At 28.3% G+C, this 288,358-nt stretch overlaps 1 protein-coding gene across 1 annotated transcript; it reads left to right on the forward strand.

The window, feature by feature from the left end:
* Window positions 1–43,783: 43,783 nt before the first annotated feature.
* Window positions 43,784–240,406, forward strand: LOC107454682 (neurotrimin). The gene is made up of 9 exons (XM_016071956.4): window positions 43,784–44,184; window positions 162,093–162,217; window positions 182,231–182,438; window positions 200,517–200,672; window positions 210,326–210,454; window positions 215,315–215,605; window positions 231,645–231,761; window positions 232,966–233,064; window positions 237,463–240,406. The coding sequence occupies exons 1-9, from the start codon at window positions 44,112–44,114 to the stop codon at window positions 237,567–237,569; spliced, it is 1,305 nt and encodes a 434-aa protein (XP_015927442.1). The 5' UTR covers window positions 43,784–44,111; the 3' UTR covers window positions 237,570–240,406.
* The last annotated feature ends 47,952 nt before the right edge of the window (window positions 240,407–288,358 follow it).

Consider the following 288,358-nt stretch of genomic DNA (forward strand, 5'->3'; position numbering starts at 1 on the left):
TTCTACTCTCTAAGTATAATACATTACAAATTTAAACAGCGTTTTCAAAATTCAATAAACAAAATATTTTTGCATAACAGTAAACAGGAACAATGTATCATGCTCAATGTAATCTAATCTTATCAATAAAAACGTTGTTATCTGAAACCCATTGAATAAATTAAGAAACATCTGGTAGGAAAGAATTCAAAATTTTCCATAACTGAAACGTTGGACTATTTACATAGAAAATTCTGGAATAATTTAGAGCGCATTAAAGGAACATATCAAAATGATCAGATTACCTTACAGCTTGCGTAGAAAAACAAATAAGAAATTAGTTAAAGAGATAAAATGAAAACGAAAGTAAAAACGTTAGGACTACTATATCAATTTTAATCTAAATGCACTGCTCAAAATAATTAAATAGCATCGAGTTGTAGGTTATTCTCTCACCTGAGCAATTGCTTGAATTGCTTGAATGGCATTATCTACTTACGTAGTAGGCTATATGAGATAAAAATGACATTTGTTTGGAAAAAAAAATACGTTTTATTGAGCATTTGGGTGCAAAAGGAAAAAAAAATTGTGCATATGAGAAAAAAAAATAAAAAAGGTGTTTCCTTAAAAGACGATCTATTTTAGTAGAGGGTATGGTTTCCCCAGACGGCCAGCAACATTGAACGCCTTTGAGGCATTGAATCAATCAGGTTATTAATGTGGAGTTTGGATATTCTGTCCCACACCGTCAGAGGGGCTCTTTTAAGTTCTTGGACTTCTTTGTGGGGGTGGTTTGCGTCCAGCAATGTATCTGCCTAGAACGTCCCAAGTATACTCGATTTTGTTCATGTCCGGAGAACACGCTTTCTAGTCCATTTGAATGATTCCTTCCTCCAAAATAAATCATTCACCAAGTTAGCACGATGTGACCTGCAATTACCGACCATTAACATGAAGCCATCTCCAATTACTGCAGCATAAGTGACTACAATATGTCTCAGGATCTTATTCCTATATCGACGACAAGTCAAAGCTAAATTTCAAATAATATGGAGATCTATGCCCCCCTCAATCGAGATGCGCCAGCATAGACAATCACTTCCCCTCCGTCAAATCTTACGCTCTCGTGCACGGACGCTGGACGCTTGTTTCCAGTGCCACGCTCGCTCCAGACGAAAATACACCTGTTATTAGGATGAACAGAAAATTGGGACTCGTCAGAGAAAATAATATTGCTCCATTAATTTTTCATCCAGTTCTCCTGCTCTGTTACCTACTCCCTGTAGGCGCGATGGTACCTTCCTGCTAATGTGACACACACCATTGCTCGGCAATGATATAGACCTACAGCGGGAAGGCGGTTTTGGACAGTTTGTGTCGAAACTGTGGTTCCAGTAACCCAGCGAAGGTGTTGTTGAAGAAGACTGGTTTTCACATTTCTGTGTCTTAGAACCGTTAGAGTTAAATAACGGTCTTCATTGGATGTTGTTGCGCGTCTACGAGTCAGCCCAGATCTTCGACCTGCAGTCTTCAAACAACGGTTTCAGATCCTAAAAAACACAGTTTGTGAAACTCCAATGGTTTATGCTACTTCGGCTTGTGTTTGGTCCTTCTTCAACCAACCAACTACTATTCAAGCTTTTGATTCTGTTAAATGACTTCATTTGAAACAACACACTCATCGAAACCGCGCGTTTACTGAACGTAGATCTTTCTTTTCCGCTTTGTCTCTGAAAATAATTTGCTTACTGCAAAGTCTTTGCATTTGTGACTCTCTTCTTCTATTTTACGCAACAAAAAATTTTCTTCTACCGCTATTTTATACAAGACTTACAATATCATTTAATTGTTTTGAGTAGTGTATTGTTACTTAGTTCATAATTTTGAACTATTTAAATAATCACAAGCAAAATAGCTTATGTAATAAGTGAAAAAACAACAAATCATCTTAATTGATAACTGATTCATTTTGAGCTACATATTTGATAAATATATCCTATACAAGCATTTCACTATTTCAATTCTCAATTTTTACACGATCCCTTTAAGAAATTCGGTATTAGAAGACTTTCATTAAGACGCTACTAGGAGAAAAGACCTACCCTGCCTGCTTAGAAAATATTCCACATCTTCTGTTATCCAGGGAGAGAGGAACAGGGGGAACAATCGAAACCTATGGTTACACAGGGGGAGTCAGAATTGTTTATCAATAATCAATCAAGGCTCAATCGCGTCGGCGTCCCTTATCCCTTATTCTATTCCCCCTATCCCATATCCCTTTCTCACTCAGAAAGCCCTGGCAGTTTTCTTTGCTCTCTTGAATAATATATGGGTGTTTCATCTCTAAGTTTTCTGTATCTTTATTCACTTTGTGTTGACTTAAGAATCTATGTGCTTAGGGCATATGTGTGTTTGCTTAGTAATGTAGACCGAACCTTAGCTTTAATTAGAAACAGTGTTTGGCATATAAGTGCTTGCGTAACGAGTAGAGAGTTACTGAAGGGAAAAAATCAGAGAAAGAGAATATTTTAAGAAAAATGTTGAAAAATTGGAATTTTTTGTCTTCTTTCGTTAATTGAATTTTTAATCTCGTAAAGCTGCGTCTTCGGAAAGTTGTTGGGAGCTAAAGAAATGAACTATAATTAGTAGTTGGTTCCGTAAAAGTAAAAATTATCAAAAAATTTCTGCAAGCTTTTCTAGATCTTTAAGCAAAAAGTATCTTTAAATAATTTTTATGTATGCAAGATTTCCGACTAATTGATTCATTTATATTTGATGCGTTTGCATGTTTTGAATATCCCCACACTGCGTCCTAAAACTTAAAAGCATCCAATAAATATTCTAAAAATATGTGTGGGCATGTTTTACAAGACTTTTTCACTGAATAAAATTGTCAAGTCTTGTAATGTAACGTATTTTTAGTAATATAGCTTAGAAATATTTGTCCCCTTAAAATGAAATTTTAAAGCAAAGAAAAATAAGTGAAGCTAATAATAAGTAATATCATAAAAAACTAATAAATAATAAAAAATACTTAAAATTTTCAAAACTTTATGATTAACTATGAGTTTGTCAACCACCTTTTGATGCTAATTTATCAATATTATTTTTCATGCAAGACACCAAATTTTTTTAAAAAAATTTCTGTGTATGATACAGCAATTGATTCCGTCACACCCTGAAAACTCACATATTGCTTGCCGCTTCCATAAACATCTTATGAAATTGTCAATTGACATTAATAGTTGTTTTTTGACTATTACCAAAATTATATATCTTAGGCGTCAATAGTATTCTTGTTTTTTTTTCAATATTTATCCTTAAAGGTTTCGTACTTTAACTTTTAATTCATTTACCGTTGAGTGTAAATTATTTAGTTTCATAGTAACGTGTGCATAACCATAAACAAAATAATCACGTGATTTTAAATAACCTTAAAATTTTTGATCTGGGGACGTAAACCTCTTGTGCTTCAGATAAACTCGCATAAGGAATATAAAAAATAACTAGTTATACGGAACACGCAATAAATTAGTTTTTTTTTTCATTTTAAAAAGTTTAAATAATAAAAATGAATTAATAATTTGTTTTTTTTTTCAATTCTAGTATTAGACTTTCTTAGAATGACAGATTTCATAGATCTGATTTAGCTTTGCTATACAACGGAGATATGCAACAACAACTAATTTTTTTATAAGGGCTATACCAATCTTTGGCTATACCCTAGCAAACATCATTGATGCTTTTTTAAAAATATTTGACAAAACTGAATCGTTTGTAGTTTACTTTAAAACAATGTGTTCCACTAAGTCAATGAGAAAATTGTATTTTTTAAATGTCTCTGAATTTTAAAATCTGACTAAAAATCGAAAATCGGGAATCGTATTAAGTTTACAATAGTACTCAATCAGCTTCATGTTGAATTTCGTATTTTTAGAATCTACCATTTACCAGCAATCCGGAATACAGACACACATACACACACTAATTCTTTATTTTATTATATGTATATAGATAGATAAGTTAAAAATTTATCTTCAAACAATCGATTCTTCCATGATGATGAAAGGGAAATTTCATCATCAATTCATCTTTCATCATCATTTCATCTTAAATATCCTAATATAATACTGATGGGTGATATAAATATTGATATTCTAAGTGATGATTTTATTACTCATGAATATATTAATTTATTATGCCAATTTGGATTTCAAAATTACATAGACAAACCAACTAGAGTAAATTCCTCATCAACTTGCATTGATCATGTCTTCGTAAAAACAAATAAATTTTCAATCAAATCCGGAATATTCATAAATGACATAAGCGATCACTATCCAACCTTTTGCAGTGTTCATTACGATGAGGTAAATAAAATTAAGGAAGCTGAAAATAAAATTTCAATCAACTATAATAAGCTTAATAATTATCTGTCAAATTACAAATTTAATTACAATCCTCAAGATTCTCTTGATCAACAATATCGAAGTTTTGTTTTCAAACTCAATAATTTAAAAAATAATTTTAAATATAAGCATAAATCAAACAAAAAAGCCAAAAATAACTGGATGACTAATAATATCTTGATTTTAATTCGAAGAAAGGAAAAACTATTCAAAAAAACTAGAAAATATCCATGGGATATTATTTACAAAACAGCATACAACACTATAGTTTCTGAGCTTAAGAACTTAATTAAAACAGCAAAATCAGAATATTTCAAATTCAAATTTTTAAATTGTGATTCAAATAAACAAAAATGGGATCTTGTAAATGGTATTATTGGTAATCAGAGCAAATCACTTACTTTACCTGATATTTTAAACGACTATGAATCTTCTGATCAATTCAATAAATCATTTGCAAATGCCTACAGTACCTCAAACCCAAATTTAAACAGTTTGCAAATATATATTTCACCAAGTTTAACCTCGTTTGTTTTCCTAGAATTGAATGATTGTGAAGTACTTCACTTAATAAATTCTCTTTCTAATAAAAACTCCTTTGACTATGACGGTATTAATGTAAAATTAATTAAACTATTTGCTCTCAATAATATAAATTTTATAACTAATTTCATCAATACCTCAATCAAGTCATCCATATTTCCAACTTCTTTAAAAAGAGCAACCATAACTCCTATTTTTAAAACCGGCGATAAAAATTGCCTATCAAACTATAGACCAATTTCAATATTACCTGTTTTTTCCAAAATCATTGAAAAAGCTCTAGCTGATAAAATGTACAATTATTTAAAACATACAAATTTTTTCTCTGTTAATCAACATGGATTTATTAAAGGCAAAAGTACAGAAAAAGCTCTTTTGGAATTTTCAAAATTTATTCATAATAGTATTGCTGAAAATAAGATAACAGTAGCTATATTTCTTGATATATCAAAAGCTTTCGATAATGTCAATCACAATCTTTTAATTAAAAAATTAGAATTTGCTGGTTTCAGAGGAATTATGTTAAATTGGTTTGTTTCATATCTTTCAAACAGAGAACATAGAGTTAAAATCCGAAGTAATTTTAGTAATTATATTTTTTCAAACCGTGGTGTTCCTCAAGGATCTATTCTAGGACCCTTATTGTTTATTATATTCATCAATGACTTTTGTCAACTCAAACTTTTTGGTAAGATAATAACGTATGCTGATGATTCCGTAATTTTGTATTCTTGCACTGATTTAAATCAACTAATTTTTCAAATTGAATCTGATTTACGCATAATTTCAAAATGGTTTACAATAAATGACTTAAATTTAAATCTAAATAAAACTAAATATATTTATTTCAGTTTAAGAAAATCAGAATTTAACTTAAATTTAAAATTTCACTCTCTCTCCTGCAAAAGTACTAATGAAAATTGTCAATGCTATATTCTACAATCTGTAAATAATATCAAATATTTAGGACTATATATCGATTCTAATTTAAAATGGAAAACACATATTAACAATTTAGTTAAAAAATTGCGTTTCGTTTTAGTTAAATTTTATCACCTTAAGAATAAAATTCATTTTAATTTTGTGAAAGCACTCTATTACTCCTGGTTTTATTCTTTAATTAATTATGGTGCGATAATATATGGCGGTGAATATAAAACTAATTTACTTCCCTTAATCTCAGTTCAGAATAAATGCTTCAAGATTATTAATTCTCTAAATATAAATAATTCAAGTGTAACTACTACCAATATATATACAAGAATTAACCTATTACCATTTCGCCATAATGTATTTTTTCGTATTTTACTCTATTTACACAACAATAAATTAATATGCAAATTAAAAACTAATGTGTCTGAAAGGAGACCAACTGAAATGTATGAGATTCCCTTCTTTACAAAAGAAATTTCACGAAAACAGTTTTTTTACTTAGCACCTAAATTATATAATAAATTACCATTTCAGTTGCAAAACATCAAAATATATTCTTCTTTTAAGCGTGCTTTAGTTCAATTTGTGATGAACATTGACGATTTAGATCTCTATTTTTCACTTTATAGGAAGCATTTGATTTTTTATACCAGTCTTGTGCCAATCCAAATGAATTTCTTATGTTACCTTTGTTACTTTTTTTTAATTTATTTATTTATTTTTTTTATATATAGTTTCATGCATTTTTTTTTTTGTTTTCTATTATTACAGTGTTCAACAATATATGACGTCTTATGATGAGCAAAATAATTTATGATTGTAATACCCCCTTTTTTTTTTCTTTCTTTCTTTTTTTTTTTTTTTTTTTTTTTAAATTTCTATTTTAAATTTATTGTATTACTTTTCTTTGTCGCCTGGACAGGATTTTCCTCTTGACGACGAATATATATTCTTTGTATTTATGTGTTTTTGTTCTCAATAAAGTTATATTTGTTTGTTTAAAGTTATATTTGTTTGTTTAAATTTATTTACAGATACTACCAAAATAAGAATTCTAATCATGATTATCTGAAATGTTCAGATATGTTTCAATCAAATTTGCAATAATTTTCAAACTTTTAATAAAATTTGTAAAAATGTAGTTATAGATTCGGTTAGATTCTCTGGGCTATTGCCTTTTAGTTATCTTACATTTCCAGAATTAAACCTTACAAAACAAATGCTTTAGATAGGTTATTAAACTTTCCTGGCTCTAATGGAGATACGAATTTTTTTTCTCTTGATAAAAGCTAATGTTAAAACAATGAAGAATTGGATCTTAAGAATAGAGATGAAGATGACTTTGTAATGTTCATAAAATGTCGAGAGTTTAAAAAATAAGAATAATAATAACAAAACTGCTGTTCTTACATTGGCTCTAAATGAAGAAAGACTGAGATGGAGTCCTAGATACAATGTTTTGCCCATGACTTGCAATGATCTCAAAAAAATAGGATGACATCTTAGTATACGCTTCAGGCTTAGCGCGATATCGCCTACGCCGAAATGACGCGTTGAAGCTTGTTACCAAGGGCAGAATTCACTTTTATGAATTAGTAAATCTCAAGCTCAACCACAAAATCACGTCACGAATTCCGTAATTCTTTGCGTCTTTTCTACCACTTTTTTTTTTAATTTTCTACAATACCCAATTAGTGAAATGAACTTTTTCATCTATTTTTATTTCAGTTTCATTTATTTCAATTTAAAATCAATTTCGCACCAGTTCCTATCGAAGAATTTTATTTTCATTTCATAGAAATCTATTTTCAATTCATAAATTTATACTCAAATTCACATAAAATTAATTGCTATTGATTTAGGCATTGATAAGATCTAAACCTCAATTTGTGACAGATCCCTAAAACAATACAACCATCTGTCACCATTACCCACTTTGCTATGGAGGCATGGTTTCTCACTTTTGCTGCACCATTAAAACTCGGTTGTATCTCGCGGCTACTAACGACGATATTGACAGATATGCTGGACCTTATAAGGGGATCTTTCATAATCCTTGCTTAACCCCACTCCCTTCCACAAACCTATATAAGTAGCATCGTAGTAGTTCCTTCTTATATTTTCTTTTTTCCCCCTAGAATTTTCGTCACGGCTCTCCCAAAAATGTAATAAATATTCGAGTTCATTCCCTAAGAGTTAAAGATATATCTCGTTACGGTTCCATTTTTGATGAACAAGTACAGCATTTATATGAGATTCCTTGGTTCAGAGAAATATTTGGGTTTAGCAAATACATTTTAAATGGTGTGTGAACACGTGGTTACTAATGCCCATGCACTTTGCTGATTAATGCGTTAATTTAATACATGTTTTTCCTAAGACAAATGTTTTTTTTTCTCTAACGCAATGTTAGCACAAATGGATGATCAAATCTTAAAAAATCAAACTTTTGAAACAATTCACGTATCGCAATTTATTATATACAAAATTAAATAAGAATTATTTTTTCAGTTAAAATTTTTCAATTAATGACTCTTTTGTTACACAACACGTCTTGTGTTACAAATGTTTTCTATGTAATGAAAACATTTGTAACTGTAAAGAAATTTTACATTTTTTTCCGTTCTTTTCTGATTGTAATCTGTACAATAGTTTCTAATATTAAAATATTATAAATCCGGCTATATATATATTTAAAACATTTGTAAATAGCTAAATGTAGCCATGATGTCTCAGTAATTGGCCATAACATGTCATTCTAATCAACGAGGTGTGATCCCTAGTGACGGTTTGAAGTCCACCCAGCATCAGATCGATAATTACCAAATTGTATATGAAGTAAAGGCGGCTTGTTCACAATGATGACTACCTTGCCACAATCATGATATATTGAAATTCGTAATTTAACAAATGCATTGCATACATAAAGACTATTAAGTGCTAGGAGTATGTTGAGGAAATAATTTTCGCTGCTATGTGAGGATAAAGCACTATAAATTTCATTGCACAGTTCTGTTGTATCTGATTTTAAAAAGTTACCTGTTCATCATTTAATGTAAAATATATGTTCTGAATTAGAGTTATCGTTTGGGCGCCATTTAGTTTTGTTGAAACGACACACATTATAACATTATCCTCTTCCAGTCTGCTAAAAAAAGGGAAAAAAACTATTTATTATAATGAAGTATTTGACTTTTTTCAGGTTATATCATTTACATGTACAACTTAAAAACATTTTATTTCATTTTATTATTTTTTTTTTTAGTTGTATGATGCTAAATCATTGGGAATAAGTAAGAATAATCAATAAAGGTTTATAACTTTGAATTTAAATGCTTATGGTTTAAAGTACTCATTTAAAATATGAACAGTATGTATACTTAAAATTTAAACATTATACAGATATTTTTAAGTCATTTAAATGTGTTAGAGGTCATTATAATGCTTCTAATAATAATTACACTTTTTTATGGGTCTAACTCTAGTCATTTTTATAGAATAGAAGAAATATTGTTATAATTTTACGGTCAATTTTTAATATAGAATCTGTTTTTTTTTCTGATATCAAAATTCTTATCAAAAAAACAAATGACTAAACTTTTGAACAACTGAAATATTATTTTCTGCATTTTTTAAGTATTTCTTATAAGGAATAGATAAAAAATAGTTATTAGAAAAAAAATAATTCCTCAGGATTCTTGGATTTTCATCTGGTTAACATCTCCTGCATTCGATTACATGGTTGCGCCATCTACCAACATATTATGAATTTAATTTTGAATGTCATGAATAATTACTGTATTTCTTTTATGCCAACAAATTTTAAATCTATGTTATATTGTATTGTAATAAAAATATAAATAACCCAATGTCAAGTTGTGAGCATTTGTTTCCTATTTCGAAAAATAATTTCTATTATACTAGCTAATATAAAGGAAAGAAGGATGCTGAAATACTGGCTTGTAATATATCATATCACTGTAATGAGAAATATATTTTTGAACGCAAATCAATACTTCAGAAAACCATTATAGAGTTTGACAATTAATTTTTCTTATTTTATCAACAACAAGAAAAAGAAGAAAAAGTAAGAAAAATAAATGACGTATCAACTTTAAATGCGTATTAAGAAGCAGTTTTGATAATTCTTCCAATTACTGATGATAAACATCAAGCATATATATAAGAAAAAATAGATATTTGTGTGTTTGTTTCATCGTTGGATATTTTTGAAATGCATTTTTTTTCCGGAAGAAAAGAGAAAGAGTGATTCAAGTTTAAAATAACGTTGTCAATCTTTTTTTTACTTAATTTAATAAAATAATATAAGAAAAATTTCCATATAATAACGTACTGCACATTGTTTTATTTAAAAAAATTTATAACTACCTTCAAGTTATAATAATCAGTCAATAATAACTATCTTATAGAGTCATACCTGTCAGGAAGTTACAATTTTAATTTTTCAGCATCTGATGACTAATGGTGAAATACCGGTTAGCTTTTTTAGTCAGAGTTAGTATAAAGAGGTTTTTTTGTAGGTAAGGTTTTGGGTTCTTTTGGATCCTTTTTTATTTTCCTTTTACTTTTTTTCTCTCTTCAATAATCTCAGAGTCAAATTTAAGTAAATACAATTTTAATAACTAATTTTATATTGATTATGAAAGCATATTAAAATTACTCTTAAGTTCTATAAGAAACATGATATTATTGCACATTATACTATGTCAGATTTTATAAAAAGCATTTTTATACGTAATTCAACTGTAGTACAGAAGATTAACAGCAGAAACATCTCACCACACCACAAATTAAAAATTCGGAGCTGTGATAAAAACAGGTGAATTTCATCTTTAAAGTGCCTAATCCATTTGTATGGTAGTGATAAAAGTTGTAGCAGGTGCAAGACTTAACTTATAATTCCCTAATTTATTTCTAAAATAACACATGAATTTCTAGATTCGGAGACTAGCATGCAAAGCTTGAAACAAATTTTCAAATGATACACCTTGCGAGTAATATAATTTTATGGATTCAAAAAATATAATTTTATATCTTCTAACGTATAGTGTTTACCAATACTACTTTAATTATTGAAATATTGGTGAAAAAATTTCACTCAGAAAAAATAGGGTAGCTTTATAGACAATCTTAAATTAAAGTAGCAATTGAAATGAATATTTAAAATGAATATTAAAATGAATAATTCTATACTTGAATACATAATTTTTAAGTCTTAAGACTTAAAAAAAATTAAAAAAAAATATCTCAAGCCAATTTATTTGGACATGATGTTGTAAGGTTTTTGGAGAAAAGCACAGTTATAAACTTTATTGTGCGAAGTGGTTTTCCAAACACAGAAAATGTCAAATCTGTAGGACAACAAAATTTTAAGATTTATTATGGGTTTTAAATCATGTTCATTTTAATAGAATATTAGGTAATGCGCAGTAATTGCTAGTGTGTATTCATGAAAGGAATAATTTGCAGATATAATTTCCTTTCATTTAATTTTTTTTCAGCAATCTGAAAGCATCATACGTATTACATTTCAAATACGATTTTTTAAACTGTTAATGCGTATCAAATTATATATATATATATATATATATATATATATATATATATATATATATATATATATATATTGATCTCTTATGTGACCGTTCCAGAATTTAGCAATAGTTTTATAGAACAAAAAGTATAGTATAAAAGATCAGGAAAAGACAACAAACGAGAGAGAGAGTAGAACCGAGTCATTAGAGGTTCACCAGCTTTCATAATAAACATCAGTATGGGTAAGTTCTCTCCATGCCAATTAGTTTGTTATTAATCAAAGTATTTTAAATTAATTTAATTTGTTATTTTAATTTGTTATTGATTAAAGTATTATTCATTTGAGTATTTAAAATAGTTAAAGTATGTAAATTAATTCGACAATATATGCATAAAATAAACGATCACTGGTTAAAATGATAAGTAACAGTTTGGGTCTTTAAACCGCCGTAACACTAATATGATCTTTAAGAAACTTAAACTTAATTTTTCTAACAGGCTAAAACAATCGAGGATATTAGCAATTTTGTAATAAACATGAGGAAAAAAAACGGTGAAGTAACAAGTTGTGTGTAAGGATTTGAAGAAGTAGGGTGTTTTGGTCTAGTGAGTTAAGAAAGAGCTGAATCAACTATAGAAGGGTTAAATCCATGAATAGCTGCTAGCGAGCGAAGGAAATTATTTTCGGAGTTTAAACAAAAAGAGGTTAGAGCAAATGTTAAGCACGCATAAGCGAAAGATGAAATACAGAAATTTTCTGACAATTAGGAAGAAACAGCGAAATGTTTACGATAAACATTGGTGGAAATATGGTTTATTTAACCTTCATTTATTATTTAAAGAATGTGACGTGCTATTTCTAATGTTTTATTGCGTTGTTACCCTCGTCTACTTTTTCTTCCGGAAAAACATATTTTTTACTTACTTTTAATTTTATGACTGTCGAATCCTTATTTATTTTAAACATTGGATTTTGTCAGTTAAAATTAAATAGTTTCAAAAAATGCAAAGATTTGAATCCTTACAATCAAACATTTTCATGAACTTTTTTAAATATTTCATTCGATTATAAAAGTCACTAATTAGCCTCTTTCAACTATTGGGACCACATTTTAAAGATAGCATATATCCCCCATAATTTGAAGCTCTAAAATCCACAACCATCAGAGATTTTTACGGTCGTTTATGTGTTTTCGTAACTTAATTAACACTAGAACAGCTGGATTTATGTTAAAAAAACACCATTTGTGATCAATTTGATTTTCACAGGAAATTAACATCATTCCGAAGTAAATAATTTTTGTATTGATTAATATTGTTAAAAGATACGTCAAAAGGTTTTTACTGATTTTTTTTAAAACTCTTCATGACAATATAACAATATAGTGTATAATATTGTATTATAGATTATTCTTTCGCAGCAGCACAAGTCATTCGAAATTAAGCAAAATATACGAATGTAAACAATAAGCAGTAGTACTTAACAGACTTTAAGCAGTGGAACTTCCATCATTAGTTAGACTTGAACGCTGGCGTACTACAGTATCCCGCGTGACGTGAAAGTGGCAGAAATTAATTTCTACCATCTTTATTCGAAGTTTTATTCTATTTTTCTGATGTTAAAAGGCTTATTTATTTTATTCTATAGAGTGAAATGTATCAATTAGGGGTTACCTGATGCGCAAAACACTGATTCGTAGCTTATCAACAAGGACAAGAATGACCTCGAAAAACGTAATTAGGGTGACGGAAGATTTCCATCCAAGCATTGAGGGCAGAAATAGCACAAGTGTTGTAAAATAAGTGCAATCCATTCGCAAGTGACACGTAGTGTTGAATAATTCCTTAGCATATTGCGTGTCATTTTTTTCTTTTGCAGTAAGTGACAGTACTCTGCTTCTATTCTAAACTATTGTCTGCGAACACATTCACATGATTACTATTTAGTATTATGGTATTATTCTTTCTTTCGCACCTGTACATTGAGTGTTTTGTTTCAATTTGAAAATATGATGAAGAAAAGAAACTCAAAATATAAGGAAAATCATTCTTGTTCGGACGTTTAATCCAAATTATGCGGGCATTTTTCTCAACAGAAAAAAATGCATCTGCAAGTTTTACTGTTCTAAAAGAAAAATATCTGACATCCCAGTGTGCTCGGAGTTTAGTTGTGGTTAAATACTTAAAGCACAAAATATCTTTCTTGAGTTGTCTTCAGTTGGGACTGATTTTCAACTTTCACAAATAGAGATAACCATTCAGAAAGATTCTTTTTAATTTATTGTCAGTAGAAAACGAAAACTGGAACTTGAAGCTATGTGGCTTGCTCATCATTCGAAAAACGTGTATTTTGATTTAAAAGCAACAACTATTTACTAACTTTTCTCTGTTGTTCAGGAAGATAACTAAAACGGACGCGATGACTAGTTTGCAACTCAACAGGCGTTTAGCTAAGCTAGTTCGAGCATCAAATCTAAGATACCATATAATTTAATACTGCGTGATATTTTTTCAACATGGACTCCAATGTTCGTTCTATAAATTTGATATCTTGCAAAATCAAAAACCTGCATGAAACTTCAAAAATGAACGTTTTATTTCCGGGGGTCAAAATGACACATTTTTGTAGAGTTAGATCCTCGAAACTCTTTTATATCTTCTAAAACAAAATAAGAAATGGCAAAAAATTATAAAACTGACCCCAATGGCACTTCTAGTGTTAATAAATACCACAAATTAACTAGCTTATTGGAGGTCAACCTTTTAAACTATTCATATTTCACACATTTGTGAAAACCGTGAAAACCCCGAATAACTTTTGTTAAAACAAAAGTTATTCGGGGATATATATTTCTCTTTTGGCTCACAGCACTGAGCAAAACATTATATCATTTATAGCACTTTGAATTATTCTTTCTACATAACACCGTTTGACTGTTAGCTGTCTGACATAGATTAAAGAAAAAAATTGAAACCACGCGAAAAGAAGAATAGTTTTGATTAAAATTATCAAACACGTTGAGAATGCGCTTTTAAAAAAATAAACATTAAAAAATGAAATACTTAAAAGAAAAAAAATCCTCGAATGAAATAGTAAGAAAATTAATTTGACTCAATTTCAAATTTTCAAGTGTTTTGTTTTAAATGTCTAAACACCCTTTTATACTTTTACAAAAAATGTTACAATCACGTAACTAACCATGTGACACTCACCTATTTAATACTTTTTTATGAAAATGTTGCAAATATGTACAAACAAATACAAACTGAGGCAATTCAAGTTTACTTTTCTAAAAAAACACAAATTTAATAAAAAATATATTTATATACCAAACATAGCGAATCTAACATTCTATCAGACCAATCAAAATACTTGGATAAAAAATATAACCGAAATGTTTTTTCAAGATGTTAAAAAAAATTGCAAATTGAATTTAAACTCCAGCACATGGCTTTTTTCAAAGCCTAATCTTCCAAATGAGCAGCACCAAACAATAGCATTTAATTCCTAAGAAGAAGAAGAAAAAAATTCACAGCTATTTCATCGATAAATTCAATTTGATGTTTAAGAATTAGTTCTGGTAAAGTCTAGAAGAAACGACTTCAATAGATTATCGGTAACGATTCCCATTGGGCCATATACTCTCATTTCCTTTTCTAAACCTTAACCGGCACCATAAAGGTAAGTGAAAAAAAATAAAGTTCTTCCTAAATTGTCCACTTCTTTGATAATATCCAATACACATCCCCCTTCTAGTAGAGTCCACGATTTACGAAAGAAGAACTTTCAGTCAATAAACTATAAGCGCTTCTGTAACCTTCGCATGCGGGTACTACCTAATATCACGCTTGGTAGGGTAAGAGGGCCGTGCCATAAGTGTTTGTGGAATGGGGGTAAAATAACTTTTAGATATACGATGCCATTTTCTTTTCCCACTTGTTTTGTGGGGTGGCTTTAAGGGACGTTTTATTAAATTTTGTCTACCTCACCTTCAGAGTCTTAGTCTTAGGCAAGCTGTTTTTCAGTGGAAAAAAAAGTTTAATACAACATCACTTTGATGAAAATAGTTAGATAAGTTTTGTTATTGGAAAGCAATTGAATTTGAATTCAAATGGAAAAAGTTTGTTTGAAATAAAAAAAAGTATATATTTTAGTTTGAAATCTAATTTATTTAAGGAAACTTTTGAAACTGATGTAAATCCGGGTAAAAAATTTCGAACTTTTAATTTATATTTAAAAGCTTTTATTAAATGATTTTTTCATCTTGGAATGAGAAAACTAGCTAAAAATGACGTAATTTAGAATGAAGCATGTAAGCCATGTTTCTAAAGGTATAATTGGTAATATAATCATTAGTATTTCAATGCATTATTTGAATAGTGGTTCAACTTCAATTATTAAGAAATTGAGTTCCTATATGCATCTTCATACGCCTCCCTTTTATTGCATTTTAAACCTAATACACATACAGCTCAAAAGAAAACAACTAATACTTTAAATCAGAAAAGATAGAAAAACATTTCATACCGTAGATTTGTAAATTCTCAGAAATTAACTTCTCAAATTTGATGATTCGGGAAACTTAGATCTGAATTTTGTTAGTTTCTAGAATCATTCAGTGACGAAGTCATGTGATTTGTGAAGAGACGCGAACTCTCAAAGGCATTACAAAAATGTTTCCTCAATTATGGAACCTTATTATTGGGCATTGTGAGAGATTGTTACTAAAATGACAAAACTAGAATAAAGATTAGACGTTTGAAGTTGGCAAGAAATTGGCCCTCGTACCAGGTAGATCGCGAGTTCGAACTCTGCTTCGGAAATTGGTGTTATCTTTCTGTTCTCTCTGTCCTTCTTGTGCTGTTTGGGCGTCATTGAGACGCCTAACCCACGATTAATTGATTATTACAAAAGTTAAATACATTAGTTTATTTCCCTTACAAAATAGAAAAATGTTTTTTTTTTTTGTTTTTTTTTTTAAATTTCGATTAAATTTTCTTTTTGAAGAAGTAACAATAAATATTTCGCCTTTGACGAAATTTTGTCCAAAGCGAAGAAAATTTTGCAAAATTTGAGCATTATTTTTTTACGGTGTAGGTTTCTCTCACGAAATGAAAAATATGGAGTTTATTCTCTATTAAAATAAGGCCTGGAGGAAATTAAAGAAAGTCAACCCACTTTCTTCCTATTTCCTGTTCTATACTCGAAAGAAGGCAATTAAGGCAAAAATAAAATAAATGTTTGTCTTATATACATCCTTTGTCTGCATGTAAAATCTAAAGAAATAATAATAAAAAAGCTTAAAACTGCGACAAAAAAATTATACGTTTCCAATTAATCGCTTGAAATAAAAGAAGAAAAAAAAAGTTAAACGCGTATTTGCGTATCGTACAGAACGTTCTGTTAAATAAATATAAATACTGATTGTTATAATGTAACTAAAAAACATACTAATATATAACCAAAATGTATTAAAATGTTTGGTATTTTTTCATTCGATATTAAATGCAGTAGATTACTTATATTTCATAAAATTAATATTAATTAAAACAGAAAGTAAATGTATCCAAATAAAATTCAGCATTTAAAAAAAAATTCGAAAGAACAATATGGAGTTGCCTAAGGAAATAATTTTATCATCATGTTTTAAACTATAATAGACAAAATAAAAGCCGTTCTTTGAAAAAGAAAATTTCATATAATTCAAATAATTTTGCACATTTAAAAAAATGTTTAGAAATAGTGTAATTGAAGCGTTCATATATCTTCAAAGTGGATCTTTTATTTTCAAATGGAACTCTTTAAAAAATATTTTGGAAATGCAAAATGCAACAGAAAAAGATAGAGCAGCAAAGGCATTGAAATATAGCAACAGCATTGGAAAGATATAGCAGAAGCATTGAATTTTAATGCCCAAAAACGGAAGAATAATTATAAAATATGCAATAAAAAGATTTTTTCCTTCGTAATATTCCCCGTTTGTTGTAAAAAGAAATGAAAAGATGACTTTTACATCAATATGATAAGGTTTACGGGATTTAATGAAAAATAAAAACAAAAAGGTAAAACAAACCTTGCCCGGAGGAGAGGAAGACGAAATGAAAACTTTGAGCTGCATGCATTGTAACTCGTTCAATATTATCTATGCAAATTCATGGATTTTTTAGGCCTCTGGGGAAAAGAGTATGAGTTTTATAAGTCGTTGTCAGATGTAGACTCTATTTTGAAGGCAAACCTGTACCACCTGCATTTTCTTTCTATGGGATCTTTTGTTTTCTCAACTTCCGTATTGGATAGAATGCAGAGGACATTTTTTTTGTTGAGATTTTCATATATATTGTTTCATACAATAGAAGAATTTGAAATATTACATTTACTTTAATTACACAAAATCTAATTTTAAATTACTTATAATAATTTTAATTAATGTTTTCTTGATATCATACGCGTTTTTAGAACAAAGAATGTCTTTAGAAATTGCCTTTAATATTTCTTAATATCTTTTTAACATACTAAATATTTTAATGCATTTAATTATTTTATATCTTTACTTTCTGGCAGATTTTTGCTCTTAAGATGTATAGCAGTTACAATGTAGAGCATCATAGGTTGCAATAAAAGTTAATTTGAAAGTTTCGCCATATTTTTGTAAATGTCTAGATGCTTAAAGTATTATTACTAAAAAATTTAAAAATTAATATCCTAATCTAAAATTATTTTAAGTTGTTAAAATAAAATTTCAAAACTTGAATTTCGATATTTTATATATTTTTACCTAACTTAAAATTGGAAGAATCTCATGTAGCTAAATTTTGCCAAAGCAAAATAATGTTACACAAATAAATATATATTACGCACAATATTATTGCTGTATATTCGTGTACATGAATTAAATTAACCATCTTACAGAAACATGCTTATATGGATATCATTTTTATTCCATGGCATGCTGATTTTTAAAAGGTCCTATTAAATTAATATAATTGGGACTAATTTTTGCTTATTTTATTTTAACAAACAGAAGTAGAAATAGCAGAATAATTTTTTCTTTTTGTTAAATTTGCTATTTTTTATCAAAAAAAGTACAAATAACTCAGTGTACAAAGAACTAAAATTTTAAGCTAAATTAAGTAAAAAGTGTCTAAGTAATCCATATTTAGAATGAGTTTTGTTCACTTTTATGGTTTTTTAATAATTTTACCCATACTGATATAGACCTACAAAGGGAAGGCTCCTGAGTCATGATACATATCATATGGATTCGATGTATTGACAATGTACATACATTATGTTGACATTTCATTATCGTACGTCTTGTCACTTTTGCCCATTCTTTATAGTGACACTTACTACTGCCATCACTCATTTATTGTCACCCATAATGGCTAGGTTTGTCCATGCCAATTGATTATTTTACCTAAGATATTGATCTTTGGTAGAAGGAAAACAGCCATATGACAGTAAAGTTTAAGCTTTCCTGAAGTTTGTGTTTAAGCGATGACATAATTGGCACCTGTGATTGATGTAGAAGAGAAGTGATCATTCGGAAATGCACAATATGCACTGTTCTAACATTCTGACACAATTAAAAGCCTAAGTTTAATTTTCTCTAATGATATCTGTCAATATTGCCACCTAATTGATGTAATTTTGAAAGGCAAAATATATTAAGTAAAATAAGTGATTACATTCATTAAAATTTACTTGTATAAAAAGGTAAAGATGCTGAATGCTTCTAATCAGCAGACTTGCATATAACATTTCGCCTATGGTCACTTGAGGTATCTCTCATATGTACAGGGATAGAAAAATTTCAATTTTCTCACAAAGTGCAGGATTGCTCAAACATCAACTTAAAATCTCTTAAATTGCATTGATTTTAAGTTGAATGATATTTTTCAAGATATCTTTGTGCTCTCTAAATCTCTACTTGGGAATACGAAATAACATGTTTCATTTCATTTTGCCCCAAAATACAACATAAAATTGAAATCTAGAAAGTATTAATAAATATTGTTTAGTATGTTATAATCTTATGCTATGAACAAATATTTACTTAAATCAAAACTGGAGGGTTCCTGTCCTTAATCAAAGTGCCCACGAATTTAAGGAACTGCTTCTGCAGTTGCTTCTGACGAGCTTATTGGATAATCAATTATATTTATCTAGTTTTGTATGAACTGTAGTAGTCTTTTCTTTAAGAAAAATGTTAGAAGTATATGCATAACACAATTCACAATTCCAAGTTTCTGAGTTGAAAAATGCAGCATTTTAAGTTCTTTGCAATTCCTCACTTTCCAGGTATGGATACTCTGACACAGGCCCATACGTCAGATTTCTACTGAAAACTAGCGCCACGACAGCAAACCCAAAACAGTACGCAAGATCAAGCATGGTGGACTTACTTGCACAAGGCCCGAGTCATGTACAAGTAGAAGCGTCGCATAAACGTTCATGAGCAAATGTGACCTGTGGAGCACTAGGCCACAAGTTCAAAGACACGGGGTGTCAGTGCCAACTCGACCGCAGTCGTCTATAAAAATCAGGCCGATGGCAGTGATACAACCATCGCCCGACCCACCAAGCAGTCCTCCGACAGGAAGGCAAACGAACCTCCTTTATTTAAAAAAATTACAAAAAAAGTAATACATTGGTCAATTAAAACGCAAAACTTGTAGGTATCAAAATGCATCATATTGAAGAAATGCCAGAAACGGTTTACAAACCAGATTTAGTTTAAGACAAGCAATTAATTCTTCTTTGTAGTCTTTCCATCGATCTCTGATACTGTGGGCAGTTTTTACTTATACCATCGTGATTTGTATTTAGCTTAGAACCAAACCTAATGTCTGTTTCGTAACAGTTCACGCACTTAATGCCTATCTCGTCTCCGTTGTAGCATATTTCTTCTCTTAGACAGTATCGTGGCATGTGCTCAAATCGATTTCCTCGGTAGCAACGTGGAGCTTTAAGATTTCCTTTCAAGTTGTTACATTTTCATCATAAGTTGACTTCAGCTGCAGTTTCTAATATCTTTCTAACGCCTCTTGGCTCCAGCGTTACCCCCCAATGGACACCACCTTTTTTGGTCCTGGTAAGGAAAGACACATAAAATCTTTTATACTTAATTCATCATTATTTCATTTTTTAGGAAAGTGGTGAAACTTTCTTTGGCAATTATTGTAGGCTCTACTTCAAAAATAATGACTCTAGGTTTTCTCTTTGTGGCTCTTCACACATAAATTTTTTCTCAAGACCATGTTCGGTAAACTTCTGCTTGAATAGTTCTAAATCGTACTTAGAGTCCTGTTTCATCATTTCACCTTGCTTCAGTTTTATCAGTTCTTTTTACTCTCACTTTGAGTTCTATCTCAGCTGGTTCAATTTTCGCCTTTATATCTCCACTTCCTATGGGCTCATTTCTTCCTTTGATTTGACCGTGACAGCGTGTTGCCTCAGATTTTTTGACCTAATGGCTACAGATTCAATTGTTTCCACTTATTTAGGCTTATTTTTCTTCATAATTTTATTAGTTTGCTGAGTGCTATTTCTGATTCCTTTTGTAGGCCTTTGGTATACGCTAGTACTCCATTTTGTCTTTTTATGGTCAGCATAAACTCAGATACTAAGCACACTATCGTTAGTATTACATCTATAATTTTGTCCAGAAATCTCATTAGGGTTCTCCCAATTGTCTAAATAACTAAACATCTAAACTTCTAACTCTCCTCAAAGGAGTCCTTAATATCACCATGGTCCTCGTCATCTCCACTCACCGACATCACGAAAACCTTCTTAGAATTCCAACAGTTGAAAACAGTTAAAAACTTGCAAACATCGAACCGCACTCACGAAAGACACTAAATTTCTTTGGTCTACAGTCCCCTCTGTCTTCGTTAGCCGTCCATAGATGTTACACCCTCGTATCACGATGGGATGCAGAGTAGAAATTATTGCTATATAGATGTTAAGTAGTAGACCATTTAAAAGTCCGACTCGGGGAATAGTCTCTAGAACTTGTTGCACCGTGAGTATTCCCTAGTAATTGCTTTGAAAGCTTTTTTAGAACTCTCATTAACGCAAGGGAAATTTCTCGCTAGAAGTCCTCTCTCATTGCCAGAATTTTTTTAAAAAAATTATTAAATAAAAATTTATTTAATTGTTATTTTATTATTATTAAACGAAACAGTAAAATAACCATACGTAAGATGGTACTGAAACTGTAAACAGTGAGAAAAACCGTTTATTAACTGCTTTCAACCAGAATTGTATCGCTCCATAACTAGCCCACTAATTGAGGCCCCTTAGTTCCCCGCAAAACAATGCATGTTATAACCGTGAGGGTTATTCTGTCAGTCTCATGAGTCATAGAATGGGGATCCGTGTCCCACCGATGTCACCATAATATTTACTTCATACCCTTCAACGCATTTAGAGTTTATAGTGTCCTGAACTCCCCAATTTGTAACCCTAGGTAATTCGAATTAAATATACTCTCAGTCACGCACAGATGGTAACTATTAAACTGTATCCAATATCCAGTTAAATTTCTCTTTTGCGGTTACGAAACCACGTTAGTCGTAAATGGTATAAAAAAACGGCAAAATTTTGTATTCATGGTCTTTTAACCACGGTCCTTTAAACATGGTCTTCTAACCATACTAATTATAAACTGTTTCAGATCTATAAATTAAAAAAAATAATGCTCTTTAAAATAAACTTTACTGTTAATTGGATGGACAGACAGTTGCCAGTTATTTTACCATAATTTTAGAATTGAACTTAGACCAGTGCTAATGGAGAGAGTCTTTACTTCTTCTCAAAGCCCTTTCATTAAAACGCATTTCATTCTCTCCTGTATAAATTATTACACATTACTAAAACCGTTACAAGCTCTGAAGTATTACGTAATATGCCTTAATTAGTACACTATTTTAGAATTAACAATAACACAGTATATTCATTAATAGGATCAATTTGATTTTAAGGTTTTTACTTCAGTGAAATTTATAACTTAGCTTTGTTTATCTCTTCATTGCAAACGCGAGGAAAGTAATTTCTACGGTTTAGAGAACGTATGCACGCATATATACGTTTTTTATTGTACTCATAAAATATCTATTAACTATCATTATTGCTATAATATTAGTTAAATATAAACTATCATTAAATAAGTAGTAATTTATATCACGTTTACTATAAAATATCACGGATCAAATTACGGTAAGTAGTATCGGTACTTTGGCATATGTGAAATCGTGAAATTAATTTTTACCGTAACATATTATCCTGAATTTTGACAATAATATTTATTTAATTAAAGTGATTCAATGATTTTACAGTAATTATTACTGTAAAAATTATGGTATATCAAATATTTTTTTAAGATACATATTCCGGTAAAAAAAATCTTTATGGCACGGTGCAATGTATGGTACCATAAAGAGTAGCAGTGTTCTGAGTGCTGAAACTTCTGACCATAAATTGCTCCGAAAATTTTTACAGTGTAGTGACAGAATTTTTCATTTAAAATGATTGATATTAATCAAACAACTAGTTAAAATCATTTAGAAAATCACGTAGTTCAAAATTACTTCCAGTATCTCGTGCTATTCACCGATACTTTGAACATAATTAGTATAATATATATTTATTTTAGCATATTTTACATGGGTGGAAAGCATATTAAGAAGCTAAATACTTAATTTAAACCACTGAGACATAAGTAAAGTATATTTGGTTTTCTTGCTTCATTGTTTACTTATGAGACCAATTTTATGTAGGTAGGTATTATTATCTGTCATCCAATTTGTAATACTTATCGGCTAATTGAACCTTTAATTTTTATTGCATACTAATACTCAGTTAGTTTGTTATATTTACATTTTTATTCATTTTTCTTACACCAAATATTCTACTACATTGTGCAATTCGGTCAAAAAAACATTGTATATCTGTCTATTCTGTTAAAATTGGAGAAGAACAAACTTTATTTATGAAGAAGAAGGAAACAATAAAATGGGACAAGGAAAAAACACAAAAATAAAAGTAATATTCTTCCTTCACTTCGTTTTATTTTAAGATTTAGTTTGGGTAAAGTTTTCGTTTTCTATCTCCTTTTTCTTAGAAAACCTAATATATATATATATATATATATATATGAATTAATAAAAACAATATATGAAGTAAAAAATAATTTATTGCTAAAATAAAAATGAAAAGCTTCAGAAATAACCCATAATTAACATAAGTAATATTGTAAACATATTTCTAAAAATGTTTGCCACTAATTATTTTATGATATTAAAATTATACATTTGGCTCGGCCTAGAGGATAATTAACACGTAATTCGCTAAATATTTTAGGTTGCAATTATTTCTACATAGTGGAATTTAATGATTGCACAACTAGCTTTTCTTTTTATGCATGCACAATGTGCAAAAGAGAAAATAAATCGAACCATCCATAATAACTTTTGATTTAATAACTGGATCTTTACGCTCTAGGACTCAACTTTATTGTTCAATGAAATGACCTCAGACTTGCTAATTAATTTGTGAAAATTATATGAAATTGCGAAGACAAGAGACAATCTAAAAATCAAATTTTAAACGTACAACTTCTTTAAAATTAAATTTATTAAGAACTATTCATCAGATTTCCTCCAATTTTCGTGTTTTTTTTTATTTATAAAATTAAGTTTTTTTAAAATGATGTAGAAATTTGTATGCCTTCCTTTTCAAAATGTTTTTCACTATTCATAAATAAAATGCTGAAAAATTTAAAATAAATATTAAGAATCCGTACTCGCAAGGCATAATTTTTTGTATGAACGAATTTAACATTAATGTGCAAAAAGCCCTTTAATTCGTTAAGAAAATTACTAAGTACGCGGAAAGTAAAATTTGCATTAGGTGGTCCAGGCTTCGTGCTACTCTCCAGACGAAACTAATGGGATCATACATTTTTTGACTGATTTCGTATTTTAAAATATCCTCTGCACTAATTAAATATCATATTTGAGGTCACCTCTTCGAACCATTAAGATTGAGACTTCTACGTGAAGATTCAATTATTAAATCAAAAGTTATACTGGTTTTTTATCTATTTATCTATTTTGTGAATTGCACATGGTTGACCTAATATAAGTATCACATCAGTCATCATCTATTACCGTTACAATGCTTGCATACGATGGTGGATTAATAATTCATTAGACATCTTGAGCATTCTTGTCTAAAGTAATTAAGCTATTTATGTTGATAAGGTTTGATAAATGCGTCAAATTTTGCTAATGATTGTGAAAATACACTTTTAATTCAAGCATTGATTACGCTTTATTATATCATGCTCCTTCGTAAATTTATGAAAAGGATAAATTTTTAATTTTTTGCCTTTGCATGGAATTTTAATTCCTTAAATACATCAGTAAGTATTATATGTATTCTAGATAGAGTAAGTTAATTCTACGGGTTCCTAAAGGCTTTCCTTTTTTGCTTTTTCTTTCTTATTTGTCATAATTAAGAAACTGGATAAAAAAAAAGTTTTTTTGGTATATTTTTATTGTCTGCATCTACAACTTTTATAATTGATAATCGGGATAAGCGAGATGAATTTTCTTATTATGCTAATTTGCATACTAATATTTTTCTAGATGATTAGAAGATTCAATTATATATTTTGCATATTTTAAAATCACAATGCGGTACTTCAATTATCGAATTATGTTTCAATTATAGAATTAGGTTAACGCATTTAAATGCATTTTCGGTGTAATTCAATAAAGAAAAAATGAAGAACTTTGCATTATTAAACAGACGTTCTATTGAACGTTGCCATAAATTTTAAAAATTAGCCATTGTAAAAACAATCCTATTTCCTTTAAATTTTTTATTGAACTTAATGTGGATATCTTGCATGTTATTTGATATAAAACTATTTTATATTTAATATTTTTTAATTATAAATATTATAGATATATTTTTCAAATTAATCTTTTGATAATCAAATTATTTTAGTAATAAAAATGAGACATAAATATAGCACAAAGCTGTTTTATTTCCATTTATTTCTAAGCAATTGAAAAACCATATTTTCAATATTATTCATCACATGATGGTAACCGTTATGTAACAATTTATATAAATTATTCTATAGAATAGCTTTATTTGCTAAATTCCTTCCAGGAAGTGATCAAAAAGACCATATCTCTTTCTATGTGAAAACAAGCGGATTCTTTTCAGCGTTTTTATTGACTTTCTCGGTTTTTATGAACCCACAAAGGAGGTCATTTATTTCTCTTGTTATAGCGCTTTACCTCATAGAGAACGGCAACTGCCGTCACCTTTGCCACAGAACCCAGGATTTTAATTAAGATTTAGCACCCCTAATTTTTGTCCAAGTTTTTTATGTTCCCGATCTTCCTTAAATATGACCCCGGCTTTCACTTTTTTTTTAGAATTTCCCTGTGGTCTACATACTTTAAATTGCTTTTACAAAACTGCTGGACTAATGATCAATAAAAACCGAGAACTTTGTAAAATTAATTTTGAGTGAAAAAGTTGTGAAGTTTTTCAATAGAGCACACTGAAAAGAATTTTAGGTTATAAATGAGAGAAAAATTTTTAGTCTGTTTATAATTCGCAAAGCTATAAGAAAATTTTTGACTGGTATTTGAGCAATGAAATTAATAAATAAATTGTGATTAATTATGCAATTTTATATTTTCTATGCAGAGAAATAATTATTTCCAATAATCTTTATAATATGAATTGCAATTGTTACACATACAGATAGACCTTAAGGGATTTATTGATGATTATAAAATTATGAAATCTTATTTAAGAATATCTTTTATTAAATTATTTATGCTTAATACTATAGTTTCCAACTTAAATTTCATATTTAAGAATATACTGTTTTTTTCGTACCAGAAGTGGAACTATTTGGCGAGATAGGTTACTTGTATTTAAGTTGTAATGTATCAATCGCCAAACAGAAGTGCCAAATTTTAACTTAACTTTAATTTATAAAAAAAAAAGTAGCATGAGAAAAAGTGAAAAAGTGCAAAGCGAAAGATCAAACTATTATAATAGTACTCTTAATTATTTCATTGATTTGAATTCAGCTCAGTTTGCTTTAGGTTCTACTTCATATTTGGTGTATAAGCTTGCAGGTTCGACGGGTACACAGGAACTATAATGCTTGAACATAGTATGCCGTTGATTCCATTGACCCTACTATGTTGATAGAAAAACACGTACTTCCTTAGTCCTCGTTGTTAGTATAAAAGATGGTACCGCTAAAATTGAAAATATTGTTGCAATTGTGTTTCGTAAATTATGTAAAATTGAGCCTCTGATCAAAAAAATCTCAGGTTTTTTCCAGTGCAGCAAAAGAAATGAGAATTGCTTTGTGAAAAAAAGATAATTCAAAAGTTAACTCAGCAGAATATTTATTCTCTTAAACAATTTGTCAGATTCCATAGGAATATATTTTAGCATGTGTTATACTTATTGCGCTATCAATTATATAAAAGATATAAAGTCTGGAGACATTGTCACATGATTAACCGTTTTTGTGATACATGTTCACAAGCTGAGTCCGACCATTCAATGGTGAAGTCTTTCTCAGACATTAAATAGCAATAGCTGCATATCCCTCGCCTTCCTCATCGCAAGCGTAACTTGATATTTCTCAATTCATGAATTTTAATTAAAAACTTAAATTAAGCATGTTTTTTTAAAGTAGCCGGTCTTTAGCATCTTATGACAAGTACAATTTCATTTATCCATTAATTTTTCAGCTGTTTTTTTTTCTTCTTTCACGCAATAAATTTCCATTACTTTACGTATCTAAAGATGAAATATCAGATCCTTCAGATCAGAGGATTTAATTTTTTAATCTTTTAAAGCATTTTAAAGTGCAACTAAAATTATAAATACTTGTATTTATCATAATATGTAGAACTAATTTACAATAAAGTCATGCATTTTATTAATTGCAATGTGTATATATATATATATATATATATATATATATATATATATATATATATATATATATATATATATATATATATATATATATATATATATATATATATATATATATATATATATATATACACCGAAGAGCCATTACATTATGACCACTCTCCACCTATAACAATTGGCTCGCCCAGGTTTTCATGGTTTATCGCCCAGGAACAATGTTTTCATGGAGCACATTAGAATCCAAAATCCTCATCGAACAATCAATGACATCTGTAAGCTACTTGAACATAGTTACAGGCCAGGTTCACCCACTCATGGCAACAGGTTTTCCTGCGGGGGATGGAGTTTACCAACAGGATAATACACCAGTCATAAGAGTCGAATCGTCATGGATTGCTTCGAGGAACATTCCAGACTTTCAAGTCATAAGCAATCCATGACGATTCGACTCTTATGACCTGGTGTATTATCCTGTTGGTAAACTCCATCCCCCGCAGGAAAACCTGTTGCATGAGTGGGTGAACCTGGCCTGTAACTATGTTCAAGTAGCTTACCAGATGTCATTGATTGTTCGATGAGGATTTTGGATTCTAATGTGCTCCATGAAAACATTGTTCCTGGGCGATAAACCATGAAACCTGGTCCTACATGTTATTAGCAGGGTGGTCATAATGTAATGGCTCTCCGGTGTATATATATATATATATATATATATATATATATATATATATATATATATATATATATATATATATATATATATATATATATATATATATATATATATATATATATATATATATATATATATATATTTAAATGTATAAATTAATTAAATTCTATCTAAAATCATTGAGGTAATTGTATGTTATTATAAATAAATTGTTAAAAAATATATGTAGCTTTTTTTCTTTTCTTGAAAGAACAAATACTGCTCCTGAACCTTCTTTAAAAGTAGCAAGCAATTGCATAAAAATGAAGAAGAAGGACAAGTTTAACTAATTACAGGCAAGTTTCACTAACTTTTGCTCAAAAGGAAATTATAACATCAAAAAAATTTAGACATTTAATAAATCAATTTACCCGATAAAATTATCCAGAAGCTTTTATTATATGAATATAAGTCAAGTCTAAATTTTAACTAAGTGAGGTTTTATAACTTAAATATTACTTAAAAATAAAAGTAACATGAAAGAACAAATGTAAAAAATATCTTGTATATTAAAAAAAACAATTTTTAAGAAAAAATACAACTAGTAATTGCAATAAAGGACACACTTATTGATTAATTAATTGAATTATGTCGTTAAAAAGCAGAAATCATAAATTAGTGAAGCTTTGGACTCATTATACATAAAAATGGTTCAATCTTTTTATTTTCTAATTTCTAAACTCCAGGTTTTTTTTATTAGAAAAAAATATTTCCTTCTTTTTAGTAAAGAATACATTTCTTTACAATAAGACTTTTATCCACCTTCTATAAGAAAATTAAATAAAATATGTCCTACTAATTTGCTTTCTAAGTAAAGAATTTCACCAAGTTTGTAAAACTGGTTGTTCTAGTAAGCTAATCAAGGAAGTTCTAGTCTATACAATATAGACTCATTTTGTGATTTTGAAAAGTTAGGAATGTTTATCTATATCATTTTCAAATACGATATTCGGATTTCATTTCCATGAACAAAACTTTTAAATATTCTAAGCTGACTTTATTAACTTCCCTATAACAAATATCCGAATTGAAAGTATATATATTAAAAAATAACAACAATTTTAGCAGTAGTGAAAAGAAAGCAGGACCCTATTTTATGGAACATTCTCGCAGTCTGTGGTTGTGAGTTGGTTTCCTTACATACACACTCTATTGGATCTGTATTTGTCCCAGTTGCCTTCGACACCAGTGTCTTGAATTCAAATCGTTATTATTGTGACAAGAAATGATAGGTTTAGAAATTGTACAAGAGCTCATTGCTTTGCTGCGTCTAAACTATTGTTTAAACGAAAATTTAAACGGCGAACTGTTGATACACCAAGAAATGTTTTTTGCTAAATTCTATTGGAAGAAAAGAAAAACTAATATTTGTAACATTAAAACTAATAGATGGCTCAGGGGATAGTGGTTCGTCTTCCAATAAGGCGAACCGGGTTCAAATCCCAGTCGTTACGGATTCCGCATCCTGCTTGCACCGACCAGAGTGCTGAAGTAAAATATCTTCAGTGGTAGACGGATCATGGGTTAGAGTCCCCTTGTCGTCAGACTGACCGTGGAAGGCTCTCGTGGTCTTCCTCTCCATGTAACGCAAATGCGGTTAGTTGCATCAAAAAGTCCTCCAAGAAGGCAAATCTCTCCCAATATTCGATCCAGGAGTTCTCTTGTCTTCTGGATTGGGTTCAAAATTACAGGACTACGGAGTTGAACATTAGTAGTCGTAAACCCGTAAAATTGGGCTGGCTGTTCAACGACGGTTAGAAAATAAAATAAAATAAAATAAAGTAAAATAAAATAAAATAAAATAAAATAAAATAAAATAAAATAAAATAAAATAAAATAAAATAAAATAAAATAAAATAAAATAAAATAAATTTGATAATTTAGTAACATTAATTCGAATAACATCATTATGTTAATATTCTTCACAAGATTAGCGTTTAATGATAAATTATAACAGAAGTATTTATTTACTTTTGTTCATACAAAATATGTATGCAAAAAGTAACAATAAACATTAGCAGTGGAGACAAAAGAACAGAGCTCTATTTTATAAACAGAAAGAGCATCGTCCCCTTACATAAATGCCTCACGGTTCTAAATTTGTCCCTAGTATGTTCAGCACCATTGATTTGAATGCAAAGTTTTACAATTTTAACAAAAATTGATAGATATTTAGAAATCTTACAAGAACTCAATACTTTGTGACTAAACTAATGCACAGACTGAAAGCAAATCGGCGAACAGTTGGTACACCAAGGAATGTTCCTCGTTTAAATCTTTCTAAAAGAAAAAAGAAAGAAAATAATTATTTTCAAATTATTGAATGATAATTGATAATGTGGTAACAGTAATCCTATGGTGGTAACATTAATCAAAGGAATTGCTCTTCGCGATAAATACAACAAAATTATTTAATTTAGTTATGTGAATCTTTTTTTAACGCCAAACCTTATGAACACACTGCTGATTCTTCTTTTTTTAACTATTCTTATCTGTAGAAAAATAAAAAAAACTTCGGAATTATTAGGTTATTTTTCTAATTTTATTTGAACATGACGCAATTAATAAAAAAAATATATATATTAAAATATTTTATGTGAAAAATACACCTTTCCCTTCAATATATCTTTTCTACAAACATAATTCCGTGTGACTGGAATAATTTTTAAGCTGGTTCCGAAAGAATACTTAATCTCATAAAAATGTAGTTTATCTGCAAATAATTGCGAATAATAATTTGCAAAAATTTATTCAACTTGAAATTAGAGACTCCAGAACAGAGGAAAGGGGGGAAGGGTCTCGTTATCTAAAAACGTTGATAAGTGTAGGTGCAATAAAGAGACACACTCTCCTAACAGCTTTTTTATGTTAATAAGACAACTGGCTTTTGTAATGATCTGTTAGAATAATCCTCCAAGATAATCCAATTTAGAGAGTAGATATTTTTCAGAATGAGGAGTTGAAAAAAAAAATCAGCAAGATGAGAGTGTCGTCGAATCTAAGTTAGCTCACAAAATAATTATCACAAATGGAAGCTGCCTTGATGAAATGGAGGGTATGTACACAAATCCCTTTACTTCTACGGTAATTACATTTGTATGCAATAAAAAAAATCAGTTCGGTGATGAAGAAAGCATGATATTGAAGTAAAAGGAAAAATTTTCCGTGGATTCTTAAAGCATAAAGAAAGAACTTTGAATAATGATCACATTTATAACAGGAACACTTAACCGGATGTGGGAATTTTTTTTCATTGCGTCTTTTACTTCATAGCTCGGAGGTTTTTATTTCCTGCCTTATAAATTTAAAAGTCTTTGAGCATTATCATTGCATTGATTGTAGTTCGCTTTGGTTAATTTAGGGCAATAAATTTTCAGGACCATCAAAGAAAAAAGAACTTCATCAGTACATTAAATAAATATGCTCTACTCTTTAATGAAATAAAATGGAAAAAAATAGCTTAAATTTAAATTTTCCTCATTTAAAAAAGTTACTTCTTTTCATTCTTGATATTGCTTCATTCTTGAATATTTAAATGTACTAAGAATTTTTGAAGATGATTGGTTCAGTCGATTTTTCTGTTTTAGTTAGTATGGCTCGTTTGTAAATGTCTATATGTTTATGCTTACATATGTATATTGAATTTTTTAAACTATCCTATTTTTTGCAATTTTATTAAGCAGAGCGATATGACAGGTTCTTTAGCAGAATTTTCTCAATATATTGATAAAGATTATGGTAACTTTATTACTGAAAATTTAGAGATTATTGGAGATCAAGATTTAATTAGTATTTTGTGTAGAGGTTCAAAATTCAGAACTAGGTGTAAAATGAAAAATGATGATTTTATTATGAAGAATTACTATTTATCGGCCAAAACTGATCTTGAATTTTTTATAGCTAAAATTTCTAGGAAATATCATTGGCCCGTTGAGTGTTTTACGGAATGGAAAACAAAAATAGTGGAAAAAGCTAAATATAATTAATTTAATTCCAGGTTTTGTACTTATTCCATTGGTACCATTATTGATTATGAATTGTTTGAAAAGATTAAAATTCTTAAAAATAAGATTATCATTACTGTTGTTGATAAAGCATCCAATAATTTTTGAATTGTGAGTAAATATTTTTTTCAAAATTTAATTATTGGGGAATATAATGCTAATAATACTTATTTTAAATTAAGGGAAGATAAAGTTATTTAAAAAAAGATTATTACTTTTAGTAAAAAATTTAAGTTTAAATTGAATAGAATTACTTTTCCATATTTATTTTCTATAGTTAAATTTCATAAAAATCCAGTAAAATTTAGATTTATTGCGTGTATTGCAAATTGTTATAATTCTAGTAATAGTAAAAAGTTTTCTTAATTTTCTTAAAATTATTTTGCTTAAGATTAAAAAGGAGAGAAATATTGCTATTGACGTTGATGATTTGAATTTTATTAATAATGGTTATTACTAATATTAATACTTCTGACTTTGAAAATGTGTACACCAGTATATCGGATGCACAAATAATTGATATTTGTAGCGGCATTTTTGATAAATATTTATTTATTGAAAATATTGATAAATCTTATTGGATGGATATTGCAGGTTTAATCTTTTTGAAAATGAACTTTTTAATGGCCTTAATTTTTATAAACAAAATATAGGGATTCCGCAAGGTAATTCTTTTTCTGGTGCTTTTGCTAATATTTCTTTACATATTTTCGAAGCTAAATCTAGAGAGTTTAGTGATTTTAATGCTTTAAGATATATTGATGATTTAATTTTATTTAATTGCGATAATTAGGATTTTATTTTTAATATTTATCCTAAAGACTTATGAAGACAAATGAAAATTGCTCTAATGTTGAATATTTAGATTTTAAAAGTTATATTATTGATAAACAAATCAAAATTGGTGTTTATGATAAAGGAAAGGCTTTTAATTTTAAAGTTATTTTTTCTGTAATTTTGAAACTAATTTGTGCAGAAAAATTTTCAAAAATCTAGTTTTTTTTTCAATTGTTTAGACTTAATATAGTTTGTAATAATATTTTATGTTTTCAAGAGGCAACTGGTAATTTTTTAGAAAATTTAGAAAATAATGGTTTTCCTTTTAATTTTTGTAATATTGATTTCAAAATTAAAAATAGGATTGAGAATTATTAGTTTTTTCTTTTAATAAAGGGAAGAGCCCGGTCAAGCAAGTTAAGGGGGTATTTTTAATGTTCATTTCAATTTAGTTGTGTCTCGCAGTCAGTTGTGTTATCTAGTTATGGGATTTTTATTTCAAGACAGCTTTTGTTTGAACTATTCTTGTGTATTTGTCTTATTTTTACTCTTCTGTATTTATTTCATGTATTCTATATTATGCATTATATTCTTTTTCCGGACTTTGGCAAAACTTATGGGGCACAGAGAGAGCAATTTTAGAATTTTGTCGTGCTCTATCAATAGAAAAGGTTTTGCTTTTGTGACTTCCGGAGCTGGTAACCCCTGAAGATGTCAGCTTTGGTTCTTATATTTATCTATTTTTTCATATTTCATTGTTCCTTTTATATATATATATATATATATATATATATATATATATATATATATATATATATATATATATATATATATATATATATATATATATATATATATATATATATATAATCAGCGATGCAAAAGTTCAAAAGATCTGTAAAAAATATGCAGCGGAAAGCACAAAAAACTCTCCCTAATTTAACTTTTGCTTTCGCTATTGTTTAAAAATGCGAATATGAAGATGAGTATCGTGACAGAATTGATAGCATTTGAATTTTTTTTTTTGTAAATTGCGTTTGCATCGAAAGATGAACTCTGCAGAGATAAATGGGAAAAAAATTTGCTTTATTGCGTAGCATTTTTAAAAATAAACAACTATAACCATACTTATGACTTAAAAAACATATATTAACAAAGTAAAATATGACGCAGCATCTCTTTGAGAGAGACTTAAGATTGATAATGAGAGATAATGCCTTCATTTTAAATAACAATTTTTGTAAAACTGTTAATGATCAGACTGAGGAACCTCCGGAAATCCAAAATCTGAAAGTTTTGAACCCATTAAAAGTTTTGATAAATTCAACTTACTAGCAAATGAATAGTCGCTAATGGACACTCAGGAGCATTTGAAGAATCAAAATTTGACGAGTTATCAATAGTTTATATATCCTAATATAAAACAAATCCCTCATTATTATTAAATTTAAAAATTTCTGGCTACAACTCAATTGCCAAAAAGTTTGTCAGAATTTTATGTAACCTTGTAACTGAAACATTTCCGTTGCTAGAAATATGAAATATCATTAGGAAAAAAAAAGTTAAAAATTTATTTTGGTTATATATATATATATATATATATATATATATATATATATATATATATATATATATATATATATATATATATATATATATATATATATATATATATATATATATATATATATATATATATATATATATATATATATATGTGTGTGTGTGTGTGTGTATGTACAAAATAAATAAATGCCAAAAAACACGAAGAAAATTAGGAAAAACAATAAGTTTCATTTATTGCACATAAGCTGCAAGCAAACAGAACTCGTCAGATAAGTTCAAAATGAAGATAAAACAATGGAAAATTATAGACATATGAAAAAAAGGGGGGTAAGAAAAATATAAATTAAAAAATAACAAATAACTAGAGAAAAAAAAGATAAATTTTTTTTTTAAGAAATCATCAGCCCACACGATTATATCCGCAAAAAACAGTGCTCTCTGATATGTATCAATATAGCCAAATATTAATACAATAGTATGAGGAGCACTCAAGAAGTTTTTCTTCAAAAATTACCACAAATAAAATAGAACACAATAATTAAAAATAACACGTGAAAACAGAAAATAAAATAAATTAAAAAGAAAAAAACAGAATAAAACATGATCTATAAAGCGAGTAGCGAATTTAAATGTACTTACATGAACGGGAAATTTTTTAAGAATGATTTAAAAAATATTTTCGTTACAAGATTGCCAGATTACAAAATATGAAAGTAAAAGCGCAAATTGAGCGTAACTAGAGGAGTTTTGTTTTAAAGTGTCGTTCTTAATGCATTACTGAAGTGTGTTTGATTTGTTAGTTACCAAGGAATGGCCCGAAATGGATGTGCGCAAGGTTATATTATATTGGATAATTTAAAGAAGTTTACCATAAATAATTTTGGAAAATAAATATTTATTTAAGAAAAAAATATATAATAGAAGAGAAAAACATGGATTGCCTGTTTTGCACATAATTGTAGCCACGGATTTGCCCGAAATGGATTTACACATGGAAAAATTGTATAAATTAATAAAGAAATTTTTAGTAAATAATTTTAGCCACGGATTTGCCCTAAATGGATTTGAACATGGAGAAATTATATAAATTAACAAGGAAATTTTTTTAGCAAGGGATTTTTTCTTGGTAAATAATTTTGACCACGGATTTGCCCGAATTGGATTTGCACATGGAAACATTATACAAATTAACAAAGAAATTATTTAGTAAATATTTTTGGTAAACAATTTTAGTAAATAATTTTTAATAAAACTCCTCTAGTTACGTTCAATTTGCTCTTTTGTTTTCATATTTTGCAATCTCGCAATCTTGTTACGAAAATAATTTTTAAATCATTCTTGAAATATTTCCCGCTCTTATAAGTACATTTGAATTCGCTACTCGCTTTATAGATTATGTTCTATTCTGTTTTTTCTTTTTCTTTTCTTTTATTTTCTGTTTTTACGTGTTATTTTTGCTTATTGTGTTCTATTTTATTTGTTGTAATTTTTGTAAAAAAGAAAAATTTTGTGCTCCTCTTACTACTGTATTAATATATTTTGCTTTGGCTATATTGATACAATATCAGAAAGCACTCTTTTTTGCGGATATAATCGTGTGGGCAGATAAAAAGATTATATCTTTTATTTTCCAGATTTTTTAAAATAATTTTATCCTTTTTTTTCCCCCAGTTGTTTGTTATGTTTTTGTTATTATATTTCTTTTCCCTCCCTTTTTTCATATGTCTGGAATTTTTTTTTGTTTTATCGTCATTTTGAACTTATATTATATATATATATATATATATATATATATATATATATATATATATATATATATATATATATATATATATATATATATATATAGTGGCAGTGAATTATGAGAGAAAAGAACAAAACTGCTTAAATTCGCTATTTATAAAAAGTTATAACATTTAAATAATTAATTAATTAAATTATAAGAAGATTAAAAAAGATTAAAAATTTTTTTTAGAAATTTTAAAAACTGAGCATTATTTAATGCCTATAATGACATCATAATGTAATATAAGAGGAGAACTCAGATTATACTCCTTGGGGATCATGCATGAAAAGATATCCGAAGTGTGTACAAAGTCTTAATTAAGCATTTAACTCTACTTTCCTAACAATGAAATTTTATTCTTCTATGTTTGAATCATATTTTGAAGTTTATATTTTTATTCTAGTTCTATTAAAAGTGCATACTTTTGTTAATTGTTTAATGCTTTTTTATGAATGAAAAATATAGTTAAAAATATCATTTCTTTTTCACTGCCTAAAATGTACTCATTTAAAATTTCAGTTTGAATTAGTAATTATACTAATTTTTCAAAGTTTTAATAAGGGGAAAATTAAGAATAGTTAAGCAAACTATTTGGACTCAATGATGCTCTTGCTATTTCTAGTGTTAGAACTCAATTACCAAAATGAAATTTAAATTAGCGAGGTTCATTTAGCTTGCTTGATTAGAAAGAGCAACGTTTAAATCCTAGAGGATAATGCACACACGACTGGATAAGAGTGTACGTCATATTTAAGATACATACATTCAAAATCTTCTGAATTTGTTTCAACAAAGTAATATTTAAAGTTTCAACTATATAATAACTACAAATGTAACGAAGCTTAGATTGAGAAATTGGATGAAGTGGCTTTGTAGGAACTAGAGAAGATTCAGTACTTATAATCATCAGCACATTTTTTTGTTTATATATTTTTTTGAAGTAAAGCTTATATTAAGAAGTTAAAATGTAATAAAATTTATATTAATAATTTTTTTTCTTCTTCAATTTTTGAATTAAACTTCTAAAATCTCGATTTAATTGAAATTAATGATTTAAATATTTTTTTCGTCATATTCTTTTAAATCACGGAATAAAAAATATATTTATACTTAGTGTCTTTTAATTTACTACTTTAAAAATACTCATAAGAAATTCAAGATTTTGATTAGGAATAACACAAATTATTAAAAGTCTTTATGTGGTGAAAATAAAGAATAGTTAAGCTAATTCTTTGGAATCAATGATGTTGTTACTATTTACCGAGTCAGAACTCAATTATTTGTTTACTTTAAACAATGTCTAAATTTTCAACTTAATAAAAACAACAATTGTAACGAAACTTAAATTAAAAGTTGGGTGAGATGTCTTCTTTTAGTTTATAACATCATTCTTCTAGGAAGAGATTGCAGGATACTTATAATTATCTGCTTTTTTGCATTAAAAAGTTCCTCAAAAGTTCAATAAATTAGTTCCTCTAATCATTAAGGTTGACTCTATAACGTGAAATTCTAACTATGTATCAAAATAGCTTTTAAACATGACAATTAGAATTAGCAATTAGAATTGCTGTAAAGCATGATCTTATATTATGTGAAATACATGGCAACATCACCATTATATCTTGAATATGGCATAAAAACCATTTATTCGATTAAATTTACTTTATTAAGGTTTAAATTTGTTGTTACAAAATGTAAGGTAATAAGAACTATACCAATACTACCCATTTTGCTTTCATTAACAAGAATTATAGCTTTTTTTTTAACTTGATCAATTTTAGTGTTTTTCTACAATTTAATTTGACCTATAAATTATTTTATAGATAAATAATATGACGTGAAGCCTAAGTGTCAATCTGAGCATGTTTGAAAATCAAACGCATTAAATTGAAAAAAGCAAAAAAATAGTTGAAAAAAACCTTGTCATTCTTTCACCTTGCTGAAATGTATTTTTTGAATTTCAAACATGATGTTTAATTTTTTAGATCCTATTTATTCCTCTTACGTATTTTCATACACTTTTTCTCATATTTATTTATTATTATTTCAGATTATATCAGATATTTTATTTTCATTGATTAACCTTATTTGAGAAGGAAAGTAATGTGAGAAATAGTATTGTACTTTGAAGAAAGTACGATAAATACTATTAAATATAAAGCAAATTTTGTTTATTTTTCTCACTTTCTTCAAGGTGCAATATTATTTTTGAGTTCAACAGTGGTATGCCACGTTTTCGCAAAGCGAGTTAAATGGATATTTTAATGCGTAAAACTTGTTTGTTTGCTTGATTTATTTACTGTAATGGTTACTTAGGCTAGTAGTACGGTATTATACTGTGAACTTAAGAAGAAAAAATATTGCTCTATAATTGAATATGACTTCGATAACCAACCGAATATGCTTTTTAAGTACAAACCGTAAAAAAGTACATTTGATTTCGTACAAAAAGGAGGAGAAAGAAGGAGACAGCCCACAGCTGTTTTGGGAAAACTCATATGTGTGTGAAGAAGAATATGCAAATAAATTAGTCGAACTTCCAAGTAATATAAATAAACTTAAAAAATAAACTTTATACCCCAATAACACTGCACTACATTAAAAAAATTCCTTCACAAGACTTCAAATATAATGTTCCTCTTAAATCTTTCAGAGACAAGACTTGAAAGCCATCGCAAAAGATCGAAACTTCTCAAAAAAGTAAATGCTCCTTTTGATATATCGATATTTACTTGCATATCATTTAAAAAATGATGGCGCAAGAGAATGATGAAAAGTGCATATAAGAAATGACAAAAATGTCTAGTGGTTCAGCTAACTGAGAAAAAAATATTGAGTTTTTGTTCGCTAGATAAGGTAACTTTACAAAATACTAATATCTTGAAACAGATATTTAAGCAAGGGTGGTATCAAGTTTTACGTTTTTTGAGTTTTTAATTTATTGCTAAAGGAGGTGATGCCAACTAAATTGATTTTTTATCATAAACGTTTAGTATGTGTTATATATCATGTCATTAAACATTGAAGAATACAAAAATACCTACTTCTCTAAAGGAACATGCACTTTAAAAAGAAATAGAAAATAATATTTAAACTCCATTTTATTTTTGCCCATGCTTAACCAAAAAAGTATTTATATTTTTCTTTATCTTCCTCTCTTAAGTATACCGTTAATAATTTTTTTCGCGTAAGTAGGTAATGAAGCCCGGAGAAAAAGAAAGCTTTCAGATTTTTTTTTGTTTGTTTTTAACCCACTGGTGGTTCATCGAAAGTGCAAAATTGGGAGAATGTTTCTCCTCTATACGCTGCTCAATCGAAGTACATGGAAAAACCGGTTTTGCTATGCGGAAAAGACTGCAGGTTAAAATACCACTCTTTACAAGCGTAGAACCGTCAAGTGGGTTAATTAGAAAAGCGGTATTTATTGCAGTCAGACCTCGACATAAGGTCATCCGCATATAAGGTCACCCCGCATATAAGGTCATTTTTTCAAAGTCCCGTCTCACTGAATAGGAATTCTTTGTTACAGATATATGGTCAAGTTTTAAAAATCGTTATCGCTTATAAGGTCATTTTTATCTGAGGAGAGGGAAGCTCTTTTCTAACAAAATCCTATTTAACTTCCTTGCAAGGCAATTACCCCTCTCGAGTTCTAGGAAAATGCTGCAGCCAACGAACAAGCTACAATTTCTTAAATTGTGTCACAAGTTGGGGACAGTGATTACAATGACAGTGATCCTGAGACTGTAGCTGGATCCCAAGTGGAAGCCTTCAATGTAATAAATTTCATAAGAATTTTTTTTACAAACCATGAGGGAGCTGAGGAACATTTTGAGAAGTTGCAAAATCTAGAAAACATTGTTCGAAAAATGATGCCAAAAACGAGACAGACCTGCATAAATGATTATTTTAAATAAGGTAAAATGTAATGCATGCATGTACACTTTGCAGAAATTTGTAAACAGAGCTGAAAATTTTTCTGAAAATCTAACTTTCTTTAATTCCTTACTAATTCTGTTAAAATTTATTGACTTAAATATTTATTTATGGCCAATCGTTTTTGTTTGTATTACAATTTTTGAAAAGTTATAAGTGTACTATTTACGTGCTTAGTTACGAACTGCTAATTAATCGGTTAAAAGGTCCCCCCCCCTTATAAGGTCACTTTTACAACGTCTCTTAGGATGACCTTATATCAAGGTCTGACAATATAGTTTGCCAGGAAGGATTTTTTTTAGAACCAATGATACTTGGATGCTTCGTCTGGGTCTGCTCTTGTTCGTGCAGGGTATGGAAAAATAGACATTGTTGCGGGTTTATGCTTAAGACAAGTCTCGATCGATTTCTTTTGGAAGGGTGTGCTATGAAGCTGACCATTTTTGTTTTATTCCTTTCCTACTGACCAAATGTGATCGAAAAAAATGAGATAGACTGTTGTTATGAGGACAAAAGAAATCACATGTTCTTACTGACGCGTTGAACTGTTAAGTATTCTGATCATAGGACAAACTTTCCCTCGATCTCGAGAACTTCTCTCGTTTCTAAATTGACAATGTCTGCTTCGATTTTAAAATGAATAAAATTTATTCAGAGACGGGGAAATGGAAGAAACGACGCGACTCTCTCAATCTGAATCAATACAAAACGGTTCAACCATCAGCCCTATTCGAAAAGACTTTTCCTCGTAGCCACAGTAAATGCTAGCGCGTGAGTGTTACCTCAGAAGGAGATCTCATGAGAACCTAACAGTGAACGTTCTATCAAGTGAGCGTTCTATCGAAGCATCGTTTAGCTATTTGTGCTCGGTCAAATTTAGAAAAATTAGCATGAATTACTGATTGTTATTGTAATGCCTATTTTTTATTTTGTTGCATGATTAGGTATGTTAGTGTGTGGTTAGGCAATGAAATTACAAGCATAAGTGTCTTCTTTGTCTAGAAAAGTGGAAGGAAAAAAATGCTCCATCCAAATTGTAAAGTTCTCCGCGTAGTTACGATTTATATTTTCCACCCAATCGGATACAGCAATTTACACTCTTTGATAAAAAAATACACTTTGTTGCTTATTTTATTTTCCTACTTAATTTCCAGCATTAGTTTCTTGCATATTGTGTCCAGTTATTGGTTTTATTCTTTATAGTTCCAGATAAGCTGTGGAGGAACTGAGTGTTAGCTTTCATTTCAACTTAGAAGACCTTGGTGACAAGACCTCAAAGCATCGGGTGGGCTCAATTTCAGTCCAGACAACGACCTAAGGTTTTGGAAAATCTACAAGGAAAGGTTTCCATCAGTGATCAAAAGTGAAGAATCTGATTTAATTTTTCAGTGTCATTTCGTATAAGTTGTGAGTAATTACATGAAAATGTTCATACCAAACTAAATTTGCCTTGATGCATGCGTGACAACGTAGATGCATACATGACAACGTAGATGCATGCGTGACAACGCTGATGCACCCGTGACATTTTAAGGCTATAATCTCTATACGAGGCGAATTATTATATGAAATCACGCATGTCATACTTATTTGTGTAAATAAATTAAAATGCCATATATTTATTTCCATAATTCAAGAAATGTTAAAAAAATATACGAATTAAATATTGCACTTTTAGCACTCCATTAAATATTTCGAAGAAGTCCATATTCTTTAAAGGCTGTAAGAGTTGAGTCATGGTTAAAAAGAAAGAGCTACTTCTTATTAAACTAAGTCTTCTTGTTTCTTGAATCAATTAATTAATTTTGGTGCTGCATTTATAAGTTGCTTAGTATTCTTGTATGATGTAATTTTATTGGATCGATCTTTTTTTTTACAGTCGCAAAAAGTATGGGTGAACTGCAAAAGTTTTTAAGAACTTGTGCACCGTAAGTCAAATAAGCGTTTTACTTGAATAGCGTTATTACTTCCAGCACTGTACTAACTCTCTTGAATTTTTAAAACAGCACACTATTAGATACTATTCTATTGGGTCCAAAGGTTATAAATTCATATTCTGAAGGATAAAGTATAACAACAATTATAGGTGAAAGTTTCTACTCAGGAGGATTATTGATCTTAATTCAGCATTTGTCTTATTTAAGTTAATTCGAATGAATGAAACTTCTCTTGATCAGGTTACTCTTGAGTACATCAAATCTGAAATCAGCTAATTGTTCCAGGGCGAGAGTTCTACTATTGGGGCTGGATGCTAAAGTCTTTTAATTTTTGCTATTCCTTGTTAGTAATAGGAAGGTTAATAATTAATATTCTGTTTTTGGAATTTTCCCTTAATAATCATGTTATTATCCTTTAACAGTCAAAAATATTTATAAATAGTGCTGTCACATTATTCGAAAATATTTTTGTTGGATAAAAGAAAATTAAAGTGTTATGAAACAAATTATTGTTTTTTCAGAAGGATAACCGCTGCCATATTTTAAAACAATTTGCAAATTATTATTTTAAATTTTATATACATCCAAAGCTTTTGAACTAAAATTAAGAATACTGTTGGATCATTACCCATATCTATGGTGGTTGACAGCAGACATACGAAAGTAGACAGTAAAAAAATGGTTAAGCCTATAATTCATTTCATAATTGTTTTTTCTTATATTGTATTTTGTAGTTTATGTTAATGATTTTTATTGTTTTTTATACAAATATGAATGTATGCTTAGCACTCCTAAATGTACAGAACAAAATATTTAATCTTTGTACGTTCTAACACATTCTATTTATCATTACTTATTACACTAGCTTAGAATTTCTAAAGCACACGAAGTTAGTGGAACATACAAACCAATGCAGGAAAAACGTGCAATTCATTTCTCAAAATAAGAAGAAAAAAACTACACGTGTATAACGCGAAATTAAATTAGATTATTCCCTAATTTGAATCCTTTCCACCTGTTTATTGTTTTGAAAGAGAACAACGAATTTTCGAACAGGCTTTTCCACGTCTCATATTTACTCTAAATTCATTTACGTAATCTAGAAAGTGGTGAATATTAACGATGTGAGAGCAAGGTTTGAAATTCACCTCACGAGAATAAATAACTAGCATTACTCTTCATTTAGAAAGGATTGTGTTATTCTTTCAGTAACCGCTTTCTTTACAAAGTTGAAGTTTTTTAAAAGTTGAAAAAAAAATGGCGAAACATAAAAATTTTCCAAATTACGAGCATTCTAAATCTACTTCTCTTCCTGCACGATTAATCTTACTAAAACTACCGAGGGTATTTCAATTTTCCTTTTTTTCTCTCTCCAGGATATTTTTAAATCCTGAGAAAAATTCCCACACACTGTCTAGATGCCCCGTTATGTTGCTCAAAACAACACGCCCCATTCGCTCCGGCGAATCCAGGAGAGAGCTCTCAGATTTTCTTTTCAGCCCCCCTTCTATCTTCTTGACTATACCCACAGGAAATTGATGGACAAGTTAGGTGACCCCCCCTACTCGTTAACTTCAAGGGCGCAGGCGCACGGACCAATCCGACGCGCCCACTATATAACAACCGCTGTTTCTCCCGTTATCCTTTTATTTATCCGCGGACAAGCGGAGTGAGAAGGGAATCTATCCGGTTTTTTTCTTTCGAAATCCTGTTTTCTTCCGAAAAAGGATCGCACATGCATGGGAAGTGACTCGTATCAGTTAAGGTTGTCCGGGAAAGTAAAACAAACAAAGAAGTGACATTTCCGCTCAGGAACAAAGTGTTAATTATGGTTGAGAGAAGCACGTGGTAATTGAGTCAGAGGAATTACATCCTCTTTTGTTCAAGTTGTGTGAAATATATTTTTGTTTTGATTCGAAGAAAAAAAAAACATATGTTCCAATTAAATTCATGGGTGACATTTTGAACATTTTAACATGAGGCTGCAACATATGTCTTATATCATTGCGGTTTTGGCTGCAGTTACATCGTCGTATGTGGTATATTCAGGTAAGTAATAGAAATTGCTATAGCTTTGAATTTAAACATGCTAAATAAGGAAATGAAAAAAAAAAGAAAAAGAAACTAATAATAAAAAAAAATGCTTGTGAAGTACGTAAATGTCTGCTTATTTAATATAATTTAAATACATAGTGGGGATATATATATATATATATATATATATATATATATATATATATATATATATATATATATATATATATATATATATATATATATATATATATATATATATATATATATATATATATATATATATATATATATATATATATATATATATATATATATATATATATAATCAATCAACTTTATCTGCTTTTCTTTCTTTATGAACAGCAACTGTATTACATCACTATATCAAACAATTTTGAAAAATATATTAATGAAAGTAAAGAATATTCTTCTGAGAGAGTTAGAGATGCTTCGTTTTATTGGAAGAAATATTATATACAGAATATTATATACAGAATATATATATATATATATATATATATATATATATATATATATATATATATATATATATATATATATATATATATATATATATATATATATATATATATATATATATAATATAAAGAATAAAGATACAGTAAAATTATGAACAGAATTGATTTTTCTAGTAGCTGATTTAGGACAGATTCTTTTTCTCCACCTTCAATATTTCACTCCTAAATATTTCATTAAAAATTCTTGTCGCAATAAAAACAACACAAAAAATCAAATAAATGAAACGTGTTATTCTTTTGTATTGTCTTAAAAATACAACTCCCCCTCTCCAATTATACAGTGATATTTTGTACCTTTTTTTACGAAATAATGTAAAGGATTTTAATGAATATATACGTTACATTTAATTATATCAATTCGTAAAAAATATGCTAATAAGTAAAATAATACTTCAACTGTGGAAACAACTACTTTATGAAGTTAATGATTTCTCTTGCGTCGTTCTATAACTCTTTTTTTTATTTTGAAAATTAGTTAATGCATTATACAATTGTAGTGTAGTTAACATCTTCCTTGATATCTGACATGCAATTACCAATTAGACAGTGTAAGATGAATAAAATGATGCAAAAAAAGTCATGAAAGACATACTCACGAAGTTAATTGTATCGTTAATTGTAATTTATCCTCAAATTATATTGAGGATAAATTAGTTTTTCATGAATAATTTCGTCATAAAAAATATAAGGTTCTGTAATGTAAAGATACATGAATATTTCATTCCCTTTCAGCTATAATTTAAGATGAAATTATTCTATATTTCAAATTTTGTGATTCTCGTTTTAATAGATTTCGAATATTTAAAGATGTTTATTTATATATATATATATTATAATATAGTACAAACTATATGTCCTATTTTAATAACACTACTTATTTAATAATTTTTAAAAAGGAATGCTTAAATGAAATGAAGAATGCTATATTTAAAGTTAAATTTGCTCTAAGGAATTATACAATCAAACCATTTTTAGACTAATTACATATTTTACTCGATATACAATTTACTAGAAGGGCATTTCATGATCAATGAATATATTTATTCGTCAGATTTTATTTCCATAAATTTTAATGATTTATATTATTTATTTTAATTATTATATATTTTATGAATTTTTATATTTTAATTATTTTACTTATCTATGGACTTTTTTGAAGACATCCTTTCATTGAAACTAAATTTGCTTTAAGGAATCTTACAATCATAGCATTGAAAATCTAACTGCATATCTAACTTGATATACAATTACTAAAGGGACATTTCATGGTCAATGATTTTATTTATTATTCTGATTTAATTACTTTCGTTAAGATTAAAAAAAGAAACAGGCAAAACCAAAGGATAAGAAAACAGATTTAAATAATTCTGCAATATGTATTTCACTTGCTAAAATAAGTAATTATTTCAATTTTAATTACCAAAAAAATCCAGCAAAATATACTTCTTTTATTGAAATAATAAACTATTTTAAATTTACATTTTCTTACTTTCAGTTATAATTCGAAAATTTATTCTATGTTGCAAATTTCTTTACTTTCGTTTTAATAAATTTCGAAAATTTTATCATTTTTACTACGCGTATATTTAAAAATAAACTACATGCTGTATTTCTGTACTTTAATGATTGTACTTATTTATGCATTTTTTCCACAGTTTCATTTCATTGAATACTAATTTATTCTAAAGAAACATACAGTCAATGCATTGATAGTCTAATTACATATCTCACTTGATATGCAATTCGCTAATTGGACATTTCATGGTCAATGAGTATCTTTCCGTCTTATTTCTTGTGTCGAGTGTTTTCAAGTGGGGAAAGAAATCGAGTAAAACGAAAGAATCGGTCTGTGTTTAAATGGGAAGCTTTAATTACAAAATTCACCAAATTTAAATACAAGAGCCAAGAGAGACGGAACGTGATTTAATTAAAAGAGTAGGAAACCATTAATGGTTTTGTGTAATGAGAAAATCATTTTTTCTGCACAACTTTTAAATAACGTATATTTAACATCGTGAAAAGAATTGTAATAGCTAGTTCTTTCTTCTAACTTTAAAAAAAAATTAATTTTCAGATCTTTTAAAGATGAAAGTGCTTTTTTACTTCCGGATTTATTTCAAGTACTTTAAATATCACCGAATAAAAATAGATTTTACTGTATTAATAACTGAAAATTAACGGAAAATTAACGGCATTTTTTAATTAACGGAAGAATATAATCTGATTAGTTTATTTCTCTTCATATTACGAGTAATTTCATACACATTATTAGAGAGTATGGAACTTGCAGAACCATAATATCTTTCCTATTTCCAAAACATTTACTGTTATATTAATTTGAACCATATTTTTAAGGATTTTTATTATAAAAATGCGTTATTAAAACCGTATTGACGTACTTTTTTTATTTGCAAAGAGAGGGACGAAACGTGATTTGATTTAAAAGAGTAAGAAACTATTAATGGTTTTGGGCAATGAGAAAATCATTTTTTTACATGTAACTTTCAAATAATATTTATTGAACATCACGGATAGCTAGTTCTGCCTGATAATTTAAAGAACAATAAATTTTTACATCCTTAAAAGATGAAAGGAATTTTACATACTTAGAAAATAAATGAATTAAATACAGCGATGCATAATACATCTAAGCTACTGACATGTTTTTAGCGTTTATGTTATGAAGCATTTAAAATCGTTAGATTATATGGTGACCCATATATAATTAGTTTTTAAATATTACTTATTTTCATTTCAAATTTTAAACGGAACAGTTATACTGTGTTTCTAACATTCATTTTAAAAGTTGTCAACTGATTGAAAATGCTTGTAAAGATCGAAATTCATTTCAGCGCAAATCAAACACTTATGTTTTTATATTTTTTCTTAATTATTTATATTTTTTCATTATTAAATATAATGAAGTCATTCACCCATTTTATTTGTTACGTAATTTTTGACATAATTTATATTTCCAAATACTAGGGCAGATTTCAAAGAGAATTAACTTGGTAGCAAGTGAAATGTGCTTGATTCCAAAGCAAACCACATAATATTGCATAGAAATCTTTGAGAGTAGGTCAGAGATTTTATATTTTATTTAATTTAATAACCATCGTTGAACAGCCGACCCAATATTTTTGGTTTATGACAACCTCTGTTATACGCCGTAGCCTTGTAATTTTGAATCCAATCCAGGAGATAAGGATCAAGGACAACTCCTGGATCAAATATTGGGAGAAATTTGTCTTTGGGAGAATGCGGATGATTTTTGATGGAACTTAACCCATTCGCGTTACACGGAGAGGACAACCACGAGAATCTCTCACGGTTATTCTGACGGTAAAGGAACTCTAACACATGATCCGTCTACCACTGAGGATATTTCACGTCAGCATTGTGGTCGGTGCAAACCGGATGTGTATTCGTGTCAACCAGCCCTCACTGGGGATTCAAACCCGATTCACCTCATTGGAAGGTGAAAGCCAGGTGGGTTGGGCACTGGGCCCATGTCCAAGAGTTTATGGGTTCGTTCCCCGCCGGCCAAAGACTTCCGGTGAAGTAAATAGTGACTGATGAGCGTTAAATCTGTCAAGTCGCAAAGTCCTCCATGTCCCCCTAACAAATCAAAACCTCTGGGTGTACTGGTGCAGAAGTTCCCTTGTCTTCTGGATTGGTTCAAAATTACAAGGATGTGGAGTTTAACATTAGTAGTCATAAACCCAAAATTGGATCGGCTGCTCAACGAAGGATATATATATATATAGGTGAGAGATTTTTTATTTTTATTTTATAACTGTCGTTGAGCAGCGGATTAAATTTTATGGGTTTACGACTACTAATGTTCAACTCCGTAGCCTTGTAATTTTGAACCCAATCCAGAAAGACAAGGGAACTCCTGGATCGAGTATTGGGAGAAATCTGCCTTTGTGGAGGATTTTTTGATGAAGCTAACCCGCATTTCGTTACATGGAGAGGAAGATCACGAGAACCTCCCACGGTTAGCCTGGCGGCAAGGGGACTCTAACCCATGATCCGTCTACCACTGAGGATACTATTTCACGTCAGCACTGCGGTCGGTGCAAGCCGGATGCAGATTTCTTATCGGCTGCTATTCGAACTCGGTTCGCCTCATTGGAAGGCGAACGCTCTATCCCCTGAGTCATCGAGGCTTTATAGGTGAGAGATTGCAAATAAGGAAGCAATCCACTTTTGTGAATACCTACGTTTCTTAAAAAACTGCTGGAATTTATGACAAGCGGCAGTACTGATCGCACTTCGCCTTACCAATGGTGAAAGGTTCTCAATGTTTTTCTCTCCAATCAACATTAAAAAAAAAAGATTTAGCTCTATCAAGAAGTTCTCCATAAACAGATTGTTAGTCCTAAAGTCTGATTTAGGAGTTCTCCTGTGTTCTGTGTTAAGTTCATATAAACTAGTCTAAGGAGTTAAAAATCGATAGCTGTATTTCCAAAAAATATGTTGACCGGTTATAAAGAATTGTATTTAATATGCATTTAAAAAAGTGGCCGTCCACGAAACCTTTTTGAACATAATAATAATATTCCTTAAATGCTTATTTGTGATCTGTTTCCAAATCGTCCAAAAACATTGGAGAAAAATGGGAATTGCATATTTTTACAAAATAAGAAATATTCCATCAAATATAATTTTTAAGAAAGGTACCTTCTTTCGATCTCAATATAAGTTTGAAAAAAATGTTTATACACAAGAATGATATTTAAAAGGAATAAGATTTAATGTTACGTCAATTTCTAAACTAAATGGGATTAAAAAATCGTTTGTTCAAAAGTCCGTTCTTTTTCCATTTCAACAATTTGTAAGCGGATAAAAAAAAATAACACTTCAAATTTTGTTTGCTAATGCAAATTTATATATAATTTGTAATTTAAAATGTAAAGACAATATTAAATTTCTTTATTAAAAAATGTTTTTTTTTATTGTCATCTTAAAAAAATGTGACAAAAAAATAGAAGAATTCAAAACCTAAAGTAATGAAGGTTGATTTCTTGGAAGGGGAAAATTAAAATTTTTAATTGCAGGGTAATTTTTATAATTGTTGTTAAAACTAATTTTTTTTTAAAAATTAATAATAATATTGTACAACAACTGGTAAATGTTAAGGAGTTGAGGGTCACTTTTTAAGTAAGAACAGTTTTCAAATGGAGCAAGAGAAACTTTCTATATGAACGTAAATTGCTCCTCGAACTAAAATATAAACATTTATTCACTTTTTAACTTAGTCATCATTAATATTGAAACAGTTGTAAAGTCATGGCACTAGCTTTTACATGCCATCTTCAAAGAGCTCTGCCTCCTGATCGTTAAAGCAGTTAGTAACAGTTTCTTTCAACATAATTTTCTAAGCTATTTCCTCCAAGAAATTGTTTAAATTTTGGAAGCAGATGAAAGTTTGATGGTGCTAGGTCAGGGTTGCAAGGTGGATGATCCAGTACTCCTCGTTCATGACAATAGACCATCCAGATCTTTCTTCATGAACATTTGTTCTTCCGTCACTTAAAAACCCACACCATTTACACACATATCTATCTTTCTATATACCTTCCCGTAATCTTTCACAACTGCTGCTGAATTTTAGCAGGATGAACTTCTTTTGCTTTAAAAATTGAATAACTGAATGCACTTCACAATTGGTGGGATTACTGATTGATATGGCGACAAAGGCAGCAGTATAATCATCCAACCAATACAGGCAGAGAGACGTGAAGCGAAAGAGTGGCACAGCGAGAGATTTGAAGAAGGTTGCTAATCTTGAACTAACGTCACTTGACAGGATGCGTGTAAATGGTGTGCAATTGGTTCTGTCTTTAAAAATGAACCTCGTAGAGTATATCTTTGATAAACTTAATAATTGTTCCCATGTAATATTTTTCGTTAATTTCGATTGTGTGTTGAATCAAATATACGTACTGCATTGACTTTTAAACATGAAATGTATCAGTTTAGCAGAAATTGTGTTTGAAGCTCATTAATTTCTAAACCAGTTCAAGGTACAATTTTTTATTTAGTGCACCAAAAATCCTTATAAAGTAAAAATAATATTTTTAATAATTTTAAGTAATTGTCAAGAAAACTCAATTTATGAACTAAAATATGTTTTTCAGTTAATTCATTTCAGAAAAAAAGACATGCATTCAAAAAATTTTAAAATGGTTCTTAGGTGACAGAAATTATTTGACGGTGAAAGAGAGTTAAATATAATTTTGTGAAAAAATAACAATTGTTTGTTAAAAAAATTAAAGAATTCTTAAGGTTGATAATTCTCATTTTTATTTTCCCTGCAACTTTCATGTGACGCAATTTCTCACTGGACACGGCAACTTCAAGGCATATTTGAAAAGATTTGGCTTAAGCTCCAGTGATCTGTGTGATTGCAATATTGGAGGAACACAAGACGTTGAGCATTTTATTGTAAAATGCTCACATTTTGAGAAAAATAGAAAAAACTTAATAATTGCCTTAAAGTCGCTCAGTATTAATTATCCCCCTCCTCTTCGCACTTTTGTGGGAAACAAAACCGTCTTCAAACTTTTCTGCAAATTCATTGATTCAGTTTTTAATGCAATCTTATAAATCAGTTTGTTTTATGTACTACTTTTATTTTTCCTTTTCTCATCCTTTTTGCAAATGTTTTTTTTTATTATTTTATTTTTTTTTAACTTTTATTATTATTATTTTTTTTTCTCCCTAATTTTTCATGCCCTTTTAGTATGTATATCTGTTTAAATATCCTACATTGTTGATACCATACTTACGTCTGTAAGCCTCGTGTTGTACTTTTTCAGTGGTGCACGAGGAATCTTTTTGTTATTGAATGAAAAAAATAAAAAAAAACATATTTAATATGTGCGTAAAAACTGCCAGAGTATGGTAATTTTGGGTATATGGGAACATTAAAAAAACACATTATTACCTTGGTAAACATTTTGTCAATGATTTTTTTTTAATATGGAATAAAAATTTATAGTTTTATGATAATTAATTAGAGCATGGAATAAAAAACTATTCTGTTTAATTTGCATTTAAAACTCGGTGTATATTTTATGTGATAATAAAATATGTAGTAATAAGAACTATTATTTTGAAAAACAGAAATTCTGTTAAGCCATTTCCAGATGAACGAGAAAATCACTAAATTAGTTATTTGAACACCACATATATTGGTTTTTATTACCAGAATTATGTCTTTTTTAACTAGGAAAGCCATTACCATAGAAAATGGAACCTGTTAAAAATAAAAAAATAGAGACCTGTTAAAAATAAAAATTTCTTAGCGTACTGAAATATAATCAGTAATATGTAATTCAATATTGGTTTTATGAAGTCTTTAAATAATATAACTGAACATAAAATGCTATTAAATATTAATTCAAAGTAAGAAAATCGTCTTTCATTTTCATAAAAATTTATTATTTTTCGAACAACCCTACATAAAAATATAATAAATTACTCTTTCATTATCGTAAAACGATTAAGAAGTTATAATAATTAAAAGTTTTAGATATTTTTATCAGAAATTACGTAAAGATGTCCTTAACGTGGATTAATAATTCACATCACTAAGTTATATTAGACGAGGATATAAGTAATTACGTATGGTAAATAGTTATAATATATAAATACTTTTAAAGGAAAGATAAAGAAATTAATTTTAGATAAGAACTTATTTTATAATTCTAATTGACTATCAAATAAATCAGAGTCTTCTTTGTAATGAAGAGAACAGTATTATATGACTTCCGGCTTGTAAAAATGAAAAGCAATTTTAAGCTATTAGATTTTTTTTATTTTTTAATGGGTTGAAACATTAACCTATTTAAAAGTACTGTTAACCGGATTGCATCATCCGTAAAATACATTTTACCACGAAATAAATTTTTACCGTAAAATTTTACACCGTACTTTCTTATGGTATTATTCATTTATTACAGGGGTTTTATAGCAAATGCTACTGTAAAAATTACGGTACATCAGATTTTTTGTTCCGTAACTTTTTTGAGGAAAAATTACGTTAGAAAGGGTGCCCTGTACTTAAAAAGGTACTTTTAACAGTAATTTGGTTTGTAATTTTTCACAATGTAGCAATAAAAGTAGTAACATTGCAAAAAGATAATCTGAAAAGTGAATGTAAAAGTTTTGAAATAAAATGCATGTTGGTCTTAAGCGATTAGGCTATATATAAAACGTTCCATTAATTGTAATAATGGGAAATAAAAAAAATAAGGAAACTTCAATCAATTTAATCAAATGTAACTAACTCCAATTACTTTATAGATCGTGTATTACCCCTCTTCTAGATTTATTTTGACTTTAATGTGCCGACTCAATTGTTAAACTTCAGAAAGAAGATACTGAATGGTGGAGGAAAGACAGTGGTTTACGTAATCGAGAACCCAATGTCTTTAGGGATTAACGAGTTAATTGGACGATTTCCTCACGAAAATTAGTTCAAACAAAAGGCTTCTACGAGCAATTTTTCTTAATTCCCTGTAGATAGAGATAATTTTACTGAACATTTTTCAAACTATATTGTTGCTTCTCTTAAAAACTATTTGATACTTAAAATAGTTTTGTTTATTTAAGTATAAAACACCAATCAACAATTTTTGTGAGACGGCAATAATTATAAAACTGAATTCAATTTAGAAAATATTAATTTTCTGAGTGTTATTGTTTTTCTAAAGGTAAATGCGTTTGCAATTTACGCTATTTTGCAGTTTTTTTTTCTATTTTAAGTATTTAATTTATTTTCAAATTATTTTAAGATTTAAAATCTTTTTCAAAAAAAATTTTTTTTAAAGAAATCATGCTTATTTAAAGGTTCTTTTTTTCATTGTCTTTTAGAAGATAGTATGAATTCTCAAATATGAAATGATCCATTATTTAAAATAGTTTAAATTCAATATATACAAATGTAAATATATACAAATGTAAATGTATACAAATGTAAATATATTCAAATGTAAATATATTCAAATGTAAATATATTCAAATGTAAATATATACAAATATAAATATATAAATATTAAATTCAATATATGAATATTCAATTTATATATTCAACTTAATATTCGTCGTAGAATGTGTGATCGGAACACAAGAACTTAAAAAGTAGTTTTTTACTCTCACATTTAAGAAATTAACACAGTGGGAAAACATGCTTCAGAAAACTTTTTATTTACGAAAATATGATTTATGTACAAGGAAATCGCTTGAAAGAGAACGATGTAATTTACGTACTAAGAATCGTGTGAGGAGATGCTGAAAGAAATTGCTTATCGTTTTCATAAACACACGTCACTCCCTACACCACAGGTGTAATGCATGCATTGCAGCAGGCGTGAAGGTCATTTGAGCAATTTCTTTGAGCATTTTTCCAGCAAATGGGTACTTGTACTTCAAGAGGTAGAAGAACTCCCATACACGCACATGTGACCTTTGACTTCAGTGCTGTTAATTAACCGTAAGTTTAATTAAATGAAGAGCAGTATCGCAAATCGAATTAGTTGAAATATAATTCTTTCCGGTCTACGTCCTTTACTCATTTTGGATTTCTTATTTGTTTATGTATTTTACTGTAACCGTGATATATTTTTGTTTTGTGTGCCTGTCAACTTCGATGCATAAATAGTATGTTTATGTTCCATGTGGCTTCGTGTCTTTTTTTGTGTTATGTCTCTGTGTAAATATATAGTAAAAGAATTGGATTTTGAGAAAGAATCTTTGTGAAAGAATTTAGAATGTGTCAGTTAAGAGAATTGATACTTGGAGATATTGGCTAACTTGAAATAGAATGGAAAGATCAGTTGCTGACGTAAATGAATGCCACGTTTTAACAACCAATCAGGATCAAGATACCCATCTTACGTCACTTGCAGGACTCCCATTCTTTGTACATCAGTTATATGTTTTTCTTTGGAGCAATTCTCCGCATATCAATCATATTCTCGTGATCATATTCAATATATCGTTATCAATATATATTCAATATCATATTCAATTCTTACCTATTGTCTTTCAAACCTTAACCATTTGTCATCAAAACTCTTGAAAACATTTGTTTTTCATATAAATAATTATTTAGACAGTTAATATAAGCACATATTTTGGTTTTAAATTTTGTGATGTGTCTAAAAATATGTATTATGACCGAACATTATAGAAATGAATTACATATTCTTCGCTTATGTGTAATTCATATTGTATTGATGTTCTCGCCAATTTTTAGATTTGTAACTAGCTTGTTCGTAACTTTTCGGTAAATTTATATAAAGAAAATTCTCAATATATACATTGCATTGAAAAGTTAAACTTTAAAGATTATTTACATACTAAACTTAGCATTTCTGGCCTTTTAGAAGGATTACTTCAATAAGCACAGTGTGAAATTCGTATTCCTAGCTGGTGTATAATTCATGTAATATTGATGTTCTCTCCATATTTTCGAATAGTAACTAGCATATTCGAATTTTTTTTTGATAAATTTATATAAATTAAACTCACAATATATACATTGCTCTCAAAAGTGAAATTTTAAAGATTATTAATCATTTCAACTTGGAATTTCTGACCTTTTTAAAGGATTGCTTCAATAAGTACTGTGTTAAATTAAATCTTGAAAAAAAAAAACTCTGATTCATAATTTAAATACTTGTTTGCGACAGCTAATAATAATAATATATTTTGACTTTATATGATTTATCTAAAAGTGCATATTATGTACGAATATTATGGAACAGAATTGTATATTCTTTGCTAATGAATAATTCATATAGTATTCATGTTCTCTCAATTTCTTTTAGAATTGTAACTAGCATACTCAAAGCAGTAAATTTATATATAAAAAAAATCTAAAATATATACATTTCATTGAAAAGGGAAACTTTTAAAATTATTTAACAACTAAACTTGACATTTTTGACCTTTTAAAAGGATTACTTCAATAAGTATGGTGGGAAATTGAATCTTAAAAAAGCGCGTAAAAAGGCCACTTCACGAACATAAAATATCCTTATCCGCAGAAAAATAACAAATATCTAAAACTGTTTCGCCTCATAACGCCAAATACATTCTTTGAAATAGTCTGGAATTTGTCCCCAGTTTATATCCCCCCATGCGCTTTTGTGAACGAGAAAGAAATAAACAAATAAAAAAATAAATAGAAGACCGTAACAAGAAACCAAAATGAAATGGATTTTCGCGGGAAATTCGTTTTTGGATAAAAAAAAAATAAATAAATAAATATAAATAAGGGACAAGATGAGCACATTTTTTGTCACGTTCCTATTCTGCAACTTCCTTTTTTTAGGACTCTCTATGCAACAACAGAAAGGTGAAAAAATTTTTTGACGAAATGCTATTTATAGAGATCAGTTTGCTTAGGAAAGAAGGGGTTTGTGGGATATCTAGGATAAATAGCTTGTGACACTTGAGCGCGAAACGATTTGTGTATTTTCACTATTTTACTTCCCAGTTGCTGTATTTGAGGGTATGTTATCCTTTCATGATGTGAGCTCTCAAGGGCTTTATGTTTAAAAAATATGCTCATTCGGCTGCATTTCAAAATCATTTTTCTTTTATTTGACGATGAAAATTCAGCGGAAAATCTAGTTATCGTTTACTTTATTTCCTCGCTCACGAGCGCAAACAAATTATGACTTATGGTATTTTCATTTCTATTTTTATCACCACTTTTGTGTCGATTGTATTGTATAAAAATAGAAGAAAAATACACATTTTACAGTTTTTTTCCGATGCCTTAAAAGTATATTTATATTTTGTATTTGCTTACAATAAATATGTTGTTTATTTTTTATTTCTTCTTAGCTTGCGTACCTATATGTATTTAAAATTAGATAATGCGTGGTTCATGGAAATTGAATTCCATTTTCAAATATTCAGAAAAATTATTTAAGCAATTCTGAATCTGAATGTATATACATTCCATTTTTTTAAAGTTTAATAAAAGAGGAGAAGTGAAAAAGAATTTACCTGAACTATTAACTATAGTATATTTTTAGAAACAGTTGTGTTTAAAAAGTTAGTTGGTTTTCTAACCAAAACAAAATAACGTTAACTATTATAACGGAAAACTTTAACTATCTACTTTAACTCTCCTGTTTACCTTCAGAGAATCTTTTTAGTATTAGAGCTTATCTACTTTTAAAGAATAAAAAAATTAGTAAAAGCTATAAATTCAGTATATACAAGGAAAAATGTGATTGAGTGTGCGATAAATTTCGACTAAAACGGACTTTGTGTAAAATAGAATTCTGTGAAAAACGAATAGCTTTTAAAAACCCTTCAGCAATAAATGCGCATTAAATAATTTCGTTTCAATTTGAATAAGACAGAAATTTCCGAATGTAAAAGAGAAAAGGTATTTAGAACCCCAGCCAAGACAAAGTTTTTCGTATGTAACTAAATTTTATTGTTTTTTTCCCATTGATTCATTGTGCTTTAAAAAATTAAAGCTTGCATCGTTTCTCACTTAAAATCACATTTACTTAAAATCACTTTTACTTTCAGAAAATAATAATAATTATAATCTGGCATTTTCGGCTTATAAAAAAATATTTTTAATTGGTATATTAATGTAAAACAGCGTAATTTTATTTTGTGTGAACTGGAATCAGTATAACGTGCATATGAAAATGTTTTTAAAACTTGAAAAAATATAAAATTTCTCATAAGATGGACACTTTTCCTCTATACTTAGCATTTTGTGCTAAAATAATGCTGTTACAATGCATAAATTTATTAACAAAAAAATTGTTTCCTATATATGATACAGTCAATTTTATATTGCAAAAAATTTACGGTAAAAAAATATATAGAACTTTAAATTGGAAGGACCCACTGTTATGATTTTAATCTAACTTGGACTTTAATTTTTTCTGAGTTACACTTCAGGTATGTCACTGTGCTTGAGTGATTGTTCTGACGGAGCGAAACTGTTTTTTAAAACTCTACTTATGTCTTTACCCTCATCATGCAGAATTAAGATACAAAATTTGGCCTATGACTTAAACAAAGGAGCCATGAAATTATACTGCAGAGTTTCGCTTCCTTGCTGTATCAAAAATAAACATAATGATCAACAAACAAGTATAAATGATAAAGTACACATCGATCTTTTCTTACTGGAATTGACATCTATAAGAACAAAAGTTTTAGAGAAGCTAATTATGATTTTTATTAACTATATCGTAACAAATATCATATTAGTTATACCTTTTCTTTTTTTTATTCAAATATTGTAGAAGTTTATAAATAATTTTTCAGAGGTAGCAAAAAAAACTAGTTGCTTATGTACCTTTTTTTTTATCTAGTACTACATTATCAATCTAAAATGGAAACATTGTTTGACTGCAAATAATAAAACTCGCTTCCTTATAAATTTTCCACCATAAATATGTCAGAAAAAAGATGCTCGAGAGTCGAAATTTATTGGGCTTTTTATAATCAAAACTTATAAATTAAAACTTATATTTGTTACTTTACTAAGTTGAAACGTATGTTCAGATGGCATTTCACAAATCAAGAGGCAGTTGAGTCTTTCTGAAGGAATTTCCCGATTTTTTGTTCGCTCAAAACGCCATTTCTTTAAATGAGTTTGAATATCCCCGCAATTTTGAGCTTACTACCACCATTGTTCAACTCTGTAATTTTGAACAAAATGAACACAAGGGAACTAGTTGAGCAAGTAATGGTAGCAGAGATTCGTCATTGAGAGCTTTCTAATGAAAACAAACTCTCATTTGCATGTTAAATGTAGATGAAAACCACAAAATACCACCAGTTTGAGGCCTGACGGCAAGGAGATTCGAACACATGATCACAGAGGTAATTTTAATTTGGCACTGTGGTCGGTGTGAGCCAGGGGAGAAATTCGCATCGATCTGCATTGCTGGAATTCGATACCTCATTGGGGGGCTAGGGCTCTATGCCCTGAATCATCTCGGCTCAACATATATATGTTAGAAGTCTAAAACATGAATTTATAAATATGAATGCTATACGCAATATAAGACCAACTTCATTATCAAGATACGAAATACTGATTCGAAATATTTGAAAGACCTAAAAAACTAACTGAAACTAAGGTCAATAAAAGTTGAGAAGTTTTTTTTAAAAATATTTATGTTAATAAAAATATTAAAAATTCCGGTAATTATATCTAATTTATTCTTGAATGTTTTTCTGTCACACACATGAGTACAAATAAAATATAAGAATATTTAAGATCAAATTTTGTTATGAAACATATTTTTGAAACACTAATTATAAAACCGGATTTATGATGAGGTACAAAGATCAGCATTTTTAAATGTACTCAAATAAACCAATTTTTCAAAATACGTTTTTGTTATTGTATTTTTTTTATTCCTAAGACTTGGAAAATATTTTTTAGTGAAAAGGCCCCATAAAAATCACTTGCGAAAGTTATTTGCCACACTATATATTCTTCCTCACAGCAAAGATGTACCAAACAAAATAATTATCAAAATATCAAATTCAATCAACACAATATTTAGCTTCTAAACAAAATATAATAATTTTTTTAAAAAAATAAATAATAATTTTTATTTTTGCTGCTACAATACTCTGATTGTTTCAAAATTTATTTATTTAAAGTTTATATCAAATAAAAATAGTTAAAATAGGATGCTGTTGTTATTTATTTTTAATCTGAATAAATTTCATGGTGCTTATAAAGTATATACAGTAATAAACATTTCACATTTAAATTGTAAAATAAAGAGCTGCTACAACAAAGAGGTGGTATAAATGACATCTTTTTAACACCTCTTTTTAATTAAAATTTGCTTCAAGAGAACAATAAAAGTAGAACTTTAACATCTTCACAAATTAAAGGCTAAACACGAGGGAAATGATCAGAATTGAGATTATTGCGCCTCGTAATTAACAAGCTAAATACAAGTTTCCTTTCTCACTCCTTCAAGTATATGTCTTCAGGTAACGCTTTTGAAAAACAAAATTAAAATTTTTATTTACGCTGAAAATTAAAATCAACCAAACATATTCCTAGATCTCGTGATGTACTTTATTAAAATAACAGCATTTTTGACAATGGGAAAATTTGAAATATTAAAATACATTTTTCATTGTCGCATTGTCATTTACTTTCAAGTTACTCTAGTACTAGAACAATAAAAGGATGAAAAAAATACAATAATAATGACATCCGTATCGTAACTTTCTTGTTTAAACATGTTTCTTTTTTTTAAAAATATTAATTTTAATTTGAGTAGTATAAGCATTTTTCCAAATGAGTAATTTCTTGCGGTTATTATTCTAGTTAAAACAATCGATTTCTTTTCTAACAAAAACATTCGTAAAATCGTTCAAATGAATGAAATTTTTCTTAATTTGTGAAATATTAATTAAAATATTTATTATTTTTTCAAATAATGTCAAATTTCATGTTAAGATGTAATCAGCAGAAAACTTGATTGTGTCCAATTAAATTTTTCTAAGAAGTTCAAAGAAAATATGCGCCATTGAAATTGCGATCTTATTTTTCCATTCTTAATTTTTACAAAATTTAAATATTTAATTTAAAGTATCTGCTTAAACTTTTTTGTATATTGACAGTATGTAAAACATTGAAAATGTGTGACATTTTACGGATACATATATATGAATATAAATCATGATATAACTACAGGAAATAAGTAAAATTTAGTAACAAAAAATCAGGACAATATTGAATTAAGAATGAACGAAATAGAATGCATGTTATTCCAGGTTACAGTAGAGCAAAATCGTTGATATCACTGCTGATATAAATATATTGAAAAACGTGTAATTTAATACATTATACCTAATCAAACACCAAAAAACGGCAGGAAACAACAGGGTACTCTGAAAAAGTATAAAAGCATGAAAAGCAGCATGAAAAGCACCAAAACTCCACTGACAACAGCGCACCAAAAGTATACATGAAAATGGAAAGTACTGACAACATGAGTCAGGGGAGCATTATCATGCCGACGAAATATCACAAACAGCCATATATCCCCACCTGCTCTGAAAAGAAGAAAAAAAAAGCAAGTGAAGATTATATATATATATATATATATATATATATATATATATATATATATATATATATATATATATATATATATATATATATATATATATATATATATATATATATATATATATATATATATATATATATATATATATATATATATATATGTTATGGTGAAACACCGAAATCTGGAGAATGTCAACATTCACCGGTTGGTGAATGTCCGAAATATTTGTTATATCCAATTTTATATTAATTTATTCGTTAATATTATTATATTTATTTCATATATTTATATTTATTCTATATTTTAATACTTACTGATGATAGTAAAGAGGAAACATCAGTGTTTGGAGTATTGTGCAAATATTTAGCGGGCAATGGCACTTGACCTTAAAAAAACATCAGTGTAGGGTATACCGGGCAAATGTATACCGGGCAGTGGCACTTTACCTTAAAAAAACATCAGTGTAGGGTATACCGGGCAAATGTATACCGCGCAGTGGCACTTTACCTTAAAAAAGCATCAGTGTAGGATATACTGGGCAAATGTATACCGGGCAGTGGCACTTAACCTAAAAAAACATCAGTGTAGGTTTAAAATATCGAATAAATGTAATCCACGAATCCACGAATAAATTCATATCAAATCAAATGTAATAAATATTTCGGACAATCGCCAAAGCATATCTGTGATTGTCGACATTCACCGGTGAAAGTCAACAGCAACAAATTTCGGTCTTTCGACGTGTGTGTATATATATATATATTACTAATTAAGATTATTGTGATTGTTACGTATTATTAAATAAATTCTTGAGAAATTTGCAACAATAAGCTGCAAAAATAGAAACTTATCCAATTCTCTTAGACTCTTACTACTTACACATTCTTTGTAGCGAACAAAAAGAATGTTTTGAATTTTTCTTTTGCTGTTACCTTCTTTTATACTCAGCTACATTTTTTGCTGCATTTTCGATTTTATTCTTTTGCTTCATTATTTTCTATTGGCTGGATTAGTTTGTAAGAACAAGAACTATTTTTATGTCTAAAATGAACCGTAAGGAAAAGTCCCAAAGCGAATTTTAGCACTTAGAAACTTATTTCGGGGTTTAAGCTTTTTTATTTAATTCTCTTCCCTCCGTCATTATTAGGAAAAATACACAGAGCTTTAAAACATTAAACCTTTCAACTTTAAAACATTTTAGTTTCTTGCTTGTAAATAACATTTCTTGTTTATTTTAAAGATTAGGAAAAATATCATGTTTTTTTAGCTTAATAATATTTTTTTAATTTACAAATTGTGAAATTTTTTAGTTATTTTAGTTTTGCTTCTTGAGTTCCTTCTATTCGCATTACTAGGAAAAATAAACAGAATATGTAACTTTAAAACCTTTTAAATTATTATTTCATTAAAAACTTCATCGACCTTTAAAATATAGAAATTGGTTATGACAAATATGTTTAAAGCGCTCAAAAACAGGCATCCATTTGCCAGACGTGAATGAAAAGAATCAAAAGTGTTTTGAAACATAAAAAGTAAAGTTGCTAATGGAAATTGGAAGAAGTAAAAGAGATAGAGAAAACTAGGGAAACCACAATAACCGAGAGTGCAGCAAAAAGAAAGATGAAGAAATACAAAAAGAGAAAGCTTTGTGACCGAGAGGGGGCCAATCAGGGTAAAATGCATTTCCAAGCTCTATGGAGTGGTGTTCAAATTATTACTTGCATGTGGCATTTGCTGTTCTCCTTATATGAACTTTAAAAAAAATATTATTTATTATTATATCTATAGTTCTTAAATCAAAATTATGCTGATACAGAATACAGTGGGAACATGTCTTGAAATCTGAAGAAACCATGAAGCAAGAGATGCTCTAGGACCTAAAACAATTGCAATTCCTTTTATATTTTGTATGAAAAGAATAAAATTTGTTTTAATATATTTAGAATTTGAAGATATTAAAGTGCATCAAATTATTAAAAAAATATCAATCAATTAAAATTATTAATTATCGTGTCTTGAAATTTTGATATGGTATTTGTAAATTTCTAATAACAAATGACTTTACTAAATGCATTACTTTTTTAATTAAAAATAATAGCTTAATCTGACCCAATATTAACTCGTAACTGCTTTACATTCTCCTGAACATAAACGGGTAATCCTTCATTTTATTAATAATTGAATAAATTTTAGTTTGTTTCATTTAAATTTCACAGCTAAAACTGAATTTAACTATAATCTAACCCAATATTAACTTGTTACTGCCTTACATTCTCCTGAACATAAGCACGTAATCTTTCATTTCATTAATAATTGAATAAATTTAAATTCGTTTCGCTTAAATTTCAGAGTTACAACTGAATTTAACTATAATTCGTTGAAAATATTCTTCCTAGTAAGAAAAAGTACTTCCTTTTTTTCTGTGAAATAAACGGTTTTTAACTGACACACCTGCTTACAATTTTCTTCAGCAAGAGGAAACAAATCTAAGTTTAGCGTAGCTCACTATTTATTTTTTATTTCTAGAATATTAGCTTTTTCTAGAAAGCCAAAGCAAATCTGAAGTTGAATCAATTAATTTTCTGCATTTTTAATATTGTCTGAAACACGCAAAACAAAATTTTATTCAGAAAACATTGCTTAAAAAGTAATGAATAACTTTTTTCCCTAAATTGATCTTTGATAATGATATCATTGCTGAACTTAATCAACAATTTCACTTAATATATTAGTATTTGCAATTCGCAAACAACTAATTTATGAAACGTGTTAGAATTAGTGATTTAGTCGAGACAGTTTTTTATTATTTTCATTTCAAACTTCATAAACCGTTGAAAGAACTTATTATAACTTATTATATTTTCGTAAGTATCAATTTAAAATTATCCGCTACTTGTTATCTACTAAAGTAGCTTTCGTTATATGTTTTTTTCTTTCATTTTTATTACAAACTATAGTGTTAAGCTATAAAAGCTTTGTACAATCTGCTGCTAATTATAAACTAAAATAATTTTTATTTAGCGTTTTTTTATCAACATATCAGCAAACTATTGTTTGACTAAGGTAATTCAACGGGCACTAAATTGTCATCTGTTAGAATCTAGTTGAAAGTGGCAGCTAATGTGAAGAACTATAATTTTGATAGATCATTACTGTAGATAATAATAACCCATTGATAACGCTTTAAAAATAATCTAATAATTTTGACATATGATAGCATTAAAATATTTTGTAGAAAAAAAATATTTTCTTCCATTCTTATTCTTTAAATCACTTTCTTTATTAAAAAAAACAATTTATTATTTTAGGAGATTTTCCTTGCATTAAAGGATTTCTTCCCTTTTTTTATATAAAGGAGAAAAAAATTTAAATCTTTACGAAAATGTTAAAGTTCCTTTTTTGTGAAAAGATGACCAAATTATTGTATTTTCAGTTTTATGAATATGTTCTTTATAACCCCATAACATGCCTATTTAATTCATAAAAGTATTTGAATGCACAAATTTTGACTTTTCACTTTAACTTATCACATATGATTTTTGTTTGCATTTAAATCATTATCTTAAAGAAACAATATTCAGCTTTATGCTATAAAACTGAAAATGAATACACTTTTAAGAAGTTATAGAACATCCATATGCTATATTAAGTCCAAGAAGAAGCAATTATCATTTAAAATTCTGACACTCGTTTCTTTTCCTTCATTAAAAGAACAATTATTTCCTCAAAATTATTCACACCATCGCTGTTATTTATTTTACATTGATATTAAAGATAATTTGCATTAAAATAAGTTATAAGTTTAAGATTTACTGTTAAACATAAAGTTTACATTCAAGCATAAAAATAAAATGCAGAACGTAATAATCCACTAAAGAAGAGAAAATCGAACAAAATACAATCTATTTTTTCACATATTTTATTTAAAGGGAAGTCTGTTGAAAAACAGTTATAAATATAATTTTGAAGTCAAATTTCAAAGCAATTCAAGATGCTGTAAAATATATAAGATTAAATGATGTCTTATCATGATTTGTATTCAACTTTCGTTCTTTATTTAAGTTGAAATCAATATTTCACTTATTAACTCATACTATTTCCGAGAATAAAATCTTTTTACTTCAACTGATTTTGGAAGTTAGTAATAGCAATAGAAGGAAGGAAAAAAATAATTTCTTCTGGTTTCTTGGAATTTTTAATATCCAAATATAAAGTTGCCTCGTACAAGTATTATCAGATTCAAATATATTAGGTGCTTGTTTTTTTATAAAACCGGTAAAATGTTCATTTTCAAAAAATAAATGAAAAATTTGAATTTGTGTTAATTATCTGTCTTTAAAATCTAGTTACTCTTTTATAGTTCATTTTTCTTCAAGAAGAGTTAAATCATTTTGAAAAGTGTTTAACGAAAAGACAAACTTGCAATGTTAGTTTAAAGAAATCCTAAATCAAAATCAGAATTCCGGAAAATCTTAATTACAAATATGTTTTAAAGCAACGCAACTTAAAATTTAAAATATTGTAGAATGCTATAAATAAGTGAGTAAAGTTGTTCTGAAAACCAATAGAAATTATCCGACATTGCTTTTAAAGATTATAAAAAATGCCATTAAATTATACTTAGAATGATATTGCATTAAAGTGTAGCTACAAAACAATTTAGACTGTTTTACATTTTTTGTTAAAAATGGTTAAGAAGCTATTTATTTAACTTTAATCCTACTATATTCAACCAAAACAGTCAAGTAACCAGAAAAATAATATATTCAAAGGTAAAGAGGGAAAAAAATCGTACATTGATTGCTTTTCTCTATTATTAGAAAATATAATTCGTTGCTTGCAAACTAGACAAACTTATGATGAAATTTTGCTCAGGGGTACATACTGTTGCGGAGAGAGCTAATCGGTCAATCTCATCAGAGTTCTGAATCTCGGTATTTATGCCACAATATTTCTTAAAGTCCCTTAATACATGAAGAGTTTACAGAGTCATACACTCTTCAATTGATGACTCTGGATTATTGGAACACTAAACTATCATTCATGAATGAATGGTGCAGCACCCATTGCGCTCCAATGCCCGTTTAAGTTTTATTTTTATTGTTTATAAACTGTGTTGGTTGCAAACGGTTACAAAGCCATAGAGCTTTGTATTCATGGTTTTTAAACCGTAGCAGATGTAAGCGGTTTTGAATCCGTGACGTTACAAAAATGCTCCTTACCATGAACTTTATAGTTTATCAGATAGATTGCCTCGAGTTATTTTACCATTATTGCGGATTAAAAATATTTTTTCCCTTTTTGCCTCCTTTGTTATGGAAATTATATGAAAAAGATATAAAAAATTATTTTTCAACAGCAGATTTCAAAAGTCATTTTTTAACAACTTAAGCCTTTTGTATTTCTCCTAGTTGTAATTCATTTTTATGAAGTGTAAATTATTAAACATACTTCACAAGGTAAATCTATTTCACACTTCACTTAATGTAGATACATTTAAATATTATCAATATGTTTTAAATTTATAAAAGTAAAATTTCGCTTATAAATTTATTTCTTTTGCTGTTGAATAGAAAAAAAGCAGGGAAATTGTTTTGTTTAGTTTAAGGCAATCTTTTATAATCCAAGCTTTTCTTTTTAATAAATACAATTTTGAGTTTGAAAACATTGCATTACTCACTGACGAGTTGTTGGAAACATTTGAAACAAATTTTTATTTTTCGATGTCGAACTAGATGCACCGGAAATTTTTGAATAGCTTATGCGGACATTTTTTCCTCGAAAAACAAGAAACTGTGAAACAAATAATAAAAACTTATTTCCTGAAAAAAGCTTTTACTTGCATAACTATTGATTTTTCTTTCAAAAAATAAAATTCATTCTCTTTTCAACTTTGCCTAAGCCAGTTAAGCAAATTCTATGTCATGGGAGGAAGGCAGTCGCTCTGATTTTACGGTTCAGAACAGAGAAAATGCCAGCAACGATTTACTATTGTGAGGCTCAATGTATTTTATTTTGCATCTATGGTGTTTCTTGTGTTTTTATTCCACTTTTTGTTTGAATACGAGAAATAATCTCAGATATCTTTCTGTTGAAAGGTATTTTTATTAACTGATACATTGATTTATGTAAAATGATATGCAACTCAAATTCAGCGTTTTGATTACTTGAGAGCAGATTTTCAGATTTCGAGAAAAAGAAATAAATAAGTGAAAAAAGTGGCATTTTGCTTATTCATTCGAATTCTTTCAATATTCACTTCTGTATTCAAGAAATAAATTTCGTATCGAGGCTTTCTAAAAATAATTATAATGAACTGAAAAATAGTGAAAATATTAGTATCGTTTTTCTTGATTCTGAACACTGTAAGAAATTCTGGATTACGTTTCATTACTCAGAGTGTCGAAACTTTTTCCTGTAAAATCGATTTTTACTGAAACATGCTACGGTACAAAAAAATGTACATACCGTTATTTTAATAGTAATAAATACCGTAAAATCGCTGAATCACACTAATTAAATATACTCTAATTAAATAACTCTAATTAAATATAAATTGAAGAGTGTAAATTTTATGGTATCTTCTACGATAAAAGTGGATTTTATCGTAAATTGAATTTTGCGGATGATGAATACAAAATGCCGTTACCCGCACACCCAAAATTTATCGGGAAATTTTTACAGTGAAATGCTACTTATAGTCTTGTTTTACTGTTTTGGGAAACAAAAATAATCTCTGATGTCTTCGGTATTTTTATTAAATGACATAGAGAATTATTCAAAATGATATGTAACTCAAATTCAGCATTTTGATTATTTTAGAGCAGGTCTTAAGTTTTCGAAAGGAAATTTATAAATAAAACTTTACATTTCGTTTATTCATCTGAACTTTTTAAATATTCAGTTCTGCAAGCAACAAATAAATTTTGTGTCGGTACTTTTTAAAGGCAATTACAAGGAAAATGAGAATAGAGAAATGACTGTAAGGTTTTGCTTGCATCTATACATTGTAAAAAATTCCAGATCAAATTATGGTGAAAAATACCAGCACTCAGGATACTTTTTACGTAAAAATTCACTTATTCCAGAACAACAGCTGATATATTGTAATGTTTACAGTTATATTTGCTGTAAAATCACTGAGTCACTCTAATGAAATATTACCGTGAAAAACACGGTTTAGAATTTTACTGTAAAAATTGAATGACGCATCCGAAATTCTGTTACTATATACCGTAATTTGATGAGGAATTTTTTACAGTCTTGTTTTACTTTTTTTGAGCTCAGAAATAATATCAGGCAAAAATAATTTCAAAATTAGTAAGATACAGTTTTATAAAATGTGATAAATTTTGGTAGATGTCTTAAAATTTTGTAAATTATCATGATACTTTCAGTTAGTAATTTTTTGCCAAATGTGCGATAATAAGAACTGCAATTTTGAAAATCAGAATTTCCAGTGAATCATACCTATATGTAAGGAAAAATGAATGCTTTATATACAGTATATTTTGGTTTTAGGATTTTTTTTTCTCTTTTTTTTAAACCGGAAGTACTATTACTATAAAGTACTGTAATTTTACCAGAGTTCTCTGGTTAGTGTATTTGCTTCTTCTGGCAATTATTTTTAATTGTAAGCTCTTAATGAAGTCTTCCAGAAGCATTTTGTTTCAGATATTTTCATATTTAAATTTAATTTTTTTTTTCAAAGGCTCTGGAATTTTACTATAGAAATGTTTAAACTATTCATTAATTTAAAATTTTTCAAGAAACTTCCTTTTATTAAAACAAATTTCTAAAAAAAATTACATTAATTTTTATTTCTCTTTTAAGTAATGAATTTTATTTTGGACCTCAAAACGATAAAATTAATCGAAATTAAATTTGGATTGCAACTTACAGTAGATCATTAATCATTGTAGTTGTTTCTTATAAAACTTATTGCCACTACTTCTTTAAGTGAAATTATTAATATTATTTATTTTTAGAAATATATTTTAAAAGTTAAGTTTATTCCTGATATTATATTCCTTCTTAAGTGATACTTAACGACAGAAATGAACAAGCAAAAAACTCATAACAATTATAGAAATTGTTTCACAAATGTATCAAAGTAATAATTAAAGTATTAATGATTTTTAATTTTTAAGAAGAATTATTTATGTTGAAGGAAGCTAACATCTACAAACACGCGAATGGGCGATTTACTCTCAATTTTTCTCTGCTTAATTTCTGGGAATACGATTGCTCGAAACAAAGTATAACATTTTATTTCTCATGGGAAAAGTAGTATATTACATTCATAACATGAATATAATTTGAATATGTTAACTGCATTTAGTTCGTGATTGCAAAAATTAGGGATGGCTTTCAGGAAATTTTGTTCTTATTCGCGAAACATTTGTATTAGAAAATTCGTTTACTAAGATAATATAAACAATTTTAATATAAAAATTATAGAAAAATAAATGAGTACTGTTACATAAATTTTATTGTTTTTGATATATTTTGCTTAGAAATAAACTATGAAAAAAGTATGCCATTGAATAAGAACAGAATTTAAAGAGCTAAAGACAAACAAAATATTAATTAATTTATTTAAAAGAGTTGTGCTGCCTTTTTTTCATCACAAATATATAAGGTGAAAAAACACTTATTAATGATATTTAATTGTAAAAGCTAGGAATTTGAGGTAAAGGAGTATATTTACATTCGTAACATGGAAACGAGTATGTTAACCACGTTCAGTTTCTGATGAAGATAATTAAAAACGACTTTCTTGTAAATTTGTTCGTATTGTTAATTTACAAAACATTTATGTTAGAAAATTCGTTCAATAAACTATGTTCACGAGTTGTTGTATAATTTCACTTAAAAAATATTGGGCATTATTTTATAAGTTTTATTTATTTCGATATTTTGTCTTAAAAGCTGTCATTTAAAAAATCTTTCAGTGAAAACATAAATTTACGGCTGAATAAGAGCATAATGCTACATCTGAATACGAAAATAAATTTCAGAATTACAACAATAAACTTTTAATTTACTCAAATGAAAGATTTGTGTTGTATTGTAGTTAACAAGCAAACAATTATAGTGTAAAAAAACTATCATTTGTAGAATTTTATTATAAATATACGGATCTTGAGAAAAGAAGTATATTACATTCTGAGCATGATTTGTTTCGAGTATATTAGCTACATTGAGTTTCTCATTAATAAAATAAAAGATTATTTTTTTAGGATTATTTTATATTGTTAATTCGAAAAATATTCATGTTAGCAATTCATTGAATAATGACAATGAATTAGGGCAATATAAGGAAACTTAATTTAAGAGATATTATAAGAAAATAATCACCCGTTACTTTACAAAAAAAAATATTGATTTAGATATTCTATCTGAAAGTAAATTGTCATTAAAAATATACCGTTGAAAAAAATGAAACTAGACAGCTAAAAACAAAGAATTATTATTTCAACCAAAATAATTTTGTTTTATTGTTCTATTGTATTTAGCAAATCGATAACTTACTTGTACTTTTACCTACTTGTTACTTTTAATTTAAATTGTTTTAAGTTTAGTAAATATTTTGCACATCACACACTTAATATAAATTTGTGTGGTATTTTATTGTATAAATTGATTCAAATTGTGATTCAAATTCAGATTTCTAAAATTTTGTCTTAAGAAAATCAGTATATTTATGCAAATCAAAACTTAGCATTTTTTACTACATGAAACACGTGTTAAAATAACTTATTATAGATACACAGGTTCTTTTAAGTAACTGTACATTTTCACGATTTTGCAAAGTGGAATAATTTTGCGTTAATGCTTTTAGACAAGCAATACAATAATCAATGCACAAAACAACTCCGTATTTTTTTTTATCTTGCTCTAAAATAATATAAGATTAAATAAAAAAAAACGCTGAAAACAACGTTTTCGGAAGCAAGAACAAATAAAAAAACGAAGCAACAGTAATTTTGACACTTTAAATAAGTAGCATTGCACAGAATGAAGAGAAAAAAGAAATGTTACGAAATCAAGTAAGCTGCAAAATATATCAAAGTCGGGAAAAAAGGGCAGTGAGGTGATTTTCTTGTTCATTTTTCGCTTTAACATTACTTCCAACTTTAAAATGTTGACTTTTTTTTGTAACATGATAGAGTTTACAATATATTTTCGTATTTTTCATTTTATGTCTTGACCCTGATGATTCACTGAGAACAATACTTCTCGACATTATGATACACCAGTCGTGAAGTCAATCCTGCTTTCTCAGGTTATGTTATTATCAAACACATGATTTGCCAAGCCTGAACTTCCAAATTTTATTTAAACAATTGGAAGTAACATATTATTTAAGTAGGTTAAAATATCCTTTTTTCATTGAATATTTAAGTGATATTATGTATATGATTATGAATTTAAATTCTTTAAAGCAAAAGTTGTTTTTTAATTCTTTTGTTCATATTTCCATGCATGAAATGCAAATTTTTCTGATAAAATAAGTTTTTTTTTTTTTTTTTTTTTTTTTTTTTTTTTTTTTTGCTGTCTTTCGTTAATATTTTGCCTGATAAGGAAATCTTAAAATGAAGAGAAATAAAATTACAGGGTGACTGTATCAAGAAACTTTATAGGGAATTCAGATGAAACAATATAATTGTCTGTTAATCATAGCAAGTGCATTTGAATATCGTTCTTTCTATAAATATATTGATGCTTTTATCTGATATTTACTCAAAATTATTAACGAGAAAATGCTTGAAATATTTTTTTGCTTATAAAAGTAAAAAAAAGGAATCATTTCCACTCAAACTATATGTAATCATCACGAACTGAAAATATTAAATGCTAAATAAAATAAACTTATTCAAAATAAAATTCAATTGAAGTTATTGTACTTTTGATCAATAATTATACTTTAAAAATATAGTAAAAATATACAGACATAAAGACAAGTAAAAACAAAATTTATTTAGAAATTTTGGTGTTATATACTCTGTAAAAATGGTTAAATAACTATTTAATTGTTATTTTAACAGTTTTTATAAGAGTTATATAACGAGTTTTTAAACTAATACAGTTTAATAACCATTTTCTTATCCGCACCAATCAAAGCCATTTTGTTCTATGCAGTTGGGTACATACTGTAGCTGAGAGGACTAATCGGTCAATTTCATGAACGGCAGACCAAGGGTTCAAATCCCAATTATGGTACCACAATATTTCTTCCATTCCTTCATTACATGAAAAGAATCTAGGGTCCTGAACTCTTCCATCGGTGACACTAGACTATTGGAATACTAAAACTATTATCCATGCATAAATGACGAAAAACCTATAGATTTCCAATGGCCATTCATGTTTTCTTATTATGGTTATGAAACTTTGCTAGTTGTAAACGGTTTCAAAGCAGTAAAATTAAATTAATATTCCTGACTATAAATAATTCCAGGCGATTGACATTAGTAGGAATGGCAAATTGCTACCGGTTATTTTACTGTAATTTCAGAATGAAAAAATTTCGAAAGTGTATATTTTTCTCGTGCAGCAGTGAATGTATCTTAACATATATATTTTTAAAGGTCTGCAAGCAAAATAAAACGATACAGCAAAAAAAAAATTAACAATAAATTAAACTAAACATGCATGAACACAAAACAAGTATCATGTAAACAATAAAATTTTATTACGGTGGAATTAGTTCCAAATTAAATTAACGGAGAAGCTTTTAAAATTGTTGGCTTTATTCAGCACTTTTTTAGTGTTATCAAAAATTTGTAGTAAGATTGTTGTCCATGCTTAATTGCATGCACACTGCTACAAAATTTCAAAAATATGTTTAATAAAAATTCGAAAATAAATGTTCTAGAAATACACTAACTGAAGGATTAATTAATCAACAAAAGTATTCTTTAGGCTGCAAACTTTGTTAGATAATTTTTATTATTTATTAAAGGAAGAAATCGTTAACGAATTTCCCAGATCTTCTCATTTATCAACTTATCAAACAAATGCATTGTGGTACATAATTTAAGTAGAATACAATATCTATACAAACAATCTTACCACATTCAGTAACATTGTCAGGAAATCCAAGGGAGAAATTGCTACAACCAATATCCCAGTTGCTCATTGATTTGTAGTCATCGTAATTACAATCATATAAGGGGAAACAATAAGGATGTGACATGCCCTTTCCAACTACTTTTTTGCTACGTTAATTCTGGCGTGTCTTTCGCCTCATCTGACATCAAACGTCACTTTTTCTCTGGTCCGAGATTGTTGTTCCTTTTTTTTATCCATCTTTTCCTTTTTTTGTGGAAGCTGCTAGTATCCCATTGTGGCATCAACTGTCAGCTCACGTCTAGCTTAGAGGGGTGTTCTAAGGGGTGGAGGGAGTTAGGAGACTCTTCAATCTGATCATGGTAAGGAGAAGCTGTGGAACATTTTCTTTCCATTACTATTCTTCTTCTGAAATAAGAACCATAAAGAAAAAAGTGAGAAAGTGAAAGTGGAAATACATCATAACTTAAGGCCTCAAATAAAATTTCCTTCGTAAACTCAAAATACTGTGAAGGAAACTTTTTTTTATTCGGTTTTGAAGTGAGATATTAAATTTAGAAAATGAGTAAGAGAGAATGAGCTGTTTTGAACCGCTTTTGTCTTTCGGCGACAAACATTCCCAATAAAATATTGTTTCTAAACTATGGTATGACTTTTAAATATGAAACAAAAATAGAAAGTTTTTTTAAAAACGATATATAGATAAGAACGTGACTGTAATATTATAACATGGAAAATGTCAACATTGTTTAAGTACTTTTTCTTTCTAGAATACAAATTTGAATAACTGTTCTGTGTTTAAAAAAAAAGTTTTCAAAGCAACAAATTTTTATTTGACTTAAAATTGAGCTGTTATTCTTAAACATGAATTTATATTGTTTTAAATATTTTATATCAATCTTCATTTTTATTGAGCAGTAAATTAAAATATATGTATACAAAACCAATACAAAACCAACTGATCACAGATCAGATGGTTTTGTTTGTACTCAACAACAGTTCATGGAAAATATATATAATGTTTAAATAATTGCTCACTGCAAGCCTACTGTAAGGGCTTCCAGTGCTTGCAAAGCTCACTGCAAGGCTAAAAAAAGTAGATTTCTTAAAAAAATAAATTGGAAAGACATGAAATTACTTTCTTAAAGAGTTTTCGAACATTATCCTGGGCTGAACTCTCGGAATCATTTACCTATAAACATTTCAATCATTCAAATCCATTGATATTTTACCCATATGTAATAAATTGCTAAATTAGTGAGGTTTGTTTCTCAAATGAATTTCAACTTTGGATGACTCACAGAAATTAGAGGAACTCGTCGAAAGGATAATTGAATATTTAAATTTCATTCATTTATTTATTTATTTTTCTTTGAAAAGTAAAACTTTTTTTTTGTAATGACATTTGGCACTAAGATATCTAAGACATAGATGCGGATTTGCGAAGCGTTATTATGTTTCATTTTTACAAATATATTAGCATACTCAATACATTACAGCCGTCGCAAATCCATAGTATCTCGCTATCAACTAATCTGAGTCGACTTTAGTTTTTAGAATTATAGTTTTACTTCATCATTTTAATTTTAACTAAACATAAATCAAACTTAGATGGAAAGCTCCACAATTGTTTATGGTTGCTCCGAAGCAGTTATTAATAGAGTGTGACTTTGTCCATAAAATAAAATTGCCTACATGTTTGTTTTAAAGGGAAAAAACATGAACTAAACAAGAAATTTCATTAAATGACGATAAAAATGAAAACACTTTAAATGGCAAAATCTAGTTTTTTGTAGTTCTAATTTACGACCCTCTTAAACTGTATTTAACGAAATTTTAAAATCAGTTAAATAAGGATTTTATTTTTTATGACATTTATCTCTGCAACTGACTCCCTTTTGGAATTTTTTTCCCTTTGCTTAGGCATCTAAAATATACATCAAATTTAAAAAGAAAATAGATGAAGCTGCAATTTTTGCAATTGGAATGATGCTTGCATTCATTAGAATTAGAATTTTCACTGAAAATTTCACTGCAATACTTTATTGAAAGCGCTATATAGAGTCTACTATACAGCTTCTAATATTTATAAAGCTCTATATATTTAATTGAAAGTCAAATAAAATGACTAATTGAAGTTTTGCATTTCAAATAAAATGTAAAATTATATCATTTTTCTAAAGTCTCCGTTTGAAAAATTTGGATTTATAGCAATATACGACACCAAAAACATTTTCCTATTTTATAAAATTAATATTTTAATAAATATTAATTTTCCTTATAAATACATAAATATTAGTGTTATTCATCCGAAACTCAAACAATTTGATACAAATTAATTTTATTAATAATAAATTTTATAATGATTGCAATTTAGTTACTTTAACTATATCTAATATATTCATTCAGTTTAATTATAGTTTAATAAAAATATCTTATCTAATAATTTCTAAACGCAAAAATAATAGATAAATTTTCTCTAAACTATCTGTACCGAATCATGAAGCATAATTGTTTTGAAGTACAAAAATTACATCTTGATCTCCATGGATTCCTATAACAACTGTGGAAGATCAGATGAACTTCTTTAGTTGCATAGTATGAATAAAAGCTAATTTTAAATATCTTTAATTCAATAATAACCATTTAATTATTTTCACTTCACTGCAATTGAATATATTCATTCAATTTAATTATTGTTAAATAAAAATATCTTATCAAATAATGGATAAACGCAAAGATACTGGATAATTTTTTTCTCCAAATTATCAATAACGAATCATAGAGCATAATAGTTTCAAGACACAAATTACACCATGATCTCTATGAATTTATATTACAACTGAAGAAGATTATTTGAAATTTTTTTTGTTGCTAAGTATGGAGAGAAGCTAATTTTAAATATCTTTAATTCAATCATAACAATTCAACTATTTTCAATCTATTGCGCTTGAATATATTCAATTACTGCTTAGTGAAAATATCTTATCAAATAATGGAAAAACGCATAATACTGGATATTTTTTTCCGAACTATTTATATCGAATCATAAAGCATAATAATTTTGAAATACATAAATTATATTTTGATCTGTGTGGATTTCTTTTACAACTTTGAAAGATTATTGCTTAAAATTCGTTTAATGCATGGTATGAATAAAAGCCATTTTTAATATCTTTAATGCAATAATAACAATTCAAAAATGCTCAATTATTTTCACTCTACTACAGTTGAATATATTCATTCAATGTAATTACTGCTTAGTAAAAATATCTTATTAAATAATGGATAAGTGCAAAAATACTGGATATTTTTTCCGAACTATTTATATCGAATCATAAAGCATAATAATTTCGAAATTCACAAATTATACCTTGATCTCTATGGATTTCGATTACCACCGTGGAAGATTATATGAAATTCCTTTGTTGTATAGAATGAAGAAAAGCTCATTTTAAATATCTTTAACATAATTTAGAATCATATATCATAGAGATTCGGTGCTGAGTCTTTCCCTCATGTGAAACGGCATCTATTAACCTTGCGTTCCGAGAAAAGAAATGAATTGAGTGAAGATATTTGCAATTTGAGTGATGAGGAAAATGGGGAATGAAATTGAAAAGCGTTGTTCGGAAATGAATGATTCTCCTTTCTGCATTAAATGGCGAGGGTGAATTCTTCGGAAGAAGAGGGGATAGATCAGTTGCAATAAACTTTTTGTGTGTGTATAAAACGAAATAAATATTTCAAAGTTCAAGGAAATGTATTTCAAGACGTTTTTTCGAAGTAATAGAGTTAAATTTGATTTTCTATAGGAAAGTAAATTTTGTATTTTAAATATAAAATAAGGGGAGGATCACTAAAACATTTTTGTTCAAGATTATTATTAGTCTCTTTTATTTTGAATTTTGTTGCCAGTTTATGTATGTGAGTTATACTTTTTGCGGAAAAACTTTTTTTTTTTTAAACTAATACTTTAGAGTATTTTTTTTTACGAAAATAAGAAGAAAAAATAAAAATATAATTAGTAATTCGTATGAAAACTCGTAAAAAGTTCAATGTTTTTGGAGATGTAAAGGAATTGCCAAGCAAAAGGAAATAAATCTTATTTTATGTGTCGAATTCTATATCTTTAAAACGATAAGTAAAAGCTTTAGACAAAAAATATTTTTAGATGAAAGAAAATGAATTTTAAAAGTTTTGTTTTGGGAAGAAATCGAGTTATATTTGATTTTTTTTGAAAAGTAAATTTTGTGTTTAAAATATATAATAGCACTATGTTCATTTAAATATTTTGTTCAAGAGCTTGAAAAATTTACGAGTAATGTAATAAAATGCGACAAAATCTTCAGCAGCTTTCAAATATATAAATAGTTTTCCTGTATCTTAGATAAAAAAAAAAGAAAAAAAAAGAAATGTGGTTTAGGCAAATAAAAGAAAGAGAAATTATATAAATTCGTTTAAACAAAATTATTAAGAAGCAAAGCATGCCAATAAGCGCGTATTTTTTTCTTCCTTTTTTTCTCGAGCATACATATTTAGTGTTTTACCGTAACCTTAAATTCCGTTACATAACTTTTTATGTTCTTGATGATTAACTCATACCTACTGTTTTGCTCAGTAGTTCCAATGCAAATATGAACCAAAAAGAATTTCGCGTCGTAAATGTATTTTGGAGGGCAACAAAACCCAATCCAACCTATTGAAATACAAGAGAATAAGCAGAAATTAATGCAGTTTTTAAAACACATGACTAGAAATATTGTGACGTATATGGCAATCCATTTAGATGGAATTGTACCCGAAGTGTCGATCATTGAATGGTTTTACTTAAATCATATACCTATATCTGTAAGCTACTGTTATTTTAATTTTTTTCAAGCAAATTCCAAGATAAAAACAAAGTAAAAGGTGAAATTCAAAATCAGTCTTCAGCAAAATCAAAGTTTTTGCAAAAAACAAGGGAAGACGAGCAACCTTTTTATGTAAGCATGTTATTTTGATATGTTTTTCGTGAGTAATTTACATTTTCTTTTGTCAAGAACGGGAGATCAAAATTTCCAAAATCATTCTTACATCATATTTAAATGACCGATTCATACGAGTAAATATACTTTTTCTTATTTTTTCCCGTGGCACTTGTTTTAATTTTGAACTTATTTTAATTTCCATCATTCTCTCATTGTCCTTATGAAAAGGAACGTCATGTATAAACTTCTGATTTATGTGTGTTTATATATCAATATTTTCCCAATTTCAAACTAAAAATAAATAAGTGCATTCATTTTTACTGCAAAACTATATGTTTTTGAACAATTTACATCAAATGTTTTCAATGTATTGGAAAGGAAATACTTTCTTAAGGCAGGAGATTGAGTGTTCAGATTCTTTATGCAAATAAAAAAAAATATAAATTTCAAATTGTTTTGTGTGATTATTTCGCAAACTATGGTAATAATAGTACTACTTCTGACGAGGAAAGCTTACTTATTTAATAATAGTAATTTATTATTACGATTGTATTATTTTAAAATAAACCTGAACACATTTTTTTTTCTGACACCATAATTTAATAAATCTAATTAAGACCTAAATGGGATTGGAAATCATACACCTCATTAAACTCTCAACTAAAATAAATATAATACATTTTTCCTGAATCTCATAGGCACGTCAGGCAATGACCTATGTCACCAACTTGAAAGGATTTTTTTCTATTAAATTAATTCGAAACAAAAAGTTGGAAGAATTTCACTCCATTGTTCACAAAAGGTAAAGGTTTTTAAGAATTTAGTTTCATTTTTGAAATAAAGTTTAATTTTCGAGAAAGGCAACTAAATGAAATTTCCAAGTCTGTTTTTACCCACTGGCAAAATGGGTCTTGATTTGGATTTGATGGCGTCCTTACACTTTTCAACTACAATAATCAAGAGCAATAGTAAACAGTGCGCTTTTTTTGGAATTCTTTTTTTCACTTTTAATTTCGTTATGCATTAAGTTGGTGAGTTTATTTTTGAGATATAGGACGAGAGAGATCCCATAAATATTTCTTGAGTTGTGAATAAAAGAGAATTTCATCATTTGAACGATATATTTGTTTTTATTGTTTTAATTAAGAATCAGAAATTCTAACCCACAGTTCAAACTGGATCGTTTTCAATACTAATTCAGGTGAATAAATCAAATAAAGCTGGTCCAAACTGATTGACATTTTCCGAATAATTAGAGTTAAGCAAGAAAGAAAAAACGATTTCAAGGCCTAAACTAACCGAGGCTGAAAAAGCTAAAGCCTAATATCGTAGACTTGCCAAATATCGTCGTCTCCGAACCCCTTTCATACAAATACGAGAACTGGGTGTTGATCACCAGTTAGGGATCCATTGTCAACGTACCCAATGACTTGCACAAGGCCGCAGACCGTCTTCAGCGCAATATAAATGATTTATTCACTATTAACGCAATTTTTTTTTAAAAAAAGCCCAGCTTTCAAATCATATTTCATGTGTGAACTTGTGAATCTGAAACGGATGTATGATGCAGCTTGCAATCTCCTTCAAACACCATTGTAACAATTCGAAAATGTTAATATTGATCTCGATTGACTGTTCAATGTCTGTTCAGTCATCAAAAGAATTTACTAATGTGTCTGAGCTGCATTCAAAGATGTCTGCGAAAATATGTACCGAGCAATTCAGGATTCACAGTGTTCAAGTTGTCCAAGATGAAAACACAAAAAAGTTGCTTTTCCTAAAAAATTAGACAACAACGATTTTGCCAAGGGGTAACCTGTGATCCCCTTGCGGTGATCAAAATTTTTTTAATTTCATATTTTTTCACTTATTGAACTCGATATTTTAAATTTTTTTATTTCTTTTTATAGGCAAATTGTTCAAAAATTTTAATTTACCTGCCAGAACTTTAATAGTAATTTGATGACGCTGTAAGTGTTATGATATGAATGTAGTGTCTATACAAAAAATTGAGACTGGTATTTCATAGTATTTAAAATTTTTAAATCACCAGCCAAAACTTTAAGAGTAATTTGATGAAATTTTATGTGTTATGATAAGAATGTAGTATTTGTACAAAAATTGAGGATTGTAATTTAAACAGAAGAAATCTTAAAAAAATGCAAATGAAATATTAATAGAAGAAAAAAAATTATCATATAATTAAAATGATAAAAAATGTTTTTACTTTTGTTTGTAGAAACAGAAATCGAAGCAATATTGACTTTGCAATACTTAAAAGCAAATAAAAGGCTATCTTATAAGACACGAAAAATAAATACTGGCGTTAGATACAGCCGAGGAGTTTTTTCTTTACTGCAATTCAATGTGCTGATTGCACTAATGAGTACTAATAGTACTAATTTGTACTAATAATACTAGTGACTAATTGTACAACTGTACTATTCAGCTCAATGTACTATTGACTGGTTGATCTGTGAGAAGTTTTATTTCTATACAAGATAATGGATGAAGATATTCTTCTTCCTTAATCCTTCTTGATTTTGAAATTTAATATTTTTGCACATAATATAGAAATTAATATTTTTTTAGAATTCTCAGATCAAAAGATATATTTTATAACTACGAAATTAAACGAATAATTCATGAGAATATATATGTATATTACTTTACCTATATACTAACATTTTCGTTCACTGGATCTTCTGTGAGGAACTTTTTTCCAAAGCCTAAAGCGTGTTCCAACAAGCCACCTTAATTTTGCCTCCCAACCAGAGACAGAGAAAACCCATGAGATATTGAAACTTGTATATTATAAGTGCAAATACACATTTATGTACCGTAACACACATATTGCTTTACTAAGAGACGAGAAAAAAGTGTTCAAAGGAAAAAAAAAGTGTCCTTCTGAAATAAATCCAGCTCTGATTATAGCCCAAATATCCAGCATATTTATATACGACTTGAAATATACGATGTTGTTTACCAATCTTTGATGAACAGGGCTATTAATATTTTTCCTGTTTTAAAAGAAGACAGCCATCAATTCTGTGACAGACTGAAACGTCATATTTATTTGCGTTTACACAGCTATACTGGGGTTACTCTCGCACGTTTTTTAGGTCATTCAGGTAAAGGGGAAATACACGTCAATGCATTATATGCAACCTTTTATCGAAAAATCATACCCTTATAAAGTTTGCAAAGTGAATCAAGCCATAGACTTGCAGCGAAGTTTAACTCGGTTCACTAATTATCATATCAAAAAGTTTCTGTTTCTTTTCCGAGATGATCGAGATGATTTCGTTCAAGCCGATTTCCTCTTTTGTATCTTGTACGACCAATTTGCAATTTATAAGACTTAAGTAGCCCAAGAAGATATCTACCACAAGCTAGGAAGAGTAGAAAAAATAACCTGGATTGCCCAAAGAGTTCTATCTGCATTACAATGGCATGAGAAACAGAAAATCGTTCTTCATAATGCAGAACGGAGAAGACACATTAATGGCGCTTACAAGAAACGCTGAAAGCCCATTTATTAATATTTTCAGTAAGAATTGATGAACTATGTCAAATTGCTTGGCAAGACAGTGCTTCCGTACATGTTCTTTCTTTCCCCTGATCTCAATCTTCAACAAAACGGAGAGAGCGAATTATCCAATGAATACCTGAACACACCATAAATGCACAATTTTGAACTGTGATAGAATTGGATAGAATTGGAGTCCATCATTGAAACGAGGGATAACAACGATGCTAATATCTTTCAGGTGTTAATAAATAAATAGGAATATCATGTATTTTAAGTTAGATATCAACATGATGAATTCATTGACTATGAACAGTAGCGCCTATAATTCAACAGGAAACTTTTTCCCTCTCCTTTTTTTCTTTATATTTCTATTACTCTCTCAATATATGTGCTTGGAAATAGACTTTATTAACATACATGGTTGGTTCTCTTTTTTCTTTACTGTTGATGGTACACAATCTAGAGGACTTTACTTCATTGGAACACACTGTAAAAGCAATCAAAGCGCGTTAACGTCGCTCAGCTGTTCCAGCCAAAAGTAAATGATTAATACCCATTGTTTTTCGAATCCTTTCTCATTTTATTCCTAATCAAGTATTTAATGTTAAGATGATGAAATTGTTCTGAAATTGTAAATGCTAAAACCTATCATCATTTCAATCTATTTATAGTATAGACATTTAATCATAAAGCTTATGTGACTCATTTTATAACAATTGTCAACAAATCAGCTATTGTTTTGTTATAAACAATAGCTGATATAGCTTTTGTTGCAATTTAATAACACCTTAGGACAGAGTATTTGTTTCTCGAAATGAATATTTACACGGATTGCATAGATAACAAATCATTTAAGAATTTAGAATATTATTTTACGAAGGATAAAGCTATGAAGCCTAGACAAGACAAAAAAAGTTAAATATTTATATTTCAATTCAGCTAATGCAAGTAAAAAATTTTATCACCTTGGAGATATTTTACTCGAAATAAATGTTGACTCGGATTGCATCGATTGTGAATCGTTGACAAAGTATTTTACGAAGGGCAAAATTTTTAAGTTTGAACAAGATTAAAAAGTGAAAATCACTAAAATGAATGAGAAGCAACCGAGATGTTGCTGGAAAACTCAATTTTGCTTTTACACATTTTGCATTTTCACTGGCTCTTCTATGTGAAACTTTTTTTCTGTAAGCAATATAAGTATGTTAAGGCTACTCAGTTATTCTAGGCAAGACTCGAGAAACACCCGCAAATAGTAAATGTTAAAACTTATTATCATTACAAATTATTTATTGCGTATATTTTATCATGTCAGATACATTTTATAACAGCATGACACATTTGATAAAAATTGAAATTAACTGTCAACAAATCAGCTAATGCAAGTTCAAATTTTTAATCACCTTCGAGTTATTTTTTTCTCGAAATGAATATTGACACGGATTGCATCGATAATGTATGGTTGACGAAATTAGCATATTATTTCTTGAAGGGATAACTTATGAAGCCTGAACAAGACAAAAAAAAAGTTAAATATTTATATTTACTGAAGTTAATTAGAAGCATCCAAGATGTTACAGGAAACTTCAATTTATTTTTTTACACTGCAATACTTTTTTCCCAGGCTCTCCTGTGAGAAACTTCTTTCTATAAGCAATAGAAGTGTGTTAAGGCTACTCTGCTATTCCAGGCAAGACTCGAGAAGAAGAAATGACTCTTCTGCTTTGTTTTTCTCCTTTAACTAAATATCCAAGAAGGCATCTTCACTGATGCATTCCGTATGCAAAATACAAGCATGTGATATTCGCAATTTCGGTTCATCCCCCCAAGGACTTTTAAAGGATGCTCTCTTTGAAATGCAATTTCGCAAGTTTTCCCCCGAAAAATTTCCATTTAAATTTATGCATGAGAAGATTAAGAGATCTGGACTTTTACCCACTCGACAATGTGCGCTGACATCCGGGGTCTGGGAGTGGACTGATTTCGGATATATATTTTGTTTCGTCCCTTCTTTTTCCCTTCAATTTTTCCCTTTTATTTCTCTTGTGGATCTGGTTAGGGATTTACCGGGTGAAAGCCTAACAGATAACGAAGAATTTTATGTACTTTATCAATGAAAACTAAAGAAAATGATGGAATTTATTTTCATCTGAATTTTTTTTTTTCCGTATCATTCTCGTTTCTTATCTCTATGATCGAAATTTGAATGAAGATTGAATTATTTTTTTTTATTCACGAGAAAATGCTTGATAAAATTTTAATCTATTTAATAGGAAATGAAAGAAGATTTATTGATAATTCTTTTAAAATCACCAAGTTATTAGAGAATTAGTTACAAATTTAAATTGCGTTTTTTTCTTTCTTTTTGAGGTCTTATCGCTGGTATGGGATTTACGTCTGTTATTAAATACAATTGAGTTACATTGTTTTGTTAATTATAAAGACTGCAGTGATTGGAGCATTTATATTTAGTAAGCAATTTTTATTTTGAAATAGAAATTTGTCTTATAAACAATGTAAAAATTGTTTAAAGTGATATTTTTTTTGAGGCAAAATTTTATTTGAAAAATAGATTTGACTTGATTAAATTACTAAATCAGTTTAATATTTATCCTTTTTTACTAAAAACATTAATTTATTACTATTCGAAATATTATTTATTATCTTCAAAAAAATAATATTTTATTACTAATCGTTCTTTTTTGTCAGAAATTTTTATTTGTGCAGTAAACATGCTCTGTAACGATAGTGTAGAAATTCCCTCGATTTTGTGTATATTCTTGAAATATTTTAAAAGTTTTTTAAATATTTTTCATGGGTAAAAAAGCAGTTTCTTAAATTTCTTTAAGAAAATAATAGAAAAATAAGAAAAATAAAAAACAGAATGGACTGTAGTTACGGTATGTACTGTAACTAGTTACACTTCCATAACAATTTGCACGATTAAGTATTACTAAGTAACAATATTTTCACCGCTAAAATTAGTTGCATATTTTAAAATCGTAAAGTAAGCATCCTACTTAGAAACAAGAAATCTATTTCAGATATAAACCAAGGAAAAAATTCCTTATGCCTTTTTCATGAGTTTTATGTTTCTTATAGATATTTTTATGGAGTTTTCTTAGCTGCTTTAGGTCAGAAAAAGAAATTTTTTAATGGATATATTATTGAATATTTTAGAGAAATCTGATTATGAAATCTGATCAGTTTTGATGGTTCGAACTTGCAATAGATTTAATATCAATGCATAAAACTTTCAAAGCAAATCTTGCAGTTAACTAAATTAACTATTCTTTTCTATTTTTTTATTTACATTTAGACAAAAATAAACAAGATAAAACTGAATAAATTTCGTGAAACTCATATATTTATTATACTATAACCTAACAAGTACTATGCAGCTGATAACAAATGATATTTAAAAAAAAATTAACATGAAAGTGATAAACATTTTAAGTAAATGATAGTTTATTTGACAATTTATTGTTACAGGATCTTAATATTCTTTGCAGAGTTTCTACTTTTAGTTCAAATCATTTTCAACAAATGGCTCTTAAATATCAAATCTGCAAAAGAAAAAATATTGAAAATTAAAGTTTTCAGAAAGATGTTGAACTGAATAAAAAATTTTGTGAGAAAATATATGCCTTGTCACACAAAATTGTAGTAAAAATTGATATTTTGACATTGACTGTTCCACTTTTATAAAATTTTGAAAACTATCAATCTAATTTGAGGCCACTTGTACTTTAACTTTTATCTGCTTAAAAATTATCGCATGACTCTTGAAGTAGTTTTGAAAGTTCTAAAGAATTTCAATTAGTTTATTATCTTTCATTTCTTTTCAAATGCTGCAGCACAGAGGAAATGAAATTTTATTTGTTATAAATATTTAATCTTAGCTTTAATTGAAATTTTAATGCTGACGGTTTATATGCTGATAATGAATTTTCTGAAACATATAACCTTTGTTTCTACTAAGAAGGATTTATAGCGTTCAAATTTGCTAATTATTCCACATTTCTAAAAGAGCTTTAGTTCATCAATTCGAAGAAAATAGTCTAAAGCAAACTAACCTGAATTTTAATTAAAGTATACCTAACCTTTGAACAAAAGGCTCTTATGTTTGCTTACATAATTAGTTCTGGAAAATCAATTTAAATTATGTATTCAAGAATGTTTGAAAACGCTATACTGTTATACAATTAATTTGTAAGGGTATAATAATAGTATAGCATTATGAGAATGGAAGCAAACACATAAAACGTTAATATGATTATAAGCATTCCTAAAGCAAGTTTGATCATTTAAGTAGATTGTTGTATTTTTGCAAGTATTACTTTTGAAGTTTGTTTTTTCAAATCTAAAGTAAAGATAATGAAAATAATAAAAACAATAAATTATTTAATCACAATCACACATCTTCAAATCAACAATTTATTTACCATTTCATGCATGTTAGTTTAAACTTTGGATGAAATGTCAATATTTTTTTGTAAATTTTAGCAAGTTATTAGAAATTTCAAATTTATAAAATTAAATATACCGTTCTCACAAAAAATAAAAAAATAGTATTTTAAATAAATAGTAGATCAAAAAACGCTCTAAAAATTATTTACCGTATACAATAATAATATTATTTCCGAATAATATATATACCACTTAAATAAGAGGTGTATATATAAGTCGACTTTTCAAAATCCCAAAATTTTATGAAAATCTGGGTGAGGACTTATACACCTATAACGAAGGCGGACATATGTTGAACGTGCAATATCTATTTATTATAAGCAATTAGACAGCTTTAAATAACTCTTTTATGAACTAATTTCAATATGCTATATGCAATAAATTTTGCAGTTTCCCTCACCATAGTTGTTTTTTTTTTAAAGTTTTCATGGAAGCAAAACTTGAAATTTTGGTTAGAAATAATGTAAGAAAAGTTAGAATATTCAATTTAAATGTATTTCGAAAAATACAACACAATGATTATTTTTAAAACATACAAAACTAATAATGAGAAGTTTCCAGGATTTCATCAGTGTTGAATTCAATGTCCTTTATCGGTGTTGTCATGCGGATCCCACTGTGTAAAGGATTTTTTTTCCTCTTCACCTGCTGAGTCTTACAAGATATCGTTTCCATCGCAAGTGAACCATCCCAAACTTTTTAAAAGATTTTACAATAAAATTTGAATCCATAGTCCTCATTTTAAAAAGCGTCTTGTATCATTTGATACCTGACATCTTTTATAAGGGCCACGTTGATGTTTCCTATTTTTGAAAGATATTTTTTTCCCTTCCATCAACCATTCATTTTTATCTATTTTTTTTTAATTTTATAAATTTCTATACCCGCTTTCAGAGGTCGATTTATACACCCGACAAACCAAACCAGAAATTTGCTATCCTGTAAAATAAATTACTAATTTTGTGTAGTCAATTTATATATAGGTATATATGGTAACTACATACAAAACATTGAAAAATTTTATTTCTTAAAACACAACTGATTCCTTTTGGACATCATATTTCATTCGATACATCATATTTTAAAATTCCAAAGAATTATTATTACATGAATTTTTTTTTCTGAATTTTACTTTGACATTAGAAATTTTAATTTATAAGGAATATTCGTATACATAGAAAAATCTAAAATCACAGTAATGTTAATAAATAATGTGTTGACTAATGATCAATAAATTATTTAGTTGCACCGAAAACTTCAGGGAACATACTTAACCGTGCAATTAATATTTAACTTACTGGTGAATTTAAAACTATGAGAAATTCTTACAAATCTTGCTATTTATTGAAATATTTTCAATTCTTTTGCAAATAAATGATATGTTAAATAATGTTGAATTAAATATTTAAATGGATACAAAACTTCAGAGAAAGTATGCTCCGTATTTTAGAAAAATTAAAACTTTTTGTTCTTAAAAGAAAATATTTAAGTTTGGTATTTACTTTGCTCTAAAAACCTAAGTCTGCTGCTTACAAATCTTAATATGTAATTCAAAGAATTTTGCATATTTGTAATATTTTTTCCTATCTATTTCTATTTCATTTATTATTCTATTCATTATTATATTTACTATTATATTCATTATTATATTTATTATTATATTCCTTATTATATTTATTATTATATTCCTTATTATATTTATTATTATATTTATTATTATTTATTATTTATTTATTGTCTCAGATTAAAAGTTAAAACACATGTAGAATCTTTATTTACAGCTCAACTTTAAAAATATCCATGGAAATTATAATTTCACAAAAAAAAATCAATGGACTCTGAGGATTTACTACTAACACATTTAAAAATGTTTTGTAAGTCATTATTTTTTTAATTTATATTTTTGGCTTTCCTAATATATTTCATTATACTTTCTGAAAACCTTCATTGTGGTTTTGATCAACTAACGAGCACAGAATAAAAATAGGTTATATTTCGTTCATTTTTATAGAACATTCTTAATTGACCAATGCAATTTTCCAATTTCTTCGAGCATTTATTTTTTACATCACCTCACCTCAAAGAATTACAGTTAATAATATAAACATGGCAAGTTCATTTTTAAAGTGTCCTAGCATTCTTGCTCCATTGGTTTTTGTATTCTTTTATTTTTAAATATGATTTAATACTCCAGTCTGTTTGGAGAGCTTACTCATCATTTGCCGAAGCCTGGGCCAGAGTACCATACTAAAGGTTCGGTATCTGATTGAAATGTAATTTTTCAGATCTGGATGTCTGTCGTTGTGGTTCGGATTCCACGCATATGTGAATATTCTAGCAGTTTCAGAAATTGAAAATTCCTCACACGCTTGGGTTGTTGGGGAGCGTATTCCGGATATCAGGTTCTTATTACTATTATGAGGAGTACATTAGAAAGATATTGACTGGTCCTAAGTAAGCTACAATTTTTGAGCTGCAATATATATTGATGTTATCCAATATATACTACTGTAATGTGTAATGTATTACTATTGTGTGATGCAAACTGGCATTTCGAAAAAAACTACAATTATTCTTAAGAATTTCTTTTCTTGTGGAGGGCAATGTCATTCTAGAAAATCATTCTCAGAACTAAAACCTTACGCATCACCATAGCTAAGCCAACACCGACATAAAATTCGAGATTAGATTAAAACTACTGATTCTGATTCAACAAATTTTTAAAATTGATTGAAGATTTCAATAATGCAAAAAAATAGATAAATAGATAAATGAATTTAACTAATAAAAATTTCGAATCAAATAAGAACGTATTCTGAAATCTGCGAACAAAAATGTGTACATAAAAAATATCACCCACTGAATTTTACAAAAATAATACATTGAACTCGGTTTTAGATGAAATGAGTCCTCTTAGGAACAGTAGAGAAAATATGTACTTGTTAATGTGAAAACTTTATTGGCATTAAAAATATTAAGAATTCAAAAATTCTTCCACCATTGTTGCATTAGCTTATCAAAATGTTCTGGCATCCTATTTTATTAAATTATACCAATCATCTTGTTAAGACATGAGGTACTCATGTAAAAGAATCCTGTCCTAATTTTCTAGTTACGTTTTTCACCTTTATTTTATTTTCCATTAGCTGAATACCAGTTCTTCGTACGGGGTGAAAAAATAATCGTCAGTAAATCAATACTAAACAACACCACAAAATCTTGCACAAAACTGTACGACAATTACAGACATAAATAATAAATCTATAATAAATCCAATTTATTTTTGTCATTAATTTTTGCTGTCCTTCTTAGTGGCTTTACATTATTAGATTAAGCTAAACATCTTTTCAGTTGTTTATCTAATACAAAATAAAGTTTAACTGTATTTAGTATCATCTGTTACTTGAAGTAACTCGTATATAAAATTTCCACTGTCAAGCTCCTGTACTTATATCTTCGAGGAGCCGCAAAATGTCTCGGAACGGAAAAAACGGGAAATAATAGTGCAGCTATAATCAGCATTATATTTACTTTTGAAATATTTTGTAATTTCTATAAGAGTATGTTAGACACATAATAAAACTGCGACATTTGCCATGATGCCAGTATTTTTATTATCAAAATTAATCATTATTGGAATCAATAATGATATGACGACTTTTTGTGGTTCCCCATAACTAATAAATACATTTTCTCCATTATGTTGGTTTTCAGTTCATGGCTTATTTTTACTTCAATTGTTAGTTATCACCTAAATTAATTATAATTGGCGTCAATAATAATAATGGTACTTTTTTATGTATACTTTAAACGATTAAGTCCCATCTCTCAATTAATTTGACTTTCCAGTACAAAACTCATTTTTTTTATTTCAATCAGCGTCGTTTTTAAGTTATTTAATTTTACCAAATTTTACAGTACTATTTAATTTATTTAATTTTGCTGCAGCACGTTTTGAAAACATAATTATAAACAAACCAATCATGTGCTTTAGAAATACTAATTTGGTAACGCCGTGAAAAGATCTCGTTGGTAAATTAGATAGCATGATAATAAGAAATAATTAACATAATAAGAAATAACATAATAAGAAATAATTAAATATTACACAATACGCAACAAATTACTTTTTTTAATAGAAGTATATAAACTGGCAAATAATAAAAAAAACTCGGACAGAAAGACAAATACACTAATTCTTTGTTTTATGCATATATTTCTTCATAAGCAACTTGGCGTTTTCTTTGTCATTCAGTTTGGATGAGACCTGGAAATAGGCTCCTATATTTGAGCACTCGAAACGAGTTGACTTTTTTTGCCATCGTAAATTTAAAACTACCGTAGTGAACGACATGCATTCATTCGGGAAATGTATTCTGCTCCTACTTTTCAATTTTCGTATATCTTAACACTTTTTTCTATTTATTCATACTCAACATTACGTTTTCTTTTGCATTTTTTGCCATAATCACGTTTGAGAATGGGTGCTTGTTTTCGCGCACTCGAAGCATGCTGATTTCTTCAACCATTGTATTTTTAAAGCACAGATTTCATTATTATACAAATTAGAATTTGTCTAAAAATGATTTTTTCCAAATCCTTTTTTTTTCTCTTATAAATTAGAATCATTTTATGCAATTCCATCTAGTTTCATAATTGCTTTCTTCATAATATTGTTATGTAAGTTTCCAAGTTTTAATTTTATGCACGAGACCATGTTTCAATTGTTTTTCTCATCATCCTACCAAAAGTAGCCGAAAATTCCTCTGAACTCTTAGAAACTGAAAAAAACATATAGACATTAATTGGCATCAATTGCAAGACATTACAGACATTAATTGCAAGATTAGCGAAATCAAAGATAAATATTAATTAAAACAATTGAGTCATTTTCTGTTGAGACTATACATTTCATTTAAGAGCAACACACTTAAATTGATACAAATTCCATTGAAAAGAGACTTTAAAAATAATTACTTGTCTAAGACAAAAAAAATTTTTTTTCCCAATTTAATCCAAATGCCTTTAAAAAACACATCTTTAATTCTTTTCTACTTACTACAATAAACCATTATTAATTATGAAAAACAAAACATGAAGACACAATTTTAAGGGGTTAAAGATTAAAAAGAATAATATTTAACGTAAGATAGTAGTATTTATTCAAAATTTATACTACCTTTACTGGCATGCATACATGATAAAATCCATTCATTTTACTTGGTGAAATATCTAACTAAAGAAAATTTCGGGGAAACATTTTTTTAAAAAACATTTTTCTAAATAAAACTCCACATTTATGGTTAATAAATAATTTTGTGCTTTGTGCTCACTTAACCTTCAACTAAAAATTTAAAAAGCGGATGTCAAAAGATTTTAGTAATAAAGTGACAAGTCATTCTGAAATAACCAAAAATTTACTGACGAAAGATGTCTTTAATTAGGGATAATTTTTACAGTATTTTGACAAGAAATGACAAATGGTGCCGTCATCTGTTATTGAAGTCTGGATTATGGATTTTTCTGACGACTGTTCAGCATTAAATGCTTTAATTTTCCAACTTTTTTTTTTCTTTCTTTTCTTCTTTACTTCTTTATATAGTAAGCTAATTCATCTAGGCTTTCCTTAATATTTTATGAAATTCAATGCCAACCATCATCATAATTGAATAGAAGTTAATTGGATAAGTTTGTTCAAGGCTTATTCGTAATCTAATACCAGTATACAATTTAGGAAAGTACAGGTCGGGTGGAAGAAAACAAATTATGCATTATGAAAATAATAAATTTTATGCTTTAGATATAAATATTATATGCATATTGGACATTAATGTGCAAATTATATAATTTAGATTAGGTGATTTGTAGTTTTCTCTTATTTTTTGGCTAGTTCATTAACAAATATTTTCATTCAGTTTTTTCATGTCTAAAATTTGTTATCAAGAATATGCTTTTTTTAATGAGACAAAGATTTTCAGTGTAACCAACTCTCAATCTGTAAAAAAAATACTGTAATATAGTATAATTACCGTACAGTATGATAATGAAATTTTAAGCAAAATAAAGATCATAATTCCGGTAATAAAAAAGTAAAATAGGCAGTATTAAAATAATTCATTTAGTAATTTTTACTGTTCATGCTGTAAGGGTTTTGTGAAAATTCTCGTTTTTAAGTTTATAATTATTATTACTCTACATTTAGTAAAAATACAAAACATAAAAGTAAATTTAACCGAATAAATAATTTTCATGCCATTCTCTAAAGTACCACGATAGGATAGCTAAATGTTAACACATTTTCTAAACTTTGTCACAGATTAAAAAAGGATATTTAATTGCTCATTATACTAAAATCACTATCAAAACACTTCGGTAACATTTTATCGAGATTTTCGAAGTTCCCAAAGAGCAAGGTAAATTTCACTGTAGTGTGGTTGTTTTAACCATAATTTTTTTTCAGTGTGTGAAGTGCATGTGCATATTTTTGGGTTTTTATCCACAATTTTAAAAGTTTTATAATAAATAGGTTTAGTTTGTAGTCAAGTGAACGGCTTAAAACAATATGCGAGAAGGCTAGTAATAAGTGCTTAAATACACTTACTTGAAGTTAATTTACCTCAATATTCTTGCCGCATTAAGTTTTTAATTTAAAAAATAAAAACAATTTCCTTGCAGGATTTAAGTATAAATCATAGGTCATATGACATTTTATTGATTATAAAATATTTTATTACAAGACCGTTTTTTCCATTCTATTACATATATTTTCATATCTGAACCTCCAAATTTTTTATAGATCTATGTTTTTAAAAAAATACAAGGTTCAACTATATTATCCAAATGATTAAATACAAGACTACTAATGTGCATTTTATTATTTAAACAAGCTTATTTGACGTTTTCAAATTTATTGTACACTTATTAGTAAATTTAAGCTATCTGTAATTTTGCTGCATTGCGAGTTTTAAATTGTAAGAACGAAAACAATTTCATTACAAGAATTCTGGTGTCTGTTTTCATTAAACATAAGTCGAGAGTTCCAAACATGAAGTGGGTATTTCATTGAAGTTTCTTTAATAGAAAAGCAAGACTCGAAAGCTGCTTTGAGACACGCACAAATATTAAAGGAATCAAGTTCTTCTTAAGTGGATGATAATGCTTCTAAGGAGATTAACGACTTTAAGAGGATGATCTTGACAAGTTCAAATGAAGTTTTCTTCGCTTTCCGCTTCACGATTAATGGAGAGTCAGGGGTGGCAGTTTTGGGTTCGAATCTTTTCAACTAGGAAGGATGTCATTTGAAATGAGAGCTTAAGAAAATTTATTGTACCAACAGCATTTTCAAAAGAACTCTCTTTTAAGTGATGAAATCCACAAGTCATCATTAGACATTTAAATAAACATTGCATAAGAATTAAAATTCTTAGGTGATGAATTGTTTTTATCCCTTTGAATTAGTTTGAATTATTATGATTATTTATTATAAACAGCAATATAAGATTTGGAATGTACTGCAGTAATTTCAAATAAATAAATATGATAAGCAAGAGTGTGATTCAGGATTAAAATTCAATTTAGAGCAGCGGAAAAAAGGGATAAATAAGTATAAAAAAGTACAATCAATATGTATTAAAAAGAGGAAAAAATATATAGAAAAAATGTATTAAAATAAATACAGTAAAATAGAATAAATAAATAAATATTAATCTTATTGATTTCCCTTTTAGCAGAGTCACCTGTTCCAACACTCTTTTATAAAATTCTCATGTCATTATTAGTCATTTAGATGAGCATCACATATGAATAAAAAGTTTTACAGGAGGAATTGTTTCTAAAACAATTAATTAGTTTGTATTATCTAAGGATATATTTCAGACAAATTGATTGCAGTAATTCAAAAAATATTTAGTTAGAGTGAAAATCAGAATTTGAATCAGCTTTGTCAAGAGATATTCACAAAAACGATCGATTGCCATATAAACCTGATATTCATGGAATATACAAATAATGAGAATCGTTATGAAATGAGAACAGCTTAAGTCAATTCCACCTTTACCTAAACTAAGATAGATTTAGAGAGAGATCAGAAGTATAACCTTAAAATAAATAAATTCCTAAGTGTTCAAAAACCGATTAACCACTCGAAGCAATTATACAGGTAAAGTTACTGTGGTTATGACATTTCTGGTCAAATTCACCATAATCCTGGTTAATAAAACCATTATATATGGTATTTAAAACATTTATTTTAAATTTTTTCCGTTCATATGGTTATGGTTTACTGGAAATTCTAGTTTTTAAAATTATAATTATTATTACCTCACTCTTAGTAAAAAATTCAAAACAGAAATGCTAATTCATTTTAATTAATTTAAAAATGTTTATACCAAGGACTATAAAGTATCAAGATAAAATTACAGAAATTTATCTTATTTACCAAATTGTAATAAATATTGTAAAATTTATTTTAATGTCAATTTTACCAAAGTATTTCAGTAAAAATTATTGAGATTTTGGTTTTCCCATAGAGCCAGAAGTGTGGCAAATTTTACCATATTCTGTTAGTTTTGATCAAACCTTTTAAGTGCCTATATTTAGTTTAACATGAACTAATTAGTGCACTCTGTTGATTCATTGATTAAGTTTTCCTACAATGGTTAATCGGTCTGTTTCATTACAATCTAAATTTCTCATATCCTTAGGTTTTCACTCATAGTCAAAAATACGGATTCACTTATCTTTCTCCTCGTTTTTCCTTATCCCTTTACTCAAATTTATTCATAGTAACGGTTGTCATAGTAACACGCTATCTATAAAACATACTATAAATAACGATGACCATTATTAAGTGAGAATTACTCAAGCCAGTTTCCTCCTTCCCCAGATTCACATAGGTTTGAGATCTATCAGAAATAAACTGTTTGAATACATAAATCTGTAACTGTTTGAAACATGTTAAACAGATATTCAATTCACCTACTAATTAATTAGTGTAGTTGATAGATTCATGGAATGATATTTGCAAACATGTATTGCCTTATAGGTTTCTCTCATTATAGCTCAAATTTCTCACATGGTGTTGTAAGAAATTTCATACTAGTTAATCTTTTTAAATGAATTCTTCACATTTCTTTTAAAATCACATACAATCTGACACAGTCTGACATATCAATTCATTCCAATATCTCTTTATGTCATACATTCAGCCCTGACCTATATGCTATCCTGCTGACCAACATAAATGCAAAATACAAAAAGTAGTATCTCAAGTGTAAAAATTTTAAATATGGTGCAAATGAGGACACGCTGTCCGGAGCCATCCCTTACTAACTTTGAAGGACCGATTCCGTTGAAATGCTGCTGGTGGATATGTCGGCCAAACAAGATACGAGAACAAATATGACCTTATATTCTTGTTAAATGATTAAAAATTTTATTTTTTATCTTTTAAATGACAAAGCCACTTTTTCCCGGAAAACATTATCACGATATTGGTGTTTTCTGATGTACTAAATATTTTTTGATCAATTATTTATAGTTTCTAAAGGAGAAAGGAGAATGCGATTGTGACAAATCCTTCCAGTTTACAATCCCTATTTCAAACTCCTTATTCCTTATTCTCCAGTTTCTAATTCCAAACACTATACGATTTTTTTTAAATGAAATAAGCTTTCTTATAGGAATAATGATAAGTCTATATGCGTATAATTCATTTTTTTATCAAAAGAATAGTCGACAATACATTTTTCATTTTATGTAGCATTCTAATTCTGTGCAATGGACCATTGTTACTAAATTAAAAAATATAATTTCAAAGTCTCCCTATTCTTCTATTGCCCTCCTTATCCGTATTCTACGTACACATTGTATATTTTATACGTACACTCCGTACACATTGCCTAACTTATACGTCTTCTTCATATGTATTGCCAAATTTATACGCCTCTTTCGTAATAATTGCCAAACTTATACCCTTACTCTATATTATCAAACTTATTTGTTTACTCCATACGTATTTCCACACCTATATGAATACTCTATACATATTGCCTAACTTATACGTAGACTCCATGCGTAGAGTTATTTAAATTCCTATTGTTTCTTTCATGCCCTGCATTCATACACCAAATTATACATAAGAGAGACAGCAAAAGAAAAAAAAAATAATTAAAAACTTTATAAAGCAAAATAAAGTCTTTTGAAATACAGCATTTAATTAAAATGTATACTCTTTTTTTAAAAAAAAATCATTAAATTATTAGTTTTAAATATCTTGATGGAATACAAACTTCAAATAGCTTTTATCAAAGTTAAAAAAAAATCCACTTTAAAAACCAGAAAGATTTTTTTAATTTTATTTAACAGAGCTTTCTTTCTGATATGTTCCTTAAAAAGAAATGTTTTTTCAAACCATATTATCTTAATTGGTTCACAATAAATACTTTTCAGAACGGCTTGTCGTTTTTTCATTAAAAAATACTTGTTTTTAGCGACTTTTCTTTTGTTTCTTTGATACGGGAGCGCTATCAAAACACTTTCTTATCGGTGAGGTTTTTCAGTAAAAATATACACACATACACACTCCTTCAAGGAAAAAAAAAGTTTGAAGAAAAATAAAAGGAAGTAAGGAAATCTTTTGAATGGGTATGCCTTTCTTTCCTTGATCTTTCATGCAGTTTGAACAAGATGAATAGCTCCAGTATAAAATCGTCGTAAGAAGGTTTGAGGGAAAAAATTGAGCTGGGCAGGAGAGGAAAAAAACAGGCTCTGGAGGGAACTTTTCACTTTCCCTAGAAATTTTCTCTTTTTTTCTCTTATTTTTCCAACTTACACCGTTTGAGGGACAGAGTTCACTTCGATGGATTGTTATCGAATGCGGCAGCAGTAAGCCATTGTTTGGTGGAAAATACGATATAAGCTTGACATTTCTTCTACTTAATTTTGACAGATATTTAATTTGTTAAAATAAAAAAATGTTTCTCTCCTTGGTTATTTCCATTAGATTGTTCAAATAAAATTAGCTTAAAAAAACTGACTTCAATGCTTTTATTTTAAAGTATTTCATAATGCTGTCTGATTAAAATCATCCTTAATGTTTGGCATTTTAGTTCATACTTAATTTTTCAACATTTCAATATAATAATTCAGCAAGTGATATTCAGTATTTTTTTTAATTTAAAAATATTTTAATCTAATGAACTTTAATATAATAAAATTTAACATTTTTTTAATCTAGTAAACATTGTCTAACATTTATTGACAATGTCATATGTTATCGTAAGGTAAATATTAAAATTAGATATATCATAGTTAAATTTAATACAATTTTTAAACATCCTGATTTTTTTCTATTCAAACACGATGATAAACTTCAGCACAAAATCGTCGTAAGATGGTTTGAGGGGAAAAATTGAGCTGGGCAGGAGAGGAAAAAAAACGGGTTCTGTAGTGAACTTTTCGCTTTTCCTAGAAATTTTCTCTTTTTTTTATCTTCTTAGGGGCAGAGTTCACTTCGATGGATTGTTATCGAATGCAATAGCAATAAGCCATTGTTTAGTGGAAAATACGATATAAGCTTGACATTTCTTCTACTTAATTTTGACAGATACTTAATTTGTTAAAATAAAAAAATGTTTTTCTCCTTGATTATTTCCATTAGATTGATTAAATAACATTAGATTTTTTTTAATAAAAAAAAGCTGACAATAATGCTTTTATTTTAAAGTATTTTATAATGCTGCCTGCTTTAAATGTTCTTTAATGTTTGATATTCAAGTTCATCTTTAATTTTTCAATATATTAATTCTGCAAGTAATATTAAGTATTTTTTTTAATTTAAAAATATTTTAATATAATGAACTTTAATGCAATAAAATTTTAATATATTTTTAATGCATTAAAAATTGTCTAAACTTTATTGACAATGTAATGAGTTATCAGAAACTAAGTATTAAAATTGGATATAGCATATTTAAATTTATTACAATTTTTAAACATCCTGACTTTTTTTCAATTCAAACAAGATGAATAGCTTCAGTACAAAATCGTCGTAAGAAGGTTTGAAGGAGGCAAATGAGCTGGGCAGGAGAGGGAAAAAACGGTTTGAGGGAACTTTTCACTTTCCGTGAAATCCCCCCCCCCTGCCGCTTATTTTTCTAACTGACATGGTTCGAGGACAGTTGGATAGATTGTTATTGAAGTCAGCAGCATGAAGCCATTGTCTGAAGGAAAATATGATGTAAGCTTGACATTTCGTCTACTTAACTCTGACAGATAATTTGATAGTTAAAATATTTAAAAAAATATTTACTCGTTTATTATTTTTTTTTTAATTTTTTAAACTTCATTTCACAAACAGCTTAAATAATTTATGAGGTGTCACGCTTAAATCCTTTTTAGCGTTTGTTACTTTGTAATATACATAAATTTGCAATATAACACTAAATGATATATATATGCATATAATAAATTTAAAAACATTTCCCATTTTAAAAATTTTATAAATCTTATAGAAAATATTCTATGTAATTTTAAGTCAAATATGTGAATTATATATAGCTGGATTACATTTATTACATATAATATTTAAACATTATGATTTCTTACATCCAAATAAATTGAAATGAAGACGGAAGAGAAAGAGTTTTAGTTTATTTAATTTGATAAATATGACAAAAAATTTGTTGGAGAATGTCTCGAAGGCCCTTTTTAATACGTATTTTATGAACAAAAATACTGATTGAAAGAAAATGTATTAAAACTGTCCCTTTATCAAAGAAGGCATAACAGTTTAAATTAATATATGATAAAGTAAGACATGCAATAGCAAAAATTTGTAATTGATAAAGCTTTGCTACGCTCAGTCGTATACGCCTAAAACAGTATACATTCCATGGCATTTTATCACCCTAGAACAGATTGACAGTATTATCTTATAAATGTTTGTTTACTTGCAGAATTTAAATTTTTTAGAGACATAACGGAATTTTGCTTTACTATTTCATTTGGCTCCAAAGTTAAAGATATTTTAATTTTTCAGGTTAGTTTTAACACACTAAATAGTTTGCCTGAAGCATCTTTTAGCATGCACAATTACCTCTGTAATACTTAACAGAAGTTAGAGAAATTATCTTAAGAATATAAATTCGTGCATATAATCATTCTCTTGAGTCCACCCATATTATTATTATTTTTTTGTTATGATTTTTGTGAGTCCTTAACTATCATATTATGTGATTTACAGTAATATATTTTTAAACTTCGAATTAACGGAGCTCCAATTTATACTTTGTTGTAAAAATTACGTTTAAAATAATAAAGTTGAGAGATTTAGTACTTCATAAATAATAATATTTTAAATCATAAATACCGTATCATGATTACTCTGAATTAAAAAAAGGGATAGCATATCTACAAAAATAATGCTTTAATACTTTGAAACTGCATTTTAGACTTTCCAAGTTTGTTAATGAAAAATCAATCCTGCAGAAGACGCCTCCGCAAAAAGCAAATCTTATTTTCTCAGTTTAAACTTTTTATTTTAAACCTAGTTCACGACGTGTGTTTTAATACGGTGAATGTAGCTTAAAATCGGTATTTAAAGAAAGGAAAGTCGCTCAAAATACTTATGTACGAAATATTATACATATTCAAAAAATGAATGAAACAAACTAAATAAAAAAAAATGACCGAAAGCTATTGAAATTGTTTTTTTAGATACTCATCATTTAATATATATCTAAAAAACACTTTCAATGATTTTCGGTAGAAGTGCCACTAAATGCACTGACAATGCCAAATAGTGTTATATCTATCTTTGTTTGGGTGCAGGGACGTGTTTTGAATTTGAGACTTAAGTGTTTGAAAATTCAAACAGGAAGGGATTGGATTTTACAGCTGATGCATTCAAGGTGCTAGTACTTTTTACCGTAATTTAATCTGAAATTTTTTGCATGTGTCTAAAATATAAAAAAAATCCCCCCCTCCTCCTTGAATAGATATTTACACGCTCAAACGCCTAACCAAATTATTATGGTAAATTACCAAAATTTGATATTGAAGTTTCAATATTAGATTTTCCATCTTTATCAAAATTATGCAGTTTTCTATTTAAGTTCCCCTTCCTGATTAAATGCATATATTTATATGAAACAAAGATTCTATTCCATCTTGAACGTGTATGTCACTTAAATTTCTATCAGATTGTTGAAAGACAGTCAAGATGAGTTGAGGCCAGTTGTTATAATAGAGCGGAAATTCCCAGGGCTCGTTGGGTCAACGGATCTGTCGCAAAGTCCAGATGACATGCAATTAAATTGGCCACAGCGTCCCCATGAATATTCCATTTCTCATCTGTCCTCCAACAGTTCGATACCTCCCCTCCAAAACAAGGTTTGTTTAAATGGAACTAATACCTGCCGCACACCTCAGAGAAAGCCAATCAAATGCCAATCTACAAACCTGATTGGCAATGTGCCCGTTTTGGCGAATATGAGTTAAAAGTGAAATTGAAATCTAGAAGTTGAAGTAGTTCGCAGCGTTATTGCTGGTTGGATCTATAATTCTTCTTTTATAACTAACTAGAATATTGATCATAACATTTAGTTAATTTCAAAGTGACCGTACTTCATATTGATTTATGTAAATAATGTATATAATTCATAATTGATGATAATGTACGTAAAACCGTAATAATGTCAATAAAACAGTTTAGAGTTTCGCGTATTAGTTTTAGAGAATGTATTAAAAACCGAATAATTTACAACACATATCGTTTAAAAAGATATAAAATAAATAGCTAATAGATAATGTATGCACCAATATCATACAGCTAGTATCGTATAGAATAGCTAGTAGATAATGTATGCACCGATATCGTATAACGTATGCATAATAAAGTGGGACACATTTTTTTTATTAATGATCTTAATTTATTCAAAAAAATTCTGTATAACATTAAATCTACTTTTAACTTTTTTTTCAACTTTAAAGAATAATGCTAATACCAGTAGTAAAAAAATATATAGTAATAGCTATACACAAATGTTTTTAAACATTCTCTAAATTATAGGATGGAATTAGAGGAATTTAAATTTTTAGTATTTCAAAAAGTAGTATCAGTTCATAAGAACTGTAGCATCAAGACTATTTCTTTTCTCATAAAAGCCACTGATTATTTTCATTAATTATTTTGCATGATGTTGTACACGATGAAATCAATTTTGATAAAATTGGGGCATTCCTGGCAAACGAAAAATAATTCTGATATTAAAACCGAGAAGTAGGATGCTTGAACCATTCATATGTTAACGGTCTCCATTCATATGGTGAAGGTTTACCGGAAACATGAAAACGAATACATGTTTTAAATTAAACTTAACAGAATACATTATTCTTTTGAAATTCTTTAAGTTATCATGATAAAAATTATCAAATTTTACCACGTTTACCAAATTTCCACATACTTTATAAAAGAAATAATTTATTACTAAAGTTACCTAAATATCACCAAAGGACTTCGGTAAAAATTACTTGTCTTTTTGGTGTTCCCATAGAGTCATAAGCATTTCAAATTTTACCATATTCTGCTAGTTTGAACCTGAACTTCTTTTTTTTTCAGAGCAGAAAGTAAAATGATATAATTAGACATACAGATATATTTCAGAACATACTCTCATACTTACAGAACGAAACTAATATTTATTTTTATTTTCTAAATGACAGTTTCAAATCTAATGAGATTCATGGAAATTTCAATAGTCATAAATTAGTGTCAATATTTATTTCACAATGATTCGACTGAAGTCTTAACTGTTATTTTGAAGGATAAATTTTTAATTTTCAGTGTTAGTTTGAAGCCTGCACCGATTCAGACTGATAGGTACCAGTTTGCTTAAGTGGTACTAATCGAGCTGAAGTTGGGAGAAAAGCCTTGCCTCGAATGCCTTATTGCTATAATCATATGTAGTGTTCTAACCCTCACGATTTCCAAGGCCCCGAATGGCGGGTGCATAAACGTCTTCTTAATATCGATATTGGTTACTTCCATATAAAAGTAATTATTCACGTCTGAAAATAAATCGATATCTTAGTTTCTCATAACACAAAATTTAAGGCCAAAATAAAGTTTCAGTCATATACATTTTGTAACTTTTGTTAAGTTCAAAACCGTCACAAGAATGTATCTTAAAAGTATTTTATCGAAAATAGAAGCAATTTATCTCCAACAAAAATTTAGAAGATTATATTTTCACAAGTTCTGCAAGATTATAAATTTACATGCAACGCAATTGCAACGGGGGGATATAAATTCCAATAAATTTCACCATAAATTAGAACTACAAGTAGATAGTATCTAATATTCCGAATAAGATTTTGAGAAAATATACTTTCTTCTACATAAGACATAATTAAGTAATAAAAGTAGTAAATCATATATTTAGCGTATTGAAGAGCATTACGCTACTCGCGAAAAGGGAAGAAATTTTATATTATGAATTGTGAAATTTAGATATGGATCAGGTAAGAATAATATTGTGGAAAAGCATGTTTTAATATGCACATATACTTATTTAAAAGTTGAAGAGTCTGATAATGATGGAAATTCTGAAATTGGCTTAAATATAATTTGGAAAAGCATTTGTTTTCCACCAAATACATTTTTATTTCCATTATCATTTTATGCATCGTATAAAATAACATTAAATTTATTTTGCATTCAATAAACATTCATGATTTTTTTTTTAAATTATCTAGCAAAAAATTTAAATTCACAAGGTTGTTTTAGTCTTAAGGTTATTAATATGTTAGTAGATTCATTATAGGTGATATATTTTTTTCTTATGTACCATAAATTTCTTCTTTCCAGAAAAATTGCTACAAGACCTACAAGATTATTCATGCAGCATGACAAAACACTACTAATTCAGATCGCATAATTTTATGAACAAACACAAACAAGGCAAAATATTTCATTTTTCCCTTAACAAACAAGAAGCTTTGAAAATTCTATAGTGATCGGTTGTCTAAAAGAATACTATTGAAAGAAATCTGACATATTGAAAACAGTGAGCTGTGTTTACGATTATGAAAGTTATACGCAAGATTTCACATTGTAAACAGCTTTTGAAACATGTTTACTTTCATTTTCTCTCAAAATGATGTATGATACATCTTGTTTTCCCTTACATAATTTTAAAGTCTGCGTAAAAATATAAGACTTTAAGCTAACTTTTAAGGATTCTTGCATCTATTGTGTCATATTTTTAAATTAGTGAATAATTATGGAACTGCTACAGAATATTTGTTTATTGGAAAATATTCCTAGTATAATTTTGATTTTCTGTTGTTGAAAACTTATGGGATTTTATCAGAGGGAAAAAAAAATAATTTAAATATAACATGCTATGTATTGCTCTTAACTCCTTTTATAACTATTTTGTTACACAACACACAGTATAACTAATTTTGTATTTCCTAATCATATTCTTAATGTAAACTTTTGGGTAGATATCTTCTTATTGTTAGGTCAAAAATTCGAAGTGGTCACATTTTACGTTTCCTTTGATGACTCCTTTGATTTGCGATTCCCTAGCGCAAGTCAAGGAAAAAAAATGTGACAAAGGAGTCACATTAGGTAAATGAAGGAAAGAAACATACAAAGAAAATCAATCACAATGAAAGAGAGTATTGAAAATGACGAAAACATTTTGATTGTCGGATGGAGAACAAAAAAATAATGCTAATGAGTACAGAATTTTTTTTTAATAATGATATAACAATCAAACAGCTTGCATACTTTAAACACTGTTTTAATAATAATTCACTGTTTGACCTTGATGATAATTTGCCAGATACTAGTAGTCCTTCTTATATAATTTATCAAATATTTAAGTTGTTTATAAAAGCAAAAAAGGAAATATTAAAATTATAAACATATAATCATATAATATAAATTACCAATTATCCTGGAGTACCATTGAGAAAAATGCTTTTTAAATTAAAAAGAAATGGCAACCTCACATATTTTGCGTCTTTTGTTTTACATAACTTGAAACTTTTTATATAATTTATCTAACAATTAAATATTTGAAAATTACAAAAAAACAATAAGAATGCAAAATTGTCAGCAAGTAACAATGATTCAAACACACCCTCAATACTGACTGTAGATCATGCTAAGTTTAAAAATGCACTTTTTACTTAAAAAATCAAAAACAACAAATACAATCTCTTTTTTTGTTTCCTAACCTAAAGTATTTATATATGAAAGAACTTAGAAATATATATCACTACAAAATTTTAAAAAATCATTAGTTTATATTTTCTATTATAAATTCCCTTCAAACTTCAAAAATAATTAAAGTTTTTATGTTTTCTTCTTCCTTTTTATATTACTTTTGCATTTATTCCTTGTTATTATTTCGTTATCTAAATATATCGTAAATATTATTTATTTATTTTATTTTGTTTTAAATCTGCATTATTTCAAAAAAGGTATAATAAAATGAAATGAATTATGTAAAATTCCTTCTATCGTATTGAAGCAAAATAAAACTATTTCAGATTTTTTTTTCCTGAATTAACTATGCTCAGAAACTTTCTCTTCGTATCAAAAACATAAGATGCAAATACATATTTTATTGTTTCTGTTTAACTTAATGGAAATTTTCTGCATTTTCTGGCTTTCTTTCAAAACAAAAACAAAACTTTTCGTGCATGCGTGTTCTTTTAAACTTTGATCTTCAAAAGTGAATTATGAATACTACATCTCTTAGTGGAACATCTATACTACATTTACTTAAGGTATGTATTTGTTTTAAAACAAACAGATTGATTTATTTGTCTATTCAAACAACGTATTGATTTTCTTGTTTCTTTATACCTAAAGTGCATGTTTGATAAGTAATTTTAGCGCATTTTGTAACGTAAAGATCTTTATATCATTCATAAGGTCACTTTATAAATTTGAAATATTGAAATAATTAGGTGTATACTCAAGTTAAAATTAAATATATATATATATATATATAATTAGAATCTTTGCCTTCATAAAATTTCAAACAGTAAGTGATTTTTAGTTAAATTGTACTTTTGCTTAGGTGGTTCATATTTTGCATATTTTTTATATAAAATGAATAAAATTTTAGGTTAAACACTTATAGGGTATTAAATGATATTGATATAATATATTAATAATTCTGCGATTTGAACAATTAGTCCTTCTAAATTTTAGTTGTTCCTCAAACTTACTACTAGTAATTCGATAAAAAATATTAATTGACATCTGAATAGTACAATAAACAATATATGATTTAACAAATTCAAAAATGGCAGATTCTTTTTAGGCTCTGCTTTCAATATATTTTATAAAATTTAGTAGAATTCCATCACTAAAGATAAATTTAATGATACTATGTTTAAATGCGTTCAATGCTGACTGCATGACGAAATAAATTCTGGTAAAATTATCGCGCGTTATGGCAATATTATTTCCAATTAAACATACGTAATTCTCATTAATAAAACCAATATGTAACGTATATAAACCATTCAATTAGCAATTTTTCGGCTCATATAATAACAATTTACTGAAAATTCTGTTTCTCAAAATTATAGTTCGTACATCTACGCATTTAGTAAAGAATACGAAGCTGAAAAAGAAATTGCACTGAGTAATTGGTTTTTATGCCATTATGATAAAATAACCAAATTTTACCACTTTTAAAAATTTATAGCATATTATAAAATCGTATTTTAAAGTTCATTTCTTCAAAATCATTATCAAATCGACTTTAAAAAATAATCTTAAAAATTACGGTCCTTTTAGAGTAACCGTAGATTCAGAAACACGATAAATTTCATCATATTATGCTAGGTTTGAGCATTTTTTCTCAGTGTATGTAAAATGATAATTAGTTTCATGCTACTTAGTATAATTTTTATTTACAATACAAAATGTGAAAAAGCTAAGGAATATGATTCAAATTAACTTTCAAGCAGTTCAATAGCACATAAATATCTCATTACTTGTTTATTTTGTTTTTCGATAAAAGGAACAAAATATAAAAAATACACAATGAAAATATCCTAGATTATGTAAGAAGTACAAGCATAAAGCTAATCATTTAAATTTAATCATTAAGTAACTACATTAATTCACTTTTCTTACTTTTTATCCATTAACGAGTCGAGGTAACATGTTTCAAAGTTGAAATTGGATTTGTCACTCTAAGTTAAAGCTCAACTCTAAATGTACATATTATAAAAAGAAGTATTAACTTTTTTCATAAAAAAAAACTAAAAATCGAATTTCTATAGTATTCGAAATGTTACAAGATTTTACCAAGGTGCCAATAAAGTTTAACGCTACAAATAAGTTTATTTCAAACTTCATGAAAAAGTTCTTTTTTATCTACAGTTAAAAATTGTTAAAATTTATGTCATTTCTAATGTCATGGTTAGTAACCTTAAAGCATTTATTAGTTTTGTTAAAACTAATCATTTATGTTTATTGAAATAAAATATTATAAATGATTTATTAAACATACAAAATATTTAAAACAAAATCAATTTAAACTCTATAAAGAATAACTTTAGTGAAATACTATTGTAGAAGCCATTACACAAACGAATTTTCATAATTTTTATTGAAAACCGAGTTAATATCTGCACCTTACGATAGCAGAAATAGTTGGTGACAATCGCAAAAAAATAACAATATTGCATAGTATATATTATATATTAATATATAAAATATAATAATATATAAAATATGATAATATATATAATATAATAATAAATATAATATAATTATATATATAATATTTTGCCTGTCAGCAGAAAAAAAATTATATATTTATTTTGGGTTTTGTAATAAGCAATGTAACCACTGTTTATTTATCTTAAATGAGTTCGACATGCAGCATATGTGGTTACAAATTCGCGTCTATAGACTATATGACATTTTGAAAATTACGCAGACGCAATGTAGAATTCGATGACTATATGTAGTTTAACTGACTCAGTCAGTTCAATGAAATTATGCATTCTATGAAACATTTACTTATTGGTATTCAGAATCTGAAAAAGAAAATAGCTTCGTAACCCTACGAAATTGATATCTGTAGTTTAATTACATATGCATACAAATTTAATTGAAATTTAAAGTGTAAAAATATATATATCATAAATATATAGAGGTTGCACAACAAAAAATAAATAGATGAATAATAATCATTGAAATAAAAAAGAAGAATCTCTTATTTTCGCAGAAATCTAATGGAAACTGATAATCATCCAGAAGGTTGCTAAGAATAATGTGTAACGTTACGGAATTTCCTTATAGTGTACATTTAATATTCAGCGCAATAATAGATTCTCTCGTTGTAATTTTTTTATCTAGCAGAACAATATATAACAATGGAAGAAATGCAATACGTGATTCATAATTTCCTTTTGAGGTAAAGATAGTAAAAAATATATATATGTGACTTTTTAAAACCTTTTTCAGAATTTTTTTCTAGATGTAGAGATATTCATTACACGAAGGAACCTTTTGTTAAAACTCAGTTTTGCCCTTAAGTTTTTGTCCTACTCTATTCTACTTTAGATGATCAAAAATACTGAATTTGAGCCAGTTGTTTTTCCTCTGGAAATTGTATGCTGTGCATTTTGATTTTAAAACATTTAAATCAGTTTTTCAATGTATTTAGTTTCATTTATTTTAAGATTTTTTCATTGCGTTTGAGATATTTAAATGTAAATATAGAACATTTTGAAAACAATAAATTGTACCTTAACATTATAAGAAATCTTGGCTTTGAAATATTTATTTTATTAATTGTATGTTGGTATTATAAATGGTTTTCTTGGTATAATTGCAATATCACAACTGTAAAAAAACTTATATTCATGTAATAATTTAAAAATTTTGATTTGAATATAATGCTTAAGCAAAATACCAAGTTAAAAAATGTAACATTTGCATGCAAGTTTAAATTCATTTATAATATAATAACAACTTCAAAGAAGTAGATAAAAATGAAATTTATGATACCATTTAAAACCATGATAACAATTTTTTTAACTAAATTTTTATGTTTAGACAAATATATTTTAAAAAGCACTTTATTTCTAACTTTTTACCACTTATCATTATTGATGATAACTTTGCAAGCAAATAAGAAAAGATAGTATTTTTTTTAAATAAATTTTCTACATGATATTTTTATTCTTTTTATAGAAAAAAAGCATTTAACTAATTTTTATAGAGGACAGTAAATTCTAATACATATAACGACATGTATATCAAATTTATAGAAGCCCTGCAGATAATTCTCATATGCCACAAAAGTTCAACCTAAACGCTACTAAATAAAGACGAGCTGGCTTCTATAAACAAGGCAGCTAAATAGGTTATAACATGAAATTCTATTATATCCAGAGGATGGTCAGTTTCATCTTTTCTTCATGTGCAGACGCTAAGTCAAAAATTTCATAAATGTTTTTTAAATTTTTTTTTGCCGGGATGTCCTGGTTAGTAGGGTTATGAGCCCATGTCCAGAAGTTCGTGGGTTTGATCTCACCATGGACCATGGACCGAAGACTCCGCGTGTAGTAAATGGTAACTGAAGCGAGTTAAATCTGTCGAGTTGCAAAGTCCTCCCATGTCCCGTAAAGTCCATGTTCCCGTAACGAATCAATACATCTGGGGGCACTGATCCAGGAGTTTCCTTGTGTTCAGGGTTGGTTTAAAATTACAAAGCTACAGAGTTGAACATTAGTAGTCGTTAACCCAAGATTGGGTCGGCTCTTCAACGCTGGATTTTTAATTTTTTTTTTAAAGAAACGTTTTTTTTTTCACATCTTCCATATTAACCGGCGATTCGTATATCTTAATTGGATTTTATATGGAAAATTTCTCTGTCAAACAACAGCAGACAGTCTGAGTTTCTAATTGTTTGTAATATAGAAACTTAAAATTGAACTGTGATCAAATATATATGTTGTTTTTCTTTTGAACTAAGGGATATACGTTTTTTATCCATTAACTATGTACTATTTTTTCTGTGATGAACTTCTACCTGGAAAACGATTAAAGTCAACACTTGACTTTATCATCTTTTTACTATTCTGAAATATTTGTGAGGTTATAATGATAAGTTATTCAATTTTATATACTTGTATGCAACTTAATTGCAACATTGATTGCTTCGCTGTGTATTTCAACTTAAATCAATTCCACCATGAGTTCGAACTACAAGAATATTGCATTTAATAATTTGAATCATATTTTACGAAAATATACTTACCCCTACAGAAGTTAAAGTACAAATGTAGTAAATCAAAAATTTAACTCATTAAAGGGCAATACGCAACTCGTTTGACTTAAAGTTTATATGAAGAATTGTGATAGCAGTGAATTTATATTTATATGCAACTTAATTGCAACAATCTATGCTCCATGAGGATTTGAATCTAAGCAAATTTCGCCTCAAATTCTCACTGCATATCTAATGTAACTAATATTTTTAATCATGTTTTACGAAAAAATCATACTCTTACGTAAGCATAATTAAGTAATAAATCACAAGTTTAACGCGCTGAAGAGCATTGTGCAACTCCTTTAACTTTAAAAAAATTTAAAGTTAGAATTGTGATTATATATTCATATGCAACTCAATTGCAACATTTAATGAGGCCCATTGAGGATTTAAATTTAAATAAATTCAACCATGAACTCGAACTACAAATTTATTCATGCAATATTTTGAGTCCTACTTTACGAAAATACACTTGCTACTACAAAAAATAAGTAATTAATAAAAAGGAGTTAATGATATTTTTAACGAATTATAGAGCAATATGCAATTCCTTTAACTTAAAAACATTTTGTAATTAGAATTGTGTGCTACATATGTTTAAATGCAAAGATGATGCAAAGATATGTTTAAATGCAACCTTTAAACATGACCTATTGAACAACTTTTTAAAAGCAACATTTTCTTACTGTAAATAGAAGTTTTATTCACAGAAACTTGTTCAGACCATATAATAAATTATCTAAACAAATACAATGCAAAAAGAATAAAATACAAATTACAATAGGGGCGATTTTAATTAAAATCAAAATTGACCGAATTCGCATTTTTATTTTATTTTTCCAATTTATTTATTTTGCTCCAATATATTAATTTTAAATGTATTCTACGCCAAGATATACGTAGTTAAATTTATCCATTATCATTTTAATTATTTTTTTTTTTTTAATATCGTTCATAAATGTATTTCCTATTTATAGGATGTTATATAATTAAATATTAAAAGTTTCAAGTCAAATCTCTACAATCAAAGTGTTATTTCTTTAAAGACATCGATTGGAGGAATTTTTGGGTAAAAGATACGAATAATAGTAAAAGATAAATTACTTTGAAACAAGTATTATTCGATTAAATTATAACAAAGTATCAAAAAAGTGATTGTATCTTTCTAGCACCGCCAGTTCAATACTTCTTTTTCACGGCATCAATAGTGCGAAATCTATAGTATATCAATGGCAAGATAACTAATTCGAACGCCACCTGACGGGCACAGAAAACAACTGGAATAATACAACATTAGAATGCCCTACCATTGTTCAGTCTCATATTTCCAAAAAAAAGAAAGAAAGGCTCTATTTTTACGATCCGGGAGTTGTTGGAACGTTTCAAGCTCTCCCCCTTATTCTTTGTGACCCCCGTCCAAGAAGCTTACCGTCTACGGAAATAGGGTAAAATCGATTTAGGTTCGAGAGTAAGGTATACCCAAGGAATAAAATAGGAGTTTCGGGGCGGGATAAGCACATAAGCATTTTCTGATACGATTCTGGTCAGGAAAAGAATAGAATGAATAATAAAAAAGAAAGAATAAAAAAAGGGATTCCCCCTTTACATTCTTTTGTGGTCGTATATCTGTGCTCTATAGAATATTATTTAATTTTTAGTTTGAAATTCTCTGCAAAAGTAGTTGGATTTTGAGTGGCATAAGTATTTCTGAAAAGTTTTTGGTATCTTATTTTTCTGAGGGAATGAATGCTTATGTTCAGAAATTATTGGAACCCTGGAGTATAATTTTGAATAAAACTTTGAAAGCGTTATTTAAATAGAATGAAATTTTTATTTCCCCTTATACTTTATCGCATACAATCTTAGCTTTTATTTAAATTATTGAGAATTAGGTAAGACTGCAAAAATATGGAATTTTTTTTTGTAAATACTTTGAAATTATATCAGACTGTATTTGAGTTATTTTTGTTCCGTTATTTCAGAAAAAAATTTATGATTTCGGATAGAGAAAAAATTTTATTTTAGTTGTCAACAAATAAGAGAAGCTATTTTTAAAAGTAGAATTTGGAAGTAAAATATTTCATATTTAAATGTATACAATTGGTATTATGTTTCAGAACTTTGAAACAAATTCTAATAAAGCTCAAATTTATGAATTTTTTTTAAAAAAGGATTATTTTTTTTAAGAAATATTCGTTTAAATTTTTTCCCCTTTTTCCTCTAAGTAAGCGTTGCAAATGGAATTTAAATTTATATTTCTGTGTCATTTACTACAAATAAATTTACTACACTTCGTATAATATTTTTTTTTTTAATATAAACAAATATTTAAAATATAAAGCTATATTAACAAATATTTAAATAATAATGCTGTCATAGATTACTAGGCTACGAAATATATTCAGTCGACTCTGTTTTATGCTACTCTATTATTATGCTCTGAAAAGCCGAATTTCACTTAAAATTATTTAATAAAAGATGTTTGATTTTTAATTATTAAAATAATTATTTAACGTACAATTACAAATAAATAACTTTAAAATTACTAACAACAATAATAGTTGTAATTATTGATAATAATTAATAAATATTTGATTTATAATAATAGAAATAATATTTGAAATTTTGGAAATTAAAAATGGAAAAATTTTATCCTCAAAATATAAATGGTGTGTAGAGTTTTTACTTATACCGCGTTTCGGCAGAGTTTTAATTCATCTTGGAAATTTGTATGATCGGATTGCCCTTCCTGTTATTGTGTCTGTGTTGTTTGAATTATACTTTAAATTCATGCATTCAGTAGTTTCTGAGCTAAAAATGCCCAAGCACTGTTTTTCTGCAAAGAACCGTGGTACTAAATTCATAAGATTACTATTGCTATCTGTTCTTTGATCAAAATTGTGGCAGAATAGTACTTGCGATCGTCAAGGTCATCACGAAAAATGAATCCCAAATAATGGCCATTAAATCACAAGTGTTGCGCTAAAGCAATGTTTATAAATTAGATCAAATAAACATTTTTATTAGTAAAGAAATGAGAGAAAACAGGGTAAATATAGAGAAAGGTGACTTCACAACAGGGTTTAGAGCAACGACCAATAGGAGGGAAGAGTAAGGGTGAAGCTCTGAGGATAAAGGGTGAGGGAGAAGCTTGGTCGTTGCTCTAAACCCTTTTGTGACGTCACATTTCTCTATATTTACCCTGTTTTCTCTCATTTATTTCTGTTGCACAGATGAAGGTTGCCCTTTGAGCATCCCAAACAGCTGTCTGTATATTAAAAAATATTTTTGTGCACTTTAACGTTGTTCGCCTTTAGTTTGTATTTTAGCACAAAGGTCGCCCACTTGTGTATCTGTAACCATTAATTTAGTATTTTTTTCCGTCCAAATGATAATCGTCTACTAATGTTTTAGTTTTCAAAGTTACATGTGTGGTAATCTTATTACCGTACCTTCTCTAAAAAAAATACAAAATTGAAAAGGAAATTTTACCTCCCGAATATATGGTTTCTATACCATGCTCGAAGATATCATGATAAAAATACTAAATTTTATCGAAATTATTAAAATTTTCCCATATTATAAGACACAATTTTATTGTCAATTTAACCAACATCATTGACAAAACCATTCGGTAAAAATTGCAGTGTTTTTTTTCTTGTGCTTCCATGGCCCAAAAAGCATGGTTAAAACGTATATTCTGGCAGTTTTGATCATCCTTTTTCCTCGGTACACTAATGTACGTTTAAATAAAAATTACAATTTTATTACACATTAATATGTCAGTCTATTTTCATGCAAAAATAATACATTACTATCCATGCTTTGCTTCGTAAATTCGATTTTTACATTTTCTCAGCAATAAAACATAACTTTCCAACTTACAAACTTTTTCTTTCAAAATTTGTTGTTTCTGCCCCCTCAAAAGACGGAAAAAATGAAAAACAGATTCTCTCACTTAGATTATTGAAAATTTTCTCAGAAAACGTCACAAAACAATTTAGACCGAAGGGAAGGAAATAGTTGCTCCATTTGCATTTGCTCTCCAAGCTATTTACCAATGTTATTTGTTCGAAATCGGTTCTGATCAAGATTTCACCTGCCATAAGCTTTGATGATTTTATCCCATCTGAGGAATTTTCCAGAAGTAACACTCTTAAAAACATTTGTTTCCACCCAATTTCCCCTTCGATAGAGTAATGGAGTGGAATTCCAGTTTAATATCCCATTTTGTTTTTACTTCCACAACATTAGGTACTGCACGGATAATCAATGTGTTCACACTTAACTGCCATACTACCTTGACACGATTTTTTCCTGCTTAAGCCCTTGAAAATGATAGCTTCTTTCCATTTTTTGAAGTTCACGCTTTGCTGAGTGTTATTAACGGTTTCTTAGTAACTAATTTTAAAAGTTAGCCAAAGAACTTTTTTTTTCACTTAAAAAAGTTGATGACTTATTATCACAAATTAGTTATAACTCATTTCACTGTCTATCGGCACATCAATTAATATTAATGCTAATGATTTTCAACCTGTTTCTGTAATATTACTTGGTTTAATTTTTTTTCCTCTTTATACTATTTAATGATTCTATCTCGTTTTTGGTATATCAGCTAAAAAAATAAATAAATAGATATTTTTTGTAATGATCCTCAATACAATTTTTCTTGTTTCTCCACAGTTAAGTTTCATAAAATGTGAAATTATTATCCCTATATTTGGCATAGAATAATAATAAAAAATTACAAATTTATAGCAATTTTTTACATTATATTATTATTGGTTTGATGGATATATAAAAAAAGTCTACTATGTATCTCATTATAAAATGAAATATTCTGAATAAAAAAATCTAAACGAAAAAATACTACTTACTTTTATAACGTTTATCTCAATAAAATCTTTTAGTAGTTAAAAACCATTGTAATAATAAAGTATGTCTTTTAATGTTGAGAAATCAAGAAATAAACAGATCAACACAAGCCGATTGTAGCAGAAAAGATGTGACAATTTTGCAACTAATTGAAGTAGGTAATGAAAACAGGATCAAAATCATAAAAAGCTTTAATTCAATAATAGTTGTATTTATTAAGAATTTTAATAGGGGTAGGCCAAGTGAGATATATTCCCCCCGACCTGCCTGGTCAAAATCCGAATGAAAAGTAGTATTAGACCAACGCTTTTTTTTGGAGTAAAGAGAGATGCATAATAGTATCTTTAGCTGTAAGGGACTCTGTCAAAATTAAATCCAATTAAGCCAAACTTACTATATCTCCTGTAATATTTATGCACTATTTAAATATTACATGTGATATAGTGAGGTACACGTAATATTTGATAAATTTTTCTGAAGTTTAATGACCATGAAAATGATTGGAAATTAAAGTAAACCTGATAACTTATATACTAATGTTCAAGGATGGTTGAAGAAAGAAAGGTAAAAATAGTTCAGTTGTCGTGACATTGAATATTAACTAGTTATACACTTGCATTGAAATATAATGTAGCCGTTAAGTTTGAGAATAGAAATATTTGAATTTTCTCCTTCTAAAATTGAAGTAAAATTAATTAACTGATTTATTTTTTTAAATGTGTGAAATAAAGGAAATTTAAAGGCCATGATAATATGTATATAATATGATAGCTAATGTATGATAGTAGGATATGATTATTATGCATAGGATAACTAACAATACAATAACTAGAATTGTATCGCAGTGATTAATAAGTACTTTTTATTTATTTTTATTTTTTAACATACGAATAAAAATGGAATAGAATAAGTTTATATATATACACTGGTGAGCAAAACTTAAGAAACAAGTGGTTTTTCGGCCAATGCTCCCCAACAAAGTATAAGATAGCCATGGAATTGCAGTATAATACGCACGTAATTCAGTAGAAAGATTATTTGTATGCAAATTTAAAAAAATAAAACGTCGTAGGCGATGTAAGTGTACGTAAACCTTGTGGGTCGGCGCGCGCAGGTCAAAGCTGTGATAAAAGGATGAAGAGCACCGTAGTTAAAGACATTCGCTGCAAGTGCAAGCGATTTGTTTTGTGAAACACGTCTTCAAGAAATCATTTAGATGACTTTACTCGAGGAAGAATGATTGGAAAGCTTGAGGAGGAGCGTAGTGTGACCAGTGTCGCCGAAGAGTTCGGGATCAACAAAAGTGTTGTTTTTCGTGCTTGGAATGTCTTTAAAACTACTGGTACAGCTGTTCGGAAGGTTAATGGTGGCAGTCCAAGGAAAACAGCACCAAGAGATGACCGTTACATTGTCCTCCAGGTGAAAAGAAACCATTTTCAGTCAGCGAGCACCATATCTCAGCAACTGTGCACAGCCACAGGACGACAAGTATCAAGATTTACAGTGACCAGACGCCACCACAAAGGTGGCTTATTCGCTAGACGTCCTGAACGCTGCATACCTTTAAAAGTTAGCCATCAGCGGCACCGTTTAGAGTGGTGCAGAGAATACGAAACCTGGACACCTCATCAATGGAGTCACGTCCTCTTCACAGATGAGAGTCGTTTCAGTGCTACAAGCGATTCTCAACGTCAGTTGATCTGGAGAGAGGTTGGAGCTCGATTTCATCCCAATAACATCGCGGAAAGAGATCGTTACGGTGGTCCTGGAGTTGTCGTCTGGGGAGGCATTATGTTGAACGGGCAGACTGAGCTTCAGATTTTCGACCGAGGTTCTGTAACTGGAGACCGCGACTGCAATGAGGTAATCCTACCCCATGTGCGTCTGTTCCGAGGGGCCATTGGACCAGACTCCATTTTTATGGATGACAATGCCCGGCCACACCATACTGCTAATGTTCAAGAGCTACTGGAAAGTGAAGATATCACACGAATGGATTGCCCATCTTACTCTCCAGATCTAAATCCCATAGAGCATGTGTGGGATGCATTAGGGAGACGTCTTGCGACACGACACTATCCTCCTGGTAACACCCATCAGCTGAAAGATGCGTTAAAGGAGGAATGGAGACGTTTACCCCAAGAACTCCTGGATAATCTGGTGCTTAGCATGGAGAGACGATGCCAAGCAACAATTACAGTGAGGGGGGGGGGGCATATCCCATACTAGGAAATATCTGCCAGTTGTACTTACGTTTCTTCAGGCAATCATGTGTAACGCCACTAAATGTCAAATAAAGCCTTTTTTTCTTCCATACCCTACTTTAAGCTTTATATTCATTTTTGCGCCATTATTCTTTTACCATCGTTTAAGTACAAAATAATGTACATCATATTCAAATTTCATGTCAATCGGACGATTTCTTGTAGAGTTATGACAAAAAACGCACTTGTTGCTTAAGTTTTGCACACCAGTATATATATATATATATATATATATATATATATATATATATATATATATATATATATATATATATATATATATATATATATATATATATATATATATATATATATATATATATATATATATATATATATATATATATATATATATATATATATATATATATATATATATATAAACTTTAAACTTATTCTATCGCAATTTTATATCATATTCTAAAGTTTATATTATCTTCTTTAAATTTATCATAATTTAACATTCCGCTCGAAAGATCTAAAATTCAAACATTTGACAAATGAGCACGCTCATTAATATCAGCTCAAAGTGGAACCTTAATACCACTATCTCTAACTATAAAGGGTACAAATTTTCAATAACTTTAATAGAAAATAAAACTAAACGATATCTCTGCTCAAGTGGAACCACAGCTCAGTGTAATCGAGTTTAAAAAGTAAAGTAAAAGAAATAAACTTAGAACTCTGCAATGGTGGCAGGACAGAAACCATTCCACTTCTTTTTTTCTGGTTAGCCTCTTAAATTCCAATGTAAAAACTAGTGCATCTCACCAAATTAAATGCATCACAAGCTAAGAAAATAATTAAAGAATGGTGTCAGTGAATTTTTTCTTGACTGATTAAAACTTTATAAAATCAGTTTCATAAAGTAAGTTTTGTAGTATTCATCCAAGATAAACGAGATAAAATTTTTTTAGTAGATTTGAATACTTCATTTAAAAACATATTCCAGACCAAGCTTAGTAAAAATATATCAAGTCTGAAACTGCTATTGGTATGCGCCACTAAAATTGCTTATTGATAGTTTTCGTCTCGTAAAGTGCTTAAGAAATATAAATATACAGAACTCTTCATTTTAAATGTTCAAAAAAATAATAAACTGGAAAAGGAAAAAGCTTGAACTTTTTAATTAATGATAGATCCCCTATGAATTAGAAAGCAATCATAATTGTTAACGTGGTTGTAAGAGAATATTTATAAGTGCAGACGAATATCTTAACCAAACGTAATATCTCTGAATGAATATAAATTCTTTCGACGGACTTGTATTCCAGACCCTTGAAATATATCTACAACCTGAGAAATATGGTTCTAGTAGTTTGGTCAGGCGAGCTATCGAAAGTTAGAACCCCTTAACGTTAATTTTGGTATTAGCGTAGTTCATAATATCTTGAAATATTTTTGAGTGAATTAAAACATTTTACCATAGATACATTTAATATCTGTCTAGCAAGATAATTACTTACCAAAAATATAATAATTTTTTACAAACGTTTTTGTTTTAAGAATTATTGAAAAAGAGTAAGGTAAATTTTGGCAATAAAATAGGTAAGGTAAATTTGTACGGTAAAGAATATAGTTTTATAAAGTAAAATAAAAAAAACAGAAATGAAATTTAAAAAAAAAAAAACTCAAATTATTAAAGTGCAAAACTTAAAATAACATCCTTACGAACTAATTAGCATATTTGAGGTTAACTTCTCGAAACATTAAGATTGAATTCGACACTGTAAAAAAATTTGGTGTATAGTTGTCACCACTTAAAATGTTAAAGTGAACTAAAAATCTTTGCACCAACTTTTCATCACAGTTTTTTTAAACTGTTATTTGATAGTTTCATAGTAAAAACATTTTGTTTGAAAAAGCAAGCTCATTTTCAGTAAAATATTCATATTAATTATTTAAAACAATTGTTATTTTGGCAATTTTATATAATTTTTGCACTATAACTCGAGTTCTTTACTTGAAAATGTTTTTATTTTACCTGAACACCGTAATTGATGAAGACTAAACAGAATTTTATTTTTAAAAAAAATTCAATCATTAGATCAAAAGCTATTCAAGGTGATTCCTTTTTTATAATTTATCTGTGCACTGCATATGAAATAATCGCAATTCATATGACATTTCTTTGTAAAAATTTTAGTTCAAATTTTTCTTCAGAGGATTATAATAGCAGCAAATTTAAACAGCCTTGTTCCCAAAAATTTCTGACACTGAGCAATTTTTAATTGTATTCTTATTTCCGGACACACAATTTACAAAATAATGCCAAAATAAAAAAAAAATCAAATTTTAAACATATCCTATTGTTACTCATTTCAAATCACATATTGTTAGATTTAACAGTTTCATGTTTCGCTTGAACTACATCGTAATCATTGTTTGGAAAGTATTGGTATTTGTTACATTCCATTATCCTTCAATGTCGGTAATCTGGAAACATTATCAGAATCTTCTGCCATGAATAATGAATCACGACTATATGTTATAAACTAATATTATAATTCCGTATCTGATTTAGCAGTTTAGATGAATATATCAGCGTGAATTGTCATATCGATGCAATCACGCTGAAACCAATTTACATTTGGATTTCAAATTTATCTCAAGGAATTTAGAAGTGCGCGTCCAGTGAAATGAAACGCACTTCAAAATATTCGAAACTTATCTCCTCTATAGACATGTTTCTTAACTTGATTATCTGATACTCTTAACTGATGAAATATTAATATCTTAAATGTTGTGTATTATGATAATAGAAATTTTGTATGTATTAATGATGTTTAAATAGACGCAACATTTTTTTTTTAAAACCATAGCTTTAGAAAAAGCATTTTGTTCTTAAAATAACGCATTTTTAATATTTAAAAAAATATCTTATAATGTTTATTTTTCTTTTTTCTTCAACTTACGAGAATAAAACTTGAATGGAAAATAAACTTTACTATTTTCGCTTCAATTAGTTGATACTTCATTTAAAATTTTAAAAATAAAAATATTTGGAATGCATTGCTTCAAAATTACAACCATTATAAAATTAGTTCTTGAATTTATTTTATGTTTATTATTTCACTAACACAATTCAATGATTTATCATTCTATATTTTTTTCTGATGATTAGGAAAACAAATAAAGCACAACAATACATATTTACAAGGAATTTAGAAGTGCGCGTCTAGTGAAATGAAACGCACTTCAAAATATTCGAAACTTATCTCCTCTATAGACATGTTTCTTAACTTGATTATCTGATACTCTTAACTGATGAAATATTAATATCTTAAATGTTGTGTATTATGATAATAGAAATTTTGTATGTATTAATGATGTTTAAATAGACGCAAAATTTTTTTTTAAAACCATAGCTTTAGAAAAAGCATTTTGTTCTTAAAATAACGCATTTTTAATATTTAAAAAAATATCTTATAATTTTTATTTTTCTTTTTTCCTCAACTTACGAGAATAAAACTTGATTGGAAAATAAACTTTACTATTTTCACTTCAATTAGTTGATACTTCATTTAAAATTTTAAAAATAAAAATATTTAAAATGCATTGTTTCAAAACTACAACCATTATAAAATTAGTTCTTGAATTTATTTTCTGTTTATTATTTCACTAACACAATTCAATGATTTATCATTCTATATTTTTTTCTGACGATTATTAAAACAAATAAAGCACAACAATACATATTTATTTCAATCTCATTATAATCATTTTAAGGATTTACATCCATGTTATTCTTTTGTTGTAGATTTGATATTACATTAAAATAAATTGTTTTTTATAACTTATTTTCTAATTGTGTGTTCGTTTTTTACTACCTATTTTGAGAAGAATTGAATCATTTATGTTATATGTATTTTGTTTTTAGTGGAATCAACCATATATAAATAAAAGCGCTATAAATTTCCCGAAGCAATATTAAACAAAGAATTATTTTTTACAAATAAATCAATGAATATATGTTTGAAAAATATTTAATGAATCTATTCTTAAGCAGTGAAATAAAAAAAATAAACGCAGGCAAACATTGAAACGATATTTAAATATTCTCTATATAAAATAAAATAAAAATATATACAAAATGAAAAAAATATAAATTCTGTAATAGCGTAAAATATACATTTTAAATATGAAAAAAATCTCTAATCAAAGCAATATTACAGATCGATTTTAAAAGAAATTAATAGTGAATATACATTTTAATATCGCAACAGTAATAAAGATATAGAAAAGCAAATATTTGATCAATAATTGATGAATCTTAATTTAAACAACAATTCCAATTATGAGTAACGGAACATTAATTTTATAGTGTCACAAAAATGATTAAAACTAGTTAATTAATGAAGCGTTTATAAAGCATGAAACACTAATTTAATACTAGAACAGAAGTTAATTTAATTGTATTTGAAAATTAAGGCAGAAAAAAACTAATGAACGAAAATGGATGAAAAAACAACTAAAAATTAACTAACAAGGAAATAGTGTAAAGAAAGCAAACTTATTAATGCATCATTTTCATCTATAATAATATGGCAATTTCTTAAATTTCTTCAAAACAAATCGATACTATTTCTACTTTAATTTGACTTTTCAGTGCATGGCATATTTTTTTTATTTCAGTTACCATTGATCATAAATTGTTTAATAACAATGCACGTAACTATAAACAAAAATCGAAACATGATTTCTGATAAATTCAGGAATACTAATTCGCGGCACAAAGACTTAATTTGTAGTCATTCTATCCTACCACGTTCATGTTGTTCATTGAGTTAAATTAATTTAATGAATAAACAATTATTTAATTTAAAGTGCTTACGCTAAATTTCTTTTTTTTGTGTGAAAATTATACGTTGATGTTATCTTTAAAATATTTCATAATAACCCATTCATCCTACAGGAATAAATATAAAATGTATTTAGCATCACTTGGCAAAATTCTATTGCTTGCAACCAACTCATGATAATAAAAATTTCCACTATCAAGTAATTCTCTCTGGTACATATCCCCTTCGAGAGGTAGTGAAACATTTATTTTCGAAGTATTGGTAAAAAAAATTAGTATTGGAAGAAATACCAATTTTATCACTATAATATTTTTTATACATATATTAATATATTTGGTACTTATTACCCAAACTTTCGACATTAGAGTTTTATGCGAAATATATTTGTCTGTATCGACCAAGTAAACCCGATTTTTCTTAATTGACTTCTTTAGAAATTGATAAGGATTTTGACACATGGCCATTTCTTTATCTAATCTTAAATTTACTATTGAGATATTTATAAGTAGTGGTAGTGGTTTTATTTTTTAATTCTAATTCATTAAGATATTGCTACTTTATCTATGCTAACAATTGAAAACTATTTTCTAAAACTACCGAAAACTCGTTGTGGAATTCTCAATTAAACTGAATCTATTACCATAATAACAGTAGCACAAATTACGATTAGCAGTACACATTTATTAAGCGGCATGTATAAAGGGTAATTTTTAACGATTTTCTTAATCGAATTTCCTAATAACCATATCTTTAAATTTGCTTTTTAGCACATTGCTTATTTTATTTTATATCAATCATGCATATTATCAATACTAAAAAAGCATGTGGGTCAATAATAACATGCTATTTTTAATTGCTCCCCAAAATAAATAAACTTCATTTCTCCATTATTGTGTTCTATTTTTAGTTCATAATTTTTTTTATATATAAATTTATATATTAGCAACATTAGTTCAGCATAATTATGGTCAATGACAGTGTGACAATTTATTACGGTTCTTCTAGACAAAGATCTTTACTTCAATACTTTTGCTTCCTAGTACACAGAATATTTCTTTTATTTCAATACGCAACTATTACCTAAATTAACCAAGCATCATTGACGTCAATAATAATATTGCAAATTTTTACGTTTCTCCTAAGCAAATTAGTACCAAATTCCATAACTTTTAGGCTTAAATACACAAAAAATAACTGTTTTTTTTTTTTTTTTTGGAATACCTTTTCAAGGGAAATATTGTGAACCAAAAAAAAAAAAGCGCGTGATATCAGACAATTTAGAAAGTGTAAGTTTGGGGACGTAGACCACGCATGCTACCACGTAATGTTGTTCAGTGTAAGGCTCCTATACTATCTAACCAGGGGCTCTAGTTCAGTGAATTGTTTTGACCTAACGAATGTAAAATAATTATATATTTAAATATGTGCAATAAGATATTTTTCGATCTAATAAAGTTATAAGCTAACAATTATCGCAGATGTTATCTTTAAAATACGAGAAAAATTGCATCATGTAGTTAAATTTAAAACAACGACTAACACTTAACTAATCAGAAAACTCCTTATCGTTTTTCACTCATCCCGCTAGAACGGTTAATCGTAGAATGTTCTAATGTTCTACTGTATTCAACATATTTTCAAAACTATTGTTTACCATGTTACCAGCTACATAAATACTTGAAACTTGGAAAATAATATTTTTTTAATATAACAATTTATGTCCGATTGCCCATTGATTTGAAAAAATATTCTATACATATGAAATTGACAGTGGGCGGGTGTACCCGACACTCCCCTATATATATATATATATATATATATATATATATATATATATATATATATATATATATATATATATATATATATATATATATATATATATATATATATATATATATATATATATATATAATTAATTTAATTCTTTTTATATTATTTGATATTATTTTAATTTAGATGCACACATAGAATTAAAACACATCTAGAAAGTTATATGATAGAATTCACTAACTATGATATAATTTAATAAGTATTATAACGAGTTCTCATTAAAAATAATAATTTTTCGCTGTACCAAAACAGTTAATTACCATATTTACTACATGCAAACAGTTCAAACTTCTTTTAAGTATATTTTTTCATTACTGAATCCGGAATATCCGAATGGGAATAGACTCTTAATCTAAGTGAAAAAAGTTGCCCTAGTCCTTTGTAAGACATTTCTTCTGCTTGCTAGTGACAATCATTCAGAAGGAAGGGAGGGGAGTATCGAGCCAAAAGAGTTTAACCCCGGGACAATGTTACCTGTCTTAAGGGAGACTTGAAGGATGCCCCCCATCTCTTCAAGACAAGGAAGATGCTCCCTGGGGAGGAATATCAGAGAGATCGCTTACATTGATTCTTTCCGGAACTTATCTCAAGTCATGAGGATCATCACGTTCTTTTCGAAAACTTTCTAATGCTTTCTTTCCTGTATTTGACCTCCCTTTTTTATTTTTTCATTACATAAAAATATGTTTTATTTCGAGGAAAAACAAGCTTTCATACCTGAATTTTTTGCTGTAAGTATTATGTTTTACTTTAGGTTGATAATTATAGAGTTTCTATACGAAACTGAGAATGAAGTTAACTGTTATAGGTAATTTAGAAAAAAATACGATATATTGTTAATGAAATTTTATAATTCTGCGAAAAATGACTATATTATTTTAAAATTGAGCTTCATTAAAATGAAATAAATGGTCAACGATAGCAAATAATACTGTTTAAAAACCGTTATTTGTCTTTCTAAGCTGCTTCTAAAAATTTTAAAGAATACGAACTTTTGGATAATGATTCTGAAAAAAATAAAATAATACGATTTTTTGGATTCCGCTTCTCGAAAAAGAGTTTTTCAGTTGAAAAAAATCATCAAATAATACTTATGCTTCGGTTAAGAATAATGTAAATATTTGGCAATTAAAAATTGAAAATACACTGAGAAAAAAAAATTTATGGTCAAAACTACTAGAATATGGTAAAATTTATCATGTGTCTGTCACTATGGGAAACGCCAGAAAGTTCGGTAATTTTTACCGAAGTGCTTTAGTAATGATTTTGATAAAATTATCAATATAATAGTGTTATGTAATATGTGATGAAGTTTGGTAAATATTGCAAAATTTTGTAATTTATCATGAAACCAAAAACCATTTATTCGTCTTAAAAACCAGTAATTCGGTTCAATTTATTCTTAAGTTTTGTATTACATTACATTACTTTATTTTATTTTTGTATTGCTTAATTTTTCTGAATGTGGAGTAATAAAAGTTGTAATTTTGTAAACCAGAATTTCAAATAAACCGTTACCATACGAACGGACAAGAATACCAAATGAATGCTTTAAATATCATGTATTGTATTTTTCTTTATAAGAATTATGCTGTTTTTTATATCATAAATATTTATGGTAATTTTACCGGAATTTTTTATAAAAAATAACGTAACACTTAGTTATATAAAAAATAACTTATAAGAATTTACTCATACATCAGCACTGGTTGTACCATAACGCGTAATCGTTCAGACTGTCCACAATCAATGTAATGACAATATCCTTATTTTTAACTACATAATATCAATTAAAAAAACCCTATCAATATTTAAATTTTATATAAGTGCAGAATGTTACAGTAAAACATAATTAATTTAAACCAGAAATAAATAAATGACAGAACTTGCTAGAATCGCTTGCTTGCAAGAACTTGCTTTTATCGTTTAAATAATTAAAGTTTATTCACATTATTAAAAATATTAATTCATAATTCCTGTCAAATTTGTCTGAGAAATCTAAATTGCATAAAAAAGACAGTTCATCAAAAATTGCATTATTCTTTAAAAATTAAGTGATTTTTTTCTTTATCGAGTAATTTTTACTAAGTAAAATTTAAAAGAAACCTGGCCTTTTTTATGAGCAATAAGTCTTTTTTTTGTAAAAAAATAAACTATATATTTAAATTCCGGAATAAATAAATAAATTTCTGAAAGAAAAAAAAATTCTCATTGAACTTAACTGCAGCTAAATATTTTTTTCAAGATAAGTTTCTCATATCCCCTTTGTTTATTTAAAGAAAGCGTACATCTTCAAAACATTTAAGATTTCCATACTTATTTTTAGTACACTTTAGATAATTTATGACTCCCAAATATTTTTCAAAAATGGTTACTTCACTGCACTAAATAATTGAAAGTTTATGATAAACTACAACGTACTTTCTTTAAAAAAAGTGAGTGATAAAAAATTACCATTAGGCGATCATTTTTTGCTCCCAACTTTTACCGCGCTATTATATTGTCATTTCAACCATGTTATCAAAAGACAAGCGAAGATTCACGCGGAAGCTTCTAGGGAAAGCGAAAGGATAAAAAAGATCTCTCACCCTCCTACCATCCTTGGCATTCTTTCTTCTCTATTTTTTATTAACATTATTCTTTACCTTCCATTAATATCGCCAAGAACTGTTCGCGCCCTCTCTTTGGCTTCAATTATGAAAACCGCGAGCGGTACTTTTGTTAGTGACATCTCTGTCGCCCCTTTTCGTGTGACAAACGATGGCCTTGTTGAGGAAGATATTGTGAAAATGTCATTAACCATCACGCCCCACAGATCCTTGAGTATTGATTCTTTCAGAGTCGAGTTAGAGTTCCACGCATAACTTACAAGCGGATGAGTTTTCTTTCTTCCTAATCTGAGTTTGTGTATTTGGAGAAAATTCCTCTTCAAAGATTGAGAAAAAGGAATTTTCATCACCGGTACCATGTTTACGAACGGAAAAGAAATTGTTGTGTTAAAAAGGAGTCGCTGTTTTCTTTTCCTTTTTTGTGACTTGAATGAAAGGTATAAATTTTGTTGCCAAGCATTGAAGTTTGAGATTCCAATCTAATTTTGCATGAAAATGGTAAACAGTACACTACCTCTAATCAACGTCGATTTAACCAGATTTTTGTTTCGAATGAAAAAAGATCAATCAATCAATATTTTTACAATTAAAATGTTTTTTTGTTACCTCAAAGTTAAAAAAAAGTATTTTCTGGATTTTAACTTAGAAATAACGGTGCGATGTATATTCATAAAATGCATAAAAAAGCTTTTTTTATATTCTGAAATTTGAGATCCTAGTTTAACTTTACATGAAAAGAAATACTCTCCCACCAGACGTATAACCAGTTTTCTATTTTATCTTTACTGAATAAGAAGCTCTCAGTCAATCAAATTTGTTTTTATGACAATGAAAGGAAAACCTATAGCTCCCAATACCTTCCTATACCTTTTAAACCTATAGTTAAAAAAAATACTTTTTGGATTGCAATTTGGAAACAAAAGTATGACACACATTCATGTAATTGTTTCGAAAGTTTTTTTTATTTTAAAATAAAAAATGAGATTCCAGTTTAGTTTTATGCGAAAATGGGAAGCAATATTCTCCCACAAACCAAATAACCAGATTTCTGTTTTGAACTTAGATTTTTCAACTTTGCTGAATATGTATAGACCAATTGATAAAAATTATTTTAATGATGAAATAAAGTGAAAAAACTGTATAGCTACTCAAATAAGAAAAAAAAAAGGTATTTTTTGGATTACATTTTAGAAAAATATATGACACATATTGATATAATGGTTACAAATTTTTGATTTTGAAAAACCAATTACAGGATTGATTAACCTAATTTTACGATTGTATACTCTCCCATTAACAGCTATGTATATTTACAATTTTAAATAATAACCTTTTCGAATGAAAAACTTTAATCCAATGAAAACTAATTTTGTACTAAAAAGAAGAGAAATTGCATCTTCCCAATGTTCAAAGAATATATTTTCTGGATCGCAATCTATACAAATAAAGGAATGTCACATATTCAAATCATTGTTAAAAAGCTGAATATTACAAGTCTTGGTAGGAAAATTAATGCAAGAATTTGTTTAATTATTTGTTTGAAAGATGTAATGTAACGTGTGTAATGTAATTTTAATTCCTCTGATTACTACCAGATGAGTAATTTCTCTTAAATTTTAATTTTTTCTCCATATATTTTTAATCCACTTCATAGCGATATTTTGTAAGGAAATGTTTTCAACTACCTCACTTTAGAGATTTTGAGTATATGAATGTTTCATGGTCAAGTTAGAGCCCCTCGTATAAATTAAAATTGGGTCGAGGTTCAGCACTACACGAAGTTGAAGATGATACAAATTTTAATGATTATGAACAGAAAACTTAATTAACCACTCTATTTGTTCAAAAAATGCTCAATAAATTAAATACTTCATGAATACAATCAAGATTACAAAGACTGGAGAAAAGATAATCTTTAGAAATCCAAGAACGTATATAATCCAAATTGTTTCTTTCAATAATGCAGTTTCAAGCAGATAAAGTTAAATTAATATTAAATCTAATGTGAAATTATTTATCTCCTTATTCTTGTTCATTGTGTTTGCATTAACAGGCTATAATTTGTACCAGTTATGCATCTACTTATTACAAATTGAGTAATGAATTCTTCGATATCGAAAATTATGCATATAAAATCAGCAAATTAGATAGTCCACATACCTATTACAGAAACCTATTGCCATACCTATTATACTAGTACACGCAGCTGAGAGAACGCTTCGTACGCAAGTATAACCTTTATTATGTCCTTAGTTAACCTTTTACTACAGTTCCTAAACTCGAAATAATGATACGCTGTTAAGTTTTAAAGAAAGTTTTGGCTATGTTGGATAACTTAAAGTGTAAAATTTACTGAAAAATTTGTTTTTGTCTGCCTCTTAAAACGATTGAAAAGTTTGAAATTTTGTCAATAAACTTTTTTTAAATTATTTTTTAATCATTTTTTTATCATTATTTTATAATCATTTTTAATCATTATTTTATAATCATTTTTTATCATTATTTTATAATCATTTTTTAACATTATTTTATTAATTTGTTTTTATTTTATATTATTTTTTTATTTATTTATTTTTACTTCATAAACTTATTGTTTATTTTCGCTAACAAGAAATTTTATCATAAGTATTAAGTATATTTTTTTTTAAAAATTTTCACTTTTCTTAGAAATTTAAAAGTAAAGATATTATAATCCCCTACTGTATAAAGAGATTACGTTAGATTATAACTTATGCCTCGCCCTTTACATTTTGCTCAGAGTAATAAAATTAAAAACTATTCAATTCAAACTAAAATGAGAATTAGATTTATTTTAAGAGTTTTAAATAGAAAAAAAAACTTTTTTTTTTTTACAATTTTGTCACTTTGTAAGAAAAATTAAGACTGACATTTTCATTATAATCGATGCATAGTTATTTATCTTTTTTTTTTCAATGACGGAGAATACGCGATAGAAGAATTTCGTTTTTAATAAAACTGAGAGAAATGATAATATCCATAAAGCAAAAAATTAGTTTGGAAATTAAAATTACAAAAGAACCACTTTATCATTATGTTATTTTTGAAAATATAATCTAAATAATTTATGTATAAAACAGAAAGAGGAAAGTAAAAATAAAAAAAAGTATATTTTGAACCAAACAAACAAAACTCCAGGCTAAGACAAGAGTTTAAAAACAGTGATACATCTTTGTTATGTTAATATGTATACCCTTTTATCGATTACACTTATGTTACTTTAGCGTCGAGGTTAAATTTGAGTTGGGAATTTGGGAATTCGTGGCAAATTATGAGTGCACTTTTGCTTAGACGGGAATAGATTTTGGCGAATTCGCTACGCGTTTTTCAATTCTGGCATACTGAGTAACGGATTTTTTTCATCCTCTTCTAGCTTGCTTTTGATTAAGCGTAGAACACAAAGCGAACACGGTTAAAGTTTACTTTGAAATGCAGAATGTTTGATTGCTGCCTTGAAGCAATTTATTACTTGATTAAATAAAGTTCGTCATTTTTTTCTGAGGTTTTCTTTAATTTAGAAATGCTTCTTTAAAAGAAATAAATTTAGAAATGAGTAGTTTATTCTTAACAGACCTGGCTTGTTAGTTCTTTCTAAACAGCTTGTTAGAATACATTCTGTGTGGTTGTTTTCTATTTGGTGATTTATTTATTTAAGACTTTTTTAGCTCTGAATATTCTTGGAAAACATTCAGATTTTATTTAAGGAGAAATTTGCTGAAACAAAGTGTGTTTGCTTTTCTTGAAACTGTGTAAATATTGCTAGCCGAAAATAAACTGCGATGAGTAATTTTTTTATAAATTTATTGAACTTGTTTGTGAAATGAAAAAGCTTCACTTCTATTGTTGATACCTAAAACAATGATACACAAACTTTTTCGTTACTAAACCATACATTTATTTTTGCAAACATTTTATTTTTGTTGAAATCAATAATTTTTTTTATCTGAACATCAATATGAACTGCTCCAACAATTTTATAAATAAAAAATTGACTTTAAAATGAGTTAAATTAAATTGACATTTAAATGAAAATTTAAAAACTAGGATTTAATAGATTTAAGATAATTTTTACATAAATGTCTGATATTTAAAAAAAAAACTGCAAAGCTTAACGAAGCTTGAAAAAAAAGTTCTTGAAATATGAAAAAACAAAAATTCAAGCATATTAACTTTGATACCTATTTAAGTAGTTAAGAAAAATATAAAAAATAAATAAATAAACATAAAAACAGGTTGATGTTTAAAGAACTGTATATTGCAGTGCACTAAAAAAATTGACCAATCAGAATAACTTTTGATCTAACGATTACAGTTTCATTTTCTAAGACTCAGTTTAAAATGTTAATTGATGTGTTAATATGCTACAGCAAATATGCAAATTAATAAGTGCAGACGATATTTTAAGCTTCGAAATAAGATGCAAAAACTTACTTTCTCTGCATAGACTCACTTTGTTTCCGACGGATTAGGAATTCTGACACAATTATATTTTTCTGAAATATATTCTCCATTATATATTTCTCCTATGTTTCAAAGATATAGGTGGTAGTCGTAATCTAGGAAATATGGAGCCATCAGTTTGGTCAGGAGAATGCTCCCAATTGTAGACCCACTAATGCTAATTTTATTGTTTACGTATTTCGCTACTTCTAAAAACATTTTAAATGAATTGAAAACTTTTTACACACAATTATAAAACTCGTTTGCCAAAGATAATTGCATGCCAAAAGTAACTTTGAATAAATATTTATTATTTTTTTTACTCATTTTTTAATTATTTTATTTATGAACGGTTGAAAAAATTTTGATTTATAAAGGTATACAATTCTTGCATCATTTAAAAAATTTAACTTTATACTGCAAAATACAAAATTTCAGCAAAATCGGTTGAATTGTTCCTGAGAAATTGTACTTCGAAAAGGTCAGATACTTAAATTCAATTTCACCGGAACGCTTTAGAACTAATGCATTTGCCGCTTTGAAAAATTTTATAAATCTTTTGTCTTAAATCTATAATCATTGTTGCTGAATACGATAGTTTGAAACATTGATAACAAATCTATCTTCTATGCCTCTGCACAATATAAAAATATAACTGATCGATTCCCCAGTACTGTTGGTACATTTTCATTATCTGTAAATCGTATGGTGAGATTCATTAAATTAGTTATATTGTTCCATATTTTTTTTGGGTGACCTGAGCATCAAGCTAGAGGGAAATATAAAGAAAAATTTCATCTCTAAATTATTTCTTTATTTCTTATTTAGCAGTGTTTTCCTAGAATATTTATTTATCATATTTACGATAGACGAATGCACGGAGTGAATCTGCAACACTGTCTTCATAATTTCAACGCAGTCAGACAACATTTCATCAGTTACAGTCATCAGTTTCAAAAATTCAGCTTTATCCAACATACATGTAGCAACATTTTCACATATAAAGTTTTTAGGCATTACTTATAAAAATTTTATGCTGCTTAAATTTAAGAAGAATTTTTTTATGATGATCTGATGTGTGGTAAAATAAGTTTCTATACAGTTACATCTATAATCAAGTAACATGAAAAATAATTGTCCTTTGCGGTGTTATTTAAATTTAAAATTCAGAGTTTTTAATATCTATTGGACACAAGATAATAGCATTATTATTAGCTAGACGTTTTAACTATTTTTTTTTCAATTTCAACTATTTAAAGAAAATAAACAAATCGATGGCCTAGAGGAAAAATTGTCTGTAGATGCAGTACTGATCTGCAACGAATGCTGCCGTGTTGGAGGGTATTATTTACTTAATACAATTCACTGATATTATTCTCCTTTGCAGTGTTCTCTAATATCATGATTCAGTGTTTTGAGTTTTTATTAGACACAAGATTAGAGTATTATTATGAGCGAGATGTTATAAAAAGAATTTTTTGTAATTTTACCTATTTTTTAAAAAAATAAAACAAAATCTTAGACGAAAAATTAGCTGTAGATGCAGTACTGATCTGCAACGCCAGCTGCTGTATTGGAGAGTTTCTGTTACCGAAATTACATTTACTTTGTACTGTTCCCTAATATTTTTAGTCGTCGAATATGATTAGCCTTCCAAATTTAAAGCTTCAAAATAAAAATAAAAATATTTTATTATAAATTAATTATCTAACTTATTCGACGTTTTGCAGTTATTTAACATTAATTAGTTAAATTTATTTTATAATAGTAAAGGTTAGTTGCAGAAATTAGCTAAATGCTAATAAATTAACTTTTTTTAAAAAATAAAGATGCCAAGTTAAAATACTTAACATTAAAACGCAAAACAATATTAAAACCCATACTGACCTAGCGTGACATTTGTACGTCTGGCGAATTACAAAAATTCTATATGAATTCCTTTGATCTTGGAAAGGATAGTTTCACATCAAACAAAAGTTTTTATTCTTTTCCAAAATCAGGCCTAGCTAACAGGAGAAAATATTCATATAGTTGAAAAAAGTAAGCACTTTCTCAGCAGGATCTTTCTTGCAAAACAACATATAAAAAATTCAGGCATTTATGAGCTACAAATTAAATTTCCCCACTATTATTATTAAAAAAATTTTTGAATAACGCTTTCTAAATTTTTATACTAACCAAAGATTTCAAAAGATTTGATTATTTTTTTAAATAAATAAATGCGATACAGCAATACTAAGGAACAAAATGAACCGATTCGCATTTTATCCCAAAAAATTCAGAAACAAAATCTGCGTTCTCAAATACATGTAATACTACATTAAGGGTAATTTCAAATGTAGCGGTCTATTTACGGTAAAAAAGTAGTAAAGAGGTAGTACAGCAATCGTAAGGGTTAGTGAACAAAGGATTTTTTATTTATTGCTTCTTTTTTTTTATTTAACTGACATTGGAATTTGGTTGTGGTTGAGTTTTGTTTTGTCAAGGGAATCGTAGAAAGTGACTTAATTAGGTTATCTGATGATGCCATCGATCGTGCGTGAAAGAAATACAGAAGCAAAACTTGACCAAATACATTTGTATTTCTTTTTAATTTGTGTGTTTTAGCTGAGGGCAGTTCTCTGTTGCTACCATCGATGCATTGAATAATGTTTCGTATTCCAATCGCTTATAGTCACACAGGTTATAAAACTCCTCCTGTGTGTTCATAAGTTTCTAAGTGTCTTCTTAACTTTCAACCCACACTTATTTCAGTCCAAAACTATTAGTCATCTGATGATGAAAAAGAAAAATATGAATTCTTAATGCTTATTGCATGGCTTACACACTAAGTAGTCAAGAATACATATGGGTTGAACTTTTTTTTAAATAAATATTGCGTGAATTCATTAAAATGTGTGCTGCTTCTCATTTTTATTATTGTACAAAATACGTTTGTAAATTTTATTTAGGATATAAAGAAAAAAATAATAACTTTAAAAAAAAATTATGAAAAATTTGAATTATTACTTATTTTTATTATACTTTATTTATTATATAAAATTTTATTTATTTACATAAATACCTCCATACATTCTTTCTAAATGTTTGCTAATGATATTTTAAAAAAATTAAATCCAAATAGATTTTTATTTTTGTCCCCTGGTATTTCATAGTTTTAATGTCCTCAGTGATATACCATCAAGTTCTATTTTATTAAATAAATAATCACATACTAGATTTAAGGTAGTTTCTAAGTAAACCTTACGTCAGAAAAAAACATGTATTTTTATATTGAAATGTAAAAGTAATTTATATAAAAAAAATTCCGAAGCATTATTTACCAAGTAATGAAACGTATAAGTCATAATTATAAATTGTAGTTATTTAATAAGGAAATATTTAGTTCTTCCTGCTATAAAAGTTGGTATTATCTTTGTTAGATAAGGGAAATTCCACGGTTGTTACATGAAATAATAATTTTACCAAAAATATTTTGAAATTTTTTATTTTTAATGCCTAAAATATAAAACGTGCATCAAATTTGAAAAAGTAAAAATAACTTAACAATCTTGTGAAAAATTAAAATTTCAAACAATTTCTCCGACCTGGACATGCCCATAAACTTAGTCCAATTTTAGTTATCCTTTAACAATTGTTATATTAAAACATGCTGAATATTCGTCATACAACATTTTCACTACTCCAGAAGTGTGAAAAATTTGAATTTCTATTCATATATTTTAAATTAGACAAACATAAATTAGATACTAAAAAGTGTTTTAATGAATTTGATTACACATGAAAAGGATAATTTACATAAATTTTGAGTGAAACCTAAATCTTAAGATAAATTATAAAATTAGTAAGATTTCATGTGTATTATAAGCAATGAAGAGTGCCATAAAAATATTTTTAAGATGAAAATTAAAATGTTTTCTCAAATTATCTTATTACTATTAGCATGAAGATTAATAAATATACACTATAACATTCTCGAAACGTAGTAATATATGAAGCAGACAAAATATAATTTACAAAATAAGGTAATTTTCTTAAGAATGCCAGTAATTCAATTATAATAAAATATACGTATATTGCCCACTTAGAATCATTAGAAAAAATATGCAGAAAATTTTAATTAGTTAAGTACATAATATATAATTGAAGAAATTACTATTCCTTATATCAACATTCAAAAATACCAACATTCAAATGTCATTTTCCCTTTTTTTTATTCAATTTACTTAAATCTGATTTCTATAAATTTTCCGGAATCTCGAAATTAAATTGTCGAAATAAAGTAATGTTACTCGAGCATTCGGGAAACGATCACCTGCAAATACGGAATTATTTGGGTTGCGTTTAGTCAAAGAGAGATGAATATTGATTCCAAGCAAATAACAGGAAAAGATAATGGAATTCTTTCATCACTCTAGTTAGTCGAATGAAGTTTCCGGAAAAGTGGTACAAAGGGAACGGAATAGTTTTTTGTATTCCGGTTCCGGCTTCCATCATTCATCCTATTTGCGGTGACTTATTCTCCTGATCCCCTGAAAACCTTCCTCGGAATTCTTCCCGACGCATTTGACGTCCATGGTGAAAACAATCCATCATCGATTTCCTACTAAAGTACCTTATTATTTATTCAAGGGGGGAAACCAGGAAAGAGATACTTCTCACGAAATGACGTGCTGCGTGTCTTCCTTGGTGGTATGCATGAAAAATTTATCGACTTCTTCAAGTGTGACTCTTCCTCCAAGACTTCTTCGGGATCTCGAAGGTTAATGCATATTGCCTCGGCGCACTACCCTCTTTTTTTTCTAATACTCTTATTCTACGTGTAATTGATTAGAAGAAACTTTTCTTTTAGATGTGAAAGATGGAAGCTGTTAATCAGTGTTAAAGTGTAAACCGAAATTGTTTTGGACTTTTTAAAAGCTTTTAATTCCATTCATTCCCTTAGTTTTCCTCACTGACTTGTATATTTTTGTAACTTAATGTATGCGTGGAATAATATACAACTTGAAATAGATTCTTACAGTAAGAACGCGTTTTCTATTCTGTAATTCAAAAGCGCTTTGGTTAACAAAAAGCTCATGTTGTTCCGCTTTTCTTATTCTTTTTTTTTTTAAATCATTCCTTGGTATTTCATAGAAGACTACAAGAAAACAATATTCAGTATGGAAACTTATGCTAAAAATTATCTGAATGCACGCATTGCTAAAAAATAAATATAATGAATGTTTAATATTTTTTTTATTATTGTAGATAAGACAATAAATTTTTAGAAGAGAATAATAATTGATACTTTGAATGAACTGACATGTAGCATAAAAGATGTATCGAATTAAGTGTGATTATTATTCCGAGATTTTCTGGGGGTCTCGAAGGATGCATGTTACTTTAGCGCACTTATTAGTAGCCCCCTCCATGTAATTGATTAAAAGTCTAGTTTTATTAGATATGAGAGAGGGTAGCTATAAAACAGTTAACTGTATACCCTAAATTACAGTAATGGTTTTAAAAAAAACCTTTGAAAAGATTTTATTTTAATAATTTCCACTCTCTTGGTCATAGTCTAACATTTTTATATAACTAATTTTAATAAACTGAGTCCATGCGGTTCTTTCCCATGTGTCGGCCAGGAGCCCATCCAACTTCAGATCAATGGATAAAATCTTGCTTCGTAAGAAATGCGACTAATTCATTAGTCCCGAAATTGTAGAGCGTTAACTTATATAAGCTGATCGACATTCTGACTGTTTCAGTAACGAATTTGTAAGAAAGGACATATTTATTAATTTTAATATATTTTGAATTTAAGAAGGCGTTTCATAAAATGCACATGTGATGTTGAAACCGCAAAAAAGGAAAAAGCTTACTTGGTGCTTGTTTGATTTTACTGCCATGCCACTTCTTAACAATGCTGATAATGGACTCATTTTAGAGAAGGATTTATGATTAACAGAACATTGATTAGTTTAAAATTTTTGTTTAATTTTTGCATCTATAAGTGACATTTGTTGTTAAACTTTGCGACTAATTTTGGATATTGGTAGGAATGAAATTGTTTTTTTAAGCAAACCGCTGAAAAACTAAAAATGTTTTGAATGCAAAATAAATTATCCCCACCGTATTACATCCATAAAATTTTTATCCTTCGAATATTTTACTAGTCGTAAAACAGGCTTAACTTAATAAAGATCAGAAAGGTTTGAAATAAAATTTTACGCAAATTAAATCAAAATTTAAGGTACATTAACTTTATAAATGTTTTTTTAATGATTTCTAGTGCTTACAACATCGATATAAAAATTTGAGAGCTTTTAAGTTAATAAAAACTTGAAAAACTTTGTAGACTGTTATCTTCATTGCTTATTGTTAGATATGTTTGTGTGTTTATTTAAAAAAGGTGTGTTTACCAAGATGGTATATCAAGATGAAAGTTTCTAAAATGTAAGAAACAAGCTTCAATAAATCTGTATTTTTCCACCTTCCGTTTTTTTTTCTTTTAAAACTATTATGCCTTTTTATGTGCACAAATTGTTAGAAAGTTTTAGCTCCAAATTGGGAGAATGCCTTTAAATTACATAAGAAATTTCCATGACAGTTTGCTTTGGGATGAGGAACTAAACTTTAGTAAACAACATTATCCACAAAAACAAAGTATAGCTTTGTATATATAGTTTGCAATTATGTAGTTTTGTACATATTAAACATTTAATCTAAACACAGACAAAGGCTCGAAAATTATAATATTCGCCCTGTCTACTGCATGAAAATTCTGATTTCGCATGCATTTTTTTACCCTTGTGTGTAATTGTTTAAACACAGATACTGTGTAACATCGAGGGTGGTAAAAAAGACCCTACTAATATTTGATAAATTACAATAATGTCTTGTTCTCTTTAATTCCCTAGTCATGCTTGTTTCAATAAAAAAATTTCTCCAATCGCTGGGAATAAAGAATCACTTTTTTGTTAATTAAAATATTCTGGATTCACTCCATCAATGCTTGTTATTGTTTAATAAACTTTGAGTAAATCATAATACAGCCTTGTTAATACAACTCAATAATTTTTATTTATACTTATAAAATTTGTTGTGTAAGTATTATGTAATAATTAGTACGTTAATGCTATTTTTTGACAGATAAATAAGGAGTACATTTATACGTTTCCATTAATTTGCAGTTGGAAAAAGAAATTTGAGCATTTGAAAATTTCATTCTGGCATGCATTTTGCAGACTAATAAGCCGGCAACACAAGATGAAAATATTTATTTTTCGATCTCGGATTCTGACATTACAATTAGAAAATGTCAATTAAACGTGGAAAAATAAAAATAATGTGACATTTGTCTAATTCAAGAGTAGATCCTCTCAATTTTATCGAAAAAAATCCTGTGAGTTTCGAGGTAGCTGTTTTATTTTTTATTACAGTATCATCCTAATACAAGTCAGCAAAATGTTTAAAACAACTATTAGCAGGATTCGCAATTCTGAAATTGAAAGGAAAATATAATTAATATACTTATTAAAACCAATTCAGACCACTGGAAAGGCATTATAATACCTTATAATGCTCAGTGTTAATCTCGAAGCAATATGTTAGTTCAAGATCTAATTATTGACAAATTCTTCCCTTTATTTACTTTCAATTAATCAGATATATCTGACTTTTACTGCGCATATTAATTGAACATTTTTCAATATTTTATCCACTACAAGAATTTTTTGGTTGAGCCAATAGGCCATTTTATTTTATTTTTATTTTATAACCGTCGTTGAACAGCCGACCCAATTTCATGGGTTTACGACTACTTACGTTCAACTCCGTAGCCTTGTAATTTTGAACCAATCCAGAAGACAAGGAAACTCCTGGATCAGTACCCCCAGAGGTATTGATTTGTTATGGGAACATGGAGGACTTTGAGACTCGACAGATTTAACGTGCATCAGTCACCATTTACTACACGGGGAGTCTTCGGCCGGCGAGGATCGAACCCACGACCTCTTGGATATGGGCCCAGCGCCCTACCGACCAGGCTATCCCGGCCCTCCAATAGGCCATTTGTGCAGCTCAGGAGGCTAGTTAATTGAAAGCAACTTTCAGTTGGTTTGTAATATGTCCATCACTTCGGTTAAAACAAAGTGCACAGCTATTGCTAATACGGGTAAATAACACGTATTTAAAGAATGTTTTATTTATTACCAATAGAAACTACAGCAATATCGTCTCGCTGATATTTATATAATTTTTTTTTTTCATTTAAAAATAAAAAAGTACAGAATTTTTGTATTGGCACTTTATATGAGCGTGAATTAACTTTCGGTCAAAATACCTACTTTCTTACCAGCCGACAGATAGCATCTGCTGCCAAAAACTACAAAATAATTAAAATAGCCAACAACGAAGCATGCGTCTCAATTACAAAAATGTTTTCTCTAATTCTCTGCTTTCGAAATTTAGTTTTAGATCTGTTAGTTTTAGATCTAAGTGTCTTCGTTCTTAGATTAAAATAAAAATTACGAAGTATTGGCCAGAAAAGTTGTTTCTTAACAAAATCTCGTTATTTGATAAGGAATAATTTTTCAAGTACAATTACAAATGCAAGCAACATTTTTCATAATTTAGCTTGATATATATATATATATATATATATATATATATATATATATATATATATATATATCCCAACTTCTAGCGCAGCATACCACTTTTACTCTTAGAAAGCGAATTTCAATTAAATCCCAATGTTTTAGAATAATTAAACTGCAAACATTCATTCATTCGTGAATAGAAAATACTGTCATTTGTCTTGGGGTACGGAGAATTTTATTTTCAACAGCGATCCGCGCCGTTGTTCTATATTCATGACTCCGTAAGTTCATATCACTTGGCGTTTCATTTTTAGAATAAATGAGATAGATGGAGTGAGAAGCGTGCCAAAACCATCGAGGTCTAGAAAGTGACGTGCATTACTTAGCTGTTACTTTTTAACAGCTGTCTCACGGTTCACTTTTCCTTTAAATTTTGTGATAAAAGAAGGGTTATACATTTGAAAGTAAGGATTTCTTCCGCATGTGAAAAACTCATATTAATATTAAAAGTTTAGCTTGTTGCATTTAAAAATATGCATTTTTAGAAGTTTGAAATTTATTACAAGAACAATTTGTGTTTTTTTCAGTTTGCGAAAAAAATATTAGTTTTTTTCCGTAGAAATAAACCAACTGAAGTATATTTATCTAGTATCTTCTTAGAATCACAGTTATTCCCCTAAAAATCTTATAAAGATGAATTTTAGAACAAAAATTGGGGTACACCGTGTTAACAAATATCACGTACAACAGTTTAATTAGCATTTGATTAATCATTATTGATTTAATTAGTTGTCTTTAAGTTAATAGTTATTAATTAATTTAATAGTTTGATTATAATTTCGTTATGGTGTCTTAAAGAAACCATGTACATGCTGATTATAAGCAGTTATGTTCGTTATAATCCTGGACAAGATAGTATTGATGGGGAACAGATAATCTCATGTAGATAGCAATGAAAATTTGTAGCATGACATTCAAGCCACATGACTTTGATTTCAGCTAATATAAAGTCAGAAAAAAATTTTGAATGGCTATTTTTATTTGTGCCAGTTGAAAAACGGACAAAAGAATTTCGACCAGGGAAAAGTATTGGCCTCTAATTATGGCACCACGCCTATAATTCAGGTGAATCGTTATTACTGTCTTTTGAATCAGTAAGCTTGCAGTATATTTTTTGTTAAAAAAAATGCGAAAAAATTTCAAGGATAATGCATGTGAGCAAAAGAAAATCCCTTCTAATTTCAATGCGAAATCTTCATCATGACATCCATCTTTTGCACTGCAAAATGAAAACTTAATTTATAGTCTCTTCTAGCGTTAAAATAATTAATTTTGCGATAGTTAAAAAAATTGCCATTGGAGCCTCTATGCTGCCAAGAGAGCCAACATACTAAAACCCCACAAAGTGTTGAAATAATTTGACATGAAAAAAGAGCCATTTTTATTTATTCTCAAGTTTTCAATTTGTCCATATGTTATTGGAATTTTGAATGCTTTCTTAGGGGAATACTTATCTGTTATTTGTTTCTTTAAATATTTATTATTTATCCATTGTTTTAGAAAAAAATAGCTTTCTGTCTTGAGATCTCGGTGAGAAGCTGTCAAATATAAACTTCTCATTATATTTTTTTTCATTGAGTCTCACACTACATTTAATTAATTCTTAGTTTATTTTTTTCCAATTACCAAAGATTGTTTTTCACTTCAAGGTAATCATTTATATTGCGTTGTGAATTGTGGCTTATATTATGCAAATTTCAAAGAACTATTGAATTTCAGTAGATATAATATTTTCTAAGACATAATAACCCATAGAAACCGGATTGTACAGCTGAAATAAGACAATTAACATTTATTGGTGCCTAACATTAAAAATTCTTCGAAGAACAATGAATTAGCAATTATTGACATAATTGTTTTAAAATGTATTACTTAAATAACTCCACGGCCACTGATATTAGATTGGTCTGAGCTTTAAGTCAAAAAACAACGGAGTTCTCTCGGTACTCAAACCAACATTCAAAACTATTTCTACACAAAAAAAAATTAACCCAAAATTAATTCTTTATTATTAACATTCTGAAAAAATGTTCTTTCAAAAAAATTATATATTTTGAAAATTTTCATTGCCTTTGTAGAAAATATTAACTTTTAAGAAGAAAAGAAAACAACGCTGAATTACTATGAACAATTACTATGGTTCTTGAGCGAAGCGAACAGGAAATCCTAAAAATTTCAAAAATTGCGATTTGATCTTGATCTATAATTAATTAAGGAAAAAAAACAAATCTGAAAAGATTTTTGATGAGTTTAATTATATTTATTTCAATCATTATTAAATTTATTAAAAATTTCAGAAAGGTATTTATTTAATAATCTTAACTTTATATACAGTAAATATTGTAACAGATTTAATAAAAACACTATATATTTAAACGTACAGAGTAGCTGAAAATTGGGGCATTATAAGTTGCCAACTTTAAAAGAATATTTTAAATATTCATTTTAATAATAGTACCAGCTTATTTTATATAGGCTTATAAAAGCCTATATAAAATGTACTGCTGATTGTCAAAAAATAATGAGTATAATACATTTACTTGAAAGCGTAAACATAAATCAAACTCATTTAAATCTTTATCCTTAACATCATTATAATTTCGTACAAAATAACAGCAAAAACTTAATTTTTATGCAAAATAAAAAAAATAGTAAATGGGATCATGGTTTCTTGGAATTCGATATCTAAATAATTTTCTGAAATTTAATAATAATCCGTATTCTATTGCAAACTACGAAGTAACATTAATTCACTCAGTTAATTTGAATCATAAACCTGATTTTACACACTATTTACATTTAATTTAAATTCAACCAAAACTTGATCTTAAACAAGTTTGTAACTTTATACAAAATGACACAAGAAACTTAAAATATATGCAAAATAAGAAAAATGACATGAAATTATGATTTTTGATTTCATTCAATTTGGGATAAAAATAATTTTATGAGATCATATTAACGGCGTAGACTTTATAGAGTTTGCCAGATAAAAATATGAATAAATAACGTTAAAGCTTGAAAAGTTCTATATTCGCTTGCAACAAGGATTGCAATTCCAAACCTTACCTTAGAAGTATTTAAGTAAATTTTGGGTACGGTTGGAACGTGTTCTTAGAAGAAGCATCTACTTGAAATACGAAACATTTTTTTTTCTTCTTTTAGAATAAAATGCTGGCAACATGCAGCTCTGATGTAAGGATCTAAGACTTCCTAGCTCGATCAAATGGAACGCTAAACCATTGCGAAGTTGTAAAGTTTGCATCTGCCTTTTATTTATTTCATTTTTTTCTTCGTTTTCTTCCTATACTAAAGATTTACTTGCAACAAACTTTATGTAGGAAGCCGATCCTTTAGGAGGAGAAAAATGAGCAAAGAGCGGAACAAAATAATAAAAAAAAAAGAATGAGGAACGCGCTTGTTTAAGAACGATTTTGCGTTCAGATTCAAACCTTACTTTTGAGAAGAATTTATTTGCATGTTTGGTATAAAAAAAGTATGGTCTTTTTCTCGAACATAGGATTCAAAAGTTTACTGAAAAATGCACAGGATAGACATAGTTGAATTTTATCTTTTTTGTATAAAAAAATCTTTATATTTATAAAAATGAGTTCGACCAAATATTGAATATGCATAAGTCACTGAAAAATGCATTGAATGGGGAAATCTATATTTACTTTGAATTTATATGTTTTGTGAAATATTTTCTATCTGTCCAGGCTCATATTGTTAGGGAAAAATGGCATATTAAAATAATTAATATTGTACAGCTTTACATTTATTTATAAATTTAATTTTTCTATACAGCTGCTGCTCTATGCGTAATATACATGAAAGAAACAAATAATTACTGAAACTTTCTCTATTTTTAAAGAAATATCTTAAAAAAATGACAAACTTTTGAAAATGGAGTAATGATAGCCTCGTTTCTCGTTTTACGTTAAGTTTTGAATTCAAACAATTAGTTTCCCACAGTAAGACACGGTTTCTAGTAAAACACCGAAATCAAGCATGACTCGCTGCTGTCAGCAAGTAGGTGGGTGATCACTTTGATCAGCCTGCTTTGGTAGCGAGGGTGCGTGGTTTGGGCCTTAGTCAAACTGCTCTACTGTAAAGTGCTAGACATTACTTGCAGGTCGGCGGGTTGCTAAGGCAGGGGAGCCCTCGCCTTTCTGGGTATCAAAATTGTGATGGCATATATTCAGATCTTCCTCAGTGATCTTTTCTAAACCCTCACCAGTAGCCCATTGTGCTGCTCTAGCGTGACGTAAAAAAAGTACCTACCCAAACAATTAGGCTTATAAGAAAATCTGAAAATTTGATAATATTTTTTTATCTACATATTTAAAATTGAAGGTTTACACCGTAAAAAATACACAAATATAATGATCAATTTTTTTTCTGTTTTGTATAAACATATTTTTATAAAAATTAAGTTAATCAAATATGGAATAAATATGGAGTCACTAAAATAAATTTTCTAGAAATTTTAAAGTAATTCGGAATTTATATGCTTTGAAAATATTTTTTACGTGTATAATCCCGTATTATATTAAAAGCATTTACATATTTTTATCAATTCTCCTTTTTTACATTTTCAGCTTTACAACACTTTTTTTTTTGTGTGAGATAAAAAAAAGAAACACATATTTTTAATTCATCAGATTCTTCCTAGATAATCCTTAAGAGTTCACATTTTTTAACTAATAATATTTTTTTCAGTTACGCAACATTTTTTAGTAGTCTCTACCTCCTGCTCACTTTTTGGATTACGTTGCTTCGCTTCGTTTTTCTCTCTCATTAGATGCGTTTCTTCCAATCCAGTTTAGTAAACATTTTAGAAGACTAAAGTTTAAAATAAATAGTTCCCTAAACTTTTACTATTCAAAATTCTAAATACATATTTTGCTTCTCTGTATAAATATTTTAATTCACACATTTCAATAACTATTTGAAATTGCAAACAGTTGACAGGTTTTATGTACACAATTCTGAATTTCAGTGCACAGAAACTCCCTAATTATGAGCCCTTTATGCTACCACAATGTTCTAAAATGTATAGGTACAAAAAGAAAAGAGTGAAAAAATGAGTGCTATCATTAAAAAAAGTTTCATTTTAAAGTAGTATTTGGTACTTAAAATATAAATTTTTGTTGGATCCAATGTAAACAATATTTCTCTGAGGCCATTCTTAACCTATAAATGATATTTGTTATTTCATGGTGAACATTTATATTATGCATTTATAAATATACATTTTTAATTACACATTATGCATTTTTTATTTAGACATTTAGAAATTTCAATATTCAAACACACAACAGAATTAAGTCCTCGATTTTCACAAAAAATTTTAATAAGGAAAAAATTAAAAAGAATTATAGTAATAAAGTAAGTGAAAATTAAGGTAGTATTGAGCAGTATAATAATTGATTAAAAAGGCTCAAATAAGCAAAAATACGAATATAATACAAATGAAAGTATTCGTATTATGTTAGCATTTGTGAATGTGAAAAAAATTCCCCCAAGCGCATTTTTTTAAATTCGTCCCGTCGTTACTGACTCGTGTAAAAATTGGACCAATCAGGTTCTTATTCCAACGCGTGAAAAGAAATTTCATTGATTTTATTTGCTTCGTGCTTTATTTTATAACCACATACTTAAAAGCGTTTAAAATTCTACAGATGGTTTTTCATATAAGCATTTCTGCAACTTAATTTTTAGAGTAAAAAAAAAATATCGCAACGTAATAACCTTAATGGTTATGTTTCTTTGCTAAACTAATATATTTATAATCTTTTCCATTTTTCTCTTTCCTTTAAAGAAATCGAAATTAGTAAAACAATGCCTATTCAGAAAATATTGATTTGCTCAATAAAATTATTCATTTCCAAAAAAGCACTGAGCCTTTTTTTGTAATTTATAAAAAGAAACAATTGAACCCGATAGTAAACAAACATAGCAAAGAAATCCCTTCTTTAAAGAAATAATATTTTTTTATTCAGTATTTCAACAATAAAAAGGCAAAGATCCCAAGTATACATCCAAGAGAACAAATTGCTCCCCAACCAATTTCACCTTCTATCGTCAAACTATTCATAACACTTAAGATCCTCTCACTGCTTCTATTAACTGTTGCCCGAAGGCCAATCCACACTAGCGACAAACAGTTCATATGAAGGGGGCGATAAAGGCTAAATGTCCGCACGGCTTTCGCCCATCCGAGCACGAACTGCAAATATAATAAAATTAAAGTGGGACCCTCTAAGCAATCCATAAGCTGATGCTATGTTAAGAGTTGAAATGAATGCATGACTTTGCATCTGCATATATGGATACATCAGAGCGTATGGCGAAGGAGGATTAATATGGCAAATCGTTGTAGGGGGGACCCCAATCTAGAGTGTCATTTGCAGTTGCCAAGGGTAGGAATTGAGTTTTCTCACGTTCAGACAATGAGAGAGTTTGCTCATGAAATGATCAATAAGTTTAGAATGGAATTTCTAGTTTCTCCTTTTAGGAGAAAATGACCAATTGGTGTCATCTTACTTTCTTAATAGGGCGATTTTCAAATTAGCATGAGGATGATTTTGAAATATGTAGCAAAGTCTTGAAAATGTCTATTTGTGTCAAATACATTAAATATTCTATGCACAATATACTACATGTGGTGAAAAAGAAAGAAGAAGGATGGTAATTCAGTAAAATTATAATATCCTCTTCTCGTGAAGCGGGTATGGATTCAAAACAATTATGACTCCACTATAATTTTATATTAGCATAATTCAGAGATATAGAATTACAGCTCGAAAAGTGCTTTATAATTTAAATCAAAAGTAGTATTATATAAAACGCTAATATTGTGTAAAACATTAACGTTGTATCATACACTAATGCCTATATTACTGAAAAAAAAATTTCTTTGCTTCGTTTTGACTGAACTATCAAGAGAATCAGTAGTCGTAAGTATAGGTGGTCAATCAGACAAAATATACTAGGTCCATAAGAATCTACTTTACTTTTCATTGAAACTTAGTCTTCACAGTACGGTAAATAAATGAAATTGATTAACTAAACTTCCTCAAGATAAACAAGTTGCTATTTTATCTGTTTTCGATTGTTTTATTTCAGTTCCGTTGTAGGGGTTTTTTACTATAAGGATCACGTCTAGATAAAGCAAAGGTGTGCATTCCTACTCAATGTCCTTGAACATTGTTCTTTGCATATCATACTGCTCTCAAACTTAATTTTTTCTGAGGTTTGAAACTGTTTAAAACGTGACCACAAATATTAAAAACAAGACCTTCATGCAAATACCCCTGCGAATAAAATTAGATCAAATTTAATGAATCCATTATTTAAAGACAAAATAAAATTTAACACTCATATTAGATAGCATTTAACGCAAGCAGATAATAAACGATAGAATTTATTTGAAACTTATAGTCTGGAAACATATGGTTTAATAGGTTATCTCGCATATCAAATAAGATAAAAAGATTCCCTCTCTTTATTTGGTGATAAAATACAAATTAATATTTATGTTAAATAGATTTTTGAAACAAGTAGATTAGAATAGATAAAATAAACTTGAAACTGATAGTTTGAAAACATATAGTTTATATCTGTGACTAAAATAAGATAAAAAGAATTATATCCATTATTTGAGGATAAAATAAAAATTAGTATTTATATTCGATAGCATCTGAAATAAGAAGATAATCTACTACTGTAGATTGGAAAAGATGGAATAAATTTCAAACAGATAGTGTGGATACCTGTAGTTTAAGCGGTGTCCGTAACCTGATTACGGACACCCTTTATTGATATTTATAGTTACCGAGAACAGGAATTAGAAATTTTTAAATTCAATTAATGATGGAATTTGTGGAAAAAATTCTTTTATGAGACAAGAGTAAGGAAACAACTTCTCTCTTTTTATCCTCTTTCTCATCTCAGCTTCAAACTTCACCCACGATACTCCAAATGCTAGTATTAGTGTAATAGCAGCATAAAAGCATTTATGTAGTTTGACTTGGACGTAGTTGAGAAAAACAATGAAGTGGTAGTACATGATACATTGAATAAAATAAAAAGATGAACATCTCAATAATTTTCGATCTAATAATCATATTACCACTTATTCAGAAGCAATCTGAATGCCTTAAAGTGTAACTTAATAATAATTAATTCGTACCGATGATTATAAGCAAAATTAGACACAAGCACATACATTTATTAAAAAAATATATGCTTACTTACTGAAAAAAACATACGCTTACTACATGAAACATGATCAAGGGAGCCTTAATCTGGAAAATATAATTCCAATAGTTTATATATGAGGATGGGTGAAATTCTCCAGGTAGTAACAGTTATACTATTACAAACGTCCCATTTGTATTTATTTTTTAACTTGTTTTTAGAGTAATTATAAATTTTTTAAATTGAATTTATAAATGTGTTAAATCTTTAAGAAAATCGACATTTTATATAAAAAACGATATTTTTGCACATCAATTTCCTTTATTAAATATAAAATAATGTAGCATCTGAAAATAACTTCAAGGAAAGTGGTGAATATAAATTTTATTAATTCCTGTGTTGCTGCATAAGTTTGAAAATCTAGTGAAAGTTTTGTGGAAGAACACAAAGTTGAAAAATAGATGATAATTAGTAACACTATTAAGTTTCAACCTGCAATGAACAGTTTTGATGTTTGCGAGCTCGACTTCCTGAGAAGATTGTTAGTGTTTTTCCTCACTCAAATGTAAATTTGTAATTCCTCACAACCATATTTTTTTTTTTTACTTAAAGGCAATTCCTTTCATGAATGTCCCATTTGCTGACTATAAAATCTCGTAATTCAGTTTAAAAAATTGAAGCAGTGCTAATACTTTTTTTGAAAATAAATCCTGATGTTATTTGCGCTCACTTCAAACTTCAGGAACTTTAGGACATTTAAAAATATTTTAAAAATTTAAAACTAGGTGTTAAGGACGTAACATATTGGTTTTACGTTAGTAACACCCAGTTTTTATTTTTAGAAAAATATTTTAAACTAATGAAAGTTACTGAAGATTGCACAAAGTAAAAATGACATAGAGGCTTCTTTATTTGAAGAAAAATTATTATCTGCCTGATTCAGTCAAGAAAATGACATTTCTGAATGTTGGAATTGCTCAAATTATTCAAAAAAATTTAAAAAAAATAATTTAATAACATCTATGTAAAATATCATTGATTATTTTTATTTATTTATTTATTTATTTATTTTTTGGAAAAGTAACAAATTATTGCTATTTCATACTCTCTACATAAGCATGTCTCATTCAGTGTGAATAGAAAAAATGCATAATTTTATTTAATATTTTTAACTACATTTTTCTATATTATATTTCAAAAATGATGAGTTAGAATATTTTTATTAAGGTCAATTTATAAACTAATTTGTTTTTTATTTAACATATTCAGAAAGGAAAAAGCTTATTTACCAATGCGAAACTTAATTTTCAAATGATATATCAACAACTTATTGTTAGAAATGTATTTGTGAATCTCTCTCCCCCCCCCAAAAAAAATTTTTTTTTAAACTAATGTATGAGATTTTCTTAATTATTTTCCCTTTAACAGTAATTTGATATCACGGAGATGTAAAGAAATGCATATACTTAAAGAAGAAAATGTCCTTAGTAAGAAAGAGTGGTATAGAATAATAAATTAGCTTATTTTAAAAAAAATATAGGTAATTACAATCATCCTTGTAATTTTTAAGTCATTCCTCTGTTAGTGCAACTTTATTTAATTAATTTTTTAATCAATTTAAAACTCCATTCATATCATTTTAAAAAATCAGTTTTATTAAATAAATTAAATTTTCCATAAATCTGAAAAGTAAAAAAAATTATTTTTGTTTCTGATTAAGATATTTCTCTCTAAATTGGATTAAGCTACGCATTTCTAGTTGTGTTGAAATATTTCATTTCTTTTAACTAAGGGTTATTTTAATCAAATCATGTTGGCAAGCTTTCAAAAATCGTTGAACATTAGATTATTTTTAAATATCTAAATGAACTTATTTATCTTTCTTACTTTAAGCAAATACATTGAGTGTAAGAAAAAAAAATGAAGTAAACACATGGAACATAATCTTTTTGATATAATGATTGGATTTTCTTATTTTCAGATTGCATTATTTATTATATAAGAAATAACTTCTACTACAAGTTTTTTACAGGAAATTTTTATTAAAATTTGAAAAACAAATTAGAAATACTGTAGCAGACTCTTAAGTAAAATTTACTAGTATTTATGATAATTTTCAAAAAAGTATAAGTTGTTGATAAGGTTTTGATGCTATAAAATATGATAGAGCATTGATGTGAAACACAAATGCTATATAGGCTATGCAAGGTTTAATTGGCTTAATTATTGAAATTGGAAATTCACAATAGTTAAAATGAAGCTCAATTTTTCTTTCTATTTGAAATCACATATTCTTGAAAACTAAATAATGAAGACAAACAAATTTGTTTATTTTCCTTCAAATTAATTACTGCCAAACTTATTACTCAGTTTATTTCCATGCTTATTTCAGTTGTGAATAAAAATAATCAAATAAAAATAATCCATTATACGTAAAATGTGAGTTAAACAAATATTTATAGTTTGGAGCTTTAGCAATTTAAAATCGTCTACAAAACGCATATTTACTTATCGCTACTTATTTCTTTATCTATAGAATCCATTCCATTCATTAACGTATAATTTGCATGAAATATATGATGGATTGCTCAAATACTTTAATATCATAAACGTTTAATTTTTTTTTGTCAACCTTTCTATTACAGAATATTCGCCATTTTTAACGAGAGTATTTCATTATCATTGCCTCTGCCAATTAACAATTTTGCCCCTTTTTTGGAAGTTTCATTAGTGTTTCAGAGCTTGTCTTGAATTATTAAATATAGTAATTTTTAATTAGATTTTGGTTAAAACACTAAACTTCCATGTTATTATTTTAATATTTAAATTTTTAAAAGTGTTTTATTGTATTTTAAATTAAAAATTAAAAGAAAAGTTATATTGAGAATTTATCATTTAATTCGTATAGTACTTTTTTTAGTATTATTGCGATTTGTATTGCTTATTGTGTTTTTATTATTTCGGCAAACACAATAAAAGACCAAATTTCTAAAAATTGCTTACACGTCATTTGTGTTGTAAGCATAAAAGTTACTGAAATAATGCTGAAAATCAATACAGTGTGCGGGATACATTTTAAATTTATTCTCAATATATGATGAAAAAAATATTTTTAAGAAAGCAACCAGGCCGTACATTGTAACCTAAATTTTGGTTGAACAACTAAAGAGTTATCCAATATAATGGTTACCATATAATATCTATGGTCATCATATAATGTCTATGGTAACCATATAATAGCTATTGTAACTACAGTAATGAATACGGTAAAATATAGCAATGATTACATAATATAGCGGCCATATATAGCAATGGTTACCATACTAAAACCAGAGAATAAATTCTTTGTTTTGTGGTACTACTAAACGTGTAGAATTCTCTGAAGAGTAAAATGAAATTCACCTTAATCTTAAATATTAATGCGAGTCCTATTTTTTTTAATCTATTATAAAATATATGTAATATTCAGACTTTAATTTACCCTAATTTTTACTTAATAGTTCATATTATTTTTCTTATAATCGTATAATACATTCAAAACTATTATATACAATACATTTTTAAGTGGAAGATCTTATAAAAAGAACTAATTCGCTTCTAAATTCTTACAATCTGTCACGTACCATTGAAAAACACAACTTTCAGAAGCGTTTACACCTCCGCCTTTCATTTTCATCCTGATATAACTATTTCCCTTTAGGGACTACGGCAAGTGTGGGGTGGGCGAAAAACCATTAACTTCAGCCGCTCTTGTCAACGCAAACGATAATGATGGTCCCTTCATTGTTAGCAAAGTAAAGGAGTCAAGAGCTGCACGAATAAAAGGGGAAAGTTAACGCTTTTTACGTGTGGCTATCAAGGTCACAAATTAAGGTCATTCCGGGAAGAACTGAAGAAAGTTACAGCTCTGTCATGATGAAGGCAATTTCAGCATTCTTCTAATTTTCTCTCTGAGAACAGCGGTTATTTGTTGTATCCATCATTTTCTCTCTGAGGATATTTCAATCTACAGATGGTGTTACTCGATGAGATGCATTTAATTTATTTCTCCTTCATTTAATGTGGCAATTGGTAAAATGGCTGAAAGATTTTTTTTCTTCCCTCAACTAATTCTTTCTTTTATATATCGTTTGAGCGCGTGTTGTTAAATAAAAGTTCAGAAGAAGTTCAGTTCGACTTATTGTTGTTTTAAAGAAACAATTATTGCTTAAATATAAACGAAAAACAGTTAAAAAAACGTTACAAATTAAACGTAATACTTCTATTTTTTCATATTTCTAGTCAATAAATGTTATATAGAGGTATAAACAATTTGACTATAAATTCAAATTCTGGAATACCGAAATTTACATGCAAGCTTAGCCAAAAGTTATCATTACTTACTTTAATGCTAGCTTTGTTAACTAATTTAGTTCCACCTAACATTTCAGGAAGGCATGAGCGGAAAAAAAATGCTATTAATAAACTTGGGAGCAGTCTACTAAATTAATAGAAGCAATACGGGACCTATAAAATCCGTTCATAAAAAAAACATTTATCCTTATGCTTAAGAAGGAGCAAACATAGCAATATTTTGACTCAAAATGTTGTTCGAAAAAGTCGTTAGAAAATTGTTTATGACTTCTGGAACTGGTACCCCACGAAGTCAGCTTCGGTTGTCATATTTTTCATGTTTTCAATGTTTTTCTTTATTTATTCTTTTCGTTAGAGTCTTGTAAGATTTTACTTAGGCTCAAAATTTTGTTCAATAACGGTAATGCGAGAATCTGCTTTAATAGGCCTAGATTAAAATGACTAAATTTTACCCTCTTGATCAAATATCCGATTGAATGGTGGCAGGGAAATATTGGCTGAATGAGGATTTATCTATATAATAGAAATACGGGTTGAATTATGACTGAAAATTAATTAGGTGAATCGGACGCATCTAGACAAAATATTTTTTTTTATATGAAGGGCGTATATGTAGACAGTAAAAATAATGTAAATGTCCGGTGTGTCTTGAGATTGAGCACTTTGTGTGTCCCACACAAATCATGTCAAATTTTTAAACCGAGGCCGGGATAGCCTGGTTGGTAGGGCACTGGGCCCATGTCCAAGAGTTCGTGGGTTCGATCCCAGCCGGCCGAAGACTCTTCGTGTAGTAAATGGTGACTAATGCGCGTTAAATCTGCCGAGTCGCAGAGTCCTCCAAGTTCCCATAACAAATCAATACCTCTGGGGGTACTGATCCAGAAGTTTCGTTGTCTACTGGATTGGTTCAAAATTACATGGCTACGGAGTTGAACACTAGCAGTCGTAAACCTAAAAATTGGGTCGGCCGTTCAACGACGGATATAAAATAAAATAAAATATAATTTTTAAACCTAAAATACTTTTGAATGAAATGAAAATGTTTCTTTTGAGGATTTTTTTCCAATGCCCTCCTGACCTATGTCATGCAGGCGTCTGAAGGTCAGATTTGTTGACCACTTTTCCAGGGGTACCATATTACGTGAGCCAACGTTTGCTCCTACAGTAAGGACAGATAGTACAAAGAATAAAAATGCATCCATACTTTCGCCGGGATTGGAACCCAGAACCTTTCTGAATCAAGGCCACTTCCATTAATCCCACACAGGCCAGTATGTTCCATTTGTGGAAAAGGAAATAAAGAGGTTGGTGATTAACTCTTTGTATTTAAAGGGGCGAAAAACTTCACCTCATTCAGAAATTAAAAAGGCAGAAAAAGTAGACATATTACGAATACCCCCAAATAGGCGCACATTTTCATGATTCACGAGACTGGACATGACTCTTATAATCAGAAGCTTCACGTTTGGGGAAAGTTCAGAATGGACGCCTATTTTTCAATGCTTAAATCACATTGAAATTTACATTCTTTCAAATTTTTGTAGCAACATTTCAATTTTTTTTACATTGTCAAGTATATTCTCCCGCTTTTTCTTTTGGAGGAAGGTATTCAATTCAAGTACCTATTTAATCTTTATCCGGTCATAGTTCAAAGCTGGTTCGAGAAATGGAACTTTGTCTTAGGCATAATATAAAAATCATGATAACTTGATTACTGTTGAAAAAGTTAAGTTGAAAAGCCCAACTGAAGTTATTGTTATTGAGTTTACTCTAAAAAAAAGATCTATCATCATTATCTAGTTGTCTAGCTAAATGATGAAGTTATCATTTTACATAGAATACGTAAAAATCACATAAGTTTCAAAATAAATGTGTTTGTCAGTCCTATTTTGCTCTACACCTCTTGGTTATATTTGTCTCACATTCCTCAAAGATTTCATGAAAGTTTGGCTATTGTGAACAATAGTATCGTTCAAATTTGCTGCAATCTAAATTTTGTGCTAAGTTTAACCATTGTTCAAAATTTATTTAACTATTATTATAATTATTTATTTCATCATCAGCATTGGCACGACAGCCCTTTGTGAGCCTGGGCCTTCCTCAGAAGCTTTTCCCCTTCTGCCCTTCTCCCAGCAATTGTTTTCCAGTTCTTTACTTTTAGGATGGCAAAATATTCATCTACACAGTCCTTCCATCTCTTTTAGGGCCTTCCTCTTGGCCTTTTATTTAACCAGATTAATTATTCTTTAACAATTAACTATTATTGCATTTCTTTAACTTGATTACAATAGACAACAGTTCAACTTCATCAGATTAATTTTACAATTTACCCCATATAAAGGTTCAGAGAACCGGTATAGTTAACATTGTATCTTTTATTTCTGAGAATGTATCTGTCAGAAACATTGCTCAGTTTTGTCTATCTATCTGTTATTACATAGTTTTTTCATTCACCTATTCTTTCGATTGGAATATGGTAAAATTTACTGTGTATCTGATAGTATGGGAACCCCAAAAAACACTGTAATTTTTACCAAATCACAAGAGCAAGGGCGTAAGAACCATTTATTTGGTTGAATTTATTTTTCAAGTATGTATTTCGCAATTATGTGGTTTAATAACAACAATAGTATTTAAAAAAAGGAATATCTGGTAAACCGTTACCGTGGGAAAAAGAAAATTATCAAATGAATGGTAAAAATAACCGTAACTTTTAAAAGAAAAGGAAAGAAAAAAACATAAATGCTATTACCATAACAGTACGCCAAAATTTTTCTAAGCATATAGTTAGCATATTAACTTTATATATTTTACAATTTAATTAAACATATTATTTTTTCTGTACTCTGAGAAAAGATTTATTCAAGCTTAAACTATTAATTTGACTTGAATATTATGAAACTTTTATGCCGGTATTAATGGTTTTAATTGTATTAGTTTGAATAATATTTCTATTCAAATTCAACAATAACAACATTATGTAATAATGTGTATCGTGGATTAATTTACACGATGATAATTTACCAGATACTTTTCAAAAATGCAGGCAAATATTTTCAATTTCATGACTTAAAAGGATCCAAATTTCCAAGAACTTGTTGCCTCTGAGTATTTTAAAGCAAATTGTGGTTATTTAAAGTCCCACTTCATCGAACGGGACAGACCAAAAATCAAGAATTCAACAAACCAACGACTCACTGCTTGAAATAGGTAAATTTTCCATTACTGCTTCAAATCGAAATTACACAATTGGAACTAAGTTTTGGATTATTTAAATAAAAGCAAATCAGATCATTTAAGAAATTTTATGTAAAATTTTGAACGCCAGTTTCGAAAATTTTAAGAAGATTGGAACAAGTATAATTTCCATACAGATGTTATTTTAAGAAAATGGATGTTAAAAACTATTATACTCTCTGAAATATATCAAAAGAAGTATAAAAGCATCGGGCAGTGCATTGAAACTTTAATTCATAAATTAAACAAAATTATAAAAAAATATTATAATTTCAAACTTTAAATTTAACTATCTTAAGGATTATTTTCCTTTTCGGTTCGGGAGTAATGTTATAATATCAAATGTTTTAAACAATTAACTGATATTTTAGGAAGGTTTGTCCTCAATTTGCCAAATTGTCAAGAGTCTCTTGCATAACGGTTTTATAATGACTAAAATGAGGGTATAATGTTCCTAATAATTACAACAATGATATGGATTATCGTGCTTCAAACAAGCGCTAAACGACACGAGGCTTATCAAATTTAATTTCAGCATTCAGTTTTGAACATATTCTATATGTATTCTAACTTTGGTTGTAATGTTTTAAACTAAACTTGTTTTAGCTTTAAACTAATTATTTTAAAAGTATAATTACGCATATTTCCTTATTTCATCGTCTCATTATTTATTTTAAGTTCTCATCATTTCAATCATATTTTTCCAAATTTAAAGTAATTTATAGTAAGAAAGAAGAAAAAAATTGTGTGATAAATGTTTTCAAAGAAATTACTTGTCTCTTCTTATTTATTTAGTGCTAAAGAATAACTTGAACAATATTAAACGAACTCTTGTTAAAATATTCTTTGAAAAATGCGTGCTTATAAGAGAAAACTAAATTTTAAAATTTGACCTCAGAAATTTATATATATATATAATATATATATATATATATATATATATATATATATATATATATATATATATATATATATATATATATATATATATATATATATATATATATATATATATATATATATATATATATATATATATATATATATATGGTACGGTTCCTAAACTCAGTGGCGTGAAGAACCCATCCAAAACAAAGGCACACAGTGTCCACCTCAGCTTTGACCTTGGGCTTTGGGGTGCGGGAGCAGATGTTTGGTAAGGTGGTCAGCCGAAAGAGGAACGACCAGCGTTTAGTCCACAAGCATGCTAGGTACTCACTTTATAATTAGTCCCCTTTATAATATCACTTTATAATATAGATATTAGTCCCCAAGCATGCTAGGTACTCACTTTATCGTCTCACTGAAGGGATGAAAGACAGAGACAGCCTCTCCCCCCCTGGCTATAGTATCGAACTCAGAACCTGTAGTACGAGATAGTGAGTCGTATATATATAGTAGTATATATATATATATGTATATATGTAGTATATATATATATAGTATGAGTAGTATATATATATATATATATATATATATATATATATATATATATATATATATATATATATATATATATATGATGCCAGAATTGGCATACACATATTTATTTTCTATCTTTTAAAAATATCCTTCATTACTTAAACTTATTTTTATTAATGGAAGAATTACTTTTAAAATAAATCAAAAACTTAATCTTTTTAAGCGAACATAAAATATTTATTTCTTCTCTTCCAGATCAATGTAACGGATACTTTCTTTTTATTTCATTATTATGCAGACATATAAATTCACTGTCGCCTCTAATCGAAAACAAAAATCTATTTATAACTTTTTATTCTAATTATCCAACGACTAAATGTTTCGGTTGCATGGTTATAATAATTCACATAAATTTGTTGGCGACTCGTGATCGCCAAGCTGTTCTTTTAAACCCATGTTGATAGGCTAGTTGGCTTTGTTTTTGGCTATGATATATTATGATAAATCGCCAAAATTTTGGATCTCCTACCCATACTTTCTCTGTCCGTTGAGAATAAATATATTCACTTTTAATTTCAAATTTGTGGAGGCTGGGAGCCCTTGTCGCCTCTAATCGAAAACAAAAATCTATTTATAACTTTTTATTCTAATAATCCAACGGCTAAATGTTTCGGTTACATGGTTATAATAATTCACATAAATTTGTTGGCGACTCGTGATCGCCAAGCTGTTCTTTTAAACCCATGTTGATAGGCTAGTTGGCTTTGTTTTTGGCTATGATATATTATGATAAATCGCCAAAATTTTGGATCTCCTACCCATACTTTCTCTGTCCGTTGAGAATAAATATATTCACTTTTAATTTCAAATTTGTGGAGGCTGGGAGCCCTTTGGGCCTCCCAGTCTTTATTTTATAACCGTCAGAAATGTTGTTCTGGCTTTATGATCTCTCAATAGAGAGTATTATTATTTCATTCCTTTAAGGGATTTCTTATTTTCAAGATGTGGCCACTATCTGATTCAAATTATACTTAATAAAATCTAAATTTACATTCAATGATTTGCACATTATTTCCTGGAAACTCAACTGTTATTGTTTTATTCATTCAATATTGGCCTAAATGAACATTCATGTAAACCACTATACAACCCTTGACGGCTAATGACGGGGAAGCAATCTCCCCTCATCATATATATATATATATATGTATATATATATATATATATATATATATATATATATATATATATATATATATATATATATATATATATATATATATATATATATATATATATATATATATGTATATATATATATATATATATATATATATATATATATATATATATATATATGTATATATATATATATATATATATATATATATATATATATATGTATATATATATATATATATATATATATATATATATATATATATATATATATATATATGTATATATATATATATATATATATATATATATGTAAAAGGGGGGGACATGATAATATCTATACTCAAATAATCACACTAAAACTATGAACAAATAACCAGCGCAAATAAAAAAGAAGTGCAGGATTTCAATTTATTACCTCCTGCCCGAGGTTCCTACAGGAAAAACAACTATTAGCATCGAAATCTGCATTGCTCAAAGCTGAAATATAAGCTTAAGTTTCAGTTTGGATTTTGCAGTAGTGCCTCTAATTAATTCGGGATAATGTAATTCATCTCTGGATGCTATAATGGAACCTCTTGATGATCCAATTTTCAATCCATATTACCAATACTATCACCAATTTGTACATCTTCCAGTAAGCAATTGAAGAAGATTGTTTACTTCATTATAAGATCTTGAGCGGATCAAACGAGTTTTCCAACAGCTGTATCTCCAACTACAACATACTTGATTGTTTCTAGTCTGGAGTTGAATTCTTCCATTTAATGTTTCCCCATTCCTGTCAGTTAACAAAAATATCAGCTTACTTAGCACTGCTTGTTCTAGATCGAGTTAAGTTCAGCTTCTTCAGCAGGTTTTGCAAACGATGATATTTCTTAAGGCAAAGGGTAACAAAGCCATCATTTTTGTACATGTGTCTTAGGTTATTCTTGCATCGATTCATTAATTCTGCTACTTAGCTAAAAACTAACTTAATTTAAAATCCCGCCCGAACTCCCATGTGTAAAAGAAGCGGGGGACATGATTAAATAAATACTCAAATATTCACACTAAACTTATGAACAAATAACAAATGTAATGTAAAAAAAAAAGAGTGGGATTCTTTTCAGCCACGATTCTGCGGCAGTTTAGGTACTTTAACTTCAATCTTCAACCTTTTATATAAATATTGCCCATTTTTTTGAGCGGGTGCATTCGAATTAATTTCCATATCAGTACTCTACGATCCCTTAACAGGGATTTTCCATTTTTTACCCCCTCCTCTCTTTGAGAGACGGAGTTTTTTTTAATTGTTTTCATAGTTGTTGTTTCTTAGCGAACAATTAAGATTGTTTTTGTTGTTTTCGTTTAGTGTTTTTGTTGTTCACTTTTTAGCAAACAATTAAGAATTGTTTTTTTCACTTTTTAGCAAGCAATTAAGATTCTTTTAATTTAATACTCAAGATCAGCTATGTACAGCTGTTAATATCTGTTTTTGTGTTGTGATTACATTTGTAACTATGTTGAGGCACAGCATTTCTAGTTGAGACCAAGTTACTGTCAAAAATGTTTGAGATCAAATTTTATGTAACATCTGAATGTTTGTTAAGGTTGATGTGGTGGACTGGAATGGCAGGTTATTAAATTATTAATTTTAATGCTTTTTGGTTACGAATACTTTTGGCTTTTCTTCTTATGTTTTATTTTTTTGGAAAAAAAAAATTCTTAAATTTTTTTTTGCCGGCTGTGGGTATAATGTGACATTGTGTCACTTAATCTCAATTTTCTGTTGGGATCGTGACCTAAAAATTAGGCCGAACTCTGACCCCTCTCCTGTGACGCCTCACTGTCTGTCGACCTTCACGCCTGTGACCTTCGGCAGCCTATGATGTGAACACATGGAGAATGATCAGTTATAGTCACAGTTTGTGTATAATTGTGATTTGATTTTTGGCAGTTCATATGTTCACTTCAAGTCCCTTTTCAGCCACGATTCTGCGGCAGTTTAGGTACTTTAACTTCAATCTTCAACCTTTTATATAAATATCGCCCATTTTTTTGAGCGGCTGCATTCGAATTAATTTCCATATCAGTACTCTACGATCCCTTAACAGGGATTTTTCATTTTTTACCCCCTCCTCTCTTTGAGAGACGGAGTTTTTTTAATTGTTTTATCATGGCGTTCTTTCCTCCACCCTCCCGTGGGTGCCTTCTGCTGCCAGGTGATAGTATTTTCCTTCGCCATGGCCTTGTTGGTGTTTCTTCCTTTGGTTTTTTGAAGTAAATCAGAACTTTCATTATAAAAAAAAAAGATGAACAAGCGTGGTGAATCCTGTGTGCCCTGGTGTTTTTTGACAAGAAGTATTCCAGTCCAACCTTAGCCTGAGATCGTCATTGTGAGATCTCGGTATCTCGAGTAATTGATGATGGGTTCTACAAAGTGGATGTTGTGAAATTTCTTAAACCGTGCTGTGTCTCTACTTCAAAATAGATGTTGTGATTCCCCTATTGTGTGTTCTCTAGAACATTCTGCAGCAAATAGAAAATAAAAAGGATATGTTTTGGTCGTAACAGGAACTCGTTTCTTCTGTATTTTTTTTGAGATCATTAGTTATTTTTTTGGAGATGGACAGCTCAAAGTAAATCTGCAACAGGTATGTGGAACTCAATCACAATGACGTATTGATCTTTTGTTTGTTTTTTGATTGTTCTTTTATTTCTAAGGGTTATTGTTGCAATTTTTTAAGTACTTTTCCACTATAGGAGTAGTCACGCGCCATAATTAACTTGTTTTTTTTTATTTGGCAACCTCATAACGAAAAAATTAATTAACTAAATCTTTTTTTTTAAATTTTTCCAACCATAAATTATAACATTTTGTACCTCACCAGTTGTATTTTATGTTAGTTATTGAGGCACATCGTATTCACTTTTTTTAATTTTACTTTTTTCTGTTAATCTTTTTTTGTACACAGCCCCAATTATAACATATATATATATATATATATATATATATATATATATATATATATATATATATATATATATATATATATATATATATATAACCTAATCAGAAAATTCCCCCTTTAAATGTGTCTCCCAAAAATTTTATTAAAATTGTCGAAAGATTTTCAGGATTTGTGGCTAAAATTGAATTCGTAAACTGTTCGAGAGTTATAAGAGAGAGACTCAGGAAAACTCTTCATTTCTGTATTATAGAATATATTATTTAGATGCTTGAAGATTAAGAGGTTCAGAAATATAACTTGATACTAAATAATAAATAATCTATATATATATATATATATATATTTCTCTTACACGACACCAAAAAAAAAGCCTCATTGCAACTCCCCGAATGACAACGTTAGAAAATCGACCAATGATTGCTGCTTAAAATGTCACATGGCAAATGTCACATGAGGTGGCTCAACATATAGCACTTTTAAAAACGGAAACAATAACCAGAGTGAGCATTATCAGGTTGTTCAATTCAGATTCATGCCCTAAAAACATGATAATATTTAATTTAAACTGGCTCAATATATAGCGCTTTTAAAAACGGAAACAATGACCAGAGTGAGCATTATCAGGTTGTTCAATTCAGATTCATGCCCTAAAAACATAATAATATTTAATTTATTGAAACGCAGTGCTATAAGCAAAAGCAGAGAGCACGCCGCACTTTACTACACTCAATACTCAATATTTAATTTAAACTCAATTAGGAATTAATTAGGCTGGCCTTCTCCATGACTATAAATAAGTAACAAGGTCAGACTTTTGAGAAAATCAGTTTAGTATTGACTACAACAAAACAAGTTTTTAGTCATGGACAACTTTATGCTGGCCTGTCAAGAGTTATGTCATTTGACAGCCTTTCAGTAATTGCTCCAAGATGCCAAATCTATAATTGTGTTTTCAAAGAAATTCTAAATGCTTAGTGTTAATTTCTTAGAGCTTTGCTGAAAAAAATGTTTTTTGGAAAAAATTTAATTGAAACTTCTATTGGCAGTAGGCAAAGGGAACTGCCAAAATCACAACTCCCCGATTAGAAATGCAGCATGGCGACCTCTACGTGGTATTTCTCGGGTAATGCTAAAAGGCATGCATTTTAATTTATTGTATGTAAAACATCCTTATTTTGTTCTAAAATGTTATGTACTTTATCACAAATGTTAATTAATATAGAAATTGATTTCATTAATGCTAATCACCAAAAAATATTTCATTTGGCTATAAAACAAATTTTTGTGTTCTTGAAAATGAAAGACTTTTTGAGGGTTATTATCTCACAAGGAAAAGTTAGGGTTTAAAGTTTATATTTTTAAATAATAATTTTTTTTTCTAAAACTTTCAGAATTTCTAGCATTAACTAATTTTACACATTTAGTTGAATTTAGGTGAGTAACTGCAATATTTGATAATTTATTTTGCTAATATGTTTCTCATTTAGCTAATGTTTTGATTTTTTCACCATGTACAATCTAAATAGCTAATATACTTTTTTAAAAGCCAATAAGAACATTGATAGAATTCTTCTACATAAGTACAATACTATGTCCTTGATGATAAAATACTATGTCCTTCATGATAATATACTATGTCTTTGTGCTAGAACATTGTGTTCATAGGCGAGCGAGCGCAGCGATCCACTGTTAACGGCGTGAACCATATAGGATTGCGTAGCAATTCTCGGGAGTTGGCGAACGTTAGTGAGCAGGGGGCGGAGCCTCCTAGTTTATATTAAAATTCAAAGAATTGTATATGCTGGTAATATATGGAATTTAAAATGAGTACATTCTTAGAACGTTTCATATTAATAGTTATAGCGTATTTGCTTTTATTTATAAAATAGTTGTGTTTGAAGAATTTTTGCTCTTTAACTTCTTTAATTTTATCTTTCAACACTGCTTCAGTTTTCAATAACTATTTATCTAATAAACAAATTTAATATTCCCTTTGTAATTTCAGACACGTAACAATTTTAAACAAGTTATGACTTAAACATATATTTTTTTATTTTTTTAGTGGCAACATCACCATTAGAAATAACTGGTGAACCAGAATTTGCAGAACCTATAAGTAATGTAACAGTATCAGCAGGAAGAGACGTTAGTTTACCATGTGTTGTAGATAACCTTGGTACATTTAGGGTAAGTAAAATTCGTCCAATTTTTGTTTTTGAGTACAATTTAATTTCTGAATTTCTTTTTCAAAGAAAGGCAGGTATTGATTCGTAGATTGAGTGAATAAACAAAGGTTTTTCTCTTTTTCAATTTCACACAGATTAATTGAGAAAAGGTATATGAATTGCTTATAAGCGTTACAAAAAACATCCAATGATTAGTAAATCCTACGTTTTATTTTTGAAATTTGCTTTTAACAAATTTGTGAGGAAAAATTCATAAGTATGCTTTCATATGCTTTAATTTCGCCTTTAACAATTTTGTTTTTTGTCTTTTACTATTTTGCCTATTTGTCATTTTGACTTACAGTATTTTACCTTTTACCATTTAGCTTTTGACCACTTTAGCCTTTTATCATTTTAGCCTTTTACCAAACCACTGCATCAAAAGCTTTTTTTTTTTTTTTTAGCCCTTAACTTTTTTTTAATTTAGGGTCTACTAGACTTTGGCTTTCACAGTAACATATGAATTTCAGAGGTGAAAAATGTTTTACGAAGCATTTTTATTTATTATTATTACTTACTAATTTTTACATAATGAAACAGTTTTTTTAAAGCGCTTTTACAAATTTCGACAGTTACAAATTTAATTACTTTTTTATGAAAATATAACAAAAAGAAACAAAAAAGAACTCTAGGGACTCTATTCTTTTATATTAGTCTTTGATCCATACTAGAGTTTGCGTATTCACTATATTTACAGTAAAGAATCGAAATTTGCTATATTCTAAGTGTTGCTGGCAAAACCTGTCTTTTTTAAAAGTGGCTCGGTAAAAATCTTTCTCTCGCCTTAATATGTTTCTATTCCGGCCTTTTACCAAGCCTGTGCGGTAAATACCGAAGCGTTTCCAAATATCATTGTTGAATCATAGATTCCATCGGAAGACTTAGACTTTATCAGACTTCAGATTTTACAGTGAGACCTGAATTTTGGACACGAAATTATTTGTTATTTCCTAAAAAAAATATTTTTAATTTTTATTTAATAAAGCTAATGCTATTTTCATTAAACAGTTAGTTTTTTAAAATATATATTCATATCTATTAAAATTATATTTAGAAATATTTTGCAGTTACAAGACACTTCAAAACATATTTTATGGCGAGAAAAAAATTTAGGGTGATTTCATGATTTTGTCCACCACACGAAGAAAAAAATATTTAAAGGAAAATTAAATTAATATCCCAGAATGTGCAGTCATTTTTAACGACATCTAGTCTAGCCAATATAAACGATGTATGAGAAAACGATAGGGTATAATATATGCTATGTAGATATATGTAGAAAGCCACGTGAATAAAGCGCACACGGAAGTATAGAAATGGACGGAGAATGGAGTATAAAATGATTTCGGTTCCATAAACAAGAACCTTTCTCAAAGTTTGAGCACCAAATGATCTAGTGCTTTATTCACATTGTTTCTTAAATTGGTAAGGAACAGAGAGTTACTAAAGTGATAAGAAAAGATATAAACGTATGAAAATGGTTAAACCTAAAGAGAGAAAGAGGAACACATTTGAACAAGATAATACAAAAGGACATAAGAATTAGGTATTTCTCCCATCCCCTTCTAATGTGACCTGTATATGAACTATTTAGAAGCAAAATTATTTGATTTAATGAATAAAAAATTGATTTTTATCGACGATTTGTTAGCTATTGTTTCACATTTATGGACAATGCTGACATTGATCATGTTCTCAATGCTATGAATTCTATAGATCCGTGAATACAATTCTAGCTTCAGCAGGGAAATAAAAGCTATTTTCCTTTCTTAGATGTTCATATTAATAGTAATGGTGATAAATTTTTCACTAATGTTTATCCGAATCCATTTGCAATGACATTCTTTCCTCATAACCTTTCATTCCATCTCTCAACCAATATACAACTGCTTTACGCGCAACTGCTTATAGTGCTTCCAAAATTTGTTCAAATAATTATCTACTCAATGAAGAGCTCCGCTACCTTAAAGTTATCATTGTAGATTACGGTTTTCTTTAAAATATTTGCTTGACTATTTATCAAATTCCATATCAATGTGGTCTTGCGATTATTAGACAAACTTGGCGCATCCTTACACATCGACTTAAAGATGTGTCCAAAATCAGAGAATTAACCAATCTTCCATCACTCTACACAGGTTGAAATCTAATCACAGGTTTAAGTTTTCTTCTTCTAAAATTAATTAGCACCGATTTTCATCTACCGAACTTGATTTTCTGGAGTCATTCCATTTTATGGCAAAATCTATTAATTCAGTTAAATATTTTAACAAAAGCCAATAATGAATTTAACAAAAGCCAATAATGATTTTAACAAAAATCAATGCGAGTGTTTTGTGGAAAGAAACCGTAGCATCTAGTTCGCTGAATCTATGTCACATTTTATACTATTGTAGAAAGTGACAGTGCTTGATTTCTACTCCCTGTTATCGTCTGAAAAAATACTTGAATACTATATAGAAATATATTATTATTCTTTTTTGCATATATACAGTAAGTATATAGTTTTCATTCTGCAGTGTCAAAAATGAGTGTCATGACGAGGAAGTGACATGAAAATTAGGAGGACATTTTCTTTTGTGTTCAATACCCGCAATGTAGTATCGTTCTTACGAAAAAAAATCATATGCAAGTTTTGCTGAGGCAAAAGACAGTAATCCTGCTGAGCCAGGAGTTTGTAGTGGTTCCATAATTAGAGCACTATACTGTAATTCAGGGATGGCGAACCAATGGCACGCTTGCCATATATGGCACGTGACACAATATTTTGGCCACTCCACCGATCACAATTGTTGTTACACTATGAATTGTTATTACACAAATGTTATTACGCTATGAAGCATATGTAACAATTAAATTAAAATTCACAAAAAACAAACAAAATAATAAACAATTATTAATAAAAAAATTAAAAATTAATACTAAAAAAATAATTAATAACCGTAAAAAACAAGCTAACAATAAATAACTAGCAAAAAAAAAATCTACAGTCCTGCTTAAACTAACATCTTACAACCTAATATAAGTTATTGGTCATCTAATCTGCAACAACAGAAATCACACTGATGTTACTTAAAGTTGAATTACGTGTATAACTGAGACATGTATACAAAATGAATTTTTTTTCACTGTAAATAAAGAGTTTTGAGTTGATAGTATTTAGTATTATAATTTTCCCAATAATCACGAAGTTAAAATTATTTGACGGCATGTCTATGACCTCATTGGGCAATATTTTAGAGAAAATGGCACGTTGGTGTATAAAGGTTCGCCACCCCTGCTGTAATTCATTAACCCGTTTTTCAACGCGTACAAATACAGATAGTAGTTAGAAAATCGGATTTTATATAAGTAACCAATTTTTCGGATATTATATCTACTAAAATCAAAGCTAAGAGGGTTGAATGCTTTTATTATTACTTACATGACAATAATTCTTCAACAGCAATATTTTCTTTTCCTGGATTATAACAAATATAGCTTTTTGTATAGCATACACTACCGGTCAAAAGTTTGCGAAAATTTTGAAATCTACAAAAAAAAGTTCTAAATTCAAATGTTCATAGAACTGCGAAAAATCATTCAAATGGCATGAAAATTTGATATGTTCTAATGTGAACTCTTTACAGTTAGTTACATATGATCAAATTGCAATACTTTGTTTTTTGCGAACTGAATCCACCTTTTCATCATGAGTTGTTTCTATGGTGAAAAAAGTTGTTAAGTTTGAACACTTGCCAAACTTGCAAAAAAATTTTTTTGTACTTTCTGTTAATAGAAAATAGTTATTTGAATAGTTCTATGTATGTCCTCAAAATTTCAAATTGATTTGATTTTTTTGACGAAGTTATAGAATTTTGAAAAACATGTGTACTTTTCTCGATTTTTAAGCATTCCACATTTGCGGTCCTTTGGTCTATACATCTTCGACCAAAGAACTTTTTAATTTTAATGTTTTCTATATTTTCAAATAATTAATATTGATTATAAAACAAATATTCTTATTTATTATTGTAATTATTGTTACTACAAGGAACTTATTATGAATATAATTAAAACAATATCTCATAGATGTCACATTTCATCTAAAATTTGTTTGTTCTTGCAAACGATGCTCTGATATTTGAATCGAAGTCAGTTATGGGACATTTTACAACAGGAATGGAACTCTATATCACTTGAAGTGATTAATGGTTTATTAGAACGAATGCTATGCATATGTAAGGCTATAATAAAAGCAAAAGGTGGATGGTTCGAGGAATCTAAGATTTAAATGTTAATTTATTTAATTACAAAATACGAATAAGAATATGTTAAATATTTGACCTGTTGTAAATAAAATAGTTTAATAAAAATGCAAATTTTTTATACTATTGTTATTATTTTTTTAGAATTATTTATGTAATTATTGTTATAACTTTTTAACACAAACAAAACTAATACAGGTAAGCAATAAATATAAACAATAAATATAAACAATAATAATTACAATAATGAATAAGAGTATTTGTTTTATGATAAATATTAATTATTTGAAAATATAGAAACATAAAAATTAAAAAGTTCTTTGATAGAAGATGTATAGACCAGAAGACTGCATATGTGGAATGCTCAAAAATCGAGAGAAGTACACATGTTTTTCAAAATTCTATAACTTCGTCAAAAAAAATCGATTTGAAATTTTGAGGGCTTACATAGAACTGTTCAAATAACTATTTTCTATTAACAGAAAGTACAAAAAATATTTTTTGCAAGTTTGGCAAGTGTTCAAACTTAACAACTTTTTTCACCATAAAAACAATCCGTGATGAAAAGCTGGATTCAGTTCGCAAAAAACAAAGTATTGCAATTTGATCATATGTAACTAACAGTAGAGGGTTCACTTCAGAACATATCAAATTTTCATGCCATTTGAATGATTTTTCGCAGTTCTATGAACATTTGAATTTAGGCCTTTTCTTTGCAGATTTAAAAATTTTCGCAAACTTTTGACCGGTAGTGTATATATGGTTTCTATCAGACACTATGACGGAATTATAATTCAATAGGAAATAAAAAAGGCTACTTCTATAATCGAATCTATGATAAGATATAATTTCCGAAACCCGTTGCGCTTGACATTTTTTTAAACACGATGGACCATAATTTCTGCTCTACAATTCATCATCATAATGTTTGCAGTTCTGCAAAATTAAAAACAGGCATAAAGCTTCAAAAATAATTATTTTTCATATGAGGGGTAAAAAGACCTCTTTTGGTATTTTAAGTATTTATATAGTTATTTATTTTAATTAACAGAAAGTCTTGAAAGTTAGATATATACTTAGAAACATTTTGAGAAAGATAAAAAATTAAAAAGAAAAAATATGTGCTTCGAAGATCACCTGTGTCTTTAAAAATACTAGAAGAAATGGCAAAAAGCGATCAAAATGATTCCAAAGGCGCTTCTAGTGTTAAGGAACGCCTCACTAAACAATTGGTTAGGTAGTCGTTTGCATTACTTGAAGTATGCTCTTAGAGCAAAAAAGAAATTTCTAGAAGCTATAAATTTGCTTTCCACAGCTTTGGACAGTGTCAACTCAAGATTCAATGGTTGAAGTTTGCTGAAAAAATAACCTGAAAAATTTTACAATTTAAGCATTTATAATTTCTCTCCCCTCTCACAGACAAAAGGACAATAAAATAGAAATGAAAGAATGTGAAAAAAACTACAGAAAGCTGATAAACAAGTCTCATTTTTTTAAAGAAAAGGAAGAGATAAAAAGAAAGCTCATAAAAAGTTTTTGCGAGCTTTGTATGGAAAAAAAAATTATTTGAATCTCTTAGAAAAGCGTATAAAGTGGGTATATATATATATATATATATATATATATATGTTTACAATCTCCATTGCTCAATTGTTCTGAAATTTTTAATATATATAGACTATTGTTAAAATTATAAGTTATTGCATTTATAATTGTAACAATAATCATAACTTTCTCCTAACAGCTAGAAACTTTCATTATACTAGTTTATAACTTTAACAGCTTAAAATAATAGTATTCATACGAAAATTAATAGCGTTTTATTGATATTGACAATCTAAATTAGTGTTCGAAATTTTACAAGTGTATCTTTATTTTAAATTCATGAAGAAACTGAGACAGTAAGTAGCACGAAGTAAAATATCGAATCTTTCTGAAATAATACTTCAATGCAATTTTATTTCGATCATTAAATCGCATTCCATCACACCCAAAAGGCAATCGAAGAATACAGGTAGCTTTTAAATCTCAATTTACATTTCTCTTACAAATTCAAAGAATCCATGCATAATTTATAAATACAGCACTGATGCACACTATGTCTCTATTAAAAACAAAGGAAGAGCACTTCAAAAAAAGTTAGACGCTTTCTCAAAAGAAATAAAGCAAAACAAAAAATAAAGGGGGAAACAATTTGTCTTGAAACTACTATACGAACGACACATTTTCTTATATATTCAACTCTGTTTGTTTTCTTCGTTCACTTTTTTTAACTCGAGAGCTGATAAAGAAAAAGAACGAACAACGTATTTTATTGATAGGTGCACGGAGGAAGCTCGATGAAAAAGGGGAGTCTGTTCTAACATTGGGAAGTTAGTGGCATTTCTGGAATGCCAGCAACGCTGCCTCTGTGTCACATAGAGATGGTTCCGTCAGTTCCTGCCCGGGCATGTCAATTCCCGTCGAAACGTCTCCTCAAACTTACCCTTTTGTTTACTTCACTTATTTAGTTCTCTCCGAATACAAAAAGACAGAAAGAATGCTGTTGGAATGTTTTCGGTTATATTGCCGCGTTCGATATGTCCCCTCAATGTCTGCAAAGAACGTTTTTGTTTTCCTGTCTTTTGTTCTTTTACTGAAAGCATTTAATCCTTGCAATGGAAATCAGTATTTTCTTGCAATGTTTATCGAGAACCGAAGAAACAAAGCATTGAAAGAGATATAAATGTCTGAATAAAGAAATAATAAAAATAACAAATGCCCAACGTTCTATTGGCATTTTCCGTCACAGAATGCTAATACAACTTCAAGTTTAATAACAACAACGCTAGTGTACTTGTGAGACTCGCTAAAATATCCAAAAATAATTCTTAAATAAATGCAACACGTGTAAAATAATGCTGTGAATGGAAAGTAGCTGTGTTTTATTCTAACATAATCGAGTTTAATTCTTGTCATATAATTAAATCTAGTTTTATCAGGTTTAATTCCAGTCATAGAATTAAATCTAGTTTAATCAGGTTTAATTCTTATCATAGATCTAGCTTAACACAAGTCAACTTAATGAATTTCTGTGTCGTTTTCACATTGATGTTTGTACAAGCAGGTCACATACGTGTGTACGTAATCTACGAGTTTTTTGAGATGGAAGTTGTAAATGAAATTTATTATCGACTAAAGTATACAATTATTATTATCAACCACACGTTTATAGCAATGCAGCAATTAACACTTCTGAATGAACTTAGGAATTGCCCCTTCAATCAAGATCAAGCCATTTATGGATGAATATATTTAAAAAACAATTATCTGCTACCCATTATTTCCAATTTACGACTTGCATTTTTAAATCGAATTATATCATCTGCTTATAGTCACTTTCTTGTTCATATGGTGTCACAAGGAAAATTGTTCAAAATTGAGAGACGCCAAATTCTTAAAATGTGTCCCCAAATATTAGAAATGATACAATAAAAATGAAATTATAATGCGTTTTTTTATAATGACTAAAGTTTAAAATAAAGAAAAGTATATATATATATATATATATATATATATATATATATATATATATATATATATATATATATATATATATATATATATATATATATATATATATATATATAATAAGTTAAAATAAGATGGAGGTGTTTAAATTGTCTTTGACACACAATTTTAAAAAATGTTTAAATAAGTAGGAAATTTAATGACTATTAAATTATTAATTAACAAAGGAAAGCAAGCTAAATATCAGCTTTCAAACGGAAATAAAAGCTGATCATTAAAGTAAGTTATGCAATTAATAAAGAAATTAACAAAGGATAAATAAAAAAAACAAATATATAAGAAACAAATTATCAAACAAAAACTTACAAAAAAAAACAAGTTAGCAATTAAAAATTAGCAAAAAAACTAGTTAACAAGAAATCACAAGAAATAACAGTTAATGTAAAAAAACTAACAGTTAATAACTATAGAAAACAAACTAACAATTAATAACTACCAAAAAAAAAAACAACTGTTACTAACTTAGAAAAAATTAGTCGAAAGAAATACTTAATCCCTTAATAAACGTGCTTTTGAAGCACATATTATTTTATTTCACATTCAAAATTATTATCACAAACTATTTAACACAGTGTATAATAGGTAAGTAAACAGCTTTTAATCTAATTTTTTTCAATTTGTCCTGTCAAATCGTTAAAAGTGTGCCGCATCAAAAAAAAAGGTTGAGAATCACTGATGTAATGCTTTATATTTTATAATGAAATAGCTAAAAAAATTACTTGTTTGATTATAGTCTAACATAGTAGTTTTAACACTGAAAAAAAATTATTTTAAATTTAACTTTTTAGAGTAGAATGATATAGGGAATAATAATATAATATATAAATTATACAATAAAAAATTTATGAAATTATCATAATGGTACAACTTGATTGGCATGTTTTAAAATTAAGATGAGTTTCCATGCAGGTTTCTGCTTTCATGGGACAATAGGTTTTTCATGAAAAACAAAATAATTTCCTTAAAGTAACTAAATTCAAAAAAATGTCTGTTGAAAATAGTAGAAACAATTTAAATTTCCATTATATACTTAAATTTTTTTAATTAATTTTTATACTGTCATTTTTATTTCAAATAGAAAAAAACTAATTCACTTTTTTGCTTTTTGATAAAATTGTGTAGAGTTTAGCAAAATATATTGCATCTGAAATGAAGCCTAATTTTGATTGCCATGAACATTAATTTCCTAGTTTAATAATACGGAAATTTTTTTTTTTTTGCATTTGTTATTTTAAATGCAATCATAATACATTTATTTCTGAGCATTTTTATCTCTAAAACAATATCTGCATATGTTTTTAGTGAAATATAATTATATCCCTAACACCCACTTTTACCCCACTAACCAAAACATGTTCCTTAGAATGCATCACCATAAGAAAGTAATGAAACAGAATAAATGTATTACGCTTCATATTCAATTGATATGAATCAAATGTGAACAAAATGCATCAAAAGTGTCAGTAACATGAATTTAATGGTTTGAGTTTCGAGCTTACTTTAAAAAATAGCTTCATTTTAAACCCTCTTTACCCCACCTGACCCTATAATGTGAATGAGTAAACGATATTGCATTAGCCTTTTTTTTCTAAATCAAAAAACTGTGTATGAATTTGAAGAATAAAATTTTAAAAATTAAAAATTATGATAGATAACAACTACTTTAAATAAATAAAAAAAACTAGCTCCGTGTAACGATTTTATGCTTAACATAGTTTTTTTCTGCTCTTTTTTTTTTTTTCTTTTTTTTTAATTTCTATGTTATACATAGACATATTAGTATTCAAAGCACTAATCTGCAAAAGAGGAAACAATAACAGAATAAAAAAAGGAAGAAAAGAAACAAGATTAAAAAAAAAACTTTAATTCGAGTAAAACATTTTTGTTTCAAATTCTCAATGACCACCTAAATCAAATTAAACTAAATTGAAGAAAACATAAACAATCGTATTTGCTCTAATTAGAAAAACCACCCACACAGCTTGCAAATCACATTTTATTTATTTGTTTTTTTTTCCTCCCTCCTTGCATATGCATATCCTTATGTCGTATCTACATTTCCGAGATGAAAAAAAGAAATAAAAAAAAAAAAAGAAAAAGTCGAATAATCTAACCAAAAGAACAAAACAAAATACAAACCAAAATTGCATTATTTGGCTAATACGATACGTGGTTGGATCATTCGCTAGTTTTTGTCTCACCCCTTCCCACTCTACCCACTTGCTAACTTATTTCTTTGTTATTTCGTTTCGTTTTCTTCCTTCATTACTTAAGTAATGTCTCAGATGGAAACGGGCGTTCGTTCCTTTATTTTTACCCGGGATAACATTCCCCCACCCCCCTCGTGCTAGAAGAGCCAATGAGAAGTGAACGTGAACTGAGTGACAAATTCCAAATTAAGTACCTTTGGCCTTCGTTTCTCAGCGTTTGCACTCGCCAGAAACTTTAAGAGGAATATAGTTCTTGTGTTGCATTCTGCCTTCGGGGAAAGAAGCAAAGATAATAAACCGGTAGATAGAAACATGTTTCTTGAGGGGAATGTTTCTGGTTCTTACAGGATAAAAAAAAGGAAAAAGTGGGATTGCTCAGCATGTCAGCCTTAATCCTTTGAAGCATCTTCGGGAATTATTTGTCCGATGGACGGTCATGTAGAAGATCGCCTTTCTTAATGTACTTTGCCTCATCTCCGACTCGGTCTTCCATTACTACCGTGTTTCGAATGCATTCTTCCACTTATGCTTCTTCGGGAAGCATAAGTATTTCTGAACCAAATAAAGTACTTTTAGTCTACTTTTCTGTGATTTGAAAACTGATTCTGAATTTCCTAAGCTTCGTTGGAATAAGTCATAACGTGGAACTATGAATATATGGAAAATAATCCGGCTTTTAAACGGAGGGTTTTAAATATGAAATGCAACTAATATTGAATTGATTTAAAAAATGTATATGATTCCCTAATTTGTAAACGGAATGGTTTCGCTCCTAAATATGAATTGATTTTTTTCAGATTTAATTGTTCTAAATAAAATACCATAATATTTTTCAAAGCCAGCAGAATACGTTTAAAGTTGTCATTTAAAAAAAAAAAAAAAGACAGTTTTACGCAAACAGTTCAAAATAGAATGTTTTTAGCTCGCACTTTATAACGTAAATTTTTTAAAAGTAGAATGCAATTATTTTAAATATTCTTTCATTATATAGACTCAGCTCTGAAATGAAAAAAATATTACGTTTTTATATTTCAGATATGATGTTAATTGTTTTAGAGAGCTTATTTTAATATTTAAAATATTTCGTTCTATTCATTATCAACTCCAGTTCATTTGGTAATTTTTTTTTCTGAAACTTCATGAGGAAGTTTAAAAATGTATCAATTAAAATATCAATTTCAATAAAAGTTAAGATTTGAAATTTAAAAATTGCACTTTTTAAGTGAAGTCGCGTCTGATTTTTTAATGTGCAAATTATGTTTATCCTATATTAATTATATTTTTAAAAAAACATGTTTATCCTCATTTTCCCGAAAAATAAATTTTAGTCTCATTTTCAGCAGATTAAAAGACAATTTATTAATATTTAAACTCCCTTAGAATCTGTTAGCAAACTAAAGAATAAGATATAACTAAATTCGTTCAATTAAATATAGTCTGAGTTTAAAATAATTACGTTCTGTTTTCAGACAAAACTGATTTTTTACAAATTAGTCTAAATTTTCAAAATTCATGCTTTTTTAATTCAAAAAATATTATTCAGCTACTTTTATTAAATTCGCAAGTATGAAACAAAATTCTGTATAATTAAATAGATCCAGTCGCAGAAAACATGCATTGTTTGAAAAAATAATAAGTATAAAAAGTATAAGAGTAACTGATAAGTTGTAACTAAATAATATTATGGTAATTAGGAAAACTAACTTTTGTAAACTTGTAATTTTATCCGAAATATTTGAGATTTATTACAACGAATACGTTCGAATTTTTTTTGAAGCTAAGAAAATTATCTTTCATATATAAAATCAAGCAAAATTAATATACATATATATATATATATATATATATATATATATATATATATATATATATATATATATATATATATATATATATATATATATATATATATATATATATATATATATATATATATATATATATATATATATATATATATATATATAAATGAACATGGACAGGTTATTTTTAAGTAGTTAGCATAGAATTGAAAACATGATATAATTGAAAAAGCTTGCATTTAACTAAACAAATTATTTCATAATCACAAACAGCAAGCTTAGATCACTTTTCCAGAATCAATTCTCAAGCCTATGTTTGCCAAGACCAAAACAATTAGCTTAAGCACTAGTCCATTATTTCAGCGGTTATTCAAAACGCCCGGAGAATCTTTATGGTATTAACCGTATGCGTATCGTAATACTTTTATCAAATTACCTTTTTTCTTTGACTTTCCTCTAAGCGAATCTTTGGAACTTAATTAAATAATATTTCATCTCTTCTGCCTGCTTGTTAAGACTTTTGGTAATGAACGCAGAGCAGGTAAGACTGATTAATTTGAAACATTTCTTAAATTCTTAAGACTTATCTTAATTTCACTTCACGTTTCTCATATTCAAGTTTCGTATATGATAATGCAGTTAAATTTAAAATATTTTATATATAAAGAAAAATAGATATTAAATATCTTTTCCTTTTCACTAAGAGAAAATGTTTTAAAATATGATGCGTTTTGTAAACATTAATTTCATAATTAAATTAATAGCATTGGAATCTCTACTTGCTTTGAAAGTTAAATGCTATTAATCTAGTTTATCTTAAAAGAAATAATCACTTATATTGTTTTTATTTAGCTTTGTTAAGTGATTAACGTTCCCTAAAACTGACATATATGTCAAATATATGGTGTTCACCTTTTAATGATGATCCGAGTCTTTCCGTCAGAATATTTTTCAACATGGTGGAAGTGGATTTGAAACCAATCCTAACTCGATGTTACATAATTTTCTTTTCTCTAAATTGTGCTATCTTTTCAGGCTATCTATCTTTATAAGAAATGATCACTTATATTGTATTTTTCCATAAATGACTTAGCTTTGTTAAGTGATTAACGTTCCCCACAACTAGCTTATATGTCAAAGATATGGTGCTCACCATTTAATGATGATCCGATTCTTTCTGTCAGAATATTTTTCAGCATGGTGGAAGTGGGCTTGAATCCCATCCTAAATTTTGATGTTACATAATTTTCTTTTCTCTAAATTGTGCTATCTTCTCAAGCTATCTATCTTTATAAGAAATGATCACTTATATTGTTTTTTCCCCATAAAATACTTAGTTTTGTTAAGTGATTAACGTTCCCCACAACTAGCATATATGTCAAGGATATGGTGCTCACCATTTAATGATGATCCGAGTCTTTCCGTCAGAATACTTTTCAGCATGGCGGAAGTGGGTTTGAATCCCAACCTAACTCTTGATATTACACAATTTTCCTCTCTCTAAATTATGCTATCTTTTCTTCAACTTGACAAAGATTTATAAGTCTTACTTTGTAATGAACACCAAAGCCAGGATATAAAAACAATAAGAAATTACAATAAAAACCACAATTTTATTCGAAATTTTAAAAAAAGTAATAATGACGATTAGAAGACAATTGCAGCTCACGGTGCTCATTTCAATACAGCGTAGATTGATTGGCCGAATGGTTGAAGTAATAGCATGGCCCCCGCACCTACATTTACTAACTGTACACGATCTCTCCCATCTCTGATTCCGCTAGGGTTATTGCACGGGAGTGAATTTCAACTTACAAAGATACAATTTGAGAAATTGCAATCTGATCAGACATCCTTTATTTAGAACGGGGAATCGAACCTCGTACTTAAGCTTACAAAGACTTAACTCACCACATCTATTCGCGCACATAATTTTATACTGTTGTTAAAAACATTAGATTATTGATAAAGATAGTAATTTTGTAGTTAATTACTTTGTAGTTAGTTTTTCAATGCTAAAGCCGAATGGTAGACCCAATAAGTAATAAAGACTAATATGCCTATTTGTTTCCTTTCTCTTTAAACTTTACCGTAAGAATCCTCAAATATGTTTAGGTTACATTAAAGAAAGTTATAATACATAGAAATATGAAAATAACTAACTAAACTTGAAGAAAAAATATTTAAATCCATCAAAATACTGCTCCTAAGTAATTAGCTCCATCGATAAAAGAAACCTGGATTTCAAATCACGCATGTTATATCCGTAGTCTGAACTTCAAACTTCGGTGCATTCTACTCCTACTACTGAAGCTTCAGAACAATCAACTTTCAGTAGCTTTAGTAAAAACTGGAAGAATTGATTTAAATAAAAAATTGATATAACTTTATCAGAGTGGAAATCAAAATTTTTTGAGCACTCAAACACGGCACACATTCTCAAGACACCTAACGCTTGAACTAGAAATAAGGACAAAACACAGTTGCCAAAGGAAAAAGTTAAAGAAATAATGTGAAATAGGAAACAAAAAAAATCTTGGTGGCTAAGAGAGAAGTGCTAGAAGAAGAAGGCACATCAGAGCTGTATGCATATTTAGGCAGAAGGTAAAGCTTGAAGCTGAGTTGATGTAAATAACTAGAGAATAGCCATTTAGTCATTTACTGAAGTTGAATCTTGTTCCATTCATATGAATCCCGCTTCCCTAGTTAATGACATCAACTCCGTCCCACCACTATATTTCAAAAGAAAATGTTTCTCACCCTCAATTGCCTACTTCATTCACTCCTATTCTCACTCATTCATCTCGGTTATATTTCACATTGTTTTTTTCTAGTCTTTTTGTTGGCAACTCTGAATTTTTTTGTTCTTAACTTTTTCTAGTGTTTGTTCGTGTCACGTGCTGTTTGTCTTGAAAATGGGTGTCACATTTGAACGCTCTAAACGAAGCTTAATTAAACATTTATACATTATACATTCAAAGAAGCTTAATTAAACATTTATTAGAATATGTTACTTGTTATTTTATTTTCAAAAAATTTTGGTTATATTTTCTTAATTACCAACTTAATTTGCACTAGATAAGAAAAATTCATTGATTTCTAGCATTCCTTAAAATTCATCTTAATCACAATCCACGAGTTGCATATTCGGATTTTGCACAGACAGAAAAGGTTAATTATTTTGATGATGTGAAAGATCTTATTAAAATATAGAAATACGTAGTTCTAAAATTAATTTATATCTAAATTGAAATTAACAGGAACAGAACAAGTATATTTAATTATGCATAAAAATTTATTCGCATATGTCGAACTATCATAGTTTCTACGATACATCGAATGCATTTAAAGTTTTTTTTTTCTAGTTTAGATAGAAACCTAAAAAGTTTAGAATAGGAATAATAAAGAAAAATCAGAATGCTTCTATGTCTTTGATTTTTTACATGCAATAATTTTGGTAATATCACTAATAAATATAAATGTTTACAAACGATAGAAAAACAAAATGGTAACAGAAAACACAAATGAATAATCTTTGTGTAAAATATGTTTTAAATCTAATCGAATTTAGCTAATAAGAGTAATGCTACAAATTATCTTGCGGTAAATTATAAATTTAAACTTTAAATAATTGATACACATAAAGAAGTTAAATTAACTGCCGAAGAAAAGCTGAATTTTTTATTTCTTATGACAGTAGTAATGGAATGAAAAGAATTAATAATTATATGAATTGAATGTTTAAGGCTACAGTGGACTCCCAAAATCGTGAAAATCACTCGAAAAATCGATTCTCTGATTTTGACCATTTTGTATTAATTAAATGATCATATTATTAAAAAATCATACTATTTATAAAAACCTTAGGAATTTGCAAAAAATCTTAGAAATTTTCTTAAAAAATTTTGAAACAGTTTTTATTAAAAAAATACAATAATACTATTATTATTTTCAATCAGAAAAGATGTAAATGATAATTTATTTAAAAAGTTTAATTTATTCTTTTTTAAATTTCACGTAGCAACACATTTTAATGAAATTGTTTCAATCTAAAAATCAGACAAAAAAACTTTGTGAATGGCTCAAAAATGATTATCTTCAAAAATTATTGAAAAAAAAAATTTTTTTTTTTGCTTTTACCAAAATATTTTAAAAGCTTCGTAGTAATTAGCTTTACCCCCAATCTCTTTCACATTCTAATTTTTATAAAACTTTTATCATTGCATAGAATCTTATTCAGAATTTAAAAAAAAGAGAAAAATAGATTAATGCAAACATTTCTTATTACATTTAATTCTCTAATCTAATTTTACCATGCTTTTATTTTTCTCATAAAAAATGATACAGAGAAAGAAAAAAAATATTCAAAAAGAAACCCTACTTTCATTATTCAATCTAATTTATATCCATAATATCCAGAATTGAGTAATATTTATTTTAACGTCAACTATAAAAAATAAATTTTGTTTTTTTTAAAAAAAATAGAAGATATTATATAAACAAAAAAAATAGTAACATAAGAGATAAATAGTTTTAGTTATCTTTTAGAAACATATGGATCATCATTTTTGAAGTACATATTACACAGGATATATATATATATATATATATATATATATATATATATATATATATATATATATATATATATATATATATATATATATATATATATATATATATATATATATATATATATATATATATATATATATATATATATATATTACTGCTGTTTACATTACAGTACAATATAAAGTTAAAAATCTAAAATAAAAAGTTCATATCATTCATTCTTGAGTATGTTTTTCTTAATCTTTTTATTAATATATTTCTATATAAAAATTTCAATTTTACGAGTTAATATTTAATTTGCTCAGTTATGCCAAATTCAAACTTTTGCTCTTGCTTTTTCTACAAGTAAAAAAATTCAAAATGAAATATTAACCTATGAAATCCTTTATTGTTTCTCTAGTGTCACTTTTAGAACGATCGGACCAAATTTAAACCATATTATTATTGCTGTGTTATACGTTAAATTATATATATGTATATATGATTCCACATATAACACATAAATTTAAATAATATATTACCTTACGAAACGCATTGATTTTTTAATTTCGTTCTTTGAATGATCTTGTCCACCTTGATCCTTATTATCACTGTTGTGTAATATGTCTAACCATATATTTGATTCTATATATAACACGTAATTATATACAAATCCATGAAATCCTCTATTGTTTCATCAAATGCAATCTTAGACTTATTGGTTCAACCTTTAACCATATTATCGCTGTCGTGTTATATGTTAAACTATTTGCGTGATTCGATATATGACACGTAAATTGAAATAAAAAATAAAACTATGAAATAGTTTATTTTTTCTTCAATTCAACTCTTAGAATAATCGGTTCAACCATAAACTTCATTATCTCTGTCGCGGTATATGTAGAACCAGATACATGGTTCTACATATAATATATAAATTAAAATAATATAAAAAATATGAAATTTTGATTGATTTTTAATTGTGATCTCGAAAAATTCGGTTAAACATTGAACCATATTGTCAATATCGTGTTATATGATTAACCATAAATATTGTTAAAATTTGCTGCAACCTTAACTACATGAACTGTGTTTCCGTTCACGTTGTACTGATTCGGTTATAAGATCAAAACTTGTTGCAGTACTAAGATTCAGTAAATTTGTAACATAATTGTTATTTAAAAACTTGAAATTTATAACAATGTATTTTAAGAATGTATAATGTAGGAAGGAAAACGCATAAAATAATGATAACAGTGTAAAAAAATTATTGTGTGAAATTTTTTTAAAAATTTTTTTTAACTTATAAATTATTGTATTAACACATATTTTAAAAGCAAATATATAAAATTTTATTATGTAATCGAATAATATCCATAAGTAGCTAAATTTTAATACTTTCTATACAGACATTTTCAAATATTACGAAAGAAGATAAAACATATCATGTCTATTGATTAAATTTGCGGACGAAAAATAAAAATAAAATATTTATTTAGAATTTGCGCTACGTTTATTTACAGAAATTTTTCTCTCAATATTATAATATTCAACATAAAATATTTTAAATCTATATATTTTTAAACATCAAAATGTCATTATGCATATAAATATGTTAGTTTAAGATTATCAAGATCGCAATATTTAGGACTTTGCTAAGTTTCTATAATTGGATTAACAAAAGAGTAAATAAATTTCAGTTCTTAGGAAACTTAGGAGGGTTACAAAAATATTTAGTTTTTAAGTACGATAAGGTAATTATTTAGTTTAGAATTAGGCTTCAGTAACAGGCCTATTTTTTATGTCAATGTTATCCGAGATATTAAACTTATTAGATTTGATTTTATATGTGCAACGTAAACTTTAACATTTGAAACAAATCAAAATTCACGAGCCGTATAAATTCATTTATAAAACTTATGCTCATCATATTGTATTGAATTTATGCTTATTTTTGATTTTTTCCAAAATTATTGTTACTAGTGTCTTATTGTTACGAAGAACTGAAATATGATATTTTTATTTTTTCTCTGAAAGTAACAAAAATGCTAATTCATTTTCAATTTTACAGTACTTGATAATTTTTATCCGTGCATTAATTATTAAGTTACATATCTAATTATGAAACAACATGAAATGTTTTTTATATCTTTTTGAAATTTTTTAATTGCTTTTAATTTTAAAGACAAAAACATAAAATATGTTTATTCGGCAGTAGATATCAACAGTTGGTCAGAATATAGGGGAAAAATTAGTAAAAAAAAATTTATGAAAAATAGAAAAAGGGAAAATAACAAGTAGTTAAAATGGCCTAAATATTTAAATTAATAAAATTAAGCTTTCGAATATTTAATATTTTAGTCATTAATGTCTTTATTTGTATACTTGATGATGGTATCCATTAAAATAAATGTGGTAGCAAATATATGGTATAGAAGTGAATCATGAAATTAGAAAATCAGTGCTTGTATTGGCATAACTGTGATGAGGAGAATGATGCTACCACCATCATTTTTGATAGATATAATTTTATAACCGTCATTGAACAAGTCGTAAACCCAAATTTGGGTTTACGACTACTATTGTTCAACTCCGTAACCTTGTAATTTTGAACCCAATCCAGAAGACAAGGAAACTCCTGGATCAAGTATAACATTTTTGGTTGCATCAATCTTTGATTGCATCAATCAGTGGAGAGGAATGCAACGTGCTTTGCTGCAAAGGCAATTTATAAAAATGCCGAATTTTGGAAGAAATTCAACAAAATCCTGCAGTGATGTTGCAACAGAAAAGAGTGTTTTGACATTTGCCTATTGCGTTTGTGGAATGGTGGGCATCTATAAGACTATTTTTTCAGCTTCGAAACTATATGTATTTATGCTTACTGTGTGTCCTTTATTTAATATAAGTATTATCCTATTAACACTTTTAAAATCACCCGATTTACGGCCGTACATCACTCTTAATTTTTCTATTTGAACTACTTTTTCTTAAACTATGTCAGACGAAAACCCGAGGAAATCGCAAATTAGAATTTGCATAAAAACAAATTAATAAAGCTAAAATTAAAAGAACACTTAAATACATAAATAAAAATTTTATTAATTATTAACTACTTAATTTAATTATTTAATTTAATTATTTTCAATTAATTATTTAATTTAATCATTTAATTTAACCATTTAGTTTAATTATTAATTTTATATAAAATCTGGTTTACTCAAAAAGAAATTCATGTTAAAGAAGTGTTTTCCAAAAAGCTTTAAACTATTTAAGAACAAAATGGGAATTATATATCTATAAGCTGAATTGCGTTGTGCAATATAATGGGTAAACACACGTACAATAAAATAAAATATTACAAGATCAGATGCGAATTTTGTAATTATATCTTTATGAAACTTGTCTATTGTGTAAACTAAAATTCGTATACTATTTTTTATATTGTGATGAATATAATGATTTTTCGACTGCTAAGCTTTCGAATATAATACATGTTTAAACTGTTATATTGATTATAAATCTTTAATTAATACTTAATAGCTGATTTTTTCAGTAAAATATATATGTTGATTTTTTTTAACTATTCCAGGTAGCATGGATACACACAGATCGCTACACATTGCTCACATTACAGAACCGTGTTATAACGCGGAATTCGAGGTACAAAGTCACTCATAGTAATCACAGAACTTGGTGGTTACACATATCTGATGTACAAGAACGAGATAGAGGAGAATACATGTGTCAAATCAATACGTCACCTATGAAGAGCCAAACTGGCTACATAGAAGTTGTTGGTGAGTTAAAACTTTCTCAAAAATAAATGTAATTTGAAATTTTACATTACTTGGTAAAGAGATAAGGGCAAATACGTAATACAAGATCACTTTTACTAAGGATAAATTTTTACTCTTTGAATAAAAATTATCACCACAATAATGTTACTGTTTATATGGATTTTCATAAATCCATAAAACAATATTTTAATTTTATTGTCAATTATTAAGTATTTTAGCATTAACTGCATACATTAAAAACGAAAACTTAGTAGTAAAATGAACAAAAGTACCGATATTACACATTGGAATAAAAAATTATAATTATTTTAAATAAGAAAATAATTATTTAAAATTTCGTCCCAGATTTATGAGGAATAAGTCCAAGAAAAATAAATCACTAGAAATATGGATTTGGACAATTTGATCCCTATCGTTTTTTATTGCTCCTTAATTCAGAAAATAATTTACTGAAAGTATTTCTGAATTTTCATAATTTAGTTTATTTTAAGTGATTATTTAATTACAGCTTTATAGAAACCTATATAAGGAACTTTATACCTAAAATGACGGGCTTGGCCATAATAACCCCTTGGGTTCTTTAGTAGGTATCCCGTAACCCCAGATAGTTTTGGGTGTTAGGTATCCTTTGCTATATATAAGGTTCACCAGTTTCGTTAAAGTAAGGAAGAAAAAGTATTATGTCCATATCTATAATTGTTGTTCATGGAGAAAAGGAAATGCATGAAAATTGTCTAAGGAACTAATGTAAATACGTAGAAATGCCTATTTTCCATTTAATCAAATATTTTTGTTAACCAAATCGAATAAGTTACTTTAGAATTTTGATTACCAAATCTATCGTTTTTAAAGTAATTATAATTATATTTTAAAATTTTCGATGTCTAATTATTTTACACGCAAACGATTAGGTATACAACAATGTTCAGTCTTTCTAGTATTAAATTATTTTATAAGCATCCGGAATTTACTTGATTACATTTGTGCTCATGCTTATTTCAATTAAACAGAGGGTTTTCATAAAATTATTATAGGCAAACCGTAAAACGAATTTGTGTTACATGGCAGAAATTTTTCTCCCTAAATTATTTTGTCGTATTTTAAAAAAATTTGCGACAAATTACGCCAGTAAATTTATGTAATAAAGAACCATTTATTTAGCTGTTATTTTTCCAGTTCAAACAAAATAGTTAAATAACCATAAATAAGATGGTATTCAAAATGTTAAATGCGAGAAAAATTGTTCATAGCAGCTTTTATTCATTTCGTTTAAGCAACCAGCATGTTATCGCACCAACTAGGCCCCTTTAATGAAACCAATTAGTTTCTTTTGATAGTTGCATATTATAGCAGAGAGGGCTAATTTAACAATTTCTTGACTGGCACAACGGAGGATCGAGTCCAAGAGTTGACACTACAATAATTCCTCCAATCCTTTTAACACACGAAGAGTTTCCAATGTCCTACACTCTCCAATTTGTGACCCTGGGCAATTGAAATATGATACTCTCATTCACGCATAGATGGCAGCACAATAAGGCTACTAAATTCTCTTGAGTGTCCAGTTAATTTTCTTTTTTATTTTTTTGAAAAATTAATGCTTTTTTTTAATGTATAAAGTAAATATATTAACTCTTGGGAGAAAAGGCAGCGTTATCCTGAACCTTATATAATGAAATCATACAAAAAACTATAATCAAAAATTAAAAATTATTAATATTTACTGCTACTAGAAATATTTCAATCTAAATTCGGTTATGAAATTTATTGAGGCATTATAAACTTCTCCTTTTTTTGTTGCAGATTCCTGTTTCCACAAATATCTAATTGCACTTTTTTTTCAATTTAAAGGTACCGTCAGCTATTTTAAGTATACTCATCAGTCTGCGAATAAGCTGCTAACTATTAGTGTTATACTAATTAGTTTAAGATAGTTATGATTTAGAAAAAGTAAATTATTAAGAATAGAACAGAACGAAATCATATTAACTCATTTAGCAGAAAGCTATATATACCTTAAAAAAATTATGTTTAGGATAAATTAGATCAAAACAATTTTTCGATGTAATTTCTTATCTCTATGTGTTTAGTTTTAGTGATCTCACTAAACAACTGAAATCCAATTTGCAATTTAAATAGCAATTATCTATCCGTCAAAAAAGTTAATAAAAAATTCTGAAGTTTATTAGATATTTAAACAATGTCATTAGGATTAATAAACAATGAAGAATATTTTCAGCACTGTTTAAACTTAAAAAGTTCTATTACCTATTATTTCCACAATAGGATGTATGGTTAAACTCATTTATTTTGAATTCTGGATTGTAAATTATCTGTCATTAAATATTTATTTTTTTTAAAAGAATGTTATTACATTTGGAATGGTCTAGGGAAGTTAAAGTATATTATTTGATTAGCTCTTAAACTATATAAGATGTTCAATTTAGTTCTTTTGCATTTTTTATTTATGTAAAATCAATTTTTCAAACTAGTAATTAGTTCGCAACAGAAGTAATTTTGCATTTTCTTTTCTTTTTTTATTTTTACCATTTTTTATTGCCTCAAGAGTTTATTATAAAAAAACGAAACTTAATCTTTTGGTACAAAATGTTACATGTGCTGAAAGCGTTACATTTTTCATGCGCAAGACATTAATCTGTCAGTCTTATCTCGTATCATCAATAATATTGTCTCATATCATCACATGTCCCATAGATTAAAATATAAATTTGTAATTTTTAGATAAGAACCATTAGGTCACAGAGGCTAAAGTATTGAGCTGACATTGTTAAGTTAAGTGCTGGAGTTCTCTTCTCCTTAGCAGTGTAAAGCGCATCCAGCTTCATATTAAATAGGTTCCAGCTTGTTTGGGTAGAATTTGTGATGGTGCGTGATGATGGCCACATTCTTACTATCATGCCGTTAGTCAGAGCATTAGCATGTTATAGTTTATTTTTGAAAGAAAACTATTTAGGATAAAATTTCCTTCTCTTTTATATATTCGTATTCCTTACAGCCCCTACTGAATTGGGTGATAGCTAGACTGTATAGGGACTGAATGCTCCCATTCGCTTTTCTAATATAACTTCTTAAATGGGATTGCTACGAATAAAATCCAAATATAGAATGAATATATGCGTATGCTTTCGTTCCAAATTATTTTCCTAAGGTTGTTTAAAAATATTAACGGAAAAGAAGACAAATATTAAATTTGTTAAAATAAAAAACTTAAAAATCATCAATATGTAATCCTAGTAGTTTCAGTTATTTCAAAAATTACAAACATCAGTTCACATTAGATTTTTCTTTATTTAATTTTTCGTATTAGATTTGTAATCAAATATGTATGTTCATTAAATCACACATTAGCATGAGAACATGTAAACAAATGTATACACTTTGCACATAATTATTTGATTGAGGACTTTACAAAAACGCTATTAACATTTAACAAATTTCTTGTTTAGAAGAGGAAATCGCACCCGGCTTGATTGCTGTCAACCATTCGAAATCGTTTCTTTAATTTTTATTTCGACAGATTTCCATAGCGTACTAGCGTCTTTCTCTCTTAAATATTTCTCACTCTTAATGTATTTATTTCTTTAAAAAAATTATTGACAGGAATTTCGAAGTTAGTTATTGAAATTATATATTATATACACTTTTTTTTATATTTGTAATGCAATCAGACTGAGATTTCCACAAAAAAACTTAATAAATGCAAAAAAATCATAAAGTGTTAGAAATGTATCAGTTTTAAACACAGTTTTATTTTTCGACGCAAACATAGTAACGAAAAATTATTTTTTATTAATTACATCTCACCTTTTTTTTATATCATTTACCCAATCTATAATTCTATTTGAACCACTTATCGTTTTTCAGAATATAACGCCAAAGATAAAATTAAAAATTCAACATGGCATAGATAAAGTGTGCAAAAAGTGAGAAAAAAACCCATATCCTTGATATATATCTTTTTCTTACAATATCCTTCCTAGCATAATTCTCATTGTGAAAAAAAATTAAGTAAACAAGTGAAATTCAAAACTAATGATACTAAAGTGATAAATAAAGCTTAAGCCTCACTTTCTCCTGCGGAACCTAAGCTTCGCTCCAGAATCCTTTACGGATGGAAAAGCCGGGTTTGATAAATCGCCGGCGATAGAGACACTATATCATTTTAAAGGCCATCTGTTTAAGAGCGGTTTATTAGTGCGGCATAAAGGCTTTAAGTCCAATTTGTCTGTATGTGTCATGCTTTTGGTACTAGACCACTTAAGGGATTATTGAATTAGTAAGCATAGACATTACACCATTTATACAATCCGATATCGAAATATGATGTATGGAATTTAGAGTAATATTTAATACTTTTGCATTCAAGTTATTTATCGATCGCGGGTATAATAAATGGTATCAATTAATTTTTACTAATGTCACAAAGCTTACCTTTGCTAAATCAAACCAAATATTTACATTTGAAGTAAAATATTTTATTCTTCATATTGCAATAACTTGCGTTTTTAATTATCGCACAAGTATCTAAAAAAGCTAATATTTAAAAATTTCGCTATTTTCTTAGTATTAAAATGCTTTTCTCTGAAATATTAATAAATTTCATTCACATTGTAAATATTTATTTTTTAATTTAGAGTTGATAAAATGAACTATGAATTAGCGCAAAAATAAATTACCGAGTGCGGTAATAATAAATTATTTTAATTTATTTTAACCTAATTAATTTATTATTTATTTTGACCTTAAAATTAAATTTACTGAATCAATAAATCTGAGCTATCCATTTTGCAGTGACATACGCTTAGAATTCGGGCTTTGTATTATAACTAGTTAATATTTAAATACTTTTTTTTAATGACTTTTTTCGAATTAAATTATTTTTTCTCCGAAATTTTGATAAATGTAAGTGCAAACCCTAAGCAAGTTCTTATTATTAATTATACACCCCTTAATTTATAAAATTTTAGATCAAGGCAAAATGTTTTCCAGTGTTATAACTTAAAAAATTTAAAAAAAATATATTAATGCTACATTATTTTATAATGATAATGATGATGATTGCATATAAGATTATATTAATACATTAACAAATATTAAGGATACATAGTATCCATTTTTTTAAAAATATATTTGTAAATCAATATTTATAAAAAAATAATAATATTGTTACCTGCATCATTTAATATAAAATTGTAACTTTTTTTACCTGCTAACCATTAGGTATACAAAGGAAGAACTTCATTAAGAAATGCTCTCTATTTTTTTCGAAGCATAGTTACCAAAACAGTAAACATATATTTCCATTAATTCGTTAATATAGATTACAGGATGTGTTTTCTTTTAACACGTCATTGTACTCCAATATTTTTAAGGATATCAAAAGAACAATAAATCACCTTGAATCTTTCAGCACTGAACGCCACTCCCAAATCCATACCAAACAAAATTGTTTGCCATCGCAGCATCTAACACATACAAAAGCTTTCATTAGCTTAAGTGCTGCGATGCATTTTTTATTCCTTTTTCCCACTAAACAAAATAATCTACCTGTCTAGGGATAGTATTTGGCACCAAAAATAGGAGAGAGTGAAAGGGTATAAGCTACTTTCTGAATATTAAGTTGTTAATGAGAAGCACGTTAGAGAGCTCCTTTCTTCAAATAACAGTTGTTCTTGTGTTACGCAATTTGAAATACCATAAAAAAAAGACCTTAGCTCATTTATTACGCCCTGATTGTAATGTTTTTCTATTTTCTCTCTCATCTTTAACATTTGATATTTTAATTCTTTTGGCAGCATCGTACATCCATCTACTTGCACGTGCATACACATTTTGCGTATTCTCATTATTAAAAGCACCTTACGCGGGGATTATGATCCATCTTTATGGATTCAATTATAATTCAATTTATTTAATTAGTACATAATTTTATTTGAAAATTACTTTATTATTTTCCTTATTCTTTGAATTTAATACTAGCGTTCCATTTGTAATGTACTGCCTAACATGGAGCAAAAATATAAAAATAAAGGAACGAAGCTGTTTCAAAATATGCATTTAATGATATTAAAATTGACTACCCAAATTTAGAACCAGAGTGTGGGCATGGGTGGTAATTCTTACACTGGAATTCACATTTTTTATTCCATAATTGATTTCTCCAGAGAAAAAAAAATTGGAATTTAAACCACCGAGAACAGCGGTGCCTCAGGGGTTACAGCATTGCTCTCCCAATGAAGTGATCCAGGTTCGATTCCCAGCAGCGGCTTTTTAATGCGAATTCTGTTCCCAGCTCGCACCAGCCCAGTGCTGATTGAAGTGTAGGTTAGAATTTACGAGTCTTAATTAAAACAATAAAAAAAAATCGTTCAAATGGGGTAATTCTCTTTTATTCACAACTCAAGAAGTATTTTATGAGATCTCCCTGGTCCCATATCTCAAAAATAAGCTCACAAACTTAATGCATAATAAAATTAAATTAAAATAAAAGAATTCTGTAAAAAATATAAAACAGAGTCGGACGCCATAGCAAATCATGTAATGATGACGCATGCGCACTGTTTACTGTTACTCTTGAACACTGCAAAAAAATATACTTTTTAATTAATGGATCATGGGTTAGAATCCCCTTGCCGTCAGGATAACCATAAGACAACTGCGCGGTTTTCATTTCCTAGTAGCTTAAATGCGAGTTGGTTCTATCAAAACGTCCTCTGCAAAGATTAGTTTGCCTTAATACCAATGATACAGGAGTTCCATGTAACTTTTGGGCTGGGATCAAAATTGCAGGGCTACGAAGATAGTCGTAAACTGAAAATAAGGTCAGTTGTTTAACGCAGGTTATGAAATAAAATTTAAAGCACCAATTTTGATATCATTGAAGACGTCTTTTGAAACTATTCCGTACGTTTACATTAAGTTAAGCTTTACGTAAGCATTTGTACATTTTCAAGATATTTGTTTTTTGGACGCCCTACTTAAAAGCCTTTTGACTGTACATCGAGCAAAAAACTTAACTTGAACAGCATAATGAAACTTGTTACAAATAATGCTTTTCGATCTTATAATTGATTAGATGTAAAATGATTAGATAGTACGTTTAAGGAAATGTATCTCATATCGCATTAGTATTAATTAGCTATTTAGGAAATAATACAGCCAAATTTTACGTTTATAAAACTTTTGCCGACATGAATTTTTTTATTGCATCTTTTCTTTAAATATGAGGAGCCATACAGTCCAATTTTAAGACAAGAATAAAGATGACTAATACCGAAATTAGTTTAAAAACACACTTGAATTATTACAAACCAAATGTCTTTATATAAAAAAAGCAACAATAGAATATTAAAAACATTTTATAATATGTTTAATTTGATATTTTAACCGTAAAATATAATTCGGGTTTGGCTAATTTCAGTTGTGAACACTTAAGTTCATAAGTGAAGGCGAAGTTAGTAGTTAAAATATGAAAAGTATGAAATATGAGAGACTTGCAAAGGAATTTGGCACAGTGCCAGCGCTGGAAATAAGAAAAAAATAGCTTACCCATTTTGACGGGCCTAGCATACGCACTGTATACTAAGAAATTTAGGAGATAGGTTATCATTTATGGAGCAATATGTCTGGTAAAATACCGTACTGTATAAGAATGACATTTCTAGAAAAAAATACATAATTCTGAGTAAAAAGAAAAACTAAATATACTGTATTTAAATCATTCATTTGGAAAGTATTCAGTCAATATATCAACGATTTATCAGAAATTTCGCATTTCAAATTTGAAGTTCTCTATTTCCACAAATTTAGTAAAAAACACAAAGCTGAAAAGTGAGTTTAATCAAATAAATATTTATATGCCATGCCCTAAGGTGTCATGATAAAATTAGCACAACTACCAAAATTTACCACATATTATAAAACGAAATAGTTAATTGTTAATTTAAAATAAAATCAATGCTAAACTAGTTCGATAAAAATTAACGAGCTTTTTGGTGTTTCTATAGAGCCAGAAATATGGTAAATTTTGCAAATATTCTTGTAGATTTTTACCTCACTTTATACCCCAATGTTCAGTGAGGACAAAAAAGAAAAATATAACTATAGAATTCGCTAAAAATATTAATAAAATAATGTATTTACTGTTAAAGTATAATTCAACATGACCTGTTTAATATCACATTAGTGTAAATTATTAAAAGAAGCAAAGTTATGAAGAGAAAAAAAATTGTATTGCGTTGCGCCAAAATTAAAAACCAAAATATCCTTTAATATTAGCTTTTCAATATTACAGTTTCAGCACCAAAAGGGAAGTAAATATTTATTATGTTTTAGGAAACATTCCTCTTGATAAAAGATTAGGGAAGTTTTTCTTCTTTACGCGCAAAATATATCTTTGCTAAAAAAACAGATTTTTCATAGGTAAAGAAATTCTGATTATACCCACATTTTTCTTCAACTGCCATTTTAATTTTTAGATCTTAAATCTGAAAATTTACCATAATATTACTGCTTAATAAAATTGTTATATGCATAATATAATGTATTGTTGTTTTGTTAAATATGAAGTTGTTTTATACCTAATGCTGTTGGCAGAAATTGGAGAAAAAAATTTCAGAAGCAGCAGATGTATAGTTAACTCATAGAAAATCTTTCCAGAAAGACACCTGGCATTTTTATTGTTTAACAATGTGCCACACGAAACAAAAACTAAAAATTACGTCTGAGACGTTGTTTATGATTCCGACAACGTCATCATCATCATCATCGGAGGTAAAAGGTGGAAATAATACGTCAAAAAAGACTCATCTCATTCTTTTCAACTTGTTTTAAGTTTTTCTTCCTTCCTTGGCTGCGATCCAAAAGAAAAGATGCGGTACGTGCAATAAAAGAAAAGCGAAAACGAAACTAGAGAGGCGAAAAACGAGACTTAGGGGGAGGGATAAGAATGATCTGTGAGGCTGAAGTCAAACCTTGCTCCACAGCTTCCGAAACACATACTAGGGCTTCCGGTTATTTCTGAAGTAGCCGTTATTCTTCACTGTGGTTTATAAGAATAAATTGACCAGATAGCTTAATTTAATTATAGAATACCTAGATGATAAAAAAAAGTCAAAAATGTGAATTATCGTGCCTAGCATGAACTTTAATATTCTTGCAAATTCTGACTTCATTCATACGTAGTATTGCTTAACGTGGTAAAACGAATTTTAAAAAAATATTAAGAACATTTGATGACCTGTAACAAATGGTCCTTTCTTTTAATTAGTTTTTAGTTGCCCATTCAATGCCGATTTGTTTAAATATGGAATTGTGAGCAATTATGACTAAATTAAGAGCAGGTCGTTTTTGATTAAAAACTATAATTTTTAACTATAATTTATAAATATAATTTTTTCTGCATTAATAGCCAAATCTAACCTGATACCTCTTTAAATATGCAGTCATTTACACAATACCGTAGTCATTATTAAAGTATAATTGTTTCCTGTAATTTACATTTTGTAATAGTTTTTTTCCCAGTTCCCAGAAATCATTATAATTTTTTTGTATGTATTTCGGTGTTATTTTTTAAAAATTAAGATAAAATATTTTATAGTTGCAGTAACATTATTTTTTATTTTTATTTTACACCTATATTACTGTTTGATTTTTTATCAGTAAATAAATATATGCTATTATCAAAAAATTTCAAATGTTGGAAAACTTATGTTTTAAAGTGAGAAATTGTACATTGAAATTGTATATGCTCTAAAAATATGAGCAACTTAATTCTTTTAAATATGTATAAAAAAATTTAACAAATTGATCACTTTAGCAAATCCCAGGAGAGAGAGTAAAAAATGTAAGCCAATCCTTTCGAATGATAGAATCCAAAAAAATAAATAAGCGAAATAAAGAAAAATAAAAGTTCAATAACAAGAAAAAAATTCGGAATTTTTTTTCCTATTTTTAAGATTTAAAACTTTTTTTTAATTGAAGAAATATTACCTAAAAACGCTTTGTTAAAAATAAAGGCTTAATTTATAATCATACTTCCGGCTTTCTCATTAATTAATTTTTAAATGACTAATTAACTTAGGCTTTAATTTCTTTCTTTTCGTGCTTATCTTTTCATCCTGAAATGAGGGAAATTATGTTTCTTAATCTATAGAGGAATCGAAAGAACATAATTAGTATGTAAATTATAATATGTGATTGCTTTTACAAAACATATTCATTCGCGGTTTTTAATCTTTCTTCATTAGAAATTTTCTTTATAACCATACAACTAATTAATCATTAGCTTTAGTGGTCGCACTTTGTTTTAGGTAGCAGTATGTCTCGTTAACTTAATTAACTAAGAAATAATTCATATAGGTTCCTTTTAATTTGGCTAAAATTGCATGAAAAATGTATCTAATTTTTAATAAAAGCAAACAACTAGGTCAGTCAGAAAGAACTTGAATAAAAAAAGTTCCTAATTACGTTCATACTTAATTGACTTATTAAATACCCTTATATTTACGCATTGTGATGAATTCTGCCAAATCCAATCCTTAAGTTACTACTACCATGTTCGTAGATGTGAAATATGATCCTTTTTTCCGGAAGAAAAAAAAGTGCTTTAACATAAAATAAATCTTCGGCACAAGATAGAATTTTTTCACTTCATTTTCTCTTTTTTACTTTGAAGAGAATTACCAGAATTGCTGGAACCAAAAGCGTTTTAACGTATGAAACCCTGTGTAAACAGAGACAAATGGGATTTCGTCGCTTCATGAATATACATTAGTTTATGAGAAGTTTTGAGTGATGAGATTTCCGGGGCTTAACAATTGTTAGTTTTTGAACTATATAAAAATGAGACGGTAAAATTAACTTGTGAAATATATGTCATAGGTGAGTCCCATCTTCTTTGTTTAGGAGAACAAATAACGTAACGTTATTGAATAATTAAGAAAATTCTCTGTCCAAGAAATTATTGAAGGGAATATATTTTTATTTAAGATATTTTCTTAACTAATTTCAATTTACAAACTCAGTCATTTTCTTAGTTTTCTCTGTCTTTGAAGAAATGTTCTTGTTAAGAAACTAGTTTAATAGACTACTCGAATTTTCAATTTCAGAATCAAAAAAATAATAATTATTATTTCTTTTATTTAAATTAGTGGTATTTCCTTAAATAACAGACGTTTGATAGATTTAAATTTTCTTCATAATAATAATTTTAGGTTTTTTTTGTTTTTATTTTCATTTTATTTTTGAATTGCATTTAAATTATTGACTACGTGTTTATGATCTTGAAGATGCATGAGGTTAAAATTTTTTTTTCTCCAAGTTATTGAAAAGTTGAATCTGAAATAATAAAATTTTTTTCACGGAAATAAGAACATCTAACAGATATTACGTAAGAAGCGGCTTTCAAGTTTATATATTGAATAAATAGTTAAAATTTCAATATATTGCATTTCTTTGTTGCAAACCTAGACATTTCATAAATACAATAATAAATTTTGCTATCATCACGTAAGCAAAAACAAAAGCAAAAATAACAATTACATGAATATGATAAACAACTTTTACAATAAGAAACCTTACTTAACTTTAATTAGACCCTTTTGTTTTTGTTTTGTTAGATCCTTTTTGTTCATGTATGAGCAAAATTGCATTGCCTTTTTTCAATAAGATTTATCAGTAATGATATTTCTCAACATTAAGTAACTAAGTTGGGGAATTTTAGCAGAAATTCCTTACCGTAATAAAATACATGCTTCATTTCTTTTCATAAATTTTCAAATAGAATTTGTAGCCAACAGAACTTGTAGCCAATTCCAAATAGAAATTATGATCAAAAAATCATAATTGTCATTCGTAATTTCCATTTCTTTCCAACAAGGTAAAGTGCTTTGATTTTAACTGGGGTTCTGCATCAAATGACATAACACGTTCCATTCATTAAATGACAGACTAATCAAGTTCAATCACGAAAGAGGACTTATATTCTATCAACTACTTAGTAATTTCAACTACTTTCCAACTATGTAAAATGTTTTGATTTTAACTGGGGCTCTATATCTGATGACATAACCCGTTCCATTCATTAACTGAACAATTTTAGCAAATTTTATCTCCAAAGAGGAATTAATTTGAATCAAAATGTTGACAACTTTTTAATATGCTTATCTTATTGAAAATTTGAGAAAAGCTCTGTGCTGGATGAAGATATTTCATGACCTCTACAAACAACTTTTAAGTCGACAAAAAGAACTTTCTACTGATCGAGGCGTCAACCACTAGCTATTTTCAACTTACTTGATCACCGAGCCAAGTAGATTACCATTGCTTCCTAAATAGTGCAAGCGCAGTTTATTCAATTTTATCAATAATTGAAATTACTTTGACCACTTTATGAATTTACCAATCTAGTAGTTACGGAATTAAAAATAATAAGAGAATAAAATAAAAAATTTAAACAGCTACGTTTTTCAATAAAATTAAAAAGGCTTTACTGTCTGGACTAAAACGAAAAAAGGAATTATTAATTTTGTAACCTATTATTTTGTTGTAACTAATGATACAAAAAATAATAATCTTTCTAAATAACTGAATAATTTTAAAAAGAGAATATGAATACATATCTAAACGATGGCAAACGATCTAAATTGATAACACTATAGTCATGCATAATAATTAATTTTCTTAGGACAATAATTGATTTTCTTAGGATTGAGTTATAATTTTAGTCAAAATATTCGTAGCAGATAATTAGTTATATGTTAAGTATTTGTTTAGAATTTTGTAAGGCTTACGTAATAATTTAATTAGAGTTAAGCATTTATTTATATTCGTTTTGTTAGATAGTCTTAAGTTATAGTTTAATTTGAATTGAAGAATTTTTTATGCGTTATGTATTGATTAAGAGTAGTTCTGCGATTTAATAGAAATAAAAACTTAGCCACGAGCTAATTATTTATGTTTATTTACTATCCTTTCTAAAATGTATACAGAAATTTTAAACGTAAACAGTGCTATTGTGCAGCATACTGTCATGTCAATTATTGGTGAAATTTTTTTTGAGAAATAGCACATACATTTGCAGCGTATCTACCACTACAAAATTACAACTACAATTCACTAGTATTTAAGACATGTTAACTCGACTCTATGTCGGGGTACCTTTTCATAGATGACGGTTGACATGGTCTAATACTCCTCTCCTCACATTGGTGACCCGGACGTGATGTGAACACGCCTACCTAGGCAGTAACGCCCACTTCGATATGAACACGCCTACCTTGGCAGTAACGCCCACTTCAATATGAACACGCCTACCTAGACAGTAACGCCTACTTCGATGGATGATCCACATTGAACAGTTGACTTGCTACTTGTGACTGCGACTTTATCCACCTCCTCGCACTGTTGCTACTCAGTCTCAGCTCGATCACGCACAACGTCGGCTTGCATACTTGTCATTACTTGACTGCTAACGGCAACAGAGGAGCGACTACGATCGTAAAGTTAATACACCTCTCACATTCAGCACTCAAAAAATACGGTGATTTTAATACAGCTCTCCCGGCTTCTCGCAAAACAGCAATGAATCAACTAGTGGTAATCGTTCATCGAATTCTATCACAGATATAATTCTAGTGGGGGAGTTCTGTAGCGTATCTACCACTACAAAATTACTACTACAATTCACTAGTATATAAGACAGGTTAACTCGACTCTATGTCGGAGTACCTTTTCATAGATGAAGGTTTACATAGTCGATAACAACTCATTCCCCACACATTATACGATACTCAAGCTATAGCTCGAGAGGTATGTTAGGAAGAAGTACAGCAAGTACAGCGAACAATTGAATTACAGCAAGTACAGGAAGAAGTACAGCGGAGAATTGAATTGAGCTTTCTAGATTTCATTGCTGCAGAGATTGAAATAATTTAAATATTTCTATATTTCTGCTGCCTACTATGCTGAAATATCCCGAGCTTATACTCATGTAGGTATGTGGGATTCAAATGGCTGCCATAAAGATACTGATCTATTACTAAAACTTTTTACACAGCGAACTTCAAGAGATTTCGAGGAAATCTCTTGAAGTCCAAAGTCATCAATGAAATCAATGTACTTCCGTTATTTAAAAGCTGCTTGCAGCAGCTAGTAAATAAAAATTTCTCTATTATCTTAATAATTTTGCAAGATACAACTAGCACAAATTCGCAACTAACGTTATCTCGGTATAAATTAGTTGTTACTGGGAAACTTGCCAATATAATTATTCAGTCATTAATAAAAGCTTAACTATTATTATAATAAGATCGAATTATTTTCCAACAATTTAAAAATGGCATTAGTTTTGCGATGGTCTCTTAAGGGGAAACAAATAAAACACGTGTAACGAAAACAAGAGTAAAATATTCCGAAAAAATTAAACATATTTTATGTGTTTCGATCTGTCAAAAATGTGTACATTACTTACCTAAATTGATTTTAATAAAATAACGTTACCTTCAAGGAAAAAAGGGAGTCACTTTTAGCATTTTTACAATATTTTTCTAGTGAAAAAGGTAACATTATGTAAACGCAGAAGCCCGGAACCGAAATTTCTTATCAAATTGAATTTTTCACTCCATACCAATTGTTTTATCTTATCATCGTTATGGTAAGCCTGAAGGCACTAATATCGAGAAAAGTTTTATTATTATTATTATTATTTCTTAAACAAAATAGATACTGAGAAATACTTTCTTTCTGTTTTCTGCGTTATCCCTTTCTTTATTAAATAAAAGAGGCTTTTATTTTGCATTAGCGTAAGAAACATGTGCTTTATTTCATAAAATCGCACATATTATGCTCTTCGTTATTTTCTAAAATGAAATCTGCTTATGCACTTTGTGCGGGGAGAGAAACAACAGTAAACCCTGAAGATACAAATGGTAAAGCGAGAATTTTGTACTGTCGTATATATTTTTTAAATGTAAGATTTGATACGTATTCCCACGTGATTTAATTTTCAAACAAGTCAATACGACTATTAAAGAAACAACAGTGATGATTTCAGTCAACTAAGTTTTAGCTTTGGTGCAAAAAAGTATTTTTTATTTCTTTTTTGGACTGAAGTAATATTTATAATAAGGTTGTCTTTTAGTTACTTAAAGCACGAGAAGGTTGATACTTTAATAACTAGCATATGTGGTTTTTAGGGACAAATATGTACATATTTGTTTTGAGTATTGCATATTTAACTTGAAGACCAGTTAAATTCGCTTTGTTTTCGAAATATTTTTTTTGGTGTCAAATCAATGTTACTTTTTTTCTTTTTGAATAATCGCGTTACTTTTTATCGTTTTATTGATTTTATTTGTGTTTTTCAAGATCTGTATTTTTAATATTTTGTGTCTTTTAAAAAGTGAATCCGTACAAATGTAAATGAAGTATAAAAAATATCGAAACATATAATTATAAATAAATACAAATAAACATATTTTTTTTTCAAATAATAATTATGCAAAAAAATTGATTTATGTCTTTTGAATGCTGTTAAATTTAAACTTAGTTTTAAAAAAATCTAAATTACTAAAGTTTAATACAATTTACTGAAAATACTGTACCAGCTGGATCTTGAAATTGTTTAAGTTTCAAGTTACTTACGCATGTGGGTGAAGGGGTCGAAGCATTCAAAACTCTTTGCTCAATTTGCTTTTAAAAGTCAGTAATAAGATATTAGATGGCGTGTTAATATGATATACTCAAACCACAGATTATCATGAAAAATTTGTGACCATCGTAATGCTTTTTGAAACATAAATCAGCATTCTTGAAGATCCATTTTCACAAAAAAAAGACTTGATTTGGATAGAAACTGTTGTCTGCCCCCTTTTTTTTCTTTTTAATCAAGTTCCAAAGCAATTTCTATTTAAAAATTGCTAGAACTTTAAAAGCAGAAAATCATTGATGTGCTTAATTGTTTTTCGGAATGGTGAAATTCAACTTATGCCTGGTAACGGTTATTTAAGGTAAGATTGATACAAGCCCAAAAGTAAGGTTATACTGATTCTAAAAGATGCTAATCCAGGGCTCGCACAAGCATCCAAAATTATAATGTTATGTGTGTAAGAAAAATATTGCTAGCAACAATATTTTGAGAGATATAATTATGCCCTAAATTATTTTCAATTTTACATTGTGACCTACATTAAATTCATCAATATATTAATTCATTAATTATGACAGGCTTTGTGAACTAATTTAATCAAATACGTCACCACTTGTGCCAAGAAAACCCTTCAAAACCTAATCTATCTTTATATAAAGGGAATGGTCAGAAGATACACTAGTATGTATGTTTCATTTTTGTGACAACACACACGCGTTTCTCTGTAAGTGAACGACGTATGGTTGGAACGGTGTTGGGAAATACTGCTAGGTGTTGCCTTCTTAATACATACGATTGTTCACAGATGCGAAAGTTTACTTGTTCGAGCTGTCACTTGTGCCTGAGTTTTGACCAATATGACAAAACGTTTTCTGCGAGTTACGGTTACACAATATAGGTTTCTATGCATCATTATGACCCTTAAAATTAGATCTAAGGTGGAAATATATAGAACGGCCTCAAATAATTTGACATTTAAATCAATTCATAAATTGTCTTCTTCTGTTTTTAAGCTGTGTTTCATTAGCACAATTCCTAATTGGTATAGGAATTCATTTTAAGCAGTCCTTAAGTGAAGTCTCGTTTTTTGAGAGCAATATATGAATCAAATGGAATTAAATCCACAAACTTATAGATTCAAACAGAACTTAGCTCCACAAAGGATGGGGTGTCACTGATTAAACGCTAAGCAACAGAATAAAATAAAGAAACTAATTAGTTAATTTAAGGTTTAATTTTTAATTGTGATATATATTTAATTATACAATCACCTCGTTATATCAAAACAAAACTTTAAAAACCTAAGCCTAACAACAATAATACATTAATTTATTGAGAGGGAAGTATCAAGCCTGTCACTTATTAAAATAAGTTAATGAAAACTAAAACTTTGGCTAATCGGAAAAATAATAACTGAAATAATATCTTTCCCTAGTGAATTCTTAGAATTAGATGTACATAATTGAATAAAAACATGCATTTTAATAATTTTGAAAACATTGCGCATAAATTTATTCGAACGAATGTTTGATCAAGTCTGTAACTTATCAAAAAACAAAATTTCCGATTGAATAAAGAGGCGAAAACTGGTTTATCGTCAAGGGAAATATATCTAAAAGCTCAATCTAAATTCTCGACTTCTAGAAAAAAACTCTTTAGGCAAGTTTGTAAATTTTTATAACGACACTGAATTTTCCTCTATTTAAAGGTATACTCCAAAGAAAGGTTTAAAATATAATCCCTACCTCAGCAATTATTTTATGTTATGCTTAGGTAATGATATAAATATATAAAAATGAAGTTTTGACAGCATTGTATTTATTTTCAATTAAAAAGCAAAACAAATTATTTCGTAAAGTTTCATTTAACTTTTGGAAACTATGCTATACAGCAGTGACAATTAAATGTTATGTAATCAAATTAAAATGTACGTCCAAGTGATTTTATAATACGATGGTTTTATTGCTAAATAAAGATTAAAACACAATGTTTCTACGTTTGTCAGAATTGTATATAAATTCAATAAGAGATAGACATTATTTTATAATTTTTATTATAACTTTTGGATTTCCGCTGACTAAATGTACAGGACATAATTCTCAATGGTGAGAAATAATCTCAGCAAAACCAAGTAATGACGCAGAAAATAAAAGACAGAGCATTACCATTTTATTTGTTCCGTATTGGTCATATCAAAACGTCTCTCACAGCAGCAAAAAGGAAGGAAAAGAAAATCTAATCCCTTGACCTCGGAAACGAATCCATGTCCGGTCTCTTGAAGGAGCTGGGAAATAAATACCATCGGTGTCTGACAGACCATGTAGTATTTTTTTTTTCTTTTCTCCTGTTGCTTTTCTTTCCTAATACCTTCCTTCTCCTTTTTGACTTTTTTTTATTCTTTTTCCTTGTAGTTCCTCCTCACATCGAAGAAGAAGAGACGAGCTCTGACACCGAAGTTCGCGAAGGAAACGACGTGAACCTCCGGTGCGTCGCCAAGGGCTCGCCAGATCCGGAAACTACTTGGCGAAGGGAAGATGGTCAAGAAATAACTATAGGACGGAAAAAAGGTACAAAGGTTTTATCATAAATACTTGAACGCGTCTAAAATATCACTTCAAATATAATAGAAATATATAATTTATATTCTGCTTTGGGGAAGTGTGAATAACACTTAAGTACCACCGATTTAATAAAATTAAAAAAACAAATAATGATAATTAATTACTTATTTTTTGCGAGCTTGTTTCAGAGTATTAAACATTGTTTAAAACACATTTTGTTCTTATTATTATGTTACAAAGTAATAACGCTATTTTTGAAACAACAAAGGAATTTCTATTGCAGGTAACATTACACCTACATTTTGAATCCCATATTAAATCCATTCTAACCTAAACAGCTTCGTTAAAGGCACAAAGCTGTCATTTCGGAGGTTTTGAGTTAAAAACTTAATGGCAACTTAAAGCCTACTCACCTTTAAATAACTTAGTATCAGTGTGCCTGGGATGTAAACTCTGTTTATGTGCAGTGCTGATCAAATCGCAACAATCATACAGTCGGTCACGAAATTTTAAAAATTTAACCTCCATGGGACAACCCGACATATAACGGGATGTTACAGGACTGCTTATTCTAAGACCAATCATTATGCAACTTTAATTATACTGTCAATTATCTTGAGAAACATTTTCAAACACATAAATGAAATATTTTCAAGAGATGCAATCAGTAATACCAATGTCCACCCACAAATTACACATCCTGAGTATAAAATAGGGGGTGATGATTCCAAAATCTTAAATAGAAACCTTTCTTTTTATGGCAAATTTGAGTTTTTCAGAACAGTGCTTGCAATTTAGTTAAAGTTTAGAATATTTTGTTCTACTGGTAAAAATGAAAAGGATAAAATGAATAGATTTTTTTAGAATAGAAATGTCGCTAGCAATCTATGTAGTATTAAAAAAATAAAAAGCAAGTGCACTTATACTTAAAAATTTTTTTATTGACATTAAGCTCGACCTCTTCACTCTGATAGTATTCCAACCTCAAGTAGTGCGTCGAGGGGCAATAGTTTTGAGTGTTTCAGAGTTAGCCTATCGTAATTACAGTAATATGTCATGAAAATAATAATCAGCAATTTAATAAAATAATTTTTATTTGAATTTAGTTTTAACTATGTAATTTATCACTAGTTTTGTTGCGTTTTATATAACTTCGCTACCTACATTTATCATTTAGTGATATTTTGTTAAATGACTATAATGAATTATTTATTAGGTAATAAATAATTAAAGTAAAAAAATCTAAATCCCCTGATCACCGAACACGCAAAACTCTGGAGTTTATTTCACTTTTCCTTCTGGAGCTTCTTTCAAGGAATTTTTCATATGTTCAATGCCGTAGGACACTTGGCGTGGAGTAAGCATTTCCCCATTCGGTTCCCAATTCCATTCTAGATCTGCGGCATTCTGAAAAATGGGGTACACTTATGAAATTACTTTACACTTACTTACACACTTGCTTTAAGTGTAGATTATCACGCCTCCATCCAATCAATTTTACTTCATAAGACTATGATATTTTGTTTCAATACTTAAGAAACAATAAAATATCTGAACCTGGGCATTTCTTTCAACGTAGCTTAAACTTTTCAGCAACCCAGGCAACCCAACTAGCAGGATATACTGTGCGTAATTAGCTGTCTAGTATCTCTCGCAAGTTGTCTCGATAAGTTTCTCTAGTTGTATTTTTGATGAATGTACGATTATAGATTTTTGTAATACACTTAAACTTCTTAAAATAAGTTATCGCTTACGAGTACTCATAATTAGCAGAAGTATAGTACAATGCATGAATTAACCTACACATCTCAAGTGGTAACTCAAATGTTTAACATGTCAAATAGATTTATTTTAACAGATTCTTAAAGTTTCTGATATTTTTTTACCCACAGAATATGACAATTGCTGCTGATTGATAGCAGCTTTAGTTGCGCCTTTTTCTCAAAAAACTTTCTATTTAAGATATTGGGTAACCATTACCTTTATCAGGTATGCCGATTCCAGAAGAATCCAATAAAGAAAAACTTTCAAGTGTGACTGTGAAGCCACCCATATATTGTCTGGACAAACCATCTCATAGGTTCTCATAGTTAGCGACTCAATTCTTTAACTCCGGCATCAAAATCAACGAAACAAAGAATCACTATATAGTCAGTGCATTATTTGGAGTAATTTCGGAACAAGCATCTGACGTGTTAAGGCAACAAGTCGCAGAAGCAAGCTATGAAGTCTTACTACTTTGCTTTATCTTTACCAAAATCAAGAAAATTGCTCCCTGGATCAGAATAAGGGGACCATAAACGTGGATAGTCTGAACTATTATGTCAGATGTGATAATTAGCTGCGACTCAGCTACAAACTGATGTTAGTAAGTCATTTTGGATGCAATGCCTGCTTCAAACAATGCAAGCTGTATTTACGGTAAGGTAAGATTAAATGTCAGAAATGGCAGATAAAAGGAGGAAAGGCAAACATTAACAGGGGTATCGAATTCAGTAGATGCATTACAATCTCTGATTTCCAAATCAGATATGCTATTGATAAGGTCGGTAAATCGGGTCTAAGAGTGAAAATTTAAAATTATGTTTTGAAAAAATAGGAGGGCTACGAGAAGTTTGTACCTCGCATCCCTTCACCTATTAACCAACCAAACCTCAACCGATCACAAAGAATGGTTTCAGAGGACACGCAAGACAATGCAGAATGTTTGCATGATCTCAAGCTTCAGAATGAAGCATATTGATGCACCAAACGTAGTAGATTCAAACTTCTACTTCCTTTAAACGAGTAACCCTTGTTCCAACGATGACTGATAAATCACGAAATGTCTACTCTTTGTGCAGGACATAATTCGCAGGATAAAGTTTCCTCGTGGAAAGTGGATCTGACATCTCGATTCTACCTATCACTTTGACCAGTAGAAAACCTAAAACTGTCAAAATGATTTCCGGTTGTACGCCTCGAATGAAACACCGGCTCAAATTTACGATGTACCGCTACTAACTTGAAATTTATTGTTACGGCGTCAATTTCTTTGGAAATTTTACATAACCAAAGCTAACAAAATAATACATGGGACAAATTTTTGCGCTATTGCAAGGTAAGAATTTGAATTCGCATGGTAACAGGGATGTGTAGACCATAGAAAAGCTATTGGGCAAGTCCTTTTCATAAGGATTTCATGAAGTTTGGTGATAAGAGCCAGTGTGGAAACTTCGGAAGATTGAAAGAGTTCACAAAACCAGACATATATTCATTATTCCACAATCAAGATGTTATTCAGAATTTAGGTTGGGAATATATTTCCTCGGTCATGGACCAGGCTTAAACTTACAACCGAATTCCCATTTATACTGATAATATTTATTTGAAAAAACAGTGGCATTTACACCCTTTGTATTATTTGAATTTCTTCATATACCTTTTGGCCTACGCAATGCAGAGCAAACGTTTCAGAGCTACATCAATTCAGCTCTTTTGAGTGCTTGATTCTTGTTATCCCTACTTGGATGATATATAAATTGCTCTTATACCGAGGATGACAGAAATTACATCAACGACAAGTATTTTATCGCTCGCAGAAATATAGTATTATCGAATACCAGGAATGCTATTAGACTAAAGTAACTAGCAACGTGGATATTGGCATTGTTTTTCACTTGAGATTTGTTGTAGACTTGCTTATTTTACCAGATCCGTGATAGATGCTTATTTTTTAAGGTTAACCTAAGCTTTAAATATTGCAATTAATTTCGCTATCAATCAATGATATAATTAATATGAAGTTTAAATTAAGATAGGTATTTTATGTTTGCTTCCCTTAAAATATCATTTCAGTATCTTTAAACAAAATTTATATTGTTTTATATTTTTATTCATTTAATTGTTGCTTCTCTTAGCTTGACGGACAGAGTTCCACATCCTCTTTCATCTGTTATAATCCTGTTCAATATTCATGGTTTTGTTTTTATGGCTGTTTGATACGCAAGTTACTAAAAAAATTTATTTTTTCATATCAACATTTCAGTTTAAAGCAATTATTGATCTCTAACATATTTTCAAAAGTGATATGATGAAAAGAAGTAAAATAAAAGCATTGCAAGTTCTGAGGAAACATGGAGGGAGAATTATTTAACTTTAGTTCAAAACGGTTTACTTATGTGGCAAATTTGATCAAATCTCTAAGATAATGGATAAATACGAGCAAGATATTAAAACATAAATTCTGTTGGATGATTTCGTTAACGAAAATCGGAAATGTCAAAGCCCTATGTTTTGTTTGCTGTTACTTCCCTTAACCTCACGGCTCCAGTACGATTAAAGAAAATATTACTGTATGGAATACGGTTACTGAGAATAATCGCTGTTTATTATTTTTAGTAATTAGATTTATCGAAGAAAAGTGATTTTCATTGTCTTATTTACATTGCATTGATGTATTTTTAAGATTAAGTGCCACTACCCACTATGTATTTACCTGGAGATCAACTTTATATTGGCTTTTTTTAGGTTAAGTGCTACTTCCTGGTATACATTCATACATATTTTAACCAACTTCCTTGGTTTTAATTGCTGATAACCTTCGTTTATTAATATTAACATTATAATTTCATTGATGGTGTCATCTAAACAATAATATATCATCTTTCACTAAAACAGTTTAGGAAATTCTTCAAATCACTTCTTTCTTTAAAAAAAACCCCTTACAGAGTTTTAATTTAAACAACTTGAGTGAATTGATCGAGTGCTCAGAGATTTGAAAAAAATGTCAATTTTTATAATCTCCCTTTGACATTTATTTATTATAATTTTTGTTAAGTTTTTGGGATTCAAAATGAAAATAAATTAACAGTAGTATTTAATAAATTCACTGATTTTGATTGCATGTTGATAAGTAAAACAAAACGCAAATCGTTCACTATAGCAATCATTTAAATTATATGTGGGACTTACATTTCCTCGCCGTGGTTTCACAAGTAATTTCGGACTACCGTTGAACTTTCGTAAAAGCTCAGTCTGTAAAACCTTTTTTAATAAGCATTTATTTTAATTTATAACTACATTATACTTTGGCTTCATGCTACTTCGAAATTAGATTGAAAAAAAGATGAAAAAAGAACACTTACAGAATTTCGGTAGATTCACAAATATAAATTGCGATGTTTGGTGACAACAGTTAAATCCTCCATTTAAACGGAAATTTAGCTGACGTATGCAAATGTAAACATAGATCGAAATCATTATGTAACCCACGTAAATAAATGAGCACAATTTAAACAAAATGTATAAAACAGTTTATTTTGACGATTTATTCAGCTTTTAATTTATCATTTCTGCCCAACATCCAACTCAGTATGTCTCAGCGTTTCGTAGCTCACACGATAATTATCCTTATGGAAATGTATTATTTTTGGATTAGAGCTAGCTTTCGACTGCTCCCTCATTTGATATTTCAGTTCTTTGTTGCCAAACGTGAAAAAATCCTCTGTTTTTTCTCAAAAGTATGCGCATTAGAAATTTGTATAAAATCTATATATGTATTTCTCTTGCATGGCGACAAAAAAAAGTCTCATTTCAACTCCCCGAATGGCAACGCTAGAAAATCGACCAATGATTGCCGCTAAAAATGTCACATGCCAAATCTAGCTGAGGTGGCTCAACATATAGCACTTTTAAAAGCGGAAACTGAAATAACCTGAGAGAGCATTAGCTGTGGCAATCTCATACTATTAAGCTGGGCAGAAATGTCTTTGTCTTTAGATCCCTATTTTAGTATTTTGTCGAAAGTGCTTTTTCTCACGAATTTATATATTACGAATTCATTTCACGATTTTTGATTTATATCACGAATTTATTTGTTTTATTATTGTTATCAGTTATTCATTGAAAAATGTGTCTCAGTCGCGCTGTTACGCTTTAAGATTTTATACTATAGCACATTTCTAATAGGTTTAACGAATTACATGTCATTTATTTGAATTCAAATTTATTTTAATGACTTAGTATTTACAAAAAAGATGGATTTGAATGATTGTTTTGAATTCTTAGAATTTTGAGCATTTGCAATGTAGCGAGCGAAGCAAACCATATAAGATTGCGTAGCAATTTTCGGGGGTTGGCGAGCGTTCGCGAACAGGGGGCACAGCCCACTAGTAGATGGTATTTATGGTAGACTAGTATTTATTTTCTTATTTATATTTTGGTTTTATTTAATATAGTAAATAAATAAATTCAATTGGGTTATTAAATGTTCCGACATGGTCATAATTTTTTTCTTTTTTTTTTTTCTTTTTTTAAATTTTTTTTTTTATCCTGGTCATTAAAAAACCGAATAAAAATTTTAAAATTTAAATAAAATTTTATTAATTTTTTTAGTCAATTGAATACCTGCAATTGCCATCATCGTTTGTAAATAGTAGCATTTGTCTATTCAGAAACGAATCAGGTTCGACACGCGCACCCAAGCGACATCGCATACAGGTTTCCAATTAAGTATTATTTAAATTAGATGATTAGGGAAAATCACTTAAATTCTTCTCGAGTAGGAAGTACCCAATTGTCTCTAAAAGACACTAATTGAGCTGACACAAAAATAGAAAAACAAAATGTTTAAAGTGTCTGGTATCCATAATGTTCTCCAAAATCTTCAAAATGACAGTAATCATGTTATTACACTTTTGTCAAATTGCCATTGCTTTATTTTCAAGATGTGAATATTTTGAATGCTAAGACGTCAAGATGTGAATATTTATAAACAACTTTTAATTTCATTTTATTTCTCTCATCATTTTAAATTAATTTAACGTAAATAATATAAATATCACATTATTTTCAATTGGTTTAGATTTTTTTTTATTCATAATGAACTTACATAGAAAATATTGGTGTAATATCGTTGTAGAAAAAATAAGTAGATTTGTAGCTTTTTGGAAAAATTGTACACGATATTTAGTAATTATTTCATAGCATTCTATCAAACATGCTATTTTTCGAGAAAATCTTAGTTCATAATTATTTGTTCCTTTTAATTTGGAGGTGTGGATATAAGTATGCATTTATGAATAATAATAATTATAAACATACTTGTGAATAATAATTGTTGTAAGAATACATGAATAATGTTTGCTTGCATCAGAAATGAGTAAAGAAGCTTTCATGCATTGTTAAATGGTATTCTAGATCTCTATTTTCTAGATCAAGAGATCTTTATATTTCTTAAAATTCGAGCAAAATTTTACTCCAGATATCACTTATCTAAATAACAGCAGAACTATAAAAAGATAAGTAAATATTTGATAATATTTGAAAAATATGTGAAACGAAATGAGTCAAAGTTCGGAGAGACTGAGCAATTATAAATTCAGATATTATATATTGAGGAAAAGAGCATGGTAACTACCAGAATTTGGTAAAAACGGACAAATTTCTGACTTTATGGGAACATTAGAAACCTCAATAATTTTTACCGAAGAGCTTTGATAATGACTTTGGTAAAAATAACAATCACATATGGTTTTATAATTCGTGATAAGATTTGGTAAATGTGGTAAAAAAATTTTTTTCTTTACACTTTAGAGCTTCGCATTAAAACCATTTATATTGTTACATTTTCTTCTCAGTTATTTAATTTTTTACCAAATGTTTGAAAATAATGTTTATTTTGAAACTGAAAAATTATCAGATGCATGGTTTAAATACTGTATATTTTGGTTTAATGAACTTAAATTATGTTTGTTTTTCTTTCTACCAGAAATGACATTTTATAGAGTGCGGTAATATTACCACAATTTTTTCCCAAATATAAGACCTGTTGAACCCTACTCTATTTTATTTTTGACATTACGACATAAAGTTCAGATAAATTTTGATTCCAGTCGCTATTTATCGAGACTTCTACAGGACTATTAGGAGAAAAGCAAATATTTAGAAAAATAATCGAAACGAAATCATTTAAAAAGACTAAACTACAATCTATTCGGACATTCTACGACTTAATGTAACTCATTCTATATTCTTACTTAACATTCTGTTATGACATAAAATTCAAATACATTTCTAAATTATTCCAGTTGTTATTTATAGAGACTCTTATAGAACCTTAAAAAGAGAAGCAATTCTGTGGGAAAATAATCGAAATGAAAGACTTAACAGTTTAAAAAGACAAAACTATAATCTATTCAGAAATTCTAAGACATAATATACCACACTCTATATTCTTGTCCAACATTCAGCAATGACGTAAAAAGCCAGTAAATTTTGATTCCAGTCATTACTTTAAGAAACAACTTAGGAGAAAACATGCGCAGTAAATTACCATAAATGATATTCCTAAAAGTTAAGACAAACTAAGCAATAAGACATTCAAATATTCAAAAATATGATATATTATATTCCATATACTGATTCGATATTCCGTATACTCCATTTGGAAAAAAATTGAGAGTATAAGAAAAAAATATGTCGATATCGTCTTTTTTCTTCAAGGAAAACTTGTTTTTTTCCGCAAGAGATGCGTTTTCTTCTAAACGACATCAGGACAGTAAAACGATTGACAAGCGATGTATAAAATATACATTTCCATAATCGAAGTAGACACGCTACACTCATATAAATATTTGCCGACGGAAAATACTTATAAACAAAATATCTATGCATAAGTTTTAAGTTGTATCTTCAGGTCAATGCAATCAATAATTATGAGAGATTGAAATTTTTCAGCGAAAAATGATTATACACGAAAAATAATTTTACGATTAGAATACAATTGAATATTTTGTTTATATCTTATTGCTTTATTATTGCTTTATTATTGCTATCTTGTCGTTGTTATTTGTATTGCCACTTGCCAATAACAGCAAGCCTGCTTGGGATACCAAGCGAATATAAAACAGAGTGTGTTCTTCTTGTTTTCAGTGGTACCTTCGATTGCCAAGAATACGATTTCAGCCACACACATATACCTCACAGCCTGTTTTACAGAGTAGATCCATTTATATATTCCCATATCGTAGTTTTGACCTGAACCTGAGTGTGAACATGGTAGACTTTGTGACCCCAACAGATTTAATGTGTATCAGTCACCGTTTAATACACGGGGTCCCTCCAACCGGTGGAAATTGAACTACTATTCACATGAACATGAGTCCAACATCCTACATACCAGACTACCCCGGCTCATTGTTATCTTATTGCGATATTATCAACTTATAAAGTTGACAGTTTTCATTTCAATTATCAACAAATCAGAATCTCTATGTTCTATTGTTTCGTCGTACTAGGATTATTAAATTTCCCTATTTTGACAAAAAAATCAAGCTTTAGGAAATGGAATATATACCTAAAACGAAAGATAATAAGAATATAAATAAAATGAGAAGCATCTTAACATGAATTTTCCTGTATACACACTGGTCAATGATTTAAATACCTTAACTAAATATTTTATTTGAATTCCTTTTTCTTTTCTTTTTTCCTTTTTTTTCTTCATCCAAATGCTTACAAGAAATACACATTTTCATCTAAATGAGATTTTTATGTTATGCTAAGTAATGAACTTACAATATCATCTCAAACATTTGTAAGCTATAATAACTTTTATTTTTAAATTGTCACTTTTTATTAAAATCTTTAAAAAAAGTCATATTTATTTTATTTTTTAGTACCGTCAATTAAAGGAACTGATTTGAATATCACCAAAGTTGGAAGATTACAAATGGGAGCTTATTTGTGTATTGCTTCGAATGGTGTCCAGCCAGCAGTTAGCAAAAGAATTGTTCTGAGTGTAAATTGTAAGTATTAAGTATACTTTCTCAATGAAAATTATTTTGAATTTATAAAACTTTTTTTAAGTTATTTAAAAGAACGTAAAATTTACAAAAAGAAAATATTTACACTGTAAAGAATAGTATATTTCAAGAATATTCGGTTTACTTAACAGCTACAGGAAGGATTTAAACTTCAAATATCTATATCTTCTTTTAGTTATGTTACGACCAAAGTATATTTTTTTCATTAATATCATTTTTAAGGAATAGTTTATTATTTGTTACAATACTAGCTGAATAATCGCTCTTTGCACAGATTGAAAAACAAATAAAATAATCAAAACTCATTATTAAACAATACAAAATCGAAAAGCATATATATTGAAAAGCATCTACAGACACTATTAGTAATGCTAAAATGATATAAATTAATTTTTATTTATTTTATTTATTGCCTTTCTAGTGAATATATGATATTAATTAAGCCAAAACTTTTTTTCTCTAATCCATTAAATCAAAATAAAGATTAGCCGTATCACATGGCATAATGCTCTCGGACAACTAGATAGGGAAAATTTGTCGCCATCAAGTTATTTTCGCAGGTACGTTATTTTTCTTTCGTGGGGCTGTAGGACTCTTATTTTCACGGTATGTGTATTAAAACTGCTTAGTATTGGATCAGTTATAATAATTACCAAATATATAAATGCATTACTTTGTATCTATTATAGTATATTTGATACCTATTAGATACTCTCCAAAAGTTAAGATTCGTGCGAATCAGTAATTTGCAAACTAAAGCAGAAAAGAAAAAAAAAACGAAATATATTTTAATAAAACCTTGATCGTAATGCGCAACTACTTCTCTATCTGACATTTAATATACTTTTTAAAATATTTGTAAGTAGTGATGCAAAAAATTTCTTTTATTTCTAATTCATTAAAATATTAATGCCATATTTTTGCTGCCACTGGATAACAATTTTCTGAAATTCTTAAAATTCGTTGTAAAATTCTTATTAAAACTGTCCCTATTACCATAATACTAGTACTCAATATTCGCAAAATAACTGAACTAAACTAAACTTTTAACTAAAGTGAACAATGAATGTGACTTATTGTAAGATTTAGGTAAAAATATTTTAAAAAATTAGTAAATATGGTAAAACTTGGTAATTTCAACATGATACTTTTGAGCATGGGATAAAAACAATATATTTTGTTAAGTTTAATTTTCAATTGAAAATTTTAACTAAATGTGAAAATATTATATATATATATATATATATATATATATATATATATATATATATATATATATATATATATATATATATATATATATATATATATATATATATATATATATATATATATATATATATATATATATATATATATATATATATATATATATATATATATATATATATATATATATATATATATATATATATATATACTGTTGCACTATGAAAGGATTTATGGCCAAATGAATGGTTTAAATATCGTTTTTTTTTAGTTTTATTAACCAGGTTATGTTTTTTTTAACCAGAAATGCTAGTACCATGGAATGCGGGAATTTTAACAGAATTTTGCTATTGCAGAATGACAGCAGTTTTCCTGACAGTAAAAAAACGTAAGAGTAATACCAAAAAATTACATAATATTTTGTAATATTTTTAATCTTAGAATATTAATCTTAATAATTATAATTTTTAATCTTAATAAATTTCATATTTTTGTAAGTTTGAATTTTGAGATATTTTGAATATTTTCCCATTTTCGGTATAATAAGAGTAGATTTTATTGTCTTAATTAATTATTTAATTTATTATTATAATTTAATTTATTAATTTAATTATTTGGCTCATTTCAATTGCCTGCTTTTTTAAGTAATTTATAAATATATTTAATGCGTTTTTCATTCAAATCCCCTACATAAGTGCTGTGTTGATATAAAAGGCATAAAATTGTATAAAAAATGTCATTATCGTAACGAAGTATTTATGTTTTTGTCATATCGAAATTTTAACGAAGGAGAGTATTAATAAAATATTCTTCTTTAAAACTTTTTAGATTAGGTTTTCTATGTCTATAAAATTTACAGTAACAAGGTAAAAAATTAAGCATTGTTTCACGATAGTTACACTTAATACTCTTTTGTTCTTTAGAAAATATCATTTTAGGACCATTTTTTATACACTCAATTGGAAGCTGAAAGAAAGATTTGCTTAAAATTTATAGCACATTTAAACCTAATTCGTTTTTATTGCCATCGTTAAGATTCTCTGATAAGCAAAACAAACAATTTCCTTTACTTTAAAAAATTAATCCGAACGATGTCGTAAAAATTAAATTTGTTATTGTAAGAAAAGAAGCTTTAAAATAATTCTTTTTTTCGTGAGGTTAAATTTATACCAAAATAAAAAATAGAATATATACAGAAAATTATTTCAACCTATAATATAAGTTGAAAAACGTAATACAATTAATTTAATAGAGTTAACAATTAAATATTGTTTTATAGTATACTCTAGACGAAATAGATTCAATATACATTGTATAATCCACAAAGTAAGACAAATGTAATCATTCGGTTTGAAATGTTTGAATTTTGCATTTTTTTTCATACTTTTCTTGTTAAGATAAATGTTTTAGATAGGAATAAAATATCAAGTAAAATATTTATGTAAATATGTACCACTGATAAGCACATATTTGAATATGGCAAATTTTGCACTTAACAAACATTGTATGGTTATAACTCAAATTGCCAGACTTGCAGACTTGTTTTATTGAAGAATTTGTTCGATAATTTTTACTTTATTTTGATTTTGTATTTGTTGTTCTATATCAGTATTATTTATAATAGAGTAAAAAATGAATCGTCCCTCTCAAAAGACAGACAAATTAACGTTTCTTTTTTATTTCAGTGTACTAAAATAATTTTAATTTTTAGATGAATGCAATAAATTTGGTAGTGAATTGGTGTCATGGTTATAAATTGATATCATTCTTTTACTAATAGGGCAGTAAACTTGATAATAAATAGGCACGTTTTGCTATTTTTGGAAAAATAATTGCTATTTTATAGATACATTTAAATTACCTCATATTTCGATAAATAATAGAATATTTAACTATTCTAAGGTAAAAAAATGATCAATCAATTGAAAGATAAACCTAGGGAAAGAAAATTTTAAACAAAAAAAACCCTGTTCCAAAAATATGTATTTGATTTTCTGTGTATCAGTTATTTCCAAGGTATTATGCATATTTTCCTATAAAATACTTTTCATACAAATTTGAGATGGTTTGGTTTTCTCGCAACAACATTTTATATTGACTATTAGCATTCCGAACTTTACTATAAAACTATTTAAAGATATAAAAATACATATAGCATCTTAAAAAAGTATATTTTTTCAAAATATTTGTTGTTCTGGCTATATATATATATATATTTTAATTTTCATTTAGTAAAATACATTTAGTGGAATTAACTCTAAAATCAAGATCTAACACTAACTAAACTCACATTACTACTCGATAAACGTAATTTATGCTTTAACATCATCAACACTTTTTATGTATCCTATCTGCTTGATTCATATAATATTTTTATCATAAAAAAAAAAGAAAATAGAAAAAAAACCGTTGTGAATTTCAAGCAGCTTGGCAGCATTGTGTAATGTCACCATTGCTTTAAAGTACATTTTTCTGACTTGGCATGAGAAAGTTTAGTTGTGTTTCATCGAATCAGTGAAATGAACAGTGGAATATGTGAGGCAATCAGAACACAGTAGAATGTCTGAACAGTCGAATGCAGCTTAAGTATTTATCTACGGGATCAGCAGTGATCCAGAGGATCTGGTGGTGACGAGCTGAGCTGCTGAGTTATGCTGCTGTTTCTATAATACGTATCACACAATCAACCACGGACTGGCTCACAATAGCAGCCAACGTGACTGATCACAACGCACGCCACACCACTGACCCTGCTCCCTGTCCCCGGGGACAGACAGTGAGTCCGGAGCTTTTCAGCTACCCGTGATGGCCATTTATGTTAAATGCAAAAAAAAAAAAATAAATAAATAAATAAATAAATAAATAAATAAATATCTGTGACATGACTAGCTATTTTATATTGTACTGTTATTGTCGAAGTCCATCCTTTGAGTCTGTAATGTAACGCTGCTAGTTTATCTATGTAAAATTAAATTGTCGCTACTAGGCCGGGATAGCCTGGTCAGTGGGGTGCCGGGCCCATGTACAAGAGTTCGTATGTTCGGTCCCCGCCGGTCGAAGACTCCCCGTGTAGTAAATTGTGACTGATCCACGTCAAATCTGTCGAGTCTCAAAGTCCTCCATGTTCCCATAACAAATCAATACTTCTGGGGGTACCGATCCAGGAGTTTCCTTGTCTTCTGGATTGGTTCAAAATTACAAGGCTACGGCGTTGAACATTAGTAGTCGTAAACCCAAAAATTGGGTTGACTGTTCAACGGCGGTCATAAACTAAAATAAAATTCAAGTTCACCAATTGGTATGTATATGAAACAGAAACTTCGGATGTATCAAAGGAATGGAAAAAATGCCAAGTGTCAGAGCGGGGAGTTAAGCCCCAATCAGCAGGTAGTGAGAATATTTGTTGATAGTGTTTTTAGCTAAAGAATACACCCAGCTTAGAGCCCTTCATGAGATAATTCACTACTTTGCGTATTGACCGAAACCAAAAAAAGTTCATAGAAATAATGAGTGATAACGTAAAGGATATGTAAATTTGAGTTCCTAAGAGTATTATAATAAAATTTTAATTGACTTCCCAAATTAAGTTGTCTGTAAATTCATGATAAATATGTTGATAATTAACCTTTTCAGTTCCTCCGATGATTTGGATTCCCAATCAACTAGTTGGTGCACCGATCGGCACAGATGTTACTTTAGATTGCAATCTTGAATCATATCCTCAATCAGTAACATATTGGAATCGGGAAGGTGGAACAATGGTTCTGACAAATGAAAAGTATAATACCGTCATTTTAAACACTGCTCTTTACAAAGTACAAATGAAACTGACGATCCGAAATCTTAAGCCAGAGGACTTTGGGCCCTACACGTGTGTAGCTAAAAACTCTTTAGGTGAAACTGAAGGCACCATTCGCTTATATGGTAAGTACTGGAAGCATATTTCCTTAGCTTTTTTATTAAAAAAAAGAAATCGCAATATATTAAAAAGTTCCATTGTTAAAAATGAACGATTCTAACTACTCCACTATATTAACATAGACTAAAAAACCGTAAGTGTTCACTAAAGAAAAATAGAGTTTTCATAGAGCTATGGTTTCTCGTAACTCTAATGCAAAGTCAATACCATGAACTTCCCAATATATGCATGGATATTTCCTTACTAATTCCATAGTAACTAAAGGTTGGAAAACAAAGACAGCGTTACGGTTAATGTTAGCCAAACACTTTGCAATACCTCACTATTTAATAAAATGAGAAAAATATATAAGTTAACACTACCAGAATATAGTAAAATTTACCGTATTTCTGGCTCAATGTTAACACTGAAAATAACAATATTTTTTTACCGAAAGGCTTTGGTAATGATTTTAGGGAAATTAGCAATTAGATATAGTTTTATAATGTGTGATAAAATTTGGTAAAATAATTCATTATAACTCATTGAATCCTTGAAATTCCATTATGAATTGGCCATATACTTATGTATAATAAAATAAAAAAGATACTCAAAACGTAGACAACTATCAGATTAGATGAAAAATGCTTGAAAAAATCGTGTGACTTTAACAAAGTAATGGATTATATGAAAAACAGGTACATATTTTTATATAGCTTTCTTCTCCTAAAACGTATATGATGTAGTAAAATTTAAAACATGTGTGGCGTGTATGAAACGCTAATTTATTTAGTTGCTCATTTAAATTACCTAGCAATAAAATGCATGCTAATACTTCCGTATTTAAGCATCATTTGGTTCAGGTATGATTGAGTACTGTATTGAGAACTGCATTTTTCAGTTTAAAAGAAAAACTTCATTAAGAACTAAAGATAAAGTGCTGTGATAGACAATGTTACATTTCGTAACACATATTTATGCTCAAATTTCTTTTTTCATGGTTTGTTTCAAAAAATGTTAATGATAATAACTTCGACATTAAAAGTATAGAATGAAAGATTACTAACATTTATTGTTTTTGATATATATAAGATGTATAATTATGTATATTTAAAATTTTACAACCAACGACATTTCAAATGTCATGAAAGTTTATATACATGCTTTAAAGGTGAAAAACATTCATTTTGCACTTTTGTACTTTATACAATAATAATTAATTCACCAATTAATCAATAATTAATCAACTTCAGCACGCTGAATCTTAAAGTGAATAATTTCTAACATTTATTGCGTTTGATATATTTATTATATAGTTATTATATAATAAAAACTTTTCACATATTGATATATGTGAAAAGTTTTAAACTTATTAAACGTATTTCATTTTAAAACTACATGCATACGCCTTAATTAAGTTTCCATGATCACATAAAACGTATGTAACAAAGCTAATAGTTCAAATGTGCTACTCCATAAGCAAATGATAATTAAGCTTTGGAATGATCCATTACGCTTTTATTGATTTAGTTTCCCCCGGAGTTTCATTTACAAAAGTTTGTTTGTCTCAAAATTAAGCAAGATTACTTTGGCAATTGAAACCTACTTTCAGTTAACTGCAATCGCGCAATGAGAAAATGATGGACTCTAAAAGTTTACCCATTTTGCTTTGAAAAATTTGCTTTCTTTGGCAATCAAGTTTTGGTGGATCGGTGACTGAAGGCTGAGAACGTTGTCGCAGGGCTTTTCCATCGTTTCCGGAAGAATGATGCGCAGGATAGGGGATTAGGGCATCTTCTTTGTGCTGCTCTTCAACATCATTGTCATTACTAGGGCAGCGAGGAATGATTCTAACATGAGATACTCTCTATAATTGAGTTCAGTGCTGTTGAATGTTGAATACTTATTACGTGATTAGAATGAGTTAGAAGAAGGAGTAATTTTCCTCGGAAACGCTAATCTTTATTTATTTTTTTTCCTCTTTCAACTGCCGAGTGACTTATTTAAGACTGCTTTAATAATAAGATATCTGATCTCAAGTTTAATGAGAAAGTAAATTTGTAAGTCTATTAAATTTAGACTTTGTCGAAAGGTAAGTTTTCAAAAATACTATTTCATGGTAGTGACTTCACGAGGGGTGATATATGGCGAATATATTGTGTCTTTGGATTATTTGAACCTTTGACAGTGAAGTAAGGTGTTTGGATCATTTTACTTAATTATTTTTCAGTATAAAAAACAGAGTTTTAATCAAGTTATTCATCAAAACCGTAGTAGTAAAGATTTCCTCTTTAGTAAACGTAGAAAGAACTCGTGTAGTTAAAAAAATTCTAATATTTTTTAAGTTAAATAAAACATAAAACAGTAAGTAATTTTCGTGTTTCTTACACAATAGTGTTTGAAATCATGTGAAGTTTAATGAATGATAGACCCTCCAGAATTCTACAAATTGTGTAATATTGTATTCCGTCTTCATTTTTTAACGACAATTACAATCAGCATTAAAAAAACATGGAATCTAATTCGCAGAATATTTATTACGTTGTTTTTGAGAGAATCGCAGACTAATTATCAACATTCATAGAGCTATATATAAATATATATATATATCAGTATGCAGAACAGATTGGTACATGATTTAAAAAGAGCAAATTATAATTTGAGAAAGAATATCCAAGTGAAGCAAAATCGAAGTGCTCCCGAATAAAAATTATGGAAAATCTTGCAAAATAGTCCCGTAATATGTCATGTATTAGGGAAGAAGGGATACCAGAGTTATTACAATTTGACCATTAAATAGGTCGTGGGAGGAAAAATGTGTTTCTCACAGTTCGGTTTAAGGGAAGACTTAAAATAATAATTTATACTTCAATTAGATTAAAAAGGAGGATATGAATAATAAAGTGTGAGAAAGTGTTTTGTTTTAAATAATAAATTAAGAAGGAGATTTTAGATTATGAAATAACACAAAAAGATTTGCTGAAGCTTTTTATGTTACACCCCCCCCCCTTCCCTAAGAAATTGATTACTATTATCGTAGGTTTTTACTATTTAATGTTAAAGTTTTAAACAGGTGTGGTGAATAATCCAAATAATGTACTGAATTCGTCTTTGAAGGATATAAAATATTAACTAAAATTTCTGCCCAAACATTAATAGTGATAGTACAAGATTACGCGTTGTTTCAAAATATTTTAAGATAGTAAAGAAATTTACTAAAAGAAAAAAAATATTATATGAAAATGCTGAAAAGGAATGAACTGAAATTTAAAGGAAAAAAATTAGAGACAGATAAGAAATTACGGAATAAAACTAACCTTGTTCTTTATTTGCATACGTTAATAAATACGTTTTACGTACGAGATTACTAGATTTAGTTTAAAAATATGTTTGCAGATAGAAAATATGTATTCCACAATGAAACAAAATATTCAATCACCGTCCCATCATTATGTTGTTATACATACTGTTTCACAACACGATTAGAATAGATTTGACAAATAGTATGCATATTTCGACAAACAATATGCATAGGTAGACAAACAGTATGCATATTTTGATCTAAACAGTATGCATACATAGTATAGTTTAAAAAGGAAACTCGTATGGATGAAAAAGATATAACACATTTTCCATTAAGCCACGTTAACGATAGTTCTTTACGTTTATCTTAGAAAAGGCATTTCAACTTAAAAATGATAATTAAAATTCACTAAAATTTTTCACATTGCAAAAAAGATACATCTTTTTATGATACATATTTATTTGAAAATCATAGATTTCAATGATAGTTTGAATTCTGGTAAAATTTAAACTGATAATTTATCGAATTAAGAATTATAATGTAAACAATTAAATTAATTAAACTTTCTGCGCATTAATTTTTTTCCCCTATACTGCCGACTTTAAGGCTGATTTTTGGCAATGCTAAAAGTTTTCAAAAATTCTGATTTTTGTAATAATTTTAATTCCTTGTTCCTAACGTTAGGCGAAAATGGAAAATTTAAAATTTATTTAAATGGAAAATTTTAAATTTTCATTAATCTGGCAAAATAAAAAGTTCTAAAAAAGTGTTTTTTTTTTCCAAAAAGTTATGGTAAGAGTAAGATTATTAATCAATGTTTTTATATTTTCGTTTTCCTTCTTTTAATGACCATAATGATTAAACATTAGGAAATATTTACTTCACTGATTTATGAAACAACATTTAAACTATGAATTGCATAGATTATGGAAATGTTCTGATATATTTTTCCTTCTGCATGTTTATATATATACTCTCATCAATTAATACCAACATATTTCCATTATTTTGACAAAATAGTAAGTTCAAAAATCTCCCCATTTTTCAAAGAAAGGAATTGGTTTTTAGTTCAAAATAGTGCAAATTTTTTATTGTTTTGTTTCCGTTTTAATGAAATAGCCAAACGAAAATGATTTACTTTTTCGATTTACCTACAAAACGGCACTCAAACTATAAAAAGCACGTATTACAAAAATGATCTAGTATATTTTTCCATTTGCGTGGATATGTATGCCATCTCACCAAATAATACCAATATCAGTTCTCCCATTATTTGGACAAAATGGTATCCTGTTACCATCGTATAAGTTTGTCATTTTGCGGACACTGAAAAATTGCTCAAGCCACTCGGTAAACAGGAACTTAAAGTTGGCAAGGGAGCCATTTATTGAGGCACATACACAGAATAAGAATGAAATTCCTTGCCCTGCGTCTTCATTTTGTTTGTTTTCTTCCCACTCCTTGCCTACCATCACCCCCTTTCCCCCCATCAGGAATTCCTATGAGGTTCTTTGGACTAAGTCCAGAGTTTCATCTAATAGTAGGGTTTTTCTTATAAAAGTCGTACATCAAGCTTGAAATTTTATTTATTTTCCCTTATACTGTAAAACTTTCTTTTTTTTTCTATAAAAGAGAAAAATATATCTGAAATTCAGGAGAAAAGTTTCGATGCTACTTTTACTCTCTAAATATCTATATCAATGATTTACTTTACTTAAATTAATTTTAAATAAAATATTCATATGGAATTTTTTGTTGAATTACCTGTAGCAGAATTTAATTGATTTTATGTATCAACTAAATACGATAAGCAAAATAATGAGAAGAAGATATAAAAATACTTTTGCAATTTTCAAAACGCCGCAAAGCTTATAGTCATTGCTTACTTTGCTCATTAGATTATTAAAAATAGTAACATATGGAAATTGAATTTGAATTTTTCTTTGCACCAGGTTTTGCATCGTTGGAGACTTAAGAAAAATAAATATCATAAAAAGTATTTTTTAATTGTTAAAGAAAACAGCAGTGAACAAACAATTCGCTTGATCTATAAATACCATTGAAAACAGTCCACTTATTATTTATAAAAGGCAATTATTAATAAGTAGGATGTTACAGTTTTCCGAAGAATTTTTGTTAAAAATATAATTTTTGTCTGATTGCTTCAAACTTTTGAACCGCAATGCGCACAACTTTTGTGTGACTTTTTCTAATTTTTTAACATTACTTGAATTCTAATCATTTTTTGGTATCTAATGTTCACAAAACATAATTCAAAGTACCATACGATAGCAATGGAGTGACATTTTGCTTGTAACTAAAACTTATTAAAACAAGTTTAGAATCACGATTTCCCCTGCTGAAATTTTATTTAGACCATTACTATTAGTCTTATGCTTTTCTTATTTTTTCCCTTTCATTAAAATAACCAGGTTTTCTAAGTTATTTATTCCTAAATTATAAAAGCTACTATAAATATAGTGTAGCTTTGAGTAATTATGTCGATTAAAATTTTACAAAATTTTAAATTATGTTTGGAATTTGTCTCCCATTTGTTTTATTTACTGTACCTGAATAAAATAAAATTGGATGTTATGAATAAATAACTCTTTTTGATAGACGCTAGGACTGTGTTGCACTCCTGCAACTCATTTTATTTAAATAATTGAGAGTATTAATGTTTTTTTATGAGTTTGAATTATTTTGAAATAGTATTATCTCTATCTTAATCTTAAAAAGGGAAGAAAATTGGAAAAGAAAGAGGAAAAATTAAAAAATTAAAAATAATTTAAGTTGCTGTTTTAAAAAATAATATATGGGTCACTATATCTACAAATTGCTTTAAAGCAACGCAACCTAAATAAAAGGGTAACAAAAGCATACAAAGAAAATGCTACAAGGAGTCAAGGGGCAAAATTTACTTTTGTATAATTGAGAAGATACACCATTCCCTCCAGAATCTATACAAACGTTTTAAAATATTTTCAGCATGTCATGTAATAGTATTAGTATTATCATATTATCATTTGGGAAAATAAAGTTTTCAGAAATATTTTTGATTGTTTTTCTTGCATATTACGTATAATATGAAGCATCTTTTATCAGTTGTTTCGCATCACCAAGTTTCTTCACAATTTTCGATTCTTTTCATATACCTGTTGTGCTTCTTTATTTTTGCTACGACTTATTAAGCACCCTACATATTATTTACGCGTAATGAACTCTGAAACTTGCATTAAACTAGATGTTATAAGTAAAAAATTTACCTGAAAATATATTTCTCTGCAATTAATTTTTTATAAGTCTCAATGAAAAAAATAACTATCTCTTAAGCAAACTTCACTTCAATACATGCAGGAATTTAAAGAACAAGAGCAAAAGAAACATTCTAAATCGTTAAAAATCACTTCTAATATGCAGGTTAAATAAATTTATAAATATCTTACTTAATGGATTTAAATTGCCAAAGAAACTGATTCTGGCTTCTAAATAATACCATTAAGTGAGTTAACGTTGAAATATTATCTTCATTGCTGAGTGTACCTTAAAAATTCCAGATTTCTTTACGGTGTAAAGTATTGGATCTTTGGACGCATCCTTACCGTAAATTTTACCGTGATGAGGATAATTACGGTTGTGGCCATGGCTTTGTCGCGGGGGTTTAAATAAAGAAATGCTTAGTGCCAAATATTTTTATTAGTAACAAATAGGACACGGACAAACATAAATTTGAATAATTACAAGAAGGAGGAAAATGAAATTCCATTCTGTCTGAGCATCTACTGCCCGTTCAGATGGCGCTGTGGTTGCTTAGCGATGTGGTAGCTACTCGGTAAAATTCGTGATTTTTGCAGAAATATTTATTTATGTAAAATGGTTAGGTAATTTTACTTTCTTCACGAATTATCAGTATTTTTTTTCCGCATCACGTTCCGGTAAAAATTGATTTCACGATAATAAGTACCAGCACCTTAAATTCTGGTTCTTTTTCCCATAATTTGATCCAGATTTTTTCACAGTGTGTCTTTTAAATAATAGCAGTTGCACAATATAAATTTCGCGTTGAAGAAAAGTAATGATAGGGATAGCTAAGGGAAAACTTTTAAGCCGATTTCAAAGAAGCGACAATAGAAATAACCACACCCTTGTCCAAATATTTTAGAATTTCTTTCCCCTTTCTTAAATCATTGATTCTTGAAAATACCCACAGCGAAAGAAATAGCAGTCCTAGACCACTATCTATCAATTGTCTAAATTCAGGTTTAAAAAGAGTAGAGAAAATAGGAAGTGAGAGAAGTGCTCAATCTAACCAACGATCTAGATGCTAGTTTCAATTTTGAAGGAACTACTATAGTATGCATTACGAATGATTTCTTCCGGAATACTCAATAGGGGAACTTCCACGTTTTATATTATGCTTAGATATTTTACCGAATGAAAAGATCTAAACTTTTCTAACTTATTTATCAATATCTAAGTTTTTTAAATTCTCCTTTGTTTTAATATTTGATTATTTTTTTCTTGTTTAATTTTTATAACATGTAATTGAGTCTATAAATGTCATAATTTGCTTTATGAGACGATATTCAGTAGTATAGTTGAAGTTAGTGATTGCAATAATGCATACTTTGCTTCATAAAACGATATTCAATAGTGTGTAATAAATTGAAATTTATTATAGGTTTTTTTCAATACTTTTAAAGATAAGTTATTTTTCTGTAAATGGCACCACTATGATAAAATGCAAATTCAATCGTAATAATATTTTTTTTTAGAAATTTTGAATTAGTCTTTTAAAAAGGGATTTTTGGGGTGAAATCTATGTAACTAAATTTATTAATATTTATTGAAGATGGTATTATAACTTGTATAGGGTATTGGTGGATTTATGACGGTTTTTCTCAGGGATCTTTTTTTTTGGTTCTGACGTCCGCCGGATGCGGGATGACTCTGGACGTGGTAAACAGGTCAGTCTAGATTCTTTCGCCTTGTTGACGGGAGGATAAAAGAGAAGCGATGAATGTGGCTAGTAGCAGTTGCAGTACCAGTAGTAAGCAGTTAATCAGAGCAGTATCCTGGGGATACGGAGTTTGTCCGCTGAAGGAGTGGTTCGTGACAGTATCTCGGAGATGGTGGATCGTAACCTTAGGGAAAGCTAAACTGAAGTCTCTAGCGGGAAGGACTACCGGGATTAGCCAAAAGCCGATATCTTTGAGACGATGGGCCAAGTCCGAAGGAATCTATGCTGGACGTCCGGTGTCCCCCTTCTACATGCCTAAGTCGCTTGAAATTAGAATAGCTGGAGAAATTTCGAGATCCTAGCCAAGGAGTTTGTCCATGAGTTCATCTACATTTCCGGTGGGCGGTTCCAGAGTGAAAGCAGTAAATTCCGTAGGGTACTTATAAAACTTTAAATTTTATTTCGTTAACATTTTAGAGGAATCATTTACCGAAAATTCTGAACTGTTATGTTGTTTTTTTTTTTGTGTAGGAGAACAATCAGCATTTAAGTGTAATTTATAGATATCATAAACCAAGTCTGGGTTTTTAGAAATGTTAAATGAAGTTTTTATTTTATCAATGTCTTTTTTTTGAACTGTAGAAGTTGAAGGTTATGCTTGAGTGTTTTAAGGTTGCATTTTTGTTTTAATTAATGTATAATTGTTTATTCCCATGTTGGCATTTGGAAATGTGTGAAATTATGTTTTTGAAGATTTAGAGGTGCAATAAAAATGAGTTTTAAATGTTGAAAGTTTTCTGTAATTCATTAGATATTTGTCTACTAAATAACCTGGGTAACCGTTACTAAATTTAAATTTTGAGATCACAGCCAAAGGGGTAACGGTACAAATTGGTGCCGTGACCAGGATAGGCAAATTTAATAGAGAGGGCCTAAATGGGTGCTGCAATCTTTTGCATTTCCAGATGCTAACATTTGACTTTTTATGTGTTTTAAAGTTGTATCATATTTGAGTGTATTTATATATTCCCAGTTTTTGAAATAGACGTAAACAAGTTCGGATATATTCAATTAATAGTGTGTTTGTGAAATTTGAGTTGTAACCGAATATGTGTCCTAAAGATAAGCTTTCGCCACAGGATGGTCAAACGGGCGTATTTATACCTGGCAATTTTTCCCTTTTAACGTTGCAAGTACTCCGGCACTGTTAACATATTGTAGGAAATTAACTTTGCAGCTGGAATTTCTTAGGAATCATGAACCTTTCTCTTACGCGGGTGCTGAGGACTTTGCCAAAGATTTACTTGGTAAATTGCATAGTACTTAGGCATCAGCGAGGGAAAATCTAGAATATTCTGCAGAAAATAGAAAAGCTCGTAGAGACAAAAACGTCAAACAATATAATTTCCAAACAGGGGATGAAGTATACTGGTTCAATCCTGTGTTAAAGAAAAACCAGTGCAAGAAATTTGCTAAATTTAATGAGGGCCCTTTCAGGGTGGTTGAAGTCTTATCTCCGGTCACTTTGAAAATCCAACATACAAAAAATTTTGGCTATACTAGGGTTGTTCATGTGGAGAATGTGGCAAAGGCGGAGCAAAGATTGGAAATTTTGCGATCCAGAGATAGTGGGTTCGGTGACCAAATCAGTGGCAGTATAGATAGGGAAAGAGTAGAAACACCTGCTCCAGAAAATCTACTGTATGAGACAGGTAAATTCGTGCCTTTTCCGCAACCTCGTTATAACTTAAGACAACGAGTAAATGGACGGGTCATAAGAAATTAGAATTTGTAAGAGGGGGGTGCAACTAAATTTTTCTTGTTTTAAATTGGGTTATAAATGTTTTGGGGTGGAATGTCAAATGTTCTCCAAATATGGAGGAGGAGTTTATATCTGGCGGTGCATATTTTGGTTACATAAGCCGGAATACAGTAGGTCGGTGGAGATTGTTTTTGTTTTCAGGTGGACCACGGTCCTTTTATGTACATAAGTGTGAAGTGTAGGTCTCCACCGGCAATTGTAATGATGTATGTAATCAGTCAAAACTGGGTTTGTCCCATTTTTGTTTTTTAATGTTATTTTGAAAATGCAGATTATGAATCTTTAGATGTTTAAAATTTGAAAGTTGAAGATTGATAACGATGCTGTACAATCTTTTCCTGACCCCCTATGGGCCGCTGGAAAAGGTATTGCTAAGTGTAAATCTGAGTTATAATGTTTTTTAAAGTTAAGTGTAGTTTAAACTACTTTGGCGCATATTTGATTCCTCTTTTCTGTTTCCTTACAAGGTGCACATTGTTAGGGTCAGATTTGATTTTAGTGATAAAGATCTAAAAGTAGGTTTAAAGCCGCGTGGTGCTTTTGGAGATTTTGAGCTTTAAGTAGGAATTATTTATAAACAGCTTAAAAGAAAAGGAAAAACGGAATTTTTTGTGTAAGACCAGTACTTTAGTTTTCTTGATAAGGTTCCAGGTCATTTTAACCAACAGTGCTATAATGTTTCAAAAAATTAAAAGTATTTTAATTTTTTTTCAGTGAGGCGATGGTATTGTAATAAATTGAAATTTATTATAGGTTTTTTTCAATACTTTTAAAGATAAGTTATTTTTCTGTAAATGGCACCACTATGATAAAATGCAAATTCAATCGTAATAATATTTTTTTTTAGAAATTTTGAATTAGTCTTTTAAAAAGGGATTTTTGGGGTGAAATCTATGTAACTAAATTTATTAATATTTATTGAAGATGGTATTATAACTTGTATAGGGTATTGGTGGATTTATGACGGTTTTTCTCAGGGATCTTTTTTTTTGGTTCTGACGTCCGCCGGATGCGGGATGACTCTGGACGTGGTAAACAGGTCAGTCTAGATTCTTTCGCCTTGTTGACGGGAGGATAAAAGAGAAGCGATGAATGTGGCTAGTAGCAGTTGCAGTACCAGTAGTAAGCAGTTAATCAGAGCAGTATCCTGGGGATACGGAGTTTGTCCGCTGAAGGAGTGGTTCGTGACAGTATCTCGGAGATGGTGGATCGTAACCTTAGGGAAAGCTAAACTGAAGTCTCTAGCGGGAAGGACTACCGGGATTAGCCAAAAGCCGATATCTTTGAGACGATGGGCCAAGTCCGAAGGAATCTATGCTGGACGTCCGGTGTCCCCCTTCTACATGCCTAAGTCGCTTGAAATTAGAATAGCTGGAGAAATTTCGAGATCCTAGCCAAGGAGTTTGTCCATGAGTTCATCTACATTTCCGGTGGGCGGTTCCAGAGTGAAAGCAGTAAATTCCGTAGGGTACTTATAAAACTTTAAATTTTATTTCGTTAACATTTTAGAGGAATCATTTACCGAAAATTCTGAACTGTTATGTTGTTTTTTTTTTGTGTAGGAGAACAATCAGCATTTAAGTGTAATTTATAGATATCATAAACCAAGTCTGGGTTTTTAGAAATGTTAAATGAAGTTTTTATTTTATAAATGTCTTTTTTTTGAACTGTAGAAGTTGAAGGTTATGCTTGAGTGTTTTAAGGTTGCATTTTTGTTTTAATTAATGTATAATTGTTTATTCCCATGTTGGCATTTGGAAATGTGTGAAATTATGTTTTTGAAGATTTAGAGGTGCAATAAAAATGAGTTTTAAATGTTGAAAGTTTTCTGTAATTCATTAGATATTTGTCTACTAAATAACCTGGGTAACCGTTACTAAATTTAAATTTTGAGATCACAGCCAAAGGGGTAACGGTACAAGTGTAGTTGGGGATAATGATTGCAATATTGCATAATTTGCTTTAAATTTGCATTGCAATACTAAATAATTTGCTTATTTTCGAACTAAATATGCCAAGTCTCCTTTGATAATTTGTTTGATATATTCTATGATTTCTCCGTTCATTACCTACCTTTTTATTACGACTATTTTACAGTCCTCTAATTTTATTTTTTTAAAAAGTAAAGTATTTGAAAACTCACTCTTCTGGGCAACCCTCAGGTAGATTAACTGTTACCTACAAACTTATCCAAATAAATAAAAAAAAAACTTTAAATTAAAATATTGATGCTTCGCTATATTCATCAAATTGGAGACTGTGAATTATTTACCATTTTTCTAGTGAACGGTAATAAGCATCAAGATAACATCATACTCAATATTACAAAACGACATTTGCTTGGTACAGGAACATTTCTCAAATTATCTATGGCATTAAGACCTTTGTAATTAAAAGCTGTTGCATTTCGTAAATGAAAACCAATTAAAATATTTTAAGAGCTTTTGTGAATCCCATTTTTTTACAATATTACCAAAGATCAGCAAGATTATGCAAACCGATAAGGAAGTTCAATTCATAACTAAATGAGGTAAATCATACGAAAGTGGATTGTTATGTACGAGTAAAGAAAATATAATTTACATTTAGATTGAGCTTTTAGTTATCCAAGTAATATGATATATGGCTAATATCTTTCAAGTTCATACCTTACTTCTATCAGGTTTGTTTTTTTCACATTTTTATAACGTTTTTTCCTAATTTCAAAAGTATCTTTTACTAAGCATATTTTTCAAAAAATATTTAAATTATTGTTTACATCGCTATTTTTTGTATATGTTTAATTTATACTAGCACGTGATAATAGTTAGTTTCACGCATTTTATTTTCCATAAGGACCTAGGACGTTTTCCTTTTGTTTACTTATAAAACAATGATTTATTTATTTACGCTTCATTAAATCAATTCAAATACTATTAAAATTTGGGCATTTTTCTTTAACTACAGTGTTTATATGATAAAGTGCTTTGTTATATTAATCACATCGGAGATTGTGAATTATTCACCATTTTTCGAGTTCAGTAATAAGCATCACGATAACATCATACACACATTATTACTGAACGCCATTTGCATGGTTCTGGAGCCTTTTCCCAAATTACCTATGGCAACACCTTTATAATTAAAAGCTGTTACATTTTGTAACTGAAAACCGATTAAAATATTTTAAGAGCTCTTGTGAATCACATTTTTTTCGAAAATTAAGAAAGATCAGCAAGACTTTGAATTTATGTAAATGAATAACGAAGTTCAATTCATAACTAAATGAGGCAAATGAGAAAGTGAATTGTTATATACGTGTAAACAAAAGATAATTTGCATTTAGATTGAATTTTTAGTTATCCCAGTACTATGATGTATGGCTATCCTTCAAGAAGTGCATAATTTACGTGAATATTGCTGTATTTATCAACTCGCATTTTATAATGGAATATTGTTTTGTAATTTGGAATTTATGTTGAATTTCTTTATTTTATCAGGTTTGTTTTTCTCATGTTTTCATAACTTTTTTCTTTTCGAAAAGCATCTTTTCTTATGCATATTTATAAAATATTTCAATTATTTTATACATCGTTTTTTTTTTGCGTTTGTTTAAATTATACTAATACGTGAAAATAGTTTCACATATCATTTTCACACATTTCAGAAAATAGTTATTCTGAAAATATATATGCGTTTCCTTTAACTTGCTTGTAGAACTATAATTTATTTACGCAATATTAAATCAATTCAAATATTATTAAAATTGATGTATTTTTCAATTTATCGTAAAATATAGACTTTGTATTTAAGAAAAGGCAAGTTGCATTTATATAAGACAACGTAGAAAAAGCTATGTGGGATGATTCTTCTCAAAAATATAAAATTTTATCGATCATAAAAAGAAATAAATGTTTTTCTTTGAATTGTTTACTGCACTATATATATATATATATATATATATATATATATAGATATATATATATATATATATATATATATATATATAGATATATATATATATATATATATAGATATATATAGATATATATATATATATATATAGATATATATATATATATATATATATAGATATATATATATATATATATATAGATATATATAGATATATATATATATATATATATATAGATATATATAGATATATATAGATATATATATATATATATATATATATATATATATATATAGATATATATATATATATAGATATAGATATAGATATATAGATATATATAGATATATATAGATATATATATATATATAGATATATATAGATATATATATAGATATATATATATATATATATATAGATATATATAGATATATATATAGATATATATATATATATATATATAGATATATATATATAGATATATATATATATATATAACATTTTTCTCAATAACTAATGGGATTTTGAGGATTGGGGGTCATTTTAATAATATCTTTGTAATACCTTTTGTGTTATATTGTTATATAAATGTTATATTTCATTCTATATAATACTTCGGAATAATATAGAATAATATGTACTGTATAAGTAAAGTATATATAAATTTTCAATGAAAACACCACGTACACTATAAAATGCCTTTATATTCCATGGAATACCAGTATTTCACACATTGACGACAACACAATAATAGAAATATTATTCTAAAATAGAGTAATTATACTTTTTTTTAAAAAAATAAGGCATGGGTGATTCAGAATTTTAAATAAAAAAATAGGATAAGTAATTAGTAATGCTGAACATTATTTGCATTTGATTTACTGAAATTTCCTGTCCTTGATTTAAGCGCTTGATCACAATTTTTGTATACCAGAGGCTTAAAACAGATACAAGCAATGCATAAAATATGGTTCAGAAGTATAGCATTTTTATATTATATTAAAAAAATTTATGTGAAAAAAATATTTTGATCAAGATTTGAAAGTGAATTAAGAAAAGTAAAAACACTGTGAATTTTTTTTAATAGAAGTTTATATTTTTTGATTGAAACATTTGTTTTAAGGTGTTATTTAAAAACCTTAAAGCAAATACTGCAATACATGAGACAAAACTTGAAACTTCAAAACTCAAAAATAGAGCATTTGTTATTCATATATTTTAAGGATTTGAGATTTTGAAATTTAGAATGCAAAAGCAAGATTTGAAAAGCTTAATTAAATGTATGACGCTAAAAATATGTGAAAGCACTGAATAACTTCTTATCTAATGATCAAGTTTTCACGAACTAAGACTCAATATTAATAGTTCAAAGATCTAACCTTCGAGGATGCGATGTTCGAAAGATTCGTAGGACTTAATTTAAGCTGTTGATAATTTCAATTGAAAATTGGGTTATAAAAACGTCCTTTCCCTGAATATGCATTCCTTTTTTCGATAAATTTTGATTCCTGACCCTCAAATTTTGGAGGGAATCAGGAGGAATTCCAATTATTAAATATGAGGAAGATTGTAATATGAGGAACAGTTGTAATTTTAAGTTTTAATAGCCTACTCTTGTATAATATTAAAAAAGTTTTCTGCAATTTTGCATTGTTTGAACTGATAAAACAAGAAGAAATTGTAAATTTTTCATTGATATTAAGGAATTTTTCTGAGTGGAAAAAATCTCAAAGGCTGTCAATTTTTCATAAAAAATTATAATTTTTAAATATCCAAGATTTTTGTTCATATGAAAAAGATGATAATTCATAATGGCAACATAATACTGATAATCATAGCTTTGTCAATTCACCCAAGCTGTAGATTTTTCTTATTTTTAGTGAAAGCACCCATAAGCATCCTATAACTTATAATGACGCATTGAAATATTCTTCTTGATGCTAATATTATCGCAGCATCAAAGATAAAAGAAATCATAAATAAATAAATAAGTCGATTAATAAAGCATTAAAAAATAGAAAAAATTTAAATTTATTAAAATTCATTGAATATTTTTCAGCTAAATTATATATTTTTTTCTTCAGAAATACCTCCTCCATCCTCTCCTTCTACTTCACAAGGACCGGAGCCACAGCGCCCGAAATCAGAAAAACTCAGAAACGGCCACCCGCAGAATTCACAGGCCAAGACGGAAGAAACAGGTTATTGAATAATATAAACTTATTATAATTCACTAAGTTAGCCAAACCGATTCATACAGCAAAGAAATGTTTATTTTATTGCAAAGACGAGTGATAGATGACAAAATACATCCACTCAATAAAATTTTCTTACATGTTACAACGAGCACACATTTGGTTACCTGCCACACATTCCAAAGGAAACAAAACAAGACGTCCATGCGTTCAATAGCATGTTTCTAACAATGCCTGACTTGGCAGCAATATCGTGGTATTAGGGTGCGTGAAATTTGTCCTCATAATTTAGCAATGAAGGTAAATAAATTTTGTCTTTCACAAGTTTGCATTGAGTTGATATAAGCTTTGTCATTGAAAGTCAGCATTTGGGGTACATAAAGTATGAGCTTCACAAAGTTTTTTAACCATAATGCTAACAACACTGGAGTTCTTTATTGTAAGTTTGAACAACAGTGATAGAAACAGGCTTTTTAATCCCAATTTTGTATCCTAAATTTTGTTAGCATAAAATCTAGATATTCAGTAACTGTATAAAAAAGCAATAAGTATTCTAATTTTTTTTAAATGCAATATAATGGGAAATATAATTGCTGCAAAATATATTCTAAAGAATAAGATTGAAGTAATGTCATTTCTGCGCATCTCTATGTACATTTTATTAGCCCATTGTAAACTTCGAAATCATTCTTTGGACATTGTATTGTTGGAGTAACCTGTTTACTTATAAAATATATTCTTTTCAAGTTGTGGAGTAATAGTAAGCCAAATATAAGAAAAAAGTAACGTGTCCGGCTTTGTATTATTTTTAGAGTTTGATTTCATTCTTTTCGACTCGTCTCAATCAGGAAGACAAATCTTGGAAAAAAATTTCTAAATTAGGATGGCAGGCATGGCCTCATCCACAATACCCACCCGTTATTGTGCAATATATTTTTCGCTCCAAACTTTCTGTTTCAAAAATTTTGATAACTTAGATGATGTCTGTATTTTTTATCATTTCAGCATAGAAATTTAGTACATTAGATTACAAAAAATGGGGATTACATTTATTTTCGACAAAAAGAACTCGTTAAAAAAATCCCTATATATATTTTTGTTTGTATTTAACATTAGAAAAGCCTAAATCTCATGTCACCCTTATATTTCAAATGCTATTATAAACTTGCTCAAAAACCATTCTCTACAAATCTTAAAATATTATTTACAGGCTCAACAGAAATGCAATACGGTCCATCACCCAGTTTTAATGCAAGCAGCCTTTCAAGCGAGAACTATTTTCCTTCAACAAATTCTAACACGGAGCCAGGTAAGAAAAACTTTATGCATCCCTTTCTTAAATCTTTTATCCACCCGGCAGTATAAAAAAATTTTATCGGGAAAAAGGTTAACGTCATTCAAAAATGTGCACAACTTTACTTTTAGAGGATGGTAGAGAAATTGAGAAGTGAATAATGTATGGTGTGAAAAAGTGTTTTGTAAGGAAAAAGAAAATAAAATTGCAATTTCCACTTGCATTGTTAGGTATAAAGAAAGTAAGAACAGCAATGCCTAGTATATAAAAAAGTTGATTTCTGAATTTATTTTTGTACTATTGATACACTTCCATTTCAAAATTTTCAAATAGTTATCATTTTAAAAGTATAAATATTATTTAAGAAACAATGACTGTATCGAAATATGGACCTTCTTGGATCCTAATACAAGTCGAAGAATTATCAAATCAGTACTCCAATTTTTGCTGTATTTACAAAGATAACGAGGTGTCATATTTTGGCTAAAACATCCTTATTCAAAAATTTTTTTTTATAGTTCACATATACTTTTTTTAAACATTTGAAAAAATTAGCATTAAGAAGTTCTTGCATTTAGTCTACATACTAGACATTTAAATTTATAAAAATATTTTTAAGCGAAGATTTTTAATTTTTTATTCTTACAGGGATAAGAAAGGAAAACAATCAATAAACAGAAAATTACTACTAGCTTATGCAAAAAAGCAAAAATTAACATTAGTAAAGCTAAATGAAATATATTTTTTGAAATTTATTATTGTATTTTGCCTTTTTCTGGTGGCTTTAAATTATTCGACTGTAATCAATGAGCAGAAAAGTACTACTTGTTCAGCATGAAAACAGAAAGACATAAAAATAGTATAAGATAGTATGACAACTAATAATAATATGGGAAAAGAAATGTGATCGCCGAAAAGCGATTGCAGGTTACGCATTGGCAAAATGGTCGCTGTCTAATTTTTTTCCCGTTTACGTTCCTTGGCTTGATCTTTTTCAGCCTCAGTAAGTTTAGGCTTTGGCGTTGTTTTTCTTTTTTTTCTTTTCTTGTTTCAACTCTAACGTGCCAATCTGTTTGGAACCCTCCTTCTTTGTGATATTCACGTGAATTAGTATTGAAAACGATCCAGTTTGCACTGTAGGTTAGAATTTCTGATTCTTAATTAAAACAATAAAAAATAAAATATCGTTCAAATGATGAAATTCTCTTTTATTCCCAACTCAAGTAGTATTTATGGATTTCTATGTTCCCATATCTCAAAAATAAACTCACCAACTTAATGCACAACAAAATTAAAAGTGAAAAAAGAATTCTAAAAATATTATCAAACAGCAGCGGTCACCATAGCAACGCATGCAATGTCGACGCATGCGCACTGTTTACAGTTACTCTTGAACACAGTTGAAAAGTGTAATGATGCCATCAAACTCAAAACAAGACCCATTTTGACAATGGATAATACCACCACAATTGATAAAGCTAAATTAATTCTTCAATTTTATTTATTATTATATTTTGCCCTGTCAGGTGGCTTTAAAGTATAACGTTAAGCCAAACTTGTTTCCAGCAGTCCAATCCATCAAAATTATTATTTACCGCCTAGAGTATCTAGAGTATCATTTGGCAGGATGCTGCTCGGAACCAACTCATGATAGTCAAAATTTATCTAAGTTAAACGAATTTCACCGCACTTTATCTATCCGAGGGATCCTGGAAACCTTTTTCTTCGTTATCCCTTTGTCTATCATGTCTTTGTTCATCATCTCTTTTTTTATCTTCTCATTCTTCATCATCTCTGTCTTCCGTTAAATAGTATACTTAAGCTGCATTGAGGTAGTAATAGAAAATACCAAATTTACTAATATATAATACATTGAACCCATATCTGTATTTTTGGTACCTATAAATCCGCACCAATTACCATAATAGCAGTAGTTATAACCAAAAGTAATTAAACATTATTAGAATTATTAATAGCATGATGATATTTTACATTTAATCATTCAATTAGTAACTATTACCAAAATTAAGTGAGCATCATTGGCACTAAAAATTTTACGGAATTTTTTCCTACATGATTAATAACCATTAAACCATTAGATTTTCTTTCCAGCGAGTAACTTATTTTCTTGTTTCAATTAGTACCTATTACCGATAATAATCAAGCATCATTGGCGTTAATAACAGTGTGCTTTTTTATGTTTCTCCTAAACAAATTAGTACTATTTCTCCATTAATTTAGCATTTCAGTACAAAATTTTAGATGATTTTGTACTGAATACCTTTGTTTTAAATTAATATAATTTTTAATAAACATCATTTTAAATCACAAGTACCATCAAAATAAACACGTTATTTCAGATAAACTTAGGAATACTAATTTGCTGACGCAGTTCGCCTATGCTAGCGGGTTGAAAATGGAATAAATTTTTGAATTTCGAAATGCTTAAATGCAGAAAATTTTATTCTTGTAATTAGAATATTAAAAACTTTAGGAATTTGAAAATCAGTATATATCTTTGGATAACGCATGGTATCAAAAATTAATACATAGTGAAAGTGATGCACAGTGACTATTACGAGAGACTGGTAAACTTTCGTTTTCTATTAAAATGTTGAGTTAAAGTAAAATAAAATTAAATTATTGGTCAGGATTTATTTTATTTTAGTTATTCAAACTATCAAACATGCATAAAAAACAGAACTCTGCTGAACTTGAACTTTATTTTTTTTTTAAAAATGGCGTTATTATTTTAATTTTCCTTTATTTTAAGTATGATAATAGAACGGAAAGTGGAAAAATAGAAGACAGATAAATTATTACTTTATCTTAACTATTCTTATTACCTTAAGCTATTTTTCCTCACTAAACCTTTTCGAAATTCAAAAATTTAAAAAAATACACGTATCTATAATACATTTACAGAGTATCTACAAAATGGATGACAATTTATGAACGTATGAAGAAAAAGACAAAAGTGCTCCGCTTGCTTCATGGTTATTAGAAGAGTAATACTATTTGAAAAATGCATTAGTATACATTTGCCCCAAGTGTTAAAATAGCTCTAAATTTTCCCACAGGGTGGCGTTGGTGGCCATAAAACAAATAACCATGCTTTCAATCCAGCAATACTTTGCAGCAATAATATAAAGTATTCTCATAACAAAATTTGCACATACGCGTGATAATTTCTCAGTCGAAATTGACTCACTAGTATTACAAACGTTATGTACTATGTCCTCAAAAGATTGGGGTTTTTGGTTTTGTATACACAGAAAAAAATTACAAGGGTTAAAATCCTGGGAATAGGGATGCCAGTCTATGTCTTTTCTTGTATGGTTCTAGAAGTATAGAACAGTGACATGATCATCCAAATAATTTTCCAAGAATCCAAATATCGTGACCATTCGATGAGATCTAGTACCATCTTGCGTAAACCACGATGAACCATGTGAATCCACCAACGCATTGTGTATGGCAGAAAAAAAAATCATGCAGAACATCAAAATATAGTGTTGCAGTTATTGTTTGGTTAAGGAAAGATGACCCAATGATTCCTTTCTAGAAAAGAGCCACCCATACCATTACTTTTGACGAATGTAATGATGATTGAACAGAAATAAGGAGACTTTTCTTTCAGGTATTTGCAAAATCTTCTGTGTTTGCTAGCGTAAGTTTGGTGCCTTTTCACCGGCGTGGTTGCTGCAAATCTTACATACGGAATTCTATAGAATATAACTTGAAATTAAAAAATCTCCTTACTGTTATAAGTAAAGTTCCTTTTGGCTTAACGTTATCAAAATTTTAACACTAATGCCTTTTCTACCTTTATCCTATGCTAAAAGGGAATATGCATTCTTTGGAAAAGCCAAAAGAATTGTTGACAAAAGCTTGAATCGGTTTTAGGATCTATTTCAACAAAATTTACTTTTTCTGATTCATGGATTATTTTCTAGAAAATAAAATTCTTTAATTCTTCCTAGAACTTTTTTAGTTTACTTATTTTTGAACTATTACGTTGAAATACTTACTTCAAATACTTCGGCAGATTTTTTTCGGGAAAAACGCTTAAAGAAATGAAATTTTAGTGCATTTTATCATTTTAGTTTTAATGTAGTTATTATTAATAACGATATGTGCATAATAAGCTCTGGGCATAATTTCGTTAATACAAATTGCACGTAAACGCTTTTTTAATTTTATTAGAGCTGTTGAAGCTAATGTTACATTAAGTAAAGATATGCAAAAATATCAATAAAGGCTTTAAAAACAAATGCTATTAGAATAATTTATGGAAAGTGCAGCAAAAACTCAAAATTCATATTTTTGATTATTTTTTTAGTTGTGTGCAGAATCCAATAGTTTTGCTTTACTAGTAATATTATTATATTTTTACTTTTTAAACCCATATAGGTTCCGGTCCATCAACTGCATCAGGAGCTGAAAAGCTAATTGCTGCTATTCCATACTATGTACTATTCATCATGTGCCAATGGATAAGCTTTCATGCGCGTTCATGATCATCTGAGGAAAAAAACTGAGATAACTGAGATCATGCAAATATGTACACAAAAATAATGTAAATGAAAGCGGTTGTACTGATCTTCGAAAAAGTGGTAGTTTCTAAACCACAAGCCAAAACTTAAATAATTTGTTCATAATTTCAGCTTCAAGTTATTCCAAGATAATCAACGCTAATGTGGTGATGTATCCATATAAAAAATGGTGTCTATATATACATACATTTTTATTTCTACATTTCTTTCGCCTGTTGTTATTAGGAAATTAAATTAAGAGGATTTTTTTATCCAATATGTAGATGACTTGGATTTTTAGCTATTTATAATCTTATCAACATATCTCTAGAAACTAAATTCATTATTTTGGAATTGCTGGCATTCTATTGAGCTTTCACCCGTGAAACAATTTGTGTTTACCATCTTGTCTTAATTATAATTTAATTAAAGATACATTCAGAGGTGAAAATGAGAGTTAGAAAAATACCGCTGCCAATAAAATAATTACGGATGATTCCAAATAAATCTCATTACATTTCATTACTGTATTTACTTCGAACAAAAATGAATAACTGATAGTTAGGAGATAAAATATCATATATTTTTTTAAAAAAAATAGCTGATTTGATTTAGGAAAAAAAGCCTTTGCACCATTTCTCATAATTTTCAGATACTTTTCATTTCCTCTTAGGCATGATACTTTTATAATAAAAACATAAGGTGAAAAACTGTATTTGTTTTTTTAAAGCACTACTCTAATTTCATATTATTTTTATTCAGCAACGGAAATTACAAATGTTGTAGTTTTAGTGACAGCAAAGTTGAAAAAAAAGATGAAAGTTATTCAAACTACAAAAAATTATAAGTAAAAATGTATTTCTTTTCATTAGCCTTCTACATTATAAAAAGTTCCGGTAAAAAGTACTGGCACCAAGAATGCAGCATCAAATTTACAGTATAATTTAAATTTTATACTATAATTTTTACAATAACATTTATTTAATTACAGTCATTCAGCTATTTTATAATAAATATAAATGTAAAAATTACGTTTTTCGTTCCGTAAAATTTAAAGAAAAAAAAATATTTTGCAGTAAAATGGATAAGTCTCCTGAGTGCTGGCACTTTGTGCCGTAATTCGATCTAGAATTTTTTCAGTGTAAGTGATTGTACAATAGCCTGAAATAAAGGATAAAAATAAAGACAGTTTGTTTTGCTATTTGACCTAAAAACACACTTTTGTGTCAACCGTTTGAAATGCACAGCATCTTTCTCATTACTATAGATAATCAACTGATCAATGACTTAAATAACTTGCAAAGATAAATGGAATCTATGTAAGCTCTCAAAAAATACGACACATGCGTAGTAAAATGTATAAAATTCCAAACAAATTCCCAGTGCAATTTCTTAACTATCACGGTGCAATGCAATTGAAATCTATTAAAAATTAAGTAATACCAAATTAAATAAATACAACGTAAAGAAATGAAAATACGGATGTAATAAAAAATAAAATCTATATTAATAGATTTGATAGTAAAAAAAAGTAGGATTGATTTATAAATGGGTTTTGAAGACGTTAAGTTTTCAGTTATAAGGGAAAGAAGAATAATGTTCCCTGACAAATCAATATGGAAATAATCTGAATTAAATCGATTTTCCTAAAAAGGAAAAAGAATAACATTGGTTTAGAGATTTGGTTTTTTGAATTAATCTTGATAAAAAAATTAAAATTTATAAAAAGAGAAGAAAACTTGTCGTGATTTAGTTTTGCTATCAAATAAATAAGATTCGAATTGTGAGATGCATCATGTATATGTTTGCAGTTATAATTACTTAATATACAACATTATTTTCTTACCTCTGAATATATCTTTCATTTTTACGGATGTCAAATATCATCCGTACCTCGCATATGTTGGTGCTTAAACCTACAGGGTTATACGTCATAAAGAGAAATATTATTATTGGCTGTATATTCTACATAATGTAATATTGTATATATTTAGTTAAGCAGTAGTTGCTGGCATATATATTTGTTTTCGTGGTACAGCTTGCAGTGGCAATAGTTGAAACTTAAAACACTTACTTTGTAATCTTATAAAAAAATTATTTTATTTGTATTTAATGTTTACTAATTTTTTTGGCAAAATATAATCCTAGTAAAATCAAAAGGCTTTTGAAATCTATTCAGATATTAAACCTAGACCCATAAGAAGTAGATTAAGACAAAAGTGCAATAAGATATATTTGCGTAATTTTTTAATGGAAAAGATTTTGCTTCTTTTGAATTGATATGTAAAAATTTAAACTGGTATGTGATTTATAATTTATTGAATTTACTTCCTCAGAAGTTCTTTTCCTTACAAAGAGTAAGATTTTTTTGCGGGTTAACAAGCTTAAAAAAATACAACTGAGATAGAAAATTCCTTTGTACGAAAAATAACCTCAACAATATATCTTAATTTCAACCTTATTTTTCCCTTAACTACGACAAAAATAAAAATAATGTTGACTTAAAGAACAATAAGTGTGTAAGTGTGGTCAATATAAAACTGTATTCATTGGTTAGAAATTATTAATAGATAAAAATACCTAAAATAAGGAGCAACTATGTTGGAAACCACAACCACTCATCAATAAGAACAACAATCTTATAGATGAAAAACATAACATAGAAAGAGAAAGTTTCCCTGACAAAAGTATAAAACCCTTTATGTATCCAGACCTCAGCAATTTATGATCTTACTTACAAATTTTGCATTCGGGAATGTCAGGAAGGATTTTTCTTTTATACGTAAAAAACAGGTTGCCTATCATAATCTGTAACAGAAAAACTTTAATACATAAAAAGTATAATAAAAAAAAATACCCCATGTCTAATATCTAAATGAAATTATCGGAATTTGACTATATACATGGATATTAGAATCTCATATTAGCTAAGCACGCTAGTTACGGAATAACGGATTTACTATTAACTCTTTGAAATTACCATTGCTGTAAAAGAGGTTGTCATTAATGTCTTCAGGGTTCGATTTTACTCATTTTTTTATAAAATGACAACTTAGTCTGCGCTTATTTTAAATTTTTCAAAGATTATTTTTCAATGAAAATTAGAATCTAAATAAGCAATAATGCATTCTGATTCTTCTTTTCTTACGATTTCTTCTTAACGTCTGACAAAATATCAAACATCTCATTGGTTGAAATCCTATGGTGTTCTAAAATTCAACAAGCCGGTCAGAACGAGAATCATCTTTGAGTTTGATATTTCCAATTTTAAACTCTGCGTACCAATCGCGACTGGTTGCAGACTACCATTCACCAAGATTAGCTTTTATCGTTATAGAACCTTCATTAAAATCAAAAGATGGAGACTTCAAAAAAGCTCATTTTTTTCAATTTGACGTTCCGTTTAAACGATCTGAAAATTACCATAAATTAACTAAAAAAACGCAGTTTTCGGAGAAAACAAAACATTATGTTTTGAATGATCTTTACATGATGGCAAAGATATTTAATGATATGCGTATTGTTAAAATTTAAGAGAACGACGGGAACATTGCCTATAAGCCAAAGTATGCAAAATGTGTTGAGTAGAGGCATATTAAAAATTTAGTTGCAAGCGCCCGGTTATACGAAACATCTTATTTCGAATGATCTAAAACATAATTCAAATAATATTTAATGGCATGTTAATTATTAAAATGCAAAAAAAAATCGTTAAGTACTTAGTTTACAGCCATACATAAAGTTGTTGACCAAATTCTTCTTATTAAACCTGCAAAAAGAAGTAAAAAGGTAATATACTCCTCTAGCACTCTTGCTTTAGTTTAAGCTCATTTCTACCGAAATCATTGAAGAAAAACCCTTAAATTAAATTAGGAATTCCTCAAACTCTTTGGTGCACTTTGCTATTTAATTGTTAAAGAATATGAATAGTCGATTTTAAAAAAATGATTTTTACTTAAGATTATTTTTTTAAAGTGATCCTTTAAACTAGTAAAAAAATAACTAGAATTCTGGGAAAATTAACTTCTTACTGTGAAATAGTTCTAAGGCATTTCAATTTGAAAAGAAAAAGCAGAAAAAAAGCTAAGACGCAAGCGTTTCAGTTTTTTAAAAACGTTTTCTTAACTATTTGGATTAAATTAAATGATAATAAGCTGAAAACTTCTTTAGAGGTTTTAAAACTAAATGATTTTCGAACGCATTCAAATTCAACCAAACTTAAGAAAGAACTTAAATCTTTTAAATTTAAAAAGTTACCAAATTACTTTTAAAAATAAGATGTGAAATGTTTTTTTTCCTTCTTTTTTTTATCAGAAATGTCATTTTATTCTTTCCAGAATTCTCTAAGACTGCAAAAAATTACCAATTCTGTAAACATTATTTAGTATTTGCTGAATTGTGTTGTACCAAAAATTATGTTCCTACATATCAATATTTTAACTCAAAAACTTCGAAATTAAAAGGAAGATATTGTTATTAAATACGAATATTTATCTGTTTTTGAACTTAACATCCTAACTATTAATCATGTGGTTGTTCCTATTGTTACATCAATTAAAATGGTATCTAACTATTTGAAAGAAATTTATTCCTGTTTGTAAAATTGTATATGTCGTTTAATGTTTTAATATTCTCAAAGTATCCTTGATGGGAAAATAATTATTATTTTAATACTTTTTTTAAATCTGTAGTTTTATTAATTTTTCATTTGTTCATATTTTTATTTATTTACTTTTATCATTCCTTCAACATTTTTTTAATTATTGACTTGATGTAAAATGCAACTGTTTATTATATGTAAATAAAATAAATAACTTAATTGAATTGCTGTATGCATACTCTTTTATGCATTGGAAAATTTTGAACAAATGTAAATATAACAATTACAATTGATATACTTTTAAATAGACCGGAAGCATTGTAATCATGAAACATTTTAACAGCTTTGACTTACTTAACTACACTGTAAAAGTATTGGTGTATAATTTTCTAGATAGACTTAATAAAACAAAATTTCTGGATAGACTTAACAAAACAAAATTTCTGGATAGACTTAACGAAACAAAATTTCTGGTTAAACTTAAAGAGGAGATATTATTGCTGATAACTAGCATAGCTCCATTTTAGAAACAAAAATAGACTCTTAGAAATTCTAGAGCAGTTTTAACCATAATATCATTCAAATATCGCTCAAGTCATATGGTTCTAAGTAGAATTGACAGGCGAGTTTCTTGACATGAAGATTTTAGATCATGCTCTAAAGTGTTCTGAGCCCTCTAAAATCCATTTTAAAGAGTTATCCATTTAAATAATCCATTTTAAAGAGTTAGAAATATTTTACTGAAGGTTTGATTTCAGCAAAATGAAATGAAATTTTTGGAAAATGTCTCAAATCATTCTGAAAAAAAAAACTTTTCCGGATTTTGATATATCTGCAGATTTTTTAAAAGAGAAATTGGTAATAAAACCATACAAAAGCGGAAAATACACATTCCGTCAATTCACAATATCCCATCAGTTATTGATAATGATTTTATGATTCCATCAATTCATAAGTTCCTCATTTAGATCAGAATATATACTGGTATTCAAAGCTAATCACACTCTCTGTCCGTTTTGATTCCATTAACCTTATGAAAAGATACACAAGTTAGAATCTGTATATACACTCAGAGTGGCAGATTTGAAATGCATATTTAGTCGAAATAAGTTTTAGAACGTTGAGTAAAAAGAAGAAACACTGAAAAATGTTTAAAAGATGGAGTATCGATTAAAAAGTTTATTTTCAGCAAGAAAAACATATTATTTTTGTTCGTTATGTACATACAATTTGTAAATACATAACTATATGTCAAAATGTAGAGAAAAATTTAGAGAAAACATTGAAAAAAAGTACAGAGAAGTAAAAAGAGAAGAGGAAAATTATTTAAATAAATATTAAAAGAATATTCAATTAAAAAACCAGGAAAAAACGATATAATCACACTATTATATCCGAAAAAGTGAGTGCTTTATAATATTGTATCAATATAGCTAAAGCAAAATATATCAATGCAATATTGTAAGGAGCAGTCAAAAAAGCTTTGAAACAAAATAGAACACATTAAATTATAAATATCACGCAAAACACTTATAGCTCGCTCTTACTGCAGTACAGAAGCACGTTTAATTTGCTAGTTACCAAAGATTTGCCCGAAAATTTATTAATTATTAATTGTCTTAATTTTTCTCTTGCTTCTTTTTGTCTTTTTTGTATTTATTTCTATATATATATATATTGTTTTTACTGTAAAAAAATTAAGGCAGCAACATAATAAAAAAAACTTTCTTGCTCATAAAAACCTTCGTCTGATGTTAAGTATTATATTAATAATTTCTTAGTCAAATAATTAATTTAATTTACTTAAACTAAGAAGAGATACGAAAATCAAAGGATCTAACTCTCAAATTACAAAATGGGTTTAACAGTTTTTTGTTTTTTTTGAAAGAGTAAAAAAAAGCACCACTGTACATAAAAGCGGGTCATTTTACATCGTTTCTTGATTACTAAGCAGACTGCAACTGGGGAATAAGAAATGTAATTAATGTGTGATTACCCTCAGGAATAAGAACTATATAATTACTCTTGACTTTAAGTTAGAAATCAACAGTTTCCTTTGAGAACTACATGATTCCGTCTTGCCAATCGTAATCCTGCCGGAATAATGATAATTTCGCACGTCATTCTGTTCGAAAGAGCCCGTCGAAAACATACAATTAATGCGATTAGGAGGAATTCTTTAATTCTACTCAATTATGCTGACTGCCTAATGTCTTTTGTAATCTATTAAACATATTGAGTTCACATCTGAGCAACTTCTTAAGTAACAGCGCACACTTTCAGAAGATTGATAACTAAGGATTCTATTTAAACGTAAGGAAATTCCTAAAGTTAAGTATAAAAAAAATATATGGTGAAATTGAAATTTAGACTGTTTAGAGGGGTGACGTGTTAAAGTTTATTTTTACACCACTTTGAAAGATTAAAAATAGATCTCTTTATTTTGTCGACTGTAAAATTGAGGGAATACTATGTTGCAAAAATATTTTAAGTTATGTTAAATATATAACTAAATAATTTTGAGTTGCGTTGATGAAAGTCTTTATTGTAAAAATGAAAATAATTCGTTAAACTTTATTAAAGTTTGCATTAATGCCCATATTGTTACTAAATCGATAAAATTTCATTTTCGCATTAGTAACAAAGGACTGAAATTTTAATTAAAATTGCATTTCATATTTCTGAATAAAATCAAAATGAAATTAATGTTTTTAATGCATTACTTATATATTATCATAACTTTTTTGGGATTTTATACAATTTACTAGAAAATTATTGGTACTATACCATTTCGAGTAACCATAAAATATGGCCAATGTATTAAGTACGCTGATAATTACTAATTAATTTTGACAATAGGTTTTTTGAATGGCCTTCCAAAACGGTAAATTTCCGAAATATATAGATATGATTTATATTTTTATAAGTTTCTTTTAAAAAGAGTAACTTTATTTATGCAAAACTAGGCTAAATTATTTTAATATATAATGAACCTAAAATAACTGAAAGCCAGATGATAGCAGGGGATTCAGTTCTCTAGTTTTACTAATTAACTGTTAAATAATGCTTCTAGACTTTTACTTTTATTAGACACCAGATTGACATCGTTTTTAGAAGAGTGATTACACTTTTAAATACTCTTATTTGGACTTAAAAGGATTTTGAAGTAGGAATCACCGACTCTGTTTATTTTTCTGTATTCATTTTTGCAGTGTCGTCCATTTTTTGTTTTATTTTCATTCCTATATACACAAATCTACGAATATATACCTACTTTTCCATACGCTCAATATTAAGAACTCACTGCCAAGTTTATTGAGCTTTATGAGATCAATTGTGACATTTTATCTATAGCGAAAATATAATAACAGAGCACGTTCAAAATTAAATACGAAATAACAGGTAGATACCCACGCAAGTGAAAATTATTTTTATAAGTACTTTTCTTGTGTAAAGCTATAAGTTGAGCTATATTTCGTTATAATGTGAGCCAATACTATTAAATACCATTAGACCAACCGTAAAACGGACACCATTTTCATTAAAGACAACCAGCTGCTGAAACTGATTAAATTAGTTGTAAATTTGTGATATTGTCAAAACTGAGCTATCAGTAACATATTTTATACAAGGTATGAGTTATTGAAGAAACTAAAACAAATTTCTATAAAACTAAACTAAAAAGGAGAAAAAAGGATATTTATTTATTAGTGCTTCAAAGGGACAGATTTGGCGTCGTTATGTAAACTACTTTTATTTGAGTAATTGTAAGAAAAGCTGAGACCATGAAAACGTCTTTTGCAGTAAAATTTAATATATATATATATATATATATATATATATATATATATATATATATATATATATATATATATATATATATATATATATATATATATATATATATATATATATATATATATATATATATATATATATATATATATATATATATATTTGTAGCAATTTATAGATGCTTTTATTTAGAGCCATTATTTACAAGCACACTTCTCTGAAACTGTAGCAAGCGCATTTGAGGAGCGCATTCGCTGTTCTGTTACGTGCTGTTATGCACGGAATCAAACGTATAAAATATGCGAAATCTACCTGTTAATATTATTGAATATTAAACTATGTATATTCAACCATAAAAGTTTAGTCCGAACAATGTCATGCTGATGTCAGCTATTGATTCGCGTATTGCAACTAAATTTTTTTTTACTAAGTAATAATATGTCTATAATAGGATTTAATTGTGTTTCGAATTATCGTTATGGTGTTTGTCAACTGATGGAAAATGTTTATCCTAACTATTAAATTTTTGTAAACTAGTTTAAATCTATTTGAAATTTTTTCTGAAAACTTTTATCTACTTTTTTTATTTAAAATAATAATAAAAAAAAATCTTTTGGCTTAATACGCAATACAAGATTTCAAAAGCACTAAAAATATGTGAGAAACTGAAAAGGAAGAAAATTCCCATAACTATATTACTAAAGAATTTTAGAAAAATTTAAATGAAAAGATCATTTTAGCTAAAGATACACGAGATCTTTGTTCTGATTTTAATTATCTAAACAATTACTGTTTTATAAAACAAATTTATGAAATTTAAAGTCAGTATATCTTACATCATGAAAAACTTTATTTTTAGAAAAAAAATTTCAATACTTATGAAAACAGAACAACATAATATCAAAAGTATTTTTGCTCCATTAAAAAACTGTAACACTAAATAGTTTTAGTGCTGTGCGGTGCAGAAAACTGGTTGCTCAAGAAATTTTTTCAAGAATTAATTTGGTCAAGAGAGATATAAAAAGAACAAGATAGGAAAGGCCATTGTAACACAATACAATTTAATGCAATTTAATACATTGTAACATAATACATGAACACAATACAATTTTCAAAGTAAAAAGTGATTAATTAAATACTACGTTGTTTAGAAGAAGAAAAAAAAATTGAAAAGTTAGGGATTTAAGTTGTTATCAAAGCAAATGTGACAGTTTTTACCCTACTCCCCATTAAAAGGAAGAAATGCAATTGGTAAGCAACTGTATTTCTTTGAAGATTAAAGTAACAATATGGCACGCAATAAAATAAATGTAAAGTAACACTCTTCTGATGAAAATGCTTATTGCTTAATGTTTAAAATGCTTAATCTGAAAAAAAAATTCTCAACCTCATAGAAGCAAATAAAATAAAAATAAAATCTATGGCCAATAATTAAATTTCTTTTATTCTATATACACCAGTAGTTAAAATATTTATGTGAAACATTTCTGCCGAAAAAAATTCAGAAAAATATGAACATAGGTTCCATGCTGGCAATATGTAGTATTTGTGACGTTCCCTTTTGATAAGTATTAATCTTTATTCCTCAATCATTATTCTTTACTTTAGTGCAACTTAAAAAATATTTATGTTTTCAAGAACCTAAATACTTTGCCTTGTATCAAACTGATTTACCTTGGTAATAAGCAAAGATTATTAGTTTGTTAAAGCATGCTACCTTTACAGTACAAAGAGTTTACTCCGAAGCTGCAAGATATTGAATTGCAAAGCGAACCATTTATGATTGCCTAAATTTCACAAGGGGTTGATGAGCGTTAGCGAGGTGGAGAGAGAATGCACTAGATTTTGAAAAACAGAAACAAAAGCAGAATCAGATACTTCTAATATTCAGTACTTCAAACTCCGTTTTGGCCTAAAATCTCTTTCGCTGCATCAAGATCGATAATTAATTCGAGATAATTCATTAATACTTTTAGTTTTGCATTTTTACTAAATGAGTTGTGAAAAGAAATAGAATTTTGAAAATCAGAGTTTCCGTTGATCTGTTACCATGTGAACTTAAAAACTATCAATTGAGTGATTTAAATACTGCGCATTTATTTTTTAATGCCTTTTTTACCAGAAATGTCATTACCATACACTGCGGACATTTTACCATTTTATCTTCATATACTCCAAGAAATTTATAAAAATCATAATTAATGTCTTTAGTGTAACACAGGTCACTGTATAGGAATCAATCAAGTACAATCACGTAATATTAAACATAATTTTCAAAATTGTTAGCTCTTGAATATTTGCATTTCATTAATCGTGTTCAAGATTTTTCTTCTCCAAAATTGAGTAAAACTTCTTCGCAAGTCATTAAACACCTATTATCAAATTAGCTTTCAAATGTTAAAGAAAAATAATTTCTAAATTGATTCTTCTATGTTTAACAACATTTTCTACTTGAATTGAGCAGCTGTTAGAAAGAGTGCAAAGAAAAAGAAAGAGATTTCCTTGGTCAAACAATGACAGTTAATTGGACAAATATTTGATGTAAGAGTAGGTTTCTTTTCTAAAAGCTAAAGCCATTTGCTTCTGAGAAGAAAATAAGTACTGATGAAAATGAAGACTCTAACTTAATTTGCTGGCTAGTAAAACCTACGTGGAATAATGGGAGATAACGACGCGAATCACGACTGCGCCAAATAACTTTATATTTAAAATCACTCTTTGTTTTTTAATTTGTCTTTCCAAATTTTAAAATTTAATGCAAAATAAAGAGTTTAACCTTAAATGTAATTTTAATATATAGAGGGTCCTAAGTTCATACAAAAGTAATATTAATAAGAATAAACATATTTATATTTTTCTCCCCTAATATTTATCTTATACTCCCAAATATTATGTAAACATAATATGTATCTCATCATATTATGTTTAATCTAATTCCTTATTTACGTTATAATGTACCACTTACGGTGAAATATTATATATATATTTTTTATTTTATTTTCGACAACTCATGATAGCCTATATACACTGGTGGACGAAATGAAGAGAAGGAAAGCATTTTCTCACATTCATTCGCACATGCAAGATACCCGCACACCGCTCCATGTGATTGGCAATGGTTCCGTGAATGCCCAGAGGTACAGGCAGGAGGTCCTAGAGCCTGATGTGCGTCTTTTCAGGGGCGCTGTTGGCCCTGAGTTCATTTTCATGGACGACAATGCGCAACCACATAGGGATCTTATGGTTGATGAGTATCTGGAAAGCGAGGATATTCAACGAATTGATTGGCCAGCCAAATCCCCTGACCTGAATCCTACTGAACATGCTTAGGATGCTCTTGGGAGAGCTATTACGATGCGCCAACCTCCCCCCCCAGAACCATTCTGGAGTTAAAAATTGCTCTGGTGGAAGAATGAGAGGGTCTTCCACAAGTCCTCATTAACTCCCTTATTAACAACATGCATACTCGTTGTGCATGCTGTCTGTCAGGGGTGACCATACACCTTACTAGAGGTAACACACACTGTACAAGCCTCATTTTTATTGTCATCTTTTATCCTTCAGACTGCATTGGATTTATTGGCAATAGGTCTTGCCAGTGAATGGCGCTTTCATTTTTGTTTTGCATTCTTTATTATCATGGAATAAGCTATATCCATACCAAATTTCATTTATTTATATTCAGTTTATTTTGAGACATTTGAGAAAATGTCTTCCATCTCTTAATTTTGTCCACCAGTGTAGTTACTAGCACGCTTTATTTCTGCAACTAAACTATAAGTTAAGACAGCTTCAAGCATAATAATTTTTTCTAGTAGTTTCATGTGTTTCTATTGTTTAAATTTTTTCAGAAGATCCTGTTTCCCTTGCAGAGCAAGATTTAATCCATGACAATAGTTTTTCATCAATGATATTTAGTACTTCCCATATCGCATCAGAACTGCACAGTGCTAGAAGATGGCATTTGTTTACAAAAGACCCCTTGAAAATTTCTAAACACAATCAAAATCGGTGCTCCAGTTCTCGAGTTAAACTTACATACATCCAGATGAACTTTCGCTTAGATATATTGAGATATATATATATATATATATATATATATATATATATATATATATATATATATATATATATATATATATATATATATATATATATATATATATATATATATATATATATATAGAGAGAGAGAGAGAGAGAGAGAGAGAGAGAGAGAGAGAGAAGATTTGTAATAATAAATGGCAAAGGTGACTTATGCTGGCTATGTTTTCTTCTCTTTCGTATGAGAATATAAATAGAACTTAAGTTTCTGGTCGAAAACTATTTTTAAACTACTTGTTCATCTTTTTAAAGCTTCATTTATTTTGAAGCATATAATTTAGGTCAACTAATCAAAGAATCTTTATTTTTTATCTATAGAAAGACATTTATTAAAGAAAGAAAAAAATACAAATTATTTCTTTTATACGTTAAATTAATACTCTAGTATTAATAAACATGTTATATTTTTATTAATACTAGAGCATTTAAAAATCATAACATATTATATTTTTACTTTATTGGAAAAGGATATTAAGAATTTTTAGCATTATTTATATGAAAAATATTATTAAACAATACCTTTTAAGAAAGTTGAAACAGAGAACAAAATTTAATTTTCAGAGAAGTATCATTCATAATAAAACTATAATTCGAGATTTTATATTTGTTCTTAAAACTTTGCATCAGCATTCAATATAACTGAAATGGAGATAAATAACAATGATTTTTATTCAAATAATCGAACATTGTTATTCAAATAATCGAAGATGCTAATTAAATACTAAGTTGTGTTAATGCGTTTCCTTTCAATACGTTACCTTTCAATGTGTTTCCTTTCATCTAGTATTTGATATAAATAATTAACAAACAATGTCGAACAAGTTGTTATACATTATTATGCATTCGTTTATATACATATTTCAAACTTACGTATGAGCATTGTATACCAACAGTATTTATAAACTGTCCATAATAAGCATGAAATGTAAACTCGATTTACAACGTTTACTTGAAATATGCTGTATTAAGCTCTGAAACCATATAAAACAATTATTTTTGGCATTACAATTCAAATAGCGGAAATAACTAATTAAATAATAATATGTGGCAATAAAATAAAAAATACGTCTGCTTTCTTCTAATACTTGATTATGTATAATTAATTAATATACAGTGAAGAACAATTTATTAATAATCTATTATGTTTCATTCAAAATACGTATGTTCATTTTATACTAACAGGTTTTTATGAATGGTACATAAAAGATATAAAACGTAAACTCAAATTACTACACTTACGTGAAATATGTCATAATATGTCCTGGTTAAATGGCTGAAGTACCATAAAACACTAGCTTCAGATATAAAAAGTTTTTATTTTTTTATTATTAAGTGAAAAACCATTCCAGCGAATTATATGAGCAACAGTTACTAAATAAATAATATTTAGAACAAGATAATTACAAAAAATGTGTTTTTATATAGATCATAGTTACTACAAGAGCACCTTTGATAAAAATCTGAAGGCAACATCGTTATATATTGCAATACGTGGACAGTTCGTATCTCAGAAATGTCGGAAACAAAAGTTTATATTTAAAAGTATACAAGAGTCAGCGTTGCGTAAAAGAAAATAATGCTGGAAAGGAAATAATCCACGGGCGTGTTAATCAAGTGGTAGCTATCGGACTTTGTATGTAATGCGCCCCTGGAGTGTTATTCTAAGAAAAAGAACGATCACTGGCCCGACCGGAAACAGGCCTCTAAGGTGCAGTACGTATCACGCAAATGAAACGCTGCCCGATAGCCTACGCCATAGAAAGAGTGAAATATACGGTTAGTCTGAACAAAGCAGAAAATAGCAATCTGCGCTTCTGAAATTGCGAGCGAAACACCCATTAACTACGGTCTAATTGCTTTTTTCTTAAAAAAAAGATACAGTAAATTTTATTAAATACTCTAATTTAGGAAGATAAAAAAGATTTAAATATCTCGTCCACTTAAAAAATACATTTCTTTCAAGCTACTGCAATAAAAGTTTCTTGTTTTTAATTTAGAGTCTTGTTAGATAACAAGCTAATTAAACTATTTAGCTTCAGTTAAACTGCTGTTTGTAGAAAATGCAACACCATGAAGGAATCATCAGAATCAAATGAAATTCGCAGCAAATGTCAATTATAGGATATTATGCAAATTAATAAAGTTTCAGAGCCATCGCGCGTGCGTGGCGCGCGCAGCGCCCTCTGAATTGATGCTGAAAGCGTATAAATAAAGTGCTGTAGCGGGACGTTGAAAATAGTCTATGATTATTTGTTAGTGGCAAACGTTTAGTGAGACCTGAGTATGCCTCCACGACGGAAGAATAAGAAATTCAAGCAACTTACGGAGTTTGAACGAGGGAGGATAATCGGCCTTCGAGAAGGAGGATTTTCCTATCGCGCAATAGCAGCTCGTATGCAGCGGAACAGTTCCACAGTGATGCGAGTTTGGAAGCAGTGGACCGACGAGCACCGAACAACTCGAAAAACAGGCACTGGACGACAGAAGGTGACGTCAGAGCGCGATGATCGACACCTGCTCCGCATGGCGGTGAATGATCGCACAGCTTCCTCCAGGCAGCTGGCAGCACATTGGTCTACTGCTACAGGTGTACAATTGTCGGCTTCGTCAATTCGTCGTCGTCTGCTGCGCCGTGGATTGCGTGCAAGGGTGCCATTATACAGGATTCCCCTCACGGCGGATCATCGACGGCTGCGTCGGCAGTGGGCTCTTGAGCACAGAGACTGGCGAGCTGATTGGCACCAAGTTGTCTTTTCAGATGAATCACGCTTCAATTTGTGGACCCATGATGGCCGTGTTCGTGTTAGACGTTATGCCGGTCAACGCTGCCTTCCTGAGTGTATTATTGAACGACATAGTGGTCGAACACCCGGAGTTATGGTCTGGGGTGCGATTTCGTATCATGGACGATCCAATTTGATACGAATTGAGGGTAATCTCAATAGCAACAGATACGTCCGTGAAGTGCTACAGCCCGAAGTCGTTCCTTTCCTTCAAGGCATCCCTGGAGCTATCTTTCAGCAGGATAATGCACGCCCACATGTTGCGCGGACTGTTAGAGACTTCTGTTCAGCACAACGCATGCAACTTCTTCCTTGGCCTGCTTATTCGCCGGATATGTCGCCCATTGAGCACGTGTGGGATATGGTTGGTCGGCGTCTCACTCGTGATCCGCGTCCTGCAGTTTCCAAAGACGAACTTTGGTTGCGCATACAAGCGATATGGAATTCTCTTCCTCAAGCAGATATTCAACATCTGTTTGACTCCATGCCACGTCGTATAGCAGCACTTATTGCAGCGCGTGGTGGCTGCACCAAATACTGATTTCGGACGCTTAATTTGCTTCTTTTGTTTTGAAAATTTCATCATTTATTTGTATCAGTACAAGTCGTTTCTGCATTAAATTTCATTTGATTCTGATGATTCTTTCATGGTGTTGCATTTTCTACAAACAGCAGTTTAATAAAAAAAAGCGGATTAAATGCATCTGTTATTAAATAAATTTATTGTTGGAAAATACGCTTTTCCATCAAATGATGTTCGTTTGTAAAAATATGTCAAACTGTTACAAAACGATGATAACAAAATATTAAAGATATTTACACAAGATCATAAATTAATGGTCAATAAAAAAAACAGTCCTATAATGATGAAGCAAAATGACCCTTAAGGAGGTTTTAATAAAGGATATGACACTCAACTAGAACAGAAAAACTAGTACCACGAACTTTAATGTTGCTTACGAAGTTAATAGATGTTTTCGGACAATAAATCCAAGGTTTTGGAGCAACAAACCCAAGATTTTGGGACAATCAATCCTATTCCTCCCTTACGACACGACTTAGCAAAAAAAGATTCTGGAAGTTGATGGCGAGACGCAATTGTTCAGCTAAAATCATCCTAGAGACACTTTTATGGATTCAAGTTTAGGGAACTGGTTGTCTACATCATTCACTCAGAAATTGGAGTATTTGTATAATCCAGGTTATAGTTTATACAAAAACTGGACCAAACCTTCACTGACCACAGTGCTGAAGTAAAATTTCTTCAGTGGTAGACGTATCATGGATTAGAATCCCCTTGCCGTCCGGCAAAGCGTGGAAGATATTTGTGGTTCTTCCTTCCATGCAACGCAAATACAGATTAGTTCCATCAAATAAATTCTGTCACAATGATACTGGTATTCCCTTGACTTCTGGATCGGGTTCAAAATCGCATGGCTACGAATTTGAACATTGCTAGTCATTAATTCAGGATTGGGTCACCTGCTCAACGCAAATTAAAAATTTTACATGCAATATTTTCAGTTTCAAAGGTTGTGATTAGCAACCACACAAATGAACTGATTACAGACAAAACTTCTGAACAATGTTACATAATATTTCAAGATCTTATACATATACATCCGAGAATTCCATTGTACCTTTCTGGCATACAGGCCACAATTTTTGGAATTTGTGAACCGGAATTAGTGAAGACATCATAATCTTGAGTACTGATGCATTTGTCTTGAGTATTGATGCATTTGTTCTAAGTTCTCTTCAATTAGGACTCAAGATTAATTTAAAGCAATAATTCCCAATGTGCTCAAAAATCAAAAGAACAAAGGATCCTAAACCTTTATTTTAACATAAAGAACGACCTTCATAAGAGTAGATGTGATGGCGTTATATTTTCGAGTTGCCATAATATTGAATAGCTTCATTAACCAGTACGAGTTCCCATTACCTTCAGTTATTGAATTCATAAAATCACTTGACGTAAATTTTTATAATAAGTTTCAAGTTTTACATCAAATTTTTCTCTTTAAATTTCTTTTCTATTTAAAGTTACTGTTGTCTCATCCATCCACATTCAATTTTTTAACAATAAATTTTGTTATGATTTCAACTTAGTTAATTGCTCCGATTGTTTGAAATCTATGATTTTAAAAATAATGAAGGGATTGTGGATTTAAATGATCCAATATCAATGTAACTGTATTGTAACAAATTGCAATAAAAAGAGTAGGCACCTTGGTAAAGTGGGTACAGTTTGCCATAATTTAATATGGTAGTTTTTGATAACATCTGATAAAATTCTTCATATATAAAGATAAAACTTAAGGTATTATTAAAAGTAAATTTTTTTAGCAAAAATATTTACACGACATAATCTTAAAACCTTTAAAATATACTTAAAATGTTAGAATAGATGTTGGACAACAGTATTTAGATTCGAATGTCTGATCTTGTTAAGGATTATTTTCCACAGCAAAAATATATTTATAAATACACTTCTTTACATTTATTTAATTTATAAATTTCTTTTTCTTTGGGTAATTTTTTTTTTTTGATTTAAAAATGTCATGATCTTGGAGAAAGCCTTTTGATATCAGGGTCATCGAATGTTATGAACCTTTTATGTTATCAAAACCAGTTTCTTCGATGATTTTGATTTGATACATTTTGATATCTATATCGCTATAAATTTCTTTCAATTATTGAAAATAAGTACGTGTTTATTAATGAAACTTCATTAAATTAACAAAAGGTGTAGTCAAAGCAATAAGGTTTATATCTGAAAAGTTACGATTATCTGAAAAGGTACACGTGTCTTGATAGGAATATTTTTTAAAAGTTAATATCTTAAAATTGCTTCAACCGTAGGTCTTTTTTAAATTGTTAACTCTACTGAAATATTTGAATTGATAATAGAAACACAAACCAAATTTCTTATTTGAACCAACAATCATCTCAATATTTAAAATAAAATAACTGATCGAAAATATTACCGATTATCTCTCACAAATAAGCAAAAAGTATACTTAATCTTTTACATTATTGAAATCTTAAAAATAGCTAAATACTGAACTTTATCATTTAATGAAGTATCTTTCAACACTATATGTAAAATTCACTAGCTTATAAATAAATGAAAAAAACTGGCATGAATTTTTAAGATAGAATCATCAACGAAGATTTTACTCATCCACGAGCCAAACCAGATTCCACGCATCACCGAACTTAGGATAATTTTTCTCTACAAAATATCAATAATGCCAATTAAATGTTGTTTATTTAACTTCCGGTATGACTAAACTATCCTAATCAGTAAAAACTATCCGGTATGAGGTTGCTGATAAAAATCAAGTCATTGCTTTTATAAGAAGTATTTTTTTTTCATAAAAAAATATCAAACAGTTGCTTATTTTTTTTATTTATTCATATAATCATTATAAACTTGAATAAGGAAATCAATCGATGGAAATTTTAGCTCCGAAAGTTTGCAAAGTCATCATTTCTAAACTATTGCGTTCCTATTGCGTTCATTCTATTTTAGTATAAAACATAACCCATCTTTTTTTCTTTTCTGCATATTTATTGCTTACAACGCGTCCGTTAAACTTAGAAACATGAAAATAAACTCTTGAATATATTTTTTCACCAACAAACTGAATAAGATCTTAAAATGATAGAAAATCAGGCCTCAATAGAGTAAGTAAAATACATAGTCCTTCTCACGCCTCCTCGAATATACCGATCCAAATTCTTGTTTGCAGCTCCCTGCGAAACTCAGCTTTCAGAGTCTACCCACATAGGCTTAGAATATTTCCTAGCCTACCTGCCCTATCAGAATCTTTTGTTTCATGCCAGGCTTTAAAAGATAAATGACAGGAAAAGAAAGAAGGATACGGTTATATATCCATTCTTCTTTCGGAGCCCACCTGTCCCCTTCAGCTAAGGCTTGAAGAAGAGAAAGTGCAACCCCTGAGAAATGCGGACGCGTAAACACGATTTGTCAATCCGAGCGGCCCAGGATTTGCTTTGGCTATATTATATATCCCGGCGTGGATATATAATCAGGAAAACAAAGTGAAAAGTGATATTAGTCCAGTTTTCAATGGCTTGTATCGTTATTTTTATTCTAGCTGAAATTTGTGACATTATTTACTCTCCTTTTATTCACTAAGCATTGCTCTTTGACTATAGAACTGTATATTGTGGTGTTTCGGTTTTAAAATTTTTCAATTTTAAATTTTTAAACGCCTGATTATTCTAAAAATTTTTTTTATCTTCCTTAGTTCGGAATAAAAGAAAATAATCTATATATTTGTGTTCGCAATACTTCTTAGTACCTACTTGAAACTTGCTTCGAATCTTTAAATTCTGCTTCATTTATCGACAAAATGGCCAGTTCCTAAGTAGTTGAGTAACAGTTTCAACAGTGCAAATAGCTTCGAAGTTATAAGGCACTAGGAAAGTGTATACTGGGCAAACGATTTCACCTTAAAAGAAAAGTAAATTGATTCATTATACCAAATAATGGACTCTGCTTTAAAAAAGAAACAGACGCAAGTGTAGGGAATACTGAGCAAATGCATACACATAGCCCATACAATGCTTCAAAATTATTAATAAAATATATTATTTTAACCAATTTTATGCGAACTTCAGTAAGCGAGGTCCGTGAGAGCCTTCTACACTGATTACTAGTTGTAGCACTGCGAGAAAAGATTAATAATTGAAGACTTGAGAAAAGGCCAGCTTCACCTTGACCCCCAACCTATTATCAAAATACCATTGCTGTGAATATTATGAAAAGTAAATGAAGGCATTTCCTTTATGAAAAATCTGACTTGGGCCACTAATTATCGTTGCAATTGGCAGTGACTGTCTAGCCTTAATCTCTTTGTTTCTTAGGAATAGGAGAGAGGCTAGGTTGAGCTTATCATCATGATTGAAGTCTTCAGATTCAGTAAATGAGACCACATCTGGCAGTGCAATTTAGAAAGAATTCTTTCTTACATCAAGTCTTTCCTAGAGCCCAAAAAAAAATTCGGGTGACTTTGAAAATATGCTACTGTTTAAATCTTTTATGTCGCAAATTGCTTGTAGGATATATAAAGCTAAATAGTAGATGAGAAAAAAATGGAGAAATCTATATGTGTTTACATCTTTGTTTTCCATTGGCCACCTGGGTTGACGTCCATCAATTCAGGTGGATAAGGGCAGATTTTTTGGCTACTCTTTACGGGCACCATATTAGGAAGGCCAACGTTGCTCCCACATTAGGAATGGATAATACAGAGAAGGAAAGAGCTTGCCCAGGGTTCGAACCCAGAACTTTTCTGATTCAAGGCCAGCTCCTTGACCCCTACACAGTCCGGTTGTGTTTAGATATGGAGTTTCTTAATATAATGTTTGGTTAACACTTTTCTTCAAGTTCAGTTATGTAAAAAAACAATGATGACTTCATTTTAGCTGTATAATTCAACATGCACTATTAAATTCTGCACACTTTCCACAAATTAATGTGCTTGTTAAATATTTAAATGAACTCTTACCTTATTTGATATCTTTGAAAATGTCTCAAACAAACCGAAAAAAAACTAATTTAAACTTACAAAAATTGCAATACTTTAAACGAAATAATGATTTAAATCAGTTTCGAACTTATATTTTAGCTCTAATCAAAAAAGTTTTTTTTTCTTTAAAAAATACTTTAAATCAAAACACGAGGAATTATTATCCCGTAATGTCTGTGACTACCCCTGAGTGTTCAAAATTATTTATAGCTCTATCATCATGCGCAAAAACTAGAATTCGGATGATACTTTAAATTTCAAATGCATTTTGTCCTTATTTCGAAATAAGAAAATAATTTGGCAAACATTTAAATTTCGACATTTATTAAAATAATCTGAAAAAGTCAGGAGCTATTGAAGAAGGGATCGCACATATCACTGAACTTTTTATTAAGTTTTTTTTACAATATGGCACATTGTCGCTAGCTTTATTCGTAAGTTTCACCCTATTTCTAACGATTAAACAGTGCAAGATGTTATTTTTTTACAATTTAAAAAATAAATTAATTTATTTATAGTATTCAAACAACAATTTCACTTCGTGATGAAACTATTAACTTTTTAGATATTTTCAATTCATACTAAATCTAAATTACAAATGCAGGTTTATTTTCTACTAATTTTTAATGCAGTATAAAACGGAGAATTGTACTAAAAGAATCAAATGCTTATAAGGCAAAGAAAAAAAATTATAAATAACGTTTTACTCTAACAATTCATGAAAATTTTCATGACCTTTTATTACAAATTTGTAGATTTTATTTCCAATAATTTGTTTTTGAGATACAGTTTTTAATACGATTTTCAAATAATTGAATTGGAATTTTTTTAAAAATTCCAATTTAAATTATTTACAGAACTATTGCAAAAGATTCTAATAAAATCTTGCCAGCAGAGGATTTACCTTGTTGATATAAAAATCAAAAACATACAATAGGAAGCCCAATTATCTTGTTTCGAATTCAGCTTTCAATATTGAAAGGGAATAAAAAACATTTTTTTATTCATATTTAAAAATATTTAACTTTTGAAAACTATAATTTTAAATTTTCTGAAACTCGCGTGTTTCTAAACTGAAAGTTGTTTTAGAAACTATTAGTTGTTAGACACCTTTAGACTTTTGTTTGACCACTTTAGACTTATTTGTTTGAGAATAATAGCCATAGGATGAATTTTATGACTATATGAATAGTAATAAAAAAGAAAAATTATATATTATACTTTTTGAAATTTAAAAAAAAAGAAATATCTATCTATATATATATATATATATATATATATATATATATATATATATATATATATATATATATATATATATATTTGACAATTATTGACATATACAATTAAAATAAGAACTTTCTATTCAAATTTTTCTAAGTATAGAACGTACAGTGTGTAAAGTATATTTAGACCTTTACATAACAGTATAGTATATAAACTTAAGTATGTAAGCATAATTGAAATAAACGCTAAAACACTTGATAAATACGTTTACTTATTTTTTACAATTAATAATTATTTCTAACCATTTTGAATAGTTATAAATATAGTAAAATATATCTCATTCTGTTTTATTTTCAAATGAGCTTTCTGTTATAAAGCGAGTTATAGAGCTCCGTTACAAATGTTGATATATCTATTTAAGATAAAAACTTGATATTTAAATCTTTCTGAGTATGTACAGAAACTTACATACATTTATAAACACACAATACATTCTAGGACTCAAATATACTCAAAATATAAAAGGATCGATTTATTTTCTTTAAAGAAAAAAGGCGTAAGTGTTGTTGCTATCGTAAAAAGTCTGACATGCGCTAAATTGTGTAATTTACGCTTACTCCCAAAAGAAAACAAACACGCTGTTTTTTTATAAAATATTTCTTCCTGTATATTGCATGGTAGGAGAAAACGCATGAAATATTAAATTTTATTTCCTGATTTTTATTTTTTTTCTTTACATTACGGTTCCAATAAAATTATTACTTTAAATAGAAATATTGTTTATATTTTTATAGCTTCCCCGAATTTGAACCATTTAAAAAAAATACACGAAAGTTTAGTTTTTGTTTAATGAATTTTAGAGCATCAATATATAGACATGCAGAAAATAATTCTAAAAAAAAAACAATAAAAATGCAATAAAATATACATTTTTTGCAATATTAAAATATCCATCAAACAAAACGTTAAAACATCATTACTGTTGAGAAAAAGTTATTTTTGAGCTTTAAAACACCATTTCAATAGGTGCTGTCGAAGAAAAAGAAACTGATATCTTTAATATATGACATCCTTATTATATCATTGGTTGACTTTTCTTCCTACCTGGCGTGCGAAATGAAAACTAAAGATTTACTCTCTTGCTTAGTTTAAAGTTTAATTCCAGTTAACTCATTTGAAAGTATTATATATTGTTTATGGTTACTTAGGAAACGATCTTATTTGATTTGCTAAATATAATCAAGCATTACTCCATGCTCATACACTTTCATTGATAATCTTTAAAACATCCTAAAATATGCGTAGTAAAATGCAAAATTTAATGTTCAAAATTTATTTACACGCCAAACAAGGTATTAAAACAGTATGTTTATAAACATTAACACACTGTTTAAAAGTGTTGTTTACATATTTTATCACGTATAAACAATGCAAAGTACTTAAATTTGTCTCATGCCTTGAGAAACAAATTATTGTCAAAAGCTAACAGAACATGTAAAATATGCCATATTTCTGACTCTATAGAAAAATATGAAAAATCGCTCGGTAATTTTCGCTGAAGTGCTTCGGTTATGAATTCGGAAAAATTAAGAATAAAATAATGTTTTATAATACGAGAAAAAACTAGGTAAGTTGAGGTAAGATTTGCTAATTTATCACGGTATTTCAAAGCATAGCATCAAAATCGATAATTCATTATTTCGAGATAATTCATTAATACTTCCAGTTTTGCATTTTTACTAAATGAGTTGTGAAAAGAAATAGCATTTTGAAAATCAGAGTTTCCGTTGAATTGTTACCATGTGAACTTAAAAACTATCAATTGAGTGATTTAAATACTGCGCATTTATTTTTTAATACCTTTTTTACCAGAAATGTCATTACCATACACTACGGACATTTTACCACTTTTTTTCCATATAGTCTAAATGATTTATCCAGTTTCAAAGAAATATTCATTTAAAAGCAAAAATAGGACTTAACTGATGTGACTTAAACTGTTGCTTCAGCATACGTGCGTACTTTAGCAGTACATACTGTCACCTAATTCTTGATATAAACTAAAAATATTCTATGTGTCTCAATGGAAAAATAGTTTCGTTCTTAAGTTGAATAAAATGTTGATATCATTGTCTGTCACATACGCGCTGATGTGTTCATGGAGTGCTGTTGGTAATTGCAGCTTGCAAGAAGCAAATTTAAATTAACGAGAAATAAATTTAAGAACAAAGTTTATATGCAACAGCACTGCAAGAACATATTACTGTTGCGGTGACAAGACGTGCATAGAAACTCTCAAACCTATGAATGGAATTGGTTTACCACTGAGAAGGTTGTTTTATTAATATCTGCGTACAGAGCGTAAAAAATAAACGAACCATCTTGAATAATTTTTGATTTAAAGATCAGATTTTCACGTTCTAAGACTCAATCTTAATGGCTTGAGAAGTTGATCAAAAATGTGCTATTTAATTAGAGCAGACGATATTTTAAGTTACGAAATCAGACATGACATGCTGTTTGTTTTTGTGTCTGGTTTCACAAATTAAATTTTACCTGAGCAAATTAATTAGCATATTCTAGATCATTTCCTCATACCATTACGTGAAGATACGATTTTTAGATCAAAAGTTAGTCAAGTCAAGTTTTGTTCACTGTACACAGATATTAATCAAACGTCCTTCCCAGTTTTAAACTGATTCAATATTCATAAGTTTAACAGTTTTTATACATGTCTTGTCACAGCAGCAGTTGATGTGATCTTGCAGTGATGTGATGTTGAGATTGGTCACATATAAATTTTGCCTTTAAGTTTATTTGATTTAGTCGCTGATTTAACTTTGTCCTTTACAAGCTGTCACTGCCAACAGCACTCCTGGAACACATTAGTGCGTATGTGATAGATAATAATATCAACATTTTATTCAATTTTATTTAACATTTTATTCTTTCTATTTATTAAACCTTAAAGGGTGAGTCCCAGAACGAGAATATCCGTTTATTAGATCAAAAGTTATTTTGTGTGGTTCATTTTTTTTTGCCCACTTTTCATATTAACCATTTATAATAGGTACCCGAAATGTGCGAATCCCTCAAATATTTTATCTTTTGATGTATCAATCGCTATTGCTCGCATATATTTATACATTTATATAAATATAGTATGTAAAATGTTAAAGTTTATCCTGTCTTATTCCAAACAATAAATACACATTGCTAAGTTGAGATTTAAACATGATATGCTGACACGAACATAGTAGTTATATTAAAATCTGCGGATTTGGTTAAATTTTTATTTGTATGACGGGAAATCTATTCTTTACAAATTAAACAAACCCTTCCTGCAAGTACTTGAGAATTTCATTTCGAACCCAAGCAGAGGCTGAACTTTCCCTCTTTCTCGTTTTCTGTAAACACACAACAGAAAAGTTTTGAATGGAAAAGCTACGAGAGGACAGAATTGTCAAGAATGCAGAGGTAAGAATCAAACAAGAGACTTCATTGGCAAACTTAAAATAAGATTCATAAAATATTCGTACAATTTTCATCAAAGGACTTAAGCTTGTCGCACGGCCTGACAGAAAGACTAAATTATTCCTTTCCTTGAAAGTATGCGACTCCATGCGAAACAACTTCGACATGCTTTTCGTCAACGTAGATCAAAGTTATAAAAGGGGATACGGAAATATTACTGTATCTTTATTTATCGGTTCGTTCAAGGAGTCACAGAACCTTCAAAACTTGGATAGTTACTTTCATTTTAAAATTTAAATTAAATAGAATTTCAAAATTGCATATTTTTTTCTTCCTTTCTAAAATTATAATTAATTCTAAATTAATTTTTTAAATTTCTCGAAACAAATTATCTGAAATATCTCCTAATGAAAAAGTAATATTTTTTTTTAGTTTAATTTTTAGAGAGATATCGTTTTAAATGTCACAAAAAAGGGTTAGGCGTTGGAATTCAAAGAGCAGTTTGAAAAAAAGCTGAATTTAATATTTAGTTAGGATAACAGTACGTTTAATTACGTTTTTCTTATGCATAATTTATTTTCGAAATGTTTTTCGTTATTTAGAAAGAAATGAAATTTTTATTGCTAAATAATTAAAAAAAACAGTAAATTTTTATTTAAGTAGACAAAGTAATAAACTAACCTAAAACAAAAAAAAAATTAAAAATTTTATAAAGTGGAAAATTTTATTTATTTTTTAATAATTAGTTATTTCTTTAAATTGCTATATTTTTCTAAATAGGGTATTTTAAAAATATTGTTTTTGACTAACACAGAGGGAAATAATGTAATAACTTATCATCTATACTGAATATGAACTTTATAAGAAAAACTGCACAAGACTTGAAAAAATTACTGAAAATTTAAAAAAAATTACAAATCTACAAAAAAATAACATTCACACATGAAGTTTAGCATGTAAATATCACATTAAATCTAGAAAAATATATATATATATATATATATATATATATATATATATATATATATATATATATATATATATATATATATAATCTTCGTAGTTGTTTACTACTGATACTTTCTGTAAAAATTATTCTCTTTTTTCATATATCCTTTTTCATTATAATGCTTAGAAAATTAATGTATTTCATTTGCAAATTTTAAAAAAGTCTTTTTTTTTATTCCAATAATAATTTTTTTTTCACGAAAACAATTGAAGCATTGACTTGATCAAAACGTTAAAATTACCACTTCTACTTATTTCTATCGAGCCAATAATAAAATAATACAATAATTACTTTTTCTGTGAAAGGAATACCTTTTAAGACATAGTGTTGAAAATATGTGGAGAAAAGAGACTGGTTCCCTATCTGAAAGTATTCCCTTCTTTATTGCAGAATGGTTTTCTTTCATAAATGTTTACTTTTTTTTTTATCTTACAGAAACATTTTGAGAGAAAAAATGATCAAGACTAATTCAATCAAAGAGACCAAACTCCCGAAAGTTCGGAGCAAATTTTATTAAATTTTGCTTGATGTAAATAATTTAAAAAGTCTGCTTGAAAATGTGAAGCTAAAGATTTTTTTCCCTTTCCAGTTTCTTCAGCCAGCAATCTAAAAATTAGATTCTGAAAACAACAGGTGATCGAAATGTTCCCGCCAGCATCTAGCAAATTTCAGAATTATTTGATAAAAACGGAATATAATTGAAATAAGAACTTAATACAGTTTCCTTCCTTTTGGTAAAAAACTTTCGCTATTTGATGAATATCTTCTTTGTATTCGAAGAGAAAAGTCTTAAAAGTTGATAATTTCCCACAAAAAAATTTCTTTGAGGGATGCCTGAGAGTTATTTCATGATTTTAAATTACTTTGAAAGTAAAGAAATTATTATTTTTTGATTATATGCCGTACTTAGTTCCCTATTTCAAAATTACCTGCAAAAATTCGATAAATATTAAATGTATCCAATTTTGTGTTTTTAGAATTAAAATTTTTCCAGAGTTTAATTACTTGTTTTGAAATTTGTCTCAATCAAAACATTCATTCGACAAAAGTGCATCCAATACAGAGTTATACATACACCTGCTGTGACGATCTTATACACCTTTTGATATGAATATTAAAACTTTTAAATTATGATCAAAATTACTTTTAAATTTAATATTTGCTGAGAAGAGGTATTTTTAATTTAGGTGTTAACGTTATGTGTTTACATTAAATAAGTTTTCTGGTTTTTCATATGTACCAGATAAGATGAAGTATTCGAGAAAAGTAAACACTTTTAATAACTTTTGATCCAATGGTCAGATTCTCTCATACTAAATCACATTTTTGACGATTTGAAGGAATAACTTGAATATATGAATTATTATAGAAATTATTAGGCAGTAATAATATGCAAATTATACAAATACAAATGTAATAATATACAAATTATACGAATACAAATATAATAATATACGAATTTTACACATTAGACAATATTTCAAGTAATTAACAAGTCACAATAATTACACACAAAAATGTACCTTTGCTCGATAAACATACTTATAAACACATACCTATAAACAGTTAAAAAAAAATATGCAATAAAATATCTCCTACGCTAATTAATTAAAATATTAAAAGTTAGACATTCGATCTATTAAGATTGCGTTTTATAATACATGAAATTCTTATTATTGGATTCGAAGTTATATAGGATGTGCATCAGTCATAATTTTTCCCCTCATATTGAGGTGATCTTCATTCTTGCATTTGAAATTTAAAAAATATATTTTAATTCAACGTAGTATCTGTGGTCTGGAGCTTTGTTTTTAAACTATTTTCAATCTATCTATTAACATAAGATATTGATTGCTGGCGCATCTATTTTGGTTATACGTCACTAAGTAAAGGTAACCAGGAGAATGACAGATTTTCTTGTGACAAACAAATTATTGATAGAAAAAAATATTTTCGACAAAGTTTTTGTAAATGATACCCTCTGCATATATTCTAGAAATGCTTACAGCGGTTGAGATAAAAAAATTTAGATATTGAAAAATTTATAGGAAGTTTTGAAGCTAGTTATTATTGAAAATATCGTTTGTGACACACCAGGAAAATGACATTTTGAAATTCAATTACAGTTTTTAAATATACAAAACAGTTAATGCTAGTACAAGGTCATTTTAAAATACTAACAGCAATGCTATTTATTAAAATTTTTAAAAAAAAGTTTTTTTTGTAGTTTAGTATTAGATCTAGGTGCAAGAGACTGTAAACTGTCATATTTTGTGAGGATCACCCATATATATATTAAACATTGCATATATACCGACATGTAAGATAACTGTACTACGGAATTTTAGGTCATATATTTCTTTAATTAAACATTTATTCAAGTTTTAATTATTTTTCCGTCACTATTTATTTCTTTACTAGAGTGAAGAATTTACTAAAAGAAGAAAAAGTGGAAAATAATTTATGCAATTTTACACAGAATAAGGAAAACACAACATAAAATTAAACATACTTTACTATTTTTAAGATTGGTTAGAAAAATAGTCAAAAATGCTTGTTACAATCCATGAGGGGACATGCATTTTAAACTCATTCGACATGTTTTAAGCCAGTTTTAACTAATATTTGTAAAACTATTTTTAAAAATTAAGTTTACTAAATAGAACTGAAACTAAAATCTATGAATCATACAGCGAATACATTAAATTTTCGTGATTTATTTTGGGATCCATTGACAGACTATTGTTAAAAGGTATTTTAGGTAAAGTAAAGATACTTATTTTAACTAACATTGTAACATATTTTTATAATGTTACTTAATATTTTTGTGACTAAACGTTGCCCCTGTCTAGTTTTTATCACCTTATGGCATTTAGCAGGCTGTAAATAATTACATTGCAATTCAACTTAAAACAATTTGTTTTCCCTCAACTTTGAAAAGGCGATTACGATAATAAAAACAAGCCGATTTAAAATCGCCTAATTTCATTTTTGTATGCGTCGGTACTATCTTTTTGGCTACACTTTTTTCTCCTTAAGGGATAACGAAAAACTTTATTCTGACAGGTCTAAGGCGGGAAACAAGCTAAGCATTTACCAGACATATTTTCATTTTTTTTTTTCATTTTATTTTTGTAGGAGGAATAATTTATGCAAATATATTCAATGTTTACTGTTAGAAGGAGTGAAGAAAAAAGGAGTAAAAGTTATAAAATGGGGAAAATAATTCTTTCAAAATGTGCAAGACGGAATATTTTATTTGATTTTTTTGCTATCGAAATAAACTTTTCAGCAGGAGGAGTTTTAACAATTTATGACATATTTTATTATTGGGGTAATTTTTTTCTGTAATAGATTTATCATTTTTTGAATATTTCAAAAAATAACATCTGTGAGTATTACAAAGTGAGATTCTGCTTTCACCAAATAAAATTAAACTAATTTTCTGCAACAATGTTATATCAATTTCAAATATCTAGACCTTTTATACATTATAATAGAACTGAAACATGATTAATATTAATTAATCTATAGCAAAAAAATCGTTTTTATTCTCTTTTCGAAAAAAAAATAATAAGAAGAAATTGAGGAAAAGGAAAATTATTGTAGAAATTCGAAAGCAATAGTATTATATATAAATCAAAATATTCTCATTTAATCATAGTATAGTAAATCATAATAGTAAATAGTAAAGTGAAAATCATTGAATCACAATTGAAATCATAAATAGTAAATTCGAAGTTAACAATAATTAATTGATCAATAAACAATTTTCTCTAAAAAACGCACGCAAATTACTTCCATCGATAATAATTATTGAAACGTTTAAGACTCGTATATCTTAGAGTATAATTATTTTGAGGAATTTTATTCTTTTATCAATCGATAAAATAATAAATAATTTGCTTATGAAGGAGAATAGATTTTAAATTTCTGTCCATTTCGATCCAAGGATCTCTATTTATAATAGGTTTAAGTAGGTGTGAGGACTCATCATGACTAACAGAAATCAATTTTGAGATTTTTAAGTTTTTGAACTATTCCATTAAAGATATTTCCAACAGCGTAAAGTTTTTTTAAGAAATATAGTACTGCTTTTTTAATAATGAAGTTTCTCATATTATTTACGTCAAATTTGTGTTTTGTCAAAATTGAAATTTAACATGCTTTATCCAAATTTTTCCAGGAACTTTGACAGGATACGATCTTGGTCTTTCCACTGAAGATGCATAATACATTAATACGTTTAAGTGATAATTTTGTTTTTTAACTTTAGATAATGTACCATAATTTTTTTTCACATAAACAAAAATCTGAATTTTGATGTTCTTACCTCAAATATGTAAAATTTACAGTTTCCGAATAGTTACAAAAATAACTGTTACAGTCCCTGATATTTTACTTATATTTCTTTATTGCCATAAGAAAACTTCATAAGCTATTGAAGTAAGAAGCATTTATTGGCCCTTCTCCGCCAAACACATTTTTTTCAGGTCAAGGTATCTTTACGAATAAACCCAAAACGTTAAAACTTCCATTGAATACAAGATGTCAAATCGACATCTTGTATTCAATGTCGAAAGTTACCTTGCGGTTTGCGAGGTAACATTCCACAAGTGACCGCATAAAAAGTCTTGCATTAGTGAGAATTTAGAAAAAACTAAGCTATCGAATACCAAAATTTAAACTTAAGAAAATCAAATATTTAATTATATTTATCTTAATGATTATATTTGTCTTAATATTTTAAGTTTTGATCCTTAAGCACATACTCCCTCATCCTTAAGTATATTCTCCCTCAAAACACTTTATTTCTCTTTACACGTGCGGTGAAAAAAATACAGAAATTTAAAAGCTATGCAAATTTATATATAGAAAAAAATTTAAAAAATATTTTAAATTAAATCGTTTTTATGTAGTTTATTGAAAGGCAGTACTATTGAAGCATTGCATATAAAAACAGCATGTTAAGGGGAAATCGATCGATACGTTTAAAAGTTATTTAGGTTGGTTTGTTTTGTTTTTTCCTTACTTTGCATGTAAACAGATTCATATAATATATATGATACGAAAATTTCAGTTCATCCACTGAAAATCAGGTTTCAATGTTTGTCAAACGTAAGACAATGATAATTAAACTCTTCTCTTTAGTCTTGAAACAAAAGAATGTTTTCTCTGTGAAGCAATTATTAAAGCAGAAAATTGTATTAAAATCTATTGAAATATATTTTTGAAACATGGCTTTCAATTAACTAGATTATTGAATTTAATTATATTATTAAAACATAGTTTTCCACAAACTCCAAAAAACTAAAACAGTAAGTGTATAAAATGATTCTTGAATCCTTCTTGTTAGCAAATAAATATTTTTGAAAAGACATTTTTAAATATCTAACATAAGAATTTTATCATTAAAATGTTTCGATTGGTTGAACATGAAATATTTGACATTCTGTCAACACACAACCAATTCAATGTCAAATAAATAAACCTTTTACGGTTTTCAGAAAATGTGGTGAAAATATTTTAAAAATTTCACTCCTCAAACAAAACTCGAAGATATAATTTCATTCGGTTTTGCCAGCCAGAAACTGAGAAAACGAACTATTCTTTATTCTCACGATCGAACACTTGAAACCGAATAAATTTTTCAATGGTTAGGCAAACACATCTTATGTGAATCACTCAGCATATGACAACTCGAGTTGAAACTTCTGAAATATTTGAAAATACATTTCTCATTTTTCGGTTAAAATTTATATTGGTAAACAAAATGCTCAATGCAACATGTATTTCAAAATCTATTGTATTTTATATCGATTTCAACGATAAACTCTTTCATTCCAAATGTATGCAACTGAAAAATAAGTTGCATTAGAAATGAAACGAGTTTTTCTTTTACAAAGTCATAAAGATTTGAGTGCTTTTAGCTATTACAAACCAAAAGGAATTAAGACGGATCGTTTATTCTGATTTTATTCGAACAGCAAAACTTTGGAGACATCCATAGACTCCCATTGCTTAAAGATATATATTCCATTTTTTTGTGAAAGAGGTTTATTCTGTTTGAAGTTTAATACATTTTTAACCCTCAAGAATTTGCATTTCGTCTTTAGTTTATTTTAGTAGCGTTGAAAGGAAAAAATTATTTTTTTGATTAAAATAATACTTACCGTTTTTACTTTTACCGTTTCTTTTATTCCCACTCAACATTTTTTTTTTAAATTTATTAATTTAACAAATGCAATATATAAGTATTAGTTGGTTTTCGTAGTCATATATTACATAATTGTTATTTTTGTTTTATAGTCTCGAAAAATAGATTCTTTAGATATCGCTTATTTTAGATAAATATTGTTAGCATCTTGTAACTTTAAAAGCACTCTCTTCTAAAAGTATCTGAATTGTTTTAGGAACAGGAATAAATAATACAGGATTTTTCATTAAATTTATTTTTAAAAAAATAGTTACTTGCATAAGCACAAGAAACAATACTAGAACTACCAGAAAGATTAATTGAGTCACATTTCTCAACTTTCTCGTAAGTTTTCATTGTAAATCTCATAAGGAAAAATGTTATAAATCCAATAAAATATCATAAATATATTCAAAGGTAATAAAAATCCATAAAAATATAATAAATCTTTCATAAAAAATCCCATAAGGTAGTGTGAAGTTATTTATTTTTTAAGTGTACCGAGAAAAAATTTATGGTCAAAACTATCAGAATATAGTGAAATGTACTATTATTATATTGTCTGGCTATAATAGCTCAGAAATTTTTAATCGAGGTGATTAGATAATTATTTTTGTAAAATTTACAATGAAAAATACTATTAAAATAAAGATCAATGTTAAGAGAATAAGAAAAAATATCAAAGCAAAATATTTTTAAAAATGTTTGAAAAAATTGTTTTAATTTATTTTCATTTCTGTTTTTTGCTTGGTACGTAAAAATTTATTTTGGGTTTTTTAATTGATTTGTTTAATTTCATATACATTTTTTACTTTATGTGTTCTGTTTTCGTTTAATTTTTCTGAGTGCTCCTCGTGCTGCTATATTGATGTGTTTTGCTTTGGTTGTATTGTTGCAATATTGGAGAGCACTCCTTCTTGTAGATGTGGTCGTGCGGGCTGATAACCGCTTAATATCAGCCTATTCTTGCATCTCAAAAAAAGAAAAAAAATAAAGTCAAAAATGAGGGAGAAACTTAAAGTTTTTCTTATATACAGAGAAAAAAATTCTAGTGAAAGTTCCTTACAGCATGGTAATGACTTTTGTGATAAAAAAGAAAAAAAACATTCTCATTAATTCTTATTATTCTTATCCTTATTAATAAAAAAAAATATATGGTATTTAAACCATTCATTTGGTAATTTCTCCATTCATATGGAAACGGCTAACTGTAAATTTCGAAACTAATCTTCCAATTACCATCCACTTAGTAAAAAATACAAAACTAAGGTAAATGTATAATATAATTTTATGACGGAATATTGTGAAAACCATACATTCAGTGTTCATATGTTATCCTTTAATAGTCATTTATTTAATGTGAGCACAAACAGGAGTAAGGAGAACTAATAAAAGGTGACGTAAAATAATTAGTATTTTGAAATCTGTCCATAAAGCGTGTTTATGAAGCATACTTCTATAGATCTAAATAACGAACCGTCAGCAATAATTGATGTGATAAATAAGTTCTATACGAAAGTGTCAAGTTGATGTGTTTGCTACTATTCAACAGTCGTTCTTCTGATTAGTAGAACTTACAAAAATGTAATATTTTATTCATTTCAACATGTTCATAAATTTTAAATTATAATATTGCTTAAAAATTTCCATCATTTCCGAAGAAATAAAGTGCCATAAGATACTTTCCGAACATAAAAACATGCTGTCCTACTAAGAAATAGACTGTTAATTTTCTCATATTCACAAACTTAGCATTATAAAACTTAAATCGAAAAAAATACTTCGTCTTTCAGCATTTACTGCTATTGTTCTACTATATACTGTTACTTTATATTAACTATAAGTATCTACTGTTATTACTAAGTATCTAGTGTTACTTGTCATAGGAAAATTTCGGAAACAAAGACGCATAATGACTTGTTAAATAGTAAATTATTAACGAAACTCTCAAAACATGGGGAAACTTTCAGTGATATTAAATGTATAATGACTCTAAAGTTATTCAGACAACTAGTTTTATTATGTTCAAAAATGAAACTAGATCTAACTAATAAAATGTTATAAAACTTTCAAAGCATAGGTAGAATAGAAATCGGAGCTTTTACTGTTATTTACTTAAAAAAGTGTCCTAGCTTAGCTTCAAGTTAGTGTCCAGAGATACATGAGAACTTATGAAGTAGTATAGACTATTAATTTTACCGCGTTCCCAAACTTAAAATAATTAAACTTTCGAAACATAGATAGAAAAGAAAACATTCTGAAAACCTACTGCGAATTACAAAGAAAAATTTTTTAGGTTTTCTTTCAGAATCATTTACCATGACTCAAAAAGTAGTATAGACAATTAATTGTCCACAAAATTAAAATAAAACCAAATATATACGAAAAGAATAGGAAAGATTCTGAGTATAAACGTTTGTATTTAAGTGAAAATTAATATATTCCACAAGCACACAAATTGAAAAACATGAAACTTTCGAAAAATGTCCACACTTTTGGCCACCACTGTATCTAATAAAATACTATAAAACTTTCAAAACATAGGTAGAATAGAAATCAGAGGTTTTACTGTTATTTACTTAAAAAAGTGTCCTAGCTTAGTTTCAGGTTAGTGTCCAGACATACATGATGACTTATGAAGTAGTACAGGCTATTAATTTTACCGCGTTCACAAACTTAAAATAATAAAACTTTCAAAACATAGATAGAAAAGAAAACATTCTGAATACCTACTGTGAACTGCAAAGAAAACTTTCCAGGTTTTCTTTCAGAATCATTCAACACGACTCAAAATATACTATAGACAATTAACGGTTCACAAAATAATTATAAAACCAAATATATACACAAAGAAATGGAAAGATTCTGAGTATATACTGTTATTTTTAAAGAAAAAAAAAGTGCCTAGGTTATTTTCAGATACATAAAGTTATATGAAAGTTGTCGTAAACTCCACTCCAAATGGAGTCTTGAAACATTACTAGACGCTCCCTTTTTCCTTTTCTCAAACATTGGATATCTTTGCAGCCCTCAATAGGAAGCTGCAAACAAAATGAGAATATGTTGAGGCCCTGCATCGGGGTCACTATACGAAGTGGCAAGCAAGTAATTTTGTGAGAGGCTTAGTCCTTAGAAAAGGTGTCTTCTCTCTGTGGAAAAAAGAAAGCTTAGTGGATGATATCTCTTTATATAGCACCAGGCTCGATATATCCAGACTTCTATTTGCATGAAATCCGCTTTCTTCATAGTTTTTTCTCATGCCTGGAAAACCTGACTAGCTCCAATAGGAATTTATTACACCATGCGTATGGGCATGTGTAAAAAGGAGCGACTTATTTGACCAAGAATATTGACTTTTTGTTTTTGTTTTTATCGGGTTGTTGTGATTTATTTTGAGGCCTGGTGTTTTTAACTCTGAAAAAATGAAGATATTGCTATCTGGGAAGAAGTAGTTTGAAAAGTAATCGATATTGTAAATTTTACCGAAAATTTTGAAACCAGTGATATCAGTGCTTGGTAATAAAAATACACTTTTTATAAAGGAAAGAGTTTTCGTAGAAATGTTTTCGTTGTTTTCGTAGAAGTGTTTTTTATTTTTGAAATGAATATTTAACTTATTTTTTAAAAAAATATTAAATATAGTTTAAATTTTGCATGCCACTGCATAATAACTCTAGTTTTATAAACATGGGTTTATATAGAGTTAAGAAGTTTTATGAGTTGTTTTATATTGTGTTATTACAAAATACATTAATTTCATGTTTTGCTCATTAGAGTTCTTTTTTTTTTTAATGGACACTTGGGGTTTGCGCCATTGGCCACTGAAATGCCAGAACTGCTACTCTCTTCTCGTTACCCAGTGGGCACCTGTGGCTAAGCCACGGCGGTGGTGCAGCGTCGCCCAGCGCTCATTAGTTATTCCTAATTGAATTTTGGTAAAAACTTGTTTATAGTTGCTTGTTAGGAATTACGTAAGGGCATTGATTAGAGTATAAGGTTTATTTATTTGAATTTTAATAATATATATCTGCAAGAGTAATTGTACTATGTATTACTCAGAGTAATTATATAATTCCCAATTAGAGCTTGTTTTGACTACTATAAAGTTAATGTGTGATAAAAGTGTATTAATGTTCTTAATTATTGATTCACTGTATCATAATTTGATGCCAATATGTTAAACTCTTTTAGCGCATTGTTTAAATCTGCTCTTTTAAGTGCTATTTATGTTTCTAACTCTGGATTATGGTACTTTCAATTATGGTATTTATGTCAATTCATTATGGTACTGACGTCATTTCCGATGTACTATTTTATCATTTTGTTCTGTGAATGTCTTGTCTCATTTCCAGTTTAATATATACATTACGCCACGACGCATGAGTTTGTTAACTTTTTTTATGTTTGTAAGCTTTACTTTAATAGATTTCCCATTGTACGGTCAGTATAAAACGCATAATAAGTAACAAAATTTTGACTGAAATTTTTAAAATATGATTTTCATAATGTTTTATTTGTATTTTTAGTAAAATGAATACACATTTACACTGCTTAAAGTGTGCTGGAACTTTATTGTCAGTTCCTTAATATTGTGATAAGTTATCCAAAACATTTAATAACACGATACTACTTTTCGAATAGAACAGAAGCTGAGATGAGTTTACAATATGATAGCTAATTTTCACCATGTTAAACATCACATTGACTATACTAGGATTCAAGGTACTGGGTTCATTATTGGGGCATTTTTTCTGAAAATTAATTTTTTTACATTATTTTTTTCGCAGAAATGATAAAGGAAAATAATAAAATGAAAAATTTTAGAATTAAAAATGTGTTACTTCGTAATTGTTATAAAATACAAAGGACTGAAATAAAGTGTTCTGGTAAATACCATTAAATGCTATATGCTTTAAATTTTTTTAAAAAATATGATATTTACGAACGAATAAAAATATAACTTTAGGACATATGTACTTATGTTCAAATGCTTTGACGTCTTAAAACAAGTTCAACAGTCTTTGAAGCAATATATACTGTTTAATAATTAAATTTATATATAAAAATCAATGAGGAGATTTATACAATTTATGCAATTATTTTGGGTCAAAGCTCAGGGGTCAAGGTACCAAACTGTCATTGTAAAAAACTGGAGTTCGATACCCAGTGGCAGCTTGAAGCCCAACTTGCTTCAGATTGGTGAGTACCATCTGGTCTGGGAAGTAAAAGCAGTCGGTACGCTATGCTGAACACATTGCTATAAACATGCCTTTGGTCACAGAATCGGGGAGTCTTGACCTCCTTGGCCCCCAGCGGGCTGTTGCGGATATGCTTTGTTTTTTTCTTCTTATACGTTAAAATTTTCTGCCAATTTGAAATTATCCTACTTTATCAAAACTATAAATATCAATTATTTAATTAAACTTTTTTATCTTAAATTTCTCAAAACTAATTCAACATTTTAAAAAAATATATAGACAGATATTTTATTTCAATTTTTTCATTTCTCTTTTTTCATTTAAAAACATTCATGTTATTTCAACTTATAATGTTTATGGACTGCATGTTGATACAATTTTAAACAGTTTGTCATTGAAAAATTTCTTATCCATGCCACTCAAAGAATTCTGAATTGAAAACCCCAAATAAGTTGGAAAAAAAAAACGGAAAAAACCTATGCATTCCAAACATACAATGTTTCCATTTCGAACGAAAACGATCCTCCGTAATAAATCCCAGATTTGTGCTGGTGCTAAGGGATACTGGCAAAACCCAAATTGCGGGAATTGAGGAGAATGGATTGCAGGGCAGAGGCCAAGAGAAAATTTCCCTCGGAAGAAATAGAAATTTATTGTCAAATAAATTAAAGTTTACTTCTCAGGAGTGGCATCTTTCTCTTTTTTAAAATAAGGAGAAAAAATAAAGACAAGTAAGAGTTAAGCGAAATAAATTTTTTACTGCTGTTTTATGTAAATTGTGTTTATGACACGCGTTCGTATAAGATTGATGATCAAAATAAGATAAACTTCGAAATTGAGATTTCTGATTCTGAACTGATTCGAATTTTTATGTGAATAAATTTCTGTGATACAATTTGTTTTAAGAAATGGATTATGGTCAAAACTCATGTTATTTAGAACAAATGAAAGTATGTTCATTTTTTAAAATATTTTAGGTACTAAGAATTCCTGAATTTTATTCATGTAATAATTGGAAACAGAAATGGAAATAAAATATTAAAATCAAATTTATTACTTAGAAATTAAGTTAAATTGTGTGAAATGAAAGCAAAAATCAAATATATATAAAATAAAGTATATGTAAAATTAAATATATATAAAATATTTGAGAACAAAACAAAAACAAACTGCATGCTTTTAAAAGCGAATGAAGGACAGATATTTTTTCATAAAATACATTTAAAATTATTATACATTAGGCAAAATCTTTCCCTTCAAATACAAGCTTTAATATGTACAAATGAAGTACGATATAAAACGAATCATTAGAAACAATGATATTGTTTAAAAAAAAGCTCAAGAATCAAATCATCTGCAAAATATCAATTTTGCGTAAAATAAAATGTTTATAAAGTGTTCAAAAAATCCTAATCAACAAAGCTTTTTTAGTCTGTGTATTAGAAAGTGGGACATAGATGATTTTAAATTTCTTTAGCACTGACCTCAAATTTGTTTTGCTGTAAGTTGTCCTGTTTGTTCCACAAAAAGTCAAATATCCTCATAGATAGATGCATGGATAACTTACTTCATTTATTTTATTTAGAAATTTTATTCCGGGGAATATTATTCAAAAACAATATTATTTGTCTTTTTTTCTTAAAATTTCTATGAAGAAATACACACACATTGCTATAAACATGTAATATTTCAATTATATGTGATATTTCAATTCAAATTTCATATCAAATATACGATTTGAAAAAAATAAATCACACGTACTGAATTATTTTTTTCAACTGTAATAACAATCTGAAAATTTAGTTTTCATTAATAATCAAAAGATTTTATCTGAACCTGCTCACACGCACGCATCCTATAGCGTAGTAATTGCATTTCTGTTAAGTTATAACTCTCTCAAAATATATCCTTCATTCTCTGAAATGTTCTTTGGTAATTATATTACTTGTAAAAGTATACTTTTGATTAGAAAGGAAATACCTGTAAGATGTTTCTATTAGAGAGATATTTTTGTAACTCATCATTGAAAGCAATTCGTTATGTTTCAGGAATTTTTTTAAACATTTCGTGTCTAACAAATGCTGCAACAACTACCTATCGAAAATACAAATTTAAATGTTTGTGATGCTTTTAAGCACATGCTACATCTCTTGAAAGAAAATAATTCTGAATGTACTAAGTGCTATGCACTTTTTTTTTCTTTTCTCCAAGCTATGGACATGTACCTAGGTCATTATGGACCCTTTACCATACAGCCCAAAGCTTGGCTACTGGTCCGGCTCCACTCCAGCCTAGGAACGAGCCCAGTCAGCAAGAATTTATTAAGAATTTAGATCTGTACAAAGTCACAATATTTTTAAAGAATACAAAGATTAAATATGATACAAGTTAATGACACATAATAACAAAATAAAGAAAGAAGTGTAAAAAGAAAAACAAAAAAAAACTTAAAGGCCATAAACTATTTGTTATTGCCTTAACTAAATAAACAATTTTGAAAAATGTTCATATCAAAATCTCTTTTTCTTTGATTTTTTTTATATACAGAAACTGAGGTTGTTTCATATACAGAAACTATATCAAAAAAGTTTAAAAGGTAATAAACACTTTCAAGATAACTTAAAAAGTCAGGTTTGATTAAAATTTTAATAAGGACAATCTCTGTTAAATTACGATCAACTTTTGCCATTCTCTGGTTAACACAGTTACGGAAAGTAGCCGTTTCTGTCTGCGAGTTTCTATAAAGGAGCTTTTTTTCTGGAATTTATATACATTGTTATTTATTTCATTAGTAAGCAGGTGCCCATTCGATCTGGTGTAAAGAGTCTTTGCTTACATTGGCTTCGAATGACGTTCTATTCTTTGTGGCTTAACTGTATAGATAAGAGACAGGAAGATATTAACATAGTTGTGCCTCATTTATTTCGATAAAATTACTCAGATTCCTGCACATATTTTCACAACTTTTCGTTTTCAACATCCTATAATTTTTGTAAACTTATAATAAATGATTTTTAGCGCATGGAAATTTTTTTACAGTGTATATAGTAACAACGTAAATAAACATTTCATTTTAAACAATTTATGAGAATGTATTTATTCCATTGCATCCTCAATATTTTTGAAAACAACTATTCTAAAGCAGTTTAAATATACTGTTGTATGGATTTTTATCTGAAATATCATGCAAATTCTGAGAAAATATTAGAATCATTTTGCGGCTCGCGAGCAAGATACCTCATATCTTAAAACATTACTTTCAACTGTAATAACAATCCTCAAAACCTAAGTTTACGTTCATTAATCAAATCCTTTGCACCGAGCAGATGCTTCTTCACATGAAGCGTCGTTGTTGACTTAATTAGGCCCTCTTCCTTTCTGGAAAGCATACCTGCAAATTTTCAATTTTAACTTTGACGTAATGCAGGTGCTAGTTAACTTCATTTACATCCTACTAGGGGGTAGAATAGGAGGGAATGCTTAGGCTACAAATATCCACCAGTACAAGATACTAAACTCCACTTCACGTGATGTATTACTGAACAAATGATGATTTAATCATGGTGTTTGGAATTGAATAACGATATTCTGTCGATTCACATTATTCGAATTCAGTTAGGAAATGAACTCGAACATGAAATATAGTGATTTTGAGGGCAGCTAACACTACTTTATAGAGTAGTGAATCATTGAATCATTTACTCTGAAAGCTGTTAGCAAATCTACTTCAGATTTTGGAGGGGAATTATAGGACGCTTTCAGAGATACTGAAGTAACTTGTTGTTGGATTTGTTGAGGTATTTATGGAATTAATTCCATCGATTTGTTAAATAATTCGAAATTTTCCTTAACATGTAGGTCCATGGACTTCCATTTAAGAAACGTTTTGTTTACAACTTAATGTACACATCATTTAGGCACAATGAAAATTTATTTTAATGTAAGAGATGAGGGTATATTTTCTATGTTTAAATTTATATAATGAAAAGTAAATAGTAAAGCAATTGTAGAACTAAATCTGAAATTTGTCTGATTAAATAAAAAAATATAAAGATGTTTAATTCAAAAAGAAAAAGAAAGCAAGCTGTTGTTTAAAGAGACTTGAATAAGACGTGTCTCTTGAGACGTGTCTCTTGGAACAAATGAAAATTTATTTACTAAAGAACAATTTACATTGAAGACTAAGTTGAGAAAATAATATATTATGATATAAGCAAAATTTAACAAGCAAAGCAAATATTAGAGAATTAGCTCATGTGTTCGTACTTATTTTTATTTCAGGTTTTTAAAAAAAAATCCTCGTTGCTTCAGTTTCTCTCGTTACACACAGTTTAGTTCCATCATCTCTATTACAAGTAAGTATTAAAGTAATATGAGTATAGTAATTAATAATTCAAAATCTCACGTTTCGGTAATTGAATTTGCAGTCAATACATTAAAGTATTAAATACGTGAAAGTAAATTAATTTTAGATATACGCCTACAACATTATTTTTATATTTTTAAATTACATGTGATACTTATTGGTTAAATAGATAATTTTTGATATTTATATTATAGATGCATAATTTAAAATGCTTACCTTATTTAAAATGCAGCATTCGAGAAAATAGCTAAAATTGACTAAACATAGTGGTTTAAATAAGCGACTGCATGCCCTTTCCTTAATAAAGCAATATTATTAATGTCAAAGATAAAATTTAAGTTGTTCAGAGGAGTTCTTCTCTATTTCCGTAATAAGTAGAATACATTATGGCAAAATAGTTAATATCAGTATTTAATCATACATATTTAGCAGGAAAATTCGATTCGGAATTCGACCACAATGTTTATTGATTATGTTTTTCGTTATCATTTTTTATTAAATTTTAACTCTTGTATCGTAAACGTTTTTAAATAGGAAAATATTTTTTATATTTTCAGTCTGCGAAATAAAAAAAGTTAAAAATTAAACAAGTGAATTAGACTCTAATTACTGCTCAAATTATAAACTGTATATTACTGCCACTGAATATGAACTTGGATAGATGCTTACGAACTTTCAAATACGTTATGAAAATTAATGTCATTAATATTCACCAATTTCTGTGTCTTACATATATAATTTTCTTTTAAGTTAATACACCACAATACTCAAACATTATCAAAGGCGCATGGTAGTTCTTTCTCTTAATTAAATTAATCAAGACATTCTTGTAATGCTTTTTTTACAATAAATTAAGTAATTTACTGACTTCTTTCAACCTTTACGAAATATGTATTAACAATGCACTTTCATAGATATTTACAGAGCTACAGACAGGTCCAGTAATTTTCCTGATTTTTTGAGGCGGACTGACAAGTAAATATTATTAACCTTAAAAGTTTGTTTTAAGAAATATGGAGATGAAAGCATGTATACTTAATGTGCCAATCCATTACTTTGAATTACTTCTTAATTTGGGGATCTTTTTATAGATATGAAGGACTCGATATTCAAGATACAACCTTACTCTTTGCAGCTTGCTGATTTAAAACTTTTCCTAATCCTTGCTTAATTTTACGTATAAGTTGATATTTAAAGCATTAATCCAGCCCTTCCACCTAACAATATGTTTAATTCCTGTTTTTTTTTTCCACCTTTTGAAATGACAGACATTTGTAGTATTTCACGTACAAATGAAGGTTGAAATACATGATGATAATTCTTCTTATTTGTTTTTCATATATCGAAATTTTAAACATTTGTTGCATTTTACGAAAAAATTTGATGCTACAAACTCAATGTTATTATGGAAATAAATGCCGGATTCAGGAAGTCAATTTGCTCGTTGGTTGTTTTGGGGACTGAAACAGGTTTAAAATCCACATTGTTCTAGTTCTATAAAATCAATGAAAAATTGGACAAGATGAATAAAATGCATTTTCTTGCCACAACATTTACTAATTTTAAAATGATTATTTTTCGTTGAATAGCATTTCATCCAGTTTTATTTGTTTGATTGTCGTTTGCTCATGCAAAACAAAATGATTTCTGACATTGTTGAACAGATGCTTAATTAATTCAAATTATATTAAGTTTTGTAGTTGGTGCATAGGTTATTTTTTTCATTTACTGACAAAAAGACATAAGACACTCTAAACCAACAAGGGAAACATAAATTTAATTGAAACATACCCTACTCATTAATCTTTAACAATTTAACAATTTGTTTTCTTACTGGGTAGTCTAATTTCAGAATGACTTTTATTGATTTTTACGAGCAAATGGATATTTAAAACATGAGGTTAACTTTTCCACTAAATCAATCATATTTTTTCTTCATGCCGAAATTTCAAACATTTGTTACGTTTTGCGTGGAAATTGATATTAAAAACACAACTTTACTAGATGCTTGATTCACGAAGTCCATCTGCACGTTGGTTTTAGTGGTGGCTGAAACAGGTTTTATTATTCCACTTATATATATATATATATATATATATATATATATATATATATATATATATATATATATATATATATATATATAGATATATATATATAGATATATATATATATATATATATATATATACACCGAAGAGCCATTATATTATGACCACCCTCCATCTCTAACAACGGGCTCGCCCAGGTTTTCACGGTTTCTCGCCCAGGAACAATGTTTTCATGGGGCACATTAGGACCCATAATCCTCATAGAACAATCCCTGTCGTCTGTAAGCTACTTGAACACAGTTGCAGACCAGGTTCACCCATTCATGGAAACAGTTTTTCCTGCGGGGGATGGTGTTTACCAGCAGGATAATGCACCATGTCATAAGGGTCACATCGTCATGGATTTGTCCGAGGAACATTCCAGTGACTTTCAAGTCATGTCTTGGCCACCAAATTCACCTGACCTTAATCCAATAGAGCATTTTTGGACCGACATGTTATTCACAGGGTGGTCATAATGTAATGGCTCTTCGGTATATTTATATATATATATATATATATATAAGATAAGATTTTTGTCGAGTCAAATTTTAACTAGTATTTTTTGGTTGGTTGCAAACTGCTAATGCACGATGAAATCATTTAAAGGAATATGAAATGTTTACTAGTTTTTTTGAGTTCTCTATCTATTTATTTCTTCATTAACTGACAAAAGCCATCAAACGCCCATAAGCAACAATAGAAATATTAAGTTAATTAAAACATACCTTACTCATTAATCTTGTCACAAAAGTTATCACATTAATTAAAACTAATAATCGGGTTCATTCCGGTACATTTGATTCTAGCGTAGTCTCTTTAATTGAAAAGACGATTGTAAATTCCACTTCTAAATTGTTAATGAGAAGAATAATGTTGGAGAAATGAAACCCTCATACAATGGTTAATTAAGGTCTGAGGTGTTTCTAGAAACATATGTAGTTGAGCAAATGAATAATGCTAGTTTATTGAAATTATTCTGCCAGACAATGGAAAAGAGTAGCATAAACAATTCAAGACATTAAAACAATTTAATGTTTATACTAATTGAATTAGATTTGAAAATTATTCGATCAAAAACTCAATTAACAACGAAAATGTATGTCAGTTATTGAATGAAATTTAATTCTGACTTTATTTGGGCATATATTTAAAGGTCGTTTGATGTCGTTTTCATTCTGAGAAAGTATTGTGTGAAGTTACCACGCTAAAAAATTTATTTATATAAGTTTGTTATCTCGTATAACTGATCCAGTTATAAGAGATAACAAACAGACTTTAGAACTGAAATGAAATTCGATCTTCTGTTGCAAAAATTGTTTATTTTTACAAAAAAATTTCAATTCACCCAGGACTACGAGGATTCTAAAATGAAACTGTATCATCGAGATGCCAGGCAGCAATTTAAAAAAAATAGTTAACATGTTACTAACGCATGAATATGTACTCGTTTCATACAGTACACCATGCATAACTGTCTTTTCATACTTTGAGACATTACGTAAACAGGATGAATCAACATTAGACCTAGCTGCATGCTGAATCTCTGCTTAATACTAAGGTCAAATAACAATCTCTGACCAAATCCGTCTCCGAGGTAATGCATAAATCTAACTTGTTTTTTTGTAGATTTTTAAAGGCTGATATACTGGGGAAAAATATTGTCATTGACAACGGAAAAGATAATGCCAAAATTAACCCATCAATTCAGAATCTGATAAAAAAAAGAATAATAATTATTTCTTACACAGGGTTGGTAAAGGAAGACATGAAAATTGCAGAAAAAAATCAGTTAAATTTTTTTTTGAGATAGAGAAAACATATTTTCTAAATTAGCAATCCTACAAAACTACTTGTTCAACGTTTTAAACTCCCTAATATATAACGTAATTTCCAGCAATAGGATCTGTGCAGTAATAAAGACAAACCATCACAAATCAAATAAAAACTAAAATATAAGAAAGGAAATGACCGCTGCTTCAAGTTGTACTCATACCGAAGTTTAAAACTTGCTTCTAACCGAAATGCCAGCAGACGAAATCTACACCGAAACACCTAACAAAATCTACTCCGGGGAAACAGCATGTTCTTCAGCGTTGAAACTAGCACAAACTGGTATGGTAAATTATTTTACCTTACTAAGACAAGCACCTTTTAAGATGTACAAAGACGTTTTTAATGTTTAACTATAGGAGCAGAGAAAATCAAATTCAAACTTAACTTTGCAAAGGGTTGGGGTGAATATGGATTAATATCTTCATCTTTTCATACATTTCAGACTGCTTTTCGGAATAGTTCTTGTTAGGTTTGTTATATAAGATCTGTTTCTAACTGCAACCGATCTTATAAGAGGTAATTAAATTGACATCAAATATCATTGAAAAGTCCGACATGACTTCCACTCGAAATTCAGTCTCTTTGCGCTCTATTTGAATCCAACTCAGAGGCAATCACTAAACGTTACTTGTCTGTGTTTACCTTTAATTACTGAAAACATTACCTTAATGACTGGAAACTCTAGTGAAGAAAATCTTCCAGGGATTAGCAATGCCAGCAGGAGACAAAACTTACTATATTACTTTTCTCGGATATTTTCACCTGCCGTTGAGAAAAAAAAATGCTGATTGAAAGTGTAACACAGTGTGTTTTATATCCAGTGAAACAGAACGTGTAGGAGGTGTAGGTATAACCACAAAAACAAATTAAATTGAAATCATTGTTGAGTCAAAAAATACTTCCTCGCAAACTACAGTTAAAAGAAGAAAAGTAAAGAGAACAAGAACCATTTGATGTTATTGTGTCATAAGTTATTTTATTACAAACAGCAGCATACCAAAAGTGTTTGAAACTTTTACCAGAAGTAATTACAAAAGCAACGACACTGCATTTGCTCTTGGAGAGACAGGAAATGTTATTAAACACTAGAATTGTCAACATTATTTTAGTTTGGTTCCAGTAGAATAATTTATTTAAATGAATTTTTACATTATTTAATTTACTTTGTGGATGGTGCTTGAAGTTCACAGCTCTTCAAAGAAACTTGCCTCGTAATGCAAGACAGGAGATTTTCAACTGAATCACTTCGATTTCATATAAAATGCTTCATATTACAATAACCGGAGAAGTTCATACAGGAGTGATCTTGATTACTAGCAGGTGAATGAACCGAAACGCCAAAGCTCTCATCCATCCTGACGCACGTATTTCGGATTCTGCATAGATATGTATTTACTACAAGTTACTTAATAGTATCTTCTTCATTGTAAAAAATTCAGGAATAAAATACCGTATAAAATATCGGCACTTTGGACATTTCGCTAAATGCCTAGCGGCATTTCGTAAAATACCTTTTACCGTAAAATCCATTTTCACCATAAAACATTATACTGTAATTTTTACAGTATATTAACTTAAAGAGTTTCAGAGATTTTACGGTAATTATTACTGTAAAATTACGGTATATCAGATTTTTATTCTGTAACATGTTCAGGTAAAAATGGATTTAACGGAGAAAAAAAGTACCAGCATTCTGAGTGCCGGTACTTTTTACTGTAATTTAAATCGAATTTTTTTTACAGGGTGGTGCTGTTAATGTTTGTCTATCAATCTTGGAATGCTAGGTAAAAATACAAATATAGCAATTACTCAAAAATATTTATGTACTTAGTTGCAATTCATTCTCAAGAAATTAATAAAACATTAACATCGTAACAAGTACATGAGACATTCGCTTATTACGGTAAAATACGGTAAACAATGGAAAAAAAGACCTGGCACTTAAGATGTCATTACGTTTTACAGTAAATTTTTACAGTGTAACTTATCACGTCAAGGAATTAACAATCTGAGTAATTTATACCATTAAGTTTCTTAACATGAAAGTATTTCCTATTAAGAAAATGAAGCAACATTTTGGCAACTAATATTAAATATCCTTTATTATTTCGTTCAAAAATTAATCTAAGCCTTTTAAAATTCCTGTTAAGAATAATATTTTTACACATTGTTGTTTCTTTACAATTTGAATGAAGTTAATTTTCTATACAGAAAATATACAAAAATTAAGTAATCAGGAATTTTATGCGTCTGAACAAATTTATGCATATACACATAATGTGTCTACTTGAGAAAGCTATTAAGAAGTCAAATTGAATTTTTGCCAGAAAATTTCTTTTATTAAACACCATTATTTATTCATAAATTAGACACAATCATTAAGAATTATTAATACAAAGCAGAATTTTTTACTGTTTTGAAGTCATTCTTGTGTTATAATTCAACTGTTCTAATAAAGTTTTATCACTTATCTAATTTCACTTAGAAAATCCATTAATATTCTTTTCATTTAAATTGCGTTGTTAAGCTAACAAAAAAGTAATGAAAGTTTTAAATTTAAGTATCTCCTCCAATCTAATTTTTGGCACAAACTTTTAAAATGATGAAAGAATTAAAGACTTAATGGCTTGGCAGAAATTAAATAAAAATTCAAAAATAAAATTAGGAAATATATTTTATACGTTATATTTTCTAATATCTTAGTTTAAATTAATTACCTAAGTCTTATTATGAAATTTTATTCTTTACAGTGAGATGCAAATTAGTAGTTAATAAGCATAGACATTAACTAGACGCCCTTTTAAAACTTTGAGAATAAATATTGAGTGAAAGATATAAGTTACAAAATGCAAATTGCAATAAAATAAGATTTTTTATTCTATCAGACACAAAAGAAATGCATTGCTTTACTAGTTACATATCATAAGTCTGATAGTGTTATTGACTTTTGATAGTTTATTAACATAATCCTGCATAATCCTGCATTGAAACATAATCCTGCAATAAATAAACGAATTATTTCAATTAATACCAAAATGCAGTTACGATGCATTTGTAAACTATTTTTCATCTTTAGCATTTGTGTTTTTTCATTGCAATGACCAAATAAGTAATTAGCCTTGAAGCAGCTTCCAAACTTGGTCTGAAAAATTGTAAATGTAAGTAATCGCAATCGATATGCAATTTTCTTAGTTGACTTAACTATATACAATATTTGGAGGTGAAAATATTTAAAACTCAAATTGAAGAATAATATTATTATTATATGGTTAAAATTACTTATTTTAGCTTTATTACTTTAAGAGTAATAGTACTCAAATAGTGTCTAATAAGCTGTTCCGTGAGACCGCTGCATGCTGTATAAAACAAGAAAATAGGGAAATATATATATCCCATCATTATAGTACAAAAAAAATTACATAAAAATAAAAAATTAAAACCAAAAAATAGTAGATTAAACAGAAAATTAATTGATAAATATTGAAGGATAACAGTCATAATTTGTATTTATTTACAGTTCCTAAAATATGGCCACGTTTCATTAACTGAAATGGAGAAAATTACTAATGTTCCTTCGCTTGTATTTATTTATTTATTTTTTTGAATGAATTTACCAATTGGGTAAAGCAATACTGTCTTAAAACTGACTTAAAACTGCTTTAATCTTTGTAACAAAACAGTGCACTTATTGAATTCTTACACTGAGAGAATATGTATGGTCAAAACTACCAGAATGTATGGTAACATTTACCGTATTATCGGCTCTATGAACAACAGAAACTCAGTAAATTTTACCGAAGTGCTTTTGTTACGATTTTAGTAAAATTAACAATTACACAGGATTGTTTAATCTATGATAAAAAATTGGTTAATACGATAAAATTTGGTAATTTTATGATGATAGCTTAGCGTATGGCATATAGACCATTTTTATGTTAATGTGATGTAATAAGAACTATAATTTTATGAACCTAAATTTCCGATACACTGTTACCATATTAATGGAAAAATTACACATAATATTTAAATATCATATATTTTGATTTTTGTTATTAGAATTATGTTTTTTTTCTGCTGAAGTGTCATTACCATCCAGAACGGTAATTTTACCAGAATATATTTCTCCATGCAGAGTAGTTAAGTAAAACGTTTATCTTTTTAAATTATACTAATGGAATAAAAATAAACTAAATGTATTTTATTGATTAATTTAACATGGTTTAGGACTTTGAAATTCAAAAAATGCTGCTTTAGTTTCAATAATTTATTATTTATATTCAGCTATTAATTACAATTTGTTCTGTAATTTGGTACTAAAATAATTAACTTAAATTACAATTTTACACTTTTCATCTAAATAGACGCATAAAAATATGCATTCATATATTTATTTTCTTAAAAGTTTGAGCATACAAATATGCAATTATATAACGTGAAAAGTGTCTATATAAGTAAGAATACATGTTTAATAACAATTTAAAACGTCTATTCAAATATACAGTAAATATAATTTTTACCGGAGATATACGACAC

This window comes from Parasteatoda tepidariorum, chromosome 8, assembly GCF_982258835.1.
Source record: "Parasteatoda tepidariorum strain Cologne lab strain chromosome 8, Ptep-v5.0, whole genome shotgun sequence".
Lineage (NCBI taxonomy): Eukaryota > Metazoa > Arthropoda > Arachnida > Araneae > Theridiidae > Parasteatoda > Parasteatoda tepidariorum.

Excerpts from the sequence above, each read along its gene's own strand:
- LOC107454682 (XM_016071956.4), top strand. The coding sequence starts at position 44,112 with ATGAGGCTGCAACATATGTCTTATATCATTGCGGTTTTGGCTGCAGTT. Across the intron at positions 44,185-162,092 it reads GTCGTATGTGGTATATTCAG|TGGCAACATCACCATTAGAA; the intron begins GTAAGTAATAGA and ends TTATTTTTTTAG. Across the intron at positions 162,218-182,230 it reads ATAACCTTGGTACATTTAGG|GTAGCATGGATACACACAGA; the intron begins GTAAGTAAAATT and ends TAACTATTCCAG.